This window comes from Zosterops lateralis, assembly GCF_965231275.1.
Source record: "Zosterops lateralis genome assembly, chromosome: 3".
NCBI classification, from domain to species: domain Eukaryota; kingdom Metazoa; phylum Chordata; class Aves; order Passeriformes; family Zosteropidae; genus Zosterops; species Zosterops lateralis.
The window spans coordinates 39,016,063-39,304,420 of NC_139764.1; the positions used below are offsets into that span (position 1 = coordinate 39,016,063).

Sequence of the window (288,358 nt, forward strand, 5' to 3'; positions counted from 1 at the left end):
GTTTCTTGTTCCACGTGTGATGCAATTAGTGTATCAGGGACATCCATACCAGGTAAGTAGCTGTAACTCACGACCTGCAGGTCATGGAAAACAGCTGGAGGTCTGGGGGGATGGCCCGTGGCAGAACAGCAGCTCTGGTGGCTCACAGGTATGCAAGACTTGCTCAAAGTTCTGATACAAAAAAGTAAACTATGTCAATTGGTTGAGTGTCTGTCACACATTTAAAAACACACAGGATTTTATTGGGATATCAAAGAATCAAAGCAATTCTTATGAGCATGGACAAAAAAACTCACAAAGTTTAAAAAAATGTTTCATTCATATCTCACTAAAATCAGACTACTCTGGAAGAGCTGTACTACCTGACAGAAGAGAGTATCTGTCAGACCCTCTCTAAGCTTTAGGAAATGGCAAGTATTCCAGGCAAGTAGGAGCATAAAACAGATCAGCTCTTTGTCCTGCACTCACCTGTGACCTCAGATCTGGCTTGAGGAACTAAAGCATTCATGTACCAGACACAGAAAAATCTTTTGTTGTTTAGCATATTCTATGTGTGGCATGTTGGGCTTTTTTGGTTTATTCTATCAAAGGCACAGCATCCAACTCTGACTAAGCCTGATACCTTTCTGAGCTCACCAAGTTTCTAAATGCCATTCCAAGAAATACACCATACAGAAAGCATCCTCTCAATCCAAATCATAGAAGCCATAGCTTTTGTGGCAAAGCTTCTGAGTTGGCACAAGCTCTCTCACCAGAGGTCAAAAGGCAACACAGAACAGTTAACATGCACATTCAGTCACCCCTACCAAGTGCTATTTGAGATGAAGTCTGATCACATCTTTCTTGTTTGCAGGAGACTGACAACTGCAAAGAAAATAGCTGCCATCTCACAGGAATACCTGGCATTAGTGACATTATTCCTGCACAACATCGCTTCTTGCTCTCTGTAGTACAATTTGTTGCTATGAAATCTCAAGAATGCCAGTGATTGATTTTGAAAGTCAGTGAATATCTAATGTTTATCTAATAAGCAGCAAAATGAAGCAGATGTGACAACAAGCAAAACCACAGTCTAATAAAAATGACTGACATATAAAAAGAATCTCCGTTTTGTTAAAAGAAAACAACAAAAACAAAACACAAAAACCTCAGCATAAAGTGCCACTACTTCCTCCTCCAGCATATTTGCAAAACACATCTCGCTGGTTAAACACCAAAGCACTGCTCAGGAGACACACTGCTCACAGGGGGAAGAATCCTGCTTTCATTGCAAGTAATCCTTTGCTACCAAGGACACGAGCAAACGTGCATAATCCTGGTGGTTCCCACCCTGCAGGAAGGCCTGCAGGTACTGGCTGTGTGGGGAAGAGTGGAAGGCAGCCTTGGCACCCACTTCACAGCCCTCACCCTGCAAGTATAAGGCAGCAACATTTCCTGGGGTAAAGAGCCACAGCAACACCACCTTATGGCACTGACAGTGTTCTGTAAGTGAGAGGGCTAAATAGAGAAACTTAAAATCAGCAGCGGTAATTCCATCCATGCCAGTTCTCATTTTCAAATCCAACCTTTGAAGGATCGTGAGCAGAGTTCTGTCAAAAGCAGCAGGGGGAGAGGGCACAGATTATGCTGTGGTTTCAGATGAATGTAATCCCGAGGTACCAGTGAACAGCCCAGGGATCTCCTGCCTCGGAGAGGACGAGGCTGACAGATGGTGCAGGTGCTCATGTTCTCTAGAGGCAAGATGATGCTACTGAGAATTGTGTCTGCAGTGCAAGATTTATAAGAGAGAAATGGAACCATGCCACAGACTGAGGTATGTTGTTGTGTTGCCATGTCCCTAAGCTCCTGTCTATTCCTCTTCACATCAACCTCATTTTTCCATCTCCCCCTCCCCCGCTCCATCTTGCAGTAGCTCCCTGGTGACATCCCATTTGCCTTTTTCCTCAGAGAGCTCCCCAGCAGCATGATCCTGAGACAATTCCTCTCTGGAGCTGAGCTCATAGCTCTGTCTACAGTGAACACACAGAACAGATATACAGATAAGCCAAGGTGAAGAGGCACTGTTGTGGGTCGATGGCTGTTCACCTCTTCCCTACCAACACAGATCTGAAATTTATTTCTGATCCAACCTCAAATGGGCTTGAATACAGCACAACAAAAGTGCAGAAAGAAACAAAGAAGTCATTAAACTACCATGAGAAAACTTTCTGATACAAGACATTCTAAGACGCCTTTTAAGATCATGCAACTCTCCACTTGCAAAGCTTAAGACTTTGCATGTAGTACATCTTGTACCATGACTTTCCATCTCCCGCAGCACCTGTCAAGGGTAATTCAACCTTGAGAAAGGAAAGGAATAAGTTGACAGGTGGTTGTTGAAAGAAGAGGAAATGACATAAGTAGTACAAGGCTGGCCTCACACAAGAGTGAGTTACATGTGCAGCATCCTGGCATGTACGCAAGGAAAAGCAGAAAAAGTATTTAGCAGATGAATAATCAAAGACATATCACAGAATTACAGAATATGCTGAGTTGGAAGGGACCCACAAGGATCCATGTTGGCTTACCCGTGTTTCATTTATGTGTGACCCAAATCTTACTCCAAGTGAACACAACTGCTGAGAAGTCACTGTAAATGTACTACTAAATCCAAGCTCAAATCTGCCTGTTTGTGTGCTAATGGTCTCAACTGGTCATTCACTTGCTGGATTAATTGCTGGCTGGTACACAAGATCTGTGTTGAACACACACTTCCTTGTGTCAACATTGCTTCATCCTTCTGTTAGATTATGCAGTGTCTACTTTTTCTAAAGAATTCAAACAAAGACACACAGAGAGCACACATTACAGTCCCAACCTCAGTACTTTATCTTTTTCCCCCACACAAAAAGGTTTTTGTTGTGCAAAAGCACCTGCATCACAACACATATAAATTAAGACAAGGGCCTGAATCCACAGCAGCCAGAGGAGGGATATAGTTGCAGTGAGGCAACACTTGGCACTGCCCCATCCTGCTGAGGTATTCAGCTCACGAAACAGCACTCACAAGTCCAAGCCAGAAACCAAAATCTAAGAGAGCCTGGGCCTTAAGGGCTGAAGATCTGCCCTCTCTCACAGGAGCACTGACTTTTTTCATACCCTGGCTGCAGAGATGGGGAGGAAATAATTTAAAAACTCCTAAAGTAACAAACAAATATCCAAGAAAAATGTTTCTCAAATCTGCACTCAGATGTTGCATTCAACTTTTTTTGTAGTGAATTAGCTATGAATCTGTTACTATCTATAAAAGCTGGGCTCTTTTACAAACAGAAACATTTCACTGTCATCTCTCTGATGGTGAATACTCTCCTACAAAGTGGCAAACTTCGTGTAGCATGCAAGTAGTGGTCACTGCACTCATGCCCTCTGTATGGAGGAGTTCACACCCACATCCCCCCACCTTCCAGGAGAGCAACATAACCAGGCTTTTGGTGACACTGAGGGAGAATTTTTAACTTCTCCTATTAGACAAGGCAAAGAGGATGCCCACAATGCAATAACTCTTCCCTGAGACAAGGATATGAACCAGGTAGAGAGGGATCCTGCACTTCTTTTGTTCCTAAACGCATCAGCTTTTTCTTTTAACTACAGTAGTCTGTCAAGAAACAGTAATCCACAAACAAATTTTCCCTCTTCCAAATCCTTGTTTCCTATCTCCTCATGAACACACAGTTTCCCACACACACAAAGCTGTCCTTGAAACTCTAAGAGCCGTTTTTGAAACTGGAGTTCCACTAGTCAGATAGGACACAGTTTCACAGAAAAAATAAAAAAGTGTTTACTACCCATGGCCAAGCAATAAAAATACCATTCAGGCAACCGTTCAAACTGTGGAAAGAGACCAAGTTATATGATTTGTATTTGCTCCCTTCCCACACAGAGGCTCCCTGGCAGATGAAACACAAGACCGACCCCATTAGTATGCTCAGGAGGTGAAAGCTTGGGTTTGCCAGCCTTTTACCAGGCAACACGGCCAACATCAACCAGAACATGTCAACGTGCAGCCCAATGGGCTGCATAATTAGGCAGGTTCTGGCATTTTCCAGTGGCCGCTGCAGGGAGTTGCTGTAAAACCCATCACAGTACAGCACAACAAACTTCTAGAAATATGACCAGGCTGCACAAGGAAGAACAAATCCTGAGCAGTAAGTGATGTTGAAATCCCATTTAAAAAGACTGTATGAGCATATAAATAAAGGGGGATGGATGAACTACTCCATACCTAACTTCAGTGTGATTGGCCCCACAACCACGGTGTGCGTGTGTGACATTCTCGGGTGCTTTTTTCAAAGAGGGAAAAGTGAATGCCAGCCTTCCTCCTGACAGTACAGAGCTGAGTGAATAAAAAAGGGACTCTGTCTGTGGAAGTACCTGAGTAGCACCTGCCACCTGAGTCAATCATGGGAAGAGTTGGCACATCCATTTTCTTTGGGAATTAACAGGGATTTGCCAGCATTCTCAGCTCTGTCTCCTCTTCTGCAAGCTCCAACAGTGACAGCTTCCAGCTATATTGCTCCTCTTAGCTGAGTCTTTCCATCCCTTCAGCCTGGCTCTGACCTGAATCTGTATCATTTTCCCAGGCATCTGAGCACAGATCACTTTCCCCAGAGCTGTTGCCTCGAGCTCTTGTCCTTGTTGGAACTCTGACCAGAGGCATTAGAGGATGACAGAGAACACTGGTGGTATAGGAAAATCTGTTCCTGCTGCCACTTCTGACCTCCTGGTCCCAGAAGGCAGACGTGGCTGCTCACAAGGTTTTGCTCCACGCTTCAAGCCCTCATTTTACACACACTTCAGACTGAAAAAGCCTTCAGAAAAGAAAGCCAGAACCTGCAACTTTCAATTTAATAAGACCTTTGAGAGTGTGCACAGAGTAAAACATCTTGTTTAATCTATCAAATACAGAAGACTTAGAAAAAAAGGCTGCTATTGGACACAGAAATGCAACAACTTAAATGTAAAATTCTTGCTGTAAAACCCACAATAGTGTTACAATAGTAACAATAAATTACGTTAGCAATTGTGCACTGAAATCAGTGCACATTTTTATCCTTTCCAAATTTTTCTTAAGAGCAATTAAACTATTCCTCTTTCCACTGAAATTTCAAAAATACAGCTATTTTTAATGCACACACCTGGAACAGATTTAATTCTCTCTTGAAGTGGCTTAATGGTTAAAAAACAGCACCAGCATCCAAGAGACATCACACAGTTATAAATACATAAAATACTTTGCCTACTTATACTTTAATCTGGATTAGAGCATGGCCAGTCAATGCTGCAGTACAAATATTTGGCAATAGCCACAGCCAACTGCCATGCCAGAAATGTATTAGGCAGAAGAAAAGAAAGACTTGCTCATCTCATGCACATTTCATGTCAAAATATATCATCTGTGACTGCAGATCACATCTCAGCATGGCTTTGTGTGGAAGATAAAACACTCTGATTTACGGCACTATAGATGTTTGCTAAATGCCTTAATTGCCCTGTCTTCTTTCAAAGTGGCACTTGATTATTAGCTTTCAGAGCATGCTATGTAAGGCAGATAATTTTTTCCTGATTCTTTATTGACACCCTAAGAATCTGTATTTTATTAATATTCCTTTGAATAAGAAGAGTGTCTGCTTTACCTCAGCATTCAGTGATGAACAGCCACAGTCAGCTCCTCGTTACTATGGCAATATTACATAGGAGGTACAGAAACAGACTGATGCTTTTATCTTCTCCCTTTGTACCTAGAATATGCTCACTTCCCCCCTCCCCTCCTTCATTTTTAAACAAAACAGCCACAAAGAATGGCGAACCATTCAGAGAATCAAAACAGAGGTTATTTTATTAACTTTGTTGTTATATTTACTGGGGATAAATTACAGATCTATGAATGAGATATAAACACCAAAGACCTTCAGACATGTTCTTGTAAACAAAGTGATTTCTTTTCTTGAAAAAACAGAAAACAAGAAGCCTTAGTGACCCACTCTGCTTGCTTGTCAAGCAAAGGTGAACCCCTTTGCTCTTTAGCTGAACCCAGGCAACAGTGAGAGCAAGGATCACTCACCCAACTGGCTGTTTCCCCTGAAAACAACTAAACCAGTCAATGTAGACACATTTGTCTGTGTCAGCTGCAATGAAATCCCATTTTTCATGCGGCCCCATCTGAGAGGTGTCAGAAAGAGGCTCCTGCACAACTACTAACACCACCTCATCTCTATTCATTTGTTTCTAACCAGCAATGGTTTAAGCCCTCGGCTCTAACTCCCCTCAAGGTTTAGAGCAAAACATCTCATTTGCATCCCTTGACTCCACCCCTTGTGTAAGCTCTCCCTGGTTGTTTCAGTCAAAGAAAAGCGGGTGAGGAAAGGTTTCCAGCTCACGGGTGTGGTGGTTTGGGAAGGAGGCATGTCAAGCAGCTCAGGCAGCTGAGCCAAGGCAGGAGCTTTACCACAGCTGGGGATCAGCCAGTGGTGCCACAGGGTGGCTGCAACTAGTTTGCTGAGCTCCTTTTGTTCTGCTTAAAATCTGTATTCATCCACCAGAGGTTAGAGATGCAGCTATTTCCCCTCAAATTTCTTTTCAGATTCATCAAAAAGAAAAAGAAAAAAAATAATAATGGAACAATTTTCCCCTAAAAAAAATCAGCTCTTCAAACTCAAGAAATGTATGTTTAGGATTTCTAACATGATACACTCCAGTTTCTCATTCCAGTGAAAGCATCATTTGGCAGATAACTTTTTGTAATCTATGTTCAGTACTGCCCTAGACAACCCATTTTTCTTTCGTCTTTGTCCCAATCTACAGTTTTGACAGCTACACATTCTTAGTGCATGTTCCTCTGGGTTTCAGCATTTTTAAAATATCTTGCCAGTGGAGGTTGAGATTTCTGATTACCATATTTAGGTCTATAGGCCATTGGTTTACTCTTTCAGAAATTTCATTAAACTCTTAAGCATAACCTGCATATTCCAAGTAATCCACAAATTGCAAGATTTTTATCTCAGACATCTGAGAGAAGCAATATAGCAGCACAAACTCCATAAGAACTCCAGAAAAAAGAAAAAAGAAGACACCCCAACAGTAAACTGTCAGTATGATCCATAACAAAGTTACCAATAGGCATGTGAATAACATACCTTGCATAGTAAATTTTCCCAACGTGTCAAGAACCAAAAATCAGTCCAAAAGGCATTGTAAGCATCAATACAAATTCAATATTTTCTGTTTCACATTAATTGCACCCTGCAATTTTGCCAGTTTAAATTAAAGATATAATGGTGATCATTAAGAGTATCTGGATCAGGTTATTTCCCATTTTGACAGAGCCTTTTTGTAGCCTCACTGGGAAAAAAAATAAGAACCTATGAGATTGAAAACAATAGATTAATGCTTTCCATGTAGTTGTAATTTAAAGGAATTGCTGGCTAATGACATCTTATGCATTATCCTTCACATACAATTGCCAAGCCAATTTTCTTCTACCCTAAAATGACCTGAGTGAAATCTACACACATTTTCCTCAAAGCTAAAGAAGCTCAGTGACCACTGTGAATTGAAAACACTCCATTTTCCATAGGCCACATGGTTGAATACATGAGCAGTACTAAATATCCTCATAACAAATACTTACAAATACACCAGGGCATCAGCACTCCTGTTCAGGGATGGTTGTGCAGAGTGTTTGTGCCTGTCCCAAGAAGAGATTTCAGGCACTACAAACTGATATGGGGAAGGCACGTGGATGTGTAAGACAGACCACTTGGTTAGAGGCTTTAAATTCACTCTCCAGATCTGTTCAGCACTTCACATGGTGGTAAAAGAATAAATCCCAGTGACAAACAGCCTCACAAGAACATTTATTTAATTGTTGGCTCTTTTTCTGTTTGCTTTGAAACTTTGCACTTGAGGGATGAGCATGAGAAGGGGAAAGAGGTTTAGCTCACTCTCAGGAACTACATGAGAAGTTACAATAGTGGCTGCTGCAGGAGAAAAACACAGAGAGGACTGTATTATATGAGCATCTATTAAAATGGCTGGACATGCTCCTCAAAAGTAAAGAAACTCAGTAACCATTCTGAATTTAAAAAAATCTCCATTTTCCATAGGCCACATGGTTGAATACAGCAAGCAGTACAAAATATCCTCACGTATCTTCACCTACTGGGCACCAAGCTAATAAAATGCTTTCAGAGCACACAGCTAATTACTACATGGATTGTGTTAAAACGAACAAAAGCTACTCACAAAAATACAAAACCCCAGAGAGAGAATGAAAGGCACAGGTTCTTGCTGAGGACTGTCACCTGTTTGCCGGGCTGGGATTTTCCCTCCCAGGGGAGCAGCACAGCCTTGCCCCAGGACCCCCCTGCCCACCAGCTTTTCCCTTGACAATTGCTCTCAGGTGCTTCACGCACCTTTTCTGCAGAATTTTGCTTTTATTTGTGTCTATTTCTGTCCCAGTCCTAAACAGCCTCTGTTAGCTTTAATTGAAAGCATTTGAAGTTCGGTCGCTTAGTGCTGTTCCCACTTGGGTTTTGCTGTTCTGAAAAGTCCCTGGCAAAGCAAGAGCTGTGATTCATTTCCCAGCCCCTCACTGTGTGACGCACCTGCCCGCCTGTTGGGACCATGCTGGCGGGTGTTAAAAAAAAATAAATTTGGAATACCAGAATTTACTACAGTTTAACCTCTCCTGTGCTAATTGATAAGAAGGCAACAGATTCAGTGCTAATTTGTTTTTTATGTTTAATTAGGAACTTTTTTTTCCTTTTCATTCAAAACTCAGCTTTGAACTGTGATGGCAACAGGAAAAATGATGGAAGCATTACATTCCTTTTAGTCAGAGTGCTGAGAGCTGAACATCCCAGCTGACCATCACTCAACAGGTCATTTAACCAGCAAGCAAAACTAATTTGGGGTTTGGAAATAATTCTTAGAGTTTTTATCACACCTAACATTTCCACCCAAAATGTGAGCCCTCACAATAAGAATGACCTATTGTCACTGTCCTCCAGCTGGCAATTAATCACCACATCACCCTCTCTGCCCCCACCAGTGCAGTGGGGACGACAATCAACTGTAGAATTTGTAGGTTGATATAGGTAGAGTTATTAAAAAAAAAAAAAAAAAAAAAAGGTAATAATGATAACCAAACAAGTGATGCACAGTGCAATTGCTCATACCCACTGACCGATGCCAGATTCCATCCTCAAACCCAGATCAACTCTTCCTCCAGATAACTCCTCTAGTTTAATTACTGGGCATGATGTTTTAGGGTATGGAAACATTCTTTTGGCCAGTTCAGGTCACCTGTCCCAGCAATGTTCCTTTCCCATTTTCCTTTTCTGTATCTCCTCACTGGCAGAGCATGACACAAAAAAAAGTTCTTAGCATGAACACAACTTAGCAAAAAAAAAAAAAAAAAAAAAAAGCTTTCAGTGTGTTATCAATGTTATTCTCATGCTGAATCAAAACACAGTGCTGTACTGAGAAGAAAATGACTCTATCTCAACCGAAACCAGGACAGCTGACTGCAAAACACAGACTGCATTTTTTTTTCCATTTTATAAAAAAAATAAAAAACAAGCCAAGAAATCTTTAAGCCATTCCAGAACTCTCAATCCCTCATTATATTTTGGAAAGAAGGGAAAAAAAATCCTCTAAAATAATGTCCTTCAAATATAACCTGTAACAGCTCTTTTAATAAAATTAAAAGGGACTAAAAGACCTCATTGCATCATCTTTATACTCAACTTACTGTTATCACTGGGAACCAGCTTCTTTCTCTGGAAGTGGGTCCTAACTCATAGCACATCCATTTGCTGGCTTGGTCCTGCAGCTGGCTGAGATCCAGACTAGGGCCCATCAGCTGCAGGCATTCATTCAGTGAGGCTCATGCTCTCAGAAGCAAGAGCACCTGTGAATTAAAAAATTACCAGCACTATTTCCAGAGACTGTTGCTGGAGGTTTTCCTCCCTGGGAAGGGAGAAGAAACATTCACATCTTTCTTGAAGGCCAAGGTGTGAAGTGCAGTAACTTTGGTTATGGCAGTGACTTGGCACTGCTTTGGGCTGCCTTCCTTGCAGCAGTGTCAGCTGGAAGCTCACACATTGCCACACCTGGTCATTGCAAAACGCTGATTACTCTTCCAGGAAGTGCAAAAGCAAGACCTTCTCAAAAATCTCTTCCTCTCTTCACAAACCACCCATGGGAAGAGGCTTTTCTTAAGAGAGAAAACAGAATGTGCCTCTACCTCACAAAAACCACCCACAAAACCAAAAAAAGAGTCCTCCCAACCAAAAGGACAGTTGTGGTCAAGACAGATGCTACCCCACTGGTCCTCTCAGGACAGCAGCCCCCAAACTGATGCCCTCACCTAGTTGTGTGTCAGATCCCTTAGGCACAGCTGGGAAGGGTGTGAGATGGTGATGTTTGACAACAGCTCAGGGAATACTGTTTGTCAAGGCTTTTTACAAGCATTCTGGTGAGGAAGATCACAAAAGAAAATAAAAGCTGGGCAACAGCATGCTCCCCCCTTCAGCTCTGAAATAAAAAAAATGGTACTGTGTCAGTGGAGTGAGAAAGCCAAGAGTAGGGCTAGAACCCAAGAGCAAACTCAGCAATGCACAGGGCTGAGGTTGTTTGGTTAGAGAAACATGGGCTTCACCTGTGTCTGGCCTCTCAGCCTTGCTCAGGAACAGCAGGAAGGCAGCACTATTTATTAGTTACCTTAAAAAAAATACCCAGAATATGTGCTCCTTTGGGGTGTTTTTCCACTGTAAATCATGCTGATATGTTTGGAGGAAGAAGCTATCTACCCCAAAGGAATTATTGATTATTTTAAGCATTCACAGCACCAGCTGCTCCTAACTCTCAACAGCTAAAAGGGTTATGAGTGGGAGGCTTAGGCTGAGGCAATTGAAGATGGCTAATATACTGTAAAATGTAAATGTATGACTTCCAGGCTGCTTGCTGGTTCTTATGGCAAAATCAGATCTATGCCACCTGAAATGTTCCTGAAGACACCTGATCTGTTCACCAGTACAGAACCAGCAGGGTTCTTACTTACAGAGTACTTACACTGGGGTGCAGCTCCACAGGCTGAGAACTGGAGGAAGCTGGCAGTGTCTTTATCTGTCCAGGGAAAGCTCTCTCACCTTGACTGAGCACAGTGCAGCAGAAGGACAGAAAAGATGCTGTTTCACAGCATCCCACTTGAACTTTCCAGTCATGCCAACCACAACCTGTCCTGAACCCACATGTGTGAGACTGAGGAAGGCTCAGGATGACTGGGGATCAGTGGAATAGGAAGTTTTGGTTCTCAACATTTCATAAGGCTTTTGCCCTCTCATCAAGGAAAGGAAGAGTGATTAGTTTGTTACATGATGTCTACTGACATACAATTAAATAAGGGACCTTAGCAGTAGACATCTTGCACTAAGACAATGCAATTACTTATTTTGAGGGTTTCACTTTCTGAATTTCCAACAGCATTTTTGTCTTGTGGAACCTGCTACTAAGCTCAATTATCTATTTTAACATATATTAATGAAAAATAAGCAGTTTTATTATGCTTAGATACAGTTTCTAGATACTGGAATCCAAGAATCTTCTTCTAAACTGAAAAAGTACCAAGAGGTAAGCAACATGCAAAAGGAACAGAAGTTACTGCTGGTTTGTAGGAATTAACTTTCTCTGTCTATTCTAGTACCGCTTGTAAGATTTCTGGGCATTTCAGCTGAAAATATTCAGAACACTAAAGGGCATAATTTCTCATTCAAAGAGAGCAGAAAGGTGGCAATACTGAAAACAATGAATCTTGATGTTACCATTTAATAAAGGAGATACTATTCTAAGCAGATGTTAGTAATAGGACTCCAGAGAGTCCAGTGGCTCTTAGCATCCAACCTAAAATCAGGACTGCATAACCTCATTTTGAGATGAGCTCATCTCAGGCTTGCTTTGAGTTACCATGCACAATGACTTACCTAACATAAAAGATCTTAGCTGCATGATCAGCCTTGTTCAAATAAATTCGGGAATAAATAAATAAATAAATTAGGGGAAATAAATAAATAAATAAATCTATCCAGGCAATTCCCAAGTTCACAAATTCTTCATTCTAGGAGCAGGTTCTTTCTTTTTCAGAGTTGGCAGCCCTTCAATTCCAGCCCCTCTTGCCCCCAGTTCATACTGCATTTGCTGCAGCTATGCATTCAAATTTATTGATTTTTTTTTTTTTTTTGCCACACTTCAGACTCTGAACAAAGCAGCTTTCAGCTTTACAAGTAAGGTTTAACATGCTTCAGCCCTTAATGAATGAATCACATTTCATTGCAACTGGAGATAGTGATTGTAGTTAATATGAAACCATGGAGCAGTTTAAGGAACAACATTAGGGGCTGAGGATGCTCATTTATAAACTCACATTCCCAAAAGTGGAACAAAAGGAAAACAGCTAACAGCTCAACTCCTAGCATTTCCATCATTGGAAGAAGAGGGAAAAACAACATCAAAAAGTGGTTCTGTCATCAGTCCAGCATATATTAAATTTGTCAGGAAATTTGCAATTGTTGAGGCAGATTTACTTGAAGATGTTTATGAAAACTGGTAATAAGACAGTACTACATGCAAACTCAGCTAAAATAATATGAAAATGCATGTGTTTCATAGCTATCCCTGCAAATGACTCTACATTTGCTTAAATGAAATACAATTAGTCTTCATAAATTTTCATGCTTCATTCTTTTGTCTCTGGCTCTTGAACATAGCTATTTCACAATTGCCTTATATTGGTTCACTAATTTTTTTTCAATGGCAGTATTAATGCATTTAATAAATAAATATTTTCTCAAACCATCTCCCCAGTCATTCCTTAAGTTTCAGGTGAAAAAAAATTAGAAAAAGGCACTTGAACAGACATGGAGCAAAACAAAATGCAGCAAAGGCTTATCTCACACCATTTAATGGAAGTCAGCACAGACACCATTCGGTGTAAACAACTGACGCCTCGGTGAAATTTATAATACCCAATTTGTGGTACTAAACTTTGTTTTACTCCGCTATATAAATTCAACTGACTATGTTTAAGCATTCAATTGTAAAATACTTATAGAATCACAGTAAACGCTCAGGTCTGGCTGTTTTTCTGGGAAGCTGGATAACAACAATACAAGAGCAACAGTAGGTGGCCGAGACACTGTAAGCTTTACCCTTCTCTTTCCGCCGGTGATTTCTGTACGTTTGGCCTCTCCAGCCGCCTCCTCGCCTCTCCCAGCACACAGAGCTCGGAAAGGCACCGGGCACGGCCACAGCCCGGAGCGGGAGGGCTGCAGGGAGCCCCGGGGGTGGGAGGCCGGGGATGCTGACAAAGGATGCTGCCTCTGTGCTCCCTCCCTCCCATTCCACCTCGTACACGGGGAGCAGCTCCAAAGCTGGGATGTATCTACATTACTGCCTGGGAGGGGATGAAATGGCCAAGTCCATGCACAGACCCAGCCGCTCCTCTCCTGCCCAGGGTACCGGAGCAACCCCAGCCCCCCGCACCGCCCCATCCTCCTGCCGCCGTCTCCCCGGGAGGAGGAGGAGGAGGATGCTCCCCGCCGGCACCGCTGCCATCTGTGCCCAGCAGGACGGGCTCGCCCCCGCCTCGCCGAACCCACGGCTCTGTGTTTTCCCCGGAGCGAACCCAGGCTCTCGGCACAGTGACCACCCCGAGTCCTTACCCCGTGGACACCGGGACAGCCCGACGCGAAGCCACCGAGGCGCCGAGGCTACCGCAACACAAGAGTCCTTTATTCGAATAAATAAAAATGAACTTTTATGTACAAATATACAAAACCATTACGCACATTTTATAAAGTAGCCAGAAATCTTTAAAAAAAGCCCGCGAGGGCGGAGGCGGGACACGCACAGCCGGAGCGCTCCCTCCAGCACCGGGCCACGGCCGGGCGCCGTTCTTTGTCCATCGCCCCGGGGATGGGCTCCGGGGATGGGCTCCGGTCCAGGGGCTCTCTGCCCGGTCCCGGCGGGGCTCAGAGGGTTCCCAGGTGCGGCACGGTCTCCAGCCGCTGCTCGAGGTGTTCGCGCCCGGCCGCGCTCTCCACGCCGCGCAGCCACTCGGTGCATTTCCGCACCAGCCCCTCGTCCGCCGCGCCCGCCGCCTCCTCCTCCTCGTACTCCTCGTCGTCGTAGCGGTGCCGGTCGTTGAGCAGCGAGACCTTGAGCAGGGCGCGCAGGTCGGCGCGGCGGGCGGGGGCGGCTCTGCCGGCGGGGGAGGGCGCGGGCTGGCCCCGCTGCCGCTCCAGGCTGCGGCGCTGCAGCACCCGGATGGCCTCGGGGGGCAGGCTCAGCGAGAAGCGCCCCGCCGCCTCCCCGCCGAGGCTCTCGCAGGAGCGGCTGCCCGGCCCCGGCGGCCCCGGGCGGCCCCGCGGCGGCGGCGGGGTGGGCTGGGGCTGGGGCCGCGCCGCCCGCTCGGCCGGGGCTCTCCGCGGCGGCGGCCGCTGCAGGGACGAGCAGGGCCAGGAGCTGGAGAGGGGCCCCGGCCGCTCCGGCGGCGCCCCCCGCGCCTTCCTCGCCGCCTTCTCCTCCGCGGGCCGAGGCGCCGCCTTCTTGGGGGCCGAGGCGGCGGCCGGCGGCTTCTTGTGCTGCGGCCGGGCGGCGGCGGGGGAAGCGGAGGGGGCGGGCAGGATGGCCGGCAGCAGCGGCGGCGGCGCGGCGGGGCGGCCCGGAGTCCCCTCCGGCTCGTCGCTGCGGGCCCAGGGCGGAGCGGAGCGGACCCCGGGCAGGGCGGCGCCTCTCCCCGCGGGGGGCGGGCAGGGCCCCGCGGCGCGCCGGGGCTGCAGCCCCATGGCCACGGGCGGACCGGCTGCCCCAGCCGCCGGCGCCGAACGCCAGCGAGCTCTGCGCCCGCAGCCGCCGATTTTCCCCCTCGATAAGCCGTCCCCCTTCCCGCCCTTCGCCCGCCCCGGGAACACCCTTCCCCGGCGCGGGGTGGGCGTGCGGGCGGGGACGGGGGTCGAGCCGGCGCTGGCCGCCCTCCCGAACCAGCCGCGCTGGTGGCTCCGTGCGGAGATACCCCGGCGCCTCTGCCCGTCCTCTCCCCCCCGCCCGACACCGGAGCCCAGGGAAAGAAGAGGATGGCGGGGATCACGCCCCGAGGGCACAAAGCTCTCAGTTCCTCCCGAAATCCTCAAGCGCCCAAGCGTGCAAAGGCAATATTTTAAAATCACGCTAAACTCTCTTGCCGTCTTAAAAACATGAATGATACTTTGAGCTCTTGATGTATCGTGAATAAGGGCGGACAAGCAGGACAAGAGACAGACACGCTCAGACCCAGGGCTGACTCGGACTTCGTGGACAAGTGCTACCTGGTTTGGTAATGAAGAGCATAGTCCAGATTCTAGCGGCAGTGCCTTCTGTGACAAAGCTAAAGCACATCCCCCTGTTGGAGGTTTTTTTTGTGGGTTTGGGTTTTTGTGATGTCCAAAACATCAATTTCCTATCTTTTCAACCCTAGCCAACGACAGAGGTTTGGAGAGATTTCATGAAGCAGAAATAAACATATATTGCCTATGGATCCAAGATGATTACCATCACTCCAAAATTTAGCCTTAGAAGTCGTGGCATATAATTTCGACAGCATTTACTTCAAAGAACTGCTTTAATTAGGGTACCAAAACTTTATCAAAAAATGGGTAGCATGTATGCAAGCCACAGGGACAGATCTTCACACCTCTGGTTCCACACTATCATAATGAGTATTACTATACTGTGGAGATTCCCCAAGTGTGAGCTCTTGGAATATTCATACACAGTAAACAAAGACAGCATGCAAAGGAGCAAATGATACAGGCAAAATAACACAGAGTGTGTGCTCTGTATGCAGATGGAGGAAGTAAACCCTTAAATGTTCAAGAGAAAAAAAAAAAAAACAAACAAGGAAGGCACATGCTGTAACTAACCAACCAAAGTGCATATGAAAGCACACCAGTACATAGAACATTTGGTTCTTGAACCCATTCTCCCCTGGTGATCTCGATCCTGATGACTGGTAACTTCATCATTTACCATAGTGGATAAATAAATAAATTTTGAATAGCCAATGTCCTTCTAATTAAAGACTACAGTGAAGGTGATTGTGTACCATCAGAACTGGTGGGTGATGGGCAAAACCAGCTCTGGAGCAAATGAAAGCCAGGCTCTGAAGCACTAGTGGGATGGGACAGGATGGGATGAGATGGGATGGGATCTCCCCAGTCAGCTGAGGTCAGCAGCAGCGACTGGGGAAGGTGCAGTCACTTCCAGGATGATGCCCATGACTGCCTACGCACATCCTACTTCATCTTCAATGCAAGCTGAAAACTAAAAGGAACTAAAAATTCGCCCAAGGGTGCCCCAGCACCCAAGGGCTGTGGGCAGAGCTGGAAGAGCTGTCCCTACGTCACACAGCACTAGCAAGCCAAGAACCTGCTGTGGGGCCAGGACTGCCTGGCCCTCCCTATCACCAGCAGGGAGGATGCCTCCCTGGCAATTTATTGTTACAGACCGGTTAAAAGGTGTGGCTTAGTTGGAAGTCTAGCTGCAAAATAATGCAATCACCCTACACACAACTTCCCCAAAAGTTGTTGCTATGTTTTGCAACATACACTGAGATTCAACAGGAACATACTGTACCTCAAATTGTCTCTTTAGCCTGAACTTTGAATACTAAAACCACTGAGGTTTTCCCCTTCCTGACACTGCAGATCACAAAACTGCAGATCACGTCCTTTCAAAGCCATTCCTTCTAGATTTGTGGATCAACAGAAAAAAAAATCCAAATGAACTTGGTTTTGAACACACATAAGTAAGCACATGCATCCTTGAGCAAAAAAGAACCTCCTGCAATATAATGTCAAACATTACAGATTTAACTTTGCTCCAGAATGACTGGATAGTTCTTAGCTGAAAAAATTAGAAATAAGAACCTCTTACTGGAGCCAGGCAAAGTGTTAGAGTACTTCCATCTATTACCAGATTAAGACAGAATGAACAGTTTGTCTAAATACTAAAAGAACCTTTAAGATCACTTCTGCAAATCTAGTAAACAAATTTGGATATAGTCATATACACACATTTACGCGTTCATATTTATTCAAGTGTAATGCTGAAATTTTCAGCCCTCTATAACCAATTTCTAAATAAAAAATGTATTAGGCTTTTTTAAAATGGATTTATTTCATAAGTCTCATTTATACATTAGCCATAAGTTCTTTTAGTAAAAAGTATTTAGGTACAAATTTTTTTTTAAAAAAAAACCCAAACATTTAAAATACAACTTTTTAATAAAATCCAACAGGTTTTAAACATACCTTTCACATTCTCATTAAGTTTCTTCCATAAGGCACATGTATAGACATTTCAAAGGAGCAGGTAGTTACAACCTTCCAAATCTTTACAATGCTTATAAAACTCTGTCTTTGGAAAAGCATACAATGGATAATATACAAACATAAATGGCACACTGCAAGTTTTAGACAGAACTGTAAATGAAATCTTTATGCATACTACCCAGACCTTAGTGACTTGCCTCCACTGGAGAATAAACTGTTACTGGATACAAGTAGTGTTAAGACTACTCTGTATGAAGTATTTGAATGCACTTTCTTGTAAAAAAAAAAAAAAAAAAAAAAAAAAAAAAAAAAAAAGCCTGGAAGTTCCAGGGTAAACACAAATAATTCTCCACATTTACTTTAAAAACTGTTTCTAGTAAAAATTATTTAATCTCCCAAGTGCAAAAGGCAAGGAAAATACTAAGTTGTTACTGGGTATTTCAGAAGTGGAAAAGTAGAGTTTTTTGAGCAAAATTTACAGAAGAAAAATTTTGCCTTTTGAAGTGGACAGTGGTTCCTGGTTTTAATTTACCCCAGACAGGATGAGAAGCATTTAATCACAGCATCCCTTTAAAAAAGAAAAAAAATAAAGTCAGTTAAGATACTTGTTTTTTTGTTTACATACATCTAAACCATTACCACTTTCCAGTTACAAATGTGGCAGAAACTAAAAACAGATATCAATAGTTGATCAAATGCAGGATCTGTGTGTGAGTGCCTCCACCAAAGCAGCTAAAGCCCAGGCTCAAGCCAAGTGGGTACCAAGGGTTTTTTCCTCCCTGTTTGCACTGCAGGCCATGCTGAAATGCAGACACAGCACAATGGGAGGCTGAGCAAAGGGCACAGCCCCATTTGGCAAAGGTTGCCCAGCGAGGACTCACTGAGGAGTGCCCAATCCCCAGCAAGGCACAGCTGCCAGGGCTCCAAGGCACGTGGGAGCTGCACCATCACAGGGCAGGAAATAAAGCACAGGCTGAAGGGTTTGAAGAGCCCGCTGGATGGAGACAGCTGGTTCAGCCTTGATGTTTGGAAGATCTAGAGAGTTCCATTTTTTTCAATCAACGATAAACTGTTTTTGATTGTTACACTCAGATCACTTGCTTTAGTCTCCTTTATTTTTCCTTTTCCCAGAAAAGTAACAGCTTACTAAGGAGTGAAATTTGTATTCTGTTGCTAGTCAGTTTCAAAAATAAAGAAACATACTATCATCACTCCTTAAAGTCACTTAACTGCATGGGTTTTGGTTTTGTTGCATTTGTTTTTGTTTTGATTTGGGTCTGGTTTGGTGGGGCTTTTTGTTGTCATGCCAACAGGAGAGCTACTATTAATTTATGAAAAAACAAACAGAAACAAACAACCCCCACACCAACAAACCCATGAATAAGCAAAATGTTCTGAAGAGCAAACCACAAACAGAGTTAAACCAAGGAATGATAATTTCATGAAATCAAAAGAAATGCATACTTTAAACAAATGACATAATACTATTCTCTGGCACTTAGCATGGTTTAGATCATTGTTACCATAAGAAAGGCAGTCTATACAACAAGGCAAGGATATAAATTTAGGAACACATTTATGATACCACTCCACATAAATAAATAACTCAGTAATCCCTGAAGAAATCACACTATTACTAAAAGCAGCCTGTATAAAATTCAGTTTTTTGGCTCATAAAATCTAATAGATATATAAACCCAAAGAAATTAACTGATGCATATAACCTAATGTTTTTCTGCCCAGAACATTAAAGTTCTATTGGTAGGAAGAAAAAGTCAGAGGGACCAGAATGTCAACTTGCCTTCTCTGCAGAGAAAGCCATTAAAAAAAAAAAAAAAGTAATGAGCCTACTGAGACTGTCTCATGGCCACTGGAATGATAAGAATTCAGAATACTATTTTACACTGGGTTAGCCTGAGTTGTCAGAAATAGTAAAATGACAGTTTGAAGCCCGAGTTCAGTAATTTTATTCACTATAATTATCAAAGACTATCTTAAAAAAATCCTTCCTAGATGAAATCTGAAGCTTTTAAAAAAGAGTACTGATTTTTTGGCAATGCTGCAGGAAACTATCAGATGAAAGGGATAGACAATGCTTTGTATTATTTTCCCCACACCTCTACTACAGCAAACCTGATTAAATGATATGGAAGTGCTTAATTTTTTTTAAAAAAACCCACTGTCAGGAAGAACAAACTGCATTTTACATGAATCATAGAAAAAACAGATTCTTACATTTGATTGTCTGCATGTGTTTTCATTATGTGTTTTGTCTGCTTTCATTCCCTTATTGTACACACAAGAATGAGAGAGAGGAGCTTGCCAGAAGGAAAATAAAGTGTTGCCTTTGCCCCTCCTAAAAACGATTGGGGAATTCAAAAATAGAAACAGAAGCTGCCACTATGTTGTTTGTTTACTTTTAACTAGGACCTCAGATCCATAAGTTACCTTAAATTTTAATACCAGAAAAGTCACTATTGCATCACTGTATTGTTAAATCATTGGAGATGTTATTTAAACAAAACCTTGATTAATTTCCAGTGGTGGAAACTGGAGAGAAATTTATTAAAGAGAATTACTATGTATTGTACTTCTACTTAGAGCTTATATTAAGCATGACTTTTAAGTTCAGCTATGCCATTTTTTAAAAATTAAGAGAAAAGGGAGGATGTTATATTTTTCCACACACGAAGTACTTTTTGCCCCTCCCTAGCATAAAGGTAAGTGACTTTTGCCAAGATGGAAATTATTTTACGCAGACTCACCTTGCAAAAGGAATATAGGACAGACTATACCTGAAAAAAAAGAAGAAAAAAGTGTATTTGCAGAGTGTTCATGGTTCTCCTAGAACCAAATAATTTCACTTTAGCCCAGTATTAATAAAAGCAACCTGCTGTAACAAAATTTTAAACAAGACTACCTATTCAATTTAATGCTTACCTGAGAAAATATGATATGTTTGGACAAGAAGTAAACATAGTGACATTGATTTTATGGTTTACTTTTTCTCTTTTTTTTTTTAAATATGCAATAACTTCTATTGCACATGAACTTAAAAAAACAGACTTATTACTGTCAAATGCAAAAGGAATAGAGATTTCAGGGAAAACGGTATTCGAGACGATAGAGACAACTTTTTCCAGTTTAAAAGACAATCTAAATTACTATGCAAATATACATCTAATCATATTATTTATGTAATTAAATACAGATACATGCTGTAGGATGAACAATATTCCACAATTATGACACTCAGACAGCTGACTATTCTTCTCTGAAACTTGCTCCTCACAAGCCTCCACAGTTAGTGCTCTGTTCTCAAGCCCAGCCTGATCAAATCCCAGGACATTTAACAAATGTGAACTGTCTGCTGCAAACACACGGAGTACAGTCTGAGCTAGAGGTCTTCCCTCTATCTAGCACCACACCCAACAGTCCTTGTCCTGAACAAATGGTTCCTTGTCCTCAGACCCACATTCAGTACAGACTCTGTGTATTCAGGGCAAGTTCAAACAAAAAGTGTGGTCACCTTGGATTGCCTGAGAGTGAGCACCAAGTAATTCACCTGGGACAAGGACACAAAGCGTGCATCTCTGTGGAAAAATCAGTAACCTGCAGAACTTCTGCCAGGCCTGCAAGCATTCACCTGACTGCACTCACACACTGCCAAAGCCAGCCCCTGAGCACACTCATGGCCATTGCAGCACCTGCTGCACTAAATTCACCCTCTCACATCCACCCACTCTTTACCCAGTATCCCATGAAAATGTGTTTCAGTTTCTTTCACTTCAAAAATGAAAAATTAGCTAGAATTCAAAAGAGAGGAGATGATACTATTACTTTTACAATACAGAAGAAGCATAACAAATTTTTTTTGCATATATACTCCCTTCATAAGACTTCAGATAAGTTCACACATTGCAGAATACATTTCAGATTACCATTTTTGCAAGATGATTGAATATAGATTTTGCTGGAGTTACACAACCTAGCTGAGAAAAACAGATTGAGGCTAGCATTTGGGCACACTTATATGTGACTCATATATATATAGGCTTATAATCATGCGGGTGTAGGGGCAAGGAGAAGAAATTAAGAGGAATTTTAAGAATCTTACCAGGTCATTGCCAAGAACTGCAATATGCAGAATAACATTGCCAAACCTTTTTTGTTCCACTAAGCAAAAAAAAAAAAAAAAAAAAAAAAAAAGGCAACAAATACTGCAAGTTAGTTCATTTTGCACCACAGCAGTCTATACTGCAAACAATTGACACAGACTGTTCAATCAAGAACTGAGTTAACTGACAATGCCTAAATTTCCTTGTCTCAATTTGCTATTTCTTTCCCAACAACTCTCCATTCATTTTATCCATCACTCCAATAGCATCATGCTATGTAAGCTTTTCTAGCTTTGGAAACACCTAACAACATCAGTGTTAACACTCCCTCATGTCACTGCACTTCTGCAAATATGGAAGTTCATTCCAGTGACATATTTACTTCTATGGAATGCAACTACAGTTAGTTTTCAACCAAGATGCTTGAAGATACTTCTGGGTTTTTTTTCTGTAGTCTTAACCAGCTTAATATTCTGTATCCACGGCTTCTGAAGATAGCTATACACTCTATGATATTTTCTGACATAACTATGCATCACTGAAACAAAACAATATTTGAACTTGCTTTTCTTAGTTTTTATTTTGGAAGTCTGCAGACTGAACCTGATGCTCCAGATTTTGCATTCTCATCTACATCACATGCAAGTGGAAGGATGCATTTGCTTTACAGACAGCAGGCTCTGAGATTGCCTTTTAGAAAAAAAAGCATTCTCACTTACCCAGAATACAGCACACAGAGTCAATATTAGGCAAAGCTGGGGTGAGAAGGAGAGACAAAGAAAAAAAAAAGAATGAATAATCAAATACGCAATGAAGCAAGTACAGTAACCATTTCCATGTATGCCATGGGCAATCAGCACTTGCAAATTGACTTATGAAACAAGCAGCACCAAAGGCTGTCACACAGTGACTATATGATGAACTCCATGGTGTTTTTCAAAGCACAGGTATGAGGTATGCATGGCCAGAAGGGCTGGGACAAGTCTTGAAAGGAAGACAAGGCAGGAGTTGACTTAAGGAATCAGTGGGAATATAAGCCAGTGTGTGCACCCTTATGTGTTGGTCCTATTAAGAGGTGGGCTTAGATGATAAAGCTTTATTGAAAGGAATCAAGAAGTCTGGTGACTGCTACTCTCTTATTCCAGTACATACTATCATTCTGAACCTGGTATTCATAACACCTGTCTCTGACAAGAAAGATGTGTGCATTACTATGAACAACTCTTTATTAAAAACATCCATTCTCTATTACAGGATCTGGCAAATACAGGCTAGGCCTCATCTGCCAGTGCTTTTTCATCTTCTGACACTAATGAAGAGTCCACTAGGGACCAGGTGCCTCAGGTACAGTGAAAAAGCTCACATGAAGCTTTGTTTGAGGTACTCAAACGCTCTGGATGGAACATTACAATGCTAGGGTTTACTACGCCAAATAATCCCACCATTTGATCTTATCTGGCTTCCTCCATTTTTCATTACACATAGTACAAAACAGAAAAAAATTACAAATTAGTTTTCACTTGAAAAAATTTGTTGGTGTTTTACTGAAAGGAATAAAAGTAACACACTCTGAAAATTTTCCAAACATGTTTGTGACTTCTGAATTGCCTACAATTCTAGCTTTGTGTAAGGATGGGAATTAAAACAGCCATATTCATCCAAAATTTTCAAAACTTTAAATCTACCTTCTCTGTTTTACTGAAATTTCCATACTAAAAGTCTTAGCTCTCATCCACCATTCATGTTCATGATTAGATGAAACCTTTCATTCTCATTTTCTCAACTTTGCTGGTACCCTCTCGGCACAGGTAGGTCTGTGATGTTTGCTCTGTTTGCTCTGTTCTCTCCATTTCCATGATGTGTTTTGTTTTTACAGCCTTCAGAGCGAGTTATTTTCTTTGTCACCATGTCTGAGCACAGTGGATGACAGGATCATCAGGGCAAAATGATTTTTGTGCCTGCTGTTTTCAGAGTCTGGCTTAGGCTCCCAGTTTCATTGCAAAAAGCCCACAGCTGTAAAGTGTTGGAGAATTCATGCTCAACAAATACAAACTCTAGGATAACTGGAGACATTCTTGGACATTTTTAATTCACGTCTACAAAATGTTACTTATCTAGGACTTGTAACTTGGTACAAGTTGAAAATAATGACAGAACAAAACAAAAACACTCAAGCAAAACAAACCTCTTGAACAAAGTTTGGAGTCCAAGCAATCATCAAGTGACTTCCCCAAAAGACAGGGGCAAACATAAGCTTCTCAAATGAGACTATAACTATTTTTTCATGTGGGTGTGAGAAAGGAAGAACATACAACCTCCATATGACAGCCATTCAGAAACAATTTATGAAGACCTTCTTACCCATTAAACTAGAAAAAACAAGTTATAAAATAGGGAGAATAGGAAAGCCAACTACATTTCAAAAATAAAAGTTGAAACAAATCAGTAAGAACAAGAGAGCAAAGTATTAAACAGAGAAGCAGCAAGGGGAGAAAGTTGTTTTAACTACCTAATATAGAGCTTTGGGATAAGACTTCTAATACTGGGGAGAAGGTTTTTTTCCATCCTCCTGGAAGAAGATATGATGGTCATGGAAGTAAAGGAGCCAGGGATGTCACAATGGAGAATCTCAAAGCCAAACACGTGGCCTCCCAGATTTTGGTGAAATAAATTAATTTTCTCCATTGCTTTAGAAGTGTTGAACCATTGACCTTTACAGACCAAGCTGCAGCCAAAAAACAACTGTCAAGCTACACTTGGTAGCCACTGACTTTTCACAGTAGCTAAAAAAGTCTCTCTCCTTGTTCTTGAAGAAAATATTTTAGAAAATAAATTAAAAATAATTCACCTGCTATTCGCATTTACTAAGAAATATTTTGTAAGGAACATTTCATTCCAAATGATTACTTAAAAAATAATAAATGACAAAAACACATATGTTCATAGAAAAGAGCTAGATCATCTTTGTGACATACAGAGCTTAACAGCTTGACTGTCATTTGTCTGCAGAAGGAAGAGGCAGACTGAGAAATAACGTCCTTTTAGAAAAGCATCAAATTTAGCTTTGAGGCTAAAGGGAAATTTTCTAATAAAAGGAAACAAAGATAGTGTATTTACCAACATCACAATCGTAGCTATTAATCGTTTTGGATCAAACATTGCTTTCAGTTGCTTCAGTGGCCCCATCAGGAAACATGTACTAATAGGAGAGAAAAAACAAAACAAATTGTAAATCACTTTTAAATAACTCTTTCTGAAAGACAGTCGGTAATTAACCAGTTTTCCAACAGATAGATGACTACAAAGTCTTTAAAAAAGATATTTCAGTGCTTAGCAACAGAGACTCACTAGAACAGAAGGTGAAATATTCAATGAATTTAGCCCTGGAAACAGTTTATGAGTCACCCTTGGTCACGAAATTCTTTCCAAAATATTGCCATAGTGAAAAAAAAGTAACAGACAAATACAAGAACACTTATAGTGGTTGAGATAAGAGAAGACAGAGTGTGACAAGGATATACTTAAGGAATAACAGAAGAGCACAGAAGCAAATCAGTCTTCATGAGAAAAAACACATTTCCACTAATAATCTGCTTGATGGTGCTGAATGCCATTTATAAATAAAGACGATTAAGAAAGCAGTGCAGTTACAGTTAAATTTAAATCATGGTAAAGAGATACAAAATGGGGGGAGATTGAACAATGACTATAAGTAGCTCTACATGAATTTAGAGATGGGTGGGTAGTCAAAGATGTTTTGATTGTTATTTTAAGATGGCAAGCACCATAATAGATAGAAGAAAAAATAGAAGACTCAACTGCAGAAGTAAATGATATCATATCCAAGATTTCAGCAAAGATAATGGGAACAAATATAGTGGTTAGAGCTTTTTACATTACCAAAACAAAACATTATAAGTATAGCAGAGTTCTCAAGTTGAAGTCTAGTGAATTTTGTGTTGAAGCTGTTATAACAAATGACTTGCCAAAACAATGTCATGATTACAAAGACCAACCTGCTGTAGAAACTTTTTGTTTAACAGTATTTTTTTTTTACCCAGGCAGAATGCAAGTAGCTACAATCAAGATTACAGGTAAGTTCTACCTCTTTTAGTCAAACTCAGCAAGCAAAAAGGCAGGAAAAAGTTCAGTAGTTTGTATAAATCCTCCTGCTTTTTTATACTCTGTAGTTAACTTGAAGGGAGAATGAAAACCATCAGCAACTCTACATGCTGTACCTTTTTATACATAGAAATGCCATCTGAACTAAGAGCTCACAACCTCAGGAGTAATTCTCTGGCTTCAAATATTTGCAATGAGTCTCTTTCTTCCTTGTCATTCTGCTTTGTGGAAAACACAAAAATTTAATGAGAGAGTTAAAATACCTGTAATCTTGTGGTGGTCTGAATGTTTTACTATAGAGCAGAAAACCTAGTCTAACTTCTTTTCTAGTCTTTCATTTTTATATGAAATGAAGCAGGGAAGAGTTTGATTGAGCTTCCTCCTGAAACCAATCATAAGCCTTCTATGACTAAAGAAATATGGGCTTCCACATTCCGTCCCGTAAACAGAAATCAATCTTCCACATCTAAATGTTCTCCTACCAGCAACTTTGCACATATACCTCCTTCACTTTTTTTTTAATCTTATGTAGACAGACCTCAAATGTCCATATTAAATGTGAAAAAGTTTTCACAATTCAATAGAAAAAGAAAAGTTTTAAATTCACTGCAGTCCAAATGATTTTTTTCTCAGTATTTTTTCATCTTGTCTGTTGACCCATAAAAATAAATTGAGACAAAAAAAAAGGGGATGTGAAGAACTAAAAGAAAATATTATTTAGCTAGTGGAAGGATAGGGATGAGGAAAATACAGTGGTAAAAAGGAGTTAAGTTTTGGCCACATAAAATAGCCAGAAAAAAATACAGAAAGCAAAATGGATTATTTGTAATTTAATTCATATTGAGAAGACCAACATCACAAGAGCTGCTACAGAGACGAGAAGAGATTCCATACAGAGCAGAAAGAAAGGCTGGAAAAAAAATTCTAGACATCCTCCAGTTAAACAGAATAATTCTTTTAGATACACCATTCTATAGGAGACACACTCATCATCCCTGAGAATAATCAAGTAAGTATCATTGTTTTCATGTTCATGGTTAGAAAACTGACGGACAAGCTAGAGGGGACTAAGCAGGCCAGTAAGAGTGGTAATTGCATTTTGGTTTAAATACAGACTTGCAAACAAGCCTAGAAAAGTTTAAATGTGCTTGCCAATTTGGGAGCTCATTGTCATCTCCTACTGTTCTTAGAACACAGTTGCCTGTATTTTTATATCCAAAAGGACTACTGAAGGAAAAATGGGCCTCTTTTTAGTTCTAATTTTAGCTGGAGTGCAGATTAAAGATTTTCAGCATTCTCCTGAAAGAAATACTATTCTGCAAAAACTTAATTAAATTTGATTCTTCTTAATTAAATTTGATTAGTACTAAGTTTCTAAAGTGCTCATTTAATTTGAAGAAATGAAAACACACTCAAAGTACCAAGTAAAAACAACCAAAAAACCTCACCCCAAACCAACAACAAAGAATAAATAGTAAGATGAGGAAGAGAAAGGCAAACACTTAGCTTTGCCTATCTCCAGTATTAACTTTTTGTCTTGTTTTAGTATGAGATGGACTAGTTCTACAATTGAGACTCAATGTCAGTATACACATAACTGTCTCCCAACCAGTTTGCTGGGGAAAAGCAGCACCTTCACGTTTCTCAAATGTCAGTATCACATTACCTGAGTTCTAACGGATGAACAATGCTTTGACTCAAAAGTTAAGTTACTTGACTAAAGTCAGACTCCATGAAAGTCAAGACCAGACTCCATGGGGTTTGAGTCCCACGACCATGCCTCACACTAAGATAATAAGAGAAGGAGGACAAACAGAAAGTGGAAATACCTTATGGACATTAACTTGTTTCTTATGTGTCTTTCAAACTGTGAAAGTGAATTTTTCAATCTTAAGAGGCCCCCTTCTGCAAACTTTTAGGACTAACTGTTATGCGGAACACTTCAAAGAATCAGAGTTTAAAAATTTTGCACTGTGAGCAAATTTTAGATTCTGCCTTCAGCCTTACAGTCAAAACAAGGATTTCCTGAATGTTTCCTTTTTGAAAGTTTTCTTGGAAATATGATGATCTTTCTGTTAAAAGCAAAAAGCTCCTAACAAAGTATCCATACAGAGAGCAGACTACCAGTTTGCTCCTGAAGCTGAGGTACTTCTGTACCTGGCAGAAGGACTTAGCTGTAAAAAGTACAAAACATTCAGCTCGGAATTTGTTATTCATACTTCAGATAGCAGTTGGGATGTATCCACAAACAGGCGTGTAAGGTAACTGATAAACAACAAAACTGTAAAACAAACAAGTTTTTGTTATTAGCATTCAATAGAAAACAATGTTGTTTACACACAACATAGACAGAACCCCAGAGTAAAAGCAAATGGAAATGTAGCTAAAAGGAGGGTGCTTTTCTAAAACCAGTAACTATGAAATCATACCTGGCGAGCGCAGCAATATTTCCCAGGGTGTAGAACACGGCAAAAAGTTTGATTCCCTTTGGGAGCCATAGCAATGCTGTTCCCTATAAAAGACAGGTAATTGGTATGTTTGCAATGAGTTAATTCTTACAGTCTATAAATACAGCTTCATACTATGAAGAACATCATTCTGATATACATTAGCAGAGCACACTGCTCTCAGAGTGGCAGCAGTCACTACCCAGCACACTTCTATTGCCACCTGCTGGCAAACAATGTGTTGGTTCATTGGATTTCTAGATATTTTTATAACTAGGCAATGTTTGTTTATAATATTGAACGTATTTATTTGTAATGTTTATATCCTATTTCACAACATTTTCACTTTTGTTACAATGCCCTACTGTACATCTTACACTTCTGCACACAAGATAAAATGTCATAAAGCTGTACTAATATTCACCATATCCTTTCTCCAATCACCCATTTGGACTTGCAGCCTAAATACACACTGAGGCTGAAAAGAAATATTTTAGAACTCTTCCTTCCAGATACCTCTTCTTTCCACTGAACTTAAAATAAATCCAAAACCTTCTGCTGATCACAGTTCCCTAGGATGACTAGGGAGAAAAGGAGTCATAGAAAAGGGACCTTAAAGACCACCTAGATACACCTGCCACCTGCAGGGGCGCCTCCCACTAGACCAGGCTGCTCAAAGCCCCATATTCAGCCTGGCTTTGAACAGTGCCAGTGTGGATGAGGCATCCACAACTTCTCTGGCCAACCTGTTCTAGCGCCTCACAACAAATAATTTTTTTCCTTATATCTAACCTAAATATCCCTGTTTTCAGTTTGTACTCATTACTCCTTGTCCTATCACTACAGCCCCTTCCTGCCTTCCCTGCAGGCCCCCTTCAGATACTGGAAGGCTGCTATGAGCTCTCCATGCAACCTTCTCTTCCCCAGGCTGTACAGACCCAACTTTCTCAGTCTGTCAGAGCCTAAATAGAGCCCCCATTAGAAGCAAAACAAACTGTGATCTGCACACTGTGTCCTGAAAAAATCCAACTAAACAAAAAAGCAACTGCATTCTACTCAATTGCAATTTCAGTGGAAATCTGTGGTGAAAAGAAAGGAAAAAAGTGAGGAAGAAATGGAGGGAGGAGAGTGGGGGGAGGAAGGAAAATAGAGAATGAGGAAAAGGGGAGGACTTCCCCAATGTTTTTTCAGCTGCTTCTGGGAGTTTCCATGCAGCTGAAAAACTGCCTTCTAGTACAAGTTTCGTGTGTCAGATCTTGACAGAGCCAAGCAATTCATAGATCTCAACTCTTAACTGCAGGCTGCAGACTCCTGCCAGCCCCTAAAGTTCAGGAATGAACAAATGATTTGCTGACTGTAAAACCACCAGGAGTGTAGCAGGTTTCTCAAGTGTCAACACACAACCACAGTCATCATCTATTGATTTGTTGAGTGTGACATCCTACACTTGTGGTTTCTTCAGCCTTTAAAAACATTTCAAGCTTCCCCTCTCTTTTTCCCTTTCATTGGAGAGAATAAAAATAAGATGAGTACACATCTCTTTCCAAATACATCAGTTACAAAATAGAGCATACTTTGTCAGTGTTCAAACCTTTTAGTAAGAAAATGTATTATGCTACAGTAAAAATGCTCTCTTCTGTAACTGGAAGAAAAATCATAAAATTATAATTTAGAGATCAACACGTCCAGGTAAATAAATGCATACAAAATTTAGAGTGCAGGATAAAGCAAACATGGAATCACACATAAAGTAGGAATATCAATGAGGTTCAACTGTAGAACAGTAATAAAGCACAAGGGAAAAAAATAGCTTTACTTACAAGAAAAGAACACAAAATGCCAGCAACAAAGCATATGGCAAACCATCTGACTCGAGTACCAAAGCTGAGTGTTGAGGCATCAAGGACCTTAATAAGAAGAGAGGAAAAAAAGGATATTACAAACCCAGTTTAGAACAATCTAAAAGACATTTTTTTCTTTATCACAAAGTCCTTAATTTCAAACAAAATCATTTTTAGCTCAAAATAATAATTTTACTTTGCTTAACGGTTGCTTGTGTATTAATTCTTTCATATTACAAAATCATACTATCAATCTGGAACACATGGAAATATGTTTACAAACAAACAGAAAAGACAAAACCCATAAAAGTATGTCCTGGCATGCAAGCAATGCTGCTTCACTTTCAAACAGATTTTTTTATCATCACACAACTGAAAATAGTCACAATTGTACCAAATCAAAAAAATGAATGGACCTTCCAGCAATTTGCAGAAGGAAATAATCCATTTGTATGACACTGTAGGTTCCTACAGACATTACCATCTTTTCCTGTTAGTAGAGAGGATCCCTTGTACATATTAATGCCAGTATCCACTGCAAGCATTACAACTCCAATTACTGTTCCATTTACCTTCCTGAAGGTGTAGACAGATTAACCCAGTTTGTCTCTGAATCAGACTAAATTAACTTGCTGAAAGGGAATATTTCACTTCCTGCTTCTCCAGAGTGACTCCAGAACCCAATGAGCTGAGCTGCCTGACACAACTCCTGACAGGAGAACAGAATTAGTGTTGCTTCTATTCTGATGACTTGGGTAATGAGCCAAGCCAGCTCTGCAAGCTGTCAGAAAAGCAGCAGGGCTGATGTAAGGAAAGAGGCAGGGCCATGTATCTGGCAGAAAGGCCCCTTTCAGCAGAAGTGATTTGTTAGATGTGCTCAGCTCATCTCCACCCATGCTGTAAGAACAATGCATTTCATCTTACTCCAGATCACTACAATTAAATGTACTTTCTGTTCTGATCTGGCCTATTAAGTGAAGTGTTGCTTCAACTTACATTAAATTACTTTAAAAAACCAACTTTCCTATTTGTTTAGAAGTCACAGGCAAACTTGCTCTTTTGTTATCTAGTCAACAGGTATTTTAATCAAGTCTAGTTAACCAAATACACGATAGACCTTTCCCAGCCAATGAGCATGATATTTCTCCTTATCTCTGGAGAAAATTCTCTTTCAGGCAGTGGTAAACTAACCAAGGAAATCTGGTTACTGCTTAGAACAATTTCAAATCTGTACAAATCAGGAATCTGTATCTAGTTTAATAAAAAACTGCCCCATGCATGCACACATAAAGGTGCTGTGATGACACAACTTTCCAAAGGTCAGAGGATGCAGCTTACCTTGTTAGGTCCAACACTTTATCCTTATTGTAAGCATTAAAGAAACAGACAAAAACAGTACCTGAATGATAGTTTAGTATTTTAAATCGTATTTGATAGTCAGAGTCCTGAATGCCTGCATTTTTAGGAAGAGTAGGAATAGCTGATAGCACACATCTGAAGATACCCATTTCAATCATGCCTTTAGTTACACCTATTCATAGGACTAACCACAAGGCACACACACACAATAAAGAGAAAAATCCTTTCCATCTGTGTTCAGAAATGAAGTGTAGATAGGCCAATAATATCAGTAAACCAAACACACACATTTCAGAATGCCTAGAAAACTGGAAAAGGATGAAGATAAATCCTTTATTCAGGGGCATCAGGCTCATTGCTGCCACTTACTGCTCTTCTAATCTTATTATCTGACAGTGCTCCTGAAGTGACTACCAGGAGATTTCATTCTTCAAATAAATTTGAAAACAGCTTTATCTTCATTTAAATCCCTAACAGTTAATAGATGAAAAAAAAAAAAAAAAAAAAAGCACAAGAAATAAGAGAACCATATAAAGGCTTGGAGCAAAAAATACCACAAACACCAAAATTTTTTATACATTTTATGGATTTAACTCTTAAAAACTGTTTGACAATATATTTACATGAACTACAGGAAGATAAGCTGTGGCATGAGGGCTTTTTACACAGAGCTTTTTACACAGAGCATTCTGTGTAAAATAAAATAAATGCATTAAATGGTATTAAAATGAAGGCTCATCCTTCCAACCACTCCCAATGACGTCACCATTTATGTTATCAAGCTGAACCTATTTAATGCAGTGTTTGAAATCCTGAAACTGGGGATCTGGTAACGGATTTTCTTAGTCCACAATACCCAAGGGGACTGAGGGGAGACCTCATTGCAGTCAACAGCTTTCTCATGACAGGAAGCAGAGGGGCAGACACTGATCACTTCTCATGTGGTGACACAACATGAGGAAACAGCTGAAGCTGTGAAAGGAGGTTTAGGTCGGATATTAGGAAAAGGTTCTTCACCCAGAGGGTGGCTGGGCACTGAAACAGGCTCCCCAGGGAAGTGGTCATAACATGAGCCTGACAGAGCTCAAGAAGCATTTGGACAGTGCTCTCAGGCACACGGTGTGACTCCTGGGGATGGTTCTGTGCAGAGCCAGAAACTGGACTCTGGTCCTTGTGGGTCCCTTCCAAGCCAGGATATCCTACAATTTATACTTTTCAGGTTTCATGGAAGCAATGGAACTCACTGCCTGTCCAAGACGCCTGTTTCAACACTGCAGAGAAGCACCTTGCTGCAAAAGCTGAGTTACAGATACACAGTTCACCACAGACACCAGCTTGTGCTAAAATGCCAGGCTCACTCTAGAAGCTGAGGTTTTGACACTGTATGTATCCCACCACACGTGCTGCAGGCAGTAATTTCTATACCAGGGACCATGAGACACCCTGAGCTAACAGCTTTGGTTCTCAGATACTACGAACCCTAAGAAAAAGGAAGTCTAAGCTGCCCTTGTAACAAAAGCAGGAAACAACGCAAAAATGATAAAGATTCTTTCTGTGTGTCTGATATAAATGATACAGTTAATCTCAGATTTCAGATAAAAGGAGTTGTCACTGCAGTCTATGGTATTTGCCTGAGCAAAAGCTTTTACTTAGGAGACTGAAAAAATTGCCAGGCATGTTCCACACCTGTAGTTCATGTGCAGAACTACACAACAGAGGTGGAGGAGTTCCTGTAACATATACCCTTCTTGCCATACTGCTTATCAGCTTGTTTCTAACAAGTAAAAGACAAATTAAACTGAAATCAACCAAAGGAAATTCTTAGTTTTCTATTGCTAAACTTTCATGCCAAGCTCCTGGGCAAGAAGCAAAGCTTTTTATTCACAGGCTATTTCAAGCTGATAGTATATGAAAGAAATGACCAAGACATGCAAAAATCAAGAGGAAACCCTAAGTGGAAACTGGAATCCAGAATTGAGACTTCCTGAACCATAAGGAACTGATCTGGGAATTCACAATAGCCTGATAGACAAGTTCCAGGTGTTGGTAACAGCATCATTGCTGAACACTGCAATGGACACACAATAAACAATATGAATGATAATCCACAAGGCTGCTTTTGATCAAAAATATTTCTTGTGGCTCTGAACATCCACCCAGGTTTCCCCCATATATTAATGATCTTCTCCAAGTTTTCCATGTGGGTAAATAGAAAAACAGAACCACTTCATTTTACTATTCCAGAAGCTAACAATTACATCTTTTCTCAATGGTAAATATGCAGGTAATGGAGAAAAATCAAAGAAATATTGAGTAAGTTTGTAGTATTAAGTTTCTAAGCCATAGTGAAAAATATTTATAGAAACATACTCTCATCTTTCTCTAGCAGGCCTCTTTATATGTGTTTCTATCCACAGTTGGGAGTAAAATACAAGAAATTTAATATAAAATTTCTTGTAAAAATATAAGAAATACCTGGTCTATTCCTCTTTGTTGAAATCGTGTTGAGTTCTTTAAGCAGCTATCATGCAACATCCAATGTATCACATGGACAGATTTTACATTAGTTTTGGTGTTGATAAAACTAAACAGCATAATGGTACCCTGAAAACATCAAAATACTGCTACGATTATTAGTTACTATAGATCTTTTTGGTAATGAAATACTTCTTAAAAATATATATTTAGAATAATGGATCTAATTGCAGCAAGAAACAACAGCTGGTTATCTGAAGAGTCTGGAAAGTACAGAAGGACTTTCCTGAATCCTCACACAGTTCTTTCATTATAGACTTGTCTTCTACTTAGCAGGAAGGACTTGTGACTTCATGAAAATGGTTCTACAAAAATCAGGGGAAAGAATACAGAGATATCTATGGACATGAACCATATGATGGCCATTACACAACTACCAGATATTCCAAAGAGAGGCCCTTTGTTTTCAGGCAAACAAATGACCCGTGTCCAGAAAGATCATGAAAACAGCTGAAGATTTTACAAACACAAAGCATAACCTCACACTTTCTTCCACAGCCCCACCTCGTACCAAGTGTTCCTCCCTGCATGGGTGCACACACTTTTTTGCTCTAATACACACACTTCAAAAATAGCCAGCATCACTCAGCTCCAGCTTTAGTGAATGTCATGTATGAAATTCCTTTCTAAAAAGAGGCTTGATTTCCACTCTTCTACAAATACATTGCTACCTTCAGAGAAGAATACAGCTGAGAAGTTGACTGACCTAAACACTTGACTTTTTTAAAGTCAAGGGGTATTTATTTATTTTAAAGGTCTTTCTGGTTCATCTCAGCATGAAGCTCCTTTGCACTGCACCAAAAAACCACATTTATAAGTTTTCTTCTATCATGTACCAGATAGGCTTTAAGTATAGGCAGATTTTTCTCATTTAAAGTCTTTTCTGCCTATAACAGTATCATTATATGCAATAGTGAAATCCCACATAGCTTAATTACTGACACTTAACAAATTAAATATATTCTTAGCTCAGTTCTTTCCTCACAATATAAAACTCAAATATAAAAGCATTAAACATGTAGGCATTAACCTATTGATTGCCACCTTAAAACAATTATCACAGCACCAAGTAAAGGCAAACTCTGTCACTATCATGTGCCTTGTGTGAAACGTGCCTGGTGGTGGCAGAATAATCAATTCTCTTGGAACTGAACTGAGATTAACAGAAATAAAAGTATTTCTTTGATAATCCTAAGAAGAGCAGAAGGTGAAGCATCCCTCCCAAATGCTGGCAGCCAGTTCTGGTGTGAAAGTGCACAGATTCTTCACTCCTTCCAGAACCAGCGGACACAATTTAGGTGCTTTGCTGTGGCAGTGAGACCAAATTCATCAGCCTTGAACACCAACAACTCAGTGCAAAACCAAGTGAAGCATGTCAGCAGCAAACTGCTAAAACTAATATTATACCAGCTATGCTCAGGTTGTGCCAGCTCCCCAGGGTTTGTCAGCCCCAGTCACATTCCAGCCTCCCCCAGCACCCTGGAATTAGCAAGCAGAAGCAAGAAGTTCCTTGATGTGGGGCACTTTGACCTGCAGTCACATGAATTAAGGGGGAGCTAAAAGAATAAATGGTCCTTTGTAAGCACGCTCAGCTTTGCTTCAACCTGGAGATTAGTGCTCAGGAATGTGTGGTGTTCAAACACAGCAAAAACAAAACAAAAAGAACTGCTGGCAATGAGGAAGCCAGTGGGAAGGAAATAGAAAAATTAAGCCATACTTAAGAAGTAAGGGGTAAAAGTAACTTCAGCAGAATGTACATGAGACGACGTTTGTGTAAAGAAAACGTTTGTTTCAGCAAATTTAAGAACATAAGGGAATGGAGAAGTAATTTACACTGAATCGCAGACTCAAGTCAGGTTGGAAGGGAGCATAGTAAGTTATCTGGTCCAAACTCCCCGCTTAAGCACAAGAAAACCTTGCGGAAACCGCAGGACCCCAAGCCAACGACACGGCCAAAAGCTCCACACAAGAGTAACTCGCCAAAACTCAGGGCAGAGCCCGCTGCCCACAGCCCCCGTCCCTCGGCGCACGCCGCAAACTTTGGCCTCTCCTTTGCCTGCCGGTGTGTGCCCGGCTCCGGCACTGCGGGGCAGCCCGGGGAGCGGGGTGGGTGTGCGCAGGCCGGGGGCGGGACAGGCGGCAGCGCCAGACACCGACCCGGCCCGGGCCCGGCACCGAGAGGAAGGGAGGGTAAGGGAGAGCGGGGTCTCTATGCCGGGCCGTACCTGCGCCGTCAGCCCCTGCTCCTCGTCGTCCTGCCCGGCCAGCACCCGCCGCAGTTTCTCCATGCCGGCCCTCCCTGGCAGGCCCGCGCCGGGGCGGGACGGGGCGGGACCGGCACCACCGGGAAGTGACGCGCGCCCCCGGGCGGTGGAGGAGCCGCGCCTGCGCACTCCGGCCCTGCCCGGCTGCCCGGGAACCGCGCTGGGCCCGCCACAGCCCCGGGGTGTCACCGGCCGGGGGGACCGGCCCGTTCAGCTTCATCGCCGCCCGCCGAACCGGCCTCCGCGCTGCAGCGTGATTTGCCATAGCACAGGCCATAGAAGGGCCCCGGCAGAACCGCGCTGGGACGCGCTGTGCTGGGGCACCTCGGCAGGTCGGGCTTCCTGAGCATCATTTTCTGCCCGTTGCCTCTGGCGCCACCGAGCAGAGCCTGGCTCTTCCAGTGATGCACAGGAAGTTCCACTTGGATACGGGGAAGAATTTCTTTACTGTGTGCAGGTGACCTAGCGCTGGAGCAGACTGTCCCGAGAGGTGGTGTGGTCTCCCTCACTGGATGTGATCCGTGTGCTGTGGGATGGGCCTGGAGCACAGTGTGCCCGGGCCCCCATCCCCAGGGGCTGCCCCAGGCATCCAGCGCCCATTGTGAGCCAGCCAGCTGTATTTCCAGCTAGAATGGATGGGGTATGGAGAAACGGGATTAGGCGCGGACACCTTTCTCCAGAGACTTTCAGTGCGGCCCTGTGCGGTCTGTTAAGCTCTGCCCCTGTAGGGAGGGGTGGGGCAGAGGCCACAGGCTGCCCCAGTGTCGAGCTGTGCCTGCTCCTCCCAGCAGCACATCCTCCATCCCCCCTGTTCAAGCCTGGTCATTCCGTGTAAGTCTTTCCTGTCCTGCTCTGCTCAGATGCTGACCTTGTGTGCCCTCTGGGGCTGCTCTGTGTGTGTGCGCTGTGTGACCGTCCCTTGGGCCAGCCAAAGGAAGGGATCGGGGTGTCCCATGCAGAGTGACGGCAGGCAGCAGTGTGGGCTGGGGCGGAAGAGGGACATGGGTGATAAGGGCTGTAACCTGCTGCTGTGTGAATGAAACTTGATAAAAGCCAGGGCAGCAGAGCCTCCAGTGAGGCCCTTGGGACAGAAACCTCCCCTTCCCACCCACCTCCCCTTCCCACACACACTTAGGAAGTTTCCCATGTGCCTTCTGCTTTGGCTTTCAGGTAAAACACTTGGACAGAAACTTTTCAGCCTGACGACAGGCTATTGGCATCTCAGGAAGCTTTAGGTCAAGGCTAAAATTAACAATGGAAGAAATGCTTGCAGACATGGCTGCATGAAAGTAACCAAACAACAGCAAAATGTCACCTGAGCCAGGCAGCATTGCCCATACCTTGCAAGGACCTGCTCAGGGAGGACAGCGTGTAAGGGGACAACATAACCATGACCCTGCAAGAAGGGGAAGAGAAATGGGAGAAAGAATGGAGAGGGTATATGAGGGTGTGTTTGAGTCTGCCCAAATCATCTTTCTAAGTAGGTCCCAAAATTGTAAAAACTGATTTGTTACGTGTTTTAATTTCAAAGCATAAGTGAGAGCAAAATATAAACCCAAGAAAGTTTTCTTTGGTTTTTTTCCCCTTCCCAATTTATAGATAGATATGGATAGACAGAATTGAAATCTGAGTCTAGCCTTCTGGTCTTCATGACTTCAAGCAGGAGTGGTTGGCTGTACCTTGCATTACTGCTGGCTTTCTGGTAGTACAGGCAGGTAAGCACCTGGCAGGTTTCTGTGTGAACAGACAAGAGCAGTGCACACCTGGGCACTGTGGGGTGTCCAGCTTGCATCCTACTGCTGTCCCCTCTTCCCACCTGCAGCTGCCTGGGCTCTGCAGCCTGCCTGGAACCTATAGCTCTTTCACTCCTGAATGAGGCAAAGGGTGGTTTTTGTTTCCTTGCTATTTTCTTGAGCAGAAGGTTGTCACAGTCAGCCCAAATGTATTTTTCCTAGTTTATCTGCTCAACAGCAATTCTTAATTCTGTGTACTATCATGAAATACTATGAGACAGTCATTACCTTGCCATGACTAAGAGGCAGTTTGGAAGGCCTGTGTTACTCAGTGTTTCTCTGCTGATGAACTGATAAGGCAGCAAGATAAAAAATTACTCCGCTTTTCCAAAAAGGTAAAAATTCTTTTGCAAACACATGTCAAAATAGCTGGTACAAAGTAGCATTATGGCTTTAGATCACAAACCTACCACATCTGAAGATATTTTCTGGTTTTATGATGACAGTGTTATGGATTTGCAAGCCTCAGTTTCTCTATTCATAAGGGATGGTGTAGTTTGCTTACAAGTTTCATTGGTTCTTGACCTTACTGGTTTGCATGTATCTGCTCCTAAATTTGAAGCTAACTAGAAAATCTGCTAAGTAATGTTGCCTTCATGAAAAATGTGTGAATTCAGTCAACTTACTGAATTTGATGCAGCTGGTGGCGTACTTATAATGTACATAGAGCAGTGTCTGTACCCTTCAGTCCTGTGGCTCTAACAGCTGTGAACATGTAAGCACTTATTCCACAAAAATAAAAGTTTTGTGATTGCTCTGGTCATATGTAGGGCTCTAATGTCCTGCAGCCCTCCCCACCTTTGTGTTCTTTACCTTTGGAAATGGGATATTTGTATGAACACTGATGTAGAAAACTGAGGCATACAAAAACCAGCTATAGATGAGCTGTTTCCTGTGTGCTTGGCAGGCACCTGGTGTGTGTGTGATTCACAGGAACACTGAGCTATTGAAAAGCTTTGGAGGAGAAGGGTAAAAGCCTTCATTGCTCACTGTGGCCAGAACAACACACATGCAAGGAAGTACCAAACAGTCTTGTGAGCTCATCCTTGTGTGGCATCATGCCTTCAGATCAGGTAGTGCAGATGCTGGGTCAGCTGATACACTGCTGGATACCCTGCCAAATCTCTGAGCCTGCTCCTGTTACTAAAATTAATCTGGCTGACAGCTGATGCTGATGTTTACCAAGTTACAGTATAAGACACATAAAGTAATAGACAGGCCACTGATCGCACTGCTGGCTTTCTGCTTTTCTTACAGGTGACCCATCAAGTGTGTACAAAAATGCCTTGTAATCCTTGCTTTGCATGGCTTCCCCATGAACAAACAGCAATTGTTTTAGGCTTTTAAGTCATCCTAGGTGGAAGGAGATGTGGTATATCCAAATCTGTAAAACAGGAACATTTGAGATAATCTTGCTACTCCCTTGGCACTGAAACAAGTTAAAATCTGGAGATCTTTCTGTCCTGAAACTGTGATCTCAGACCCAGTCATACTGCAGAGGAGATTATTGTTTTGTCCTGTCAGGAGACACCTTTAAGGTTTCACACTACATTTCCTCTTGAAAGAGGCTACTGGTGGCATTTACGTCACTTGATACCACTCTGAGAAGGTACCCCTTTAGTTAATACATACCTTAGGACAAGAAGCACGATATGCAATTATTCCCAGCCTATAAATCAACATCAATTAGAGCAAGTTACAGCAATGGTTCTCCCCTGAGTAAGTTGTGTACTAAATGCTTTCATAGTTATTGAATACTTCCCAAATTATAAATGGATTACTTTGTACCTTTACATTTTTCTAACACAATGGACCAAATACAGCCACTATGTAAGTGCTGCCATAACTGACATTGCCTTCTCTTGCACCAAAGGCTGGGTTTGGACCAGTTCTCTCCATACAAGTTTCACTTAATGAGAAAGACATGACCCAGATTTCAGACAAAACGAATAAGTGGAAAATTCCTAGCCTTGTTGCCATAGTTACTAGAAACCTGCTGTTAAAGAAGGTGGGAAGAAGGGAAAAGGATGAAAAGTCGGAAGAGAACAGTATCATGGTCAGGCTTAGGCGATGTGATAAAGAGAGGCGATGATCTGGAAGGAGCAGGACCTCAGTGATGACACTCAGAGCAGGTTATCCAGAAAACAGTATTTCTGCCTTCTAGTTGCTATTCAGTTGATTCCAGAGACATTGGTTATTTTTAAGTGGTTACCACAGTGACTAAATGCAATGCAGTGGTAGGTACTTGATATGCAAAGGCAAAAAGGGATTGGGTGGGGAGAGACAGACTTCTCCACAATTAATTTAATAAACAAATTGCCTAACTTTAAAATTGCTTTTCTACTTTATGAGATTGTAAAATTTGCAGCAATGTGTTGCTCAATCAGAATAAACTTTTTAGCCTTTGTTTAAGTTGGCAGCAGAAATCTCCAGCTCTATAGAAGCAGAACTGCAGTCATATTGCATCAGGCAGTGAGCACTGTTCTTCCCCAAATGCAGATAGGAGCAATGCACCCTGTGAGACACAGGCTCAAAACCTAGGAGAGCTGCTAACTGTGTTTGTGAATATTTGCTATATTACAGTTTTATATTCTACCACAAACTTTAATGTCTGTCACATGAAGAAACAGACTGTATTTATTAAGGGCTTTGGATTAAGTGATATGAACATATCACACTAATAGATTTTTTTATTACTTGTCCCTATCTCATCTCTATTCCTGCTATTTTTGACTGCCTTCACACTCTTAGAATCGGCATGTAAAGAAATAACCTGTGTCTGCATCTGTAGCAGTGGAATACAGATCCATGTAGTACCCTGGAAACACAGATTTGAAGTAAATGTATTGGTTGTTTGATGATCTATGTATTAGTTGGACCATAATACAGTTTGTGGCAGCATTCATGCAAGAACCCAGGGAAAACACTGAAGTAGTTACAAGATTGGTCTGTCCTAGTCTAGGACTGTATTTTCTAAGCACTTTATTTCCATATCAAAACCTGTCCCATGGAGACAACTCTCCCTTTTTTTACTGCCTTCTGTCTCTAAACTTTCTGAGACTTCCCCCCACCCAATTCTCTGCTGTGCTGTCCTTGCTCAGATGACACTACTGTGCTTTGTATAGATAACAAAAGTTATGCCACGGAGAACTACATTTTACTGTGAGGGCATTTTCTCTGAGAGCTGTCAGGCTGTACTGGTAGCACTGTAGCCAAGAGATTTTTCTGCTGGTTTAAGAGTAAGGAACATTCACTTCATATAGAAGTCTTAGAAATATAAAATCTCCAAAACAAAAACAAAAAATAACAAAAAAAACCCTACTCCAAACCAAAACAAACTCTAAAAACTTCCCAAACAACCCCCCCCCCAAAAAACCTCCACCCATATACAGCAGCATTGGCTGAAATGATTATAAAGCATGAGACAGTTATGTGAGGCTGAACAAAATTCACTATGAGTAGATATTATTGCACTCATTAAAGAATCCTTGCAAGTAATTCCTTCTCTTCCAACCACACAATTATGGTTATTGCTTTCTGTTGTGTAATTATCATGCTACCACATGATTTTCACATTTGAATCATAAATCATTAAGCTGCCAGATCAAGGACACTCAATCTTGCCAAAGCAGAGGAGATTGCGAGCTACTTTGATGCCAGTCAGTTATAGTCTTACATCTTCCCTTTAAAATATGACTCAAGACACCTCCAGCTCAAACTGGGGAGAAGGGGGGGAAGACAGACTGAAAGCTTAGCTGGTACTCCCTCCCATTTGAATTCCTAAGGGTGTTGCATTCCTTACCAGCAGTGTAGCAGGACTTCCTCAGAAAGATGAGAAATCCTTTTCTGTCTGAAGACATGAAAAAAGACAGCAGCTGTTGCTATAGCAGTAACCACTGCAGCAAGAGAGGAAAGGCCACGTGGCTCCTAGTCTTACTGTGGTGGAACAGAGGCAAAACACAGGGAGCAGAGCAGCACAGGTTTCCAGTGACGGGACATATCTTACAGCTAAAAGTTGTTATTAAACTAAGCTATGAAATTAAAACCAAGTAGGTATTTCAGAATCATGGCAAGTACAGACAAGCCCTATAATCTTATAAATCAAATGCAAATACCTGAGCTCTAACTTATAATTTATCAGTGAAACTCACATAGCCCCATTCTTTCATCCAGTGCTAGCTGAGGGGAGTAAGAAAAGAACAAAAGGAAGCCGTTAGAACCATTAAGGTATTAAGAATACACCATCTCCAGTTCTCTTTAAGCTACTGTTCCTCTTTTTGAATTATCCCAAGGGGCCTCATCCTAAAGTGGCCACATGCCAGCATATTTCAGTGTTTTGTGTCAGAGTAGGGTGCTGACTAATCATACAATTATGTATTGCAATAATTCCTTTAAATAATATTCCAAGAATCACCTTACTCCCAGCACCTTTAAACAAAGAAATAGTATGGAAATGGCTTGGTAAATAATGCTTTGACTGTCACTAGGCAAACTGACAGGCAATGGAAATCCAGCCCAGACTGGATTTCCCTTCCCAATGAGAGCCCGGTCCCTTCAAGTCCCATGAAAAATGCTTTACTGCCACCCCTTACCCGTTTTTAAGTCTGTATGGGCTGCAGGAAACATCCCTGGCTTAACATTAATCGAAGCAGGGTAAAGCCCACTTTCCACCTGCAATTCACTCTTGCTCTAGTCCAGTAAGAAAGAATTGGAGCCGTGTCATAGTGAATGGATTAGGCAAAGAAAGAAAAAGAAGGAAATAAAGTATGGTGCAGCCACCAGGAAAATGAGAGAAGGAACTCTTGCAAATGGTATTCTCTGGGTAGAGTAGCAAAGAGCCTGTACTGCAAGCTTCGCGCAAGAGCAGCATAACGCATTTCAGACCTATGAAGTTAAACTCAGTTGTAGCTTTTTTTTTTCTCTCCAGAAGTAATATAACAAACGATAGGGTGCCAAGATAATCAGTTGTCCTTTTCTGCTTGTGTCTCACTACTCATTTGTACCAGTCTAACAGTGCTTCTATTCCAGGAGACAGGGAGAGAGGGATGGTGACTACTTTTGTGACAAGACAGCAGTACTGACAGGGCAGCCTTATGCAGGAACTTGTCTAAACAAGAAGCAGCAGTCAGTACCAGCTTTATCCACCCAGCAGACATGCCCTATTAACCTCTTTCTTGTATGTCCATCAAAAAACGTTGCCATCACGATAGAGATGATCAATTAAGACTTGCTCTGATTGCTAGAAGACAATATGTAATACTGATTGAGTTGCATAATGAGAGCTCTGAATTCAACCTTGCCTATCACAGCAGGACTACGCAGTCTAAGTACCCATACACTCTTTCAGTTTTAGGTATTAAGATCCAGAGGCCACTTACCTAAATTCAGTACATACCATTTCTTTTTTCAGCCTGTTTTTGCTTCATGCCCTTACAGTACTGAAGTGACATTCCATAATAAAATTTCACTTCTGGGTCTGTTATCACAGTATGAAAAACAAAACTTTTCCAAGTGTTCAAGAGTTTTATTGCCATTTGGAACATGTTTATTGTTCAAAAACACTGCACTGAAAATAAGTCTGTAACATATGTTCTCACATTCTTTGTCAATTATATCTTTATAGCAATGTAACTTTCAGGCAGATCATGCAGGAAAACCACTCTCACAATCAAGTCAAAAACTACTGAAAGGCACTTCGTGTCTTTCAGATCAGACTCTAAACAAGTTTAGTTTTTGCCTGTGTAAGAATTACATACATCTAGAATAACTCAAACAGTAGGAAAAAAATAAAATCCACATAGAACTTCTTAAAGAACAGTATCAGGCTTTGTTGCCTTCCTTCATTCAGTGCTATGCTTTTGTTTTTCCAAGCCTTCTTTAAATAGTGTGCGACATAAAAATGGATGTTAATGAAGTCTCTTTACTGAGACAAGGCATGCAGTGAGGGAAGAGTGATGGCTGCTCACTTCCTGGCTGCCTATCTACACATTTGTTCTTGTAGATCAGCAAGCCACTGCTTAAGTTAAAAAAAAAAAATAGAATAGGAATGAATGCACTCAAGTTAAATGGCTTTTAAGAATATGTTAATACATAAACAATACCACCTACAGTTCTGTTTACTGACCTCTGTTCATGTTGATTTTTAAATGAGTTTTGTCAAACCATCATGGGCCACTTTTGTAGACTGCTAGATAAAAAAATTGGTTTTCAAATATTGCTTGTTATTTGGGTGGCTAACTTTTTATTAAAAGGATAGTTATTAAAGATCAGTAAGGCAGCAAGACTTTAAATGTAATGGTTTACTTTGCTGAATAGTACTTTTTAAAAGGCAAGATAAAAAAATTATTAGAAGACTTCTTGGTAGGGTTATATTCATAATAGGTGTTTCTGTTTCATCCCCACTGTAATTGTCACAGCAACTGTAGATGGCATGTCTTCCCTTGGTTGTCATTCAGGATGAATACATTCCCTGGCTTATTTCAAGTAATATATTTAGTTCTTTTTCTCCAGCCTGCCAAAAGAAAAACAGCTTTTGTAACAGTGAATATTGAAATACAATTCCTATTTAAAAAACTCTGAACTTAGAGTAGAACTTTATGAATGAAGGACATTGGTCAGTAATTTACACAGAAGTCCACTTGCACTTTTGCACAGTATCATTTTTTAATTTATAGTTCAGTAGATTCCATCCTCTATAGCTCCACAGTAGTTTCTTGGGGCAGAAGAGAGAAAAACCATAATCCTGACTCACCAGGATTGTTTGGGGCAGTGTCTGCACTGCTTGCTGTGCAGTGAGGGTGTGAGACTGATTGCAGCCTGTTCCCCAGACACACTCAGTTGGCTCTACCTTGTGTATGGAACAGTCAGCTCTGATAGATTTGGGGTGACTTCTCTTTCACACATACAACTCCTTCACACTTTTATGGATGTTAGGAATTAGTTACCAACAGGGACACCCACAGACAAACCAACAGACCCCAAAAAACACCCCCCAAAATAGCCAGCAGCTGCTGAAGACCCTGTCTACACTCTCTCATGACCATAAGGGCTTCCTGCCCTTTCTATCTGCAGACCTCAGAGGGTTCAAAGGAGGTGCAAAGTAGAAAGTTCTGCCTACTGACAACAAGCTTGTTAACAGGTTTGCAAAAGGTAAGAGTTCAGAAACCACGTAGAGCTTTGCACCACACTAACATCAATTATGCATCAGTTTATGACTTCCCCATTTAAAAATGTGACTTGCCTGTATTTGATCAGTCGTCCTCCTTGAATAAGTTGTGCAATTTCATTAGTGAAGTGGCATGCAAAAAGAAGCCAGTTCCTTGGCTGCACTTTGTAGGCAAATCTCATGAAAGCCAAGGAGTAACAACACAGTGCTGCAAAAGATGATAGATCTTGTTAAAAGACTGTAAATATCTGATTTTGTGGAGTCATAGTTTTCCTACTAGTAAAATGTAGTGACAGGTGGATTTGTTGCTGCTTATGAGTTTTTCCAACAGCCCTACAAACATACCCACTTTGGGGATCCAATAAAAGAAAACATAAAACTGCTCATTTCTGCTACACAACATGGCTGCAGCTTTCCATAAAAATTCATTTTACTCATACACCATCCTGTGATGCAACTGAAGTCTTTTTAGTTTATTGTCTAAATTACCTCAGCCAGAAAATAAGAGTTTATCTCAATGAGACACAGTCTGACCTATACTATTATTCTGACAATTTCTAAGATGAAGCATTTTTAAAGACACTAATCACTGAAATACAGTTCTTTCTGGGAACATTTTAAAATGGACTTTAAGATCAGGAGCTTTCAATGTCCAGGAAATCATGAATATTCAGAAACATGAAGATTTGTTACCTGCTTTCCCAAAAGATGAGAAACTATTTTGATTTACTCTGCTACCATACTTAAATTTAAATACAGGAAATTACAACCCAAGAATCCCCGAGTTTTGTAAAAGTCTGACAGGCTTAAAGAAAAAAAAAAAAAAAAAAAAGGGTAAATTAATTGTTCAAGGAAAACAGCCTGTTCTAAAAAAGTACAAATATTCTTTTTTCATCTCCCAGGTTCTGTACACACACCAAACTATACACATCTGCAAAAATTTAAAAAGGTGTCTCAACATTGCTGAGCTGGGTAGCTACCACCAAAACACTATTTGCAAAACAGTTTTGCTGTACTGGAGCAAAGTCTTCTGTCTCAGGGAAGTTGATTAAGGGACTGAATTACTCTAAGCAGAGCCTAATGATAATGAGGCTATAAAATTTCTTAAGCCAAAAGTATTTTGCTTGTGGGAAGAAGAATTACTCAGAATTAAGTTATTAAGTGAATTAAGGAAGAGACATAATGCCAAAATTAAGCTAAGAAATTTAAACAGCAAGATTGCTAATCCTAGAAAAGAATTTGAACATAGACATCTAGGCAAAAACTATATATATTCCAAAGAGATGAGAAAATATTGCTTATGCATTTAAAAAGAATTTCTCATTTAAAAAGAATTTCTCATTAAGAGTCACAATAGTCTCTCATAGACAACTGCTTTGCAAGGAGTTAAAGTCTTCTTTGCTGCTTCTTGCACCCTGCTCACCAAGCATCACCATTTCTTTACTTTGTCAGTGCTGATAATATTTAAATCTCACACTAATCACAAAGGATCATTGTTCTTTGTATAAAGAATAAAATTGAGTAAAGAGATATATTTTGAACAAGTGTGTGCAATAGTATAAGATAACAAGAGTTACAGTCTTGAAAACTGCTAAGGGTCAAGAACTGCCTCATTCTCCCCTTCCAAATTAGTAGAAAGCTTTCCAAAAAAGAGCCCCGAAGTTTTTCAGTACCTCAATTTAAATGAGCCTCTGAAGTTATGTAACAAGATATTTGATATCTAGATCTGCTTTGATCAAAAGTTTGCAGACAACTAATAATATATCACTGCTTAAAAGATAGAAACTGTGTTCTGGAGTCAGTTTTCCAAGAAGAAGTTTGTCTCAAGTCTTACCAAATGTCATTCGGCCACTGACAATTTCTGGCGACTTCTTCATGTCATTAATAGCAGCAACAGGAAGACCCCAGTTGGCAACTGGCCCCCAAAAGTGCTGTGAAGAGGGAAAACAAAAATAAAGTTAAACAGAAACAAAAATCTCCTGCAGTATTCTTACAGTTTTTTCTTAGCCACATAAAAGTAGAAGGCAGGGTTATGGGTAAAATTCCATGAAAAATACAGACTATTTTTAATGAGAGAGAAAAACTAAACCTTTCCTTTACTGGGATCTGCTCTTCAGAAGGAAAGGTAAAGGAACCTACTCTGGATCTTCTTTCAGACTGGAAAGGAACTATCTAAAGCCATTGAAATAGAATTTTGTGTAATTATAGCTCAGCAGTCGTTAGCATCTGATTGGCATTGTCAAATACTTCTGAGCAGAGAATTAAATTTCCCTTTTTCAAATAAGACTCCTCAAAAATACAATGAAAATGTAAGGACTTAATGAAATGAAGAACTGGAGCTGTTTTCATTTTACACTGAGGATGAAGAAAAGCTCAGCATCTTGTGAGTGCTTACACCCTCTCTTTGAAAGAGCAGGGCCAGCAAGCAAAGCAACTGTTACCCTGAGCTTCATCTGCAGTTGCTGAAAGAACTTGGTGATTACTTAAAACTCAGTGATTCAACAAACGTCAGAGGAGAGCAGTTAGCAACAGGTGTGTACACAGATAGAAAAAACAGGGACAAGAATTGGAAGGATCGATTCAGAAAAACTGACAAGTTTATTTTGAAAGAGCATTGTCTAAAAGACTCTAAACTGAGAAAGTGTTTTAAGTTCGATTTCCACTACTGTTATGAGCAACAAGGCTTCACCAGAACTCTTTGCACAGAAGATACACACAGTATTTGCCTCAGGTTCTTCTAAGTAGAAACTCATTCTCAAAAGTAACTTGGCCAGATACAACAAAAGAGATGCAGCTCAAGAAAAAACTTTGCAGATACCAGCTATACCCATTCTTTTGACATTTCCTGTAACTGTAACATGTTTAATGATTTGGAATTCTCAGGGGGTATTTAAATTTCTTACAATTTTAATTCTAAGATATTCTTGCCAGTCTTGGTTGTAACACTAGAGTCAAGACTAAAAGCCACACTTGCTTCCTGCAGCTGCAATAGAAGAAACTTAAATTGAAAAAAGTTACACACACAGCTTTGATGTTCAACTTCAGTGCAATATGCAAAATACAGTATTTCTGCAAATTCAGATTTCTAACAGTATTCTGAAGAAGAGAAAAAAGCACTTGTTTGCTATATTCCTAATGCTAAGAAAATTGCCATCTGTAATGGTTAAAGCCTCTCGGGCATGTCAGAGCTAACAGGGCACAACTGAGGAGAGTTGCATGACTGCAACTCCCAGTGGTATTTACACTGCACCACCACACCAAAGTAAACCTCAAGTGGAGAGACACTACCTGTACCTAGTGATGGTTTATAGTCATTTCAGGGGTCTCATTTGAACAACTGTAGTTTATGAAAAATAAGCTTTTTTTTTTTGGAATCTATGAAATATTTACAGCTTTTAAGAATCTGAGTGACAACTTCTGTTCTGAACAGTAAATTAAATCAATTTGGCATTTTTACTTAATCAGTTGCCATTAGAACATAACCAAATAATACGCCATAAGATTATGGACTACTCAAATCCAGTCTGTGCAACTGGAGAATCATCAGTGAACAAAAGTACTGCAGCGGTAGCTTTTCTCTGCTGACAAGGAGTTTTATTTGGAACCTTGAGATGGCTATCAGGCTTTAGGAGCCTCCAGGCAGGCAGCCCTTTGAAGTCTCACAAGAATTCAAGTACACCTATAAGTCTGTCTTTTGTCTAGGTAGAAAAACAAATCTTCCCTAACATTATGAGTCACAGTACAACAGGCATAAAATTCCCACTTCCAGTTTCAGGGACAAACTGAAAGGGTCCAGGACAGAAGAGTGTAGTGTGAGTTGTTTTGTACATTTATGGTCTGGCCTGAAGGCCATGAGAGATAAGGCAGGTAGTTTGGTTATGTAACAGTACTGCTGTTACATAGAAGAATGGGATTCAAACTGCTCTGATCTCCTTAGCAAAGGAATATGGAAAAAATAAAGACCCTTTAATTTAAGACATTCTGAAGGAGCTAACGCTTGGTCACCTTAACCTCAGACTTGCAATTAAATATTCCGAGTGCATCACTCCTGGAGGTTTGCAGTATGCTTTTCAGGTGCAGACAAAGTCACAACGGTACCAAGGAAAAAAGCAGCAAGTTACTGAAGTTAGGAAGAATGTGAAATCAGAAATCCCCTCCCTTTTCTTACCGTACTGTTCAAGTGCCCCATCATGGTTTTCCATTCAAAAAAGCACATGAAAGAAACAAGAAAAAAAATAAAAACCACACATTAGTTTCTTTCGTGATCTACACAGACAAAAGCATAACACAATAGAAAATAGGCAGAAGTCAGGAAGCTGCCACAGCATTAACATTGAATAATGTATTAGTGTTTAAAAAACCCCATTTTCTACAAGAGCTGTCACTGTGACAAATGTTTGCAGCTCTTTTTCCCAACTACATAAAATCCCATTATGGTGAGTGGAAGACATTCAACCCTTCAGAGCACCCAAGATCCCACCCCAACTAGTTTAAAAGATGCCAAAAGACATCAAGTTTTGTCATGACAAAGCTAAACTGCCAAAATTCTTCAGTTAAAGCTTTGAAACTGCTTGGAATTCTCTGTATAACTCTGCAAGTAGGTCAAACCAAAGACTGCCAGATACCCTCCTGTCACTTTGTCTGGGCCAACTGTGGCTGTCCCAAACATGAGCTATAACACATTCTCAGTGATGTATGTAAATACACTTCAGCCATGTTTGAGATCCATTTCAGTGATCATCTAGGTACCAGTTTATGTAATAACTTAATGATCTATGCATAAAAGACTACAGCATACATTTAAGATTGCTTGTTATGAAGTGTTTGTAACAAAAGCTTACTAACTTTTAAACACCTTTTTAACAAAGGTATTGATAAGACTTAGTTCTGAATTATGACTTACAAGAAAGCATTTCTTATCAGAAATAGGTAGGCCAATAGAAAGCCTAGAACTGCTCTGAGTTGCAGAACACTTTGTCACTATCACTTCCCTCACACTGATTTCCATGTTCTTAGATCACCATTTTATAAATAGCCGTGGTAAGGGAACAGTCAGGTCTACTCAGGAAATCACACAGGATGTGTGTTTCAGTGAGTCTTCACTACAAGTTGGTTCAAGGTGCTTAGTTTGGATGCCCTTGACTAGTCTAAGCACTTGGGTTTTGTTTTCTCTTTAACTGATCTGCAGCAACAGTTGACTCAAGTTCACAAGACAAACTTAAAATTTTACATAAAACCTTAACTGAACAAGTTCAGGTGTGTCTTCTGGCACCACATTTTTGTTTCAACACAAGTCAGCCCTAATTTTTGAAGTGTAAGTTGTTTCTAGGGAAGTGAAAGCCTAAAATAGAATCAAACTGATACTACTTTAACAGAGTAGGCAGCTCTGGCTAAGGTCTCACAAGGTTGTCCTTACAATGACATGGGAGTGGAACACTTGTCATGCTTTAGAAGAAGGCAAACCAAGGGCACATTGACTCTTCCAGGAAACAGGCATCCAAAGCTCTGCAGCCAGGAGAGTTGCAACAAATACACCACATCCAATGGTGAGGAAACTGCACCATGTGCATGCATCTGTTTCTGAAGTGACTACATTCCAAATTAGTAGTTTCCAAGAACTTAAAGAACTAAATTCAGTCTCTTAACAAAGAGAACACTGCACTAATGTTTTTAGAACTGTGAACAACAACTGTTTGATTTATTTACTCAATTTCCAAGTGTCAGTTTTCTGTATAAATGTTTAGATATGACAAGAGGAACCCAGGGCTGCTCAATACCTTATCAGTACTAAGTTCATTCCAAAAAGGCTACAGTAAGATTTAGATTTAGCTTTCTAGAATTTCTGCACGTATTTTCCTCATTCTGGCAATAAAAACATCAACAGGCCAGAGACCATTCTGTAAATATAGGTGAACTGTCACTATGTTTTCCCCATACTGCCATCTCCTAAGTGGAAAGGGCACTGCCCCTCTGCAAAAGGGCAGATTGTTCAGTTCTCACCACACACAAGACAAACAGGTGCTGTGTCCTTCAGTTTCTAGCACACATCACAAAGGACTTTCTATTTTAAAGTTCTTATATCATCCTGTTTAAAGATTTACTAAACAGAACTGAAGATCAGCTAATTTTAGTTTTATTACCGATGCAAACTCCTCTGAAGTTTGCTTAAATTAAAAGAAAGTTCCTAGACAGCTCATATCATTTCAAGTACTCAGGCTTTCCAGGGAATGAATCATCTCTATTTCAAAGCCCTCTGTATCAACAGTCCCTACACTGGCATTAGTGCCGAGTCATCAGGAAGAGACATTTCAGAAGTGCCCCAGCACACTGCAATGTCCGTGGTTATTTTTCTGTTACCAGGAGATTTCTGGATTCCTGATCCTCTGGATGACATCATTATGTGATGAAAATGATTTAGGCTTCTACCACAAGATAATGACAGCCTGTCTAGAATGATGTCCCGCTCTTTAAGGAGGAGGGAAGCTGTTTTATTAGATGTTTTTCAGAAAAAGCTTTAAATCAATAGGCTAGGAAGTAAGAGGATGCAGTTGCCTACTATGAGTGGCTTATAGTGACAGCTGCCATTTTTAGAACCTTCAGAAAAAATGCAACTTGAGGTTCACAACACACAGAGCTACCAGGCTTTAATATGCTAATCAAATAGTTTTAAATCAACATTACTGCTGCGTTTTACAAGAAGCAGGAAAAGTCTACCTACAGCTTATGTTCTTACTATGATAATTTTGAAGCATTAAGATACAGTTAGGGTAAATTAGTATTTATATGATTTACAGTCATTCAGATCCCAATTAATCACCACTAGCAAAATGCCAGATGTGAAACTGGCAGAACAATTAATTTTTAATGACAGTTTAAAAACAATTTCTCCTGTTTCTTTGTGCAAGATCCAAAAGCTAAGCCATGACATAACACAATTCTAATGCCAGATATACCCACCTGAGCAAAGCAGCTGCATTTTGCTGGCTTTCATGTTTGCAGGTTATGAAGCTAAAATCTAAGCGACTTATTCCAATACATGTCTGCAAGTTTTGATTGCCCCAAGCCATAATAACGGAGCACTTAATCCACCACTTTGGGGAACTTCAGTTATTGTGTTGAGGGTCTAAAGCCTATCACTGGTATCCCAAACAATACCTTAATTCATTAATTCCAACAAACAAGGTTCAAGTTTACAAAGCCTTGATTCCCTGCAATGATTAGATGCTGATTCTTAAAACAGACACCACAGTCTCAGAGCTTTAAACACACTTTTGCTCCATGAGCAAAGAAAGGACTTTTTTCAGGAGAGAGTCCTGTAGTCTGGGGAAGAAATAATCTTCAGGAAGAAATGCAAAGAGATAACACTCCATTTCTTCTATGGAGAAGACAGGCAAGTCTTTTACTGACAGCAATTTAAATTTTAAACTCAACAAAAAGCCAAAAACTTAGACACTGATGTCCTAGTGAGGAAGAAACAAAGCTGAAAGGCCAGAGCAGATGGAGCAACTGACTTTAGCTCTTCCTGACACACCCAGTAACTGGAGCACAAACTAAGCAGGTATCTTCGTATATAGCAAGGCAAAACACATTGTACAATGGTAGAAACCTGTGGAATGCTCTTTTACTGCAATACAGTCACATACACAGCTTGTTTGAAGATTAGATGAAATACCTCTAAAAGGCTTTTTTTTAAAAAAAACCTTCTCAGTCTTGGGCGAGGATAGAGATACTTCCTGTACCTGTGATGACATTAGGAAGCAGCTCTTATATCATCTGGGTGTTTGCTTTTCTAATTATGAAGCCGATTACTGGTTTAATGGCCATTTACATGCTTCACATGAATCCTGTTACAATTAACTAAATGTTAACACTATCAAGCTTACATGGCATCCTGAAGACTTTCAAAAGGAATCACAGAAGCCTGCTCTGAACTTTTTGTTTTGCTTCAGAGTTGTTATCTTACTTCTCATATTTTTGTCCCACTGTTTCTGTGGATTTTGATTTTGGGAATAGCAAACAAACTGGGCAAACTTCCCAGTGCCTCACCATCCTCACAGTAAAGCATTTCTTTCTAATGTCTAATCTAAGTCTGTCCTACTGAAGTTTAAGGCTTTACTGAGCCTTTATATTATAAATCCCTCATCCACACAACCTTACACCACCATCTCTTGCTACTTTAACCAAGACGACGTTTCTCAGATAAACAGATGTCCTCCTACATGCTTGCTCAACATCAAACACCAGTTGCAATAGATGCAGGTAAAATAGCAACCAACAGCTATAGTGAAAGGTTGCTCAACCCTTTTTATTAGAAGGGACCATTTTTATTTGTTTAGTTTGTCAAACAGCCTGTCAGCCAGAGAAACTTCAGCCTGCCTACCCGAGACTGGTCCTGCACAGTGCTTCAACAAGATTCACATATACCAAAACTGTTCTTGAGGGCAGCCATGTAGTTTCAGTCCCGAGTGCCATACCCCTCACCACAGCACTCAAGACAAAGCCTGACACAAGCACTGAGCTGTCTGGGAGGTGACTTAAGCCACATTCCCCCGACAGCGCGGCTCTAACAAGCCTCTGGAAAGAGCGACCTACTTACAGGTACTCAGAGCTCCAAATAACCGATCCTCACTCAGACTGCACCCATGCTCAAGCTCGCTTCTGCCCTTGCAGCGGGCAGCGCTCAGACTGTCCCGCACAGACTGCTGTGCCGGCTGTCCCCTCAGTGCCGCGGCCCGGGGCGGGCGGCCCTGGGGCTGTCACGGCCGGCTCGGGAAGGTCACGGAGGGACGCGGCTGCCGCGGCAGCTTCAAAGCGCGCCGCGTCACTTCAAGGTCAAGGCCGGTTTGCTCGGGCCGGGCCGGGGCGGGACAGTGACAGCCCCGGCCCCCCCCGCGGGCCGAGGTGACGGCGGGCGAGACCAGGGGAACGACGGGACCAGGAAACGTCCGCACCGGCTCCTCGCTGCCTTCTCCCCGCGCCCAGGCGCCGGCGAGGGCGAGCTCGCCGGGGGTCAACCGGTGCCAACCGTCCGAGCCCGTCCCGGGTGCCCCGAGGCTGCGGGGACGGAGGGGCGCGGGGACCGGACGCTGCTCTGGGCCGCCCGACCGAGCAGGGCGGTGGGTTCGGCGATGACATCCCCCGCGCCGCGCTCACCTCATCAGGTAGTCCCTGAACTCCTTGCTGCGCACATAGTCCACGGCCTTGCGGCCCAGCGCCGCTGCCATGGCGTCTCGGCGGCGGTGGGGAAGGGAGCGCTCGCCTGGCCCGGCCGCCTCACGCCGCCGCTGCCGGTGACAACTGCCCCGCGCGCCGCCCGCCCCCCGCTTTACGGCAGCGCGCGCCCCCCCGCCCCGCCCCGCCCCGTCACCGCGGCGCTCTCGCCGCCCATTGGCCGCGGCGGCCCCGCCTCCCGCGCGCGCCCGGCCCGGGGAGACGGTCACGGGCAGGGGGAAAGGCAGGGGGCCGTAAAGCAACGCGGCGGGAGGAGGGGGGGAGGGGGAGACAGCGTCGCAAAGCGCGGCGAGGAGGGGTCGCCGTGGGCTGAGCCGCCGGCATTCCTCCGCAGCGCGCGGGGCAGCGTCGCGCGGCGGCTCCGCGGGCCGCCATTGGCTGCGGGGCCGCGGCAGGTGTCTCCCTATTGGCGCGCGCCGCCCCTCGCGGGGCGTGCGGCTCCGCCCCCCGTGGCGCGAGCGCGGCGTGAGGGGGCAGCGGGGGGCGGGAGGGGCGCGGTGGCGCCGCGGGGGTGGCGGAGCTCTGGGACAGACACCTTGGAGGACGTAGAGTTTTCCTGTCTGGAGACATTCCAAACCCACCTGTTTCCAAACCGACCAAACCCTGACGCGTCCCTGTGTCACCTAATCTGGGTGACCCTGCCTTGGCAGGGAAGCTGGACTAAAATATCTCCAGAGGTCCCTTCCAACCCCAGTTATCGTGTGATTCTGTGATAAGTACTTCAGTAAGTTTTGTTGGACTGGTCTAAGATCCCATCTGTCACCAGCACTTTCTATTTCATACCTGAGCAGAGGTTGCTTATGTTTAGAAGATAAACTCCAACCTTGCTAATACTGTGTCTGGAAAAATTGGGCCAAATTCTTATGTCTTTGCTCAGTGCACTAGAGATAGTGAAAATGGATGTTTATCTCCTGTGCTTTCCAAAGACTTGCAGCCTCATTTTTTAAGGTCCACAGCCAGGCTGAGAGTGCAGCCAGGGGCACAGCTATGCTCTGCAAGAAGCTGCTTTGTTTCCCTGTGTTTCCCTCTTCCCTGCAGGATCTCAAGTTAAAACAACAACAACAACAACAAAACAACTAAAAAAAGCCACAAAACCCCACAAAACACACACACACACACAGAGCAAACCCCAGATGCTCAAAAACTGTACAAAAATGTTCCAACAAAAAGCTTCTCTTCATACTTCTTCCCTCACTGCTTGCTTAGAGAGCAGCAGGTTTGAGGAAAAGTGTTTGATAATCTCTCCTTCTTCTATATATATTCAGCACATGATATGACACCCCACAACAACGCCCCGCTTTGCTGTGTGAGTGGAAGAATTTTAATCCCCTTGGCATATTGCATTATGAAAAGCCAAAACGTAGCCCAGCATGTTTCTGTGGGCTACTTAGACTCCTATTTAAAAGCAGCAAATGTGAATCTGAACAAGATCTCAAGGAATCATTTATTCCAGTTCAGTCAACATGCACTGACACAAGGAAGGTCTATGGAAATCAGTCCTCTATGTTCAAACAAAATCCTCATGTGGTTGGATTCCACATATCCTAGATTGGCCAGGGCTCAGTCATTAATAGTTATAGCTACAGTTATAGAACTAATTTTTAGCCTTACATAATAAAGCTAAAAATGTAGTCTTACTCCTCTTTACTGAAAAAGTGTTATTTTTTCCCCCCTAACTCCATGTGGGGAGCAAAACAATAATATGTCTGCATTGGGAGGCATTGTTCTTCAGTCTTTCTTCCTGGATAAACAAGTTTTTTTTAGCCTTTTCCCACAGGCTGTGCCTATTACATTTTTTAATCTTTTGCCTACTCCATTTGTGTTTAGCTTTCTTAAGGCATAGCCAAGGGTCACCATGTCTCAGTCAAAGCCTTACCAGCTTACCAGCTTACTCTTCTCCAATTTTGAGAGTATCTCACTTTTTTCTTTTTGTTTTGTTTTCAAAATAGTTAATGGAAAAATCATTAACCTGAAATGTGTCCAGAAGAAAGCAGTCCCACATGACAGGCTCTACCAGTTACACAACAAAACCAGCCAGCAAGGACTTGAAGTTTGCTTTTGTTCTTATGTATTTATAGGGGGTTTATTTGCATAGGGTTTTTAGGCTTGTTGTAAGGATACCAAAACCAGTACAAAAGATCCCCTTTAATGTATCCATAGCTTTTCTTTTACCCCTTTTAGCCTGTTCAGTAGAGAAATTAGATTGGATTTGACATGAGTTGCTCTTGGGAAGTCCATGTTAGGTGTACTTTTAAGCCTGCTGTTTCCTGAGTGAACATTAACTGGTAGTTTAATAAATTATTGAAGCAGGCTTTTCTTTGTGGTGTTTTTTGGTTTGTTTTGGTTTAGTTTTTTTAATGTCAGAATTAGGCCATTTGCTGAATTTTTGTGAACCCCTTCTCTTCAGACGTATACTGTGCTCCGGTGTGTGACTGCTTTGTCCTTCCATGACCTGGAGAAAAATCACTGATCATCTTAAACTGATCATTTCAAATTGCTTCTGTGAGGGCCTGGTGGATGTCAGAGCAAGTTTCATTAGGTTTTTCCACTTTTTTTTTTTTTAAATATATTCCACCTGTTTTTTCCCTACTCTGAATGATGCTTCTTCCTATTTTTTTTTTTCATGCTAAATTCATACATATTTTGGATTATTATTACCACACTTCTGCTTTTATCTGTCATGGACTCTTTCTGCATTATTTAATGACTGCAACTTCCTTTGTCTCATTTTATTTTCTAATGCTTTTATCAAACTCCTTTGTCTTTTCTGTCTCATGATAGTTGAAACTGATTTAATATCTCAACCTTTCTGATTCTGTTATCTGCAAGCTTACACCATTTCTTTATTTTCATCTACTCATATATCCTTTTGGCTTTTTACTTGTTCCCTTTTAATTTTTAGGTCATTATGTGCTTGTGAATAAGACAAGCCATATATGTCAAAGGATGGCCCTTGTGTTTCTTCTAATCAGAACAAGTAATTGTAACTGGTTTGGTTTTCAAACAGACAGGTTTGAAATCCTGCAATCTTTTATCCTTTAGATTATCTTCACAAATACCCTGCCTGTCACTTGCTGGAATTTCTTCCTGACATTCTCATTGCTTTCTTTTGTTTCTTGTTAGCCTTGTACTTCTGACCTTTGCAAGGAAATACTTCTGAAGTTTATCTGGCTGTCCAATTATTCTCCTTATTTTCCCTCAGCCTTTGTCCAGGTCAGTAAATTTTTAACTCACTTACTGACTTCTGTTACTGTCGGTCATTAAGCTACAACTTTTCCTGGTTGGATTTGAAAGCTGGTGTGCCTGAGTTCTCTTCCGGTTTTTTAGCTGTTGGACTCTACAGCTGTGCAGCAGTTCCTCTGCATGGGATACTCCAGAAACAGAGGCTTTCTGTCGATAACAGTTCTGCAGCTCCTCATTCCTTGCTCTCAGCACACGTCTGCACTCTCCTGAACTGCTGCCTGTGCCTGGGGGGATGGAGGAGAGCATTCCTGACTTCTCCACTGTTGGCTCCACAAGTCTCAGTGCTAGTGCACCCAGGGCTGGTGTTTTTACCCACAAGGATACATACATAAGGTAGCCAGGGCTGGATGAGCTTTAATAATATTTGGTAGTATCTTAAATTCTGCCCTCTGAGGAGGTGAGCTGTTGGATGATTGATCTGTTCCTCAGATGAATGCTGTGTTTCCCTCAGAAGGGAGTCTCTATATGCCATTCCCCACTTCTGGGTGTGGGAGTGGCAGGGACAATCATCCTATCTACAGGGGACATATGGCACTTCCTGTTGTCATCCCAGAACTGCACCTCAGGAATTAGTACTTCTTGACCTCAGTGGATTCAGATCCAGCTGCTGAGTAAAGCAGCCTGCAATATTTCTCATTTTCAGGCATCCCCTGTCTTCCTCTTGACATGCCTTTGCAGGCACATGCATGGTGGTGTTCCACCTGCCTGGCAATAATGAACATTGCAGTGCAATCTGCTAATGCTATGCAGTAGTTAAGCTTGATAATAAAATCAGTGCTTAAGGATGTAATACATTAGATCCAAAGGATACATTAGATACATTAGATCTACAGGATCCAATCCGTGCTAAGGTATCTAATACAATTCTTAACAAACATCTTTGGGGGGAAAGAGTGGTGCCCTTTCCCATCTTGAAAAGAATTGCAATAAAACATTATTTGGAATGTTGCTTGACAGACAAGGGAACAACGATTAAACAGATTGTTGAAGAAACTGTGACTTCAGGACTGAAGGAGTTAATATTTCCCTGCTGTGGTAGCTCCAAAGTTGCAGAAAAACGTGAAGAAATGATGTATTGCTTGGACAGTCTTCCTAGACCTTGTAATGAAATACCTGTTCATTAAAGTGAGCAGAAATCTCATGGTAGGTAGACTGGATTGACTAGAGCCACTATGACATTTAATCAGCTGCAATCTCAAACTGAGCCAAGTGAGAGCACAGCTTGATGTGACATTTGCATTCCTCCTTGCATCTTTGATTATGGATACATTATCCCTACATGCTGCTTAAGCAGTTTTATTCCCTGTGGAGCACACAGCACTAACTAAGTAGATTGAACACCTGAGAATGCTAAGAAGGGAGTCTGTGTTACAGAAATAATGAATAACATCTGTAAAATGCATGCTCAGTACTGACACATTTGTGAAGGCATCCTAGTAGAAATATGACTTTAGTATTAGTCTAAAAAAACCCTGAAATAAATGCCTAAAACCTAAATAACCCAAGAAGAAGCGATACATTTTTTTAAAAAACACTTTCTGAAATTCAGAAGTACTTAGTGCTGAACTATATGGCTGCAGCTTCTAGAGGTAATAGTTCTCACTGTGACTGACCATGGAGTACACTATTGCACAAAATCAGCATATATCATTTGAGAGATCCACAGTTTTTGTGGAAAACCTGATCAATTAGGATAAAATAGCACATTATGGAGCTAGAGGCATTTCATCATCTGTAGTTCTGGTTGGATCTGGAGTAGGTTCAAACAGCAAAATAAAACAGATTTACAGCTGAGGTCCTGCAAATAAGACAATGGTCCTACTGAATCACTAGAAAAAGACCCTCCTTTAGGAATGGCCAAAAGAACACTATGATGTGAGCATTGCAATGGACAGAGTCAAGAAGTGAAAAGTAAAAAAATATGCAGAATGGATCTGGAAAAAAAAAATTCGATTTCCAGGACATAAATATTGGCAAATTAGCAGCTATTGTGATTAACAATGATGGAAGGCAAGCCAAGCAACAGCTGGGCAGCAGGAACTAAAGCAAGAGTGCTACCTATAACAATGAAAAATTAAGGTATTTTGTCATGGAAGACAAGCATTTCAGGCACATTTATCACTGCTTTCCCCTGCCTTACATGCAAAAAGGCCTGTCTGTCATGATTAGATTACAGATGGGCGGGGCTGAATCCTTGAAGCTTTTATTGGCATAGTTATTTCTGTTATTATAAACTCTGTAGGTACAAACCACACAAGCTCTAGGTTCTGGTCTATATTACATAGGAAACAGCTGTTTCTGTGCTGTGAAAAGCTGTCATGTCCAAAATTGTATAGGCAAAGAGAAGCAGAGTACAACAGTCTGGCAGAGAAGCAGCTGGGTTTATAGTGAGGCTGTTCTTTTTCTCGGTGGCTGAGAAGCAGCCCCGAGGGTTGGAGGACGCTGCTCAAGGGTGGGGCAGCTCCCCACTGCTGGGCTCACTGCCAGCAACCAACCTGGTGTGAAGGGTGGGAAAAACCCCAAACCAACCTCAAACAAATAAACAAAAAACCCCCAAACAGTACCTCCCCCTGCTTTAACTTATAGAACAGCTAGTCTTCAAGTTTTCTCTTGGGATTTTTTTATTTTTTTTCCTAGAAGTCAACCAGCTGTAGATAAGGAGGCCCCCTGCATGAGTAGCACTGCATGTGTTCAGCAGAACCTTCAGGCAGCTGGGCCTTTGTGTGATGAGGCTGCTTTCAGTCTCCAATTAGTCAGCATGGTAAAAGAGACAGACAAAATTGAAACTGAAATTCCATAAGCCAACTTCCTGCTGAAATCTGTGTAGCAGTGGTGGCTATATTGATGTGTGTTTTACTGTCATGAAGACTGATATTAAGTGTTTTAAAGGCATTTTCTGGGCTGAAGTTCATCTTGCAGTTTACTCATATATAATATTGCTTCAAATTAGATAATTTTACATTCTACTTTTAAACATAAAGCTATATTGCTAGGGTTCTTTAGAAGAAAGCAGGTTTTAAACGTGGGGGAAAATCTGATTAATGGATTTATTCACAAGTTGTTTATACTTGTAGTTGGTAATGTGGATACAGGTACTGGGCTACATGGGTATATCAATTACTGTTCAATGAATGGACCTTTAAAAATGTCTTTGTTTTTTAACTTATGAAATTCTCTTAAGGAAAGAAGTTGTTACAATAAATGGTCGTTTTTAGTAGTGACATGCCCACTTCCCTGTGAGAAGCACCAAACTGCTGCTTCTAGTACCACATTATTGCATTACTGGTATCCCTGAAGCAGTTGGGGAGGATTGTCTTGTGTTTGGGAAGGAAGGGATGAGGGCTGCTTGTTCAGTCAGGTGCACTCTGTACTTTATACTCCTAAATTAGGTCAGCTGGGGTAAGAGAGCCTTTTCTTGTAAAATTGCCTTGAAAATTCACCTCCTTCACCTAGCTGGGGAAACTTCTGTTAGAGTTAAATGACATATAATCACTTTATTGCTGTAATTATCATGTCCAGAGGAGCAGAACAGGAGGGCTGGTGATGCTCTCTGAGTAGGCTGTAGCTCCTAACAGGTGTCAAACTGGGCTGCAAAGCAGAGTTGGTTTCTTCATCCTGGGAAACCTGCCTTGGTGATGAATCCAGCAGGAATAATATATATATATATATAAAAAAAAAAAAAGAAAAAAAAAAAAAAAAAAGAGAGAGAGAGAGAGAGAGCAAAAATACTTTTCTATTCTGGTTTTAAAAGCTATTTCCAGTTTCTGAACATCAGTGATGTGATATAGATTTCTCAAGTAAGGCTGGGAGGAGATTTGCTTCCTCCATTGCTGCCTAGCAAAGTGTGTGATGAAACACTTATACTTTATGAGGAAACTTCATTACTGATTTTCTCCCAAGATTTGTATGTCCTTCTTAAAGTCCTTCTTGAACCAATAAAAACATCCTACTGATTATAAGGAAAAGGATAGAGTCAGGGTTGTGGCAGAAAGTGAGGTGTCAAAGTTGAGAGACTGGTAATGACAGTCATTTTAATTATGTAATTTTTCCCTCAGGACTCATGGGTCTTTATTGAGCTGTATATAGTATAAATTTAGTAGAAAATTATAAAAATATAGGTTTCTGGCATGGTTTGCTACTAATAAATTAACTTACTGTATGCTCTTTGTTGGAACCTTCACTCTCCTCAGTCTAAATAACCTATGCGAGGCTGGAGGATGGCCAGGAGCAGGGGATCATTCCTGATAGAAAAGTACAATTCTGTGCTTTTCTGCTCTTTCAGCCGTTCCCCAGTTAAAGAACAACCACCTAAACTACTGCCACTGGAAAACTGAACACAAATATTGGTAGACTTATTCTAGAAAAAAGAATAGAAATAGATTATTACATTTGAGACAGAAATGTATGATTACACCAGGGCTCACTTCAGTGTAATTACAGTACCCTCAGTTGCATTAAAGTTAAGGTCAGTTTTTCTCTCTATGGACTGACATTTTTCTTGTTCACTGAAGAAATGTGAGAGCAAGATGGTATCTAAGATGTCCCTGACTTACTAGAGCAAGCCAAAGGTCTCTGAATTGGTGATGTGTATCCAAACAGGGGTCCTGAAATCACCTTTGGCCTATTTCCTTGACTAAAAGGGGGAAATTTCAGTAGACTACAGTGTATAAACAAACCATGGGCATAAATACAGGATGAGTAACTTGAGGGTAAACATGCCAAAGTCCTTTCCAACGCTACTGCGATCAAAGTGAAATAAGCAATAGGTCATAGTGGAGTTCTACAAAGTCATTCAGGACTCAGCACAGAGTCGTTTAGGTTTACATAAGGCCTAACAGACTAAAAAAAAAAAAGTAAATAGTCAAGTGTGTATATTTGTAGAAGAACGGATGCATTTGACTCATGTACCCAAATTTCTGTGTGCCAGATTGAATTGGGTGGTTATAGACAATCTTCAAACTATGTAGAGAGGATATTTTCTTATTAGAAAGATTTGAAATGCTGTGTCCCACAGACATCTGAATTCATCCTTATGTGGGTATTGATCTTTCCAATAAACATTAATGTTAGCTGGTGATACTGCAGTTTCAGTTCACAAAAGCTATCTTGTTTCTTACAAGAGATACCTTGTTTTTCACACCAAGTGCCTTATAAATTAAATACTGTATCCAAAAGCTACTGATCCTTGGCACCTGGGCTGGACAGTAGTGTCTGCCCTGCACACAGAGGGAGTGTTAGCCCTTGCAGAGTGGAAGCCAAACCTTTCACACACAGTAGGAAGTGCAACAAAACCAAACCAAGAAGATTTGTGGAGTAGATCAATGCCCTTACTGTGACCCCGCTCTGTGACTTCGGTGGTGTATTCTTGCTTAGATGGTCCCTCTTGAAGGCTGTGCAGAAATACATTTTTATAACCTGGTGAAAGCAGTTCCTTCTTTTCTCTGAAAGCTCAGGAGGAGGCAGTGGGAGCATCATCTCTGCATCACATGGAAACATTGTGATCCCAGTACTCACTAAGGCTGCTGCAGATCTGGGCAGGGAACCCCATCAGCTTCTTCCTTAGGCTGATGTTGGTCAGACCCACACAGAATAACATTCTCCTCCTGAGAGCGTGATGCAAGCTTCCAGCAGTGTAGGCTTATTTAATGCTTTTTGGACTAAAAGAGGGACTGTCACTTTGCAGGAGGGTGCCCTGAAGGAGGTTGCTATGCAGCATTTCCCTACTGAGTGGCTGCTCTGCACAAATTGCTGATATATCATTCCTCAAGGAGGCTGCTTGTTTGTCACAGAGCTGGAAGAAGTCTCACTAGATGTAATCCTTAGTGTTTAGGTTTACCAAAAACAGTTCTTCTGGGAATTGCTAATGCTCACTATCTTGAAGCTGAAGTGAGGGGTGGGGTAGTGTTTTCCCTGGAGAAGCACCTTCTTTAACAGTCACTATGTATTATTAGGAACAGCATTTATACTTGTATTAGATAATCCTTCCTTCCATTAGAATTTTGCACCCTCTATATGTCTCTCAGTTTACATCTCATAGATATTCAGAAGCTGTATAAAGCCAGTCAGTTCACAAGTTGCCACTCAGTTCCAGGCCCTGGTATTGTAAAAATTCAAGATTTTGTGGTCTAATTTTCACTCTCTTTTAAAAGCTTAATTATAATTGGAGATCTCATTTGAAATTAAAGCCTTATTTATCTTACTTTTTTTTCCTCAAAGGTTTCACTCATGTTTGACATCTATTTCTCTAAGACCCTCTGTGGTTCATAGGATTAATGCACTATTAATTCTATAATAATTTATTTGTATTTTAAGGCAGTGAGTTTTTATTATGTTTAGGGAACACCATTTGCCTGGTCTGGTTACAGGTTTTAACCATATAGCACCAACTGTGCGGAACAGGTTGTTCTAAATTAACACTGTAGGTAGTTATAAATATCACAAAATTTCAGTGATATTCTATATTGTCAAAAGACAGCAAATATTCTCACATGTACCATAGTAAAGATACACATTTAAACAGAGAAAGTTGATTTTTCCAGTCATTTGTGGCTTAAAAACCTTTGAATTGATCTTTGGAGTTCATCCATCAGTCTTGATCTGCACATTCAGTGCCAACTGCTTGTGGTAGGGTGATATGAATGCATGCCATATTTGAGGCCCAAAGAGGCATCACAAGCCTTTAAAATTGATCTCCAGATTGCTGCAAGCTATTGGTCATCCACTTGCTTCTGTACTAACCTTCTGTCTGCTAAGGGACACTATTAAAAGTGATACAGGGGGAATGACAAGCCCCTTTTCTCCTTTTAGGTTTCATTCCAATGAACAACAGCCTCACTTTTGAAACTACAGTTACCTTATTTCCATTCTGCAGCTGCATGAATTTTGCACCCAGAAATTTGCCTGGTTTTGTGCTCTGTTCTTTCTCTATCTGCTTCTGGAACATGTGATTTTTCTCCCTGTGAAGATTCTTGTAGACAATAATCAAGTCACCTCTCAGCCATCTCCAAGCTAAGCTGAACAGATCAGGATCTTTAATATGGCAGGCATTTAGGTTTGTTTTTGGGGGTTTTTTTCCTGCATCTGAACACTGGACCATTTAAATATATTAAAGTTACATTAGTTGGTGCCATTTTAAAAATTACACTTGAGGTTTGAATGGTGGGGGTTGCATGATATTTTCTTACCTTGGCAGCAGACTGGTGGTTGAAATGAGACCAGATAGCAAAAGATCAGCACTGCCAAGAGTTTCTTAAAGCTGATGGGCCACCCTTATCACTTCCCTAAAGTGAAAGGCAGGTTAATTCTGTTCTCTGTGTTTAAGTCTCCATTGTAACAGCTGATGTTCCTAACGGGTAAATTGTTTTAGTACCGACAGGTGAAATAAATAAATGGTGAGTAAAGCAAATAACTGATTGTAACAGAATTTACAACAGAGACAAGAGCCCAGACAACAACATGACAGTTGGAAAGTCTGGGTAAATGCACTGGAAATCACTAGTCTTCCTTTGCATGCCTTAGCAAAGAGACTAGCATTAAAATTGAAGCTGCAAAATTCTACAGTAGGGAAAGAGTTAGGCTTTACAGCTGCAGCTGTTTTTACCAGTGACCACAGACCCTGAAGGACAGGAAGAATCAATTAGGCAGGAGTGTGCCAAGCCAAAACAATGCACAGGCTTACCACAGATGGTGAGTCACCAGCCTCTTAATAAGTTAATTTCCTCAACGAAACATGGAATTGATCTCAGGCCAGCTTTGGTTGTTTGGAAAAAAACGAAGATCTCCTGTCCATCTAGATGAATGGACAGATAATCCTTTTTTTCCATCTTGTCTCCAGACAGCTGGAGTATGGCACCTTTGACAGACTCTGAATAACACTGAAGTTATCCTGAAAAGCTAGACATAGCCTAATATCCTTGTCTTCAGCTCTTCTTCACAGCTTTCAATGCAAAATCTTCATTTCTCGTAGTCTTCAGCACTAGTTGTTTTTGTTACTGCCTCTTGTTTGCCCTGCTGTATTGCCTGAGGCGCTCAGCCAGCAGTTGTACTGCCGATGTTATTCAGGCATATAACAGGACTTTCTGAGCCTCGGGACAATTCCCATGGTACATTGTTGTGGGTACATAAAAAGGGGGTGAAGTGAACTGGGATTGGATGAAAGGGGGGAAAGATACAAGAAAGAAATGAATGTTAGCTAAAGAGCAAAATTCCAAGTGGGAGGGGAGTTGTTGGCTACAGGTTTGTTTGGTTTTTTTTAAATTTTAAACAAGTGCGTACTTCAAGGGGAAAAAAGCATGGTTACTTTCTCATTATGTGCGGAGGTTTAAGATGCTTGCCAATGCAAGTTTCCTAAAAGAGTTGTGTCTTGATTAGGCACTTGAGTATATTCTGGAAAGCCTTCCTCTCAGATATCTCATTTATTAATTTTCTAGCATTGGAGAGAAACACTGTCCTCTGCCTGCCAAGGACCTGGCATGACCCATGGCTTCCTAACCAGGTCCTCTGAAAAGTTAATCTGTGTCCAACAATGGATGAACTTTGCTCATTCTTGGTCATGGTCATATTACAAGAGGAATTAGAAGTGGGAATGGAAGAGAAAGCCTGGATAGTTGTTTTTTTTTTTCTCTTCAGTTTTCCTATCTGGATGTTTTTGTATAGAATTGTGGCTCTCCAGAGAAGCCTCCTTTTTTAACCTCTGGGCCTATAAAGACAGGTGTAGCAGATTTATTTGCCTTCCTACCAGAAGAGGCTCTAAACACACAAGATGGACCTGTGGGGCAGAAACATGGTAAGAGAAAGGTGGAATAGCTCATGGTAGATGCTGAGGTACAGAGGAAGAGGATGGGGAGGGACATGCATGTCCCAGTGATAAAGGACCATAAGGACTAAAGGAGCAGGAAGTTTCTTTCATGAACAGAGAAAATAAAGGAAGGACAGAAGTGGGAGTAGGACAGGAGCAGCTGGCAGGAGAAAAGAGGCACGAGACTGCCTATGGTCAGACCAGAAATCCTACAAACATTTTTGAAGTCCAAGTTTGCTCGGTTAGGCTTGCTTGGACCTAAATCATGTGCTGTTTCTTCATCTCTGGTACCACATGTTGTTCCTGCAAGGAACTGGAGCCAGACTCACCACCTTTGTGATGCTGCCAGGTCTATGACAATCCAGATGTGAACGCCAGTGGAACTGTGTGCAGGCTCAGATGTATTGCCAGGGAGGCAGAACCAAACCCTCAAAGTAGGAGGAGTTGATTTTGCTTTTGTGGTCACTAGGAAGTCCAGCAAATGGAAAAGGCTATGCAGGGTGCTTGCCAGAGACCAGCAGTTTCCAGAGGAATGGCACCTTGGAACATCTCAAGGGGGCAAGGGAAATCATGCTGAGGCAGCTTGTGTGAAAGCACTCATTTGTCTGGTACTGAAATCCTAAATTTGTCTAGTGGGTGAACTGTGTGAATGATGAGCATTGAAGGTTCACTTTTTGCTTCCCAAAAGAGACGTTTGAGTATTCAGGCTGCACAGAGGTTAACAGTTCCAGGTATAATTTGAACAGGTAACAGTGTGCTTTTACTGTGACCAACACATGGCATTCAAACATGGCCAGTGCTTGGGGACTGGAAAGGAATTATGCAATAACAAGCAGGATCCTTTTTGCTTCTCTTTTCTTTTTATTTCCTTATAAAGAAAGGAAAGGATGGGCATGCCAAACCAAAACGGCAGAATACAGACAAAGGTGAGCACTGAGGCTTCTCCTTGGGCGCCACCCACAGTAAACTCTTGCCTTGGTAGGGTACAGCTCCCCATCCCTCCTGCCAGGAGGAACCCAGCATGCAGCCAGCCCTTCAGCACAATCACAGCTCTTTGAAGTTAGTTTGCACAGTTTCACAATACCATCAGCCCACGTCATGGTGGGGCAGCAGCAGCTGAGGCCAGCAACATTAGCAGCAGCAACATGGGATACAGTGCACAGAAAAAAGGGAGCAAAGAGCTTGTTTGCAAACAATTGTAGGTAACAATATAGAAAGTCCAAAGATCATCATTCTGCTATAAAAATATTACACTTCATAAAACCATGTACTATAAAAAAAACCTATTCAGAAACGCTGGTAAACATAACAAATATCTGTACACTGGCTGCCCTTTTCATACAGGAAACATAAAAAGCGTGAGCCTCAGAAATCATCATTTTGTAAACATGAATATGGAGCCTGTAAACAAAGTGCTAGATCATGGTTCATATTTTGTCAATTTAATACTACCCAAGTAAACCCCTTACACACATCATCACCTAATGGCCAGACTCCACTACTGCAAAAGCAAAGAGGACTTGACTCTGAGCTCTCCCCCTAGAGTCACTGAAAGTGCACATGGATTGAGGAATTAACACAGGAGTGAAGGCAGCAAGATTTGGCTCTGAGTAGCAAATCAGAAACAATCTTTTAGCAACTGGTTTTTGTTTTCTGCACTTCAAATGCATATTTTCCAGCCTCTCCTTTCAAACTTTGCCTTTCTCAAAGAGGGCATGCATTTTTCTCCTTTTCTTTTCAGGCTAAAGCATCTCTAAAAAATATGTCCATAACATCCATTTAGGAGACATAGTGGAGCACAAGCTGACTCTGTAACTATGTATACCAAGGCAAGTAGTGGTTGAGCAGTTCAACACTGAACATTATGGCTTACACAATATGGGATGACAAAAAGGGCCAAATTCTTAACTTTAGACTCCAAATTTTGGGCTGGAAAATATTTTCATGTGCAAGCTTTGTGATGACATGCATGATCAGATGCTGGCTGACATACATGGGTTGTCAAACAGTTGCACCTGGAAATCCAAGGTCTAGGTTCATGAAAATCTGTGAAGAGAGTTTAGATAAAATTTGGCTCTAAGAATTACTGTAACTTTATTTACTCTGTAACATTTTTGTTCTGCATAGGCTTCAATCCACCCTTCACCTGAATGAGTTTTAGTTTTGCTGCACACACAGAGAACCTTACTTTTCACTTCATCTTCTGAGTTTAAATTCTCATGTTTTTGCTAACTTTCAAAATAGGAGAGGGTGTACAACTGCGTGCATCTGCTGTGGACAGACATGGAGGGAGGAGTGTGGGACTGTGTCCACACAGGAACTGAGGAACTGAGAAGCAGCTTAGCTGCAGGCAACACAAGATTTCAGAATCAGAGTCAGCTAGGAGGTAAAAATACACATTTTTAAAGGAAAATTATGTATACTTGAAAAGATGAAAAGAAAAATTGGCTTACACATTTCACTTTTTTTTTTTTTTAATGAACTATAATAAAGCATCTTATTATTTTAGGCTTTTTTATTTTAATGTAAAGAATATCTGAAGAGTTGTGCTGCCTGTCTGTCTTTTAGGACTCAGGTATGTTAACCTGGAGCTCATGTGGCTTTTTCTTAGAAATGCATTTCTGGATGTTCAACAAGAGAATTTTGCTTCTAAATATTTGCTTTGGCATTTCTGATACACACATCCTAAGAGAGAGCTTCAAAATAATTTTCCAGTGAAAGCTACAATATATTTTCTGCTATAGTAATCTCCTGTATCTTCTGTGTTTGACTGCCCTACTCCTTCTAGGGACTGAGAAAGCTGTAGCATGCCCCAAAATCTAGAATTTCCTCTGCAAAAATAGATTATTAAAAAAAAAACCACAACCCTGTTTTTTTTTGTATCACTCTTATTAAGTGGATGGTAGCAAAAATACATGCAGTCAACATTATTTCCCCATGACATGCCATCTGTGGCCCTACACCTTCTGGTTACAGGGAGTTTGTCTGACCTTGTGGCAAATTTACAGGAGCCTGGACTTGTCCACCTCTCTGTGCACAGGGCTTGGCACTGGGAACCTGCTGCTGTAGAAACATCACATCATTTATAGCCTGGACTCTGAGCCACGTCTGGGCTCTGCTCAGCATAATGCAGCAACAGAGAGACAGGTGACACTGAACTTGTAGCCACTCCAATGTGTTGACAGCACTGTTGGCTAAACTGACTGTTGCCTTCCTGTCCCCAGCCATTTGTTCTGACGCACAAACATTTGCTTTGCCCCGTGGTGACCTGGCTAAGGGAGGTGTGAAAGGACAGATGAGCAGCTGAAGTCAAGAGAAAGTGACTGCCTGCCATTTTTAGTATCAGCACATGCATATGGCTGGTGTAAATTCAGTAGACCAGTAGCGTAAGAAACCCACCATAGAATAGGGGATGAGCCTGTCATAAGTCACATCACAGACACACAGCAATTGCATACTTGACTGATGTTTGGATGTATTCAGAGGTACCAGAGCTGGGTGCAAGTTATTGGAGAGAGCTGAAAAGGTCTGGCTGAAAAGGGAGCCCAGTATTACATCCAGGGTTAGATGAAGTACAGAGACACACAATCTGTACCTTGTAAGAGTGTGACATATGATGTGATGACCTCATATCACACAAGATATCCTTCACTCAGCTCTCTGTGCTTGGGCTATCCCCAGCACCCTGGGCTCTCAGGGAACTGAAGATTTTTTTTTTTCCTGAGGAAACAAACCAGAATCTATTCTCAGGTAGACTTCTTTTTCAAATGTAGAGATTTATGAAAACGTGTCTGTGAGGGTCACTTGTCATAGTTAGGCTTTATAAATTCTATCTGCTGTTAAAAGTTGCTTAGAAAAAGTTAAGCAGATTTTAAATAAGTGAAAATTCATGAGGGGCTGGGGCAGGGGCCAGTTCACCCTTTGAGCAGCATCTCCCACACCTCTGCCATATAGACAAGCTGTGATGCTGTGTAGGAACTGGGGCAATGCTTCCCATGATGTTCATCAGAGCCATTTGGCTTCTTCAGAGTCCTGGAGCTGCAGAGGTGGGGTCCAACTCTGCAAAATATAGGGATATGCCTCCTTCTTGCTGGGCAAACACTCCTCTCCTGGAGTGAACAACAAAACCTGCATGGATATGGTCCTGTGCAACCTGCTCTAAGTGAACCTTCTTTAGCAGGGTGGTTGGACTAGATAATATTTGTAATAGCCTAAGGCACTAGGTCACTTTATGGATTAAAAATTTGCAAGATGGTATGTTCTAATTCAAAGAGATTTTTAGACTTTCAGGAGTTTAAACATAACATTTAGTAGAACTCTCTTAAGGTTATATAAAGAGAAAAAGAGAGACAGAGAGAGGCTAAGCCTTTTTCAGTTTTCTCCTAGAAAAACAGAAGTGCTTATTGCTGAGCTATACCATGGCCAGGAGTCTAGAAAGGAGATGCTGGTGTACAAGCAGCCATTGCAGTAATTAGGCCACAGCCTAGCATCCTCTCTTGGATCCAGCTGGGCCAGGGGCAGCAGTGGGTGCTATCAGTCTGAAATAATGACTGCCAGTGGCATATTCCTCCCTTTCTGCCTCCCTTGGATTCGCTGATGGAGGTTCTTGTATTTCAGTCCAAGCAAACGAAATCAGCAAGAATGACAGTGGAAAAGGTTTAATTGGATTCACTTGACTGGAACAGGTCAGAAAACCATCAGAAGAGCAGCTCCCATGGCAGGACTGCAGAGGGGAGACTGATCTGCCCTTGGAAGTGCACGGGGATGCACATCTGGGACAGAGGGGAGGCTGGATGGGGCAGTTTCTTCCATGAATGGGCACAGCCTTTTTCTCTACACCCAGAGGAATCATTACCGTTATCAATGACAGATTTCAAAGAACACTGCAGAACAAAACACTCTGAGTATCACCTCAACCTCTGACTACACTTCTACCCTTCTTTGGATAAGGTGAGGCAGCACCTTTTTTGTTCATGTGTTTACATACAGACACATATGTGCACACATCTGGATGCACTGACAAAAAACCTTAATAAACAAAGCCCACTGTATATATGGGCTTAGAGTTATTTATAGGCTTCTAAAGTAATAAATGAGCGTTAGGATGGATGAGTCCATATGTGTCTCTGTGGTCATAGCTGGTGGTTAAAACCCTTAAACTTTGGGAAGAGCAACATCCTGTAAGCTTGGCCTACAGTAATATTCAGTTGAAAAAAATGCTTGAAGAATTAAGACTGAGTATATCTAGAGGGAATTAGACTTTTTCCAATGGTTGTGAGAGAAAGCAAACTGAAGCAATGGAAGATGACCAGGAAATCTCAGAGGGAGACAAAAACTGTACATAATATTTTCAACAGTCTTTCTGCCCGTATACCACACAAGTACTCTGACCATTAAAAATACATTTTGTTAAAACAGCACCTATCAGCTGAGACTCCAGAAAATTCAGCCCTCCCTCCAAGTTGCCCTTTGCATTCTTTTGCCCATCTTGCCTTCTTCCAGGACAGAAGTCACTTCAAGTGAAACAAGGCCTGGCCAGGACATCTCTGCCAGTGGATATCCTCATGGCGTGCTGTTAGCAGAGATGTGTGAGACTTAACTTCTAACAAGCAGAAAATTCTAAAGGCAGCAAAAAGCTGACACTGAGCACAGCTTAGCCAGAGGAGAGACTGTGGGCTGCTGTGTACACAAGCACAGACACCCACCTGAGCATTTGCACTCATCAGTCCCAGCCAATTCAGCCTCTGTGTGAAGTTTCACAGCTTTTTTATTTTAGAAAAGAGAAGGGCTTCAAGGAGAGCTACTTTGCAGCAATCCTCTGTGCACAGCACATGAACATTAAATATCAGTTTAAATTATTAAGAATTAATTTAAATTTTAAAATAGACTAATGCAAACAAACAAACTTCAGTCAACTTTGAAGCAAAGACAGTTTTAGGAAGAATATTACTATAGCAAACGAAGCCCCTTGGACACTCTGAGGCAGTGATCAGGTAATTCCGGTTCAGCACCGAGATGCACAAACTACCCAGCAAGCAAAAATTACCATGTCTAGCATATGAAGCTCCATGTTCACATTTTTCTTTTTTGTTTTTCTCCCCTGTCACAACAGAAAAAAGCCATCACAGCACAGTAACTTTTCCCACAAAGCATCTGAGGTGACAAAATTCACTCAGAAAATAAAAATTAACAAAAGCAGTACAAAGAAGAATCCTGGTCAGCTCGTGACCACCAATAAGCCAAGATGGGTAAGAAAAAGAATAAAAAAATAGTTCACATCTGGCACCACAAACCTTACTTGCTTTCTTTGAAACCAGGGAATGAGAAAATGTCCATTTTGCAGAGACCATTTCAACAAAAGTTTTCTTTCCCTGGACCTGGAAAATCCAGGTATTAGGGCACAGAATTTTTGTTTTATATGTATATAAATACACATGTACATATTCATATAAATATAAAAGCAGAGCATCCTCCCATTTCTCCTCATAATTTATTATTATTAAAGCTTGTAACAGAGTTGGCTGAGCTCTTCAGAAGTGGGTACTCTCTGCACACATATGGCATGGGGAGTTTAGCTCTGCTAGAGCAGAACACCCAGGCAGGGACATGAAATGTTGGGTGATGGAGGCAGACATGGGTGAACAGCCAGGGGAGGGCAGGGAGCAATGACTGGAAATGGCCTCTCTGGCTCCAGCCTGGCACTCTGGCTGTCGGTGAGCACACTGGGGGATGCTGTGGGAGCACGGCTGCATCCACCCCCTTGGCCCCTGGGCAGTCCCGCCACCCACTGTCTTCTGTGTCAGTCACTGAAGGGGGACTGTCCCCTGCTTTGAGAGGGAGTCACAGTCTGCCCCTCTGCCACCTGTACACTAGTTGCCTTTGGATTATTTTGCCCACTGTCCTCAAAGCCACTCGCACCTTTCCCTGCCTTAGTTCGGTTCCCCAGCCCCCTCACCTAATCCTCCCAGACCTGCTTGCTGGCCAGGACCAGACACCTTTCTCTTGCCTGATCCACAGGCTCCTACTCATGCTGCTTTACATGAATGCCTTCCCACAGTCTCATAAGACCCATTCTTTTCCTCAGAAGATCGAATTGCTCAGAGGTTTTTTTGCTCTCTGAGACTTTAAAGCAAGTCAGAGCTGGTGGCACACTCTCCTTGAGAGGTGCTAGCTTCATTCCAGAGAAGGCAGGGGAAAAGTGCAAAAGATTCCTCAAAAACAGAAGGTATTTCCACCACCACCAGCTCTCTCTACCTCATGTTGTACAGCACTTGTTTCAGATAAGGTATTACTCATGTGTCTCTGCAGCCTTCACTCTTCCTGGGGTGAGTGGAGATCAGCAGACGTTTACTGGTGACCAGCCAAGTCACTTCATCCTGACGCATGGTGGAACAGCATTCTAACTCGACTGTGTTCTTCATAGCAAAAAGTGCTTTTCTTGAGAAACAAAGTGAAAACTGTTCCCATGGAACATCTTACAGACTCAAAAATAGTTTTCCTACGGTGGAAAGGATGGAGCTTGTCTATTTGATTTGGCTTTATCTCAGTAAAGAAACAGAGCTACCGGCAAAACTGGCACATCTTTGTGAAGTTGTTAAACTCAGGACCCTGGCTGGAATGTAAAAGAAAAGATGTAGCAAATGAGAACTTTGCCTTACATGGGCTTCTGCTAATTCTGGCAATTTCATGTGCAGGTTGTCCAAAAAAGTTCTGCTAGCCAAGTAAAGATGATTTTCTCAAATAATAAACTGTGGGTTTTCAAGGAGGCCTTTTGGGGGTACTGCTACAATCTGGTAGAGGTAAGTCTTTTCATGCCTCGCCGCTGAGCCAGATTGGAGGACAATACAGGCTCCAGCCTTGGTGCCTGAGGTGCTCGGTTTAAAGCAAAGTAAGTGGCTGCCATTGCACCCTGTAAAACAGAGAAAGAGAAAACTTTGAGCTGAAATTCAGTTCTTTGATGCTTTTCCCTTCCCCTATTCAGTATCCTAAAAAACTGTCACCCATGTGACAGTTCATGAAATTTCCATGAAATGATACCACTTAGGCTGGCAGACAGCTAGAGTATCTCAGATTCAAAATGATGAAGAGCAGTATGTGCCACCAGGTTATTACAATGCAGCGTGAAGTTAAAAATACTGAGCAGGTGACAGTCAAAAACACAGTAAATGCAGTGCCATATTAAATTTAGCCTCTGTGGCAAATAATCTTCCCAACTCCTTTATCACTTTTCAGACTATTTACACAAACAACAGCTCATTCCGCAAGCAAGGATGAGGGAAGGGTGTAGGGAGGTACCTTAACCAGGTGAACATCCTGTCTGCTGAGTTGGTTTTGAGACAGGTACTCCCTGTTCACTATCCATGGATGTCTCAGGACTTGGACTGCTGTGAGGCGCTGATGAGGGTCTACATGAAGCATCTTAGACACAATGTCCTGGTTTGAAAAGGAATAAAACAGTTCAAGGGAGAAAGTCATTAACAGCAGTGCAGGTTTTACTAAGATCTTCCTGTTGACAGTGTCAACATTAGCATGTCCAATGGAGAGAGTGAACTACTTTAGACAGGCTTTATGTTCTTTAAGTGTCAGGTCTTATCTTCAAAATTTTCAAGTGTAATGTTCAGCTCAGCTAATAATCCAGTTAAAACATAATGTGGAGGGTATTCATCTTACTGAATGACTGTTAATTACTGGTGACCTTGTAGGAGTGATAAACACCTAGGGAGAGGATGCCCTCTGGAAGGGTCTCCTCACTGACCTCAAGGCATGCTTAGAAGAGAAACAGAATAGAAACTCAGCACTCAGGTAACTACAGTTCAATTGGGTTAGTTCTACAACATCTAAACATTTTAATTTCAAAACTGGACAGCTGATAAAAAATCCACTGTGAGGCTCATAGGTGCTGGTAGCAAAATTAATATGTTACTAGGATTGCTTGTAATTTTGTGGTGGAACTATCAATGTTCTTCCACTGGATATTAACAGTTGCTAAAATGAAATCTCTTGCAAGAATCTTTAAAGCCTGTCCAAAGTTCTGATTAGTGCTGGGCAACTGGAAGCTTGCAGCTTTCCTGCCCATTTACCTGTCTCACAGACTAGTGCACAGCTTCATGCCTAAAGATCTCAGTGCCAGATGATTTTTTTTTTTTTCTCCCGGGGTTTTCCTTGCTTTGTGATAGATGGGCAGCCTAAACTGTGAACTGTACAGGAAATAAAACTGCCTGCTCCTGGTTAACTGAGAAGCAAAAAGGTGATTCATGCATAGACTACACATCTGTGGCATTGACAAACCTACACTTATTTTAGAGGTACAGTTGTACCAGAAAAAGAGTTCTGTCGTATTTAAATCTTGAGAGAAAACCTGAGAAAGCATTCACTGACCTTTGCAGTATCAGATACTGAATCCCAGTTTCCTCCTGTAAGAGCGTATTTGCCACTGCCAATCCTGGCCAGAATTTCCTCTGGGGTGTCATCTGGTCCATTTGCAAAAGGAGTGAATCTATTTTTTTTTTTTTTTTTTTTTTTTTTTTAAAAAAAAAAAAAAAAAAAAAAAAAAAAAAAAAAAAAAAAAAGAGAGAGAGAGAGAGAGAAGGAGAGAACTATGTAATCTGCCAGTACATGATTTCTAGGTTCAAGTATTAACTGCCACTGATCACAAGAGGAATTTGGTTCCAGAATGTACCACTGACACTGCTGCTTCATTTTCACTCAAACTATATGAACTGGTGGTTCCTCATACTGATCTGTAGAGGAAAAGACAGATTCCCTAATTGTTTTTTAAATATTTGTTCTGCTATACTTTTTTAGGAATTAAACATTCTTTGTAAAAAATGTCAGGTTTTTACCTCTTGTTTTAACTCTGCTTTATTGCCAACACCTTTATTGCCAGTATCAGTACCTTGGTAACAGCAAGAAAGGGCAAACATTATAAAAGAGAAGAAATATGATCTGAAACAGAAAAAAAAGGCAAAGAAAAAAGAACTTTTTCTAACCTATTTTGCAACGCTTTGTTAGCCATAATGTGCAAGTCAGTTGGGCAAAAAGAAATTACCTGCAATAGGTTACTTCCTTGTGCAGCCTGTCAGAAATGACTTGTAACATGCACCCAGCTTGTGACAAAATCAGTGTTACATGCAGCCTGTACACTTTTTGTCTTCAGAAAGCGACAAGAGATAAAGTTTTTGCAGCTGACTACCATCTACCAGGACCATTTTTACCCTGCCACCTTGAACAGCTGTGTAGGTTTAGAAGAAGTAGGTGGTTTTGATTTTTATGTTTTTCCTTCAATCTGTCTTCTCTTCAAACTTGCCAGAGTGGTTTTAGGTTGTTAAACAGTTGATTTGGCCACAGCTTCCTATACCACCTGGTTTCTGGTAGCAAATTCAATTCCTCATGCTGTATTTTCTCATTTTCAAAAACATTTTAGACCTTATAGCAGTTCAGCCCAAAGAATGTTATGCAATCTGTAATGTTATTGCAATCTATAGCTATCAGGAGGGGTGCAAGTAAGAGTTAAGGACTGGCAAAAACTCTGAGGTCTATCACTAGCTCCATTAACATGATCCCTGGCCTGTGCTCTAGTCCTGGCTGTCTGAGCCCTCTCTGCTCATAGTGATTACAGGAGGAGAAAAAAGTCCTAGATGTAAATACTTGTCAGTTCCTACTAATCTCCTCTGGTGAGGAAGAGCAAGATCATTCATAAATGCAGTGGTGGCACCTAAAAAAGCATCCCTCAACTGATTGCATTACTATTATTTTCTCTGGTTAGTGCAGAAAAAATGAAATACAAATTTCTGACACCTGTCAATAAATGGAATATCCGCTAAGTTGTACTATTTGTATTTCTGATTAAAGTATATTTGGATTTTTTTCTTCATATTCAATAAAGAAGCATTCTGAATATAATCACTGAACAAATGTAACTGTGGGTAATGTGTTAATTTTATTTTACTGATTCCAGCTGTGTAGCAGTCTAGGGCATCAGCCAAATAGAAACAGGCTCTTGGAGATCCAGCAGACGGAAACTTCCCCAGAACATTTTGATTTATTTCAGCTGACCTTGAACGCATCTGTAGTCAAGTATAAAATAGATGAGATAGAAATCCCTGGCACTTTCTTTATAATCCACAAGGCAAGAGATGCAAATAACAGAAAGTCAGAGTCCAACTCTTTGTTTTCTGTATGAAACCTAGGAATGAATCCAAGCTTCTTGTCACAGCTGAATGATCAGATGAAACAGTTTAGAGGGGTCACTGAAAAGCTGCAAACTGCGCTTAGATGTGATAAATGTGCACATACCATATTCTGAGAAATGAAATTCAGAGGCCTGATAACTCTAGATTGGGTTTGCACACTTTGTTTCCCAATCATCTCAGCACATCTTATTCCTATCCTTCACTGCTTATTTCAATCAGTGTCTGTCCCTGGATCTTCTTGTTTCAATATTTCACTTTAGCCAACACACTGGTAGGAGTGTTTTTGCCAAGTACCTCTCAAAAGTTTCTGCTGCCTGTTGCTGTTCTTGCTGATCTCTTAATTTACTTCTGCATCATATTTTTCAAATAGTATCTAAAAAGTATGTTTGGGTGGGGTTTTTTTAGCTTTTAGAGGTGCTCAGACACTTCAACAACAATAACAATTGAAGAATAATGAAGCTGAAGAGAACACATGTATCAATAAAATGAATTAACATTCTTCCATGGATAAGGTTAACATGAGGAGGCTCTTGATGCTCCTATGCATCTCTCCTAATGGAAAACTTTCCCACTGCTTAGGTGGCAAGTGAACCCTTTAGGAGTCTAGGTCTCAGTGCATACAAGCACATTCTGTTAAAAACCTAAACAATTTGTCAAGTCTCAAAGATATTTATGTATTCTAGAAAAAACTTATTCTAAGTCTTGACATCTATTTTCTTGCTTTTTACAACTGAACACGCTTCTCAAGGAGGCCAGAATCCCTATCTGTGGCTCCTTTCAGGCTTTATCAGTGCTGTGGTGCTGAGTCCACTGGAGACTGCTGCTCTGGGAGAGCCTTGCCACTCACCCTGCCAACATGGTGTACAGCAGGATCCCCAAGCTCCAAATATCACAGGCTGCATCATAACCTTGGCGCTTGAGGACCTGTGGGAAGGAAAGAGAGAGATGAAAATAGGTTAATCTGAATTCCTAAATTTTTAGCTTCTGATCTACAAAAAGCACTGATTATTGTCTGCTGATATTCCCAGGGCTTAGCTGCAGATCTGCCCTGAACAGGTGGCTGCCTTAGGACCAAAATATCCATGGGTAGTGCCATGAGCAAGGCAAAGCCCAGGCTGAAATGAGCTGGTTAAACTCAGCACATCTTTCCCCTTCACAATGAGAGGGATAAGTGCAGTTTGTTGGAGCTGGGGAGTTTGGAAGCTCCTCTGACCATCCAACATGCAGCAAAGCAGAACATTATTTCACAGTTTTAAAATGTTTCATTAAAAAAGCTCATTAATCATTAGAAACATATCCTCCTAACATGAAAGTTACCAACAATACTGTGGATGCATCATAGGGCTAAATGACAGTAAAAAGTATTCCAACTGAACTCAGTTTGGATTTGATACAGCAAATGGATGCACACTGAAACATATCTAATGCCACACTAATGAAGATGCATGCTAAAAGGCTTCTCTTACTTCTGTATAAAGAAAAGTGGGCACATTTAGACTGGAATTAAGAGCAGGTTAAAACTTGGCCCCCTTTTCCCATGGGGCAAGTAAGACCCCTGGTAGTCAGCAAAGATCTGACCAGTAGGTTCAATACTGATACAGGATGGTAAGGAGTAGCAGTAAGGGTAAAGTCCAGATTTCATTTGTGCTAGTGCACACTAGAAGAAATGCCTGTTTGTGTCAGTGCAGGTCCAAGTGAAAGTGAAGCCACCAACTAAGCTCATCTTCCACAAAAGAAAACTACCCTCTGTTTATTCAGTTCTGACACACGAGGAATTTTGTCCTCTTTAGATGGACCAGTGGATAGATATTTTTGCAAAGCACATGCGAAAGGAATGTACCAATTCAGCAAGTCTTTCTCTGACCTATAGCCCTATTATCTAGGAGTGATTTAAGTATCTGATGCCTGTCACAGAAAAGAACAAATTTTGCTAAGGAAAAACAGTTTGAGAAAATGTTGCCTCGACAGATTTTATAAATGATGAGTGGCAAAGCAACCATCTGCCAGGTATGCTGCTGAGTGAACATTTGCTACCTGGAAAAAAACCCAAAAAAACTCCTGCAAGGAAGGGAAAAAAAAAAATCAGAGAAAAAGCCACAGTTCCTCCTGTTCAACAAAGCTGGTAAAATCAAGCTTCTGCCTCTCTCTCCTGCACACAATATAAAGGCTTTCTGGTTGATTTATTTATTTCTATTTCTTTAGTTCCTTCATTTATCCCCTCTCTATTAATGTAAGTTGTTATGGGAAAACCTTCTTTCCTTCTTTTCTATTTGACAAACTCCGTTGCTTCTTGCTTCACCTGTGAGACTGAATACCCAACATTTATCTTTTGTTCTGGTCATTCTCAATGTGTTTTGAACAGTAACAATTTCACTCCTTCTCTCTTTTCCTCCAATAACCAAGGACAATCAAGTCCAAGGTAAGTGACAGAAAAATGGAGCAGTGATGATACTTAGTGGAGCGGGTTAATAAGCAAGTGGTTACAGAACCCCAAAATGATCAGGTCACTTCCAGAACTTAGTGGGATCCAAAATAGAGGCAGAAACTGGTTCTTAGTGCCACACCATAGCAGGACATTGTGGGGATAATCGATATCATGGAAATAATGATACCCCAGATTCATCCAATTCTGAGAATGGCTCAGTGATTTGTCCAACCCCCTTTTACTTCTGTAGGCTTTGACTTACTGGGTTAACAGTGTTACAAACAGAGGTTTTTCTCAGTTGTAACAAGCAGGGATGCAAATGGGTACAAAATCAAATAAAAACCCTCATAATTTTAAATCACAAAGCAGTAGTTCTTCACGAATTCTGCAGGAGAACTGCAAAATAAATATTTTTATTTTATCCACAGAAGCACCCTCCTGCATCAGTAGTACACCAGCCTGGCTCTTTCCCCCTCGCATGCAGCCCAACAGGCACTAGGTGGCAGCGTGCCTCTTTCAGAGAACCTTCATCTTTGCTCTTGTTATCACCTAAACCTCAAATGAAATGTTTCCAAAACAAAGGGAGATCCAAGTGGGCAAACATGTCCTCCTCCTTCGGTCACCGCCCTCTTTGTCACCAGCTCAGTTGACTTTCTGCCTCCTCAATTAGTTTGATGAGCATGTGGCAGACGTTGCAGTCAGACAGGAAACATGAAAGTCAAATCTAGGCTGGAGGGCAGCATTATATCACAGGTAAAACGTAAAAGCACTTAAGGCTTTATGTAAGCTCTCTGCCAGTAATGTTTCAATTAATCTCCAATGTCTCCTGCATTAGCAGGACCTGTCTTACTCATCATAAATGTCTGGAAATGTGATTTCTGCTTTCAGTTCAAATCGTAAGAGTCTGATCTGAAACTGGCAGTGTTTATGATTACAGACACTATACAGAATAGCTCATCATGAAAAATAGCTACACCTATTTTAAGCATCTTCTACCTTGGAGGAAATCAGACTGCTTCAAATCTTGCAAATATTATTGTTTTTCTGGTTTAGAAATTGAATGGCTGTGGTGCCACACAAGTTTTTCAATCTGCTTTGATAAATTTTAAACAGCTCATTCCCATTTCTAAAATGAAAGCCTAACCAAACTGCAATAAAAACCCCAAACCAATCTATCTTGGCATTGAAAGGGTTGGGTTTTTTTAGCTTAAGAAAAATCTGTTTTGAATTTATACTGCCCTGGCAATGGTCTCTATATAAAAAAATTCTCCTGATGCTGGAAGGCTGTGATTCCTGTAACTTTTGGTATCATGAAAGGATCTTGTACAAAAAGATAATTCTAATTTTCCCTCCCCAGTCACAGATGAACACTGCATGGGAGAAAGAGAAGACTTATGGAGAAAAATAGATTGCTAGATGATACCAACTGAGAGACACTGGTATTTGATAGTAGAGATCAGATGAAGTATTGAAAGACAGTTGTTTGTTTTTCTTTTAAGGACCAACACAAGCAAAGGAAGACATGCATTTGAAGTAGTGTATTGCAAGTACTAAAATTTTTCATTTTCATCATTCCAAGAAATGGGTAATTACCCAAGAAATTAATTTCTTGCTCCTTCATTGTGAGGAAGAAGATATGAACATCTCATGGGTGAAATACAGCAAAGAGCCCAAGCTGTGGGACAGTTTTATGACCCAAGCCCACTCCTGCAGGGCTGTGTGAAAGGAGCAGCACTTGCCAGTGATGCAGAGCCACCTCTCCCTGTGCTTGGGACAAGCTGTCTGGTCTTCCTCCACTTTCCTGTCTGCAAAAATGAGAAAGCATTTCCTACATCCTCCAGAACAGGGAGAGCCCAAGAGGAGAGATGTTTCTTTAGCTCAGTGAAGCCAACAATAAAGCTCTCACGGATTTCAGCATAGTAAGGATTTTGTACAAGGATTTTTCTTTTCAGTTTTATCACAGAATCATGGAATGGTTAAGGTTGGAAGGGTCATATAGTTCAACCTCCCTGCTCAAGCAGAGTACCCTAGAACACTCAGGATTGTGTCCAGATGGCTTTTGGATATCTCCAGAGAAGGAGACTGCGCAACATCTCTGGGCAACCTGACATCAAGATTTCCCTCTTAAGCCTTAATCCTGTTCTGATGCAGTGCACTAGAGAGAAAGCAGTCTGATCAGAAGCAGCTAGAGAAAAAAAGGTATTTATCCCAGTAATGAGCCAAAGCATTGGGTGCAGCAGTCCAAGACAGACACCAGCTTCTGTCAGGAGAAAAACAACTGCCGTGACAGGACTAGGAACAGGAAAGTTATGGTAATAGAGGCTGTGCAAGTGCCAGTAGCCTGGTTTCTGCCTTGCTCCTCTTGTAAAGGCAGCAAGGGAGGAAGGATGCTTCCTAGGACATATTTATTGCTGCAGGCTTTGAAATGTGATCTTACCTCAGGAGCCACAAAGTTGGCTGTGTAGCAGGGGGTCATGAGCAGCCCGTTCTCCGCTCTGAGTTGCTTGGCAAACCCAAAGTCACAGATCCTGATAGAGTCTGGGTTTCCTGACTCATCCATGTAGAGAATATTACTTGGCTTGAGATCTCGATGCACCACCTTAAGAAAGAACAGTGAGAAATGAATGAGAAGAGGAGGTCAGGGAGCACTGGGGCTTGGCTGCCATTTATTTCTGGTCTGCTGGTTGAGATAGGTCAAGAGCTCATGCTGAAAATATTTAAGCTTTGAAAAAAAAAAGTTACTTAAAAGCCTTGGACAAATGAAGAGGAAAAAAATTAAAGTCTGTTAAAATGAGAAACAAAATGTTTGACAGCCTCTGTGGGTATATTAAGATGGAGGCTGCTGCTCTAAGAGGAGATAACTTCCTGAGGATGATCAAAGTGGGCTCTTGTACAAACATCTTGGTGGCAGAGTCTCCTGGAGCTTGATGGCTCTGAATACTCAGCTGAAAGGTGAAAAATAAATCACATCATGGGAGGAAAGTGTGTAAGGGTCTTCTTGTCCATGGGAGTGGCTCACACCTAAAAGGAGGGATTAATTCCTTTCGTAATTTTAAAATGTATTCACCCAATTTCATGTGACTGTGTGTTTTACCAGACATGCTGAATTTCAGTGGCAGGAAAACAGCCTTTATTTGTTATAGCAAGACTGAAAAATTACCATGAAAGCAGAGAAGCCAAAGCACAAAATGCACATTGTTTTAACCATGAAGCAGGAAAAGCAGTAAATATTTGACTAGTTATCCAAACTGCTTGTCCCTGAAATCCAGAAAAGGAAAGATTTTTAAAACTATTGTATATAAGGAGCTTAGACTTTAGAAGTCAGAATTTAACACCATGTCAGAAGTCTTTCTCATCAGCTGCTCAAACTGCCACTTGATTTGGAGAGCTGAGCATTTGATTTTCTACCTATCTGCTGATTCAGCTACCCTATTTGAATTGTTGCTAAAAGTTCAGGTCCTGCAATAATGATTGTGATACGAGTAAACAACTAATATCTCAAGAAGGTACATGAACTTGAAAATCACTGTAGTGTGGGAAAGAAAATACTACTTTGACATGCTTCAGTTCAGTGGAAAATGGATAAAAAGCTGATGACCCTATTTCACAAAACAGATGTAATTATAAATATGTAGGTAGGCTTTTTTGGGGGGGTGGGGAGAAACATATTTACATTTCAGAGAAGCAAGATCACAACTATTTGCTATTTCAAGAAGTTGAATTTTAAGAAGGTTGATGCAGCTTACACCCTGAGAGTGTAGGTAGTCCACAGTCCTGGTGATGGTGCAGAGCACAGCGCTGGCCTCCCGCTCTGAGAAACACTTCTGCCGAAGGATGCGGTCCAGCAGCTCGCCTCCCCGCATCAGCTCCATCACCAGGTACACGAATTTCCCGTCATCATACACCTGGAACAGTAACACAACAAACACATGTCTTGGACCCATCAACTTGGTAAAGGTTGGTCCTTTAATCGCAGTGTTGGCTTGCTTGGGTGTGAAGTTGCAAACGAGAAAATTTGTTGTCAGCAAATGTGTGGGAAACGGGCTTTTTACGCTCAACAACTAAAAAGAAAACTTTATAAAATTATTTAAATCATCATTTTTTTTCTGGTTTCTGTAGCAGCTTGCTGATTTGTCCACACAGAAATGTAGCTTTCTGGTTTTCTATCATGCCAACAAAGCAGGCTCAGCTGTTAAAAAGCAGCACCACTCCACACAGCTTCAAATGTCTGCTGGCTCTCACCCAAGCATTCTTCTCAGTAGTGTTATCTCCTTCCACTTTCACAGGGTTTGCCATTTGCCATTTCAAAATATCAATATTTCCCTTTGACTCATGATCAGCTAAAAAGCTGTTGGCCTAAACTTACATCTAATGATATTATATAGTTTATATTTGCAATTCTGGTGAATATATTGTTTATATCAGCTGTAAGACACATTTATATTCTATGTCAATGGCAGTTGGTAAAAGACATTTTATCATTTAAATTGCAGGACAACCATTTTCATGTCATCATCCTTTATCTGGACTGGCAGTGTTATAGTCATCAATACATCAATATTTTTGGAAAGGAATATAAAATCTTATTTTGCACAAATTCTGAATACTCTTTAACACTTGGGAATTAGGTGAGACTTTCCTGAGGGCATGTGATTAGGAGATTCTTATGTACTTTTCTAAGGCCTAAACCATAATGTACTGACCACTGAAACAAGCAGGATTTTGTTCTGTAAACTCTGAATCTGACATAGCGTGGACAATCTTAGGTGTGACTTCAGGCAGCTAAAGTAAAACACCTCTGACTAAGGGCCATTACCATTTAAGCATAGTGAAGGATTATTTTTCATATGAAATGCTGACGAAAAACACCTTAATTACTTCTCAGGCTGCTGGAGTAGAAGGGATATAGTCCCTGGCATTAGAACACTAATAACACTAACTAAATAGTGCTGCAAACCCAAACCCATTTTTTTCATTCTCCAGCACTGTGCCCCTTTGGTTTTATTTACAGTTTGTTAGACAGTAACTGGAGAATGCATGACCTGACCAGCTACCCAGTAATTTGTTAAGTCATGTTTTTCTCCTTGATTCCAATGGGTCTGGTTTTTGCTTGGATCTTCAACTGAAGAATTTTCCAGACATGGACTAATAAGTGAGCCTGACTATAAGGTGAAAATCATTTAATGCTGAAATGCTCAAAGAGTACTCACATCTTTAAGAGTAATGATGTTTGGATGCTGTCCATATCGCAAGAGTATCTCAATTTCTTCAGAGGGGTCTCTCTTGCTCTTATCAATTATCTGGAATAAATGAAGGACAGTGTAGTCAAATACCAGTTAGCAGCACTAAGCACAAACCAACCAATTCCTACAGTTTGAACAAATTACTATTCAAAATTATTCTATTAATCATTATTCTAGGAGAGGATAGCTCAAACCATGTGCAAATGAGAGCCATGCTGACTGTCTGCCAAAGCCAGATGGAGAAATAATTAGTTTAGATTCTGGAGGCGTAGGCCCTCTTTTTGATGCCTACAGTTCTGTTTACCCATAAATAACGGCAGTTACAGAAGTGTCATTTAGAAATTAAACAACATTGAGAGTTTTAAAATAATCATAGCTTTAAAATGACCTCTGACATAAAAAATTGGTAGAATCATAATATTGGCATATGCTTGTATATATGCTGATAAATTAACTGTCATATGCATTTGTCAGAAATGAAAATGTATAGACATTTACTGTCAGGGGAGATTTGAACTGAAACTATTGGTGATCACTTGGCTCTTTGGGTGAAGCTGTCATAGTGAACAACAGAGTGACCAGACATTGTATTTGGCCATGTAACCAAACCCTCTACCCATTCCTAAACTGGAAAGAAATCTGCTTCATAGATCACTTTTATGTAGTCAGTGTCTTTTGTCTTATTAGAAAATATAGTAAGACATGCAAACTTTTCAGTTTTGTAGCAGTAGGTCTTAGAAAAATATGACATGTGCTGCTTAAAGAGCATCACTGCGTGGAAAGACAGCTGTCAGGAGAGCACTGATTTCTCCTCAGTGATTCTGGTATCTATATTTGGCATGTCAGGCAAAGAGCTTTAGTCATTTGTCCAGCTGAGAGCACTAATTAATGTTTCTCACTTTGCAGATTTAAATGACGAATATGGAACAACAACAAAAAAAATCATCTTAAAGGAGATCTCTGCATTTTGGAATCTCAAAAGTAACTGCACAGGAAATGGTGAAAGACTCATTCTCCAAGGAACTCATAAGGAGTACATTATTTCAGCTCTATTTCTTATTGCTGGAAGACAATAACAGTACTGTTGAGTAACAGGTTTACCAAAGTGGAATGGGTGGCATTTTCAGAAAATCATTTCCATTATTGCCTTGGATTTCAAGGTTTTCAAACTTAAATGTGGTTAGTTCTCTCCAAGAACTAGGCACAGAGCACAGATTTTAAATGATGGTGTTAGCAGGGGGAAAACCCAGCTTTTTAAAAACCTCTTTTGATAATGAGGATAAATGCCTGCCTGCTTTTTTATAAAATGCACACATTTTTCATGGTTTAATTATGGTGATAAAAATTCAAGTACATGAATAGAATCTTATGCATGAGCCATAGTAATGCATAACTGAATAAAAATCAGAGGTTTCACAGTGATCATGACTGGTATGTGCAGTGATAAGGATGGTCAGTAGTTGTCCATGGCTCAGGTATGCCTCTGAAGCCAGATCAGTGATTTGATTCTGAATTAATAGAAGTGTGACAAATGAAATGCAACAGGCAGCTGATGGAGGTAAATGTTGTTGTCCAAGTTTGAATAAATAAAGGAAAACCTCAAGAACAGGTGAATAAAATAAAAATTTCTGCTGTTGTTCTCCCATTTTAGTTGAGACATTATCAAGAAGCCAACGAAGCCCTGATCAACTGACTCCACATGAGTGCAGCCACAGTGACTGAATGTCTCCCACTCAACCAGCAAGCCTATCATACAAAAAGACCCTCAGGGCCACTTCCTTAGTTACACTGATAAACCTCTTGTGAAGTTACTGGAGTAACTCACATGTGGCCCTGTTAGCATCTGCCTGGCTGTACAAACCAGTAGAACAGCCTGTGGCAAGTATTACCACCAGTGTGAAGTACCACTATCACTATGCTGCTGTAGAAAGCTGTATATTCCAGATTCTTTCTCTGTAGCAGTTCCCCGTGAAAGGAAATATCCAGAGCTGTGGAAAATTTTAAGCAACTATTAATAATGCAGGACTATAAATGCATATATATGGCCTAAAAAAAAATCCAAACCAAAAATAGTTGTAGCTATTGACAAAACTAAAACCAACATAACCTGAAGCACTCTGCTACTGGTGCAGTAGTAACGGCAGCAGATGACATTTAATGCTTCTAATTCACAATATGCTATGTAAATACAAATTGCAAGGCAGTCTCACTAAATATGCATGCTTTTTGTTGCAATGTGTGTGCAACCTGCAATAGACTGATTACATGGACAAGCTGCCCCAAACTACACTACAAATCACTGTCAGACCTGTGAAGGGACCTGCAAAATTCCTCTCAATCCCTGGGCAGTCTGATTGGACAGACCAGGACCATTTTTCTCCTCCACAGCAAGAGACTGACAGTGCCTCTCTTCAGTGACTGACAGTGCCTCTCTTCAGTGTGCCTGTGAGTTACACTTGGCCCAGAAATCCCTCTGCAATTCAGACTGGCTGCAGTATGCACAGTTTATTTATCTGTATGTTGCAATGGCCACAGCAGTCCACCAAACAGGCCCCATAGCTCCACTGTGATGCTCAGGTCTCCTGATTTTCTTTTTCACAAAGTTGTAGAATCATTTAGGTTGGAAAAGATCTCTTGAGATCATCAAGTCCAACAATTAACACAGCACTGCCAAGTCCACCACTACACCAAAGTGCCTTATCTACATGTCTCTTAAATGCCTCCAGGAATGGTCACTTCACCATTTCCCTGGGCAGTCTGTGCAGTGATTTACAAGACTTTCAGAGAGTTTTTTGGTGTGTTGTTAAATCCACCCAGAATTTTCTTCTGGTAAAAAACCAGCATTTGCCACCCCAGTCCCTGTTTCCTCTGAGACATTGTATTTTACATGGATACGGACTCTTCTCTGTTCCTCTCTGGGAGAGCCCATGAACCTCCTGCAGCTCTTCCTGTGCAAGCAATGGTGTCTTTTCTTTAGGAAACTCATTCTGATTTGAATTCAGCTAAAATGTACATATAAACACTCTCTATTAGAGAATTAAGAGAAAATCTCAGCTACTAGTCCTGAGAATTTGAGTAATATGTAATGATGCTGCTTTTCTATTTCTTTCTTTAGATCCATGGTGAAGAAGACTAACTCGAAAAGCTGCCATAATGTCTAAGTAACTAAACTGAAAATGTAACATGAGCTCTACTGTACCTTGGCCCAGAAGAGCTATGGAGGGTCATCCATTGCCCTTCAGAAGAGAAAGAAACTGAGCCATAAAGCAAGTAGACTTTTTTCTGTGCATTGGACACCCAGGGATTGTTCAGAAACTCGTCTGTGCCAGTGTATGAAAGAATTTCAGAATAAAATGGGCTCAGCAGAGTCAACAGTGTCCTTTGTCCAGATAGGAGATTTGTTTGTTCTTTAACTGTCACATCTTTTGTGTGACTATCTGAAAGGAAAAGGTGCATTTTCTTTCCTCAGTGGGATTTAGGGTAATAACCTCATGATATTTTAAAACGAGTCAAGCTTCTTTAAAGGACAATAATGAACACTTTCTCTATTAAGAAAGAAAGGAGCAGGACAGAGTATTTTCAAAATCCCAATTAATGCATCTGTCCGGTTTTTACAAGTCCTTCTGCAAGCCTTCTGCATGGAAAAAATTATCTAATTCTCCTTTACTAATGGGTTTTCAATGGATTTAGCCTTGCCAGAGCAGACTGATGAGTATAAAAGAGAGTATCAATAAAATTCTGTGTGGGTAAAGCCTTGCTGAAATTGGCACAGCAACTAAACAGACAGTATATATATTTGCTTGGTGCCTTTTTGTGAAGGTATTTGCATGCTTCCAACTCTGTAGATAAATCTCTTCTTCTGGACCTAGTTATGCCATTAGCAGATGTTGGAGCCTTCAGCTGTTTGATACCACCCACCAGCTGGGACTTACAGCCTTTACAGCCCTGCCAAAGAAACAGTGCGTGTGAGCACTCCCTAATCCACTTCCAGTCAACCAGCCCTGCTAATACAAATTGCCTTTTCCAACACTGAAATTAACCTTAATGACTGTGCATGAGAAGAATGGAGAATGGCTGTGCTTCTCACATGGAGTTCTCCATCACTACAGTTGTGAGACTGGAAAAAGGCAAGAGGTGGGAGGAGACAGTTTAACTGCCTTTGGTGTCTGGAAATTGAACAGACTGAAAGAAAAGGTGAGAGAGAAGCAAGAGTGAGAAAAAAGACAGAAAAGAAACATGAGATGCACTGATGGGAAGAGCAGTGATATATGAGCCTGAGGAGAAAGGATGGAGCTCTGGCCAGGCTATGCTCAAGCTAGCAGCAAAGAAACTGTTCTGTTGGGTCTTTCTGTGCTGGGGAGAAAGGACCTTGTGCATCTTTAATGACCAAACAAGACTGTATTAAAACATTTGCTTGGCTCTGACTTGATTTTTCTCTTGAAGTGGAACAGGGCTCAAAAGCTGTCTGACCATGTCAACTGAAATGGGTGATGGCAGCCACCTCCCTTCCTGGGGAAGCTGAAGGCACCTAACACTGTCTCAGCAGTTTAACCCTTAACACCATGTGGTGTGTGCCATGGACTGCAGCAAAGCTCCTCTGTTTTATTTTATAGGTTTATTCCACAACAAAGCCCACAAATGTGGGGAAGCATTGAAGGTACACCCTCCTGCAGCATGGGAATAGATAAAAAGTTGGTTGAGGAGCTTTGAATTAGGAGTTTTGGTGGGTCATACTGCAAAAGCATAAAGCACAGCTTTTTTTGTCCCCAGTCCCAAATGGGATCAGCCTCTGTCTTGTCTTCTCAACTGCCCCAAGTGACCTTTCCTGGCAGCTGAAACTGAGATACCAGAGTGTGAACTGGAGCAGCTGGGCAAATGGTACAGTCCCAATCTGCTGCTCCAGCTGCAGCAACACCAGGTCCAGCAGAAGGTAGGGCAGACACCTGGGCACTGGCATACCTTGTACAGCCACACCTGAGGCTGCCAATGAATTTAGGCAGTGGGATGATGTAAAGCTCCTCTGGACCAGCACCAGAGAACTTTGAATGGCTTTGTGAAAAAAGCATGGAGGAGGAAGAGAGTTTTATATGCTTTTTAAAGCTGCTTTATTTTCTGTTATATACAGCTTTTTCTATAGTCTCTTTGGAGAGTAAGCATGGCTTAATGTCCTCTAAGAACAGATTTATTACATAGTGCAATGTGATAGTCTCTGTAAAAATCCTTTCCTTTTCTGGGAAGGGAGGGATGAGCAAAAGGAGAATTAATTTTTGTGTCCCTTTGCACATTATATCTATGTTGTGATGTATTTGAAAATCCAGGGCACCACTAGTGGAACTGACTATAGGTGGGATTTGCTTCTCTTCTGAAAAAAGGAAGTGTGACAGCACACAGAGACTTTAACCTGACAGTTTCATCTACAATACTAATTCCAATCAAAGTGTCACAGAGAGAGAGAGAGTTCTGCAGTTCTGTGCTGCTGGAAACTGTACAGGTTTCCATTTCAGTAATATTTCCTTCTAAAAATAAGCTCTATTCATGCCAAGCATCTGTTTTAATTTGGTTCCTTTTTTGATGTCAAATAACTCAAGTTGGATGAAAATCACTGCAGAAAGGCTAATATTATTTAAAAGAACATGGTATAATTTTACATTTAAGAGATCTCCATGGAGAACTTTTCCAAGCCTAATAGTTTCTGAGGGACTATTTGCTGTGCTATTAGTTTTGATTAGCTTCAGAAATTCATTCCCTCTATTCACACTTAAATCTTTCAGGAAAATAGTGAAAAATGACTATTAGAAGAAACAGCCCTAATTAGTAGTATTTTTCTGAAATAAGGACTGCCCATCTAATCAAGGTGTGCAGGTGAGACACTAAACATTCCTGCACACAGAGCATGCCCACTTGCTGACACTGCTGACTTAGCACTCCTAAGCTGTCAGCTGGAACTGTTAATTAACTGCGCTTGTTAATTAGCACTTATACAGCAGCACACATTTCCTAAGCAGAACAGAAAGATTAAGAAACTTATTTCTACAGCACTCGTGAAACAGGAAAGCTCATTTTAGAGAGAAGTCTTCAGTTTTGGAAGCAGAACAGTTTGGTGGGAAAGGCTCTGCACTGTGTTTCAGTCTGCTCTGCTCAGCACACATCCTTGGATCAGACTGGTGAGTTTTCAGTCCGTAAAATACTGCAATGCTGCTCTCACCTTCTACAAAAAGCTTCAGGTATGGGAACCAGTGTATCATATTCAGAACTTATAAAGGGGAAAAAATTATTACATCAGTATGGAAGACAAATACAAGAAAAATAGTTTGAACGGCCCCAAAAGAGAAACAGAGGCACAAAGGACCAAATTCTGTCCAAAATACTTTAGGTATTTGGCAAGCAAGTTAGCGAAGAGAAACATGATATTATTAAGCTGTACAAAAACTGCTGCCTGATCCTATGTCTCAGAAAAGATCTAGTTAGCAGAGAGAAATACCATATTTTCACATTCTTTAGAAGTTCAGCCATGCCAAGGGAAGAGACTCTGAGAGCTTTGTGACAAAACGGGAAGGAGGCTGCAGGAATCCTTAAACCAGAGATGTACAACCACTACACATTTAAAATTTGCTTCAAAGCTGAGATTAAGAGGTGGCCTGCACTCATTTCTGTATTTCTACCTGCCCTCTCTGATTATTTCATTAAGAATTTAAGCAATGCTTCGACCTCATTTACCCCAAAAGTCAGTAATGGCTCTTGCTGCTAGAAAAAAGCTGGCTAGAAATGTAGAAATGCTCAAGCCACTTCTGCCTCTCTGCCCTGCCTTTTCCTTTGTCTTTCCAGCAGAGCCCAACACTCTTTACCAGCCTTTCTGAAGCTGTAGTTGCACAGCTCTGCCTATTCAAGCACTGTCTCCTTGGAGAACTGACTTATTTCTATAGGGAAACTATCTGGCAAAAAGCATAGAATCACAGAATGCTGTGTTGGAAGGGACCCATCAGGATTATTGAGTCCAACTCATATCTGAACACATGCAAAACAATTGAAAAGTGAAACCCACTGAAGTTTTTGCAGGTATTCTGGAAAACCCAAATCTTGAAAAATGAGGACATCATACAAAATATGCTATGTTGCCTCCTGTTATGGTGAGTGTACAGAACGACCCTGGTCCAGGGTAGAAGTCAAGGCCTTTGATTAAGTTTTTGAAATGAGAAAACCAAGAAAGCCTTCAAAAATACTCTCACAGGTCAGATGTAAGATCCTCGAAGATAATAATCTATCACCCTTTGCTGATTCAAAGATTTTATTGCAAATAATTTTCTCTTTCCATCACATCTAGAGGACACCCACCTTACTGTTTGCAGTCACTCTTAGTATGGTAACTAGCCCTTATTAGGGCTATTAATGCTGATTTCTTTGCAGAGAACTCTAGAAAACGGCCCTCCCTATGCCAATCCAAAGAAGGACAAAGATTTGTGCTTAAAGATGCTCTAAAGCCTGTATCTCCTAAATGGCACCCTACAGGCTACCAAATTTGGTGTCTCACTGCCAAAAAGCTTAGTATGCTCCAGACACTCAAACTCACCTTTTACCTAAGTGTCTGGGCCATGTTTTTTCCTGATGCCCAGCTTTATAAACCAAATTTCATGGGAAAACCTGGTAAGTCTTCTCTGTAGTTTATCAAGGTAAGAAGGGGTCTTATACCTCTGACCCTGCATTTTGTAAGGCTACATTTCCACTAATATGGCAAATGCAACTGCTTGGCATGTGAAGGGAAAGACATCTCGGTCATTTCCTTGAAGAGTCTGCTTTACCAACTGCTCTCACAATCAGACTTTTTTTTTCCCCTGAAACTCCCTTTTTTAGCTTCAAGACGTTCTGTCTTCCCTTGCTGTCTTTAGCAGCCAAATGGTTGTCATCCATCATTTATATCACCTTAGAGATATTTATAGATTTTGATCGCATCCCACCGAGCTCTTGTCTGTCTTACATCGCACATATTTGTCGCTCTCTTGTTAGAGCCTGCCTTGTAATTCTTGCATATTTTCTGCTATAGATTTTCTCTAATTTACTTTTTTTCTATCTTAAACCAGAGATGCCAAAAGAGCACATGATCTCACAGGGTTTAGTATTTCTACTCAGGTACTACAAGAAAAACTCATTTATATGCAAGCAAGTTAGTAAGATGGAAATCTATAGGTCTGCATATGAATTTTTTTAATAAAACTGTAACTACACTAGCAACATATTTATGAAATGCTTGTCTGATGTTGGTATTCAAATATTTGTATTTCTGTCCTATGAATTATTTGAGAACACTGAATAGCTGCATTAATATTCAGGGAAGGAAAGCAAATAGGAATGAAAAATTTTGGCAAGACTGCAGTCAGAGACATTTTCTCAATGAAATATTACAAAGTATCTTTCAGTATCATTAGTATGATCTTGCAGAGGCAAAAGATATGCTCTTCATGGATAATTTGATAAGCCATCTTGGGGAAGAGCATGGACAGTTAGAGGCTTCTGGAAACACAGCTAACACTCTTATTTCCATTCACTTGGCTAACAGGTTTTATAATGAGGTCCTTTTTTTTACATAACATTATATTCTTCCTGGTGCCATTTTCCCCCCAAGTGTAAGACGTGATAGAGGCTTACTCTTACCCATACAAACAAAGAGGGTTTGCATTACTAGGTATTTTAGTAATAAGAAATGGGAACTGAGACAAGACCTCAGCACCTGATCCATGCCCATTCAGCCCATCCTCTCTCTGGCAGAGTCCTGATAGTGCTCTGCTGCAGAAGCAGGTAACTTCTGCTAAATTTAAAAGCTAAATTTAAAAGGGATGCATTACCAGTGGCTCTGACCTGGAGCTTGGTGCACATAGCCTGGGGCCATGTTCTGGTGCAGGCAGAGGGGGGAAAGGTTGGACAAGCAGTGGATGAGTGTCTGCTGGTTTTGCAAGCTGGCAGACTCAGGGCCAAGAGATCTGAGGTCATCTAGCAAACTTTCCATTGACCTTCCTATTTAAATACTGATATATTTATCCATTTTCCACCAGATACTAAGTACCTCCCAAACAGACAAAAATAGATACAAAGCCTTCCCTGAAATTTCCACTGTCTGATTCACTTTAGTGATTTTCTATGGTTAAGGAGAGACAATTTTAAGCAAATCTCTCTTGATCTACAGATACCTTAACTTTCAAGGAGATTTAATGATGTTTGGATTGATTTTTTTTTTTTTTTTTTTGCTGTTGTTTGGTTTTTTGTTTGTTTGTTTTTATTTCACTAAGTAAGATTCCTATTTTCTTTACTGCATTCAGCACTAAACTCCTGATCTAACCATCTAACCACAGTACAGGCTAAGGAGAAAATATAGAGCCACTAAATACTACTGTGCAACCTCCTGCCTTCAAATCAGTGTGCAATTTTATCTACTTACACTAACCATCTAGAAACAACCAAACTAAGACCATGAATATCAATGGAAGAGGAAAAGTAAGTTTAAGGAAATGATGAAAAAACTCTGGAATTTAAATAGGTTTTGGTGATTATATGACTCACTGTTATTAGCAAATAAATAGACATATACAACTAGTTTGATTACATAGGCCTGCTAACACTAGCTCTCATGAGTTACTGATTTCTGTTTATTGATAGTGATGCTGACATCACTTCTCTGCTGGTATCGAATTTTTGTAGCTAATTAAAATGCACCTTCTCTCCAGTCTTCACACACCAAAGTGTGCTAGATAGATGTGCTTTCAGCACTTTGCAGTTGCCAGAATTATACATGAGCTGTAGGATTCACTAGGACTCTAGCATAAACTAACTTGTATCCCAGTGGCAGACACAGACTGCAAACTTTGGCTTTGCTCATAACTGTGAAACATCTGGAGCCAAACAGTTGGTTAGTACATTACAGAGACAGGAAAAAGCCATGAGATTCACATGCGTTTCAAGATCCAAATTCCACTGTAATATTGGCATCTGGAAAATTGGACTTGTCAGTTCAGACTATCTCTACTGTATTTTTCTTCTTCAAAGAAAGGAAAAATGTTTATCTTGTGTTTAGGATATACAACCTAGTTTTTCTGCCTTGCCTCTAACAGAATGGAGGGACTAAAGACCCACAAGACTTAACCAGCTGGATATTCTTTTGCCCTGAAGAAAAAGGCAGTTGACATCAAGGTGTAGAATCTGGCATCTAAACCAGCCACCTCTGCAATATTTGGGACAGTATTGGGGTAGAACTGGCCCAGCAGCAGAAATTTCTACTTGGTAGTAATCTCTCCTGGGGGTTAGGAGTCAGTCTGAATAGATAAACCTTTAGGAACAGGGAGATGAAATCAAGTCCTTTTCTAATTTACTTAATCTGGCATCAGTAAGAAGCATATCCAAAAATCCAGCTTGAAAGCATTACTAGCGCTCCAAGCTTGAAAGCTGTGCAATAGTTTTCAGAAAAGGAAAACATTTGGAATATGCTAATTGCATCACATCTCTGGAAGGTTTTGAAAAATCTGACTCACCAAGAACCCTGCTTAATCTGTTTAGTCTTCCATTGTAAACTTTCTTCCACCCACAGAAACCCCTACCCTCTCCTCTAGCATAATTCTTTTACTTAATTAACTTATTTTCTATAGATACTGATGTGACTTAATACTTTGATCTGATTTTCCTTTGCTTCTGACCTCACCATTACATTTATACCCATGTGAAGTTTGTAACTATCACTGACATGCCAGTTCTCTTTGCTATTAAAAATCATTAGGCCTGCTGTAGTCAAGATAATCAATATTATAGAAGAAGAATCTGAATCTGAAACACAGTAGAGATCCATCAAAGGAAAAAGACTCTTTTTTTTCCATCTCTCTTCTTTCTAACAGAGTATTATGAAGCATCCACCTCAGAATATTCTGTGATTCAGAAGAATGAACAAATCCTTACTTGTCTTTCAGAGCTTTTTACTTTTTTTCACTTGGGAACAAGATGGAAAGAAAGTTAAGAGTAAAACTTTAAAAGCTCCTCAGAGTATGTACGTGCAAGTAGAATATGACACATGGACTTGCTAAACCAACATCTACCTGCACTGACCTAGATAGGTGGTTACTAGTCTCAGAGTAGACTCTAACTGCAGGAAATCTGATTGTCTACAGGGCTTTCTCTTGCAGGGTAGTGAAATGCTCTCAGAACTGGAGATATGTCTGAATTCTGAAATATTGCGCTGAGGAGCCCGAGGGCATGTCTAAAATAGCTTTGGAGTTTATTATTAGCATTTCATTTTTACAGATGACATGGAAGAAGAGGGAATAGGTCTCAAGAAAATTCTTTTCTTCAGCAGGTTCCATGATTGGATTTACAGAGGCAGCACAGCTGCCTACAGGTGCAGAGATGTGTCTGGGGGAAATTCCAAAAGCTCCTCAGTGAGCAACGTGCCTAATTTCAATGAGCTCTGAAAAGAGTGAAATTCCAGATCGGTTCAAATGCTTTTACAACATCAGCAGAGAACTTCTTTGCACTGCTAGACATCTAATTACCTCTACAAGATGCCCTCCAATTAGTAGCAGATGGCCAGCAAAAGGAAAAGGGATGAAGTGTTTTGCATTTTAATAAATATATTCTGCTTCTGGGCTAGGAAAAGTTTTGCTTTTCTGGCTGTAGCTCTGACTCAAGTTACTCTGGCCAGGTAATCTCCTGTCTCAGTAAGATACCACACAACAAGAGTAAACAAGGTGAGTAGCAGGCTCCATGGAAGGATTATTTATTTACACAGTGACATGGTGAGTGTCTTCCCACAGTGATGCCACCACGTAATTTCCTTCACTCCTTCCCCATCACCAGCCTCCCCTGAGGGAGACAGGATGATGTTCTCTGGCGTGTTGGCAGTTCCTCTGAAAGACGGAGTTTTTAATGAGGTGGTGCAAGGCAAATGGGGCTGCTGCCTATCACACAAACTATCACTGCAGAATACTTTTTCCTGTGAATGTTATGTACTAGAGAACACTGAGAAAATTATACTTACTAACAGAAATGAAAAGAGCCTAATTACAGTGATTTTTTATAAAGAGAGTTAAAGGATGCATGTCAAAAGGGACTGATATATAATTATGATAATATCACTTGCAACTCCTGTGCTATCTAATTACTTGAAACGGGTGGCATTGTGCAATTTTTTTCGAAAAGCGAGCTACTCTGACAACAAAATTATATAATCTTATTATGAAATTACAATAAAATTGAAAGAGAAGTAGAATTGATATATTGGTAGGAGTAATAACCAAAGAGGCAGCACTAAATGTGCTGGAAAGACAGAACAAACAGAAACCCACCAACTGTCTCCAACCCCAAATCTGCGCTACACGTTTGACTCACACTGTGTCAGAAACTGAGATGCTGCACATGTTGCCTACACTGGCAGTCAAAATCAAGACATATTTACATGACAAGAAAGGAGTTGTAAGAAGTGGAGGAAAAAAGAAGTAAAAAGAGGAAATATTAAAAAAATGGGAAAGAGCATAAACCTAGCAATCACAGTGCTGAACTCTTCTGGAGCTTTGAGTGTCTCCATGCCTTGGCTTTGTTCTGGATCCTTTGAGGTACACCAAACACCCAGCCTGCTGAGCATGCTGGACCCTGTCAGATTCAGGCACTCAGACATCTTCAAGGGATGAGGTTTTTCTGTTTTGGTTTCACACTGGCTGTATTACACCAATAAATCTGTCCACAGTACTTGATATAAATGAAATATTGACGCTATTACTTAAACTTAATATACATTTTGTTCATCACAGATGTATTTAAATTATACAGAACCCATACCTACTATAACATAATGCCATCTGTTGACAAATGACCTGGGCACTGAAAAGCTCTGATCTTTTTTATTCATTTGAAATAAAAATAGCAGCACATTCTTATGCAAGCCAACAGCTCCTAGTTATGGTGTAGCCGAGGAAAATCAGCCACTGTTTGAAAAGTGACATCAACAGATTGTAGGTTAATAGTGGTTTCCAGATTTTTGTGGCCATTATAAGGAAACATGAAAAGTTTGAAGGATTTTAACAGATCAGTCTAGTAGTTGGAAAAAAAAAATAATATTATGTTCAATATTATTCTGTTGACTATCTGGAGGTCATTTATCTCATGAACTGCAGTTTGGATCACTTCCTTAAGCTCTAATCATCTCATTGAACAGCAAAGACACAATCTCATTTATTAGCAAAATTTACATCTCTTTCTCAGAATTTTAAAACAGCAAAACTAGAGTGTCAGTTGGCCAGATCCCCTCATTTACTGCAAGTTTGGTAAATACACTTTTCTATGTACTGCAATCTGTTCCCATGAGATGCTGCAGAGTGAAAGGATCTGACCTAACTTCCCCTGTCTTTTCAAATTCCGTGTTATAATCTGATCTTGTCCCTTTTTGGTACAAGAACAAAACCACAACATACTTTTGTAACATATGAGTGTTTTCAAAAGTGCATGTCTGAAACTCTTCCTCTGAGCTGCTATCTCACAACCACTGGTCTGTACTGCTCCCTGAAATGGCTGCATGCTGTTTATTCAACAGCACCGAATAGAGATGATGACAGTTCTCTGAGCATGGCATTCCAAAGTAGTTCTATTGAGTTCTTCCCTCATCTTAGCAGCTCCCTGGCCTCTGTGGCTGGGGTGACTCTGGTTCATGCACTGGTGCTTGACCAAGTCTGATGTTCACTGGCATGTCTTTAAAGCCTCACTAAATCAATATTTTAAATCTCTGCTGAAGATTGGCTTCGGCTCATTTTGATAGCATCCACTTTTGAATGTGAAGACAAAGAGAAATATGAGTTTTTCTATGTGATCATGGCTTTCACTGAAAAATCTAATTACAAGAAAGTCAGATCTAAACAACTTGAGAAAGAAGAATAAATCATGTTTCAACTTTGCAATAATTTCATATGAAATTTTTTAAATTATAATGATTCAGTGTAGGAGATGTTAAAAATCTTATTCAGCTTGCAAGGAGCATGGCTGAAGTGTTTAACAGGATTTCCATGCAAGACAGCAAAGGTTTTTTCCACTGAGGAATTCTATGTGGTAGGACTGTGGTGTGAAAAAAATATGGAAGACTTATCATGAAACCTGCCATCTTATAAAACAGAATATAAATCCCAAGTAACACCCAGCAACGAGAAATAAGTCAACAAAAACTCCAGTGACCCCACTGCTGCCCAGCCTGGCAGAGCAGTCTCAGCTGAATTTCTGGCGTTTACCAGAGGCTTTCTTACCTTCACTGCAAACTCCGTTTCTGTAGCTTTATGAACACATCTCTTGCACACTGAATAGGAGCCAATTCCTATGTCCTCCTTTATCTCATATCCATCAGTAAAATGAATGTTGTTCCCATGTAACTGCTACAGGGGAAGACAAAAGAAACAAGGTGATCAGGACATGGGTATGTAGAAGCAAAGACTGGCCTCCTCTTGAAGGAGGTGCTGGATCTCCTCTCCATCACAGAGCTCTCTTGTCCTTAGCAGCTTTTCTAATCCAGTTAAACATTTCTGAAGCTCTTTACTTAAATAAGTAAATGTGTCTCTTCCCTTTCTACCTTTTTCCAGTCTGTTAGATGGAATTGTCCATGTAGAAGTAGTGACAAAACCGCTGTGATTTTTTAAGCTATTTTTTGGAATGCAGAAAATCACCATATGTTAGAAATTCATAGAATACTGTGGGCCCAAATCTCCTGACAAATCCACATATCTTCACAATATAACCTGATTTCTAATTATTCAGGGGCAGATAACATATAAAATACTAATAGCTTCACAGTGTTCAAGAGAGATACCCCATATATGGGGAATGCCTCCAGATAGTGAGGTCTTGTCTAGAATGTGTTTATCTGCAGTTTCTTTGTGAGAGACAAGTTAATATTTTAAGCCACTAATACATATGCTCTTTGGAAAATGTCTGGGCAGGTAGACTGGTTCAATGGTGAATGCCAAATCTGAGGTTTTGTTGCAAAATTCCATCCCAGGACTGAAGAAAAAAACAGCACCTCTAAAAATCCTCCAGAATCCTCTGTCTAAAAATGTAGCCTTGCTAGCAAAGTCCATACAGAACTTGCTAAATTTTAAGCCATGCATATGTCAATATTCAGTACATTTTTGCAAAGTAAATCACAGGAATATATATAATATTTGTGGCATGTAATTGCTTGGGTAACAGTTAACTTACTGTGGCATAAGAGCATCTTTAAGAGTATGACACATTCCACCATAAATAATTAAAATAGAGATTAAGACCTATGAAAACCACAGGCAGGGTCTCCCTCCTTGAGGCACATATACCTGTTGCTGTGGGTAGGAGAGGGAGCTTTTTCCTAGTGAAAAAATTGGCTGTATCTTTAAGCAGCCCAGTTCTTTCTCCTTGATCACTTCTCCTCTGATGTACTGAACTTTTTGTAGCAATTTATTTCTGATTTAAAGTACAACTGGACAGATTTTTTTTAAGGGGAATGGCAGCAAAGAACCAACTGTCTGGCATGTTTCCCCATCAAGCACCCTGGTTTAGGTGAATACACCCAGACTCTTGTGCAATAGCAGCAGGAGTAGGGTGGACTCTTACACCCAGGAGCTTGGGCTCTGTGTCTCTGGGAGCCTATAGCAGTAGTTCATCAAATTTCATCGAACTCCTTTGCCAGCACAAGACTGGATCATATAATCCAAGACAAAACTGTTGAGAATGAAATGCATCCAGTGAAAAAACAGTATTTCATTACCCACCCTGCATGCACAACTGGAATCCTGTTTCAGGTATTGAGAAGTACTTTTCACTTCAGTTGTGACAAAGTGCAGTTCCTATTTCCTTTGCAAACGTGGTGAGGAAGGTTTTATACATAAAGGCGTTTGCAAAAAAATTCTCTTTTTTCAACACCTACATGCTGCATGCAAAACACCTCCTTCCTACACTAGGTAGCTGTGAAATACCAGTGAGAACATTAGGCAGTTTAAACACACACACTCATATCTGCACATCAGATGTGAAATGTGACCAGCATCAGTACCTGCACAATTGGGTGAACAGTGATTTTGTGCACATCTTGCTGTGCAGGCTCCTGCACCAAGTTAGAGGCAACAAAGCTGAACCCTCTGAAAAGATGATGAGCATTGGCACTTGGAGGAACACCTGGGGAATCTGTAGGAGAAAGAAGAAAATGGCCTCATGACAAAAGAAACAGAAGGGAGTAGCATGGTGCTACAACAGACAAAGTCACTTCTGCCAGTCAACAGCAAATCTGGCAGACACAGGGGAATATAATTCATCTCCATATCGAGGCCTTGGTGTGCCTTCTCCATTCCTTTCCTCTGGATTTGAACAATGCAGGGTTATTGTTTGCAATATCCTCTTGGACACAGGGATTTTTTTCACAGGGCATGATGATTCTTAGGCAAAGTACTGCTTGTGCCAAGAGTGCACAGAGAGAGAGAAGGCACAGGGCAGAGAGGCTCAGTGAGAGACAGGAGACTAAGGGCAGGGCACCCTGCAGGGCTTGGCAGAGCTTCTCCAGGGAGTGGAAGAAAGCCACAGGCTGCTGTATCTGTCCTTGGCAGCAACTTGGCTATAAAGACTGAAGTGGCACTTTGTGTGGGACAGGAGAATATAGAGAATGCATGAAACCAATGTAAAAGCACAATACTCCAGTAATGGTGGGTTTTGGTCTTATAGGAATCTTGTGGAGCAGCTTTAGGAGCTGGGACCTACTCCAGGGAAGACAGTGGCTGACTTGTCCTCAGGTAGAGAAAACTACTAGGATTGTTTTAAATAACCTTCATGGAGATTTTCTCCCCATTTCTTCCCTTAGAATGGCAAAAGGAGGGAAGGAATGGCTAAAGTTCACAAAATCCTGAATTATTCTACCTTTAGAATGAAATAAGCAGAGAGAAATTCTTTGTACCTGCACCACTGGTCAGTGAGAGAAGCAGCATGACAAAGCAAGCAGAGCTGTGCTTTACTTAAAATTCTGAAAAGTTTAAAGAGATCTTTCTCCCCAGTGTATGTTTTATCCCAGGTATTTTCCTCAGCAAGAAGAACCACTTTGTAAACCATTCCTTGGCAACTGGATTAAAAAACCTGTATTAGTAAAATTTGCTAACCTTTTGTTTGGGTTTTTTTTGGAGGGTTTGTAGGGTTTTTTGTCCTTTTCCTTTCATATTTCCTCCAATGCACCATGGGATTTACTGACAAAGTTACAGGGCTAAACTTTCTTTAGAAAGCTATTTCCTTGTAGTAAAGTGTGTAAATATCCAGTTATCTAAAGAAAATACATCCCCACTGAGCTTTATATCTGACTCACCTGCTTGAGGCCCTGAATATAAGTGAGAATGTGTACTTTTTGGCATGTACACCCCCTGTATAAATCTACTGGTCAAATGAATAGAGGAACTGAAGTCAGAATTTGATAAAACCAATATATATCTGCTTGCGAATAAACAAAACCACTAATTCTGTTTCTCATCACAAAGCTGCCTCAGCTTTGACAGGAGTCATGAGTCAGTATGTTCTTATTGCACAGCAAGCAGAGTTCAGATGGAGAAAATTGTCTTTTGGTAAAGTGACGTCAGTTTTTTTGTTTATCTTGGTATTTTTGATGGGCACTGTCCTTGCAAATATGTTGGATGAATCACACCAGACCTCTCACATCACTGGATACTTCCTACCATGGCATATTGATTTTTACACGAGGGACTAATTAAGAGGAAAGAATTTTTGTTTTTAAAAAAAGGAATGACAATAATTCACATCTGAACACTTCTGAACCTCAGAAAAGCTGTGATCCAGCTCTAAAACTAAAGTGGTAGGTCAGCTCTGTTTAAAAATAACTGTTCCTTCATAATTCACTGTCAATTGCTTCAGCAAATACTGCAAAAGAACTATTGATGATTTGGTGTTCACCATTAAATATTCATCACCAACCACTGATTTGCCCATTAAAACATTTCTGCTAAGTGCAAAATTATGTAAAAATCATGTTAATTAACTGATAGCTCAGAATCATGACAGTCAAATAATTTTTCTAGGCCTTATAAATCAGAATCATTTCATAGATCTGAATTAGATCCACTTACAAGCACCAATCATGCATAATGGTTATTTTTTTCTGTGAAAAAGTAATGATGCTTTGTTCCAATAAAGTATCTAAGTTTAAGGATTTTCAAATGCTTCATAACTCTTAAATAATTTCATTTATTATATTTCACTGGGGTTAGCAAACATCTTATTTGCAAAGGAGGATATTTATATACTTCAGGTGAAAATTTAAATACGCTTTTTCTCAGAAGTAAAGCCAGCCTAAAACATCCCTGCTGGTTACAGCCTGCTGTCTCATCAATTACAACAGTACAAACATTTGTGGACTGAAATGTAAGTTGGGTCACAAGAATGATCTTGGTTTGATCCTTGTTCAAATCACTATTCCTAACCTAGACTGCTTCAGTCCCCAGCTCCCTGTTAAGAGCCGAGTCACCACAAATGACATGTGGGTCCACAGCAGTGAATTCAGGAAGCAAATGCCCAGAAAAAGCAGCTCCAGCTTCGACAAATCTCTGAGAAAAAGTGATGTGAAATCCTACCCACATAAATGATCTGTCAGGGTTAGAAACCACATCTTTGGCACACCTAGATCTGAAGTTAAGAATCCACAGAATGTGGTTTCAACCTCCAGGGTAAAGGAAGTTTCCGAGGTACAGCAAATCACTGGAATGACAAGATTTACTGGATCCAACACTTTGACATTAACCTGCTTTCAGACAGGAGAACTCATTCATAAAGACAGTGTAAAATAACTGTATGTTTCTCTACCCCCTCCTTGGTAGTGACTGACAGCTTCATTAAAACACAACTGCATGATCATGAAGCAGTAATTATTGCAATGCTTTCTATCTGAGGATGTTCTCAGTAACAGGATTAGTTTGTTTGGGGTCTATGTCCTGATATAAAATCCGCAAAATAAAAAATGTTATTGCTCTATTCCATTGGCAATGTAAGCCAGTATTAAACACATTTGTGATACTCTCCCCAATTTGTTTGACCCTACCAGTCAACAGTTAAAGGCTGCAAAATATTTTGCCAGTCTTTTAAGGACTTTTCCATAATTCTGAAAGTGTAACTGGATTCACACTTCCAATTACACCCATTTTGAAATGTTTGATTCTCAGGCCACTATCCATGGTAGCCCAAAGCAGAATTGAGGCAGGCCATCTCCCCACCCCAGCCACCACCCCAAAACAAACCTTCCAAGTCAGTGTCTTGTACAAAATAACAAATTTAATTAGGCAACAGTAGTAACATGTGGAGTGTAAAATAGAGCCCCAGGCACCAATACAAGAAATGAAGTGTGAATTTCCAAAGCAATCCAAACTCTTAATGCTTCTTTGCACATCAGTGAAACTTCCCATGGCAGCACCAGAGAGCAAATCCCTCAAGACCAGACTAACTTGCAGTCTCCAATATTTCAGAGAAGTTAGTGCCTCCAAAATCTAAATTAAATCTAAAATCAGATGTGTGAAATGTCTGCAAACCAAGGATCATGTTTCTCTGCAGTGGAATAGGAATATCAGAATGTAACCAACATACACTGGAGACAGGTGCATGCTCCAGTTGAAAAAAACAAGAATATAGTATTTTTATAGTTCCTAAAAGTTAGCACATCCTTGGGAAAAAAAAAAAAAAAAAAAAAAAAAAAAAAAAAAAAAAAAAAAAAAAAAAAAAAAAAAAAAAAGGGAACTGACTGAGGAAATATTTGGAGTAGATACCCTTATTTCAAACCCCATGAAAGGAAATCTGAAATAAGGCTTTGAATAGAAGTCTGGGCTAGTTTTAAGAAAAAAATGGTGTAGGTCATGATAAGCCTGAACAGAATCTGCAGGAAATCTCAGCTCTGATTCACATATTATAATATGTTTTCTTAATGAAAGCTCAGATTTTCCCTCTTGCTGGAACAGTTCCGGGGGAATTTGAGGATTGAAGTTTGAGACCTTATACTTGATCATTACCACAATAGTATGTGATATTTACAGTGCTTACTACCTTCAAAGTGTTTTACAAACAACAACTAATTCAATTTTTACACTCTAGAAAGTATAAACAAGTACTTCTTTACACAGGTACATCACAGGCAGAAATGTAATGTAACCTACCCATGTCTAGTAGGAGGCAACATTTTAAGTAGGATTACCACTCTGACATTATTCATATTCTTGCTTTCCACTTAAAAGAGTGCAAATACTGAGTTTTGTGCAACAGTCACCTTCATATATATAGTGCACAAGTGTGGTATTTCTGTTAGGAAACAGAAGTTACAGGAAACACATTCTCTCTGCAAGCATTTTCTAAATATTGTGGGCCAAATTTCCTGTTGGCATAACTCTGCTGACCTGAGAACTTGAAGATTCTTCATTGCTTTTAACCACACATTAACTTCCAACAGTCCACAGCCTGTGGGATGCTATAATTAAATAAAACATCTATGCAGTATATAATTACATACTAATTTGCAGAGATACAAAGTTCTTTGAAGCCAAGGTAATTTAAAATAGTTAAATTCAGCTAGTGTAAGCAAAAATTAGTAATAAAATAGCAAAAAAAAAAAGTTATTTTTCCTTTAAAGAATGTGAAATCTGTTCTTCCTGAAGACAAGTTAATACAAAGCTGGTGAAATACTTCTGAGCCTCTTTTGCTGGAAAAGCAAAACCAATTGTTGCTTCCTGCTGGATATGGCAAAATCCTGTAACGCCACAGGTGATCATACTTTTAGACTGTGTTGGAATAGGGAGGGGAAAGGAAGAATGAATTGACTAACTGAAAAGGTCTATTACCCATGTGCCACCTTACTAACCTGTGGGGGTCCGAGATGTGAACTCTGGATCAAAATGAAAAGTGTCTTCTGGCCGCCCCACCGCGGGCTTGAAAGGCGGCTTGATTTCTTTTCTGTACAGTTTCTACAAGGAGAAAAACAGATCACAGTCAGCATAAATGTGTACACTCTCAGCATCTGGAGATAGACTCCCCTGCTTTCTTTAGGGTGTCCTCTCTCAGCTCCATGCTGTCCTTGCTGGACTGATAGAAATGGATGATGTAAGCGTGGTTCTGGCTCTTGTTTTACTGGTCAGCTTAAAATCTGTGACTTGGATGGTCCCTGCACATTTTAGCTACTGGAATCCTGAATATAAACACAAATGTTCCTGGCAAAAATTTAGCCCATAGACTGGAACAGTATTCCAGCTGGAGCATATGGAAATTCACTGCTCTAAGGGCAAAACTGGGATGTGCAATGGTAAGACCAGAAAACAGGGTGACTTCAGCAGCGCAGCAATGGCAATCAGCACAAAGAACTGTTGGGAAGCCATGACTGCTTTAGCATTTATTATTTATCAAAAATCAGCAATGTGTTTGAGATGCTGCCAGACTGAGCTGAGCCACAGGCTTGGCCACCTGGTCCTTACAACCTAAACAAGAGACTTGCTCTTTTAGCGTATCTGGTGAAAGGAAAGGATTACAGCTGATGATTGCATCAAAATTCCCATCAGAAGATGGTAGGGAAAAAACACTGTAGATGGGTGGGCAATCACACTGAAGCTCTACATGTGGCTTGAACAGAGGAACAAAACAAAGGAAAAACACAAGGAAGAGAGGAAGGTATGTTACAGGTAAGTACTGCCAGGCATGCAAGTTTCTGCTGGTGACTGAGGGGTCATGTAGAGGATCACCTAAGTAACAGGCACCGTAAGTTCATCCTAATACATCCTGCCTTTATAATGAGGGACTTTGGGGCCTTTTTACTCATTCTCAGAGATCTTTAAGAAATTGCTACACCATGCTCCACTGCAAGCATTCGTACACACACACATACACACTGAGGTGAGGATGCCTGGATCTGATCCAAAGCCTGTAGAGGTTAATGGAAAGAGCCTTATTGATTTCAGCCATCTTTGCATCATCTCTGCCTGACATGGCCAAAACTAAACATCATGCTGATGGCAGCACAGGGAACAGGGCTCCAGTTTGATTCCCTGCCCTGTGTTGCAGTCCCTAGACTGCATTTCCTTTCTAGCAATGCTTTTGTTCTCAGTTTTCAAAGGGTTGAATTAGTTGCCACAGACGGTTCCCCATAATTAACATGTCTCAGCATAAATATAACATTTATTGCAAACTTTCGAGTCATGATAAGAAGTGGAGAGCTCAACTTTATGACTGTTTGCAATGTGTATTTTTAGGTTAGCTCTTAGAACAATTTCCTAATGAGCTGATTTTTCAAAATGTTTAATGGAATTACTAAATGCTTGTCCAGCCTTGTGTGCAAGAAGATTCTTTTTAAAACTCTGCATTTTCTGGGGAATTAACTTCTGTAATACAAAGCATGTGATCAAATCTAAGATATATATACATCATCATAGTTTGAATTTGATTTTGCATTGATAAATAAAGGTTCTTGAAGCAGAACATTCTACAGCATAGTATTAGCCTTAACATAAAGGATATATTTGTGGTTGAATTATGATTCCTTGGGAAAGTGAAACAGTGAGGTTGGAAATTACTCTGCAATAATTAATGGCCATTTCACCATAAAAAGTTCCTGCTTGCGTAAAACTGCTCCGTATCTTTGGAGAAGAAAGGAGATGAATAACTGCTGTGAGCCACAATGGGAAGCCAGTCTTCCAAATAATTAAAAGCCAATTGCAATCTTAAGCAGGAAGTGTCACTCATCAACTGAACAGTATCAACCTAGTAATTAACATACATCTTTTTCTGCCTGCACAGGACTTTAGAAGAGAACTCGGCACCTACTGAAGGTTTTTCTGTTGCTAGGATTTCACCTTGAGAAAGCTATTTGCTTCCTGGCTTCCCTTTATTTGTCTTAATTCACAACTGCAGTGCTTCTACTGCAGAAAGCAATATGGTCACATGCACATGCTTCCTCACAGAATTAACCGCACAGCTCATCCTGTGAGGTCCAAAAATTGGAAAATGTTTCAGAGCTGTACATCATTCAGGAATTGCACTCTCTTTTCATTTTCATAACCATACTCTCTCTGGCCTCTTAATTCCTTCCCCCATCTGTAGTTTCTTAAGTGTTGTTGGAGCTACATTTGTATTTTGAGCCCCTAACCCACATCCTCCACTACTAGAGAGGGATTTAAGATTCATCATGAGTCACACAGCACCTAAAGATTTAAAATCACAAATTCTCTTTCTGGGAGGGGATAGAAACAAAGAAGCCTGTGTGAGTGAAAGGCACTCCCTTTGAGCCCAACCCTGAGGATCCTCCCATTTCTTCACGCACTTGTGATAAAAATTAGACAACAGAACAGCAAAAGGTAAACTGCCTAAAACATTTCTCCCCTCCTAGGCTCTTGAACAGGGTGACTAAATGAAATCGTTGAGGACCAGGAAAAGCAGAGTAGTATCATCTATGGACTTCTCCATCCCACACTGGCTCCAGTTCTCTGAGTGTGCCACTACAACCCAAGCCAAATCACTAAACCACAGGGCAGCTCAACACAGTGACACACGAGGGCCTGCTGCAGGCAGAACACCTCTTCCTTTAAAAACCTGCATCCTATAGACTGCAAAACTCAATGTGGTACAAGCTGATTTAAGGAAATAGTAAGAATCACAGCCATTGTTTCGTATACACATAGAGAGTGAACCTCTTGGAGGATTTGAGATCCTTCTGGATTTTTCAAGAATATTTCTAATTTTAGGAAATATATTAATATATTGTCTCTTATCATGGTCCCCAAATTATTCAGGGATGATGTATCGTGATCGTGAGCTCTTCTGGCAGAGACCAATCAGAGTGGGAAATTACAGCAGGTTAAATTTCAAATCTTGCCTTTGACAATTTCTATCAGACTGTCCATAACTTCTGGTGAAGTTTAAGCAGTTATGTACTTTCTAAGTCATGGTAGTCTTAGTACTGTATGCAAAAGTTACAGTGAGTTCCATCATCTGTTTAGACAGATGGGAACAGAGTTCCAGTTTTCCCAGTTTAAATTTCAGTTTTGATATCCCAATTTTTCTTCTGGGGCATCTTATTAGGCACTTTGTTATCTCGCACAGGTATAAGAAGTTGAGGATTTTTTTTCTTCCACATTGTTCCCACATCCATAAGTGAGAATTGCACTCCTTGGCCCTTAATGTTTTATTGAGAATACTATTTATTTCTATCTTTCCCAGTAAAAATAAGCTCCCACATTCCATCACCAATTTTTTTAAATGGCCACAGCATTGACTCAGCACAGAAAAATATGACTGACAGGTATGAAGAATCACTGCATAACACACAGTGTTGATGGATGCAGAGGCTGTGCTGACGAAGTGCATAATCCACAGAATGAGGGAGATGGACTCCAAGGTGTGAAAACACTGATTTAGATATTCACACATATCCATGCTTCTGACTACTTATCAACCCCTCATGTCCTCCTGAGACTTTCATAGCAAGTACCTATGAATTAACTAGAAACCATTTCTATAGCAGTTTAAGAAGCTATGAGCTTCTATTGACTTTCTTTCTGATTTCAGACAAAAATATTTTTATTTGAAATAACTAATTTTCTTCCAGGTGCCACCAACCTCTTCTTAAACTATGTTGCCACATCCCTAGTATGATCTTCATCTGAACAATACCTCAGCTGGAACTTAGGTAATACACAAGAGAGACTAGTAATAAAATGCTGCAACACTGTGTTTCTTTCTCTTCTTATTTATAACTACTTAATTTTTCATCAACTTAAAAAAAACACACTCCTAAAAACCCCAGAGATGTAAATGCTCTGTACATGTGCCTGGTAAAGATCAAGAAAAAGAAAATGGTTTCATTTCATTAAATATTATTTAGTCATTTCCTCAACTGAGTTTCTCTGATGAAGAATTGAATTACTCCTTAGATGCCTTCTAGAAATAGAAAGATGCTACCCTCCATAGGGGTGCACTTGTAGTGTGAGAACAAACTCCTTTGATACATACACCTGTCATGGCAAATCCAATAAGCAGACAAAAGGATGAATTACATTCTGAAACACTTGTCCTCTCCTAGATTAATGACTCAATGTTATTGCCTGCAAGTGATAGAAAAGCTAGCAGAAATCAGACCCCAGGATTAATTTTTTGCTGTTGGTAAAATCTGAAATTAAATAATTCACATTTTCAGTTCAGTTTGATCTCTGATTAATATTTGGAAAAATTAAAAATAAAGGAAAAAGAACTGGGATCCACTTTCTTCCCACTCCTTTCCTCAGCTGTATTTGACAGTTCATTTTCAAGCATGTCATTTGCTCTAGTTGCAATTTAGCCTGTCATCCAAACAAAAACTACTGTTTATAGCCCACTCCTCCGACAGCAGTCTGCAAAAAGGGATTTAATTTTTCATTTTCAATGAACAGCCAGGAATTCATTATGCATGACCTGGAAAGAAGAAACAGTAGTAAAAAAAAAAAAAAAAAAAAAAAAAAAAAAAAAAAAAAATCAGGAACCAGACTGTGCTTTCTCAGAGCCAATGACTTAAATTATCTGAGGTCAATTCATTTTGGGTCTGCTTGTCTTAAGAAGAACAGGAGGTGCAAGGTTAATAAGCAGGTAAAACTGTCAAGGAGCTGGACATCTAATCTCTCTCCTGAGCATCCCAGCCTTGATCATGAAAGGCAGTCCATCCATTTAACAACAGATCTATTGGATTTGCGTCATGGTGCCTGCTAAATGCCTCAGAGCAGCAAGACTGATATTTGCAGAAACCTCCAGCTATTTTTCACTCTGGAAAGTGGGAATTTAGCTGTAAAAATGTGACTCTTACAGAGTCTCATGCCACCATATAAGTCTGGGCATAAAAAACTCTGTGTCAGACTGTCCATTGTTCATTTAGTGCAGAAGTTAGCCACAAGTTAAACCTAAGGTGGGTAGAGATTTTGCTGAAGGATGGCACCTTGGAACATGGGAATGGCTCCCGGGAAAAGCTGGTAGGAGGAAGGTTCCCTGGTCACATTGATGTTTTCCAGGATTGCCCTTACTGCCTCTGCTTGCAGTGGTGACATGCTACCAGCATGCTGTGCTTGGCAGCAGCATCTGCAGCACCATGACAGGGGCTGTTCCTGCCCTGTGTGTGCTATTTCCACTGGGTATTCATCCAAACCAGACATTGCATCTGGTGGTGTCTGTTTGAAGACAGTAAAAGATGGGAAATGACTGCCCCAACATGTAAACACTTCAGGGACAGAAAATAACCAGCTCCAACCCAAAGCCCAAGAGAACAGCTCTGAAAACACTGTGAAATGAAAACCTGAGTCACAGGGTTCCATTTGCAGCTCTAGTATCACTGCAACATCAAGACTTCACGCACGGCTTAGAAGGAAGAAGCTAACTCACTTCTGTTTTGAATCTCTCTTTAAAATTAGATGATGCAACTTGGTGCTTTGTTTCTGGTTCTCATGTCGCTCTTGTAGGAAAAAATCATACTTAAAAGCAAACCTTTTTCACATTGCATTTTCAGCAGACACTAACCTATTCTTACCCTTCATGATAAGGGGGCTTTTGATGGAGGACTGTTTTACTGCAGTTTCTGAAATATTCTGTGCTGTCAGTCACAGCAGTCCTGCATATCATAGCTGCCAAGGTAGCACAGAAGTTCTCCAGAAGTGCCTCTTGCTCTCTGAGGTCTTTATATTGCCAAGACATAAAGTAAATCATAATTTCTGTCCCATCTCAACAGTGCTGTTTGCTGACTCTATGCATACTGATGTGAGAGATTCTGTATACATTATGAGAGAACAAAATGAGGGCACCAGGGACTCTTTTCCTGAAACTGTACAGAGATCAGTGCTATACATCTATGTCTGATCCATTTCTGTTCTCTGACTCTGTTTGTGTCCACGAAGAACATGTTAACAACTGGTTGGATAACTATTGAGAGTCAAAGTCCTGGCTTCAGCTCATGGTCAGGCTCACACTGCTCTAAAATGCATACAGTACTGTAGCTGCTGGAACAAGATAAGCCTCCCAAGATCTCCTTGAGTGATTGCAAAATTAGGATAAAATGAGGAAATATATTATAAAGATGATAGCTGATCGGTGTAATAGTGATCTGTCTCTGAGAGAGTGCAATAAGCACTAATTATGTTGGATTAAATTGGATTTTTACAGCTATATTTCACACCAGAGTTAGAGGGCTGGATAACACATCAAAGAGCAATTAAATGCACCTTCCTCTCTAGCTCCAAGGCATGTTCAGGCATACCTATCCTCTTTGTGGTAGATATTTCAATGTCCATAAGAGCTTTTTCAGATGATGGAGGACTGTAGAGTTTCCTTAGGACAGGCATGAAATTTGTTCCCTAAAGAACGGAGCTTGAAACAATCACCAATTATCATGACAGAAGGTGGTCTTCAGTATTCTCATGGGACAAAACTAACTTTTCCAAGATGCAGAGCCTCATTTATTTATGATGAATTAATGAGCTGCTCTCCTAGCGAATACAGAAGAAAGAAAAACCCTCTCACTGTTTACAGTGCTTCTTATTACATCAAGACATAGTCATCTGACATAGAATTTGATTACAAAGCTGAGGACTGCAGAGATATTGGGGGAATACAGAAAATAATATTATTGTTATTGATATTAACATTATTATTTCACAATTATAATCATCATAACCAGCCCAAGTCTTTGGATTCTCTATTTTTTTTTATTCTCTATTTATTTTATTTTACTGTTCTCATAAATGTAAAGGCTTCATACAGAATCTCATGATAAGTAAGAGGCAGAAAAGGAAAGACACTCTAGATTCCAGAACATACTTAATGGGACTAAATGTCACCTTGACTATAAAGGAAAGTCTCAAAATCCACCTTCATTGATTATGTTTTAATATGTTTATGAGTCATGACAACTCTTCAACATGCAACTCAAATGATATTTTTCTAAATTGGTTTGTGGGCCTTTCAAAGGCTTCCTGGGCACCACAAAATGTTCCCTCACAAAGGAATTAGCTTTACTGCAAAGTCACAGGCAGCAGTTTGACAATGGCTCTGTCACACAGATTCATGCAGTTTTAACAGAATTTCTCATAAGAACTGCTTCAATGTTATCTGTTGTACTAGCACTCATGAGTGAATGCATTAAATACAGAAGAGACACAACAATACTGCAACATGGGCTGGATAACACTAAACTAGAAAATGCTAGGGCATGTGTCAAACAGCAGCTCTGATGCACTGGCAGATGTCCAGATCAAGAATGAAAAATGTTTGCCTCCAGGTTTGTCTAAGAATAAGTTAATTTGAACAATTACAAGGCTGAAAATGTGAGATCGAACCTCTTATGAATCTAAATCAAATACTCAGATAATCTGCACCGCCACCTTTATGAGCTGTAGCTGATAGAAATAAAATAAATCCTTGTTTACCATTCTGTTAATCACATCTGACATGTTTTACTTGAATCATGTTTAATTTGATCAACTGTTCCAATTTTGAGTACTGATGCCAAATGAATGCAATAGAGACAGAGGCACTCACTGAAAAGGCTCTAACTCCTCTGTGTTAGAGAAGTTAGCCTCTCTATGTTAGAGAAAGTAATCTTTTCCTAAGCATGACAGTTTAAGCACAGCATTCAAAAAATATAGGTAAGAAAAAAATGATGCTGCTCCACTTACGTTCCAGTCTATAGTAACAAAGAAAGGGTGACGTTTAATTTCTTCCACTCCATCAAATCCAGCACCTGAGAAGAGAATGAACGCATCAAAATGAAGTCATGCTTATGAGAGAGCTGCATGTTTCTTCTCCACTCTCCTTCCCCATCCCCACTTTTCTTCTGACAAAGTGGGAGTCCCCATCTAAAACAGTTCTAGTCAGGGAATTCTGAATGGTGCAGCTGCCATCACAGTATAAACTGCCACAGATACAAACAAGAGCACTTCATTAGTGAGACTCTGATTCCAAGGGTCTTCTACTTTTCTCTGTTGAGGCTGCTGCCAAGGCTTTGGGTGAGACATGGGATTTTAGCCACAGCAGACTGCATGCACCACCAAGGTCAGGAAAGGCCTGAGGATATCCTGATACTCTGGCAAGGCTCCACCACTGGCAGGTTTTCTATCCACACTGACTTTCAAATCTTGATTAGTTACTGCTCTCCAAAGGCACAGAAAGCTCCACTACAGGCAAGTATAGGCTCAAATGCTAAAAGGCTCTAAAATGATTTGAGGTAAGCCAAGGTTTTAGGTCCCTCCTCTTTACGTACTGTCTTCAAATTCCTGTGAGTACCAAAATCATCACTCTCAGTGTTATGTTTCCTTCACTATTAAATTTCTGTTACATTACTCTAGGAAATTAAGGGAAAGTCTTCTGGTAATGAATTTAATTCCTTCATTACTTTTGCCTTATGTTTGCACTGAAGATTGACTTTTTTTTTTCCTTTAGCTCAATTTATTTCCTTCAGTGCTATCACAGAACCAAACAGGTACTCAGTAATAATTAAAAGAACTGTCAAAGAGGATTTAGAATGCCATTTTTGGGGTTGATTTGACCTTATTAATAGCACCTTTCATTTTCATTTCCAGGAGAATTAAACTCTGGAAGCAAAGGCTTCACACTGCAATTCTGAAGGTTCCTGAAGGGTATCCAGCCTATTTCTTCACAAGCATGCTGAGCAACCTTGATTCCCAAGAGGATTTGGGATTCCTAAGCACCTTGTAAGGGGCGCTCAGTACCCCAGAGGACTCAGCTTTTTTTATACATGAAATATTTTTACTTTGGGAAGATCAACATTACAAGCAGCTTTACAAAAGCCTCGCCAGGTGAAGCTTTTTTGTCTGCTCTCCTCCTGTACAAGACTGTTATCAATGTTTGTCAAAATGCAGTGATCAGGAACAGCTTCCTACAGCCTGCTTAAAATTCACTGATGAACGGATATGGGAAACAAACACTTTGTAAACATAACATGCAGGGTTGTCTGTCAGGCCTGCTGGAAACCAGCAAAGAAGGATGATCTCCTGATTAATTCCTTGCCCCAGTAATCTTTCAGTATAGGCAAATGCATGAGGACATATAGGCAAATGTACATGAGGACAAACAATGCTAGCCTGCAATACAAAATTATGTGCTCAGAGGTGACCAGCCCTGCTGAGGAGTCTGTGGGTTATGATAGACAGACATTTCTAGGCAGACACAACATGAAATCAAATGTTAGAAAAGAGGACAAAAGGGACAACATCATTGCACTGTCACTGACTAAGTCTGTTGCATGGAGTATGGATTGTAGCTGATGCACTCCCCTGTAAAAGGCTATGCTTATTAAAGTTAGGAAAAATCAAAGGAAAACAAGGAATGTTACGGAATGACTGCATAGGTCAGGACTTTTCAGCCTGGAAACAGATGACCGAGGAAGTATAAAATAGATCACTAAATGATGCCAGCAGGAATCAGAAGAACCTGGAGAAGTTTCCTCAGGAAACAGACAGTTGTGTGATGTGGAATTCCTTGGAAATAATGATGTGGTGCAAAATACTTATATGGGTTCATGGAGAGGCCAGGAAAGTCTGTCGAAAAGAAATCTGTTGAAGATGACTTCATCGAAAAACCACAAGAGGCTCAGGAAACCCTCTGCTTGACCTTAAAGCAGGAATAGGGTAGGAGAAAATTTGGGTGAAGCAACACATATGCTTACCCTGCTCTTACATGCCCCTAGGCAGTTGTTTATGGTCCATGGGTACTGAACAAGAAAATAAGACATCTTAGAATAGGAGTTGTTCTGTGACTTGCCTAGCATATTTTTGTTCAATGCACAGTCTGAAGTCTGCAAGATTCCCTTGGCAGATTCATTCTGATTTTAGCAATGCCAACAGAAACACAAAACCAACACAGTTACTCTGAAGAGAATTGCACTAAGCAAATCTTCAGAAAAGAAATATCTGTGAAATATCTGCTTCGAGTTCAGTAGTGACAATTGGAAACTGCAACGTGCAGTAAATATTCTTTACCACATCAGGATGAAACTGAAGTACCAGACTGATTTTTCAGGACTGGGATAAATGCTCAGATACTGTAAGACACTAGTAGCACACCCTAGACTGAGGATAATTGCTAATGCATTCCATTTTCTCCGCTCTGCCCCTTCCCCACTGCTTCTGTTTTCCCTCTTGCCTAGCCTAATGGATATGTCATTGTGTGTTGGAAATGATATGCTTTTCTCCAGACCATCTATTTGAAAGCCACATTTTTTGCTACTGTTGTTGTTCCTTTTTCCACAAACCAGCAGAAACAAGGACCAAGAAAAAAAGTCCACCTACAGCTACTTCTTTCAGTGGGGGCTCCAGTGTTTGGTAAGAAATGCAAGCATGCAGTTGAGGCAGGCATTTGTTTGAAAAAGTTTCATTTCTCAGTTGGGGCCACCTCACCTTCAGTACAGAAGGAGTATGTTGTAAATATATTCAAGAGATTTAGGATGGTAATAGCCTCTTTTTGCAAGGTGTGGCTTACTTCCAATTCTTAGCAACTGATTTTATGCTATGGGGAAGGTGCAGCACTTCCTGCAGTTTTTATTCCCTGACCTTCCCTGCCATGAGAATTGCTGGTGTAGCCCAACACTCCTTGCAGCTGTGGCTGCAGGCAGCAGTGTGTGGCCTGGTCCTCTCCTCAGCTGGAGGAGGGAAGTTGCCCAAGGGTGCCTTCAGCAACAGCTCAGGGAACCAGGAGGACAGCCCTGAGCCCGCTGCAAAAGTCCTTGGGGGACATTAGGCATCAGTGCTTATGGTGGAGTCTCTCTGGGTTTGCTCAGCATGTTTCAGCCATTTATCTGCCACTTGCAAATGTACTGCAAAGAGATGTGCTTTCATTGAGAAAAGCACTGCTGAGGTCACGACTGGAAAGGCCTGCTGCATGGAGATGGACATTTCTTGGCACAGAGATGGGCATTCAGCAAACATCTGAAACACAGCGCACAATAGTGCACTGCACAACCACAAACCCTTCACCTTCTTCAAGGTTTCTAGTGAGTCTGGGTTTTCTAGCTTCACTTCAACCTCAATTTAGCAATAAGACCTATCAGTCAAGAATAATCAGCACAATCAAACCTATTGCCTACAAATGTTCTTATGTGCCACCCGGCCCCTGAGGGTCCCAGAAGATAAATAATTCTTTTAGATCAAATTGCCAGTTTAAACACATTAAAGAGTGCATTTATATAAAAGCAGGCTCACATTAGTAAGTGAGAACTTAATTATCTAAGTTTTATGCCTGCATGTAGTAAGAGAAGAATGTTTTATTTTTAATTGGTTTTGATTACTGAATCATTATGGACAACACAAGCCTGTGAAACATTAAGGGGAAGAAAGGAGACCTAAGAAACCTGAAAGTTGATTACTTGGATATTCAAATTCATCAGAAAGAGTCTCCAGATTTTTAGTTTCAGATAATAAAATTTTAGTGTCTCTACAGCTGCAGAATCTTTTTAGTGAGCTAGAATTTTTGAGGTATTTTTCTAAGGTTTACAAGAAAAACTTACAGTCACTCTGACAAATGTAAAAGCTGGTTTTGGTTTAAACTCATCATTTTATAAAGTTAAAGCCCAAAGTTTTCTATGTGCCAAAGCAGAGTGTATCTTAGCTGAGAACATGGGATTAAGAAAATAGTAATGATTTCTCTGGCTTTTTCTCTGAGCCTATGGGCATATGCTTTTATTTTAAACTTTCTTGGCTGAGCGTCTCAATTATAAGGATTCTAGACACTTTATACTCCTCAGCAGCATAGGGAATTTGTTAGATAATACTTTTTAATATAAAATAATTTTAATATGTATTTGATAAATAATAATGTTAAATAATTGATAATTTTTTTACCTATCTGAGGAGATCCAGGTCTTAGAGCAGGTCCCTTGCCTAAGTTCCTGGAAATGTAATGAACTTACACTTTCATCACAAACTTTTATCTGAGTGCTTACTCCTTATTTGCCTGGGTATTCAGCTAGTTTAACAATTTAAAATTATGCTCATCCCTAATCTAAAATTTGTTGTATTTAGAGCAATACTACCAAAGCAGTGCTAGGCAGACTATTTGTACAGCAAATAGGCTCAGAAAAGAACAGACAGTGTCCAAAACCAGGGATACCAAAGGAAGACTTCCCATTCCTTAAAAACTTGTCACAAATATTAATATGGGCATCAGACTTAAAAATAGAAGCAGGTAAATAAGATTATTCAATTTCTTTTCATTCTTGTCTAACTTGCTTCAACCCTAATATTTCTTCCATTAATAATCCAAAGCTTCAAAACAAAATTTCAAAGCAAATTTTTAGAATACTTCATTAATCTTTACTTCTGCTTTTTAAGATACCAAAATAAAAAGGCAAAAAGCATCTTTTATCTTGTAAATATTTAAAATTGGATTTTGGAACTAAATGCACTTTCCATATTTGCAAATTTATGAAACAATGACTGAAATCAAGTGTTTGATCCATAATATGGTTCATTTATTTTAGCATGCTTCACTAATTTTCTAAAGATTTTTCAAAACTGGATGTCTGGAAGCCTACTGGAAAAGCCTACTTTTCTTTTAATATTATTTTTCCTTTCCCTGAAAAAGCTAAAATCCACAAGGTCGAAGCAGTCCTTTTATCTACTGATTTTTGCTCAGTATTTAGGCCAACTATTCAAGCTTTTCTTCTCTTGTTATCAACAGGTCCCTTTCCATCTTCCTTTGTGCTGATTCTCTTTCAGTTAAAACAGAGAATGCCTTCAGGAGCTTTCCCTGAAATGTTAAGATCTATTTTTCTGTTACTCTTTTAGATTCTATTTCCTTGGATGTTTGTATTATAAATAATTTCTTTCTTTTTTTTTTCTCCAAGCCTTCCCAGTATTTCAATAAATCTCAGGTTTTAAAACCTTGACCCCTAGCAATTCCCCATTATTAACATATGAGGGCTAGAATTGTTATGGCTAAAACTAAGTTTTAGTAAGTAGCTTTTTATTTAAGGACTGGTATCCAGGGACTCCCACTGACTTCACTGGAGCTCCATTTAGGATGGAAAAGGAGCAGAGCAGAATAAAACCAAGAGATAGAGACAGAAGAGGGAGGAAACAGCAGAAAGAAGCAGAGGTAGGGAGAGAGTGGGAAAAAGTTCACATTTGGCACAGCATCTAATTTTCTGAACAGAGATTAAACCTAAAAATTCCAATACTCTGTTTTTTCCAGTGTAAAACAAATTGCTTGAGAGTTATTGAAACTTGCTGAGAAAATGTGTTTTTCTACTGTGTTTACAGTGTATCAGACTAAAAGGCTACCATTTAAATCAAGAGGTAAAGCAAAAGGGAAGGCATTCCCTCTGTGGGCCATATGGGATCCCTCTGGCAGGAGAGGGGTCACAGTGACACGCTGCAGGTTTGGCTCCCCACTGCCACCCAGCACTGGGCTTCATTGGGTTGTCCCCACGTGCCTGTGGGGAGCAACAACAGAATCTACAGTGGCAATCATGCCATAGCCATTGACCATGACCTCATCAAATGCAATTGATTTCTTAATAAAACCCGTAAACAAAGGTACAGATGATATAAGATACATTATATTACAATATATATGTTTATCACAATCTAAAGAGGATGATTAACAATGGGTGAAGATGCATTGATGCCTTAAGATTTTAGCTTTTATATTTTTCAAATCCTACACTGCATTAGTGCATAGGTCTAAACATCATATAAAGTGTAGTTAACTGTCTTCATATTTTGGTTAGATAAAGCAATGCCTGTAGGCCTGAGATCCAAGGACACATCACAGCCTCAGGCCCCAAAAAGGATAAACAAAAGTGAATTGTGGGGGAGTGAGCTGGGGAAATATGGCTTCATTACCTGAAGCTGTAATTGGACAATTAACCCCTGATATGCAAATAGACCAAACTTGTATCTGTCTGAAAAACTCATGACCATTGTCCATCTTGGTTGTAGCCTCTGTGAGGCTTTTACAATGGTCAAGGTGTATCTATTAAAGGCCTTTAATAAATACTTTATTCTCTTAACTTTGTCTAGCCTCTGTTCTAGGTAGCCACTGTAAAAAGGAGATGATGTATTTGGGTAATAAAAGAATAAGGTCTACTGCAAGACTGCCCCTAGCGAACAGAATGAGACAGGATTGAAATGCATTTGAGAATGGGAGAGATAAAACCTGAGATTTGCAGCTAAATTGTACAGCTTTTAAATCACACTTGTTTCTCAGTTCCCTGTATTATCATACATGGCAGGTATCTTAAATCATTCATAAAAGCTGGTAGTTCACTCACCCTCTTTACCAAAAAAAATGAAACACAAGTTAATGTCGTGTTTTAGATTTCAATGCTTTGCCTGTACTCCTTTCAAATTTCTCTAGTGAAGCTGAAGGTTCATTGTGCTCTGGGAAGGAATGCTAAATGCCACCTAATGGAGAGGATAACCATGGGAGAAGATGAGCAGAGAGGTGGAACTCACCACCTGGCAAGGCAGGGAGCACGTAACAGATGTCCTGATCAAACACACACATACCTAATCTGTTGGAGGGGTTCCTTTTAAAGAGGGCTCGCAGCAGGCTCTGGGCTTCTACGCTCAAGAACTGAGGCATTCCCAGCTTGGCTCTGAAAGAACACGACACTTGAAAAGAAAATAGATTTTTCAGGCTTTTTTTCCATCCCACTGTGGCTGAAACAGCAGAACTGTAGCAGTCAGGATGGGCAGACACATGAAATCAGTGACCAAAGGTTACCTAAGCACAGTGCAATGCAGACTGAGAGGCTGATCTTAATTAGCTGATCTTCACTAACTAATCACTAACTTCACTAGAGGTAGAGCAGATCCAATGAATCTCATAAAACTTTTGCAACGTAAATAGGTCATTTTCCTACAGATTTTTTTCACTTTTTTAGTTTGCTGGAATAAATTTGGGAATCAAGAGGAATTTAAACAATCAAACTTAATGAAAAAACGTATACTAATGTATACTAACAGCATACTGTTTAAAGAGAATGAAACTTTTTTCTTGGCCTTTCACCACTACATACAAAAAAGCCTTAGTGAGTAAAGCTAAGATTCAAATACTTTTGTCTGCATTTAACATTAAATGAATGGGACACCGCAAAGGAAAAGATTTGCAACTTGGCAACAACAAAATATAAGATGTCCTGCAGAAATCTGACTTTCCCATATTTTGTGGATACTGACATTATCACAAAAGGTAAGATAAATTTCTTTTGTAACGAGGCCCTCTCAATAATTCACTTCCTACTGTTTATTCCAAAGGCAATTTTAGAGTTAAACACAGGCATCAGCTATGTGTGCTTACTAAATTCACACCTTTCATGGCTTTGGAAAGTTCATTATGCACATCATTATTCTCTACTCATCACATACTTGGGCCCTGTGGAGTCTCCAGAGGGTAGAGTTAACTCACAGTTAGAAAAATGAAAGCAGTTTTGATACTCACTTGAGAATGAGTGCCATTGTCTCCTTTCTGTCTTTTCCCTGGAAGGGCAATGATCCCGTCAACATCTCAAACTGTGGAGTAGCAACAAAATGGTAAATCAAATGTAAATTGGGATGGTCTGCATAGCTGAAAGACACCACATCCATCTTCTATTACCAACACAACTGAAAACTAGAGGAAAAGAAATGATCCAACAAGCTATGCTTCAAAAAAAAAAAAAAGAAAAGGCTCAGCAAGTCTGGATGATTTTTCTATTCCAGAGACATGTTACAAACTGTTTACACTGATATTTGTTGTCAGGTTTTGGTATGTTTGGGAAGAAGTGTCATATATGGTGTTTCCTCCAGCACCTGTTGTTTTATGACCAATGCTGGCAGTGAGGCATTTGGCTGAGGGACCCTTAGCCTGCATGGGTATGGCTCTTCCTAGGTGTTTGGCATGGGCTACCAAGCAAGGAAAATGGATTTGATATGCCACTCCCCACCTTTTTAGGTTGAGTCAAACCACATCTTTGACTGTATATTTGAATCACTTAAAGATGTCTCTACTATATTTTGCAGGAGAGACATGACTAAATCCCACATTCTCAAAGCTTTTGAGTGTGCCTTTTCTCTCCTGCTTTGGTTCCTCTAGCTGTATTCAGTGATGAATCTCCTAAGTGTCACATTTCACTGAACCCAAATCTCAAAGCAAAACTCAACAGTCATCTTCAATTATTTGCCTAAATCAAGTGTTGAAACATCAATCAGTTATGGTTCCTTGGAGACAGATTAGTGCTTTCAGTAAATTTGACAGGAATTTCATATCTGTAAAAAGTGAAAAAACCCAACAAAACCCCATCCGAAGAAGCTTGTCTAACTTGGATTCAATACCAGGTCTTTCACACAGCTCTTGCCATGGTGTTTTATGGAATGGCTGCTGCTTTCTCTGACCAAGGGAGGCTGAAGGCTGTGTATCACCAAATACACAGACACTGAGAACATAATTCAGCTTGGACACAAAGGAAAACAGTGTCCATTGAGAGTAAAGTCAACTGTTACTTATCTGTGTCTGCCATTCAGGCTTTGAATCTCTTCTATTATAATAAGCTAACTAATTAAAGTAATTAACTAATCTAATAATGAATACTCATTGCTATAAGTAAATACCTGCTAAGGCAGGAAAGTCTCTTTAAGCTTTATGCAGTTTTTGTACCTTATCCCACAAGAGACCACAGTGCTCCCAGAAAGCATGTTTGTGCCAAGAAGGACTCTTTCATTACCAGAACTTGTGTCAGACAGCTCCACAGCCTGACTCTGCTTTCTGCCCAGATTAAATACAGCTATACCAGAGGAAAAATATAGAAAACAGAAGAAAACTAAGGATGAAACCGCTATGCAAATTTTGGGAGAAGGGCAGAGGAGATGTTTAGAAGCCAGATAACTAATTGAATATACTTAATTGAAGGATTAATCTTCATTAGTAACAAATTACCTCAAGGCACTAAAACACATAGTAGAAACCGAAATAAAATCACTAAAAAAATGTATGTGGCTGCCAAATATAAACAAGACTTGGAAAAACAAATGTGTTAACTTCTGCTTTGGTTAGGAGAGGCAAGAAAAGAGTTGCCTGGTAGACCTGGAGGAAAGCAGTTCGTTTTCTACAAAGAAACATAATGGGGGAGAATTTTTAAACTTGCCTAGATGACACTGGAGTTTAAATACCATTTCCAAAGTAATTCTGACCTCTCAGAGCCTTAGTCCTGATAAAAGTGCTCAGATATACTGGGAATGAGGGGCAGAGAACATTGCTTCCCAGGCAGCTGCAGAAATGGTACAGATTGTACCAAACCCTCCTCGTGATTTCTAGAGCATTTACGCTCACAGTAAGTACCTAATGTTCACTGACACTTGCTCATGTTACTTTGTTATTATAATAAATTTAATTTAGCAGCATCAACAATGGCTGCTACATCTAATTCATACTGAGATAAATGGGCTTGACACTGCTGGTGCAGATGATACAGATATCAGCAACTGCTTGGTCAGTGACTATGTGGGAAAGGACTGTAGTTCCTATCCATCCCAATATCCCAGAGATATCTGCAAATGCACCATGGCTGCAAGAGACAAAAACAAGAAGGAAGGAATTTGGAAGAAATTTAGAGTTGCAGGAGGGAGCAGGAGGAATGACTGTTCTGGAGGCTGCAGGAAATGTTTACTGTGCTGCTGTAAGGGCCAGCACTTTGTTAGCACATCTCCAGTTGCACAGGCCAAGGTTGAAATTAATTCAGGTTCAGAAGAAATGCACTTAACATCAATATTTAAAGTGAAAGGCAGCCATATAAGTTAAGTGTACCAGAGCTTTTTACTTCAATGAACTTAGCTAAGCAACATCTAGAAGAAAGCATTAGTTCCTCAACTGCAGTCCTGACTAAATGTGTTGAAGGTTAAAAATGAAAGTACAAGACTAAAAAAATTGAAATTGTTCATCAGTTAAAGCTATCATTTCACTTGTTCATCAGTTAAAGCTATCATTTCACTGCACGGAGACCTGTCTTCCTGCTTATTTTTTCAAAAAGGCAAAAATCTTGCTAAATCTGAACATGAAAACAGAAGTGAGAACATGTTGCTTACACTCTTGCACATAAACACAGCTGCATGGGCCACAGCAGGCTGACAAGAAGCTGAGACTAGGGGTGAATGAACTCTGCAGTATTTTTGTCTATTAAACCAGTCCCTATAGTTTTGCTGGGAGACTCAATTTTCATTCTCCCTCCTTCCCCATCTGTATAACCATCTGCTTGCTCCTTCCTTCCTTCCTTCCCAGAGATTCACTTCCCAGGTGTTCTGCAGGGCCATCTTCTGTTAGACAGTACTTCAGAAGGCTACACCTCCCTCCAACCTTGACTTCCTTTCTGTACCAAACAAAGTGCAAGAAAGGTAAGTATTTTTTTTTTTCCAGTTCAGCTGCCTGTTTAGAGAACTACAAAATTAGGCTTAATGGGAAGGGACCTCTGGAGTCCCATAATGCAACCCTGCTGAGGTCTCAATACGCTACACAGTATTTCTCTAGTTTTTATAATATGCACTTTCTCTAGTTTTCAGGGCAGTCTCCAACTGCAGTAGGCAAAACATGAGCACTTCCCAGAAGATATATATGTGGGAAGACCCTGGAAAAAAATGCCACATTTCCTGAGGAAATTCAGGATTCAAGAAGTGACCCAGGAATGTTAATGGAGAAGATAATGAATGAGGAAAAAATCCTCAGCCTGGGTAACTACCATGTGCATCTTCCTGATAGATGGAAGGAGAGCAGGTTGTGCAAACTACTTCAGCCCAAGTCTGCTGAAGTATTGTGAGCATGGGATAAAACAATTACAAAGAAACTTGATACACCTGTTTTGGAAAAAAGAGACATACGGTCCTATCAGAATGGTCAGGTTCTCCTCTCAACACTTCAGTCGTTTTCCAGGTATCTGAGAACTGCTCAAGCACTCAGTTTAATACTTGCAAAATGCATTAAATATTTTTCATTATCTGTGTGTGTGAAATATAATAAATCAGTGCTCACAAAAGGCTGAATCTCTTAATATAACAACAAGCATAAACACTCAAAATAACGTTCATGAAGACCATTTCTTGCACTAGGAATAAAAAAAGTGTTATAAAGGGACTTGGTAAAAGGAGATTGTAATATTTTGTTGTCTTGCATTGATTTTTCCAATGCCACTGTATAGTTACTACAAAATTAGTACAGAGCTGAATACTTTGGATACCAAAGGGACATTTTCTTTTCTTGTGAAGACTTAATTACTCGCTGACACATATGAACATGTTTTTTCTTGTTTGGGACTGCTACCAAGTCATCACAGCCATTTCTCTAATTATATTCCCCTCTCTGCCCACATGACTCTCAAAAGTGTACAGTGTTGTTTTCCTGAACTGAAAGAGATACAACTTCCATAAGGTCTGTGACCTTGTAAATCAGCTGGTAGGATGAACTACAAAAGCACTTCTTTGTGAGGCCTTTGTGAGGTTTGTACATGTTAGATCAGCCAGAGCAGTTTATCTGGGCTTGTGGGCACTGCAGACTCTTGCAGAGCAGCTGAAAAGGTATTAGTTACATACCCAACTTCTAAACAATGTAGGCCAAACACTTGTTCATGAAGACCTCTTGATGCAAAGCTTTTCAGAGTATATCCTATCCAAAACCTCCAATGCAGTGAGCAAGATACAGAAAGGCAGAAAAGGAAAACTGTCTAGTTATAATACAAATCTTTTTTGTATTATCTTTTTTGTATTTATAAATACACCAGCAGAAATTATGGTTGGGTTTCAGCAGTCATCACCACGTATTTAAGGAGAAGCAGGGACAGTCTTCTGGAATGCTGGAAAGGGCAAATTTCAAGATTTGTATAACTTTACCTGCTGACTGACAGTAAGCTACCATAAAACAATCCAAATAAACTGAGTAGCAAACAAACAGAGCACATAACAGTTTCAGCTGTGTGGCCTGTGTCAAAGACCTAGCTGGTTTTACTGTTGTTGACAGTAAAACTCCTGGTGAATAATAATTCACAAAATATTTAGTAACACAATCAATAAATAAGACCAGAACTCAGTCATTTTCAGACAAGTTTCTTTTGCTATTAATATATCACAACATGCCACATTTAAGGAGTGTGCAAGGATCATTCAGTTTGATTCCAGTCTGTGCCCTGGTCAGCGCTGGTTGGCAAGAAGCTGTCAGCACAACCTGACTCTTCATGCTGAAGAATCAATCCCCCTTCACAGAAAAAAAACAGACAAATGAGTGTTTGGTTGCTCTGATGATGAGGAAAATACAGACCATGCTACAACTATCTGCCTAATATGTTTCCTTTTTTGATAATAATTTTAGATATGAAAATTACACTATCACACACACTTCTTTTGAGTCTATGCAGATTTCATCAACTGGTATATTTTCTTCGTTTATTTTACATCATACTGAAAAGTGCTTAGAAAAAATGCTAATAAATCATTTGAACACCATTTAATTATCTTCAGTTTTTCAGACTGACAGAAAAACAGCTTCTGTAATAGAACATACATTTGATAGAACAAGGGAAACAAGGAGGAAAGAGCAGAAAGAAAGACAGCATGAGAAAATCAAAATCCTCCCAGACGTTTAGTGTGTGGAAATATACATTTTTCGGTCCGAACCATCTAAATGTTAAAAAGGGAAAAAGGTTGAACTGACTGACATATTTTTCTCTAAGATGTCGGGTAACACTAAAAGGCTTAAAGCATTAGCTTGGAGTTAAAAGCATTTTACTTCTTTAGTTCATCTCCTTTTATAGGGATTCTTATCTTTTCTAATTCTAATATGCTGAATCCTTAGGGGAAGGTTGAAAAGAGCAAGGAAAGAGAGGGAAAAAAAAAAAAAAAAAGCTAGCAAAACCCAGGGAGGAAGTAGTCCAGTTTATTAAGAGTTTATTAGCTGGTGAAAGAAGAACAATCTATACACCAAATTCACCATCATTTAATGAGAGACGAAGAGGGAGAAGACACAGCTATTCACCAAAAAGAAATAAATAATAAAAATGTTAAAGGGTAGGGATAGATTTATTCTATGAGACACAACCTATTGATTTTTGTGAATAAATGTACATGGTTCAGAAGTGCTGAGCATCCACAAACGGATTTGTGGCCACAGGAGATAAAGATGTTCCACTCCTTTTTATAATTCAGGCAATAAATTACAATATTTATGTAGATTAACTATTGCAAACCTGCTAGATCAGTGATGTAAGTCTTCCCCAACCCAAATTTTCACTGTTTTTCACATTGCTTTCTATACTTCCTCTGGTGGCATCAGCTGTCTGCTTCAGGTAAACAAAATTTAAACATATTCTATGGATTTTGGTATGTAGTGTAATATATAGCTACCAAAAGCAGCCTCCGTACCACAGGAAATGATGTTGTGTTGGAAGAGCACATTTCTATGCTAATTTCTAAATTCCTGGTTCTTCTGTGACAACCATGGTGAAGTGCCTGGGAGCCACAGTTGCCTGGTGATGGCCATGCCCTGAGCACAGGGTAGATCTGCAGCCTGGACTCTTGAGGAGAGAGCAGCCCCACCTCTTTATCCAAACACATCCCTGTGAGAGTATCAGATGCCTGATGTCTGGGCTCAAGGGACAGCACTGTGCTTGATAAAACAATGCTGTGAGCATCTGCTTCCAAAAACTTACAGTGTTCATACAGCTTTGAAAAAAAAATCAGTATCCCCAAAGAGCTTCTTGATCTTTTTTCATCTACCTCATCAACAACAGCACACAGACAGAAGAGGCTGGAGGGGTGCAAGGTGTGGGAAGGGCAGGTTAGCATCTGAACACTTAATTTTAAAAGGCTGGATTGAGGAGAGTGCAAAAACTCTGAAAAACTTCACTGATACTGCAATTTTTTATCTGAGGGACCTGATCCCTCCCACAGCATCCCCTCCAGCAAACAAAGCAGAATTTCTGCATTACCATGAGCACTCCAAAGGACCACCAGTCGGCACTCTGGGTGTGCCCTCGCCGGTTCACCACCTCTGGGGCCATGTACTCTATCGTCCCGCAGAACGAGTATGCCCGCTTGTCATGGTCGATGGCCTCCTTACTCAGACCAAAATCTACAAGAATTGAAGCAGAAAAGGACTTGTCAGGTCTCTGAAAATTATTATTTATGCTTTTGGTTGCTTAAATTGTTTGCAAAAGACACACCAACCACCTGGTGAAGCACCCTGCTGTCTGTGTGCAGCACACGTGTGCTGGAGCCCTGCCTGCATGGTGTGCTTGGCACTTGTTAATACACCCTGAAAATAGGTGTTAATACACCCTGAAAATAGATATATCATTTTCCCTGTTCAGAATGAGGTTCTGGCTCAAGGCAGAATAATAAGCAGATATATACGGTTAAGGTAATGTTAGAGAGGATTCCCGCGTAGCTAACCAAAGTATTAGGAATAATTATCCTAGATTACTCCAGTGAAAAGGTGGGCTAGACAGTGCTTCTAGATGTCTTTCCAGCCATCCTCTGCGTGGATTAAATAGTCATATTGGAAGCATCCTTCCATCCACAGTGGCAGGCAGCCAAACCTGCCTGCTTCACATCAGTCAAGAGCAGAATTTTACCAAGAAAATGCTATATTCTCCATGTGCTGTGCAGCATGGGGGTTGACAAATCGACAGAGCAGCTCAACACTCAAACTCTTCTGGCTTCTAGCTTTTCCAAGCAAACTCCTTCCAACCAAAGACCGGGATGCATGCAATATACTGCAGAAAAATAACCAGCTTACAGGCATGAAGTTTTCTGTTCCTCACATACCTGTTATCTTAATGTGACCCTCTTCATCAAGAAGAATGCTATAAAGCAAAAAAGAAACATTCATTCATTAGCCAGGCACAAAGTGAAGTTAAAAAACATGAATGAATAATGTTTTAGTCAGGTAAGGAGATATGCAAGATTCAAATACTTACACAAACAAAACCTTAGTGGATTCTATAGCTCCAGAAAAAAAAAAAAAAAAAAAAAAAAAAAAAAAAAAAAAAAAAAAAAAGAACCTCACAGGTTTGTTTAATCACATGTCTGAAGCATGCACTGCCTGAGGCAGTTCAATGAGGAGCCTGCTCTGTGCTCCATAGGATGTTCAAGGTGGGCATGCAAACAGAGCTCAGAAAGAACAGGATGTTCAAAGCCAATAGCTGTGTAGTATATGCTTTCAGCAGGAGAACGAGCTACATGTTTCCTGTTCTTGTCATAATAAAAGGCAATCACACAAATAATCAGGGCTTGGACTCACTGGACCTAAAATTAAGTCCAAAGGTTCATGCTGAAGTAATAAAAGTCATCGTAGAGCACAGTGACTAGTCACAGCCTAACTGCATGGATCTCAGTCTCTGCTTAGTTTTTCTGCCCAGAGCACAGATGAAAATTCAGCCTGGAAGCCAAATTCAAGTGTTGTCACATTTGCCACCTGCCAACATATTTTTTCTTTACAAAGGCGCTCCAACGTTTCTGTAGTTCACCAAAAGCACTGCTAGTTTTTGCAGAAACAAGAAGGAACACTGAATTAGAAAAATAATGATTTTGGGAAATATAAACTGATACAGTAATGAAGGTGGTCTTTCTTTAGTCCTAGTTAGACTTAGTATATTTCTCTTTTCAAACTGACCTAGCATGGTGCCAGCTATTTGTATATTCCTTTTCTCTTAGAGAACCACTTTAATCTAATTATTCAAGAAGAAAATAGGATAGAAGTGAACCAAACATAATGGGCTATGCTTTTGTGAAAAGCTGTGTCTGAACTGAAACATAATTGAAAAAAGATGCTCTTCTGTCATTCATGTGTTTAGAAAAAGCTGTTGTGCAAGTCATCAAAGGCCAGCAACTAAGTCAGTACCATGTGTCCAATAATTAAAGCCTTTTCTTCTCAATAAAAGCATCTTACCTTTATTCTTTCTCCACAGTTTCCTTGAACACATAATTTTCAAGTACTAGTCTATACCAGGCATGTTTAAATGTATTTTTGTGACTGCAACCCCTAAACTTGTGCTTCAGAAGGGAACAGAATAAAACACCTGCCAGTGTGGAAGGAAGCATGAATGTATGAATTCCCCAGACCCGGATCTGGAAAAATAGCAAGGGGAATAGAGCTCACAGAAATCACCCAAAATTTTGCCCCACACTCAGGAAGGCCCAGTGAATAAGTATGCAATTCAGAGTTGTGGGATTTCCCCAGAAACACTGATTTTACATTTAATGGGTTTTAAATTTCATAATTTCCTATTGAAAATTCATGCTGCTTTGGAATTTACACAATGCATGTTTGCCATACTTTGCCCTGATTAAAAGGTTCACACCTTACTCTCATTAAAGGGACAGAGGCAACACCAACAGAGCTTTCAGACAGATAACACTGCCTGAGGTTGAGTCACAAACATACGGCAACTCTTTATCACACTGTCTGCAAGAGCAGCAAAATAGACAGATCCTGGCTTCCAATGGATGTGTATCCTATATCCCCTAAAAGGTGATCTACAGTTCCTTCCTCCATCTCACATTCCCTAATCACCCTTCTACCATGCCCTCAGCTGCTGGCAGCTCCCTCTGTGGCCCCTGGCACAGCCTTTGGACATCTGGGTGCCTCCACATTTGCCATCTGGCAGCACAAGTAATGCCACAGTCACTAACTGAAGATTATATTTCAAGTAAAAAGAAAACAATATGCTAACAGTGAGGGGGAAAAAAAGCAACTGTTGCATGGAATTACTTAGAGTGAAATTAAGAAGAACAAAGTACCTGCTTCCAAGAATGCAATTTACAACAACAGAAAAATGATTTTCCTGTGACTGTAGAAGCAAACTTATTATCTGATCATACTCTGTACTCTCTTTTTATCTTTATCACTTTACAATTCCTTTTTATCCCACAATATCCATAGCAGACATTCTATTGTGACAATCACAATTTAGCTATAGTTTGCAGTATAAACTCATCTGAAATAAGATAGTATTATTCTATGGAAAGGGAAAAAGAACCAGAAGTTCCTAATATGATTCAGGCTTGAGAATAATCTTTCATCTAAATTAATGTTTTGAAATTATAAACTCCATAAAAATAGACTACTTTTAAATGCTAAACTAGGTTACAATCACATTGAGTGATAAACTTCATCTAGAAGGGTTTTTTTTTTCATTTTATTTGTCCAGTCTAATGCTTGAGTGCTTTTACAGGATACTGTCATTATCAACCTTCTCTTCAAAGCAGTAATAACAGTTATTAGGTGAAAAATACACCAACACCATAAATAAGTGAACCACACATTGGCTTGGAACAAAAATGCCACAAAATAAGGGTGTCTATCAGAGAAGAGGAGACTGAGGGGAGACTTCATCACAGCCTACAGGTTTTTCAAGAGGGGAGAGGAGGGGCAGGCACTGATCTTTTTTTCTCTGGTCACCAGTGACAGGACCCAAGGGAATGGACTCGAGTTGTGTCAGGGGAGGTTTAGGCTGGATATGAGGAAAAATTACTTCCCCCAGAGGGTGGTTGGGCACTGGACCAGGCTCCCCAGGGAAGTGGTCACGGCACTAAATGTGACAGAGCTCAAGGAGCATTTGAACAGTGCTCTCAGACACTTGGTGTGATTCTTGGGATTGTCTTGGGGATATTCTATTATTCTATGATTGAACATTTTAGCATCAGAATCATCCCACAAACATTCAAACTGCTTTCACTGACCTCAGATTAACAGTCTGCCTTGAGAAAATAAAGGCTGGAAATCTCCAACTAGAGGCTGGGGTGGCTAAATTTGTAGCAGAGGAATGATATAGTCTGAGTTACAGCAGAAATCTCTAGCAGAGCTAGGACTTCAAACCCCATATCAACTCTTCTGCTGCAATTTTATCACTGAAAAAAACCCAAAACTTTTGCTAAGGGCTGTTGGCATTGTTTTATATCATGTCTTAAATGACAATTCTCTGAACAATTCTCTCCTATTTCTCTCTCACTCTTTCTTTTTGGTTTTGAGTCACGTCTTCTGGACTTCACTTTGAGCTCCAAAATCCCCAAATTGATGTAGAGTTCTGCCAAATCTAATAAAGCTGGAACTCTGGGGTTGGTTCGGTTGGGGTTTTTTTGTTTGCTTGGTTTTGGGGTTTTTTTCTTCCTTTTTTTCTCTCTCTTTTTTTATTATTTTTTTTTCTCCCTGGATGATCTAAGTGTCTTTCTAAGTGAGAGCAGTTTTGCAGAAGATTCAACCCACACTTTATGTTAATCAGAAACTGTAACCAAATTCCCAGGTAGGAAATAAAACCTGAGATTTTATCAAGAGTGTTTTACTTCATTGAATATTTTGTTATGAAAGTACCAGATGAAGTAGTCAAATATCTACTAAAGAGATGAAGAGTCTCAGAAATTGTCAGCGTTTCATGACATTTCAGTGTTTGCATGACCCCATGCTATCTCGCCCTGCTGAACACAAATTCCTCTCTGCTGTAGCATCGTTGACACCATGAAGTCAAAAAGGGACTGCTTACATCAGTGGAAGCTTTTCACCATAAGCCTTCATCTTTTACTGATTCCCAGATCTCCCCTCTCCATACAGGGCAGTTACATTCATAAATCAATAGCCATGGTTGGCAACATGCTGCATTAAAAAGTGATGTTTGGCTTTTTTAGAGTATAGTTCAAGATATCTGAAGTTGTTATAAGAGTTGTTATATGAACTGTGCCTTGTGTAGACAACTGAGGGCCTTAAAATGTACATCACTCCTTGTTAACCTAAGCCCCTGAGTTCCAGAACTCAAGGTTCATCTAGGCTCCTGAAAAGAGAAATGGCAAAGATTAACAATAGTTTGTCTATTTTCAGATGGTAGAGTTATTTCTATGTCACTCATACCCTTAAATGACAGCATAAGAAATAACATATGCGTCATATACTACTTTCTAATATGTTCCCATTTTTCTATTTTGGTATATTTACCATATATACCAGGGTATATATGCCATATTTTAATAGCTGGATTGTGCAGTTCTTAAGTAAAAGCCTGCCTCATCATGTCAGGAACCCAGTGGCTCCCAGTGTGACTGAACAATACCTTGTCCCACAAGGGATGCCACTGAAATCACCAAGACAACTCAAAGAGAAGAATTTGTCAGCAACAATTCAAGAGAAGTATCTGCTTGTTCTAAACAAGACTTTAACCAGAAAGCACAATTACCTGCCTTTTTGAACTAAGTACAGCTGACTTAAGAACAACTCCCAGTTGCACTTGAAATTAACTCCTGCTTTGAATTGTTAACATGGATTTTTGCTCAGAGAATCTTTAAAAAAAAAAAAAAAAAGCTAAATCTTAAATTTTAATGTACTGAGGGTTCTTCCAAGTGGTTTGAACAGTGCTGTTTCCTTTTTATTATTTTTTTTTAACATAAACAATTCCAATGAGCTTTATTTTAGCATACTTACAGAGCTGACAAGCAAACCCAAACCTATCAGCAGTTACTTCTGGGAGCTTCTGAAGAACAGTAAAAGCACTGAACAATGAAAGGTCTAATGCAGTGCCTATCTTTAATAAAGGGGAGAGAGAGAGAGAGAGAGAGATAAAACTGGGAAATTACTAATTAATTAATTTATCTCCAGTTCTGCAAATCTGACAGAGCAAACCTTTTGCTGTAATCTTGCTGGTAATGCCTCTGCTGAAGATGTGTGTGTGTGATTCTGCACGTTGCATTTCAAAGGAGGGAGGGATCAAGGGAAATCAAAGGGGAGTAATGAGAATGACTGAATCCCTGTAAAGACTGACTAACGAGGAAGAGTTCAGTACCTGGATCATTTAGGATACAGAAGAATGTCTAAGGAAAAGGATGTTCTCATAATCCCTTGAGGCTACTGCTGAGAGCAGAACAAGCAGGTTGAGGCTTCTAGGAGGACAGCCCAAGGAGCATTGGCCTGCAGTGGCAGCGAAGAAATTTCAAACTAGCTATTAAGAGCAACATTTTAGATGAACAACTGCTGGAGCACTGTCAAGAGGCCTCCTGTGTAGAGCACAGAGACTCCACCAGCTGTTTTAAGCCTAGGCTAGCAACACACCTGTTATGGTCTTGATCCTGCCAGGGGGCAAGGGGAGGATGAGAACATCCTGGGATCGTCCTAATTTTCTTTTATCATCTTATTTAGAAAGATATTCTTTCCCAGATGTAACTCAAAAATGTAGCTTTTTAATTTTTTTTTCCCTGAGAGTAATTGTTTTATTCTGCTGTATCTATTTCTTTAATACAAACTTAACATTCCATAGAAATCATAGGCTGTCATGCTCTGCTCTCCTAGGTGTGACAACACACAGGCTTTGCACTTACAGAGCTATTTTTAAAGGATATGGTTTTTAATCAGAGGTTTTTAATCTGCTTTATCTCCAGGTGTGAACTTCTGGGTCATTCCCTTTTGTATACAACAGTTATATTCATGTAAACTACTTCTATATTATGTCAATTGTATCAAAAATAAACTGTATTACAGTTAATCCATTTAACTGTACATCAACAACCATAAACCATATATACAAAAGTTAGAAAATGCAAGAGTGAGGGCTGCCACCTTAACTTCACACAGTGATCTCTCTGTGTAAAGGTCTTTGGTTATGTGATATTTTTTATTTCCTTCCAGGGAAATCTTGTGTCAATTGGCAGGCTGGTAACACTCAGGGAGGGATTGTAGCAGAGCAGTACAGAGAAGGGGATGGCTGGTCTCAGCTCAGACAAAAAATATAGGGAAAACTGGATTTCATCTGTACCTTTTCAACATGCTTCTATGTGACAATGACAAATCAGTGATTCCTTCCTTCCTTCCTTCCTTCCTTCCTTCCTTCCTTCCTTCCTTCCTTCCTTCCTTCCTTCCTTCCTTCCTTCCTTCCTTCCTTCCTTCCTTCCTTCCTTCCTTCCTTCCTTCCTTCCTTCCTTCCTTTCCTTCCCTTCCTTCCCTTCCTTCCCTTCCTTCCCTTCCTTCCCTTCCTTCCCTTCCTTCCCTTCCTTCCCTTCCTTCCTTCCCTCGATGAGCTCCAATTTCTGATTCACTGATCCCTGATTTGAAGTACTGCAGCTTGGTCTTCAGCAATATAAAATGCTCCCACTTTCAACTGGAGTCATTGAGAGACATTTTTTAAGATGCTCAGTGACACTGCCTGCTGAGAACTCAGAAAAATCCAGTTCTCAGTATCTCAAATACAAAGAAGAGTTTTGACATACACTTAATTTTCTCCTTGGTTTCTAACTTCTTCTAAAGCAAAAATTTACAGCACATGCCTAAAAATGTAATGGCATTGTGGCATATCTGAATATACAAGCTCATGTCTGGATACCTTCTAACACCAGATTCATGTATCATGTGTTATCTCAAAAATCAGCCTCCTTTAACATCAGAGAGAAAAGAAGTGCATGATTCATATGAATGCTCACTAGAATCAAAGTTTAAAACAGAAAACTTATAACTGGACTTATTTTATTGTGTACATGTCTGTTGATGCTGAATGGATAAAACAGCAATTCAGAATGAAATTGGAATTGAGGAGCTGCTGGCAGACGCTGCAAGAGCCTGTGGCTGTGGCAACTGGGGTGTCACCACTGCCTATCTGCATTTCATATCAAGAACAAACCAATACTTTTCTCTCTCCACTTGTTTAATTTGTAGGATGACTTCCTGTGTTTGCCAAAGATTCTTGTTTCCAGTTTTGGTTGCATAAACAGGCAAGACTGGAAAATTTGGTCAACTGCAAAAAGTCCTCTGACCCAGAAAGACTGAGAGCTCTTGCTATGAACATCTGTTGAATTCAAACACTACTACTACTGCTACTACTATTTTTCTAACGAAAACATAAAATTGAATTTAAAATTTAAATCACAGAGAACTGCAATGGAGATAAACAGTCTCCTCCCCTTCAACTCCTCACCTACAAAGTCCACCTTCCACCACTTTTGGTCTCATGTTTTGCACTTAAGAGCGAAAGCAATAACACTCCATTTTAAAGAAAGAGCTGCATATTTTTCAGTTTGATGTCACAGAAGGAAAACACTGCTGGGTTGTTAGACTTTAAAAGTATAAGCAACTTCCAAACGGGCAACCCTCAGTGGTTATATTTTGTAAATTTTGGTGACCATTACATTAAAAAGGAACTTTGGAATGTTGCAGTCTGATTTATTTGAGTCATCACAGCATAATCCAGCAAAGCACCAAGCAAAGGGCATAGAATAAAAACAGTATCATCCCTCCCAGTGACAGGGCTGAGGGTGTCATTTGCTCTACTGATATATTGCAAATGAAAAAGAGAAAGGAAAATTAGAACCAAATTATGAGTAAAAAATAGCTTCAAATAGAAGTGAGAATAAATATCTTGGAAAATATTTTGCACAGTTAATGCAAGTATTTTAAAGGTCCTGATTATCATTTCTCTCATGAGTTCACAGGCACATAAGTTCTCAGACATGCTCTTTTACTTTAGGTAGTGGCTACAGTGAAACTGAACAGTGCCATGCCATATTCTGTGTGAGCTAGAAGTGGAGTTGCTTTGCGTGGTTTACACTGCATCAGGGGGAAGGCCAGACTAGATGCTGCAAACAGAGAACACTGCTACTGAAATTAAAGGCACAGGGATTTGAATTCTTTACTGAAATCATTCACAAAACTGAAGGCCAGGCACACAGAAGTCCCATCATACTGGAGCAAAAAACATTTGGCCTCATGCTAAGATGGTATGATACAAAACCCCTTCTCCTGTTAGTGATGGTCTCCTGTAGAGTCTCACAAACAAGAAAGAAGGCAGAGCCCCTGGCACCTTCTCATTTAGTAGCGTGACAAGGAGCAGAAGCAACCTAAAAGTTCAAGTATTTATGTTTCTGTTCACTTTTCCTTGTTAACTTACTTTTCTGGTTTTAGATCCCTGTAAATAATTCCAAGACCATGGAGGTGGTCTAATGCCAAGGCCAGCTCAGCTAAGTAGAACTTGACATCTTCTTCTGTAAACATCACCTAGAGAGAAGGAAGAGAAGACCACATCTATTTATTGGACAGTGGTGGGGCTGGCTTGCCTTAAACAGACATAGGGAAAGAATTGTGTAACCTGGGAATGCTGGAAGGACCATCATATCAGGTTCAATTTTCCATAATTTGTCTGAACTGGCATACACAATTCTTACCAGATTCTCCCCATAAAACAAAACTTGATCTATTCCTTAAAATATGTTGCTCTCATTCATCTGTTTGATCTGTTTAGATGACATTATGTCACAATATTAGGAATAAATTATAACTCCTTAGCCTTTGGAAATGAACAGCAAAATTAAACACAATCAGTGCAGCCCATATTGCTTTCATATCCCTTAACTTGCTACAATCTTGGCATTTGCTTACCAAATTCCCATGAAACAGCATGGGAAACCTTTCTGGGGTAGTGGAATACTTCCCAGTCTGAAAAAAATATACAGCATGAAGAGAATCAGAGATGGATTTAAAACCTCATGCCCTGGAGGTTCAATGAATATCAGTGCAGATGCCCTAAGCAGTGATTGCTGTCTAACATCCAGGGCCTGATGAGGTGCCAGCTGAAGACAGTGTTTTCTGTAGCTGATATGGATAGTGCTAACACTGAAAGCTGTTTTTAGGTGAGAAGAAACTTCTGTAATCAAAAAAACAATAAGCTCTCAAAAACTCAGATGTCAGGAAACCCCTTTGGTTCAACTTTCATTATATCTCAGATGTTCTCTTTAATTAAATTTCAGTGTGCACAGAGATAATGCAGAAAAAGAAGGTGATATACTGGATACACAATTGTGATTATGCATGACAAAAGTAAAATGAATCAGTTCAATACAAATTTACTTGTCATATGTAAATGTAAATTCTACAGTAGAAGTTGTAGAGCTTAATTTTAAAATGAAGTCTCTGCTCTCAAAAAGGGGTAGGCAAAATATGTGAGTGCTTTGAGAAGTTCCAGACAGCTGAGAGAAAAAAGAGATGATTTGGAGAACAGATGTCACATAATTTAATTAAGAATTTTACTGCAAAGGCTAGAAATAAAGACACAAGGAAAATAATAAAAACACAAGCAAAAGCTCTCAAACTTAATTGTATTGAATGTAAAAATTACACTAATTTTTAAAAAATTTAAATTATTTATAAGATTTAAAATAAATAATGTAGGCAAGAAAGTAATAGAATCAAGGAAAAAATCTATACATATATACCTAGTTCAAGTCAGATGTCTCAAAAAGACAGAGTAAGTAATAGGCAAGCTGTGCATGCATGCAATATATGTATATGGGATCTGACTGAAAGTCCACTAAAATCAGCACCTTTCAACCAAATCTATAACAACAAATTGCAAGCAGTTCAAGTTTTCCCAGTTCAACTTCTTCCCTTGCAATACCTTGCCCCTCAACAGCTGCAAACTATAAGCAGGCAAGGTGAGCTGCAAACACTGAATAAAAGAGAATTATGTTTTTATTGTCAATGTAATGATGGTATAGAGCACAGGATGCTGGTGAATTGCCCTGGACAAACTTTGGGGAAAACATGAAGCTTTAAAGAGGTACAAAGTCTGAGCTGTTATCTGTCACTTTTGAGTGAAACTTTCACTTCACTTTCCCTAGCTGTGCAGAACAGGCACCTGCCCTCTTAGGCAACACTTTCTGTCTTCTTCCATGAAACCAGAGAGGCCCTTGCTGAGACGGCAGCGCTGCCTCACTAGTAAAGTTTGATCTCATGACAGTAACAGAAGGACATTTTAAATTTAAATTTTTAAAATCTTTCTCCTCAGATTAAAGATAACTGCCATCAGGGACTGAATATTTATACAAGGATCATTACTAAGCAGTGTAATTAACTTGTTACCAATGTCTTCTTGCATTAGCAAACAAGCCTTAAAGGCAAACACTTGGAGTCCCAAGTTGCCATGCACAGAGCATCCATCCTGCAGCACATAACTGAATCAGGAATTGAACAGGGGGCAGGGGGGGAAAGCTAGGGAACTTTTGACTGAAAATACTGCCTTCACAGCTTCTTTTAGTCCATCAGTAGCTCCCCAAACCCAAGAAGAGCAACAGAGCTTCCCCTCAAGACGGCATTTGAAAAGTTTCTGTCTTTAAACACTCTGTGATAAGCGATTGCCAGCACCCCTGTCCCCACAACCTGAGAAGTACCAAGGGCTGGGGACGTCGTGTTGGTGACAGAGAACACCAGGGCACAGACAACTGCAGGGCAGTCACTCTGCCTCACTGGAGCCTCCTGCACTCCTGCAGGGACCTCTCTGGGACTTCTGGCTCACAGAGGTTTGGAGACACAGGAGAGAGCTAAACAGACCTAGAACACCTACTGTGGCTGCTCTGTACAGGCATCAGCGAGACTTGGGTTTGGGACATTCCCTGCCTGCAGCAGTCCCTCTCCAGGGGCATGGCATGCAGAGGACAGGGCAGGGATGAGAGCCTGGGGAGGGTATGGGAGCAGCAGCTGCTCCTGGCAGGCTGGAGGAGGGCAGGTGAGGGCTGCGATAGTCAATCTCCCATGTCTGGGCTGGTGTGTGGCCCTTGATCTGCACCCAGCAGCTGCGGGGGCTGGCCCTGACCCATAGCCATCTCTTCCCTCTGCTGGCAGTGTGTGTGTTTTTCCAGGGTTCTGTGCTCATTCCAAGGGCAAAATGTATTGAGGATTGATTTCTCAGACTGTGTCTCATCACATCCAAGACTACTCTGAAAGCATTGAGTCTGGGGGTATTTTGCTATGGGAATGGCTTAGCAGTTTTCTCTGGCAGCAATGCCTACATGGCATGTGCTGCATTACCTCTGGCATAATTTAAATAAAATTATTAAGAACCCACTTAACCATGCAAAATAAGATAACTCTTCTACATATATATACGATTATTCCCAAGGCCATTTTTCATTCCCACAAACTCAATCTGAGTTCTGAAAACCCAAGACAGTCTTTAATTTCTGAGTTAATCCTCTATCAACTTACCTCTTTGGAGAGTCTGGTGAAAAGGTCCCCTCCCCGCAGGAAATCCAGTATTAGATACAACTTTCCCTCTGTTTGAAATGCTGCATTAAAAAAGGATAAAGATGTTGGAAGTTTGAATCAAGATAAAATCCCCAACAAGTAAGTCCTGTTGACTAGCAGTGTATCAATCATGGCATTGCTTCACTGTCGTTTCAAAACTTTGAGAACCAAAAAAAAATAAATTCCTGTATAGAACTCAGCAATTGAGCTTAGGCTATGGGAAAAAATAGTATCACTTGAGAGACAACAGTGCATTACTAATGTATTCATTTCCATGCTAAGCATTTGTGAATTATCAATGTTTCCCACTCCACAAGGTATCAGGAGTGACCAGGAGTGAGGCACAGACAGAAGTTCCCACGTTTGTGTGCGAGGAGACCGTGCACTACCCAAATGTCCTCAGAATATCTGTTACAGCAATGATGGGGCTGGCATAGCAGGAGGCAGCTCCAGCAAGACACCACTTCACGTACACACCTATACAAATTTAGACTGGTGCTGATTATTAAAACCAGTTTTTATTTAAATTCTCTGTCTTTCTGAACAATACCTGACATCAGGTAAGGTGTTGGCACATGTTAATTCACCAGCTACCCCACCATCACCACATGCCACATCAGACTTTTTGACAAATTTATTTCGATGGAGGGATGGCTGAAACTTACAAATAATTTCTCCTTTAGCTTAAATGAAGAATTTCACACAGGTAGCCTCTATGCCTTTGTTAGAAACAGAGTAATATGTGGGCAGGGAGTATCTGCATGGAAGTGTAACACATCTAGTCACAATTCCCCAACCAATTTAAGAACAAACATGAATTGTATTTTATCATAGTTACCATAATGAAGCTTGACTATGAAAGGATGGTTCACTTCTGCCAAAATATCTCTCTCCATTTTAGATCGCACCCGGTCCCGAACTACAAAGAAAGAACAATAAGAACAGTGACAAATTAAGAGGCAGCATGGTCATTGGATACAGTAGTGGAATGAGAATCTGGCAATCTGGATTCTGATTCTCACTTTGCTGATGGCTTGTATGACCTTAGGCAAATCAGACCATTCCAGTGTCCTCTGTTTCTGACTGTCTGGTCTGTGTAGCAAGTTCTCCAGGAAGGCCCTGTGTCTTTCCCAATAGAGAGCTGCCCTAGCTAAAATGACTACAGCATTGCAAACAACAAGAAGGCAATGACACTTCACAGAAGAGAATGTTAAAGTGAAAATAAAAACACCACAAAATTAATTGCTTTACTTCATTTAAGATGAAACAGAATGTACCAGTCCCAGAGCAAGTCAGATTTATCTTGCTCAAATTAATTTATTGTATTTTGCTGATGCTAGCAGTGTTTATGACGTATCACTGAATAGCACTTTCTGGAAGTCCTATATCATATATACAATATTCAAAACTTCCAATAAACCACCACCCAAACAATCATTAATAAAGAAAAATTCCAAATAAAAATAGTAACTAATTATTTTATGTGTAGAGATAACTTTATTGTGTGATAGCACAATAATTTTTGTGGTTGAGATGAATAGAGAGTAAGGGAAATCGTAATTTCAGAGGTGAGCTGAGTTCAAGCTAAACAAAACTAATGCTGAAGATTTCATACCAAAGCCATTTAGCAGAATATTCAGACACTGAGGAGGATTCAAGTCCCCATGTCATCAAATCTTGATCTTAAAGATGCATTTTTCAGTCAATCACTATTTTATTTAAAGTATTGACATTTTCTTCTTTCTCTTCACAATGCCAATATGCTTTTCAGATGAAAGCGTCTACAAGAGATATTATGAAACTGTTTTAGGTAGCAAAGCCTGAGATCTCAGTCCCTCTGTCATTACAGATATGTGTTGTGGAGCTGCTCAGAAGCAGAGTACTCTCAGCACCCAAGTAAGGAACACACCATAACAAAACTCTATTGCTGTATTTCAAAAACTGATGGACAGAAATAGGTCCAAACCAGCTGAACTGAAAACCTGAAATAGCACTGGTGATACACTTGGATTTCTTGCTATTTTGATGCTTTACTTAGGCCAACAATAACACAAGCTTTACTAGCTCATTCAACTCAAGATACCTTGTAGATAAATTCAAAACAAAGGGAATTGCAGAATTGTAATCTCATCCCTCAGCATACACTCACAAAATGCTTAACCTATGTGAAGACAGGCCATTTCTTGTGCTGCACATCAGCAATCATCCCAGGTGTGAATTTGTATTGGAGAGGTATTGGTATTGGAGAGGCATTGCTGGACACTCTACATGGGACATTTCCCATTAGCTTGGTTAGGCAGCCTAAGGAAGTGCCCACCTGCATTTGCACTGGTGCCCCACACGTGCCCCACTGTGTTTCCTTTGGGGCCAGCTGAATCCTCTCAGGGTATGGATGCTCTAAATCAGCACTCCCATGGCAAATACCATTTTCCACTTACAGCTTTCCTCTTTAAAATCTTCTGTAGAGAAAGATCCAGCAAGACAATGCATATTACAGACATCTTAATGGACTGCCTTGGCCAAGAGCACTGGGCTGCAAAGCAGACCTGATAAACAGCAAAGCCCCAGTGTGAAAGCTGCTTCTGCAGGAAGATATATACAGGAAATACACAAATAAAGTCAAAGATTTAACAATCTGCCCAGAGATGTTTGGCAAAAAGCATTATTGGTTATAAATTATTTGCTCATCCCTACCTTTCAAAATGACCTTTCAATAAGAAATGTCACTGCTTAATTAGGAGTGGAGCATTAATTAATTAATAAAGCAAGAACAAGGGGAAGCTACAAACTAAGTTAACTTAGTTAAATCAGCATCAAAAAGTATCACAGCAGGAGAAATAAATGAACAAAATGAACAAAATTTAAATTTCATCCATTACCCTCCTCACTTCTTAAAAACTCAGGACTTTGCCTCGAGTGGAACAAAAGCAAAAAAAAACCCCTAAGGCTTAGGAACTTGCAACTCAATTTCAAATTCTTCACATAGCACAGGAACACAAAAAAGGTAATGAAAATAGAATATGTACATAAAACCCTCTGCAACATCCTTTTCAATTCGATTGCTGTTATTTTAATCTGTTTTTAATATGGTCTGTTGCAGGCAAAAGTAGAGAGCTAAATTCTAAATTCAAATCCACACTATGTCCAGAAGATAAAGTACGTGTGCAGTGCCTAATTACCTGAGATATGGAGAAATACAGGTTTTCTAGATGTGATCATAGTCTCATTTCAATGGTTCTGCTTGGAAATACTATTTGCTTTACTGTGATTTTGTTCCACACAGTACTACACTCAAATACTCTAAAGAGCAGCCTTTCATGTTGTACCTTCATCAGCAGAGCATTATTACAACACAAAGAAAACACAGAAAAGCATCCTGTTGACACACTGGATGTAGAAGCATACCAATAATATCACATAGGGACTTCATGTGCTTTTCTTTAGAAATGCGTATCATTCCGTGAAGGTTATTTTTCTGGAAGAAAGATCCTCTGTGGCCCAAAATATGGAACTTTTTAGAGACGGGGAAAGAGCCATTTTACCATAGCTTTACCACTCAGCCCTACACTTCTGCAGAAAAGGTTGAAAAAATAGATCTACAGAGCAGGAGATACTCCTTTGTAGAAAGGCATTCTGAAAAATCAATAAGAATGTAGACTGGGTTTTAGGAGTCCAGGGTTTGGAGGAGGTCATTTTATCTTCCCCCTTCGTGTTGTTTTTTTTTTTTTTTTTTTTTTTTTTCTTTTTCTTTTTACATGAAACACATTTGGCTTTAAAGAAATCAAAGTGTTCCCTCTGTTTGTTGTATTTTAAAGTAGCCTTGATGCTTCAGTGTTGAGATTGAGAATGACAGATGTCTCTAAATCAATGCTACGCTTTAGTATTGAACTTCCATTTATAGTCTTTATCACCTATTCATTATTCATTGTTTGTAAAAGTTAATTAAATCTCACAATATCCCTCTGAAGTACCTCTGCTCAATTTTCCAACAAAGAGAATTATAGAACAGATTGATGAAGTCTGACGCTACCGGAAAAAAAAAAAAAAAAAAAAAAAAAATCACATGTGACTTGTCAGGAGCAAACATGGGTTCTAGGACATACAAACTCAGCTGAAAATAAATCCTCACAGCAGTAACTTGAGTCCTTGTCATGTTTTCCTCATAGCCTTGCCCAGTAAGGAGCAGCCTGGTGAGCTGAGGGTGCTGCACAGTCGCCTCCTTCCTACCCCATGGAGCCTCTGGCAGCTGCAACTTCCTGTTGTTTCCTATCTGGGACGCCAACTTGGATCTCTCTGCTTTACCAAAAAAATCCACAGACGCTGCAGGAGATTAAATGTGTTTTAGATTTTTGGCTGAAATTAGCTGTTGGGCTCAACCCCATCATTAGAGAAATACTGACTGACAGATCAGCCAGACGATCACATAAATCTCATGTCCTTATGCAGAGGTGAAACTTCAATTTTTGTGGTTTTTTAAGCAGAACTGAACCACTGAATATCCACAGATGTGCTTATGCATAGCTCCCAGGTGGAACTGTTCCTCACCAAGGTCTGTGAACTGCAGATGTGAAATGGTATCCAATGAGCCAAATCCTATGGTGATGTACATCACACCAGCAAAGTCAGAATTACACCCCTCATGACTGCATAAATCAGTTCTAACTAAATTCACTAAAACCAGACTCGATAAACAGCTTCATGAAGAGAAAAGAAAGCTGCCATCTGCTAGAAGGGAATTTCCTCTAAAAATCCAAAAGCTACAGCTGGAAATACATCTGTTCACAACTGCAATACTGACAGTCTTCAACACCTCAGCAGGGTTGCACCTGGAACTTCTTTTTCTTTTTACGGAAATCATATGTTTGATTTAAACTTATTTACCTTAGTGGATGTGATATTCCATGAAATCATCAATTTGTTTCTTGCATTTCAGTGTAACATGCTCCTATACTTCATTTGCTTCAGTGGTACTGAAGTGGGACTTACAACTATTTTTTATTATTATTACTACTATTGCAGGCAATAACAATTTCAGTACCAACTCTTACTGACAGGCAATAATTACCTATGCTCTAGGAATAGGCATAATTTCTTAATGACAAAATAATAAGGCTGGCCTTAGAATTCAGAGGTCCCAGTAAACACTGTTCATCAGCAAGACTGGAAATGATGATGAATTGAAGGAAGAAACTGGTTTCATATAGTTTTGCAACAAAGAAAAGTTGTTTTAAAAAGGTATGAGACAGTTGGCCTTTTCTCCCCACACAAAATAGGTATTTCAAATGGGCCAACATGCAAGAAATCAGTAACACAAAGATGACCAGGACATATAGTCCTCAGTCCTACTCTTAAATCCAGTCTGAAGAGGGATGAATTCTTTCCATCAAACTTCTCTTGTATCTCCTGAGAGACTCTTTTTTCCTCTGCAGCTCCTGCCCTACTGCAGTGCTTGCCAACTTGCATGCAGCTGCAAAGAAGAGGCAGCACCAAGATTCAGATTTCCTATCCATGGAGCATTCCAGTATCAAATGAGTGTCTGCCTTGTGTTTCGCTATGGAGATGTTGCTAAGCCAATAGAAGCAATGAAGAAGTTATTTTTTTCTTGTCCTGCTTGAGATGGAGATGATCCAGAAGTCCAGGACACACTGGATCTCTCAGGGTAATGAGTTTCACTGCTTGCCTTTTCAGCTTGAGGCCCAGCACAGTTTAACCAAGCACTGCTGCTCTTTGCTCTGAAAACACACCTGTTTGGTGGGTTTTACAGGGAGAGCTGAATAAAGTTTGTGCATCACCTTACTCTGGACGTGTGAAAGCTGTCTGCGCTTTGGTATTCCCCACAAATACTTCCTGCAGCATATCATCAAAAGCAAAAATACAGATTTTATGATTGAAAAGTATGAGGAGTGAACACTGGCTCAGGGGTGAAAATGCAAAGATATTCCCTCTTATGCCAACCTTCCACAGGGAAAAAAAAAAGTCCCCTTTATTCAGTTTCTCCAGGTGTAAAAAGGCAGTTGTACTGAAAGGGGCATTTCCTATCCTTCAGGACCTTTGAGCAACCACTAATTCACTTGAAAATCCTGGCAGAGGTGAAAGTGGGTGATGGTGGCCCAGGATCTCTCCAAGGAGTTCTTGGCACACCAACTCAGGGCAAAGTGCCCCTGTGTGAGAGTGATTTAAAGCCCACCCAAGTGCCTTCTCTTTTGTTATTTATATGAGCCTCTACTATTTTGTTTAATGGCATGGCATGAAACCTTCTGCCTGGTCTAGTTCAAATGTTTAAGGATGAGACCAATAATCTTTTATAAAATATTAAGTGAGAATTCCTGGAAGGAGAGGAAATGTGGTATTTCCTCTCTGTGTTGAACATATGTACTGGGATGCTGTAATTTGCCACCAGGGCAGTTTCAGTCATAGGCTGAAGTAATTCTAGTAAATGTTTTCTGTAGATCTGTTTGAAACTTGCAATTCTGAATATATTCGAAGATGGTTTTGCTGTGGGTTTTTGTTCTCTAAACTGGAACAGAGAGCCTAAATTCAGCAAGGTTGGCCAAAATTAAATTGAGAAAAAATATTTTGGCTGCATCAAAGTACTTTTTGTTAAGGGTTTTTCTTATCTCCTCTTTCTTAACTCTAATTATAATGTACAACTATAAAATATTGTTTAAAAAGGTATACAATCAAACCAAAGAATTCTGCTGAAATGCCTAATACTGGTATTTTGCCAAGCAAAATTTCCCTCAACTGTCCTGTTCCTGTGGATAGACACTCTATTAGAAACTCCTATTTCCTTTATTAGTTGTAACATCAATTCAGAAGATGGAATAATTAAAAAACCTCACTGGGAAGTTTTAAAACAGAATCCCTGGGTCTTTTAGGTTTAGGGTAAACATACAAAGTTATGATGTGATGTTTTTCTGATTGTCCAACTTGGAGTTTGCCAGCTTAGTTCTGATATGGGTAATGTGAGGCAGTGGCTGGCCAGTGAAATGTTCATTTCTCAGGAGGGAGAGTTTGGATGGATTTGGCCAAAGGACAGGAGGCAAATGTTAACATTCTCCCTAAGCTGTCCTGACCACAACTGCATTTCGCTAATTTCTCACTCTAAACACTCCTTCCATTAGGCTGCCTGGATGTGGTAAACACAGAGCCAGTACAATCTGACTTGCTCTAACAAAATTTTTTGGATGAGCATTTCAGTTACTGAATTGCAAAAATTTCAGTTTCTGAAATAAATAACTAGTACATTTAAGGCATCACTGAGGAAGCTGGGATAGTGGCTTATCATCCAATACTGAGGCCACACTTCATTTAGGAGATATGAAGCCTTGAGACAGAATCTATTTGTAAACCACACAGGATGAGGTTTATCAGGTTGAGGTTTATCAGGTTACCTGTAACCCAAGCCTCCATGCTACCTGCACACAAAACAGACAGGAATTTAGAATTTAAATAGCTCAGCAAAACTGTGGCATTTAATGTTAACACTCAGACAAAATAAACCTCTGCTTTGCCCAGGACCTGACATGATGCAGACATACTTAATATAGCTCTGCTGATATGTTTGCCTCAGAAAAATGAAAAAGCATCTGTGAGACGGCTGTCTGTCACTGAAGAAGCCTCCAGTCCCACCAGCAAGCAGGGTGTGAAGTCAAGTCAAGGTCATTTCCTAAATTAGAGCATAAGAAAAAGCCTGGTCTTTTTGCTGTTATCAACATGCTCATTAAAGTTTTGAAAACAGCAAGCCTTGGTCTCACAGACCAAGCAACAACAACAACAAAAAAGGCTGATTTATTGTTTTCTCCTTTGAGAAGAGAAACACAGTCCTCAAACAATCGTGAATTGATTTGCAGCCTGGACTCCACTACCGTATAGGGAGTGTTGTGGAAGATATGACTAAGTTCAGAGAGTTTCTGGGTGAAATCATGGCCCTAAAACAGTCAATAGTAAAACTGCTGTTGACATTAATAGGATCTCCCCATCTCCATCTCAGTCCCTATACACAGCTCTAAAAATATATGTAGCTGCTGGAGCTCTAAAAGAATACCTAACAGAAAAGGAAATCTTGGGTTTTTTTCCCTATGTTACTGAGTAACTGCCAAAAGCTAAACGTAAACGGCACTGAGCAATGACTCCAGGGAGACAGAAGGAGAGCAGATAAATATTTAAAGGATATAAACATAGAGGAAAAAGAAGACTTATTTATCAAAATAAAAGGAAAGAAATTAATATAAATAGAAGAAGGTAAGTGAAACAGAAAAAGAGGAAATGTAGGCTATGTTGGGCAAACTGTAACTGCATGAACTCCTACTGAGCAGACCAGTGGCTTGGGATTGGAACCGCCTTACTGACACATTTTAAAACAAAACTGAACAGAAAAAGTTAAATAATTATTTAGTAAGAAACCAGCCTGCCCTGACTGCAGGGGAATGAGACAGCATTTTTCACTATGTGCTACTTTGCTGCAGTGACTCCACCTCAATAAAGGACATATTAAAAAAAAATATCTAGATTTCATTACTATGCACAAGTGTTTGGAAGGCTGTCTGAAACACAGTATTTATAGCAGGATTAATGACCACAGCATTATATCAGAACATTTCACTAAAGTGAAAAAAATATCAGAAACCAAAAAATTCATACTGGAAATGAACTTGAAAACCTTGTGAATAACCACGAGCAGTTCAGTTTCCACATAGTGCTTTTAATTCTGTGGTCTCAGAGAGCCTTATCAAAACTTTGCTTTGGAAGTTGCTTGCTTTGTGCTGGAAACACCATGTAAGAACAAAAATACGAAACAGTACTTCTAAATGTACACTTGCAAGTATTTCTTTCTTATGATAATATACAAAGATCAAGACAGTACCTAGTTGTATGACATTGACATTTTACATTGCAGAGATTATTATATCCATAACAAAACCAAATTTGAACAGATAAGCCTTGACAAAACCTATATAGAAGATAAATATTTAAAGGATATCAAAAAGTAGGACAAAGTCTTATTTATCAAAATAAAAGGAAAGAAAGGAATATAATTAGAAGGAGATATGTGAAACAGTAAAACGGGAAATGCAGACTCTCCCTCAGCAGAAAAGTAATTTCTGAGTTTACAGTGTTGATGAAGACAATTCCCACTCAATGGCAACTATGTCATACCCAAACAAAGATCTGAAAGATGACAAGGGACACAGTATCATTGTCTGAACGACTCAGACTTTGCTGGAATTTATAAAAATAAGCTACTGCTGCTGAGAAAATGTCAGTTAAATTACTGTGCCATGGAAACCTTTTGAGTGTGTCAATTACTATTGCATGCAGATAGAAAATGCTGTGGAGAAAACAGAAAGGAGAGGTTGCCATTGATGCTGATTGCTTCATCTTGAAGTAAACGCCACAGCCACGAGGAAGCTGAAACAGACATGTGCGACCTACATGAAGAATTTGAAAACAGAGAATAATTTTTCTTCTGTAGAAACAAATCCCAGATGGTAAGTGCCAGCTAAGTGCTAGCACACCTCCAGGAGCAGTTGTGAACAAAACACCTGGCCAGCTGTTTGGGGAAAGGCTACAAGTGATCCAACTGCAGTGCAGTGAGGAAAACCATCACCAGTGCCACTGACCCCTATCCTCTGCTGTCACTCTGACTTAAAACGGCATCAAGTGAAGTGTTGACCTCACTGTTAATCTGTCCTCATGCTTGAAAGGAAATAAGATTTTTCTGCTGTGTTATGGGAACCAATAAAAGCAGTTGGATGCAACTCCCAGAGGATGCTTATGAGTTTAGTTTCCAACCAACCAGAAATGCACTGCAGTTGCAGGCAGCTGGACTTGGTTAAATGGCAATTATCCTGGCTGTTACAAATGGTGCAACTTATTCAGTGAACAGAACAAATAGAGGCTCATCATATAGATAATGGATTTGTACCACAGCTAAAGACTTGCAGAGTCCATCAGGGAGGTTAAAAATCCCAGGGATTTTTAAGCTATTGTATTTTCAATTTAGCGTTCCACTACAGCTATAAATTTATTCAAAAGCAGAGTTGATTCATACTTCTGACTATTTCAAATAATCAATCCATTATACAGAAGACACATTTCCTAACAATTTCTTCATTTGGAATCTTTAGTCATTAAATTCCATAATGCAATAGATTGCACTTCAGTGAGGAAGGGTGTGAATAATATCTCCATTAATATCTGACTATTATTCCTGCAAAGGGCAGTGAGCACTGTGAAGAGCAGTCTGGCATAATTGGGTTGGCATTACAGATTGAGCAGAGGAGCAGCAGTAAGAGTAGCTGGTTTGTGCTCATGAAAAAGGCTGGCAGCAGAAATCTGTGCACAGCCAAAGTCTTGTAATTCCTAAAATGAGGTACCAGCTCCCATACTACACACAGCCTGCCATGAAAGAACAGAGTACATGACATATTTAAAGAAGATGAAAACTAAGAGCATCTGAGACTGTATTTGCCAAAAGAGCAATTTTTCTCTTCCTGTAATTCACAGACTTGTGGTACCAACAGCAAGCTCTTGGACGTCAGGCAGGATTAAAAAACTTCTAGAGGTTCATTCATGTGCTGCACAGCTGACATGCTGAGCTGCCAGCAATAGCTTCTCTCTTTTGGCAGTGGGCTTCTTAAAATGAGAAGCACTGCAAGCAAACACAAAGCTTACAAAGCTGCTTTAAGACAGCACAAGAAAAACAAGACACAAAAAATTTCAAGCCTCAAGATTAAGGAAGAAGAAAACCAAAAAAGTAGACTTTCACATGAAGTTTTCCATTTGGCTTATAGGACACCAGCCAGAGGCAGAAGAAAAAGGGCAGCAGGGAAGGTAAAACAGTGACCAGTGTTATGTTGTCACTAGTAAAGCCTAACTGGCCTGGGAACATCCTATCCACTGATAATGTGCTTAATTCTTGAACTAAACACATGGGAAAAGGAGTGTGGAGCTACAGGCAACCACTCTCCAGAAATCCTCAAGCACATGGACTCACAGAATATACGCTGAGTCAGAAGAGACCCATCAGGATCATCAAGACCAACTCCTGGCCTTGCACCCCAAGAATCACACCATTTTATAAATCCATCTACCCAAAGGCTGGCTTTTTCTAGGAACCTTCTTTGAATGTGACCCTCCAAAGGAACAAACATCTCAACAATCTGACCACTCTGCTGTCTTTGCAGCAAGACGTTTCTACCAGTTTAATTACACCCCCTGAATTTTCAATAATCTTTGTGATGGAGCAGGAGTACCTCTGCCCTGTCATAACACAGCACTCACAGAGGACCTGAAAGGTAGGACATGCAGCCAGAGCAGATAATGTCCCCTCTGACTTACCTAGTATATAGCTAAATCTTCTAAAATAAGTATCTAGGAAAAATGAACACTGAGGAAGGAAAGGAAAACAAAAGATTCTCGGCCTACAGGAAATGGAAGCTGAGCATAGCAAACTTCAAGATGAGGAAGGAAACTGCAAAGAGGAAACTGTTCTCAAGAGAGAGGAGATGAATTAACAGCTTCAGCTGTGGGAAGGCAGACACTGGACAGATGTTAGGAAGCATTTGTAACAGTACAATGATAGAGACAGTCTAAGAATGAGTTAGACAAACATCTGTGAGGAATGACACAAAAGCATCACTGTACCCCCCTACATCAGGGGTGGGCCATGGGACTTCTTCAGGTGCCTTCCAGATGATGCCTGAGTAGCAGTGTGAGGCACAGGGAACCCTCCCAGGTGCCACACCAGTGGGTTTACCTAGCACAGATCCAGGCAACAACATGAGGCTTGCTTCCAAAGCAGAACCACTGAGCCTCTGTGACTGTCCTGAATCCAGCTAGTTCTCATTCCCAGGTTCTTGGACCAGGCAGAGCACTGTACACAGCCAGCAGTCACAGTCTCATCTTGGACTCATTCTCTTAGCTGAAGCTTCATGTCAGTCTTCATAGATCTGTTCCAATTAAACTAAGCTGTGTGTTTCTTTCCTCTCTCTGCTTTCCACCTAGTGTTGATGAGGGGTGTGAGGACTCACAAAAGCCATTGCATCTCCCAGTCCTTTCCAGGTAAAAGAATTTTTTCTACAGATAAACTGGAATTGGATCACATTTTCAAACAGGATAAACATTTCACTTGTAGCTTCAGAACAACTGTCCATGCAGTCTCTCCATTCCTGAATCCACAGCAAAAGCAATTAACAGCAATCTGCCACTTGACAATAAAAAATACCGAATGTGATCTTTTCTCTAAGACAGTAACCAATTTGGGAGCAACTGCAAATATCTGTCATTAGATATACAAAGCAATGAATATGATAAAAAGAATAATCCAATGGAAATCAAGCTATACTGCAACTCTTGATCAAGTCTATGATGGAGAGTTTGAAGAACAAGTTTGGGTCTGAAAGCCTTTTAATAATGGTACCTATAGGAGCTACAGTTTCAAGTGTCTCCATTGTTGCTTATTCACCACAGCAAGTACACAGACCAACTGAAACTTTAAAGAGGTAAATGGCAAATCGACTGAAAATTATAAGATGAATTGAAAAATTGCTTTCTATTATCAGAAAAGCCGTAAGTATGATGAACTACTCATTCATGAAAAAAAAAAAAAACCCCAAAAAACAGCTACCATTCCTATACTGTCTGGAATAGCCAGGGGGCAAATTCAAATGCAACCTGCATGAACTGCTGTGGGTTCTTCTATTTTAAAAAATCACTCTTTCTGTATTTCACCGACAGAAGAGTGACTCAGCAAACATTTAGAACAAACTTATATAATTTGTTCACAGGCAAAGAACATATATTTTCTGCCAAAGAAATCAGCAGGTTTTCACAGTGCTTTCTTCCTCTGGCTTCAGATTTGAATCACCTTTGTTCTCTCTAGAGAATCATCACATGGAAAACCTGAATAATGCAACCCTCAGATGCTGCTAAGGCCTATGGAACTGCTCAAGGATTAGAAGTCCAGTGCATGGGCACCTTAACCTAGCAAAAAATGGAAAAATTTAAGACAGCTCTGTGCTATACCTTGTGAAAAACACAAACACAGGTGCACTCAATGTCTTGACAGCAAAGTCTGAAACTTTGGCTTAAACTTATGGGTGCACTAATAAGCACTGTGGAAAATAATAGTGTGTGCTGGGACCTGAGGTTGCCCCACTCTTTATGTTGCACTTTGGGGCCATGACCTGAATGGTCACGAGAGGCTGGAGGGCACTGGGTGGGCTCCTGAATGAATTTCATCAGATGGGAACACTGTGTCCTCCAAAACCACTGTGCTTGGCAGGCCAAGGCACAGCAAAGGGAGATGACTGGAAGAATTCCTTCAAAAGCTCAATCAAACCCAAGCACCAATGCTGTTGGATGCTAGGACACCCACCACAGCTTCTGCTGCTGAACTGCTCATGAAGAAAGCTGGAGTTTCCTTCTGAGTCCTGTCCTGTGTGCTCTTTGAGGAGAATAAAACAAAGCTGTTTCAGGCAACAGTATACTAAGTGGCTGAAGCTGCCTTCCAAGTGAACATACAACTCTGCAGGGAGCTATAATTTTATATTATTGTAACAGCTAAGTTACACTGGAAGAAATGTGTGGACAGGAAAAGACTGGGTGATACTGTTGCATTTACCTACACCAGAAATCACAAGCACAGAAGCGTGTGCTCCTATCTGAAATCCTATCTGTTTGGATGAGAGAGAGAAAGACAGGGAGGTTGATTTTAATCTTTTACCAATATTTAGGCAAAGACTTAATGATTCTGCCCTGCTTTGGACAACAGGAAGAACCTGCTCAGCAGCATGAGCAGCAGTTTTAACAGAATCACAGAACCAATCAGGTTGGAAAAGACCTCTGGGATCACGGAGTCCAACCTATGACTGAACACCACCTTCTCAATTAGACCATGGCATTCAGTGCCACATCCAGTGTTTTTCTGTGACCAAATTATTCCTAATGTCCAACCTAAACCTCCCCAAGTACAGGTTAGGACTATGTCCTCTCATCCTGTCACTAATTGCCAGGAAGAAGAGGCCAACCCCTCGCTACCTTTAAAGTGGTTGTGGAGAGTGATAAAATCACCCCTGAACCTCCTTTTCTCCAGGCTAAACATCTCCAGCTCCCTCAGCAGCTTCTCCAAGGACTTGTGCTCCAGGCCCTTCACCAGCTTTGTTGCCCCTCTCTGGACCCTATATAAAACTCAGGAGCCAACATTTTCACAAAGAGAAAGCTCAATTTTCTTTGGCAGTTAGGAAAACCCTATAAGGAACAACAGGTTTTTGTGTAAAAACAAATGAGCCAAAATGTTACCTTGCTATAAAATAGAGAGCATTTTTAACATTCAATGTTCATTTCTTTAATGTCTTAGCAGTGGGAAATTTTTTGCCTCCTAACAAGATCTTCACAATGCACTTGGCATTGTGAAGACACTAAAATTTAATCAGGACTTCATACAATGCAAACTCCCACATGGTTTGAATAAAACAGATCATAAAATCTTTAAGTGATGCATATTCAGTTCATTTTTATAGGCAAAATTTTCCCTTCTCGTCCAAATCTGAATCCAAACATTGTACAGAGACACTTAAGAATATTAAGTACCTAACCCAGAAGCTACAAGCTCAATGAACACTTTAGCAAATGCTATGGAAACAAACTTCCAGCAATGCTTTTTGTTGTTTTTGACCTGTCTGCTGTATATTCAGGCTAGGACTTGCTATAATATTTACTGACACACAATGAGTTGCCTAAACACAGTTCATTTTCCTTATAATACACAAATACACATTATTCTCCACAGCCCATGAGAATCAGCCTAAGTGAGCCTTCTCTTACATATTGTACCCTTTCTTCCTTCAGAAAGCAAGCCCTAGACAAGCTGACCTTTTAGGGGAGGAAGGAAGAGGTATTTTGATGCAAGTAAATTTGCCAAGGCACTGTAAAAACACAGCCCAAAAGTGACCCCTAAAGCACTGGTCGTTGAAGAACTTCTTGGTTTCATTTTCAAAACTCCCACAGAGGAAAGAAAGGTCTGCCTCTTCAGATGACAGCTACTAAATCCAATCTGCTCCTGAACTATGAGGAAGGTTGGCACATTCCGCAGAACTTCTTGACTCTTAGCCCACACAAAACATGCACGTGAATGGGCCAGGACCAGAAGGTGATCCAAGAGCACTGCTGTCTGGTTCAGCACATACTCACTGGGCTGATCTTTACATTTCCCAGAGCCACTGGGAAATATACATAGAAATCAAGTATTTTTCTGTTTGTGCACACAGAAGTTACTGTTTCTGAGACTGAAAAATCAGTGTATGTCTATTTGTGGAGAGGGGTGAGTCTGTGTCTCAGCTGGATCTTTAAGAGCACTTCCAGGGCCAGCAATGTTTTTGTTTTCCTGAGCTCAGAGCCCTGACATTTGGAGGATTACAATTCTCAAACTAAAGAAGCCATGCATGAGCAGCAGTTCTGAGGATGCAGAGTGGGGCCTGGACTGTCCTGTGGACAGGACTTCCCTAGTGAATTTTTCAGAAGCAGATAATAAGAGGCCCAAGAAGATATAAAAAAATATAGCAGAATACCATAAGAAAAGATAATAAACCAAAATTTAAATGGTGAACCTGGATGAGCACCAGGGCCTCTCACCAAACACAAGGACTGTAAAAAATAGAAAAAGACATCTTGAAAACCTTGGCACAACAGAGCTAGTTTTACCTGAGGTGAAGACTGTCTGAGTCCCTCTTTATAGGGTAAAATTGTCTACAGTTTCTCATTTTGTTGATGCTTAATTCCTTTCAAACCAGAGGCAAACCACTGGACTTCTGTACCTGGCTCTAAACACCATATTTGTTACAGAGAAACTGAGTCAAAAAACTTCAGGAAACCTGAAGAAGCCACTTTGGTTGGTGTCCAATCAGGAAAGCCACTGCTACAATTTTATCATTGGTGTAGACAGAAATCACACTTCACCTGCTAACATCCAAGTTAGTTGTTCGATTTTGTGTGTAATTGGTATTATTGATCCTACATCCCTGAGAACACCCAAGCTCTCTGGGAGTCACTAAGGCTGCTCTCACAGCTTACCGCACCTATAACCACCACACATCAGCAAACCCCTGAGCCTGCTGGCTTCAACTGAGGGGATCATAAGTTGCAAAGCACTTCAGAGGTTGTGACAAAAGAGATTATCATTTCTAAACCCCATAAGCATAAAAAGGTAGATTGCATTCTCAGGGTCAAACGGCTTCCAGTGTCAAGATTTACACACTCCGTTGCCAGCCAGATGAGCAGATGCAAAATGCATCCTCATGATCCATCACATAACCCTTGCTACATCATCACTGCAATATTTATAAAGTTCATGGGCATTACATCAGTGAATTACGGCTTCATTGCACTTTCCCTGAGATTGCACATCTCCTTGAGGAACGGGTCTCTGATTTTCAAGCTCCCTTACATTCCAGCACAGTAACCTGCTGGGGATTTATGTGCATTTCATGGGCGTTTAATGAGGCTTACACCATAACCAATCTAAACAGCTCTTGATCATGTAATTCTGAAGCACATTTAGTAAAGCTGATGGAGCCTGAGACACCTCAAGAGAAATACTGAATGGATTAGAACAATCAGCTTGCCCTGTCCCTCCATTCCAGCTTTGATGGGGAATACGAAACACACATATACACAGAATAAACTCCCTGGTTTATTTCTGGTTCCCTCAGATTTACAATGTATTCAGGATGAGCAGTAGACACTCACTGATACATCTCTGTAACTGTTTAAACATACAGATCAATTAATTCGAGGTTATATCTAAAACTCTGATTTTAAAGAAAAAGTAGAGTATTACAAAGACATGAAACCAACATTTTAAGATGGTATTTTAAGAGTACTACTTAATGATATTCTGGAGGGCAAAAGTCCCACTCCTGGAAGGTATTTAAATGCCTAAATATCTTTGAGCACCTAGATGCCCCCAAAAGGGTTTACATTGCAAAGGAAGCTATTAAAGTAATGCAATTTAATATAAAACATTTGAAAGAGAGATAAGTTATAGTTACACATGCATGCAGCCTCAAATCTGATGTATTCCATATCTGGCACCTAACACAGACAACATCCTTTAACATTTTGAACAAGATTTTCCTGCAGTTAATAATTAGAATGAAACACTTATCTAGTTTCTTCAGAAAGCTTTCTGCTTTAAAATCAGGTACCCCTAAGCTCCCAAAAATGGAAATGAGGCAGAAAGGAAAGTAACTTATGTGTGATGGTCTCATTTACCACAAAAAATCCAGTGGCTTTCTCCCTTTCAAGGATGCATGCTATTACAGGTGCTTATTCAGATATATCCTATGTTTAAAATAAACCTTCTTGAGTTTATGATTAATTTAATTTTCACAAATATTCATGTGTACAGCATGTGCCTCTGCAAACTTTTACAATCTAAACTGGAATATTCTGGAACTTAATTTTTCCATCACAGCAGGAGTTGTCCTGCTGATTAGCAGATCTTTTTCAAGCTGAAATCTACATATGTGATTGATCTACAAAGTCTCTTTTGTATCAAAACCCATTTTTGAACTGTAAACGCTTGAAGAATTCTGCTGCTGCTTGCTGTACCCTTCTTATATCAACCTTTGCTGTTGGTGAAGTTGGGAACATGCTAACAAGGGGCAACTACCCTGGAAAGGGGCAGGAGGCAGCAGGCTCACTGGACAAAGCACCATTTTGTACTTCTGCTTCTTCCTAAACATTACCAGCCAGCCACAGCCACAGTCAGGCTCCCAGGGCAGGAAATCCCTCAAAAGGACCTACTAGGGTTGTTCTTCAGAGCAAGTTCCATCACTCCTGAAAGTCTCTTACTTATCCAGCTTTTATTTCTTCAGACTAATCCAGGAAAGAAATCAGCTTTGCTATCCCATCTTCTTTTTTCTTTTTGACTTCTCCATTTGCATCCTTTGTAAATCTTTTTCACTCTAGAAAATTACTTCTATAACATTTAGGGCTATCTGGCCATTGTCAATGGAATTGGCATGGAGAGCTCTGAATTTTCTGCTCCATGTGGTACTTGTGCAGAGTGCAAGTCAGAAAGCAAAATCATTCAGAAATTTGTCTTACAGCATGCCTTTTGTCAGTAAATGCTGAATGCAGTGACATGTACCTGTAGCTTTGCTCCCATTGCTTGACAGGGTAATAAATACTTCAAATTGAGGTGACTTCCAGCCTTTTTGAGTGTAGGTAGTCAGCAATAATTCAGCACTCTCACTTAAAAGATGAAATTAAGCTGTCAGAAATACTATCTCTGTGCCAAAGGTTACATGGAAGCTTATTGACAGCAATCCTTGTTGCTTGTCTCACTCACCCTGTTGCCAATGGGGTTCTGTCTGTTTTTACACTTTGAGGTAAACAGCTGTCAATTTTTAACTTATTTGTAGAAGCTGGTGTGGACAAATTAGTTCCTGCCCCTGTGCTGGTTATCTTGAGATTAATGGGAAATCCAGAGCTAGCAGTCAGAGGAGTAAGTAGTCTGAATGGGAGAGAAATGCAATCCACCAAAATCACAAAGTAGCCCCAGTTTTTGGATCTTGTGACCCCACACTTAAGAAGACAATAAATAGCCTTTCTCTGCTATAAAGAACTGCCACAGATCTGCAAAGATGTTACTGTTTTTGACAGACTAGAAACTCAATGGAACACTCTGGGTACTTTAAAATTGCAACCTAAATTTTGACATATTTCCTGAAATACTGCTGCAATAAAGGCCTATTCTTTTACAGTGGAATCTAATGTTACATATTTCACCATCAAATATTAAGTAACGATAAAGTGTTTGAAGATGCAAAAAAACCCAGCCCTCCTTGCCAAAGCTCTTCTTGCTAAACACTCCTCAGAGGGAGGAAAAGAGGGAAATATCCAGTTTTTCCTTTTGGTAAAAAAACCTTTGTATTGTCAAAAGAAGCAGGAATGAGTTTCTGGTACATCCTGATGTCTGAGAGGTTACACAGACCTTACTCAGACATCATCAGAAGGTGATGTTCCCCAGTGGGGAAGACTCTGGCAGTTGAGTTCAGCTCAGTTTGGGCACGTGATGGTCCTGCTCCTGGTTAAGAAGTCAGAGAGTCACCCTGTCATACACGTGATGTACACGGGCCTGACCTATTACTTGGCATGTCTTATGTCCAGTACTGTGTAAGTGTTTATTTACACTGGGCTCTTCTGCTAGAACAAACATTCTCATCTAGACTCCAAACAAAAAGATAAGCACGCCAGCTTTGCTTCAAACTCATGTTTCCCCTGAAAAGGCTTTCTTAGGGGAAAGGACTGTCTCAATGCCTGGTGTGCCCACTCCCCATTTTAACCAGGACTCAGAAGAGGTGCTGGCTCTGCCTGGCAGTACCTGCAGTAGTTCTAGCTTGCAATTACTAGTAGCTTTATTTGTATTTTGGTTCCCCAAAGCAAGGCATGCTAAAAAAATCTGGATTTTTAAGTGGTCAGAACTATCTGGTCACTTCATGATTATTCTTCTCAATAGGACAGAAATTTAGACACCACACTGCATTGCACAAACCCACACTGTCCAAGACAAAGAAAAACATATGCTCCAGAAAAAATGAATGGTCTCCTCCTTATTTGCAAGAAGTGTCAAGCTTTTGAAGGAAAGATCAGAACAGTGATAGGTCAGGGAAATAAGGAGATGACTGCATCCTCCTTACTCTGTGGAGGAACAACCAGAAACGGCTTCAACTGAGACTGAACTCAGTCTCTTTGCTTTTCAGTTCTGGGCTTGACTACCAATTTCTTTTTTGCCACTCAGCAGGCAGAAGAGAATGACCAGCTTTAAACATCAGTCATTTGGCCCTAGCCTCCCACAGCCCCTGAGCTAGGAAACAGCATGATCTAAACGGTCTCAGAACAACTCCTCACACCTGAAAATACGTTCCCATGGTTTTTCAGGCACATAGTGAGAAGCACCAGCTAGGAAGGCCATTCTACTCAGTAGGAGGCAGGTTTTACTGCAGCAATATCCTTATTTACTTCACCAACAGAAAGATAGTGACACTTCAATACAAATTATTATATACCAAATAGAAGTCCTAAAAATAACACCAAGAAAATAAAGAAAGCATACAGCTGGGAAGCTGCAAACTTCTGTTTTCCTGTTCTCATACTGAATAGATAACGTATTTTTGTTTAAGTTCTTTTTAGAACATTCACCTACAATGAGGCAGAATTTTGGAGGATGGCAGAGACATATTTATGCATTCATATATTGCAAGGCAGCAACAATGTAAAAATAGCAAGACAAATAAATTACTACGTAGCACAGAAATAGAGACTGCAGCCACTGTCCCAAATTCTTACCTTTCAGAGTTGCCTTCTTAAGTACCTTCATAGCATAAAGCTGGCCTGCATCAGATCCTTTTATCTTCCTGACTAGAAATACCTGTAAAAAGCAAATGTTTTGTATAGATGAGTACTGAATTTCTTCTTACAAGACTTACTGCATTGGACAGGAGAACAGATACTATGGTCCAGGAAATCTAATGAAAATTACTAGCTGAAAGCATTTCATATCTATTTCGCCAGCAATTGGTTGAGCTAGCTCTGGAAACTTTCAGTTTTAAGCCTTTACCACCTCACAAAAGAATCATTTTCAACACTATTAATTGACCTCATATATCCAGTTAAAGATGGGCAAAAAGTTAGAATCAGTGTGCACATATCTCTTCATATTCTGACCAGCTTTACATGAAAAAAAAAAAAGATGTCTCATTTGTGTCTAGGAATGTGCAGTGTCTTAAAATTATTGCCATCAATTATATTAAAGGAAAAAATCAATTTGGTGCCATTCATGCTAAAAGTCATGATTAGCAACTTGCCTAAAATGCAGCTGAAGCAGAAAGTTCATACAGCTGAAAATCTCTTGTTATCATAAAAAGAGTTTCTCCTGTTATAGTCTATGCTCCATCTTCTGACAGTGTAAAACTATGCTGGTGACCTGAGCTGCTTTACTGGCTATCTTGCTCACTGGTCAGCATACAATGAGTACGGTCTTGTACTCTTTAGGTTTGGTGGGTTTGAACCTCAGGCTGAAACGTGGTAAACGGTGTGGAAAAAGAAGGACTCTCATGGGGGTAGCGACCAGGTTTATTCAACCCAGAGACCCACCTGAAGAATGAGCTCTGGGCTTCAGGTTACAGGTTATATACCAGGGGTGTCTCCCTGGCAAGGGAATACCTAGAACCAATCTCAGGGAAGAGGGGGAGTGACCAAGAACAGGAGACAATTGGCAGGACCATCCATGAATAGAAAGGGGAGTGAGGAACTTGATAACTTGCTGAATCACCCTGAAGCCTCACTAGAACTTTTTAGGCTTAGGGCGTGGTGACATTGATTGACAAGATCCATCACAGGGAAAGACCACAGGGGGTTTGGGGATGGGGGTGTAAGAACAAACCATTATAAAATGAATAACTGAATACACAGAACTTTGGAACCAAAAGTGCACACTGCAACGTAAAACTTTAATTAATATAAAATTTCTAGCTAAATTTTTGTTCTTTTCTTGTACTACATGCAAATATTTCTTATCTGCCCCTCAGTGCACCTGAGCACTGGAAGGGTAGTGAACAATGGCATCAGTGGCTCAGTTTGGTCTTTATAAGACTTTCAGTGTTTTAATAATTGGAAATAAAATAAACAACTCTTTTAGCTGGTTCCCAAGACACCCTCTGTCTGCTGAGATCAGAAGTGCCAGGCAACAGTGTGTCTAGTACCAGGCAACAGTGTCTCTTATTTTTAATTTCAGCACTTGTGCTACTGGACAGAAGCTGAAATAAAGCCAAATGTAGAAATAAAACTAAAATCTCACATTCATACAATCCCATATATTCATTAATATACAAATTAACAAAGGCTAGGTGAAATTATCTAACTAATGAATGTCTTTTTTGATTAAAAATTCCATGGCAATTGTATTATTAATTGCCTTTCTGGGAACCATGCAGCTTTATTAACTGTCGCCACCTAAAATATAAAAAGCAAAAAAATAAGGATGGAGGAAGTATGTTTCTAGTACAACTTTTGCAAGTTGAAAGACTCATCGTCCTAAAAAATCCTGACCTGTAAACAGACTAGATTTTCTCAAACTCATTTGATGAAAGGTTTGTGGGAAGGGAGAACAACCTTTATCAAGGAGGTACAGAAGCTGGGGGGGGGAAAAAAAAAGTAAATTCTCAATTCTCTCTGAACAAGTCCATCAGGACTCCTACATCTGACAGCATCACAGCCGCAACACTTCTACAACATGATCTGATAGGGTTTTGGTGGGACTCTTCTGCTCAAGATGTTTCCTGTGCACAGGAGATTTGCACAGTTCCTCAGGCTGCCCTGACCAGCTGAGCTGGGGCACACTTTGCTTGCTCCCAGCTCCTGCTTCCTACTCTGCTGAACATACAAATACCTCCAGTGCTCACATTTTTCAGGAAAAAAAAAATGAAATCTGGACGCAACAGGTACATGTAAGAATTTCTGAAGTGTTTTTTGTTGTCATTTGTGCTCCAGCATTAACAGGAAGTCAAGTAATTTAAAAGTTTACAGAGAAAAGTTGGGATATTTTTCTGTCCAGGTCAAGTAAAAAAATTAATTTTTGTATTACATTGAAAAGGAGGAGAAAGTCAAAAGCAAGATTTTCCAGACACTAGATTTCCAGCTGTATTATTATTAAAAAACAAACAAACAAACAAACAAACAAACAAACAACCCACCCAAAAAACCATTTATGGGCTTTTTACCCCAAAAACACCAAAAATCCAAACCTTAAAGATAATGGTTTTCAGCAGCACTGGACATAGAACAGCACAGCACACTGTATCTGCAGAAATACTGGGCTGCAGTTCTAGAAATATCTTGTCTGCCATATAATCTTGCAAAGCTTGTAATACTCACATTGCTGTAATAAGCAAAATTATCAATTTACATTACTAGTCACTAGTCAGCTGTTCACTGTAGCATGGGATAGGGCACTTGTCTGCCTCCCCTTCAAAAGGGATGAGTCAAGAACACTATGTTCTGTTTCAGAGCCCATCAAAATAACCACCAAACCAGACAGGAACAGAACAAATGAAAAAGCATTGTATTGCAAAATGATGTCATCTTTCTGATTATTCTTAAATGTAATGGTTTCATCATTCTTGAAACCACCAAGCAGCCCTGAAGTTGACAGGTTATATTAGCTGGACTATACTAGTTTGCCAGAATAGCATGTGCATGTGTCTGAGCATGACTTTGAATTTTACAGTTTGATATGTTTGCAAACACTTCAGGTTATTAACACCTGAACTAGCAAAACTCCCTTAGCTGGAGCAATTAGTTCATCGCCCAAAACCTGATATAAAAAGCTAAGCAAGTGCTCTGCATCTCAAGAGTGTTGGGGGCACTCCCTCTGACACCAAAGACATCTTCCCTAATCCTGCAAGAAATTATTTAGGCCTTGGGTGAGTAACTTGAAAATTTAATGGTTTGCATCCCCAAGGACACAGATTTGAACCATTAGCTCAAATACCAAGGTGATGAAAATGTAGGTGCTTGGGGATGGCATAAGACAGAGCAGACCTCCCTTTCCCATGTCTTTGCTGCTCCAGGGGATTTACTGATGTTTCTCACATAAAATATGGAAAGTGATTTGTAATTACATGCAACTCCAGATAGGTACATTGTCCACACACACTCTGATGCCCCAGAAATCAGACTTTCTTTTGGGAAGTGGTTGCAGAGACAAGGCATTTTGCTTATAAAATGCCTAAGGCTAGAAGGCCAATTCAAACAACACTGAAAATACGTCAATACAATACTGCCTATATATGAAAACTGACTATTCTACCTCTGTTACTTTATCAAAGATATTTCTTTCTGCTGTTGTTCTTCTTACACTGAGTCCCATAGTAAAGCTAATTTTGAGCTGTTTGCTTTTTCACATTCATTTAATATTTAAAACTTAAATACATTGTGCTCTGAAGAAATTCTTGAGTTTCAAGACTTGGTATTGAATGATAACTTTTCTAAATCTCTCATCTCGGGGAACCTCTAATAGATTTAATTATTGATATAATTCTAGAATAACCAGGAAGTTGATAAATACTCTCAATTTGGCTTCCATTAGGAATAAAGCTAAAGGTCCTGATTGGAAAATTTGTTTTTAAAACTCCACAGGATAATATACTTATAAGGACTTTGATGCCTAGTTTCAACTAGGTTCACAATTCCAAAGTTTTCAATGTCTTATTTAAATGTCTTATTTAAATCATACAAAGACTTTTAGGCTTTGAATTGACTCTTCTTCCTTTCTCTTCATCTTTCCTTCCTGTTTTCATTTCCAACCAACATGCCCTACTGAAGAACTATCTTTGGAATTAAGAAAATCCTTTGTCTTAAGATATTATTTCTCCACAAATTAGCTTGTGGTCGTACAGGCAGGGTTTGTTTTTTTTCCTCCATGCTCTTGCAATAATAATTTTTGTATTCTGTACTGGGGTTTAGTTCCAGGACCTTTCAAGGCCTCTGAGTGTGAACTAAACAGAAGTCTGAGACTCAGAGAAGTGCTTGAGGTTGCCCTCAGTGGGAATGGTGCAGCTAACCTCTTAAAGTCTTTTAATGCTCCTATTTACATCCTCTAACTAAGCAGCAATGACATACTCACCTCCCTGGTGGATAGGTCAGAATCCATAAATATTGTTTATCCCTGTTTATAAACAGTGATGCTTACTAACAATAACTTGTGCTCATTAGTCCAGAGTCATAGGTGCTGTTTCCTAAACTGGTTCATATGCAGGAATCCAGCTAAAAGACTGAAGTGTTACTAAAATGAAGACACAAGGGCTTTCCTTACCTGCCTTTACAACGTAATTTATATTTGGACAATGTCAGCAGTGTAAATGAACTCAGAGAAAGGACACAGTATTTTCAATGTTGTTCTGGGTGATTAGATGACAATAAAAATTACCTTTCCATATGAACCTTGTCCTAATACTTTCAACAGTTCAAACTGAGAAGGATCTGCTTTTTCAAAACCTTCCTTGACATGATGACTGATGTCTATTTCCTTCACGATGCCTTCTTCCTGCAAAGCAAGAAACAAAAAAAACAAAACCCCCAAATCAGAGCTGTTATCCTGAGGAAAACACATTGTTTATTCAAATCTCATCTTCTGTGATGCTACAGTTATGTAGCAAATTTTGAAAAGATAAACAAATGCTTGTCTAAATATTTCATCTGCCTGTTACCAGCTGGAGAGGGCAACTGTCAGGACATCCAGACCTGGTACTTCTGTTTATTGAGCCTCAAGATATGACTAGATAAAGACAGATTATACAAGCTGAGGCCAAAAATACACTGCAGAGCTTGCTGTGTCCATCAGAGACCCTGAGAGCAGAGTGGCATGTACTCAAATCTGCACTAGAGAGGCTCCATCACACTTCTCTCCACATACTTTCTCAGCTTCCCCTCAAATTATCATTCAAGTCAATCTTAAAAAGCTTCCTTAGTCTAAAGCAGCAATTCTTCTAATGAGTAGGCAACAAAGAAAAGACATTATTAAAAGAGTCTCTTCCTATTTACCTCAAAAATTGTAAAGTTACTACTGGTAACTATTTTAATAGAAAACAAATTAATGATTAGACGTAAAATGAGGTGGTAGTGAGAGAAGACTGACACACACTTGGTTGCTTGCAAGAATTAGTTTGATACACCCCAGATTTGTCCAGGTTCTTTTGTTAAAATCTTTCCTCTCTCAATAGATGCACATTCCTCAAAGACACCAGTTGGACCAGGACCTTCATCTTGCAAGCTGTGACATATGGCATTAGTTTCAGTTGTTTGTTTCATGTTATTTTGGCATGTTCATCTAAAAAGAGAGCAAGTGGGTCATGTGAGACCCAGAGGGACTACACAGAGTTTGCAGCAACCCAGAAAGTCACTGAGCTGAAAAGAAACCTGGAAGAAAGAACCTGCTTCTCAAGGACACAAAGATAAGGAAAGATAATAGACCCTTTTATTACTGTAGTGTTTTGTAAAATGACATTTGAGTTTTTTGGTTTGGTTCTTTCCCCCCCCCCAAACTACTTGTTTTAACTTCTTCACAACAAAAATACGGATTTTCAGTACAAACCTTTTTTTTCTTTTTATTCATCTCTCAGTTTGAAGGGACTTACTCATTTAGGAATAAGTTTGAATATTTCTGCACTCAGCAGAAATAATTGGAATCTCACAAACATTTTTACATGGACTTTTCCTGCAGTTCTCCTTTCTCCCTCCAAAAAATCCTTGTAAGACCCAGAAATATAATATTTATTTCCCACTCTTAAAAAATAATGTTGAGAAAATAGAAATAACATCCTAAAAATAAAAATGCATAAAACCCCCGAAACATTTGGCCAAAACACATTCTGTGCTAAATAATAATAAATTTGATTTTCTTCTCCTCCAGAAAATTGCTATCACCTTCTACTAGCTGTAATTTGTCAGATACATGGCTTGCATTACCCAGACTGCTTTCTATATTGTAGTTTCATTCCTCCTCTTCCATACCCTGTCTCTTTGCACTCACATACTTTGGAACAGTGGACCATATCCTTTTCTTGGTTTGGAAAGCTTCCTGTAATTCATTTAAGCTACCACAATCATGGAAAATTATCATCACCTCAGAGCAACTCCTTTTTTTGATTCCTACAGTTTAAGGTTTGCATGAAAAGAAATGCTTGAAACCAATGAACAATTTTCACAGAGAGGTTTAAAGGATTTCTAAGTACAGAACTGCCAAGATCTCTGTTCTCATTTTTCTGACTTTAATTGCTGTGTGAGATAGCGTAACTTTCTGATATTAAATATATAATTTTTTTCAATTATTTTGTACTCCAGACTGAACCATGAAGTCACTTTCAGCTACATTTGTAATTTAAATGATGAGTGAGTCTCAATTTGCCCATTCATATTACTCATCAAAGTCAAAGACCTACCACCCTAAGCATATTTCTCATTGTTTTACTAAATTTAATATAACCTCTTCAGGTTCATGAAACATGCTCAGTTCCAGGAATACACTGAAAGTATTAAAATGATGAAAATTCAGCTTTCTGGAAGGATGCTTAAAAATTTCTTGCACTCCCATATAATAGCATAAATAATTTATAACATGCAATAAAAACAATACTTTAATTATAAGCTTCTTTAATTAAAAGCCCAGAGGAAAAAAAAAAGAGTATTTACAGAAAATGGAACCAAATAAAAGGCCTAGCAACATTTACCAGAGAAGCACGGATTCTGAATATAGAACAAACACTCTTGATTTTGTGATTATCAAAATATAAAAAATATATTAGAAGAGGTTTCTAGGGGTCACCTAATCCAACACTCCTGCCCAAAGTATCAGTGACACTTGATCAGACCAACCAGCTGGTTTTTTGTCCACTGTGGTTTTCAATGGCTCAAAGGCTGAAGCTTGAGCCAGTTCCTACAAAAGATTATTCTCTCTCATTGTGCCCACAGTCCAGTCAAGCTGGCTGATCCACAAGCCCTTAGGAGGAAGCAGGATATTTTTCTAGGAAGGTAGGATTTCCTGTGGATTTCCTGTGGTTGCCTCGCTAGAAAGGGGCAGCAAAGCAGCACTGAAGAAAAAGCATGCCAGACAGCTGTTTTTTCACCAGTCATCACCACAGTGGTGTCACTTGTGAGCTGTCCAAGAGGTAGACAGTATTTTAGCTGGTATGACAAATCCACTTCCCCCTGGAGCAGAAAGCCAAACTGACAGTGCTTGAGACTGAAGACAGAAACAGCTCCCTAAAGGAAATAGATGCTGGTGTGTTTGCACACATGCACCCATTTGCCTTGAATGTATTTCTATAATCTTATTACTTACTGACTGCATAAATCACAGAATAACTTCTATTTGTCTGTTTCGCCTTTCTAGCAAAAAACCCCCAAAAAAACCAAAAAAAAACCACAACACCCACCAAAAAAACCTAGCACAAACCAAACAGTCTTATAGTCTTTATCTACATTCTTACTTACATGGGATTTTCTCATTTGAAGTCTTCCTGTATTATGCTAATATGGAATCTAGTGTAATTTTTCTCAGGTATTGATGATCAGAGTGAAACCCAAACTGTCCAAGCACAAGTATTGTGGGCAGGTCTCCCAACTATTTTGGTCAGGGTTGCATACTAGAAACTTCTCTAATACAGATTTATTTTTCACTGTCTCAGCAAGAGCACTGTATCTGCATCAGGAATTTGCATAACAACAATAAAACGGAGACATAAGAATCACAATACAGACAAAGCCTGCACACTGAAGATGCTGTTTTGATGGAAAGTATTTCAGTCAGGAAAAAGAAAAAAAGCCAACTTCAAAACTGGTTTTGATCAGTTGGTAGAATCAAAAGTGAATGTTCCACAGTTTGATCTTGCAACAGCTGTGCACACCAGCCCAGGCTCTTGCTGCCTGCTGACTTGTCCCGCAGTGCATTAGCAGGAATGCTTGACTTAATGAAGCTTAATCTTTTGTAAACTTCTCTAAACATTTATATTTGCGTAAAAAACATCATCCTGGGACAAAAGTGAGATGGATGTTCTTTGTAGCTTGAAGAACACACATGGTCAAGCAGGATAGACTAGAGGAGGGAGGGCAATAAATTGGAAGGATAAGAGGAATGGAGAGGATCAACACTGGTGTACAGGTATGGCTGTAAAGGGTAAGCTTCATTTTCCAACAAAAATACATGCACTTTCGACGTGCAAGTTTTAAAGTCTTTAGGCTTGCGTGCTTTAGGATCTGAGGTCAATGGAGAAATCAATGAAAATCTGGCAGAAGGAAATAAGAAATACTGATAACTCAGAAGATATTTTATTCTTGTTTGAGATAATAATTTTTTGTCTACAGCATATGCTCAGGATGCAGACTTTGTTACCAATCTTCCCATGTGGCAGTTTACCAACTAACATAAACCCAAATCACAATTATTTAACTACCAAGTATCATGGGCAACAAAAATAATATGATTCATTAAGAAAGCATGTGATAAACTAGCATGTGATGTGTTTAGAACTGTGATAAGGGAATAGTTAGGACAGGATGTGTGTGATAAAGATGAGGCCAGGTTTCTACCTCCGTTTCACAGTTTCTAATCTAGCTCAGGCCATAGGAGACTAATTTGTGTCACAAACATAATAGGCTATGCAAATGCTGCCTAGGACAGGAAATGAATTGCTGGCCTGTATACAGTTCTTTGAGGACAAGTATCTACATTGAAAAAGTATTAGAGCATTTTTATTAGACTCTTCCCAAGCCAGCCTCCAGCAGCTGGAGTAAAAGTTGAGAAAGAAATCTGCCATTTTAAATGGGTTTTAATCCAAATTCTGGCCCCTACTGTCATTTGGAAAGATGTAAACAGAGCAATAATACCATAAATGGCCTGGTTGGTTTTTTCTCTACTGTCAAATAAACATTTGTTTTAGCAACAATGATTTGGAATTACTGAGCTTTAAAGAAGCACGTGGAACTCACAGCGAATTCTCTGGACATTTTGCCAGGGCTGTGTTTGGTTTTCCAGCATAAGCTTACCTACTTTCTCAAAAGGTCATATGGAGTTAAATAATACATTACAATTTTAAGAGAGATTGGGATTTCTTTCCCAGCTTTTTGACAAAGGTAAATAGAATGTGTTATCTTGAATATTGAATTACAACAAGTACGTCATAACTTACTGGAAAACAAAAACTTTAAGACCAATTTCTGTGGAAATCAGCTGTTAAATTCAGCAGACCTTTTCCTAGAGAGGGTAACTATTAAGCTCTCTTTAAAATGCTTTAACATTTCTCTCCAGCTCCAATTTTTCATCCTACATTTTTAGTTTCTTCTCCCTAATACCCCTGTATGGTTGGGGTTCAGCTGAAGTCCAATAAACTTCATCATTGGGAAGAGATGAATCACAGAGAGCAAAGGCAATGGATATGGTCTGCTGGATAGATTAGTGAAGTCCATGAGGTGGAGGTTTGAGTATTTGGGAGATTTGGGTGAAATCTTTTGTGCTACAAGGCATCCTGTGTGTCTTTGATGAGTCACTTAAGGCTGAATCCAGTTAAATAAATGCAAGCAATTATAGCACAGGAGACAACGTTTTGAACTAAGTTTACTTTGCAGTCAATAGAGTGAAGCAGGGAATTCATAATTAAAAGAAATCAGATCCTTAAATCACATCCTAAAAAGTGCACATTTCTGTCTAATGATCATGAAGAAAGCCTACAATAACTTGCTGAGCTGGGCAGGCTTCTGCAGTTGCATGAAATGAATTCACATTTACCATTTGATTTTAGAACACAACTAGAAAAGTATTGTGGTCACATAATGCCATTACAAGAGAGATGTTTGCTGATAAATGCCATGAAACTTCTATTGAAATGGAAGAGTTTTCAAAAGAACTTATACACTTGAAACATCTAGACAATTAAAAAATACTCTAATGTGTTGGAAATAGTCCCTTTACCAGGATTTTGCAGCTCATTAGGTAAATTAGGCATTTTTTCTACTTCTTCCCTAACTTGAAAAATACGGATAGGTGCTCTTTGCTATCCTGTGGGAATGCCATGAGAATTAACATAGAAAAAAATTGAAATTCTCATACTGCAGTAATGGACAGACAAATTATCTGATATGTATTCAGTATACATGATATATCAGGCAGCCTAAAACTGAATTCTCCTTTAGCTCAGATTGAAAAATTCTGAAGTCCAGTGCTCTTTATCTGATGACTATACTGTCTTTACAGACCCAGTCCCTGACTAGGACAAATATATACAACACTATGGCTGCAAAGTTACATGAGGGGAACAATGTCCTATTCCAAGTGCAGATATGCACTAAGTACAGGGAGACACCAACTCTTGATCTAACTTTCAACCCTGGACATAAATCACTAGCCAGGGTAACTCTAACTTTTATGTTATTTCTTATGCAAACTGCAATAGTTTATGAGGAGTGGTGAGTAGAAAGAGTGCCTAACAAAATGTTAAAGCAAGGGGTTAAAAGCAAAAAAAAAAAAGGCAGAACCATCTGGTCACAAAAAAATTTGAACAGTTGGCCAGCCTTACTCATACAGCAGCTCTCTACAAATACTCTAATACATTTGTGAACTTTACCAAACAGTCTCAAAATGAGTCACACCATTAAAGGACAAAGAACTCAGCAATATTGCTCTTTCTCCAATAAATAAGAGCAGGAGCATTTTCACCAGCATCCTACTTGGCATGGCTTCCAGCTGTACCATCGGCCTTTACAACTCCAAAGAGCTGTAAGGTCCATTGCTGATTGTTTCTGCTGCTGAATAGGCAAAAGAAGAACACTTGCTGTTCATTCATCAAGGAACTAACACCCAGCGTGTCTGGAGCCAATGCATGGAAGAATACATGACTTTTAGAAGGGTAAGTATTCTTGTTTCCTTATGACGATTCTATGTCGCCACTAAAGAGGGTTATGAACAGGAACCTGAACAAGGTTACATGCAATGGCAGAGGCCAATAGACATGACTGTGTTGAAAAATAATCACATTATAACATAGCTCAAGGCTGGTTCTCAGGTCAGTATTGCTCCCTGTGCACTCTGGTCTGACTGACTCACAAACTCTCTGTAAATGCCCTTGGTGACTCCTGCCAGAGATCCTCCCAGGGATGCCTCCATCCACCACCACTGCAGCCACTCACCAGAGCTGCCTGGCACCCACTGGAGTGCATCAGCACCCATAGGAAAGCCCTAATGGGACAGTCCTAATGTGATGGCAACTTGTGCTCCGTGCATTTTCAGAATACAGGCAGCCCCCACACCCCTGTGCCCCAGCTTCCCATCCGTAAAATGCAGGTAAGACCACCTTCCTCTTTTGTGTGGTTAGCCACTGCACACTGGAAAGATACAAAATGCTCAGACACCATGGTATTAGGCTTGAAAAAGAAGGGAGACAGAAAAAAAGTCTGTATATGTTAAGGATACTATTCAAGAAATACAAATAGTTGCTAAATTACTCCAATTCCCTTATTGCTGTACTCAGCTGCTTCACAAACTAGAGGAAAAAAAAGGCACATGATGTTTTACTAGTGCATTTGAGTGTGAAATAAAAACTCCAGCTGCACTAGGAAGATAAACTGCTTAAGCAAAACATATTTTGAACCATTTCCTCACTGTTCCGTGATCCAAGTAAAACACTGCCCACCCCAGCAGTGTAAATGGCACCACAACACAGTAAGTAGAAAATACAAAGCCCTGGGGCATTTGCATGGTGATTTTAAAGAACTGAATCATTCTTAATATGCATACTAAAGGAAAAATACCAGGTTTCATCTTGAAATGTGAGGCAAAGTCGACAAAAGGCTGTAATAAGAGATAATCGCATTACTGAAGTGTTGGATTAGTCAGTTTAGGAAATATACCCGTCTGCTGTTTGCAAATCACTCGTAGGGTTTGGTAATTATCATTTTGTCTCCAAGAGGAATACTGACCCGCTTGCACATTTTGTGTCCTCCCATTAATTAAATCAAGCATCTGCTAAGGGTTCAACCAGCTTGTGCTTCACAAACTGGAGTCCTGCTGGCATTATGTTGGGGAAAAATGTGCTGTAATGAGGTTCATTATCTCAACGGCATTTTATGGGCAGAGTATTAATAGGGAAATGGACTAATGTGAGGTCATTATGGAATCAAAGCAAATACAAATCAGTTTTAATGCTACTGTTCACAACACGGAGCATCAGTACACTGAAGGAGAGAGGCTGAAGCAGCTGAATGGGGCAGAGAGAAGATGACAAAAAAGGAAATTCTGAGAGATATGACAAATTTAGCAACATGGACAGAGGAATAAGATTTGGAGGGCAGAGAGAAAAGGAGATGTCAAAAAGGACATAAGGACAATTGGCTTGTGCTTATGCCAATAGAGAATTAAACCAAGAGAAGAACTGCAAAATTAAATTACTTAAAATGCAAATTTTGCCCCTTTTATCCAGCAGCTTAATCCAATTTAAATACCTAACCATCCTCCTGGGATGAGGAGAAAGTATAGGCATGCATTTATGTACTGGGGTGATCTGATGGGGAAGCTGGTAAGCAGTCCTGGCACACTCAAAACTGCTCCCAAAACAAAGGGGGAAAGCATGATGGGGACCTGAAGTGCTTTGCTGAACAGCTGGTTAACAGCCTTGGGCATCCAGCCTTCTCCAGTAATTCAACTGGGCCTCCAAAACACAATATGAATGCAGTGGATCCAGACTCTGCTTATTTCTGTAGACTCCAGCTTCAATTTTTAATGTTATACAAAAACATAGAGATTAAAAAAAAATATTTAAAAGTTACACAAAGTACCTGACAATATCTCATCTTTTGCTAGCTCCAGTTTCATGGACAAATATTTAGCAAGGGATACTAAAACTTATCTCTTAAGCTGTATACTTTCATTATAACCATGGCTAAGACCCAGGTCATTATTTGCAGACGTTCATATTTCAGTGCCTAAGGATTGTTACCATGCACAAGTATCTCTTTAAACAGAGTTTCAGCAGTCTACTGAAAATCTGGCTCAGGAAAAGGCCCATGACATTTTGTGGTTTTTTAACTACTAAGAAACCTCTAGTTTAGGTTATGTCCCTCAAAGATTCACACAGCTGATCTCCAAGGAAGAAGCTGCTAAATAATTATCACACATCCTCTTTTCTGTGAAGGGAATAATTGTTTACAATTACTGTACTAAACAGAAGCATAAATTATGTACACACACTGACTGAAAAAAAATGTGTATTTTGAGAATGAGAATAAACAAAACACAAAAAAATCCACCTGGATGCAAAGAACACCTTTGCAACACCGTTTGGAAGACTCTTATTTCAAAGAGGTCAAACCATTGCACCAATCTATTTTGAAGAGATTTACAATGGATAATGTGATTTTGTAAAACAAAAGTTTGTGGGGGGGGGGGGTTTAAGTTGGTTTTCAGCTGACCAGGATCTTGACAAACTTATCACAACAGCTTCATAGCAGCAAAAATTCAGTCAAAGCTGATCCACAGTCTACTGAAGTCTACTGAAAATTATTCCCAGAGTAGGATTCATCCAAACATATGTCTGAACTCTGTTCAACAACCAAACTCTGTCTTAGTTACCTGTCTAAACTTCTGTAGAGAAAAAAAAAAAAAAAAAAAAAAAAAAAAAGGGAAGCTTTTAGGCTTCTCTTTCTTTTAGTCAACAGTAGGTCTCTAGTAGACTAAACCAGGACTTAGTAAGCTTGCCTCTTTCTGCTGACTGTAAAGCAAGTCTATGCTACTTAGTTCAGATTTCTATTAATTCTTCCTTCCCTCATTACTCAATTCTTCCTTTAGCATTAGATGGAGCATATGCACTTCACTAGGGACATACACTGCATTATAGTGGATATTTCCAGGCCAGCTTTTGATCCCACCTACCTTTTTCACTACGCATTTTCTACAATCTCCAGCAGAAAATGCATGATGCTGTCATTGTTACATTTTTCTGGCCTGATGTATACTTGCACAAAGTACTGCAATATATTTCTGCAGAGACATTCTTACCCTCTGTGGCTACTGCCATGATCTGACCACAAGTCAAGGAAATCAGGGCTCTGGGCAAGTGAAACTGGAAGCAAACCTACAACCCTGTCAGATATCATGCCAAACTTTTACACTGGGAGAAACTTTAACAGCTATGGGAAAAAACAGTTTCTTTGGTCTCTTAATTCAAAATAAATTTTACTTGTTTGCACAGTCCTTGTAGTATTTGAGCTATAGATCACCAGGCATCACTTAGGAAACTGCCAAGACAACTGGAAGCTGAGCCCAGCTGCAGTGCAGACTGTGAGGCACAGCTTTCACTTGCCCTGCAGCTCTTCTACTTGCCCAACTGTGTAAAGGGACATTTTTACATCAAGTGGTCCTGGTTGTTATCCTCAGCCACCTTACCCACAAAAACCCTACTTCAAACAAAGGTACATGATGATGAAGACAGTGGAAAGGAGCTCTTTCTGTTTAATCCAATTCTGGGGAGAAGCTTCTGGGGTTTTTAAGTATTGAGTATAGCAGTTTTAGAGCAAATTTACCACTCTACTCTCCATTCTACAAGTTTTTTTTAAACATATACAAAAGCAAGAAAAAGGTCAAATGGAGATTACAAAGTTCCTGCTACGTTTTCATTGTTTTCATTGACCTGCAGCTATTTCAATATTTTTCTGTTCTGGCTGAAAACTTTTAAAACAAATTCACATGACAGCTTAATGGGTCATATGGCTTTGTGGTTTTGTTGGAGTTTTTTAAATAAAAGATAATCCAAATGGCTTTACTGAGAGAAGACAAACTTTTATCTACTGTCTTACTGAAATGACAGGTTTGCTCACAAGTAATTACAGAACTGTACCTACAAAAAGACCAGAGCACAGATAAAGATCTTTGTAGTGCAACATCATAACCTCTTTCACAAATTTATTCCCAATGAGCTGGAGAAGTTAAAGGTCACTATACAGTAAACTGTGAGATTGTTCCTATGCTCAGAGCAGCCACAGAGCTGTCTGGGACTCCTGGAAGAGACTAACCTTCCATTCAGAGAAAAGTGAATGGGCACAGAACTAATGATTTCTTCCTATTCAGCTTGTAACATTCATTTCAGATACAGTTTCCATTAGTAACCTCAACAAAGAAAAATGAAGGGCAAAATAAAGTGCCACACACTTTACACAGGTGTAGTCATTTTTTAAAATATCCAGCTAATAATATAAAAATGCTTTTTAGTGGATATGGTGGATGCTATCCCATTGACACTCAAAATCACAGCTGGCTCCACTGGGCTGCAACATGAGGGAAATCCTTAATGAAGCTGGGAGACAGAATTCTGAAGGTGAATCTGTTTACATTATAATCACCAATAATTTTTTGCTGCATAAAAATTTTGAAAATCACTTGAATTCAGTAATTGTGTATGAAACATAGGACTCCAAGCAACAGCTATCCCTGTTCCTTTACAGAAAAGGCATTTATTGTGCTTCTCAGGGAGTCCTATACAATTGTGCCCACAGTATGTTACAGCCTTTCTAGTGAGTCTGTCCTGGGTTGTAGTGTGGGATGTACACAAAGTATTTATTCTATCACCATCTTCATGAACTGTTGAAACCAAGTGGGGCAGTGCTCTAGTGTTGGGCTGTCTTCTGCTAATGGCCCATCAACGCCTTGCCCATGACTCACAGGTAACTCCCTCCAGGAGTTATCTCTGTTTAATGGGCCATCAAGGACCCACTTCACAACTCATCATCCCATTGTGAGATGCTCTGCCCAGGGGGAGGAGCCAAGCATTCGCACCTGGATATAATCTGGGATTTGGGACAGTAGAAGCAGCCCTTACCTACTGGATTCCCAGAGGACCAGAGCTACCAGACCTTTTACAGGATCACTGCTTCAGGAAGAGCCCCTCACCTGGACTGCTTCCACCATCCTGCCAGGTTGTATTCTGACTCTGTCAGTGGTCCTTTGTGTTATTGCATTTATTTTATTTTATTTTATTTTATTTTATTTTAACCTTTTTACCTTTCTTCTTATTAAATTGTATCTCTGACTTGGTGCCTCTCACTCATTTTGCTTTCAAACCACAACAGAGTCTTATTTTATAACCCTAGCCAGCCAACCATATCTGTATCACATGTAACTATAGTGATGTTTTATAAACAACAGCAAGAAGACAACTGAGTGGTAAGTGAAGTAATTCAATCAACCAGTAATGACAGGAAGCTGAAATTAATATTATGGACAAAGGAAAAATAGAGAACACAACCAGAAGATGACAAGATGAAAGCCAAAGACGAAAGCTGAAACCACACAAAAGTGTTACTTTAAGGAAATGTTTAATCAAATACACAACTCAAATGCTCATTCATTTTCCCCATTTTGTCATAAAAGAAGAGCAATTCCACAGCACTTCCAGGACACCACAGGAAGTAAAGTTTCTGCAACATAAGACAATACTGTAAGGAAAAAAACTCTTTAATGTAAAACACAGTGAAAAGCTGATTATGAATTTGCCACAAATTTTGCTTTGTTTGTATTCTTACATTTATTTGCATTTAAAATCATTCCTTTTTCTTGCTGACTACACAGCAGGGTCCTGCGATGCCAAAGCAGAGTTCCAGCTCACTTTGTTAAAAGCTCAGTTGTCAAAAAAACATTATTTTTGGACTGTGCTTTTTCTAATTTGTTTTCAATGTTCAAAATGTTTCTTTACCCACAAAGGCTGAGTAAAGTGTCATCTGCTGTCTTTGAATTCTATCCAGAACTTAAAACTGAAAGTCTTTTGTACAGGTCAATACCAAAATCTTTTGTCTTCAGAGAATTCCTTATGCTTGTGAAGATACACATGGATGTCATCAGTGAGTTTGGATTAAACTATATTACTGAAACCATCTAAAAAGTCAAGTAACATAAGAATTATATTTCTGCATAGTTGAAATATCTAATCTTCCAGTTCTATGAAGCAAGTTAAGCTGGGTGACATACAACACTGCTGTGTAAATAGCCTTCATTTGGAGGTTAAGAGTAAAGAAAAAAAAAAAAATTCACATCAGCTTCTCATCTCTGTACCAACTTCTATGCCAACAAGCTGTAACTATATTCTAAGGACACTGAAGGTTGATAAGGTTGATTAGGTGCAATTATATCTAAGATTTCTGGAAGTGCAGAGAGCAGAAGAATTTAACAGTCTTTAATGCACATGCTGCAAGTTGACCCAGGGTGACATATACCAAATGCAAAAAAGTATTATAGAAAATGCAGAACATTATTCCCTTCATTAAAAAGGGAAAAAAATATATATGATGTATTTCCACATGAATAGGCTAGGTTTTATCTGGAGAAAAATCAGAAGAAATTTTTTTCCCTTCCCCCCCACCCCAAAGTTCACCTGAAGACCTAAAGAGTCCATTGCACCCTAAACAGCCCCTATTAGATACTGAATCTCTCACCCTCAGAAGTCACATATGAAAAGCACCAATGAAAGGATAAACCCTTGCAGTATTTTCTTAACCAACAAACCAGCAAACCAAGTTACTGCCCACCCTACCTGAAAACCTCTTGCCTGCCTTTCAGGCACCCCATCACAAATACTTGAGTGCTAAGCTGAATCTGGGAGAGTGCCAAGAGCACTGCAGGGCTAGGCTGGCAGGAATCAGTGTGGCATGCAGCTGCAGATTCCTGGGATTCACACCAGCATCATGAAAGGCACGATGGGGACATGAGCAGAGCTGCTGCCCCATAGCCCATCCTCTGCTCCTCAAACCTGGAGAGGTATTTTCTCAGGAAAGTCTCCAGCTGCTCTGCTCTTGGGAAGCTATAAGGAGTCTTTTAAATCCCAACTTGAAAGTGAGCCACAGGCAAGAAAGGTAGCAGCTCACACAAGGTGTAATGAAAGGAGTCAGGTTGTTTTGTAGCTGTGGCCAGCTCTAGGAGAGACATAAGGCAAAACACAGGGCACATTCCAGCAGGTGCCGTCAAAGTGAGGACAGAAAAGTTTGGCCTGTGGCAAGTCACACTAGGCAAAGCTGACACTCCTCCAGCCTGTCACAGCCACACAACTGCTCAACACTGCAGGGAAAAAGCCACTAAAATTTTGAGCAAAGGCAAGAAACAAGTTTGCAGCCTATGTGAACACTACAGACAGGTACATGAGAGGCTCTCAGACTTGGTCTTGCAACTCCCTCCCAGGCCACTCTGGCACTTGGGGATAACACTGCTGGCCTAAACAAATGCTGTTTTCTACCACCTAATGTGTGGATGGAAACACAAGCCCTAAACCAAGCCTGTTATAAAGTCTACCTGGAGTATTTTGCCTGTTGTGCAAGACTGGAGACATCTACCAAATCTAAATTATACTATGGATACAATCAGGGGCAATAAACCTAATCACAGCAAGAAAAATTCAGGTTAGATGTGTGGAAAATCCTTCCCTGGGAAGGGCAGTAGAACATCAGAAGAGATGCCACTAATATGTTACTAACTTGTATCCTACACCCTTCAAATGCCTCTTTTTTGTTTTGGCCTCTGATATTACACACTTCAGTTGTTTTTTTTTTTCAAGAACCCACAATGATCTCCACATGGCTGTAAATATAATGAACCCTATTAAAAAATGGTGACCATTAAAAGATTTACAACAGATATTCAGAATCCACCTTACAAATATAAGCCCCAGCACTTAAAACTCCTCTCTTTATAAAAAGGCATAATAATTACCAGCAACTTAAGTAGATATTGGAGAACTAACTGTTCTTGTAATAATTTTGCAGGATCAGGCCCTGAAAACAGAGGATACAGATGGTGAACACAAGATGCACACTGAGTGAAAACAATTCTCCTTTTCCCCAGTGGCAGAATGCCAGTTCGTTAGAGTCTGCTAATGATGGTACAGGAGGAAGAACTGTCATGCATGTGTGCCAAATCTACTCATATAAAAAGAAAATTTGGCATCAATATCTGTTGCAGCTAATCAACAACATGAGATAAGTGGGGCAACAAATTATGCCCCTTTTAATCAGCTGGCACTGTCATCTCCTTTATAAACAGAGAGTTTCTAAATTTGTTTTTGGTAAGTTTAAAGCAGTAAAAGAAGATGGAAACATCCTGTTAACAAAATACTGGCTCAACCATCAAAGGACTTCCTACAGACTTTAGAGCATCATCAAAACACATAAACAGCATCACTCCATGAAAAAAAGTCAGGGATGAAGAGCAGATTCATCACTTGGTTTTTAAATGCTATTTGAGAAATATTAAATTATTAGATCTTAATCGTGGATTTCCAATAGTGTGACTTCACTGTATTGATGAAGAAATAAAAGTTTGAGGACTTAGGCCTTTATTTCACTTGTTGCTTGACTAAACAACCAGATAATGTGTTATTTCACTTCTGGTTGTAAAAGGGGACAGAATGAAAACCCAGAATTTTACCAGCTCATCTTCCTTCAGAATGCAAATCTTCTCTGAAATAACTAAATGCCAATTCTTTTGGTACTCAGAACGTGGCATCTTGCTTGGAACACGTATCCCTGACATGAAAATCTGCAAAGGGGAATTCCCACAGCTCCTAATATATCTACCCCCTCAGAAGAGCTTCAGACCCATATCTACTTATATTTTAGTACTCTTCAGTGTGAAAAACCTCAGTTATAGAATATAATGCTTTGCAAAGAACCACAAAAAAAAGACCAAAAAACTACCTGGATTAAAAACAGCCTAGGTATTTAAAGAAATTTTTCTTTAAGTGATACAGGTCTGAACACAAGATTACTTAAACAACAACAAAAAACCCAAGCCTATATGTTTATACAGAAAATTACTAAGAAAATCTAGGTTTTCATCCAGATTTGAAAGCTCCTTGTGAAGGATGTCAGTAGACATGGCAAACTATACAAGAATCTTTCAATAATATAGAGCTGTATAAAATCCAGTAATTCAAAACTAATTTAGCTGAAAGCCAAATGAAAAGCTGCATGGTTCACCTGGTTTATGAAAGACTCAGAACCTTCAGTAATCCAGTGTAAAACAATTTGCCAAAAAGAACCGCTTGACTATAGACGATGAATATAAAACCTTTGTTTATAAATGCATAAGGTAACTGCCTGAGGAACAGCCTAGCAGTGCATTAGTCCTGCAATGTCCCCTCATCTTGCTTTCTCTCTCTGTGAAATAGAAATTAAATTCCCTTGAGAGTCTCTGTTGCCATTGAAAAAACATTTCAACAATCCACATGCAGGATTTACTCTACTGACCACTAATGCCAAAGGCTCCAAAACCACTTACACTGAAAGAAGATGAGTTTTGCAATTTGAAGCAGCATTTATGAAGCCATGAAAAATTGATGGTTTCCCTTTGACTGCCATAGAAATGGCTGCTTTGTACATTTCTTTCCTCAGGGAATCCATTGCTATAATTTTCCATTGGAAAGTTTCTATGTTACTGTATTGCTAAAGTAACTGCAATGATGACCTAATCTGGGTCACCAAAAACCTAGGATTAACACGTCTAAAAACAGATGAACAAAAAAATGTTATATAAATTTACTTGCTTGATTATCTGCAATTATTTCTATCAAATCCTATGCAGTGTTCTTCAAATTGTTAAAATAGAGGCTGTGAGTTCTGCATTTTTCACCTACAACAAATAAAAAACTAAAACATTTCTTTTTTTAAATGTTATTATCAACAGCATATACACTGCAAACATCATCCACTGCAGGATGCCAAAGAAACAACAGAAACACTAATCTAGCCTCAAAAACCCCTGCAAGTTGGATAAGTATTAACCTCAGATGCTGTGATGTTAATCTGCTTCCCCTACGGTCACACAGTGAATTGACTGGACCAGGAACAGAGGCCAAATTTTGTGATTCCCCAGCCCTATCATAAGGCAACACTGATGTAATTGCTTAATTTTAATTTAACGTTCTGTACAATTCATGTTTCTAAATCTCCAGAGCTTGAACAGCAGGTATTAATGCTTTACTTCAGGTTCAAAAGTACCATGTACACTAAAAGCTGTTTTCAGGATAATGAAAAAGAGCTGGCCCATCTCGAAACACTGAGCTGTTCTGAGCTTGCTGATGCTTACAGAGCTGTACAGGAATGTCATTCCCGTTGGATTCAGCACACCCTCACTAGGTGGGAGGGTCTCCAGTATGTTTTTGCAGGGGGCAGGCATAAGATATTCTGGCTCCAAAAGATCAAACTCATGGCTCATTAGAACTGTTAGAGAGCTCAACTGCCCCAATTCCCCAGTCCCATTTCTGCTGATGCAAGCAGTGCCCAACATGTCTCTCGGGAAGAACTCCAAATTGGTTCTTTCCAGTGGTTGCAAGAGCACCCAGATGTGGAGAGCTAAGACAAGCTGCAGGTACCCACCTTTTGGAAACTCATCATTTGCACTGCTCACAGAAGCACAGAGAAGCACACATGCCTCAGACCCCCATGTAAGTAGACAATCCCTTCTTGTGTCCAGAAACTACCTCCAGCACTCACCCAAAACCAAAGTCTGTCATTCCAAAAAATTTCACATGTGAAAAATACAATTTCAAAATTTCTTTTTACCTTCCCTGTCTACATTGTGCCTTTATTTTTCTTTCTAACAGACTGCAACTTCCCCACATTTTTATTCAAAATCTTCCCCTGACTTCCATGTTTTGTTGCTCTTAGTTGTCCTAGCCTTTCTGGGGGTTAAGCAACATCTGCTCAGATAATCAAAAGAGAAGAGATTAACATGTCAGAGAACAGTCATTACCTGCAGACATTCTGAAAATAGCCATCTCCACAAATCCAACAGACAGAGCCATCAATTACAGTAATCCTACAGGAAGGCAGTATTTGCATAGAAAAAATATTTTATTCTTACAAGTAGAACACACAGTGAAATCGGTTTCTCTAGTTCCAAAAATGTCAACTCCAGTATTTCACGAAATAAACAGTGAAATTAGTGCTTGCAATGCCACTAAATGTAAATTATGTCATACTTCTAGGGATTAACCAGTTCTAAAATAAGAGACTACTTAGTATGAGTGAAAGAAAACCAAAAGGCATCAAGATAATAACAGCCTATGCTCTGACAATCACCTCTCCATGAATGTCTGGGGCTACCTGCATGTACAATAGCATGTGTTTAATACCAGAGCCAGAGGCATCCAGTTATCCTGGTTACTTGGACAGCGCTAAAATAAAGATATTCTTGAGGAACTTTAGCTCAACTTAAATGTCAGATCACTCTTTAACAGCTACTAGACTTCATCCTGTTTAATTTTTAATTTGAAGTATCTACTTATTAGAAAGAATATTGCATTCGACTAAGAATCTAATGGAAATTTTATTTAATTATCTTGGATTTCATTCCAAAAGTTACTTGAGATATACAGATATATAGAACTAGATTTTTTTTAATCAAGCATGTTTTGAGAACAGTTTTTGAGCTTTAGTTTTATAAAAAATTCTTTTAAAGATCCTGTAAAAACTTGTTTTCCTTCCTGTTTTAAAATTATATTTTCATTTTAGTTTGAAGGTAAGTTCAAAAAACTAGGACATTGTTTTTCAAGAAAGACAAAAATTGAAGAATTATGCAGAAAAAGCATGATATCTTTTGAAGCAAAAATTCCGAGGAAGTGTTTTTGTAGAATTAAAGTGACTTTGAAAACTGTTAGAAACACTTTGACTTGGTGAATTTAAAAACTTTAACTTGGTGATTAGAGAATCAGTTAAATAAAAAATATCTGAATGGAAAATCATGCTGGTTAGGTAGCTGCAATATAAATTTGGTATTGTAGCAGTAAAGATAAGGAAACATGGCTAAGGCTGAGATGGAAGCCACACATACACAAACGTACCAGGCCTGTTGTTACCTCAAATTACATCATTTCACAGCACCTCTGTACATGAGAAACAGCACAGTACAGACCAATTCACTCCCAAAGTAGAAAAATAAGACTGGACCAAGCCACTTTCCCTGGCAGAGACCAGGCTGGTCATGATGCTGGAGACATCCAGGGTCTGATGGAGTCATTTGAACTGTGCCAGTATCTGAACACATGTCCTGGGAAAGTGTGTGTTCACCTGGTAACCCAGCACACTGAGAACAGGGAGACAGGCACCTGGCATGGACTCTAAAAGGGAAAATCTGCAAGCCCTCTGTAAAGTTCAAATTCTTGGAAAATTTTGTGACAGCATCTTGGACATGACAATGCACCTGTTCAAAATGAACAAAATGCACTGAATCACATCTGACACACTTTTTACAAGAGTCATTGCACTCAGAACCTCATATACAGGGGTTTTCCCACAGAACTGACGTGGGTTGATGACCCCTGTGGAAAGCACAGGAGTCTCCTTCCTGCCCAGGTCTGAACATGACAATGTGGAGAAGATTCAGAGCCTCCTCATTCCCAGCTGAAGGAACTGGCCAGAGCTCTGGAATGACTGCCAGGACTGGTGGGACCATGCTTGGCTGCCCTCTCCCCAGCCCAGCAGACCACCCCTTTCTGAGCTGCTTGTCCTCTGTTGGGTGGAGGCAAGCCCTGCCGGCACAGCAGAAAGACAGAGCCCTGGTCAAGGAAAGCTAAATGGGCTGTAAAGGGCAAATACGTACAAGGGGTGCCATCTGGCAACAATATAAGGGAAAAAAAACATTAAGTGGGTTACATAAACCAGTGCCCTAAAACCTACATATAAAGGCAGCTAAGGACACTGCCTCGCCCAGCCTGAAGTGCCACTGGCCGAGCACTGCAAAAAGAACAAAATTAAAGTTATGCAATGCCTCACATTAGGCACAAAGTAAATAAAGTCAGGACGTGCACTTTGACAGCAACACGAACCAAACCAGCTTGTGTTGCTGGGTACAAGCCCTGAGCTCCTCCCCCTTGCCATGGCAAACTGGAATGAGTGGGAGATGAGCAGGGGCTGCCTTGGCTGCAGGAGCCCCATGGTGTATGGGACACACACAGACATCCCATCCCCTCCTGCCAGGCCTCAAGGGGCAGGTGCTCCATGGTCCAGCTCACAGCAGAGGCTCACCACAGTAAGAAAAGTCCAGAACTGTCAGAGAATTAAAGTCTCAACTGAAGTTAAAGGAAAGAATCTGGCACAACCCTGCTTTCTATGCAGTAGAGCTCCTGAAGAATCAAACTTTTAATTTTTCCTGTGAGTTATATGGTATGCAGAAAATAATAAGCAGAGAGCGAAGCATAACACAAAAATACTGTTGTTTAAATTTTACAGGTATAGTTGCACAACATTCTCAATGCTGTAATGCTTTGGCTTTATCTGTTCCAGTCAACCAGTATCAAAATGATTTATCTTTACTCCTAGCAGAATTAAATATTTTGGTAAGTTCTCAGTAAAGTAACATTTAAATAACACACAAATGACAATTTTGTATTACCTTTCTCTACAGGGACTTTAATTTAAAACCAAAATTAAAAAAAAAAAGCTAATTAAAAAACTTCTACTGAATTTTAAAAGCTCTGTGCAGCTACTTCAGATGATTGTTCATAAATTCAATAAAACCCTAAAGATTACTCATGTCTAGCAGTGTTATCATCAAGGACAAAGTAACTTTCTTTTTCACTTTACATAGAAAATGGACTTTTATTATGCTGATAATCACACCTACGCACTGAGTACCCATGAGTGTTAGAAGCTGAAAGCTATGAGCAAGTTTTATTTCTCCTTTTTAGAAAATTATAATCTTTTCATATCACTCCCTCAGACTTTAGAACTGGTGGCTATGCTTTTCCTAACAATATCTATTAGTTCACTATCAAGTGCCTTAGCATCTTGGAAAGTCTCTTTTTATTTAATAAATATGCATTTGTTAAGTACATACATACTCATATATTGAGTAAGAATTTCTAATTGAAACTGAAATAGAATCTGACAGAAAAGATCCACAGTATTACATTTGTCATCATTCATATGGGTCACTATCATTTTTAACATGAAATAGAAGTTCACTATTGAAAATTTCTACTGCACATTACAGAAATATTTTAAAGAAATTTAAAGATCTATGACACTCTATATGGTTCAAGAATAAGCATTTTAATATTTGAATTTGCAATTTTCATCAAGGATCAAATTAAGGGAATGGGAACTCTTTGCCTTTTAGTCTTGCATGATATTTCTTAACCATTTAACTGTCCTTGGACCCATTTTTTCACCCACAAATGTTGGCATAAAACATTCCACAGCAGGCAGTTACCCTTCCCAGAGGAAATTCCTCAAAAATCCCAAAATTTGTTCTTAATATTTACTATTGACATTCCTTACATGCTGTCATAAATTCCATGTGGCTTTGAAAAGTTGTCAAACATCACTTGCAAAACAGAACAGCCCTCAAGCTCTTCTGCAACGGTGGCATCACACACATGTTGAGAAATATTCAAGCAAGCCACTGATGAGAAAATGTTAGGATGTAGATGGTGAAAATATTTTTTCCCCATTCTTGACCATCTACCCTTTCCTGAGAAAACTACCAAAACATCCCAGATATCCTCTTTTTACTGAGATTTTCAACTTCTAATTCATTTTCTTAAGGTCAAGTATGCAAGTTTTCCCCACATCCAGACTAATATTTTCATTTTTCCATCATGTGTATTGTGTTCTGGATAAGTGTCAAAATTTACTGAGTAGGAACTGACATAGAGGAAGATTACTGACAGGATTAACATTTCACTAGTAAAGAATAAGAAGCGTATCAAACACCTACTTTATGGTTAAAAAAAAAGGAAGACAGAAAAAAAAAAAAGGAAATCAAAGCTGTCCATCATTAGGGCTACTGGCAGCTGAGCAGGCTACTTCTCAGTTTGCTCAATTTTCTCTCACAGTTTCTTTTTACTCCTGTCTGCCACTGTGTCTGTTTGCCTTGCCGTGTTTTCCACTGTCCTGTGGGTGCCTGACAAGTTCCCTGGGTAGGGTCATCTTGTGTCTCTTGGGAGCATCAGAGTGCAGGACCATGGCTGCTGGCCAGGGATGCTGTTCCTTCTGGCAGGATGTATAGTAGGCAAGAACAACGATGGAAAATTCCACTCCATTCCATGCAGCCAGTGACTGTTGCTCTTCTGTGTTTATATTTGTTTTCTGTCCCCAGGCAAAACCCTGTCCAAACTCCCATTCAGAGTACAGCTGAGAGGAGCAGGAAGGGAGAAGGCCCCTACAAGGAACCTGGCAGGTTGGACAACTTCTTGTTTATTTCCATCAAATGTCCTGGGCAACTTCTTTATGTTTTGCCAGTCCCCAATCATAGGATTTGCTCCCATTATTGTGCTACATCATTTAGTCTGCTTAGGAACTCACTGAGAGCTGATAATCTGCCTATCATGACCAATCTGAAAATGGAAAATGGTCATGCACATTTTAAAAACAGTCTATCACATCATGTGTATTGATTATCTTTTGGAAGCACTCCAAGAGACATCATTCTGGAAGTCAATCTAAAATAAATGTGACCTGAATTTATCCACTACAGGTAGAATGAAGCCTTGTTACCAGGCACCTAGTTGGGTTTTTTCCCCCTACAAAAATTGCACACATTTTAACAATATATATAGCCATCTAGATCTTAATTTCACAACCTCCTGGCAACTGTGAATCATTAAACAGGATTTCTCATGTTTCACAGATGTGCATTGATATTTGAAAAACTTCAGTAACCATGTTCCAAGTACTGAAACACCTTTCAAAATCCTACAATTGCACCACTAAAGTGGCTTGCCCTATGCACTTAACTAACCCCAGCCATCTACCTGTGACCTGCCAGTAAGACAAACAAATGCTGTCAGGCAGGAATAAACAGATGTCAGAAAGCTGAAGCACAAACAAAAGCATGACTGCAAACACTGAGAAAGAGAAGATGCAGATCTGCAGCCCTGTTGCTGATAAGGAGCTGTCACTCAGCCTCAGTGTCTGGCAGCAAACCTGCCAAGGAAAACTTCAGCTGGATGAAGCAGGGACATGGAAATTGTCCTTGAGACAAAGATTCAGGCCACTGAGTGTTTGAGAAAGACTGTTCACCTTTGATTTCCATATCTGATTTCCACATAAAGGAAAGTGATTCCTAATTATTGTATAAATTAATTGCTTCTCAGGGTTGATTGCTGCTACTATTTACTGCTACAACCTGATGAAATCAGGTTCTTCTGTTTAATACTGAAACCTATTTACACCTTCCAGAAGCAGAGAAGCAGGTTTAATTTTTAACAGTCTACCTCAATGCCTCTTCCTCACTGGAAATGAACTATGAATACTATAGGTGGGTATTTCTTGTGCAAATAAAATTACATTATACAGCTGCTTCATTAATACTGCTCATGAATAAAGATGAAACATCAGGCAGAGAAAGGTGGATACTCTCTGAAAGGGGAAGGGAATACAACTCTGGGATAACAGATTTCTGCAATTAATAATTTATAACAAATTTTTACAGGACATCAGTTTCATGAAACATAAAACTAGTAGCATAAAATATTGTTACATTCTGGCAACTTAAAATCAATACTCTGTTCTCAATTTCCTCTTTCCTGCCCCAAGTTCAGACTCCATGTATAACCCAGTGCTTTGGATGTCCCCTAAAGGGCGCCTGAGGTGTGGGGCATTGAGTGTGAAGCATTGAGCTCAGTTCTGCTGTGACTTCCCTGCAAAAGTGACAAAGATTAAAATGTCATGTTTTATCCACTGGATCCAGGTAGCAATATTATAGTGCAGGAGAGTAGGACTTTGCTGTGATGTGAGAAGCCCTCATGCAGCTGTGTTGGCAGGTGCAGCTCCATCATCTCAGCATGCCGCCTCATGGCTAGAAAACATTCTAAAACACCTTGAAGTTAACAACACACTCAATTCTCCTTTACCCAAGCTGTGCTCAAACCCAGCAAGCAACAGATTCAGAAGCAGAAGGGTTTCCTTGCAGGTTCCTGAGGTATAAATACCATTTTTGGCAAAATATGAGAGCAGCACCACTGGAGAAACCATATCCTTCTATCACATGTCCTGCCTCATCTATTGCAAGAGGAGGAAAGATGTTCCATAGAAGAGACCCTGCATAGATGGACATGCCTCTAATAAGGAAGTTTTCCATGAGGATTTCCACTTGTCTTCCACATTCATTACACACCATGTTGTGTCACACAAAGAAACTTCTTGGAGTATCCAGCTTGCTATATTCAAAAATGTTAAATGTTAAATTAAAATGGATCATGCTACTTTTCTCCTCTTCTTCCTCCTCCTGTCCCCCTGCACACCATGAATATATTTTGGAAAAAAGAATACACCCACCACTTAAATGGATTATAGATATTTCACAGGTTATACATGTAAGGAAGAAATAACAATATTTCAACAATAACAATATGCAGTTCTCCCTGCCTACAGAAAAAAAAAAAAAAAAGGCAGAATTGTGGCAATACAAATACATGGAAAGAGAGTACCCTGTTAAGTAGGGACCAAAGTGCAGCAATGACTGAGATCTACCATGAATAATTAATGACATTTTTTGGACAGTGACTTATGCTTGAATTCCTAGAGGAAATAGTCTACTTAAACTGGTTTATTACAGCTGTATCATCAGGAAAATCTAAACTCAGTTTAACGAAGCATTCTGATCAATTTGTGACGCACTCTTCCCCTTAGTTCTTCATGTGCTATTCAAACTCATACAGCACAGAATTAAATCAAGGATGGCTAAGATATTTCACTGGCTAAATTACTATACATTTGCCTAATTAAGCAATTACAACCCACTGTTGCCACAGACATTTGTTGAGTAATACCTCTGTCCCACTGTAGGCTTCAGCACAACTCGACCAAGAAATAACACACGAAAATTGCTACAGTTAGATCCTTAGCAGGCATGATGGATACATCCAAAATTGGTTTGTAACTTTAGAGGAACCAGAGCTTTAAATTACAGTGGAGAGATTAACAACACGATTAATGAGAATTATAACGAAACTGAAATCCTCTATTCATGCAGCTTTGGGAAAAGCAAACAAAATAAATAAACAAACAAACCACAAACTAAAGCCAAATGTTGGTGCACTGTGCTTCTGATCTGTTATCCACCCCCTTCCCTCCCTGCCAGCCTCCTGTTGAAAAGACTGATTTCACACCAATTCCACACTTGAGAACATGATTTCTAGGGAGCTTTTCTTTTCCTACTATGTAGGCAACAAGCAATGACAGGATCAGATAAAAGCTAATAATGAGATTAAGTCTAATTAAAAACCTCCTCTTGTGCTTCAAAGGTACTTAACTCAATTAGAGGTAAAAGTGAGAACAGTACAGACACCTACAAACACTACACAGCCACATGTGCAGAACAGGCTCTGTGCTGCAGAAACTGCATTTCTGGCCACAAAGGAACAGTCACATCAAAGGACAAAACATTCCTCTGAAATGCATGGATTTTATTCAATGAGACAACAAAATACTAGACAGGGTATTTGATACGCTTTGCATTTACAGTGTTTTCTACCTTTTAAATATTTTATAGATAGGTAAAGCCGTAAAAAAAATCACTTCCTATGAACTTGTTGATACCAAATTTATTTTTTTTTTCTTTTTGAATGATAAATTACTGGCTAGCAAAATTCTTAAATTTCTGTAGAAACAGAGGATGCATAAAACATACTTGACATAAAGCATACTTTTTGTTTCAAAGTTTCCATTACAAACTTCTTTAGCTAAATTAATTAATTAATCCTCTGATGGACAACGTTCATCCTGATTCTGTAAAGAAAATTAATTTTTTTTTAAATTAACAATGAATCTTGAAGTGTTCAGTGCCATCCAGGCCAAATTAGTCTAGAAACTGACCCTAATCCTGATTCAGATTTCTAGACAGCCTCTATCCTGCCAGCACAGAAAAGCTACAGATGGGAGAACAGAAGAATGCAACAATACCAAAGAGGAACCTTCATTTCAAAGAAAACTTAAAAATAAATTTAACAACAGAATTATAACTAAACTTCCTGTTATGCAGAGTAAATATAAAATAACACAAAACAAAAAGCTTCCTGGTGTGAAATATTGCTGAAAATACAGTGTTTCCACTGAAGCAGTCTCTGTGACCAGATAGGGTCACAGACTGGAATAGACATGATGCTGACAGGTGTTGTAAGGCAAAGGGATTTTTAAAATAAATTCTCCCTTTTCCAATCTCAGTTTCTCAACTCCTCTATTACATTTAATTGTATATTTATAGGGGGTTTTTTTGTTTGTTTAATATCTTTGGGGTTATGGATATAAATGAAAATTAATGTCTATGAGAAAGTTTTTACTTCAAAGTTAATATTAATACACTGCTTTATCATGTTCCTCTGGAAAAGGAGGAACAAAAAGGCCTTGTAGCAGGAACATATGCATATATATATATGTTTGGGGTTTTTTTTCTTAGTGTGGGTCCCAACAACAAGCACAATAATTCAGACTCGCCATCTAAACGACACTAATTTCCACCCAATAACCTCTTCCCTACTGTTAGAAATGTTTTGTCCTTAACATCAACCTTCACAATTTCATACATTATTTACAGAGTAAAGAAGGACAGTACAGAACACATCACCTCTAAATCTAAAATTATCACAACACACCCATGGATTACGCAACAGTACTTTAATCCAGGCAGTTTTTTCAGAGCTCTGTTTGCAAGCAGTGATCCATGGATTTATCAATGCCATTATTTTAACAGAGGTTTCATTTACAGGCAATACCTATGGTTCATTTTCATGCAGTTAAACTTCTTATTCTCCTGTGTACACAGGTCTGACACCAAAGGTTTCTATAGTGACAGAGAAATAGTCCAGACAGAAATGCTGTGGTCACTGGGTGTCAAAAAAATGCAGCCATGCTGTACAAGCAGAGTCCAAGAAGGTTCCCGAACCTTCTCCCACCAAACCCCAGGATACCAGTCACTACCCACCACTGCAACTAAATTCTTCTTGCAACAGATCTAGAGAAAAAGCCAATTTGAGTGCCACCTTACTCCAAAATATGCACCCACCTCTAACAGCAGATTTACATTACAACAGAATCAAGATCCAGTCAGCTATAAAAATGAGACAATAACATGCCTTTCATAAAGAACTCTCTCTTCATCTGCATCCAGGGAAAAGCCTCTTTCCCTGACAAGATTTCCATGAATGGTTTCCCAGTTTCTCTGCTCTGAGGGTTGGAAACTCAATCAGATCACCAAAAATAGCCTCAGAACTATATATTTAATTGTGGAAAGACAAAGTTATTATGCTTTTCACAAGCCTAGCAGCCTATCACCAGAGAAGGCAATGAAATCCATTTCTATGCACTGGGAGAGGCAAATTTATTTGGACACTTGAAAAACAGGAACTGCTTGGAATGGGCAGTATTTTTTGCCAGATCTAGAACTAATTTTCTGCTAAAAAACCAGCTGAGTGGTATCCACAAAACTATGACATTCATAGCCATAATCAGAAAAGAAAAAGCAAACCCTTCTCTGTCTGTGCTCCAGTCATGAACAGCTGCTGTTTTCACTGCTGATATGAAGAACAGCAAGGCAAAGTTGTCTTCAAGAGTCCTTTCCTCTCGAAAGGAAGAAAGAAGAAACATTTCAGTGAGGAAGAGTCCCTTCCCTTTAAGACATTAGGACTGTATGGCTCTTATCCTGTCCAAGGGGTGGCTTTGCCCAGTGGACAGGGAGATAAGGCTGAAGTGGAAAGGCTCAGGCTATAAAGAACACTCACAAACTGAGGAGACCTATGGCATGGCAGTAGAGCCTCAGGAATTGAATGGCCTGTTCCACAGTCACAACTGGCCCACCAAACAAACTTCTCTGAGGCAGATAATGAACAGCAAGCAGAGCAAATGGAAAGAAGAGCAAACCTATAATAATCTGCCTATAATAATAATAATAATAATGAGCAAATCTATAATAATCCACATAATCTGCCTTCTGTCTTGTATGATTTTGGTGGGTGCAGTTGGGTTTTCTACAGCCTCACAGCAGGAGACAGTTTTCTTCTGAAAGAGAAGCCCAGAATGGAGGTGGCCAAGAGAGAGTTCACAATGGCCAGGGAAATGCAGCAAAACTGTAGTAGCAGCAGCAGCAAAGAAGCAGAGGCGTAAGATGGGTGTAGCACCCTAGAGACATAGAGATGAGAATGGAGAGGAATGTAAGAGGAAGGTTGGCATTGGGAAGATGGTGTAGGTGGACAGGGATTTGGGACTGGAAGAGGAAATGGTAGAAATAGCTGGGAGGGACCTACAATGGTTGAGGTTGGAGGCTTAAGGACTATGAATAGGTTTATGCTATGATCAGTGGGGAACTCCAGTACAGGTAGAAGTTTTGAGAGGCTCTGGGGCTCATGTGGGGGCTTGCCACTGAACTGTGAAGGGGAAGGAACAGAAAGAACTCCATGAAAAGACATCTGGGAATCTCATCTGAGCATAATTGCAGCTAGTACCTCCTTCTTCTACTCCAGCCTGGGAACAAGGGTGCACCCAAGACTACTTTACTTCCGGCAGAACTGTTTACTTTGCATTTAGCTTTTTTGGAGGGCTGGGCTCTGGGTCTGTGACCAGGGCAGTCTGGCAGAGGTGAGGAATTTTTTTTATTGCAGAAGTCCAGACAGGTGATCCAGACACCACTGTCACATCCACATCAAAACACCCTTTGGCATTATCCTCTAATTAATATAATGCAGCTGAGCTGGGGATTGTACAAAGTTCAGTTGCTGTCCGTATGACAAATTTGCTGCAGAGTCTATGGTGCCTAAACCTTCCCACCCCTACACTCTGGCAGGACAAATCACAAATAATATCAGGTGGCCACAAGAAAAAACTTGGGTTCAGCTTTCTGAGATGCTGGATACTTATGGATTCTGTTCATTCAAAGCTGTGAGTGACTACCTGCTCTGAAAATTGACACCCCTCCTCACAAGAACCCCTAACTGAGGACTTTTAAAAACATTTACTCCACATCAGCCTTCCATAACTGAGACACTGTGGCTAGAGGACATCCATAAACCTAAGTTAAACTGTGATTAGGACTACTGTACAATAGAATAAGATTTAGAGGGAGAAAACACAAGTCATTAGGCATCAGTGAAAAAAAACCCTAACATTTAAATAATGTGCTTTTTGCAGCATGCAACAAAACATAATTTATCCTGCAACCTTAGCAGCCTGTGTTAAACTGAACCAGTGACAGCTGACCTTCCTCAGTCACTCTGACAAGTCTATATTAGTTGTCCTTATTACATAAAGACAATCAATCAGAAACTGGAGAACAATGGCCTTATGAGGGTTCATAAAAATTGAATGCAAATCCTCTCTGCCACTCAGGGACAAGATATTCCCAAAGCTACAGACACACATCTGTGCCAGAATCTACACAACTTTTTTTTCTGAGTAGGTCTCCAAGAAGAGAGCTCATTGGCTGCCTCAAGAGAGTAAACCATTGGAAAGCAACTCATGTTTCCTTCTTATGCTGCAACTCCCTCATCTTCTCTCATTATTTCAGCACAGAATAAGAAAGGTATTTATACAAGTAGTTGCTGTAAGTTACTTGTTTTAAGTATTCTGGTATTACTCTTTTGTACATGCTCTATGCTAAAAACTTAGCTAATTTATACACAAATTCCACTTCAGGAAGTTCTTCATTACAAATTGGGATTACCAAGGAGGGGCTCTGAGTGAAGACCCCTCCACTTTCTACCCACAGAACCTCCTCATATGTGACGGGCCAGGCTGGCTTCACATCACTGATTTCTAATGCAGAGCGTAGAGAGTACCACTGTCACACATGATTGAAACAATCTAATACCTTCAATTTTCAAGGGAGATATGGAGCAGAAAAACAATTATCAAGGAAGAAATGAGATCCTGGGTGCTTAAGTCAAACAGGTCTCCTAGAGGTCACCAGAACTGCAGTTTCTCATATATCACCAGAAGAAGAAATATGAGGTCTTGTTCAAAATAGTAATGGGCTGCTGCATATCACATTTGGAAGTCCAGATGCCCGTTAGAAAAGCCGATAGCTGATAGCCAGGGATCCTGTTTGGCATACATGAAAAGCAGCTGTTACTAATATACTTAGTTAACCTGACACCATGAAGCTTATTTTCAGTCATTGCTGGGTCAACTACTATTTATTCCTCCTCCCATAACCCTGTGCATCTCCTTTCTCAAATAAAAACCTCATGGCCCAAACCCCAAATGGCCATCATCAAACTTTACATTACTTAAATATCTTTTAATTTGTTTGCTTTCTCCCAAACTCACATACAGATTTAAATCAAGATCCAAGCACTGCTCTTGGTCCTGATTTAATGGGACAAAATATCAATATTTAAATAGAAAACCAGAATAATTCAATGAGATTTCCCCCTTCTTCAAAAGGCGAAAGTAGTTCTCAGAGGATAAAACAGTAATTTTTTTTTTCCAGTGATTAACAAAACTTAGAATAGTCTCCTTTAATCTTCTAGTATTCTTTCTGCTGATTTTCATCTGAAAAGCCTTTAAAAGCATTTTAAAAGGCAGACTGTATTTGGCAATCTTGTTTGCTTTGGCTATATAGCCTAACCAAGGTACTTCACTAGGTGCTCCTGGAATCCACCTAAGCAATTAAAACATCACATGCAATTAAACCACTTCCTAACTTTTGGCATTGCACTCTGCATCTCTTAGCTTCTAGATCCTTCTCCATAATCATATATATACACACAGTAACACCTCAGTGCTTAACATTACTCCAAGGTAATCCAGGAGAGAGCACAATCAGCCGAAAAAACACCAGTTTTATTTTCAATTCTGAATGACAATAAAGAAGTTAATACTTTGCATATATAAAAAGGTGGCAATATTGTTCTTCAATCTGAAAGCCAATCAAGCCCTAGGACTTGCAGGAACTAAAACCCAAGTAGAGCACTGCATTTCACAGTGTGGTTAAAAAAAAAAACAACCAAACCCTCCCAATATATAAGACATTGGAAGTCTCCACTGTGTACTCCTTTTGGTTTCCATTGGCTTCCTTTGGAAGACACATGTTGCTGACCTTTTAAATTCTGTTTTAGCCCCCCCTTGCTGTAAAGAAATCCCATGGTATACCAACAAAACCTAATCTGTATGGGGGATCATACAGAGCTCCCGAATTCACAAGCTCCAACTCTAACTCAGTTCCAAGGTTTCCATCTTGGACTGGGAAATTATAGAATCATACAATGGTGTCAGGCAACTTTCATTTCCACCCTGTGGATATGTGAATATGCTATTAATGCAGAGTGAATAAACCACTTAGGTGTATGCTATCCAACAACACCTTTCTACAGAATCAAAGAAAAGACAACCACATGATTCAGACCTAACACTTCCTCAGCAGAGATGTGCATATACTTCCTGTCCTGTACACTTGGAAGCAAAGATGAGTAGGGCAACAAGAGCAGGCTGGCTTGAATTATTAGCAAGAAATACATACTTACAAATGCATTTGGCAAGTCAATCCACAAAATGATCCAGTATTTTGATGATAAAGAACTCATGTTCTTTGTTTTGTGAAGTAGCAGCTTCATCCTTTAAGCAAGCTCTTTTCACAAGAATGTCATAACTGTTTACAGTCTGACAGATAACTTAGCTTGCAACTTCTCATGAGTGTGGGGAGGTGGGGAAAGAGAAAGCAATATGTAGTGCAACACCATACTTGTAGCCAAGCAAATATAAAATACATTTGTCAACTAACTACACGGAGATAACTGCTGCTACTGTCAAATCTATCTTTAAACATATGCTTAAATAAGGAATTTAGAGTCTGATTCAAGTGCTTGCTGTAGTCCAAGACTCTGTATTATTACCAGCTAGGAATACTCAAGCTCACAAGAACTACAAGCAGGTACACTACACCCAGTGTGTGATTCTATAATTTCCCAGTCCAAGGTAGAAACCTTGGAACTGAGTTAGAGTCGGAGCTTGTGATTTCGGGAGCTCTGTATGATCCCCCATACGGATTAGGTTTTGTTTGTATACCATGGGATTTCTTTACAGCAGGGGACTCACTTACTTTTCAGAAGTGCTGTTGAAACTGGCTGACTGTGACTCTACCTAGACTTTGGCTGCCTGAAGATTTTCAGAACACTCTACACACTTTATTTCCGCAGAAATAATACTGTTAAAAAAAACCCCCAAAACATAGGAAACTGTAGACCATACTTTGAATATAGCCATGCATTTGAGTTTCAAGCAAAGATTTTTTTTTTTGACAGATTCTATATCTTAGGGAAAGGGGAAAAAGAGTGTCAGTTATGATATTTAATACATTTTATGATTTATAGAGTGTAGTAATTTTAATTTGGTATTGGAAAGATAGCATTTGACAGTAGCTTCACACCAGGAACAGAACTATTTTTATTTATAGTAGGGAACTTCAATTAAATTCCTGAGCTTTTAAACTTCCAGACAAACAAAAGGCCAACCCCTCAGCTCCAAGTTGGCACACTAGGTAGTTTTCTCTAAGCCTCTTGCTTAGCTCGACATCTGGTTAACTCCCTGCATTTGGCTGACAGTAATTTCTAATCCGGATTTTACTTCTTCATAAAGATTTCATTAAAAAAGGGCCTTCCAAGTAAAGTCAGAACACAAAAACAAAATGTAAAAGTTATACACGCTGATAGACATATTTGTTATATTGCATGCTTTAAATGTCAAGATTGTGGTCCTATTACATGCTAATAAACTTAAATATCCTGGAGAGTATCAACAAAAAAACAGAAGTTTTCTTATCCTTCGGTTTTCCCTTGTCCCTGTATGAGTTGAACTCATTCACTGGATATGTGATTCTGAAAATAGTTTTCATTCCTGTAACTTGCTTCTCTGCCCTTGTTTTCTTTCCCTCGCCTATTGCTTCTGCTGTCTTCTGCAGTTCATTAAGAGTACAGCGGGATTTGGGCATGTCCTTCAGTGGTATTTTGATAATTAAAAATCACAAAACAGCCCAAGTCCTCTTTCTTTTTTCTGGCCACATATTCTTCCTTTAGATGGACTGATACCAGAAGTAAATATTGATTCATTTGTCTGGCAATCTCCTATTGGCTAAATACTTCATTTTTCTTCTTTTAAATACTGAAACAGACTTTTTTTTAATGTGTGTTTTAGCCAGGAGACATAATTTTTACTGTTCCTTGCAGCCAGGCTCAGCTCTCCTCTCTTCTGTAGTCAGATCTGTAAACTTGCACATTTCCCCCAAACCATCCCTATATTGTCATTATCATCCTGCAGACCTGCAGGAAAAAAATCTCACTGGTGCGTTGTTTTTGCTGAATTACGGGATGAACTATTTTAGGAATGATGAGTCATAGAAGACACATTTGGAAAAAAAAAAGCTGATATAATATACAACTTAAATAGTTGTATAATATAATATAATATAATATAATATAATATAATATAATATACAGCTTAAATACAATGGCCAGGATTTTCAATGGGGTTAGCTAATTCCTGGGGGTCCTCTGTAAATTCCAGGCAATGAGTCTACTTATCGTAACTCATACTTTTACTGCTTCAAATCTGCTGGCTTCCCTTATCTTTCATATCTTTGAAACATGACTTGTAGGAAAACAAATCATGCTGTCAATTTCCTCTATTTAAAACCTAATGTTTTAAACCAAATAAATTCTACAAATATTTGCCTGCCTACCAACCCACAAATGAAGATTAGAGACTGTTTCATGCATACATATTTGATTCAAGCCAGCAGAATAAGTGACTCCCCATGATCAGTTGTGATAGAAAGGCTTAAACAACATCAACTTTCTCAGTTTATGCAGTATGATGAAAAAACAGTATGTTTATTTAGTAACATACCTGCTGACCTCTTTCATCCAAGTAATGACAGATGTTTAGCATCACTTCTATTAGAAAAAGGCATGGAACGAGCTACTTAATTTGTACAATCCTACCAACAAAGCAAAGGCAGTCACAGAAGAGCAGAAAACTATGACTTGGTCCCAGACTATTCATTATCACAACGTTTGCCTTTCAGACAAACCACTTCCAGACAAACCAGCAGAGCTGCTTCCAGGGAAGTAAGTGGTTGGACATTGCTTACTGATGGGAAAGAGAGACTATATCTTTTGTTTTCCTTTGCTACAACAAGCAGCTTTTGCTTTTATTAAACTTCCTCTATCTTGACCCATAAGGTTTTTTCAATGTATTTTCTGTTAATTATCCAGCAGAGGAGGGAGTAATAGAGCAACTTCGGTGGGCACCTGGCATCCAGCCAAGGTCTGTCCACCATATTCACATATTTGTGATGTTCCAAATTGACTCTTTCAAAGCAATTTACAGCAATTTAAAGTTCAAGGCAGCAACTTACCTCCGTCTTGTGTGTCTGTATTTGCAAGTATTTAGGGCTTTCATTTAGAAAGTCAGCAACTATATGCTGTACATGCTTCTTACTTGAAATGCATCTCAATTCTGACTTTGATTTGATCAAAATTACTATATTGGATAATTTTGGTATCTCCACTATTTATTTAGGACTATACAATTTTCATTGCTCTATTCTAGTTCCTTTTATATTGTAATAAAACTGAATTGACTTTTTGTGCTACAAGCAGATTTTTCAAGAAGTTATGAAGGTATTACATTTTTGTAATATATGTATTGAATTAAGAAAAGGCAACAATTTAAAAGTTCACCTTCTCTTTAAAAATAGAAACTGAAGCATTATTCATACAAACATTTATGCACATGATTAAATATAAGCATGCCTACTCATCTGCTACATCTGCAGCAATATCTGCAGGATATGGGCCTAATTCCCAGTCTCCTTTCAATTCACTCATATTTCACATCCATACTTTGGAACAAAAATAAAAAACTACAGTCACTCACAGTACACCAGAGTGCCAAATCACTCTATGAACAATTAGATGACAATTAGAGACACGAGTACCTCACATAACACAGAGCTAATCCAGAGACTCCAGCTTGGGACCTGAAAAACATGGATCACATTTTTGCCAACGCTTTGCCAGAGTCATTAATTCTGTCTCTATACTGGACTGTGAAGGCCTGTGCTGATGATTTATAGCGTTCTTGAGACTCCAGCCACTACAAGAACATGGTAACACATTGTGCTTTCTGCTATATATGCTTGAAAATATTTATCACAGTCTTGCATGAGAATGCCTAACTCCCACCTCCTCATCCACAGCCTTAACAAGAGAGCAAAGAAACTGTAAAATTTGCATCTTTGTTGCAACTAAACAAAGGCCTTGCATCTAGTAAAAGACATGTTCAGTGGGTACTCTATGTAATTTCACCAAAACCCTTTTTTCCCATCCACTGAAACACAAATGTATTATTTTTAAATGCTAGTTTCATGTGTATTCACGTTAATTTTCCAGCCTCACAGAAAGAAAGCGATCAATTGCAAATCAATTGGTAGAATAGAGAGTGACAATATATTCTCCCATAAAAGGAAACAGCAGATAAAGTCTTGAAGCAAGATTTTATAATATAAATTTGATAAATAGAAAGAAAACGTACTGAGAAACAGTTCCACAATTCTGCCTAATTTGGTATATTTGAGAGGCAGCAATATTCAGCACACCAAAATCTCGTGGGAACCAAGAGGGTGAGGCACAGCTCAGCAATTCTGACAGAAAATCCCTAGTCCCTTCATGCTTCAAGTAAACTGTTAAAATCACCACTAAACCAACATTTGAAAAAATTAAGTAAATACAATGAGTCAAATCCAGTCATCAGTTCCAAGGGGGCACCTCCCATTCATCCTTCTCATCTATGCAACAGAGAAACAGAGAACTGAGATATGTTTTTTCCATGACCTTTTACTATTTTTCAGTGCCATGAAGCAGATAAAGAATTCCAGTGACGCAAGAGGAAACTGAGGGCCCTTCTCTCTCCAGTTTTATGACTGTGCTTGTCCAATGGCTCACAATTGGCTTCTGTTATTCCTTCAAACTGCTCTTGCCCACATGGAAGATCTGTATTTCCACTTTTTTTTTCTTTTTTTTTTTTTTTTTGGTAATTTGGCTCCTGATGCCAAATACAACAATCTTATTCATTACTAGGAGTCTCTCTTGACTACACCATTAAAGAGGCACTAACAAAGGACAAAAAACAAAACCTAATTTTGCACTCTGGCTGCTGTTGCTCTGTGATTGTGAGTAATTGCTGCCACCTTAGAAGCACTGCTGGCAGTGCAGTATAAACCTTCAAAGGCCTCATTTCATTAGCAAGCCCAGACAGTAGTCACAAACAACAAAAGTGTTGTGACAGAGGTCACCAGCAGCGTATGACTTGCCTTCAAAAGAAGACTGTTAATGAGCTGCTATCTATCCTGAACCCTCTGAAATAAAACTGTGGTACCTTCAAGCTGTCAGGAAGATTAAAAAAAAAAAAAGTGGGAAAAAAAAAGGAAGGAAAATTTAAAAATAACCCCCCCCAGATGTTTAGGGGCAGCTGCCTCCAGGTCTTGTTTGTAGTTTGTAGGCAGCTTACCATAAGCAACTGGTTTTTCCCTAGACCATGGTGAAGGGAAACGGAAGGCAAAAAGAAATTGAGGGAAAAACCTCTAAAACAGTTTTAATACTTCATTTTTTTTTTCTGCTGCAGCTGCTGATCATTTTTAAGACTCAGAACAAGCTCCCCCTTTCTGAATATATAAATATAATACATAAAGCAAGACTGCTACCTTAAGAGGCCAAGCCTACAAAACTGACTGTTATTATTAATTTTATCACTTATTAAAGTGCCGACAGATTGTAGTTATCAGAAACAAACTGATCTGTGGAGATGACTTTAATGCTCTGCAATGAATTATCTGTAAATTTGTGTCTGCTAAACACTATCACATGGGATATGATCAGCAGGTATATGACTGGGTATAAAAACTGAATTATTATCTTGTCTTGTTTCTGTTAGAAGGCAACAGTAATATAGCACACAGATGCTTGTTTCTGCTCTTCATAAACAAAAGTGATACGTTGGTTTCCAAAGCTGTGAACCCATGAATTTTCCTCCTCACACTAAATTCCTACAAGGAGTGAAGGAAAATGTCACTGTTCATAAGGCTCTGGTAAACCTCTGGGAAATTATGTGAACTAAGGCAACTTAAAGCATCTGAACATCCTCCCTTGTCTTCTGCTGGACATTCAGGCCAATTCAAAATGTCCTGATGTTCATTCATCACTTCCAGAAATGTGGGACAGCTTGAGTGGCAATTCCTCCTCATTGTTGTAGCTGGCAAAGTTCTTCAGTGCCTTCTGCATGCTAGATATTTTTTAAGACAGAGAAAAAGCCCCCAACATCACCAGCTTGCTTTCTAAACCACATATTTACCGGTGTAATCCAACAGCCCCTGTGCAGACAACTTCCACTGACTTGTGTGAGCTCTAACAGGGGCACATAGGCTGTGTCCTCCTCTCTGTTTGTCACTCCGCCATGCTGATTTTTCAGTCAGCATGCAAGATTCAGCCTGCTAATCCAGGCACTTGCAAGTCAGTTTGCACATTTGTAAGAGGTCTCCTGTGCCTGGGCTTACTGAAGGTGCTGATTTTGTGCACCCAATATCTATGCACACAGCAATTGTTTGTTTGAGGTCGCCGTTTTAGCTTGGGGTTTGTTTTCTAAACAGATGGTAATACCAATTGTAAAAGGCATCACAAAGATGGGAGTGAGAGAAAATGCGAAGAAAGGGATAAAGAATGGAAAAGAAATTACAAGAGTAAAAATCTCCTGCACTTTCCAACTTATTTGAATGGCTACATTCTCCACTCCAACTCCTCCCAAGAACAATAGGCCTAGTTGCCTAAAGGTCATTCTTTCTTTGAAACCCCAAGTTCTTGGATTGTCTGCTCCACAGACTGCTGCCCTTTTCACACTTCCCAAATGATGTATTAAAATGTCTCATTCTGTTATGGCAGTTTTGAACTGTGCTACTACTCCTATGTTTATTGGAACCAACATGCTGCAAGGCAGTCAGATGTGACACGGCACCCAAAAAATTCAATTAAAATGTTTCTTCTTGCTTGCAGTCCTTCAAAAAGGAGAAGAGGAAAAAAAGAAAAAAAACTACAGTAGAAAACAATGGGCCTTATTATTGATGAAAACACTATAAATACTTATTTGCCAGGCAAATCCCTGTATTTGATGATTCATGACAATTATTACTGAGGAAAATTCTGTTTTCAGTAATACAGAAAAAAGATGAGGCTTACAAGTAATATCTGACTATTTCAGAATTAAGATGTTCCCAAATATATTTTTATAGTTCAAGTGATTTTTTAACAGTTACAGTCCTGAACACAACTTTATCTAAAGTGGCTAATCATTTCATCTACCCCTAGAACCTGTAATCAGGAATTACCATCCTTCCTCTTACTGAGATTTTTGTCACTTGATCTAGGAATTGAGTACTTTTCCTCAGGGTGGAAGGCGTGAAGTAGCCCATGACTTGGATTCTTTCCTCACAATCCCTTAGGGGAACTCCACCACAGCACACAGAATCCATAGAGAGACCACAGCAAAGCATGTGAGAATCAGAGGTGAAGAATTCCCGGATGAAACGCCTGAGCTGTGGAAGGCATTGCCAGAGGCAATGAAGTCAAGTGGAGTGAGACTATCTTTAAGACACTATAAGATACTCTCAAGTTGCCTTTTCATCACAATTTGTACCCACTCCCCAGAAACACCATTCTACCTAAGGACAGCAGAAGAGTAAAACACTATAGGCACACTTCATCATGAAGGTACAATCCAAGTGCTTAGAAGCAAATTTTTGACACAGGCTGCAGGAAATCCCTTAAACAACTAGAGAAGGAGGAGAGAGAGAACATTGGGATCTAACATCAAGATGTAAATCTCTTCTTCTAAATTTCCCCTTTTTAGGCTGCTTCCAAAATTCAGTCTCATTTACATCCAGATTACTGGTTTTTTGCTAAAATAAACTCTTCACTTTTACTTTTCTACTATCTTGCCTGAAAAGAAAGCTCAGGATGTTAAAGGTCAGCCTGCATGCCTGCTGCATTGGGCATGGAGGGTTCCTGAAATTTCCTGCCTCTGTCTCAGGACATGGCATCAAGCTGTGCATAGTCATGACTAGAAATAGGTTTTGGGGTACAGGGTGACACTGCATCTCTTTAACCTCATGATAAAAATGAATTTGGGAGCAGAACTGATAAGAGGAGGCTTCTAGTTTGCAACTGCTTGTGTGTCTTAAACAAATTCTCAGGTTAGGCATTCTTCCTCTAATGCCCAACACTGGTATTCATGGGTACAGATAATAAGAATCTTACATGCCACATAAGCAGTCTCCTTGCTTCAACACTGTGTGCCTCCATGTGAGAAAAAATGTTCTTAACCTACTGGAAATACAGAGACAACAGCAGCAGTGAATGCACGGGGGACCATTCAGAAGGTGGCAGAGGAAGAAAACAAAGCAGAAAAGACAACCTAAGTTCAACAAAAACCAACCAAACAAAACCAAAACCAACCAAAAAATGCCAAAACCAAAAAAAAAAACCCACTGACAATAAAACAAAGCAACTCTTGGACAAAGTAGTGGGTGGTGGTAAGAAGAGCTACAGGATGTGCAGACCAACAAATCCTTTTCCTTCTGAGAGCTAGCAAATGTTACTTAAGAGGAAGCTCATTCACTTCCTTGAACTAGTGAAAATTTTTGTAGAGAGACAGACACAACTAAGACATAGTTCTGCATTATTCATAAAAATATTAGCAATCTTTGCCTGGACTTGTCTAGGGATCATGATTTGTATGACAAATGCAGCAATGTAAAATCTGCATTCTTTTCCTAGTATGCAACAGGCTATGTCATTAATAATAAGCATGAAAATAGCACTACACAATCAGAGACTGCTTTTCATAGCAAAACATGTTTCCTATCTCCCATTCACCATCATAAATACAGTTCAGATTATACATTCCAACATACATCATATCGACTTTTATAATATGATGGGGAAAGAAAACAATTTTCCTCTTTCATAAACTACTCAGAATGGGTTGTGTTAGTCCCACGACCACAGCTTGGTAATGCTGCTATCTTGCCTGGACTCCTCACATCCTTCCAGCAGGTAACAGCTTCCATTCTCATGTTCCCCCCCACCCTCTTCCAAAATACTTCTTAATAATGGCTTGACATGCCACAGCACTGACCATAGCAGTGGTGGGAAATGGCCAAATACTTCAGTTGTAGCCATTTTTTGGCCATTGGCATAGAGGTTGCAAGGTTGCTTAATTGTGCTCACTGCAAGTAGTAGGAATACAAGTGGAATGAGTATGAACTTCTTCAACAGAGACTGGTACAGGAAACATATTTAAGAAGGCAGAATCTCATTCTCTGTCTAGAGGGGAGCACAGGTACTCATCCCTACCACACTTAATTTTGAAGTGTGAACCAGAACAACTCACCTAATTCTAGGGTAAACTTATCCATACCCCTTAAGACTTACAGCCTTCTTAATCAGGCCCATAACTGGAAAAGCCATAGTTGTCCAAAGCACAACTTGAAACTCCATTAATTTCTGCATGCTGGAGGCGAGTTATCCTTCAGGTCTCCTAGACAAATTTCTGAGCTGTGTACAGACTACCATGGTAATTTAAAACAAATTGCTCTACTCCTCAGGGGGAAAGTATATTTCTACCCTATCTGAATTATCCTCTGGAAACAAAATGAGGAAGAAATTATATTCTAACCTCAGGAGACATTAGTACTAAGCTACATCTACAAAAACTAGTTTTGCCTCCTGCTGCTGCTTAGTGTAAATAAATAGTTCATGGCAACATTCCCACTCCCAAAATTGTATCTGTAGTTTCATTGTTTAGATATCTATAGACTAGAGACTATTTTTAGCACATCCTGTCAACAATGAAGGGAGAAAACCACCAGGAAGAGGATGCATTAGGCTTTTACATTAACTGGTGGCAAAACTAGTGCACAGAACAGCCTAAGAACTGGGCAGTCATCTGCTTACACAAGTGTGCTGTGTGGTACTGATTTGTTTTTCCACATTAATTCTTAGCTCACACAACACTACAGATCTCGTGATCTAACAGATGTAAGAGCTCAAAGGAAGAGAATCATATGTTGCTAGAAGTATTGGGGAAGGTTCAGAAAAACCAGCCCATGCTGCCTATGGCAGTGAACTCACACGTCAGCAGCTCTGAACTGGGCTTCCCTGGGCAGCCCAGTGAACAACTGCACCTTAACCTGCCTTCCCAACAGTAAACTGATCATCTGCATTCACCTCATGCACTCTGAAAATAACTCACTCTTCCAACTTGAAATTGCAAATGTTACTTGGTACATGGTCCAATTTGCTATCAGCTGTTTATTACCTTGCATGCCTCTGGAAATGCAGGATTGGGAGCATGCATTTGTAATTTATTACTGGTTTTTTACACAGTTTACAGTACTACACAAAAGTAGAAAAAAAGTCCCCTTCAGATGAAAACTTGATCTCAAAGGCCATCATATTGGTCCAAGCCTCAGTCAAGGCCCTCAGAATGAATTTGCAATAGCTGAGCTCTCACTGTACTCTAAAGTACTACCTACTTTCATATTCCATGTTAAACGCAGCCTGGTCTAAGCAAGTAATTTTTGGCTTAGGTCTTGAAAATTCACGTTAAAATTTACACCTTGAATTTAAAATTAAAATTTAAAATTAAGCTGAAGGCCTTGCTTAAACATATCATAAATTGAAGTTATGTTAAAATAGATTTTTAAAATCAGTAGAAGTGGCTTTGAAAGGAGGAGCATTGCTTTTGAGAGTTCTAGTGGTAATTTTAATAAATGAAATAATTATTGAAGAGTTAAAATAAGGGACTTTTTGGGTGTGTGTGCATATCTTTAACACTTTCTATCAATGGAGGTATTTAAATATTTTTTCTCTCTAGTCACATACACTGTACAGAAATTAACCAACATCTTTTTAAAAACTGGCATGGATCATATATTGACAAATGAGCCCTTCAGTCTGTGGGCCCATTTTTTCCCCCAGAAAATTAACTCAGGGAACACTTGACTCTGAAGAAAAACAAAACAAAACCAACCCCAGATCTGTCTTAGGTTCATTATCCAAGTTTTGGGGAATGCAAAGTACATGAGCCACACAAAAAGGACAGTGCAAGTGAGAATGTAAGTATTGTTAGCATTTTTGTATTACAGAAGGATAACAACAGAATCTAGAAAAACACTGGTGGATAACAACCTAGTAATATCATGATAATGATATTTTCCAGATTGTGACTTGTAGTCCCATGCACATGCAGCAAATGCCGTAAAAGACAGGTTATTCTTCCAGCAAAGCCCTTAAACAAAATTTTAAAAGGCAGATTGCCTGTGATGCTCACTGAAGACATTACAGAACAGCAGTATCTAACTTAGAAAAGATGGCATTGAAAATTGGAAATTGAGTTTGCTGGGCTTATGTCACTATTATTTAAGATCTGATCTGCAACATCAGGCTTTTGCTAGCCTAGCTTTTTTATTTGTGAACGTGAAAAAGAAACGTTGTCTGGTACAGAGATATAACCTTGACCAAGCACAATCCTCCTGTTGGGTTTGCTTCCCTCTCCCAGGGAGATTTTTGTTCCATTCCTCTGTAATATCACAGGCACATTCCACATGCTCTTTGCTGGACCTTGCTATGCTAGAAAAACCAGAAGCCTGTAGATTGTCTATCATTCATAGGATTTCCAGCAAAAACTGGAAACACCAGAGGATATTAGCTTTCCTCTGTTCAAACTGCATCCACAGCTGGAGGAGTTACCAGCTGTGATTCACCACAGAGAACTTTGGGGAAGGCATAGGGGGAGGGGGGCAAAACTTGCAGAGTACAAAACCAGCTGGCAGAAACAGCTGCTGAAACAGTCAAAACAGGTTTTTGCTTTTTCCAGACATCCAGCATTCTGTAAGCTTCTGACAAGTTTCTCAGCCTTGTGTTGAGTGTTCACTCCAGTCAACTCCACACCCTTGTTTCTCTGTCTTCTATTTCAGTGTGCTTCCTTTCCTCCCTCTGCCACGTTCCTCTCTCCTCCCTTCTCCTCTCATCTTAAACAGAGTTTAAAGGGAGGCTTCCTCCCTTCTGAAGCACTGCATCTTTGGTCTGAGTTTTGCTGAACTTCCCCACTTTCTGCTAGAGCCCCTCATTGCCAGCCCCACCATCACACTCCTTACAAAGTCCACAGGGCGTTTTCTATCTTCCCAATCAAAGCATCTGGCACTGCCATGTCCTGTTGGTGGGTACGAACACAGAGCAGCCACAGCTACAGAAACAGCTCCTCAACTGAACTGAAAGGTCACTACTCCTCTTGCATCTCTGATGTGGCAAAACATCCCAAAAAGAAAGGCAGCACAGCCTCTTCTCCGGCACACCCAAGGCTCAGGGTATGAACCAAAGGAGTCAGGCTGTGGTGGTTCTGATCCCCAGGTGAGGACAAGCCTGGAATTTGTGAAATGAGCTCTCTGGAGCATGGACAAGGTAGGACAGGCACATGTGTGTGTACATGTGAGTGTTAATTTGTGTGCACACACCTGTGTACAGCCAGGAACTACAGCAGGACTGCTGACAGCATCAGGGGCCATGGAGAATCTACAGCTCTCTGTATGTGCTGAATAAAGAAACTGAAGGCTTCACCTCATCACCACCATCACTGCCCCTTTGAATTGCAATTTCTCATAAATATAGAACATTTAAAGCTGCGTAAGACATTATGTACTTTTAGAATAACAGATAATATGTAGAGCAACAAAAATGCAGACCTCCATTACCAATAACTGAAAACAGCCTTTATTTGGCACATACAAAACAGATTCTTAACCATTTACCTTATTGTTAATTCACGGTTACTTGTCTAACAAACACTAGGTTAGATGTATGTAGCAAGCATTGCCCTTAAAGAGTTTCAACCTGAGAAATAATGCCACATAAGAACAAAATTCATAGAATAATTTGGAGCCAGCAGCAGACCCCCATCTCTAAAGGACCAAGAGCATATTTCTATTGGACACTGGATGGGTACAGCACTCTCTGTACAGCCTTCTCTGCACTTGTTCTACTGCTGGGCCACCCTGGTCTTACTGGGGACAGAAGGGGTGAGACATGTCATCTTTTATTACTGTGCTATAATCAGTCTAATCTTTTCAAACAGTAAGGTACCTTTCCTGACAGAAAAAGAAACAAAGTAAAACCAAAACCATGCAGGTACATGCAATAGATTTTATCATGCTGGAGAATTCAGAATGGAGTCAGTCTGCAGTATTTTGAAGACAGCTGAACAACTGAAATACATTGATTTTGCTCCCTCTAATTTTCTGCTGTAATATAAATGCAATTACTGGCTCTTTCTCATTAATAACAAGTAGTATTTCTCATCAGAATACTAGCAGTATTGTCTCTTCAAAGATGATCTTTCCACAAGCAGATGAATATCAGACTTAGCTCTCTGGTGCTTTAAATCCAACAATACTAATACAGATATATTTGATTTTTAAAAATAAATTAACTGTCAAATAATATTCTTCTAAACAAGTTGGTTAAATTAAAAAAAAAACTGACTTAATCTCCATTTTAGAACATTATGAAATGTGCTGTTTGTTTAATTTCCAGAAAAATAGACTCCTTAAAGCTTTTCTATAATGGTCTTTTTTTTTTTTCTTATTCTTGTTCAAACAAGAAAATATTTCCTCAAATGAACATGTGTCCCATTTAATGAATAAAAGGTAGAATGAAGAATGGTTTTAACACTTAAATGGGATATTGGATGGCTATTTTCTGTCACTATAATTTTTTTCCAAATGTATTTCTAAACAAAAAATATGAGTAATTGCATAGAACAGAACAGAAAACAAAACAGTATAAAATTGCTTGGCAATAGAAAAAGCCCCACATAACCATCAATTCCAAAAAGAGGTAATCAGCAAGTAACAGTCTAGCCTGTGCAGATCTGTTGGAAGGATGCTGGGGAAGAGAAAGACAGACAACATATTATTTGTAGAGAAGCTATTTGTGCACAGAAAGAAGCAGCAGAAGGTTTTGAATCCAGCCTTAATTTACACAGATTTCTGTGTACCCTTCCAAAAATGAACCGAGACTCCGACCATCAGGCTTTGGCAGACTTAGCAATGGCAACCTACTGCTTCCCAATCAAATGTTTCTCCATCTCCCCTGGAAATTACTGCTCCCGTGTCAGAGGGAGCAGTACAGATAGAGATCTGCCCACCACTGCCCTAGTTCACAGCCTGGGGTATTAGTGTCAGCCCTGCTTTGTCCATGATTTGAGCCAAGACACCAAGGTGCTGTCTGCAGGCTGTAGGAGCACAGCCACCCATTTCCTCCTGCTGCCACGGCTGCAAAGTGGGTAATTTACACAGAAGCACTCCATCTTCCCAATTTACAGAGGCACTCAAACCAATGGATGCCTGCTGAGAAAATGGAAACTGGGAATACAGTTGGGTCCTGCTGCATATGCACAAGGGCACAGCAATGTACCAGAGTCACATCCCACCTGCTTGGGCAGGAAGGGTAAGAGGTGGGTAAGGGCTGCAGGAAGGAGTAGGAGAAATGTACAGTTCCTCTTTCTCCTGTAAGCCAGTCAGACAGAGGCTGTCAGACTGCTCTGGGTCAGCAACTTCTGTTAATAGTAAGAGAATAAAACTAAAAAATGTAATAGACCAAGGCAGGAGGATGCCTGAAATAGCACCTCCCTAAATTTCTCATGGTGTGCCATTCCATCAGATTATATTTTTGTTTCTGTTTAATATGAAGGCTAACCTCCCCTGCCTTCTGCTCCACCAAAGCAGGCTGCCCACAAGGAGGTGGCTGCAGTATTCAAGACTGTTCTGATGACCAGCTTCTAATCAAGACAGCAGACAATAGTGAAGGAAACAAGATTTCAAGCCTTGTTTGGCCCCTGTTCTCTGATCATGCTAACCCAGTTCATTACAGAGTGCTCCCAGCAAGAGAGGGATGTTCTGTCTGCCTCCTTTCTCCTATAAACAGTTTATGCCACAGGTAATTTTTTCCCTCATCTCTGTTCATTCTCAAGCCTCTCTCTCTCTCTCTCTCCACATTTCCTCTAGGCCCTACACCATCTGTGCAAGCAGTCCTTTTTATGCACACTGTTGCATTCTATTCCTTCTCTCTCTGTGATCTATATTTAGTTGTTTTCCTGTTTATACACCCCTTCAGAGAAGGGTATTGTTGAATGTGACTAGTCAGGAAAAGAAACAATGTGGTCAGAGCACAAATCCTTTCAGAGGAGTATCTGGGATGGGAAGCTGTGTAGGACTTTGTAGGATAAAAAAGTTTTTAAGATTAATCAGATGCAGAGATCTGAATATAAATCCATAAATCCCCTTAAAGCATCCTGATCAAAAGCCAACAATACCTAAGCAGGGGAAGAAACAAAGGCAAGGAAACACATGCAAACTTTATTCTGACACTTTTTTTCTCCATAAGATAAAACTCTTTGGGTTTGGAAACTTTACAGTATTTGCATCTCTTTCCTCAAACTACCAGGAACCCGTGAATATGAATCATAGTGTATACATGAATTGAGCTCTAGGAAAAGTGTACTTAAAAACTGCTGTGGAGTTCAGTGTTGGTTGGTCCAGAACCAAATTGCTTTTAGTGTAGGAGTAGTAAGCATAAACCTGGTTCTCTAGAAGGTGCCTGCAGTACCACTGAAATCAGGACAGATAAAAGTACAACAACTCACCATGGTGGTACAGTAAAGAACACCAGTGCAGTGATCAGGGAGTGTCTGTCTGGTCTGAGAGACACTTGAACAACAAATAAATGGAGTTTTTCCCATCATCAAGTTTATAAGAAAAGGGGTATTCTCTGTAAGTGAGAGCTATTTATCATTAAGAAATGGAGTCCAGTGAAGAACACATCCATCTATTATTTGAACCAAAAGAAATGTCTGAATTTTGCTTTGGAGTTTTACTGTTATAATCATGCAGACAGTTTTGATTATCATACAGAATCAAAAACTCTCATCATCCTTAACATTATGCTAATAAATGCATTGGCAACTCAGAGAGAGTTTTGGGTGCAAGCATTCACTTCCTGAGCATGATGAACTATGAAAGAAAAAGCTGGAAGGCTTTGTAAAGCAGCACAGATATTTGAAAAACCAAAGAGGTATGCAACTGGTGATTTCATATTTAAGCCATGTGTGTCACTAGTAAATGGTGTACAGTGCATATTAGAAAAGTGTCAGTGCAAAGGCAAAAACATCTTTCAGTGGTTAGGACTTAAATATGAATGATGAGCTGCCCTCCATGACCTGCAGACATTCTCTGGCCAACGAGTGTCCTAAGCCCTTGGTACAACACCAGAAGAGAGAATATGTGGTGATGGAACAAGGGATAATGACTTTAAACTGAAAGAGGCTAGATCTAGGTAAGATATTAGGAAGAAATTCTTTATTGTGAGGATGGTGAGGCTCTGGAACAGCCTGCCCAGAAAAGTTATGGATACCCCATCCCTGGACATATTAAAGATCAGGTTGGATACAGCTTTGAGCAACCTGGCCTAAGTGAAAGGTTTTCTGGCCATGGCAGGGAGCTTGGAACAAGATGATGTTTAAGGACCTTTCCAACCCAGCCATTCCACCATTCTATGAGGAAGGGAAGGGCTACAGAGTGGAAGTGAGGGCAGCAGAAAAACCTCAGAAGTTTCAAGGAAAGTACATTTGCAGCATGAAATGATCTGCTGAGCTAGTTTGGTTCAGTTGGTGGCAAGAATGGTTGTTTATAAGATATTTAAACAAGGGGAGGTAAGTGGCTTAGTTTACAGGATGAGCTTCAGCAGTGGAACAGAAGATGCATCTGAAGCAGCTGGGAAAAAGATGATTTCATTAGGAGCACTTTTCAGGGACAGGAAGAGCCTCTTACAGACCAAAAGGGAAAAATCTACACCTGTGGGGACAGGAGACAATATAGGAAAATGGCTCAATCCTGAGAACAAAAGTGAAGGAACAAGGTCAGAAAATGTCCATTTATCCCCTGAAAATTATTTTAAGAAAACATTTCTTAAGTAAGTTGCACAATATCAGTTTGGGGAGAGATTTTCCTGAGTTTAAAAAAATAAGTTATATTTTTAGCAATTTCAGTTTCAAACCGAATGTCAGCAGCAAGAATGTGAGCTGCTGATCTGTTTGATGACCACCAGAACGAAACAATCCTCCACTCTGAGTCAATGAGAGGCTGTGTATGGTATTAGGAGATCAAACTATAATCCTCTTAGTAGCATTTTCCATGGAAAAACTGCCATACTATATGTATTTACACTGTTAAATGCATTATTCATGTAAATGCCTTATATATCCACCCAAACAAAATATGGCTGTAATTACAATATTCCTTATTACATATTCCTTAGAAATTGTATCATCTGAATCCTGTTCAGAAACTGTCCTGAAAAAGAGCAAAGACCACTAGACATTATTTGCTTATGTTCCCTTTATTGCAAACAACAGAACAGACTGTTAAAAAGATGTGCATGATCTGGTTAGTGTAAAACATTTGTTATATGTGCCCACACAACTCCCCTTCTCTCCTGTATGCATTGATTTCTCATTTGCAATTCAGAGGCAAAGTGTAAGGAGGCTGGGCAAAACTGGTTGGTTTTAACTCCAGTTTGTAGGGCACAGGTATGTAGTCAGGTCTTGGCTAAGAAATTTAGCAGCTTCACAAAGAAAAGTTTCAAGCGGAAATCTTGCTTTGCTATTTACTCATCCTGCATACTTCAGAAAATGTAAAAATTTTGTAGATTGACCCACTTGACTTTCCAGCATGCAAATATGAGACACCAAATGAAGTAATTTGATAGTATTTAGTTATATGCAAAAGAATTTAAAAGCAATTATTATAATCTACTATTTCAATTACAGCATCAGTAAACATCAGTATTCCTCCCAGACTTCCTTACTCCAAATATTCCTGCCTGAGGACTCCTCACTGCACCTGCAAAGCCTCTCTTGTCAGTCTAAATATCCACTTTTATCCAAAAAAATTAATTATTCATGTCATCAAAGCAACAATGAGCTAGCAAGACAGAATATTTCAAGCAAACACTGATATTCTGTAATATCAGTGTTTAATATTCTTCTTATAATTCCGTAATAAAGGTTCTAAAATTTTGTAAGCCATTATACTGTGATAATTTTTTTGATGAATTCATTGTCAGCCTATACCTTCTACTAACTTCTATAGGATTTTTAAAATAATTCTACTGATAAATTAGTATCTCTTTTTCTTTTTTAGGTTCTGCGAGTTTACTCCATAAATTATAGTCAAATGCCTCTTTTTACCCCTTAGTACATTACATTTTAAGTGACTTCAAGCAAATATATTTAATATGTTTCCACACAAAGATGATCATTGGATTCCAAAGGGAAAAACAACCAGTGTTATACTACATTGCCTGTCCCTTACAGCAAAAGCATCTCAGTAACTTCGGCAAAATAGCACTGCTAGTGACTTCTGCTGCCTCACCCATTACATTAAAAGCAGGAATTGCTAAAACCAAAGGGCTTGCTTACTTCATAGTAAGGGAAAAACATTAGTAAAAGCACTATTATGGTAAATGACATAATTTATCTGCGGGACTGGGGACTACAGTATTTCAAAGCCCAAATATTTACACAGGTAAATAGACTAATCCACTTGTTTCTGTAGCAAATCCAAATACACTTCTGACTAAAAAAATCCTATTTTTCTTCCTGGCATCAAAGCCTAGTAATGTTCTGAAAAGAGTGGAGTGAGAGATCCCCATTTCTTATCAAACTGCCCCCTTCTCTCCCTTTGTTTTGTTTCTTTAGTGGCAAAGAAATATACTCCCACTCCCTGTTCCTTCATTTTGGGGTAGCAGTGTTGCTCTTTCTCTAGGCCCCTATTTTCAAGAATTTTACAGGAACATTATGTCTTCAAGAAAACTATTTTTTCTCCCTTTCTCTGTTAAATTTGACAATGCTTTCAAAGCAAAGGGCCAGAAAAGGGTGTGGGGGCATGTATAAAGCCTCATTTTTTAGGAACCTAGGCTAAAAATGAATCCAAATCAACAGTTCAGTTTTTCAGTAAATTTCCTGTGTTCACACAGATGACTACATGACAGACACGCAGCACACTCACCATTTCTGAAAAGTAAAGGAAAACCAGTGTAATACTCTGGCATTTTGGTTTGCATCCCTGCAGGAGTAGCAGAATACCTCATTTATCCACTACTAGTTGGGAACACCAGCAGCCCAAGATTCACTTTGCTGGTTTTATTTATTAAATATGTCTTGAAGAATTTTTAGTTTAAGAGGAAAGAACAAGACATTCTTTAAAATCCAAGACAAGAGTTTGGATTACACTGAAAAGAAGAGAGATTCCTGATTTGACAGTCTCAATGTATTTTAGAGGCCACATGGATATACCATTGTGATTTCAGATCCAGATGTATTGCCATGGACACTTTACCCTCCAACACTACCAAATTTAGCCTTGTAGGTTCACAGGCTTGGCCAGGGGATAACCCTCTTTTACATACTCAATTATGAGGACACTGATTTTGTGCTAGCCCAAAAGTTGGTGATATTACAAGATGTGTTTAAACATTAAACTACAAGGTAATTTTGGGGTTTTTTTGGTATAGTCCTTGTTGGCAACTTGAGACCACCAGCCAGAAGACAGAGGAAATGAGGAAAGAATGCTGCTCTATCAATAATAATGCCAGTCTGCTATGATGTAAAGTGTACCAACAATAGCAATACAAGTTTTCTTCTAATTCAGATCTCATTACAGTTCCAGGGAGGAAAAAAGGACAATTTGATTTGTTTTTAATTTGCTTTGAATCATGTAGGTTTGTACTGGTTTAGGATTTATGGCATTGTAAATTTAACAGAAGTAGCCCTTAACTAAAAGGGTAAGGTGCTTTCAATTGAAGATCTTTTTATCATAAATTACTAAATTGATGCAGACTAGTTTAAACTTTGTCATGGAAATCCCAAGATGAACAACTATCCTTTCAGGAAGCCAAAAGGGATGATGACTGAGCAGAAACCACAAAACTTTGCATGATTTCACATATCTAGAATGACAAGGTACCAAATCATCATCTCATTTTCACCATGAGCTTTTCTCATCAAGGCTCAAAAAGAAAACATAGAGGGTGAAAATAGAGGCAAAAAAAGGAACAAAAGTTGTCACGCAACACAAAATGTTACCACTGCTATCTGTATTTCACTATTTTCTAAGATATTGTAGATGCCATAGTAACCATGCTTGGAAGTCAGAGTAGAGGCGCGGTGAACATGGTACTATATAAAGCTAAAATCCCAGACAGACAGACAGACAGACGCTTGTGCTCAACTGGGAGCAGAGCTGAGTCACAGGTATGAAACCCTCAGCAAGACACTTGGGAGCTGTGAGGCAAGGGGACCCTCTAAGAGTTTTTTCTGCTGCTCTCCCTGAAGGAGAAATGATCACAAGTCATTTAAACTACAGAAAACCAGAATGCAGAGACTTTTGAGGAGAAATAGGCAAGTCATATTACCCACATAATTGAACAGACAGTAGATAATGAAGTGTGCCCCTGCTGAAGTAGATCAGATACATCTGTCTCCACTGCATACCTCACTAGCAGATTACTGCAACATCCAGTTCCTTTTTTACCACGACTATTTTGCATGAGAAAAATCACTTGGGGAACTATAAATATATGTATATATGAGATGGGGACATTTCTGAGATATATAGTAAGCACTGCAACTGGGATTTGCTCCAGAGCCATCTGACCACTGCCCAGCCTTCAGAAATGAGCATCATCTCTGAATCAGCACTTCCCCAAACAAAGCTTTGTTTTTACTGATGACTGCCCAGTTACCTCAGTAAAGCGAGGGTGGAAAGTACCGAAACAGAGGCATTACAAGAAAAGCAAAAACATGTGATTGCATTGTTTGAGTCTCAAGCATAAAACAAAAAAGCTGAATCAGATGAATGATAGGGTTAGAGAGAAGGAAAAAGCAGAACTGTTACCTTACAAGGGAAACATCTGAGAAGGCAAAGGGAGTTTCAATAGACACCAGGAGGCAAGAGCCTGGTCTCAAGGGCACAGTTTCCATGAGTGTGGAGCATTTCCGCAGTCCAGCTGTGTGTGATTCTACACCAGTGCTCAGCACATTCAAATCTTTAACCTTTATTTACAAGAGGGAAGAAAAGCCTGCAGACAGGAGTAAAAAATCATATCCCAGGAGGGCAAAACAACTTAATTTCTTCTCTTCAGTAACTGAAAAATGGAGAGTTGATGTGCCTCCCTGAAGAGATGATACAAAATCCTGGACAACAACAGCTCTCTGATCACCAGAAAGATAAACGAGTGCCTGTCAGACCATAGTGGTACTCCATGGAGAGAGCTCTATTCATATTTCTCTCTCAGTCCCATGAATTTCACACCAGCAGAAGGATTTCAAAAGCTAGGGTAAAAGGGCAAACTTTCTCTTGGCTGTGGTGGATGCAGCCCATTAAATGTTTTGTAAGTCCCCGCTTCCCTGGGGATAGGTTATAATTACCATGGTTGTGCCTGTGGTTAACAACAAGGAGGAAGAGATGAACACAAAAAATGAGGCAAAAAGTAAACCCTAAACTGATCAATAGAAGAGTAAGTGGTCAAAAGCAGAAGCAAAGGACTGGTGTGTTTTTCATAAATAAGGCTCTTCAAAAAAGTTAAGTTTCTGAAATGACCCAGGTCATCTGCATTGGAAAAGATTACAGTTTTAATTCATTCATTTAACACATGTTCTGAGAAAGACAGAAATACTAAGTCAAAACCTTAAAACTTTCCTTACAACTCCAGGGAAACAACCGCCATAACATCACAAATGTCTGCCTATTATAGCATTTCTTTCAATACAAACATTACTCAAATTATTTTATGGCTTATTTTACAACCTGTTACAGAGGAAAACAAATTCTTTTAAAGCAAGCAAGGGAAAAATTGCAGTTGGCACCCTTCACATAATTATCTTTGTTACGGGTAACTTATACCCTTTCGCAGTGGAATACCCATCTCCAAGAGTATTTTGGTATATAAGCTTTATCCTGATGTGTGGAGAGATTTTCAAAAAGGCAATTGGGATAAGACATGTATCTTTTGGCAGATAATCAAAAGAGGTAGTCTGCGCTTTGGAAGTGACAATCTTCAGAATCATTAACACTATTCCTTCTAATGTCCCATGTGAGGTTCCCTGTCTGGGAGAAATGAAAAAATCATTTGCTAGAATACAAAATCCCTGTTGCAGAGAAGACTTTCAGAAATTCATTTCATACCATCAGGAAAAAGATGCCATTAGGCCTTTTTTTCAGCACACAGTCTTTCAGAGAAAAGCAAATACAGATGGAATTCCTCTGCTGTGTGAGAAGGGATGCTGCTGTAGCATCGATGGCATTAACACCCATAGGAAGGGAAAAGAAGACATCTGGATGTTGCCATAATTGTACTGGTGGAACAGGGGAAAGCAGGTGAATAAATATTAACTACTTTGCAGACAAAGTAAGTTCTATGGCTCGCCATCCTTATCAGCATTGCCACTGGTATATTACGTTGGTATATTAGTTTTTCCACAAAGTTATGAAAAGAAAAGGTAGGTGCACTTGAAGTATGCTTTTAGTATGGACTCTTCAATTCTGCAAATGGATAAAAACTTGAAATAATGGGAGGAAAATCTCAGCAACTGATTTTGGGAAACTGGTTTGTCTCCATCTCTGCTAACATGGGTGATTTTTTTTCTTGGGTCAGTTTGTAGTTAACATGGTATGCACAACTGTCTTTTTTCAAACCAGAACAAATGCCCCCAGAGTGTTCATCCTTATGACATAATGGCTTGATTTAACCGCAAAGCTCAGGATAATGGACATTAAAACTTTTTAAAGGAGAAAGCAAAGCCTGCCCTCAATCCCCTTGGCTTAGTTTGACCCAACTCCTGCTTTATTAGCTGTATGTATTTTCTGCCTTACAATTGCTAAAACTTCGCCACGAACAAAAGAGGATTAAATAACAAAAATAGAATAGTATTATTACTTCTGACTGGCAGGCATCATAAACCTGGACAACTTCACAGTGCTGGGGAGACTGAGAGGGATTAATTGATGGCTACTTCAGCAGGGACTTTCTTGCCTTTACAAAACACAACACTTTTCTGTGTGGATTCATATAACACACTTTCACCCATTTCTTGAGTAAATCCAACCATGTGGTCCTCCTGTGGAAACAGAATTTGAAGAGAAGTTGACAGAATGCAGAAGTAAGACCTAACATTAACTACCACACGTTCCTTCCCTCCTTTTATGCCTATTTTACTGGTTTCCACATACAAAGAAGGTAACTCTCAAGGGTACAAGAATCTGAAAAACAAGAACAGATACATTGTCTTCTCCATTCTTCCAGATTTAGGCACTGCAATGTGTTTGAAATCAGCCATACAATGCCAACACATGAAAATCATTTGCATTTTGAAAACGTCTTGGTTTAGCTATCTTAATAGTGTTGATTTAATGGAATATTAAAGAGTTTGTTCTGGAATAAAAATTAGTGATTTTACTTGCCAGAAAAGAGCTTCAAGTTTTTACGACATAATGAAATGCTATAAAAAAAACTTCTGAAGTATGTTTTATTTAACATCTGCACACATTAAGTACTAAAAAAAATTCAAATCCAGTGATGTGAATTGGTCTTGAACTGTGTCACAGAAATAATCTAACATTAAGGCTTGCTTTTAGATTACTCTTTAGTAATAATTGCAATGCATAATCATACAGGGATAAAGTAGGAACTGCTGACTAGCAGCAGATCCAGTAGGGTTTCAGATATTTAGAGAGATGGCTTTTCAATTAATGCAATTGAAATGTTTAATTGTTGTCCCAGACATGTTCTAGTCACAGAGGTTGCATGATACAGGAAAGATTGGCATAGAGGTCTGCTGATGCAGAAGTTTAAGGCTAAGATATCTTTCAGAATCACAGAACCTGTCCACTAGTTGCTGGCAACATGAAAGTAGAGAAAGCAAAGTTAAACTGATGCAGGATCTTCTTTGTTACTCACTAGAAAAAAGCAACAGAAATTCTACTAAAAGAAAAGAAAAAAAAAGGTGAACATTATAGATAAACCCACACACTCAGCTCCCCCTCTTGCAAAGCCTTCAGTTTATTCATAGCAATTCTTGAAAGTAAAACTATTTATTGCTTTCTGCCAGTCATACATGGGCTCAAGTTTGGCCCTACAGGAAAGAGGCGTGACACCCTTGAATTACACCTGGACTTTATATGACTTCAGGTGTTAAGATTTAATGAGTTAACTGTCATTTAGCTAATTACTATCCTTACACACTGGCAAACTGTGTCTTCCCTTCTCGCCTGTGCACTGCTACACAATGCCTAATAACATACTGCAATCTGAGGGAAAGATTTTCTTCATTAGAAATTTTGTGGTTTTGTCTTCCATGCTCTAAAAGGTTTGCATTTCCACTACCCTTGAACTCCTGGCTCTCAGCTAGAAGAGAGCAGTAAGTTCTCCCACATCTCACAGTAAGTAAAAGCAGCTCTGCTGAAATGGTGATACATTTCAATTACAGTACACTTCAAAGTAGAGAAAGAGACTGAACTGCAAAGGATGACTGCTCCCTTCAAAGTCTTCCAAAGCCATGCTGTGGTCACTCCATCACCATCCATGCACTCACTGAGAAAATGTGCACCCCAAACTGTTTGCCTGGAAGGCACTTCCCCGCCTGTGAATTGTAGCTGTCGTGCAAGGACCCTGAATGGATGGATCACTTGCTTCCTTACACATCCTCAGTCAAAAAGCTATTTTCAAGGTAGATTTAGTGATCCAATTGTTCTTCTTCATTTCCTGAAACTTTGTTCTCCAGGAAGCAAAACTGCACTTTGAAAGAGCTGATGGTAAAACACACACACACACAGAGTGTGTCCTATGTGCAGAACTAACTGCTGCTTCTCTGAATTACTTGGCAGTCCTTATTAACAGCAAATAATTTTACTGAATCCTTGCTGAACTGGGACAGTAAGTCTTGTTAAGTGAACAAAAGGAACTTACTAGAAAATATTTAGACAAAAAGTATTTGTACTTGAGTAACTGATAAAGCAACATAAGGTGGGTTTGTGTTCTGATTTCTGTCGTAGTTTAGAAATACTCCTAGTTACCTGTGAGGACACAGATACAGAAACCACACACAAAAGGAGTCTTCTCCTGAGAGAAGCAGAAAAATGCATGAAGCAAATGCTACTACTAATAAAAATAGATGTAGGAGAGCTAAACCCTCTGAGAATGGACTTCTTGTGCCACAGGGTCAGACAGGACATCATACTATGATCTAAAACTTAAAATAAAATTACACATTTTTCACTTGCATAAAGCTACGTTACTCCAAATAAATGCCAGACAGGGGCTCAGCTGCCCACAGGTTCCAATCAATCCCTGAGGCTCAGCTCTTTATGTCCTGTACACCCACACACAGATGCTCCAGGCACAGGGAACAAGGGCACTGCCTGGCTCAGAGAGGGGAAGGGCACTACCCTCTCCCTTTCAGTCATTCCATCATTGGCGTGTGTGTCCCATCTGTGGATCAGACAGGACTCATCCCACAGCCAAATGAAAACCTCTTCTGTTCTATGATGACCCCCCTACCTCTGCCCTACACCCAAACACTCGTGTACTCTGCCTGTGTAACCAGAGCCTGGGTTTAGTTGTGTGATCTATGTCAGAATTCATCTAACACTAGAGCCCATGGATCAACTCTGTCAGCACTGGCTTGGATGCCAAATACCATCAGATCAAGAAATCATGCAGACACTGAGATGGTGGAAATGGAGCATAAAATGACAATTTGGATTGGTCTTTGGCAGGGCAGGGGCCTTTGAGATAGAATTGATTTTTACAAGGGACAATCAGCATACAAAAAATTGAGATACTCACTCCCTAACAATGTCGCTGTAACTGGCCCAGGGTCTCGTTCCTGGAAGTCCCTAACTTTCAGAAAGGAGAAAAGACATTTTTTCCACCCTACCAGAAAGACTGAGGAAAGGGACCTGAACAGCTTTCAAATGCATGAAAATCCTGCTGCAAAGAAAAGGCAAGTCCTTTTCACAGTTACAGTGGGGAGGACAAGAAGACACAGGCTTAAACTGCCTTAAGAAAACTTGTATTAGATATCAGGAAAGCCCTCAGATGCTAAAGATAATGATGCAAAATATACCACATACAGAGGTTATGGGCATTTACCATTGGAGGCTTTCAACAAGAGGTTAGAAAAATGTCTTTGGTGGAAGAGTTGAGATATAGCTCATGCTGCCTAAGAAGGAAGAGGAGCTCAGATTAAGGGTTTTTAGATGCCTCCCAGTCCCAATTTTCTGTGATTTCCCTGTGTACAAGTTATCCCTACATCTACCTGCTTAATTTTCCCTTTCTGTACCTCAGCAGTTAATTTGAGGCTTGTTGGAAGGAGCACATATCAAGCCTGAGGCACAAGAGACCTTATCTGGGATAAAGTCAGAAGCAGTTGGGGAATTGGGAGCAATTTATCATAACAGTGTACACATGTGAGTATTGCCCCCAAACCCAATGCAAATAGGTAGAATAGTATCAAAGGACGTGAATATTTATCATAACTTCCCTTTTTTTCAAATGGGAAATGCAAAGCACAGAGGTCTGAACCATCTGTAATGACACAGCAAGTTGTCAAAATGAGCCTGAAAAATGGATTTCCTGGCTCCTCAAGTGACCTATCTGAGGGACTACATGCTCCTCCTGTTCTTGCTCTCTCCCCTCCCTGCCTCCCTTTCCCCCAGCAAGCCATGCAAGACTACAAGAACTGCAGCATTTCCTCATAAAAGTCTTGCCTGCAGCTGGGGGAAGTTAGACACTACAACAGAGTTGGTACCTTCTGCTGTAACAAGAACACACATCACAAAGACGATCATTACCACCAGGGAAAAAAAGGTAAAAATTAAAGCTGCCTCAGGACTGACACCTTGCAGGATGCTCTTGGGCTGACAATCCTCATCTCCTTTCTTTAACTTGCCTTTATTCTGGCTAACATTTGACAGAAAGACTTTATTCCTCTACCAAGTGAGTAACTACAAAAATAATAAAAAAAGACAGAATAAAGGACATACTGGAGGTAAGGAACAAAACTGCTCTTTTTACAAGTGCAGAAGAATTCACAAGAGTTTGCAAGCAAAGTGTTGCTGCTTCAGCCCACTGTGGAAAAGGAGCAGCCCAGCTCAGCATTTTCTGGGCTCTTTCCTAAGGTTGCTGCAACTTGAGCCTGTAGGAAATCAGAATCAGAGTGTGAGATTAGAACCAAAATTCTCTTGTAACAAAGTATTACAAAGCCAGTGCCAGTCCTTCTCATTACTACTTACAAGCCTGAAAAGGCTGGCTTCCATTTCCTACATGCCAGTGCTGGAACCAAAAGAGGACCCAGCTTGAGTCATCCACAGGAGGTCCTGCCTCTCAAACTGGCCATGCCGAGGCACACCAGGCTCCAAATTAATTCTGAATTCATCTCCCAGAACTCTGCTAGGTTCTAAGCTCTACACATAGATTAGACATAATTTGGATTCATCATTACCAGTAAGACTAAAAATGAATTAGAAGAATTAAAGTGTAAGAATAATAAATTAAAAACATGTCAGGAATACAAAAGTCAGAAACAGCTCCAAAAAGAATAAAAGGCAATGCTTTAATTGGCTGTTTTCGCAAAAGAGGAAAAAAAAAAAAACAAAAAAAAGATGCTCCTACATCATTGGAATAAATATTATCCAATTCTTTATATACTTAAGTATTTCCTAGCTTATTCCAATGGCATATTTAAATTTTGATTTATAAATCAGGGGATATTGTTCAGTGCCATAACGTACATTCCACTGGGTCTCAAAGTCTTTAGCAGATCCTCACTGTGTGACTGTGTGTACTTTATCCTGATGGTTTCACATTCATGTTCATCAACACTCAGCAAGAACCATAAACAAAGCCCTTTCTCAGATGCACACATGCAGTTCCCATTGACTTTGCTGGATTTTCAGCTGACTTTAATCAGAACTCTGTGCGTGCAGAAGGGCAAAACTTGGCTCTGCACATTCAATAAAATTACATCACTAGATACCTTTTAAATGAAGGGCAATGCAGGCCATACTGAAAAATAATATAAACCGAAACCCCTAAACTGAAGCCAAATAAATTCAAATTTCAGCCAAGTTTTTCCAGAATAATAAAAAGGGCATGCATTTTAGGCAAGATATAATGAAACCCTAATACCATCTCATTTACCAGAGTGCACTCTGCCTCTTTTAGCACCACAAAGTGTGAAACCTAGCTATTTACATAAGGTGATGATCTTGTTTCAGGTATAGCAATGACATTGGCATCTGAAACAATCAAGTAAAGGTCACATTACAAGCTGTGATTTGCTAAGTCCTTTTCTGCAGCTGTACCCTGGCCCTGTAAGCTATGACTCTCATTACAAGTGAATTTGAAACGTAGAATACCACAGTAGAAAAAAGTAATTAATCACGATATTAATAACTAATATTGTGTTATTTTTGAATCTACTCTAATAGTGGTATTTTAAATATATGAAATGCTTGAGCCTAGGAGTACCTATCTTAAAAGCTTCAACACTTATTCCTAACTTGCCAAAAGAACAACATAACAAAAATCCCACACAACCTAGTAAAAACAGTTCCCTTCCAAATTTCAAATGACATCGTGCAACACAATTTCTGCCAGGTACATTAGCTAATGCACACTAAACAAAACAATGCCTCATGGTTTTTTCCCAAATTTCTTTCCTATATTTTACTTCTACCATTCCATGATATAATAACCTGTACCTTTTTACTGCATCTTAAAAAATACCTACTAACTAGGATGAAGAATATTCTCACTTCTAAAAGCCATCTAACGATAGGCTTCCTCACACTTTGCTTATCTCATAAGCACTTGTTAGCCTGCAATTACAAATTTATACACAGAAGTACTCAGGGATGAAAACCACGGAGGAGACTTGATGTTCATGTTTGGTCGTCACCCTCTGTCCAAAGAAGAAACATCTCTGACGATTTTCACACTTAAATAGCAGAACAGATTTTATGAACATTTTTTCTTCATAGCTGGAACGGCCCCTATTCTCCACTCCATTATAATACTGAGTCACTTTGCATTGAGTTGGTCATTACTGACAAGCCAGGGAAGAAAGGAGGGAAGTGGATTAAATACTCTGAAGCTTCATGTGCAACAGGATATGTTCCAAGTTGCTTCTTGAAGCACATTATTTAAAATCAGGAAAAAAAAAAAATCATTACAATACAACTCACATAAGGGAAAAACTACTTCAAAATTATTGAAAAAGTCCAGTAAAACTAACACTGGTGGTCAAAGGGATTGCAAAGACATTTTCTTTCTTTTTCTTTTTTGGAAGCGAAACAAGAGTCTAGCCTGATACAAATGCTGAGTCGTACTGGTCATTCACACTGGATTATCCAGTAAATTTTATAATTAGTATGGTGGAATCTGTTTCTCCTGAACTATGGCACTGTCCAGTGAGTAGTTATGAGGTCTGGAGGGGCTCTGCTCTCTCCTAATCAACTCCCCTCCGGCATCCCACTCTGACACTGGTGGCCTGTGAAAACACTCATTTGTCTCAGAACTCCTCCATGTAACTCCAGGTCTTACTTTCTGTTGTGTCTGTTGCAGCATGAGCTTAGAGAATTTAAAATGTGTTACAAGGAACATTTATTCTTGGTAAACTCTGTGATTCTGACTACACAATGGGGAAAGAAAAGGTGTCCCCACCTCTGCCCTCATCCCAGTCCTACTGGGATGCAACTGTTCCAAGGAGGGAGTTATTAGTTTGGTTTAAATGCACAGCATATCTGTTTGATGATGAAAATAAAAATTTACATTATCATTTTTCAAGAAAATTAGTTTTAAATAGTTAGGAAAGAAAATAAAACCCAACAAAACACACAGGTCGAAAACTTAGCTTTTCAGCATGTCCTGTTTAAGCAATGACACATGAAGAACTTTATGTTCAAACAATTACCTGGTGCTTTAAATAGGACACTAAGGGAATAACATTTCAAAATGTATTCACACAGCATGAGACTAATCCTCCTCCTGGGAGTACCAGTGCAAATCAGAGTAACTCCTCAGAGGTCAATTGAAGTACACCAGCACAAGATAAATTTGAGACAGAAGGGAATCAGGCTCCATCTACCTCTATTTTAATGCAGAGGTTGCAGATCATCTGCAATGATAAAGTGAACAACATAAATATAACTGACATCTATTCAATTGATCTCACATCCTGCCGACTATTCACAGCTCCAAACACAGGGCTGAAGAACAATGGTTTGAGGAAGGCAGGCAGAAATCCGGGTTCTAACCCATTCACACATTCCAATTTGCTAATACCTCCTACTTGAACTGCCTTCAGCTCTCCACACCGCTAAATCATGAAAGGTTTAATGTGACACTGTCCCCCCAGCTCCTAAAGAACAACTTCTCCTAAAACAAAGTAAATGAAAAAACACCAGGAGAGATGCATGGGAGAGAAGACAAATGCAAAAAATATGTGCAAACATGAGAACCTATGGAGAAATAATCAAGAGAATCCCTGTCTAACATACCACATGTATATGAAAGGCACGAGCAAATTGATTAATTATTTGGAAACCTAGTACTAAGAAAGAATGGTATGCGTGTAGGGGAGGCTATTTCAAACTATGGTGTCATTTGTGCTAATTTAAGTCGATCTGTAATTATTTCCTACAACTTCACGATGTCCTGAACCAGCTTCCTCCTCCCCTGCAAGGCTGATAAAAGGACTCTTGGCAACACACTAAATACATTATGCAATGTATTGAACACTACCGAGAAAAAACACTGTATTACACTGAAACAAAGAACATTAGGTGCGAATATCAGCACCTCCAGGGAAAGAGCACCTTTAACTACTTATCACATCAGTAACTGCAGGGATTCTCCTGTACCTCTGCTACCTGCACCTAACAGCATTTGCCACGTTTAACAAAGTTAAGGCGAATTTTACCTCGAATCTACTGAGGCTCGAGCTCTTTGACCGAGACTTCTTGCGGAGATAGACCGAGAAGAAGCGACGCACTGTGAACTTCTTCATGTTCATGTCCATCGCCCCGTCCCGGCGCACGGCGGAGCTGCGGGGACAGCTAGCGCATCCCTATTGCCCCCTGTTTATATTTATATCCACGGGCAGGAGATCCTCTGCCTTTGTCCATGGAGCCGGGCAGGGCTAGGGGAGCCGGGGGAGCCCGGGGCCAGCCGGAGCATGAAGGCTCCCGCTGTTTACATCGCGGTGCCCAGAGCCCAACTCCGTCCCCGCCGCCTCTCCCGCTTGTCTCCGCTCCCACTCCGCCCAATGGGGCTGTGCAGGCAGAACCAGCGCCGGAGGATGACAGCTCCCACAGCTCCACAGCTCCGACAGCTCCACAGCTCCCACAGCTCCACAGCTCCCGGTCCCGGGCGTAGCAGCTCTCAGACAAATATTGGATTTTGTGTCTATTGCTCTGCGCTCCCTCTCCTCTCCTCTCAGTCAGGCTCTTTCAATTTCCTGCTTTCTGAATCACATGGGGAATAGGCACATGCTGCACTTCTGTTTTTAGCTCAGGATTCAGACGCTGCTATAATTACTGAGGGCTGTGGTGGTCAGAGCCGAGAAGAAATTAGCTCCCCTGTGAGAGTCGCTCCTGGAAGAAAGCTGAAAGATGTCGTGCCCCCGCTGCCAGAATAGAAGGGTTTCAATCTCCTTTTATTCCGGGGAGTATGCAAAATAACACCGTCCCCCCCGCCCCGTGAAATTGAAAAGCTCACCACCCTGTTCACCATCACCCGCCTGCTGTACATTGAAATCCCTAACACTGGCACGGCTCTGAAAATAGAAAGCACAATCTAAATGGTAAGTATTACTATTCTTATTGTACTTCAGCAGGGAGCTACAGCCCTTCTAGGAGGTTAAGTATGTACATCTATTTACGGGCTGTAATTTTGAGCTGCATGGCAAGCATGCAGACTTACAGCTGCACCCCCACCTCCCCACAACAAAATCACATTTTTCAGCTTTTTTTTCAAAAACTAATGGATCTCAGTGTGTTCCAAAGACCAAAGAGCTTTCCCTGCCTATTGCACACAGTTCAGGCTCCTTTTCCATGGCAGCCTTCCGTTTCTTACTACTAAGGAGGACCCAGACATGCCTTTGTCTCATAACCTCACATGAAAAGGGAATCACTGTGATGACTTATTAATGACTGAAATAAATAAGCCCAGGGAGAGTGGACATCACTACAGCCTGAGAAGACTTGGAGATTAAATAATAGCACCTCTCAAGTCCATCTGCTCTAGAAGAGAGGTGCATTTTGCCTTTACTTGCATATCTGGGCTCTGCTGTGAACTACCTTGGATAGCAGTGCCTGTCAGTATCTGCTTTTTTCTCAGGTTCTCTATCCCATTCTTTGCCTAAAGCTCACCATGGTCTATACACACCCAGAGAAGTATTAACAAGAAAAAAAAAATATTGGTATTTATGATTTCACTTAAAAGAAGGCTAGATTGGAGAGGCTGCCATTAGTGCTGGGCTCCATAATCTCACAGATCCTGACTCTGCTGTGCCTGGACCCTGGTGCTACCCCAGCCTAAGACAACTGTTTCACAGTGATAGTCTGGACAGTCTGCTTTTTCCTTATCCTTTCACAGCACACCTTCTGATTGCTTCTCTAATTCTCTTGGTTTGCAACAAAAATACCTTTGGGGATTGCTTTCACCGTGCTGCCCCAGTCCAAGCCATGTCAAGCCTAGGGGCCCTTTGCCATTATAGTTCCCTTGTTTCCCCAACTAAAGATCCTGGAGCAGAGGCAAGTGCCCAAGAAGAAAACCTCAGGTATGTATAGGTACACCTATAAACAGGCAAAACAATGAACAGGCTAAAAATCAATTTAGTTGGTCAATGCAAAAATTACTTGCTGATGCATCCTCTCTAGTCAAGTTTTGTGTCTCCTGACAACCTTGGTGCAGTAAAATCTGCTGTGTCACAAAGGCCTCAGGCACTCAGCTGATTACTTGACCTCCTGCTCACCTGTCCTGACACACCACACAGCTGCTGCTACTTCTCCTGTGCTGCTTTTTCCCTGGCAAAGAGTTGTCTTGCCACAAGCTGGACCAAGCTTTGTGCTGGCAAAGGCTTTTGGCAGCCTTCCACCTGTGTAAGCCACTTGAGCCTCACACAGCAACCAGACAAGTCCAAGGTAAGGTCCCTGAATGCCTCCCATCACAGATACATCCCGGGTCACTGACATCTTTATTAATGCAGAGGAGGTGATAATTTCCCAGATATGACTACAAAAGTTGTGTGTAATGATATGAAGTATATGAGTGCCTGTTACTATTTACACTGGCAGATTTATCACAGCCTTCCCTCCTCATTACATTGATGGTGATTTCACATACAGGGACACGTATTCACCATTAAACATATCTGCACTGTAATAAACTTCCAATAAAATTACACAGGCCAGGACTTAGTACCTATCAGATACGTTTATTACATTCAGAATTTTGTTCTTTACCACAAAAATAATGTTTTTTTAATCCTACACAATATATTGGCAATTTATTGTGCACATCAGAGCGAAAACAAGCCTTGTATGCTAAAGGTTACATGATAACATTGAGCACCATGCCCAGGGATAGGAAGTAACTCTCTTACATCCCTGACATAACACAGGAATGGAAATAGGCATGCTCTTGTTTTCTTACTCTGCTTTCAGACAGGTGATTAGGGATTAAATACAAAAGGACAACCAACCACCTTCGCTCTATGGGGCAGCAGAGCAGCAATAATATTGCAGAATACATTCTAACTTTTGCAAAAAAAACAAAAGTAACTGAGATGCAAAATGTACATAAAAATGTACATTAAAAAATACAAATGCAGATAAAAACCAAAATACATGTGCATGCAAAATCAAACACAGGGATAGATATGTGAAAAGCAAATTCTTCTACAGCTCCATGTGGCATGCTTCAAGACACTGAACTTGACTTTTCTTTAGAAGAACAAATAAGAGACATCAAAAACATTAGCTCAAAATTTCACATAAGCTAGACAATGACCACTTTTCACAGTGATTCTAATAAAGAGGTGCAAGCCAAAAAATAAATTCAATTAAATTGGAACATTCAGCATAACATTTATAAAAATACTACTGTCAGATCAATCTACAAGGTGAAATATTAACTGCACTTAGAAATTCATGTCTTTAAATTATTTATCTTCTCTGAACAATTTTAACTGCTGAGGAACTTGATGGAGGGAAAAAATCTCCAAATGTCTCTGCTTAAGGCAACAATAAACAATAAAAATAGTAGAGGGGACACATGACACATTGGCATCAACCAGTAATACTTGTCTGAAATATTCTGAAATGTGCTTTTTAAAACTAGAATCATATATGCTGTAATACAAAATAAATAAATACAATATTATGGCTGCCCTCCTCCCAGTGAGCATACATGGCAAATAAAGTTTACTTCAGCTGGAAAAAGGCTTACAAAAATCCCCAAACCAAAAAGCTCATAGCCAGGATTCAAGACAAACTCTCCAACAGGAATCACCAAAATTAGATATTACACAGCCCGGGTTTGTTTTTTAAATATAAATGGAGAATTCCCAGTTAATATCTAATGAAAACCAAAGGTTCTTTCCTCATATGTACAGATGGACCATACCAAGAGCAGTAACAGACTGAAGGACCTAGGCTTAGAAAATTAGCAGGGGGCAGCAGAACAGCCTGAACGGCACCCAAGTGAGAAGGATGCCAGTAGCCAATGCCAGATGAGTCATCAATGTCTAAATGATAGAACATGCAAGTCCAAGATATCTACCACAAACTGGATGATATAATTACCAAGAGAAATTCTGTGTTACTGTATCACACAGAACATCAGGCCCTATGTCAAAATTAGGCCTTTTATTTTTTTATGTGAATCAACAATTTATGAGCCCAGAATGACTCTGCTCCTTAAGTAAATTTAGCCATCACTGTAAAAGTAAAAACTATGAATTGATAGTATCTTCCTTGTAAATGCAATCAGTATTACCAATCCTTCCTCAGTAAGTCCATCAGAAAGCCAGAAAAAATCCAGAGAGAAATAAGAAAGCATCAGAAGTAGAGACAGCACAAATAGAACAAATAAGATTATCAGAATACAACATGCCGAGAAAAGGAAAATGAGACTCCCACAATAGAGGCCCAGGAGACAATGCTACAGAAAAGGTGAATTACACAGAGCCATTTATGCTCTCATCAAAGAAACTCAGGAGCAAGAGCAGATGTTTCCAAGAGACACCAATTAGCTGAATAAAGAACAACACTTTCCCCCGGTGGTTAGATTGTATATGACTCTTTCAGTGACTGCTGTTTCCTCATGTTGAATGCTGGACAAATTGCCATATGGCTTTTGTTTCCTCAATGAATACGTAAGGTGGCTATTTTCCTTATTGATGTTTCTTTCAATAATGTATGATGAGCTTTGCCCAAGAAAGTGCTTGGGCTTTGCTCTCATTACGCCAATGTACCAATGCGGGTCTCGGACTTTCCAGCTGCTGTACCCAGTTAAGTGCCTTGTCCTATTTAGCACACATTTACTTCACTGGAGTTTTCTCTCTCAAAAAGGCACACTGCCCTGCCAGCACTGCAGAATACAGGCAGTGACTTGCCATCTCTCACCAGTATTGTCAAATGATCAACCATGTTGGCTGGATGGGGATACAAGAGAATAGGCAGGAAAGAAAGCACTTTTTCCACTTTCCCATACCTCCTGTGTATCACAAGCTTCAGTGATTTTGATCTTTTTCTGTATATGTATTATTCCAGTATTATTCAGTCATCTTGCAAATTAAAATCACTGCTGAGAAGGAAGGAGAAAGCGAAGTCATACATCTTGTCTAAGTGGGTCTGATGAAGTGGCACGACACAGGCTCCTTGGACAGTCTTCTCTAATCCCAAGAGAAACATAACAGCCTTACAATGCCTGTTTAATCTTGCACTTATAACCTCAAGACAAAAGCAGAATATCTCTTATACCCACATCTATATAATTCCCTTGTTGCTAAAAGCATCCTCTAACACACTGGCAAGTATATTAAGAGTAACTAGTATAAATAGAAGTGCATCAACCACACGACAGTAACTTTGAAGTGACTTCGCTTGATATGGTGATATTCCACTTAGTGGATTCCATTCAACACCTTTAAACATTCCTAAAAATGGGCATCAAAATAAGTTCTTAATAGATTTGAAATCTTTATTTTGCAGAGATGCAAGTAGCTTAGATAGAGACAAAAGTCCTGAAGAGTTTTCAATAGACTACAACAAAAGTAAAATTTTAAAAATAATTACACAGTGGCACTAAGAGGGTGAACCCTCTCTGTGCCATGCTGAAGCAGAACAATCATATAATATGCTGAGTTTGAAGGGACCCACGAAGATTATTGAGTCCAACTCCTGGCCCTGCATGTGACAGTCCCCAGAATTCCACCATGTACCTGACAGCATCACCCAAATGCTTCTTTAACTCTGTCAGGCTTGGTACTGTGACCCCTCCCTTGAGGGTCACCCTATGGGTGACAAACCTTTTCCTAATATACAAGCTAAATCCCCCCTGTCACAGCTTCCTACCATTGAGATCTCCTTGGTTCAGTTACCTAAAAATCTTCCTCAATCCCTCCTAAGCACTCAGCAGTCACACGATTTATAAGCGTTACTTTCAGACTACCAAATGAGCTGCACTACGAGGATGTGTGGCTTGTTCTTATTTGTGCAGGGAGAAATAAGAAATAGTTCCAGAAATAAGAAAATATTTGATTGAGTTTTCACCAGATGACAGACATTTAACTCTCACAGAAGCATCTTGTGTTAGTGCTGGTACATCAGATTGGCAAGTGTCACAGTTGCTGTACTGACTGCTCCCATATGTGCTTTGCTCCTTACAGACTCATGGGAACATGCAGCAGCTTCACTGGCCCTACACACCCCAGTCAGCTGTGGACTTCTTCCAGGATGGAGATTAAGAGGTCTAGCAATCTGCATGGAAGAGTATCAGCCTCAATTTCCTTTTTTGCTTTTTAGCATACTCACTAAGTATTTTACTTTCTTGGCCAATACTATATACTGGTCTTGCTGGATTTTGGTGGCTTAGATGGAAATACAAGACAAAGAACCCAAAAATCCAATTTCCTTTAAGTAAGCTTCTACTCCAACATGAAGGAGATTGCCAAAGATACAATTCTGCTTTCTTTCCTTTGGACAATCAGAAAGTCATACTATTCTCCTATAAAGCACTGGAAGTTTTCTGGAAGGAAGGATGCTACTTAGTAACTGAAGTAGGAATGGTTTTATCACATGAATATTTATGAATATCACTTTGAGCGAACATTATACAATAGAAAATTGGATGGAAGAATTTCATTATGCACAGCATATGTTTACTGTTTATTCAGCCTAGCTGTGAACAATATTAAAAGGAGAGGCATTTGTTAAAAATCTGCTAATAGGCAATTTTCCCTTGGTAGGTGCTCTGAAAGATATCCTACACCTAACAGGAGAAACAGTGCATGGAACATTTACTGGAGCACCCATTTCTACTTCCAATAATCATTGACAGAGCAAGCTGACACTGCAGTGAGCAGAAAAAAACAGACCACTGCTTGTCGTTGAAACCCTGAGAAACAGAAAAGTGCATAATGGGGCTTGCAAATTTTATTCAGGAAAGTATCAATTTTAGATAATTTTTTTCCTTTTAGTTATTTAATAAAACCACACACACAAGGGGCAAATTTAATGAGGTATACAAAGGCATCATACTTAGTTGAACCGAGTGACCTGAATTAATATCCTTATTTTGCATCTGAAACTGTTTGTATGACCTTGAAGAACCTTAAACTCTCTAGCTATGCCTAGCTCCAGGGCTTCTACAAAATCTAGCCACACCCTGGATCCTCTGTCAGAATAGGGGTAGAGACAGCACCATTTTCCTCTTATTCTTCCCAACTGGCATCTCCTGACCCCAGTGAAGAAAATACCTCCTGGTGTTTTCCACTGGAAAGGAGACAGAGTGCACTCTGACAAGTAAGTGGGTGTGTAAACTGAGGACCCTAAAGGTTTAAACCTGCACTGCAATGCAGAGAAAAAAACGACTCATTCAAATCTCCTTCCATAAAATGGGGCTGGAGTATTCTGCCACTGCATGACAGCTCTTTCAGAGAAAACACAATGATTGATATTATGTGTTTCACAGCTGAAATTTTAGTTGAAGGCTATCAGGTATTTGCTAGATTTATTTACAGAAACCGATTAACTGTGAGTAATGTCAAAGAACAAACCAGTGGGACATGCAAATTTACCTTGGTAGGCATTACATCTAGTAGGACAAACGACAAATGGAATATTTTCAAAATATATTACACACCTAACACACTGAAAATTTGGCTTAAGGTTGTATGAACACTTACCCCATGTTAGACACAACAAAAATGAGATTTGTAAATAAAAAAAAATCATTAGGCACTCTTGAAATCTTTAGCATTAATTTCTTTCTTGTTGGACTTGTATGGCTTTTTAGACAAATTTTGAAGGACTGCTTTAAATTAATGTAGTGACAGCACTTACCTCCAGACTACAGGCACATCTATCCCCCCTGCCTGTTTTTGAAATAGATGCTGAGGAAACAGTCAGGGAAAAAAAAAAATCTAAATTCTGTGTCCAATTTGTCTAATACAGCAACACAGGAAATGTGAAACTGGAAAAAACATACAGTATCATTTTAACCTTCAAAAAGTTAGTTAGGTTCCATTTGATATTCACCAAGAGACATAATGATTTCTTAATTCATCCAGAACAATATAGTCCAAGGTCCTATTTTACTGCTGAAAAGTAAGGGCAAGAAAGACAAACCATAAAATGTCTTGGCTTAGGACAGTTTGCTGTCACAAGATGTACTATTATTTGGATATACTTAGTATGTTATATAATCTTTTCCTCATTTAATTTCTGATACACAATCTGTATCACCTTCTTTTAAGTGTAGTGTCACTCCTCTCACCTAAGTCACCAGGCAGCAGGAAGTGCATGAGCTTCTTCCTGCATAATTGAGCCTGCCCACACTGGAAGTGAGTTTTCAAGGCTGATGCATCAACAAATATCTGCAAGAAATTTCAACACCTTGTATATGTCTTCCTACTCATCTAACAAGTGTGCAAAATTAGTTATAAAGAGCAGATGTGGAATATTCAACATCCAAATTCTTGATTAACCTAATGAACCAAAAAAAAAAAAAAAAAAAAAAAAAAAAAAAAAAAAAAAGCAACTATCATATTAAGTCAGTTTAATCCTCTGACATCGTTCCGTGAATTTCATCAATCTTTTCAAATCCTGAAATAATCTTAACATGAGATATACAGAGAAATAAGCAACACTAAGTATAACACAAACAAAACAAGAATCTAACTCCCCATATGTACAACACAAAACTGGCAGTTTTATGTTTTTCATCAACTAAAGATTAAAGTGTGCAATTAATTCTATCAGAAAGTTAAGATGTGCTATTTAATAAAGGTTCAAATACTTATTCATATGGTTCAATATACAGGGAAGATGTACACTTGTGGCCAAGATGTTATAAAATGCTTCCCAAGTGATACTGTCTACCTAAATACAGTGACATTCTTCAAACAAAATGAAACATCTTTTAACAGACAACAGAAATATTAAATTTGTTGTTTCACTAGCAATGCTGATGCTTGACCTTGATTTTTTTTTTAACCAATCAAAAATTCGAACCATAAACTTCTGTTAATGTCACAAAGCAGTCATCTCAAATTCATAAAGTTTGCAGTGGAAAGTGTGTTATTCACATGCTATACGTTCACTGGAATGTGACACCTTTGCCCCAGTACACTACTGGGATCTGATTTCATATTCTGATACTTCCTTTACCATCTGAAAGATATGAAATCTTACCATGCACAGTGATGTGGGGCAGAGCATCAACCAATTAGGAGACAGAGATTGTTTTTTTGCTTCAACACCCAAAGGAGAAAATAGATGCATATGTCAGATAGGAGGAACAAATAATTCTTGTAATAAGGTTCTCCCTCCCATCATCACAGACAAAAGAGAATTTTTACAGCTTCCTAAAAGCTTTTCAAGGGCATCTTTGTCTAACTGGGCTGCTTAGGAACTGCAAGCAAGGGCATCAAGGAGCATTTCAAAATGGCACAGCAGAGCCTTGCTATTGTGTGTCTTGGGGACTGAAAAATGCTTAATTTTTTCCACTGTGATTTTACTGTGTCATTAATATTTACATATTTTGTGCCTTCCTTCACTCCAGAGTACTCTCCTCACCTCTTCTTACTTCCTATTCCCCAGATCTTCTCTTCAAACACATGACTCACTCCTCTTAACTCAAGAAAGTTGATATAATAAAAATAACAATTTAAAAGAATTTTTAAAAGCAAAACTTGAGCTTGAAAAGAGGATTACTTCCTGATACTTGATTTTTAGGGACTATTTTATGGGATGTCTCTGGACTTCAGAAGATCCAAAAACATGCAAGAAGAAATAGGAGACAGAACAAACCATAAAGGGATATTCAAGGGGCTGTACCTGTGATGTAGTAACACTTAAACTGGTAATAGATGGAAAGAAATCCTTTTAGCAGCATGGCTGAATTTGTAAGCGTTACTGTGTGTCTTTGAGCACACAAAGCTTTAAAATCTATTGACTTTTGGAGTCATAGTGCTACATGGGAAACATTGGAGTTGAAACATCCAGCTGGTGTCTGGTCACCAGTGGTGTCTCCCAAGGCTCAGTATTGGGGCTAATCCAGTTTAATATCTTTATTGATGATCTAGATGAGGAAATTAAGTGCCCCCTCCCATCACATTTACATCAAATGACACCAAGTCAGGGGGAGTGTTGCCCTGTTGCAGTGCTGCAGGCTTTGGGACAAGTGGTTGGAAAGCTGCCATGTGGAAAAGGACCTGGGGGTGCTGGTGGACAGCCAGCTGGACATGAGCGAGCTCTACTCAAGTGGCCAAGAAAGGCAGTGGCATCTTGGTATCAAGAGCAGTGTGACCAGCAGGATGAGGGCAGGGCTTTGTACTTGGCCCTGGTGAGACTGCATCTCACCAAATCCTGTGTTCAAGTTTTGGGCAAGAAGGACATTGAGGTGTTGGAGTGAGTCCAAAGAAGGGCAACAGAGCTGCAGACGGGTTAGAATCACAACTCCTATGAGGATTGGCTGAGGGAGCTGGGGATGTTCAGCCTGGAAAAAGGAGGTTCAGGGAAGACTTGACCATTCATTACAAACACCTGAAGAAAGGAGGTTGTATGGTCTCTTCTCTCAGGGAACTAGCAATAGGACAACAGGAAATGGCCTCAAGCTCTGCCAACAGAGATTCAGATTTGCTGTTAGGAAAAAAGTTTCTTCACAAAAATTGTTGACAAGCATGGGAACAAGTTGCCAAGAGAAGTGGTTGAGTCACCATCCCTCAAAGTATTTAGAAGATGCATAAGTGTGGTACTTAGGGACATGGTTTAGTCGTGGACTTGGCAGTACCAGGTTAATGATTGGGGTCAATGATCTTACAGGTCTTTTCCAACCTAAATGAATCTATGATTTCACTGAAGAAGAAAATAAAACAGCTCTGGCCCAGTTAACCTACTGGAAGATGGGTGCAGCTATAAAGAGATGCTGGGGAACAGGAACTAAAAGTTCATCATGGGAAGAAGGAGTGGAGCTGAAGCCACCTGCTTCTCACATTGATGAACATGGGTTTGGAGGCTGCGTAAAGGTCTGTCATATTTTAGACAAAAAGATCTTGGCTCATTAGAGGAATATCATTAGTCCTGGCATAAGCCCTCACTTGTGGCCTCACTCTGCCATCTCCAGGCCATCATTTTCTTCTTCCTCTCTATTGGCACAAGTATTCCCACAGCCACAGAATGAACCCAGCTGGAGAACTGGTCCAAATACTCCCCAGAATGCTAATTTTAAACCAGTCCAGTTCCCTGATCTGAATCACTAAACAAATATCTGTGCCCAGTCAGTACTTTTGCCAGTAGTGGGGGCAGGAATGTGTGTGCTTGTGAGGTGGCTCTGCCTCCTCTGTTGGCAGGGATGGGAAACACCAACACTACTGCTGGCTTCCCAGACACAGAACTGGCATGCTGCAGCTGCCTGGCCTGGCACAACTGGAATCACTGAGCAGGCCATGTTAAACTGTCCTTTCAATCACAGTGAAGGTTAAAATAACAGCTCTGGTACAGAAAGGACATTTTAAAATGTCCTAAAGTATTTTTCTTTATTATAAAACTAGCCAAAGGGAATTGGCTAAAAACATGCAAAACTTGGAATTATGCTTTGAGATAACATGCCTTCCAAAAAGTTGAATCTATAAAAAGTTCTTGGATTGTTTAAAAGGAAAAAGATCCCAAAATGGGTGAGAAAGTAACTTATAGCTGCACTGCAAAAATTCAGAGGACTGTTTAAAACCAAGAACCCTACTAGAACTGACTGGGCTCCCCTTTAGTGCTGAAGCCCAATCACTGGGAGTGTAGCAAGACTCCTAGAACTGAGACTGCAAGTTCCAGTGGTGTTAACTGGTACTACTTTAATTGATTTTCTGAACAGTATTTTCTGGCACTTACCTGATTTAATCTTCTGTGGGTGCTAATACTTTCCCTGTCAGGCAACTCCATGTTCTCCCAGAACCATAAAACTTGTGCACACACAAGTATGCACCTCTTAGAAATCTCTGTAGGTAGGGAGTATTTAGGCCAGCACATATGCAGAACTTGAGTTCAGGTTGGGTGCCACACATCTGAGACACCTGTGTGAATGCCAACAGCATGACCTGAACTGTACAGTTTGGATGTGTTTGATGCACACTGCTCAATGAATTTGAGAGCCACTATCAAATGCAACATGGATGTAACGACAGGGAGCCAGTCAACACACAACTTTCTTGAACTCTTATGAAGTTGTTCTAATGCCATCACAAAATCATCACACAGTTAAATTTTTGGTACTTGTTGGTCTCATTGGGAGGCAGTCTAGAAACTCACCTTCCTATTCACTCTAGTGCCTGCCTTAGATGCACCACAGCTAAAATCTTTTACACTTATGCTAGGACCTTTCCAGGCAAATTCTTTTTCAAAGGGTAATCACATCTCCTCACAGTTTTGACTTGGCTGTGCTGAATGAGTGTGAGGTTTTAACCTCCCCTCACTCAACCATCTCTGTCTACTTGTGTCCCAATCCACAACCCTGTCCTAGACTTGACCAAGTCTATGTTTATCTTCCTTGTAGATGTCATGAACAGAAGAATTTTTGTTGGAGCCTCATCAGTAGCAATAATTAGTAATTCTTCATCACAAGAAGTACTTTAGGATTTTCTTCAATTTTTCCATTTCTATTTCAAATCTGTAGTTCACTGTTGCCCTGTAAATTAGTCAGGAAACTTCCTTGGTGGTATACTCTCACTGGGACTTCTAAACCTGCTGTGTACTCAATGGAATAAGACAAAGCTCTCTGAACTCCTCTCTGGATCCTCCAGAGAGAAGGAGGATCACAAGAAGGAAATGGGCTTCTTGGAGTAAGTCCAGAGGAGGGTCACTAAGTGGATCAGAGTTCTGAAGCACCTCTCCTGCAAAGGCTGAGAGCTCAAGATTGTTCAGCCTGGACAAGAGAAGGCTCTGGGGAGACCTTACAGCAGCCTTCCAGTACCTAAAGAGGGCTGATAAAAAAAGATGGAAAGTGACTTTTTACATAAGCTCATAGTGATAGGACAATATGAAATGGTTTTAAATTAAAAGAGGGACTATTTAGGTTAGATGTTAGGAGTAAATTCTTTACTCAGAGGATGATGAGACACAGGAAGATCTTGCCCAGAGTTCTGGTATCCTCATCCCTGCAAGCACCCAATGCCAGGTTGGATGGGTCCCTGGGCACCTGATCTAGTGTGTGGCACCCTGGCTCATGGCAGAAGGCTGGACTTACGTGATTTTTAGGTTGTCTTCCAACCCAAACCATTCTATGATTCCATTCTCTTCCCTTGATAAATAGCCATATCTTTTCAACATATTATTGACTTGGAACATAGTAGTGCTTGTTTTGGTGACAACTCCAATATAGCTGTGAGAAAATTCCCCTGTTCAACCACTAATGCATAATCTGAATTTTCCCCTAACCCTGATTTGAGTTTTGCTTGGATACTTCCTGGGAATTTTTTATTTGAAATAGAAAGAATGAAGCTAAGCAATTACAATATAAATAATACCATCTAGTATTTCTTAGATAAATGTACAATTCTTGAATCACTCTTAAAACTTTGAAGGTTCAAAGCCAGTGGCTCAGCAGAACACTCTGAGTCAGAGGTGGTTAAAATGGTATTTCTTAAAAATACGCATGACATGGCAGTCGAAAGAGACATTTGCAAAGTTTCTTGTAAAGTTTCAGAAAACCTCTGAGAATATCTGTGAACAACAACATGAGGATGGGGCAAACATAGTTTGGAAAATACAAGAACAACATATGCAGGTACTTCTGACAGTGGGTATGCAGCTGCCTTAAGCCTTCAGGGACCAAAGCCCACCTTCTGATGACACTATCTGAAAATAAACAGTGGGTCTATGGCTCATACATTAAAATTTCTCAAAAACTTCATGTCAACTTTGATTTCTAGATATTTAAGGAAACTGAATCCTTCTTGGAGAGTTGGGAGGCAAACTTCATGCCCTTATTTTCCTGTGCCAACTTTGCTTTTTGGAGTTTTTCGTCAGGCAAGCCCCACAAACAGTTTTTTCAGAATATTAAAAGTAATTGAGATAATGAAAAGCTAATAGGCTTTAGCTTAGAGGGTAGCAAAGAATAGCCTGCTATTATTCAGAAAGCCCTGTAATAGAGCACCTTGTTAATTAGAGATGATTCACAGATGACTTGCAATAGATTATGGTAGTTCTGAATAGCAATGATATTTTCATATTGAGCTCTTATGTACTCAGGAGTAATGAAGCTTTAATTTTAATTAAAAGAAAGTTCTTTTTTTTTTTTTTTTTTTAGCCTGTAGGTCCAAGCAATACTGAAGTACAGAAAATTAGCATCTTTTACTAATTTTCCATATTTAGAGTGCTGCGCTTTATAGTTTTACTTTCATAATATTCCCTACCAGAGGACAGCTAAGCACCTGAATAGCAGCTGTCGATAAGAAGGGAATATAATTGTCTCTTTAATTGGAGAAACACACAGTGAGGTGAGAACCTGCTTGCTCAAGGCCTCTCAGTAAGTCTGTGATAGAGTTATGAACAGAACTAGGTTCATTTTAAATACAGGATTATCCCCTTACATCCCCATGCCTCATCACAGAACACCATCTGCTACACCAATGGGCATTCGCTGCTTTAGTTATGATCATTACAGTGGTACAGTTTGACATTATAATGACCCATTGCTACTGATAAAAGGATTTCCATGCTCTGGCATCTTCCTTTTTCTTTTCCCTTAACACCTTCTCTTGCCTTTTGCTGGGGAGCCTATAATGTATTGGTCCAAGGAAAAGAGATACTCTACATACACACATTTTCTGCTGGTTTAGGTCCTCTGAACTGACCCCCAAGGATCAGGATGAGCTTCAGTACCTGAGCAAAGGAAGACGCTGGGGGGATGCAGGAGTAGAATGGCAAGGCTGTACCCTTCCAGAACAGCTGCCCATGGGGTGGGCTTAACTGCACTGCTAAACAGGGCCTTACCTTTTTAACATATATTTTACTTGAAGCCTTCTTAAACTGAATTGAAAATAATTATTCTCATCACTGATCAAAACATGGTGTTTGGTTTTAGAGCTGTCAGAGGTCTATCCCAAGCTTTCCATAGGCAAGGCAGGCCAGCCTGTGCAGCCAGCAGCACACAGGAGAGCACAGGGATAATGCCAGTAGTTAGTTATCAGTGGCCCTGATGATCCCAGTGCTGACCTAGGGCAGGAAAGCTGGGGTTACCACACTTCCTTCTAGGATTTCCCATGCCAAATACACACGTGTCTATGTACAGTATGAGCACACAGGAGCTCACTCCAGTCACACAATTTGCTGTGGGTGCACTGTGATTCTCTACAGTGGAGATCCAGAACATGCAAGCACACACAGACCAGGACCAACAGCAATCTCTCTTATCCATTCTGTCACCATGCCTCTTCCTGTGACCCCAGGCAGCTGCAAAACATTACTGAACTGCAGGGCTGCCAAGCTGTGAAACATGACCTGAAGTGGCATTAATTACTGCAGTCAAAATACTTGAAGAGAAGCTATTAACTTACCAATTGATACAGGCAATGACAAAACACCTTTTCTCCTCTTCAGAAAAGGAGGAATGGAGAATGACAACTTGCATCCAACAATGACATTTTGCCTTCTGAAAGTTCACCACAAGATTCCCTAACATTTCTTACCACTACATAGATTTGCAGGATTCAATATTGTGAATTACTGGGGGAAAAGAAACACACTAATTGATAAAAAGCACCAAACGAAATCTCTCTCAGTCTCCATGTCCAGTAGGATATGCAGAAAAAAGCCAAATGAACAAAAAACCAAACAAAACCTAACCCACCAACACCAAACACCATCTCCTGTTCTCCCCCCAAAACACATACAGATTTAAATCTTGGATTAAATTAAGTGGGCAGAAAAGGGAGTACACATAATATAAATGCAAATATTTAGCCTTTTTATTTCTCATTTAGGACTCATGGCAAGACATATTTGCATTTTTTCACTTAATTCAACAGAGTGAAATATAGGCAACTAGAATTTTGGTCAGGAAGGGATTACTCATCCACCAAAAGCTACCTGCATCATTCAGTATTCCCAGGATCAAGGCCTTTTTACGGTCAGCTCTTCAGAGAGGACACATTTTCTATATAAGCATTAAGCATATATTAGATGTTTGAGTAATATGCAAATGACAGTGCAAAAATCAATAATTACTGCAACCTAATTTGAGAAACAACAACATTTCATGAAAGGTAGAAACAGCTAATCAAAGACTATTACTAACACGAAAAAGCACAGATAAAGAAATCAGAAACTTTAATTATTTCAATTATGGGAAAACATATTTACAGTTACAGATTATTTAATAATTGCATGTTTCAACAATTCTAATTTCATATAGCTGTTTTCATTGTATATCTTATAACATGTAATATTTAACAGCACAAGCTTAACATTTTTTTCCACTCACTAGAATAATGGTTGATTATGCTTTCAAATGCTTTTTTGTCTTATTCATTGATCTGAGTTTTACCAGATCCCAAATTAAAGAAAATTTCTCTTTAACCTAAGTTAACAGCCAACTGAATATAATTCAGGGAAGTCTAAGATAATGAAAGCATGCTTGACTGTAAGCTATACTCAGCTTTCAAGCACGCCTAATGCTCAATAACCGGCACAGTCATCACTGCATTTTTCATTTATCACTGGAAGTTTATTATAGCTTCAGCTGAAGACTTTCCTTTTTCAGTGAAATTTTAAGTGGCTGAAAAACCCCTCAAATATCATTATGTCTTTATGCACTGCCCCTTAAAAACATTTTTTCCAATAGATGCATTTTATATTAAAATTTTGTGCAAGCAACTGACGATTCAGCTGCATTATAAACCATTTTCCAAAATTTGCTTCAGATGCAATGAGCTTGCATGTGAGAAAACAAGTGGTAGTAAGTACCTTTACATTTCAGTCTAGAAAAAATTTGAGTAAACATGAAGTTCCAAAATAACATTTTTAGTTTTCTAATTTCTTCATGACACAAGGAAAAAAAAATAATAAAAAAAATGAATACTGAATCTACCAGGAGAAATCATTATACTTGTGTACTTCTATTGTTTGACATGGTATTTGAGATTTCCCATGTCAATGCTTCTGTCCACTCACAGAGGTTTGTCAGGACATGCTAAAAAGGCTCTAACATAAATTCCTGAAAGAATTAGCTCTTGCAGGACTGTTATTTTCTTGTATTTTTAGCCTATGACCTCCTCATATGACAAGATATACACACACGACCTCCATCATGTTTGAGTAGATGCAGAGTCACTCTATATCTGCCGTGCCAGACTCATGTCATCACAGCTTTCAGCCCATGACAGTTCCTGTAGAACTTTCTTAACAATCCAGGCACTAAAGATTCAATGCTCAGAATGATTTAGGTTTGAAAAAGGTCAGAAAAAGCAAGATAAAATACTCTTAAGTGATAAATAGTATCTCTCATATCTAGAGAATGAGATAGAATGGTAACACTTCATTTTAAAGCTTCTTTTAAGCCTTTTGTTTAAAATTCCTTTTGGAGAAAGCCTGTTTTACTTTTATCCATATTATCTGTTCCATACTCTTTCCTGGATCTAGGTAAAATGCCAAACTCTTACTTTGGAATGAATCTTTCTGCAGCAATAATTAACAGGTAACATGACACACACACACATTTACCAGTTACTACTTGCTTTGCCTCTGAGTGCAATTTTTCAAAACCATCATCCTTTCCCCTTTTATAACTGTTTTTCCAAAGAGAGATCTGGATTTGAGTGGAGTCCTCATTCTCTGTCATATCAATGACTTTACTGCTACTGTCCCCACAGAAGTCTGTTTTGTTGTGAAGGATCCATGAATTAAGGACTCTTCCTTTAACAGAAATTTCTGCCCAGTGATATAGATATGACAGATGCTGAGTATGTGCAGCCACACACGGTCCAATACAACAGCTGAATGCGTAAAATAGACATGTCCAAATTAAACAAGACAGAGTCCAGAATAAAGAAAGGATACCCTTTAATTTCAGCCCACAGGACTGGTAAACACAAGATTAGAAGATGATACAAGCTTTTGATATTTTGTTTTTGTACACCTGGCCTGAAAAACTTAATTAGACCAGTGTACAGCTGTCACACTTGCTACTTGGGCGATACTGCAAAGCATTCACATAATGTCAACAATTTTTCAAAAACAAATTCCTAAGTTTTGCAGCTTTCACTTTTCACTAACACTAATTGGCTCTATAAAGAGCTGGGAACACTACTGGAATCTATTAGGCTGAATGATTCAAAAGCATGCATAAGAAGAAGTAGCTTTATATTCTTCATCCTGAGTACACAGCCAGCTGGGCAAAGTTATGCTAAGTAGATAACTTTGTGAACAGTCTGCTTGAAATCAAAGTCATCTAGTGCAGTGGAGGGCATTGTTCATGTCCATAGAACATGAATCAACATACAAGGGTGGAGGGGACCACTAATGTTCTTCACTTTGTTTCTGAATGACCAATACATACTAATTTCATGTTATTGTCACTGCATGGAAAGCCATGCACAAATATACCTCTTTCCCCAGCAATCCCCAAAGGTCTGCTGCAGACAGAACGTGAGTGAAAGCAATGTCACTTCTGCTTCAGGTTTTCATTGTTCTCAAGTTTAATGAGACTTTCAGTCAAAGCAATGCTTTAATTCCGTACCAAAGGCAGTGTCTTCTAAAAATTTCCTCCATTGGAATGACAATTTCCATGTGGAGCATTTTTGCATCTCCCTTATAAGCCACAGAAGATTGACATATGCTAATCACTGGTCTTAATTGACAGATGACCACAGGGGGAAAACATATTCCCAGCTCAGAAAACAGGGCATAAACTTGCAAGGTCAGAAAAGGTATGGCATGCAGGGTAAATTATACTTGTGTTCGGAAGCTAGAGTCCTTCTGGAAGCCAATGCAACCAGCAAACCTGATGCAATACGGGCATCTTCAAATATTAGCTTCTTTTTACTAGATTACTAAGCCCAAGAAATGTTAGCACCCACTGAGGAGGTCAGACTGATTTCTTCTCAATGCCACACCTTTCAGCAGCTACCCAGCAGCAAATTCACTTGGACTTTCTGCTAGAGAAACAGTCAGGAGAGCAGATTTTCTATTAGCCCCTGAGAAAGTAATGCTTTTTATTTTTCTCCAGGCATCTCAGAGAGGGAGCAGGAGAACAGTGAAGATTAGAAAGGGTTGCAGAGAAGAATTAACTGGATAGGTAGATAACTTCTAGGTTATTAAAATTTTGAGTTATTGATTTCTGCTCCAGAATGAAACTGCAGGTTTTACTTTTCATTTAGAAAAAAAAAAGAAAAGAAAAGAAAAAAGATTAAAACAAAATTTTAAAAGAGTAAGGAGTACAAACACATTTACAGAAAAAATCAGAATATAAAAGTTCATTTTTGATCATAGTACTTAAGCCTGTTTTTTGTAGAAACAAAACTTGAAGACCAGTTACTAAGTATCTTTCTTATTATACTCTTCACTATTGTTCCTGCAGTAGTCTCCTAGTAAGGAAAACAAATGTAAATTTTGTTCCTACAGAATGACCTAGATGACCCCTATAATGAAAGAGAGCAAAATGTTCCTCATAAATCTTTGCAGGACTGAGTCCTGTAATACTGTAATCTATTTCTAATTCCCTAAACCACGATGCAGATGACACAGCAGAATTATACACACATCATCTGAAAAGACAGCTACGCAATTATAGAGATGTTCAGAATCAAAACAGGGTTAGTACTCAGTCCTCTATCACCAGATCTCTCCGATTTCTGTGCTTCCCTGCTTGCAGATTTAGGAAGTGATCCTGAATTGCACTTACTCCCCCTTGCTTCTCAATTTTCATGCAGAAGAAATTTGCATGCAAAGGCAATGAGGTGTGTGATGTTCTGTAAGAGCCTTCATAAAACTCACTTGCCACATCCATCACAGAGTGCTTTTTAGCACCTTCCAAGTTTAGCCTCTTCCCTAATCAAAGCACTTTTCATGCATTAGCCATGGTTATTCTTCAAGAAAAGGTAATATAGATGACATCCCTTACAGCTGAGCAAATTCACACTCTCATATGAAATTTCTCTTCATTAAAACAACACAGGGCAGAATATTATAACTAATAGAACCATTACCCTTTAACTAAAACCTCCCTTGACATCCCCCATCTGCAGAAAGATACCTAAAAGTGGATGGAACTACAGTTTGTACCAATGTATACCTCCTCCAAATCACCAGAAGGAAAGTAAAAAGTCAAGTCAAAAAGATGAAGTCCCAGTACTCACAAAGACATTTCTCTTTCCTATTTGACTCCTAGAAATAAAAACTGACTCATTTATAACATTTGATCAGTTTTCCTGCTATGTTATTAATTCCCACAGCTGTGACAGAACATTTGGTCCTAGGTTGGGCCAGGAGAGACTGAACAGCTTAGCTGCCATCTGTGCCTTTGAAAACACCCGTGTCTTTAGTGGAGACACTCATGTACGTGTGCACATGAGCACACCCTGCTTTGAAATGCAGTAACAAATACCAACAGCAACAGTTCACAATTTTAACAGAGAATTTGTCTTTGAAAAAAATGTCTTAATGTGAATATCTTCCCTACTTATTCAGAAATCTAGTGGAAAAGCCTTTCTGAGGAGTATGAGAGACTGCATAATGTGTTTCTCAAAAGTTTCATTCTGTCAAAGAGGAAGTATGAAAAATGCAACAGAGCCAAATTTTAAGTTACTTATTAGTTGCAGACATGCAACAAAGTAAAGAGATATGTGGATACTATGCATCAATAGATTCGAATCCAAAGCAGGCACAACATTAAGGCTGAATTTTGAATTTGAACACAATATTTTGAAGATACCCCGCATTTTGATTATGAATACTAATAAAGAATAATAGCATCTCTGAAACACTATGATTACTTTATAGTCATCCAACATATGTATAAAACCTGTATATGTGAATTCAATATGTTTTTATGAGTTCACCCTCATTTTTTCTTTTTTAAATCCCAAGTGAAAAAGCTAGTGTGACCTTGAAAAATTACATGAAAATAAATTCCCACCACTGAATGAGAATTGTTACTTTGGGCTATGTTCCTCATCATACCAAGTGTCTATCAGAGAGATATAAAATAAATGTAATTTATTTTGCATATTAATTAGGGTTTTATTCATAGTGTTAAGACATCATTATCTCACAGTAATCAAAAATCTTAAAACAAGGAAATAATCTAGTAAGCTTGCATTATAATTTTTATAGGGAATGCACGATCACTTACTCTCATCTTCATCTTAAATAATATATTAGTCATAAATAGTGTTAATATGAGCTGCTAATAATGCAGTTTGTATTCAAATAGGCTCACAGGCAAAACCAAACTAAAGAGAGAAAAATAATACTTTGACCAGCTGTGTGACTGAGCTCAAGCTTTCCAGAAAACACTGTTCTGGGCTAAGGCAAAGCACTTGGAAAGCCTTGCCCTCACCTAAGACTTTAGTACAAGGTCAACAGTGACTGAAAAACAAAAAGTTTAGTGGGATGGTGTCTGTGTTTGACTCTGCACACGTTTGCCTGTGTTGTTGCAGATGATGGGATATAAAGGCCAGTCCCCAACAGGAGCACCAGGGCAGGGAAGGGGCTTCTCTCTTTTCAAGCCACACTCACAGCTGCCCAGGCTGCTGACAAACTTGCCTATCCCTGCCAGCTTCTGATTCCAGGTCCTGTCTTTGGTCACAAGGAACTCCAGCAAACTATGCTCAAGTAGAGACAGACCCAGAGCATATGAGACCAAGTCTTGGATCTCTCCAGCCATGAGCTATATGTACCACCTCAACTTCAAAGAGCAAACCATACAGTCTACTCCCCTCTCTGAAGGGCTGCAAGGGCAGGAAGCAGCAAATACACAGGACAAGGGGAAGTACCACAATGGCCATGGACCTACAGAGAGCACTGGGTCCCACACAAGCTCTACTTCCCAGACATCTGCTCCAGGCAGGAAGGTCTGTTCCTCCTTGTCCTGAAAATACCAGCACCTGCTGTAATTTCACCCTCTCTAAGACAAATACAAAATTTAATTTGAGTTGATTTTCTCTCAAAGATGGATAGAGATTAATCCTCTCTGATGGCAGAAAACAAATTGCTGGTACTCTGGATTTATTTTATTTTTTGGAGCCTTCTCATTTAATGAATGAATCAGAGGTGACAAGGCTAGGAGAACAGGGAACTCATTAACATCCATCAACATGTAGTATACAATATGTTAACTTCAAATTTGTCATTTGCACCCCAACTCAGACATGTTTCTTTAGTACCAGACAGTTAATGAAAAGTACAGCAGTTTGCATATTTTGTCAGATTAAAAAATGGAGCAGTAAATTCAATTGGCAGTGGCAGCATTGCAGAGCCACTAGATGAGGAGGAAGGAGTTTGTGATGACCCCCACAGAAACAATGGTCAGAAGTGAAAATAAATTGCCCAAACACCATCAGCTGGGAAACACTTATGACCTCATGAGGGTGACAGCAGCGATCCTCTCCGCAAACCAGGAGGCAGAACCTGAAAATGAAGAAACTGCTTCAGTTTGCTCATTATCCCCTTTTTTTCTTAATGCAACTTAAAGAGAATAATACCCTCCTAACTTTAAAACATAAAAGTTTCTAGTGTTAGAAACAGTTGTTGCAGAACATGGCTTGGTCAGGCACTATATATGACCTAATTACTTGTAAAAAAAATATCTGCAGATGGTCAAAGTTCAGACAGCACCTATTACATATCTGGCAGAGCTCCAGGAGTATTTTACACGCTCCTCAGGACTCTACAAGCTTGTTCATGATAGGACTAGATACAGTGTGTAACAGGGAATCAGAGATCTGACATTACTTGTTTTCTGTAATTTCTTTTCACTGTGGGATTCAGCTTGTTCAGCAAACCCAGCAAAGCCCCAGTACTAACTAGCTGACCTTGCATTGTTACTAGAAGTATTTTCAGTCTATATGAAGAACTTCAGGGGTTGGAGACTACAAAGTAAGAGCAGACTGTGTGACAGGTAACCAAGATGTTGTAAAATGCTGTTGCACATAGTACACTAAAATGTAACATGCAGCCAGGCGCTACAATAAGATCCTTTTAGCTGGTCAAAATGGAGAAATGTGAGCTAGCAGACAGCATGAAATATCTTTAAATTTTATTTTGATACATAATCAAATCAGCTCCTATCCATCCAAAGCAAGAGGAAATTTGAGAACGAGCTACAATTTGACAACTTTAGGCCTGTCCATTCCTTATTTTTTTTAATATGATGAAAATAATAGCTTAAACCAATATTTACTTCAAGGACTCTGACCTCTTTGTAAAAAGTAAAACAATCAATGAAGGAATTAAGTTAAATACATACTGAATTACTATTTAATACATACTGAAAGGACATTTAAAAAACATCTGTCTAGAGAGTTTCAAGTGACTTCCCTATTGCACATGGAGGCATGAAGCAATTACCCGATGCTATTTTTCTTCTCTGACTCTAAGTCAAACTATAAAACACAAAAATTCAGTCTGGAGGTCATGAATGCCATTGTGGCATTGCAGCTAAAATGAAGATTTTCTGCTTGGGAAGTGGGAAGAAGAGCTTCCTATGTGGGCCATGCCGTGGTTGCAGATGAGAGTGCTGGGAGGGGCACTAATGGAAGTGGCTGACCCAGCTGGGAACAGCAAGGGCTGGCTGTAATTGCCATGGACTGGCACAGTCCCAGCACAATTTATGGAGCTTGGAGGTAAATGCACAGTTTTGTGGCTAAATACAGAAGAAAAACTGGTGCCTTCATTACAGACCTCTCCCCTCTGCCAACTCATTTATTCATGAAACTGTAAATGAAGACAGACCCTTGTACAATAAACACTCCACTAGTTATGCACTATTTATGAACATACTAGTATTTTTAGTTTGTTTTATTTTGACACAGACCAATGATGGTTTTTTCAGACTGAAAAAGATTAAATCAACGTTACCAAGACTTACTTTTCCATTTTAAGCAGTGCAAAATGGATCTTGCATAGCTAATAACCTAGATATACTTACATGCATTTAACTATCTTCCCTCTAAACCCTGCTGTATGTACCCAAAATCAACTTATAAATCCACTGTACAAACTGAAAACATTTTCAAGAGTTCTTCCTGACTTTAGTTACAAAACTAATTTTCAAGAATTTATAGCCTAAATATAGACAAGAGCAGCAATTCTCAGAACCAAACACCACAAAATTCATGAAGAAAAAGGGGGTTGCAAAGACAGTCAAGCTGCCATTGTCCAGCTGAGTAAGGTTTGGAAAGTTGGTGGGGGTGGGTCAGAAATTTAGACAATTTTCAGAGAAACTAATTTTCTTCAAAAGAAACAAAGATAGCATGAAAAAAAAAAAAAATCCCATCCTGAACCGGCAAATCTTTGGTTACTTAGTATCCCTGTATATCATTAAAACATGTTTTCCTACTGGAATATTTGGTATTCAGTTATGCATCTTTCCACTAAAAAAAAATTCAAACAGGTAACTCTAGCAATACAAATAAAAAGCTTCTACTATTCATTTAAATACAAAAGATACCAACCAGAAAAGTCATGGAATTAAAAACCAGGCAAGACTATAAATTTATGGACAAGCCATCATTTTTTTTCAGGTAGAACTTTGCACGCGCATCTGTGACTACAAGTTTTATTCCAACAGGAATTTTTAAGCTTCATTTATAAATCCCTATTTGTTTCTGAGCATGGAAACAAACCTCTAAGAATAGAAATTCACGTCCTGCAAATACCACCTTGTTGGCTTCTCCTGCCTACAAGCTGACACTGAACAAACCAGAGCCTTCCAGGTGCCCCTTTATTCTCTGGCATGTGCTTCCTACAGGCTGGGTCCATTCAAGGTAGAGAGAAGCTCGTAGTGGGTGTTGCCTTTCTGCCCATAGGTGAGCAGGAAAAGGAGCAGGACTGGCTGGATAGGAGTAGAAGAATTGAAGTGTTTTCCATGCTTTTCACAGAAAGAAAGAAACCTTTCTGGAAGCCTCTCTACGCTGTGGAAAAGAAAACAGTACACTTTGAATTCAGGTCAAAAATTACTACTCCCTTGACTACTTCTGAGGGTGCAGGCTGCCTTTTCTCTTGAATAAAATGAGAATTCTCCAATCTAACCACTGGCACATATTTGTTGAACATTATATCTGAGAAAGTAAGTACAGGTTTTCCTGAGGATGCAGCCTGTCCAGCAGACCCCATGCAACCCTCCTCACACCTGGGGAAAGACAACAAGAATACACAATGGAAGTCTCCAAGCCTTTAGGGTGCAATCTTTAGGCCACCTTGCTACACCAGAGAATGCTGCCAAAGTTGTTAACACTTGCACCTAGTGGTACTGAGGAAAGCTAGGACAGGCACTCTAGGAAGGAGGCTGGAGATAGTGGAAGATACAGATCTTCCACATATAGATACAAGATCATTTAAATATGGGAAGATTGATATTGTTTTCCTGTTGCCTTTCTAAAAATCAAAACAGTCCCAGAAAAACCCACAGAGTTATTCCTTGAGCTGTGTCTCTTCCTTAAACATTCTGAAATTACACTCCTGAAAAGAGACAGATGCTGAAGGATCTCTGCCAGCTTGTCTTTTTCAAGTTGCTGCTCTTTTCTGCTCATTTTACTTACCTGTTTCAAGAACAGGGCTTAGGTCAGTTCAACCTGTGATGTCAGCAGGAACTGGGTGACAGCTGATGTAATTAGGTGAGCCCAATCAACACAGGAGGAACAGGGATATGGGTCATAATCCTGGAAGATTAACAAATACACATCCCTGCAAGGTCATTTGCCAGAAACAATCTCAGCAGTTTGCTGCAATTTTACTGCTGCCCTGCTCTGCTCTAGAGCAGAGAAATGAAAACATGCAATGCTATGAGTGTAACTGGGTGATTCAGTTTGTTGATACATTTTAACATTTATGCTGTTTAATTAATAGCTTGGAAAATGAAACTAATGTTCATGTCCTATTTGGTAGATGAGATGAGAAAAGTAGTATATCTCTAAAGATTTTCTTAGGACACAGTATGATACCTCAAAGAACACAGGATTCTTCCAAGCAGGTGTCCATTATGATGTTTTCTTGTACCACCAGCAGGGTAATATAAAGCCAGTTCAATTTATAGTTTTCCATTTTAGAAATAAAATAGCAAATTGTTTGCATTAATACTTCAGATTTTGCTGCTAACACTCTTTGTCTCCATCACATTTCCAGGGTAGAAAATCAAATAGCCAGACTAGGAATACAAGATTTTTCAACTTTATACAGGCTATACTGGCTTGAAAAGTCTCAAAATTGCTTTGCTTTACCAGGAATATTATGTCTCCTGGGAGAGGACATCCTGAGAACTACTGGGGAGTCAAGATTGTCATCACTGCTAAGGGCATATGGCACCAAGAGCACAGAGAGCTGTGATCTGTAGATGTAGGAAGAAAAGCAGAACCTCGGAGATGCAGAAGGAAAAGACCCAAACATAACAGTTGGAACAGGATCCACAAAAGGGAGACAAAAAGCTAAGTGTTTTCAGACCACACTTCAGAACCATATTGGCAAGAGAGGCACAGAGATGGTGGCCCAGCTAAGCAGATGGTGTTCCCCCAGCACAGCCTGCATGGAGAGCTTTCCATCTGCTAGCACATTCAAAACAGACTAAGAAGGGAATTACGGGACTTTTATTATAAACAACGTTTTTAATACTCTCTGAAAAACATTTGATTTCATGTTAACATTGATGAACTTAGGCTATGTAACCCCAGAATTACTCAGGAGAGGTTGAAAGTATCAGCAGGAGCAGCAGATTGCTTCTTTTGGTGTGCAAAATCACAGCTATCACACAAGCTGCAGAAGGAATTTCAGCTGTTAACAAGACAAAATGGTTCTGCTGTTGCTGTTTTCTTCAAAAGAAAAGCTAGGTATCTAGACACACACACACATTTACCAGATATCCAGCATTTTTCAATTGTTTTGATGGATATGGGGTGTTTTTAATAAGGGAGGTTTCTGCAGTTAGGATGGTATCAGATACTATATAAAGAACCAACTATCTCCTGATCATTGCCTGCTCAGAAGCAACGTGGCTGATGAAGCCCCACACAGGGATGGTGGCACAGGCACAGCTAGCAGAGTCTGCTACACAGGTTCAACATGGCACTTCTGTAGTACATTTCTTTTCCTAAAACTGCAATTATTATTCTATGCTTTTGTGACCTAAAAATTCCTAAAAGTCCAGGCCCCAGTAACAGAATTATTTAGTTCAGGATTTTTTCTGCAACACTTTTATGATGCATTGGCTACATAGTTAGATCATGCAATTTAAGGAGGGCTGGGGCATCACCTCTTGGAGAGTAACTCCAACTTTTAACAGGAAAAAAGAGCTAAGCAACCTCTAGGCAGCATCTGAGAAGAGCACGTCACTCTCTCTCAAGTCCTTGAAAAACATCTCTGACAAAAGCATGACCTGCTGCTATGGGTTAAATTCTCAGGGCAAAGCTATAAACCTACTCCCTCTTCTTACCATCCTCTGACTGTTGTTACCCACCAAAACTGTCACAGCCCTGCAGCTGCCAAGAAGCCTCAGAGAAATGCAGAGGGTAGCAAGTCCCTGAACATATCTTCTCTCTGGGTCAGGGCAGCCTTTGCTTGCCATTCCAAAACCAAAGGTTTAAAAAAAAATAAAAAATTAAATGAGACAACAACAATTCTCTTTTACTTTTCTCTTTGTATGTAAATAACTAAGAAATAGCTGATAGATAATTAAAATGTACAAAAACAGGGCAAAACTCATTGGTATGGTAATAGGAGATATTAGGGAAGAACACGTATCAGAACTGGTAAATATGGTTAAATTAATGGGGGAGTACTTAGGCATGTCAGAACAGACTTTTCAAGAGTAAGACTTTTTAAAGTATTTTGCCAATTATGTTAATAACACAAGGTTGGAATATTTTACATCAAATTACAACTGCTTGGATCATTAAATGCTTTTAAAAATCTGCTTTGACAACAGTACAAATCATATAAATAAAAGCCACTTTAAATTTCCAGTTGATATGCATTTGTTTTTCTGGGTAAAAGAGCACTTAATGTTGCTGGAAAGCCATTAAGCAACAGTAATCATTTCCTAAACCTGGTTTACACTAGCACTGTTTACAAAATAACATCTTTAGGGACTCTTTAAACTTGCAACTCAGAGTCAATGCAATATTCATGGACTGCAGTATTTGTTCATGGCTCTTCCTGTAGTTAATTCTGTCATTCTGCTATCTTCATTATTCAAGAAAGCAAAACTTAAATCAGAATTTAAAAAAATATGTTGGGAAAGTCATCCATATTTATAAAAGTGGTTTGTAAGTTGAAGACTTTTTGTAAAACCTAGAAACATATTTTACAACAGTTGTTACAGCACAAAACATGTAATAGTGGAATTTTCCCCTTGTAAAACAGTTTTCCTGACCTTAGAGTCTGCAACTCAACATGTGGAAGCATATGAAATATGCATGTAGAGAAGAAGAAAATGAAAAAGACACTCAGTGGTGAGAAAAAGCTGTCTGAGGAACAACACTTGAAACAGCAGCAGTCCTCACTGATGTCTAGATGTCCATTCAACAAGAGCAGCTATTTTAAAAATAACTCTGGAGACAGTTCAGAATTTCGATCAAGCACCTAAATAATTGTCAAGGCCAGACAACATCACCTTAAGCTTGGTCTGCCTAGCCCCTTTAATCACACCTACTGCTACATGGATTATTCCCTGACCAGAAAAGTAATTGACAGAAGAGCACTTATGGAGGGACCAAGGGACAGAAAGAACCAGGTCTACAGTACCCTAAGGCTTCTCTTTTTACAAATCCTCAAACAGGCTGCCTTTCTCCTCACAAACTGAGGGAAATCACTTACAAGTGGGAAAATTGTAAGTGTAACTCTTGCTCCCATTTTGAGAAATCAAATAATTTGGTACCTCAGACTGTAACTGTCAGTGCTGTTAAGTGCTGAAGCTGACAAATGACTGCAATCCTAAATATATGTCTTCCCAGAAAAGAAAAGGAGATCAGTTTTCACTCAATCCAGCATATACACTACTTTTATTTTTGCCTGCAAATTCTCTGCAGGCTGAGTACACGGTATCACAGGTAAATGAAAGGGAAGATAGGCAGTGGAAATCGCTGGGAATTAGGAAGAATGCTCTGATGAATGACAGGCATGCACAGCCACACATGACAGCGAGTTTCTGTGAGCTGTTGTCAGACACTGAGCTGCAGTACAAAGCTCACTGCAGCAATGGTGCTGTTCTCCTTACACGAGCAGCTCAGAGTGGAAGCAGTTTTCTCATGTAAATCATGCTGACAGATGGTTTGCTTCAAGAGTGTGGTGGTAAAACTGTACAGATATCCTAGCATTCATGCAACCATAAATGAATTGGATTGGTCAATTCCTTCTTCATAGAAAATTACTAAGAATAACAACTTCAAACTAAGCTACTGCTATTTCCAACAAGGTCATAGACAACACTTGAATTCCAGTGAATTTTAACCACAGATGTTTTACTGTTTTTGCAGAATAAATTAACAGTCAAAAGATTAAGTCATGTCTAGATAATAGGAGGGTATTTAAAACTGGGCAAAACCTTCCAGATGCTTTATTCTTTTGCTTAGCCTTAGGGGACACATCTGAAAGCATGCACCAGGCAGGATAGACGGCAGGCAACACATTCCTTGAGTCATACACCCATGCTTATGCCAGGTCATGATGAGTGCCTCAAGGCAGTGAATTTGAACTACCATCAAGTCACATAAAATGGGCCCAGCAGGTACCATCCAATGTTCATTTCATGTAAATTAACCTGCCAAAAGGAACATGAATTACTGCCTTACTCTTTTATTCTATGTAGTCAACAGCTCCTAAGGGGAACCTTAAAATGCTCACGAAGCTTGGTGACAGACTGAGTGGTCCCAGTACAACACTCAACAAAGAGCTGTGGTGGAGGGTCAGCATTGATTCACTTGGTTCTTCTAAAGAACAGCCTGGAGAACCCTGGCATGAAATGCTAAAGCTTGGTGATCATATTAACAGTGACAGAAAGCAGCTCATAAGTAGAGAAGTGGTCACAAATTCTGCATCGCACAAAGGAACCTCATCTATTCTCTTCCCATCAGGCATCGGTTGCTCCCCATGCACTTTCAGTGGTTGTTGCTCTAAATCATGAAATCTGCCTCTGCAGGGCTGAAGCTACAGGGCCTCAGATGCCAACATTTCCTTCTCAGTAACATATTTTGTAGCAATAATGGCCCCATTACTACCACTGCATAGTATTTTAAGGAGACATAAAATAGTTGCAAATGAATATTGATCCACCTTACCCAGATTTCAAAGGGCATCACTGCCCCTATTTAAAAAAAAAAAAAAAAAAAAAAGGTCCCCAGGAACTACCAACACCCCAACACCACCTCTGCGCCTGGGAAGATCATGAAGATCGTGGAACAGAACCTCCTAGAAGCTGTGCTAAGGTGCCTGGAAGACAAGGAGATGATACAAGACAGCCAACACAACCTTCAGCAAGGGCAGGTCCCGACTGACAAGGGAAAAGCTATGGATGTTGTCTATCCCAACTGCTGTAAGCCCTTTGATGCGATCCCTCATCCTCCTCTCTAAACTGGAGAGATATTAATTTGATAGGCAGTCTTTTAAGTGGATGAGGAATTTGTTGGATGACCACACACAGAAGGTAGCAGACAATAACTACATATCCAGATGACAAATGGTGATAAGTGGCGTCCCTTCAGGGGTCCATACTGGGACTTATCTCCATCAATCACATAATGGCATCAAGTGCACCCCTGGCACGTTTGCAGATCACATGAAGCTGAGTGGTGGAGTTGACATGTCTGGGGAGTCAGATGCCATCCAGAGAGACCTGGACTCAAGCTTAAGGGCCCATGGGAACCTCCTGGGGTTCAGCAAGGCCGAGTGCAGAGTCCTGCCCCTGGGTCAGGGCAACTCCCAGAATCAATACAGTCTGGGGAAGGAAGAGTTGGTTTGAGAACAGCCCTGCTGAGAAGAACTTCTGGGTACTGGTGAATGAAAAGCTGAACTTGAGCTGGCATTGTGTGCTTATGACTCAGACAGCCTTATCCTGGGCTGCATCAAAAGAAGCTTGACCAGGACCTGGAGGGAACTGAATCTGCCACTCTGCTTGGCTTTTGTGAGACTCCACCTGGAGTACTGCAACCAGCTATGGAGTCATCAGCACAGGAACAACATGGACCCATTGGAGTGGGTCCAGAGGAAGGCCAGGAAAACGATGGCTGGACCATTTTTCTTATCAAGACAGGCTAAGAGATCTGGAGGTGTTCGGCCAGGAAAGAGAAGGCTCTGGGAAGACCTCACTGTGCCCTTTCAAAACCTAAAGGAGGCTCATAAGAAATACAGGGACAAACTTCCTATCTGGGCCTGTTCCAATAGGGCAAGGGGTAATTGTTTTAAACCAAGAGAGGGTAGATTCAGGATAGATATAAGAAAGGAATTTTTTAGAACAAGGGTGGTAAAACACTGATACAGGTTTGCCCAGGGAGGGGGTAGATGCCCCATCTCTGGAAACATTCAAGGTCAAGTTGAATGTGACTCTGAGCAACATGATCTAGTTGAAGGTGTCCCTGTTTTTTGCAGGGGTCTGGAACTAGATTAAAGGTCCCTCCCAACCCAAACCATTCTATGATCTCCTGGCAGAGGGAGAAACTCAAAGATTTTTGCAGACAAGCGATGTTTCCCCCAAAAGAGATTGATGCCAGCTATTAGTGCCTAGAATAAAAGTTTAGTCCTTATATACACCACAAAACAAATAGGTCTAATCCATCAACATCTGAGGTGCAGGAGTGAATCAGCATAAGATCAGAAAAAATTGAAGAAGTAGAAAGCGCAACAGCAGATGAAAAAGTGGAGCAATACACTTTAGACAAAGTGGAGACACACAACGTCCTAGGCACCTTAGGTCGGTAATTAATGACAAGGTAAAAAACAGATACTGATTTTACATTTTTACCTGTTCATCTTCACAGGTATGTATTTTTATGTATACGCATGCTATTGTAAGACAGATGTTTTGCTACAGAGACAACAAAATCTGCTAAAAAAAGGAGAGATGAGAGTAATTAATTCCAAATAACAGATTACAGCCTTTGAATACAGTAGACTTTCCAAGATGACTATCGCCTGATAGGAAATGTATCCACTTTGGAAGCAGACAAATTGAAAATTTAATGATGAACAATGACAAGGATTTTGGAAGTAGAAACCATTTCCTATTTTTCTAATTGCACAAACTAAAGGAAAGATATGACTTCCTGAAAGAAAGGAAATTATCTAACTGGAAATTAGCAAAATCTCTGTGGAATCTACTCCTCAGGGCCAAGAGTACAAGGATGAGAGTGGAATAGTATAAAAACAAAGATAAATTAATACAAGTTAATTTTTTTTAAGTAGCAAACTGCTACTGCAATTCTTTTTCTTGGTGTATTAAGATGTTCTGAAAAGATTTAATATTCAGTTATTATAGCCTTGTATACTTTTTATTACAAAAGTTCTTGGTGTTTGTCCTCTGCTGTTTCACCTTGGTTTTAACTTGAAAATATGCTCATATTTTCTCTTATATAATTGTAATTGAGATTATAATAAAGTGACACATAGAAGTACGTTCCTTCCCTGAAGGTTTCAATATCCACTGCGTGTCAAGAGAAAATATTTTAATGGATTGCCACAGAATTCAAAATGAAGGTACTTTCAAGTAACAGAGGACAACTAAACACCAAAAAATGGAATCTAAAAGGGCTTGAAATACAACAGGCTGAACACAATCATCTACTGAAATGGAAGTCAGAAGGTAACTTATAGAGAAAAGTATGTAATTACCCAGGTTGAAATCTGGCCAGGATACTGAGTCAACACAGTTACTTTTGTAAAAACAAATGGGTCAGGTGTTGAGTTGATATTTGCACACAAAATGTAGGGAATTCAGCTGCAATGCAGTACATCACCAGTAAAGTATAGGTTGGGGAAAGAATAAATACCAGCACCTTATTTAAAAAAAATTTCCACCCTAACTTTACTCTGTCTGATCAGGCTTAGAAATACCCTGAGCAAAACTGATATTGACAGAAAAATGAAGGAAGGGATAAAAATGGAAGAGAATTACACCAGAAGAGTTGTACAGTGTTTACAGTTTCAGGTCTGGTTGTAGGTGGGTAAATAGGCAAAGGTATTCCAGGGAACAGTTCTGTAGTGTTTCCACTTAACAGTATTTTGAGCATGATTTGGTTCTCCTTCCAGCAAATCAGGAGTAACTCTAACCAAAGACAACACTGCAAAAGTTGCTCAAGAAGGTCCATTGTGCACCAAGATGAATCCATTGCTTTAATCAGTAACAAGGGATTTTAGTAGTAATATTAACTGGATGCAGACAGCTGCTTCAAGTACTATCTGTCACAAGGAATAAGCCATCGGTCTCAAGAGAAAACAACTTGAATAGTTGTGCAGCCAAACATGTAGTCTCAGTCAGGGTTTCCAGCTTCAGATACATTATGAGGCAATAATTTGACTGGCCAGAATTGGTGAACTAGAAAAATGTTATTTTTTTCTCCTTTACCTGTAAACCCTGAAGTCTGTCTCTTTTGACTAGACTTCCACTTAGTCTATGCTTCAAACATTATGCCCAGATTTTCACAGCAAAAAGAAACAGTAGATGGAATAGTTACCATCAGGTAACTCTGAGGAATATAGAACAGGTAGGTTTACTGCTTCGGGGATTTTTGACAGCTGTACTGAAGGGCACCGCTATCAATGTGAACTGCCTAAAATGTAGTATGCCTTCTTCATTCACATGATGAAGCACTGATGCAGGTGTTCACCCAACAGGGCAGAGAACAGGACTGCTGGCTATGTGGCACGGCTGCCCTGCTTCAGCTCCAGGACAGCCTTCAGGCACACCTGGCAGTGTTACTATCCAGCTTACCTTTCTGCCCTTTATCAGGAGACAAGTTGCTGAGCTTTACAAACTCCTGGAGACTAGAGCTGAGAGAAGGTTTTCTGGTGAACTGAGCATTTAGAGACAACCATCTTTTAGCCCCTAATGCTTTTTCAGAAACATCTTAGGTTTGCTAAGCTTTTTTTTTTTTGCAGTCAAAATAGGAACCCTTGGTAATCTGTTCTATGATGACAGGTATTAAATGCTCCTGGTAAATGCCTAGATGTAGAAATGGATTAGGAGCCTTGGAGAGGCCTGCTACATCTGGAGCAAGAGACAACAAAGATGGAAGCAAGGGATTTATCAGCCCTGGAACAAAACACACTGACTCAGACCAAAGACCCACAGAGAGGCATATTTCTGTTCAACAGAAGAGTCAGTAGCAGTAGTCAAAAAAAGCAAAAGAACAAGGCATGAGTGTTCTGATATTTCCTGAATATCCTTCTTGTACTTTTCAATGGGTCAGGGAATTCCTGTGCTAAAATTAGTTTACATGTTACAGCCAGTTACAATTTCTTATGCCATTAGTTTTTACAGCCCCATTTGAACCCATATACACTATTAGCTTCTGGTAGCAAGGAGTTCCACAGCTTATTTACACAAGATAGTAAATCACTAGCTTATTTCACTGCTCTAAAGAACCCCTCACTACTTGAATTCAGCAGCCCCATGCCCTTGCAGTGGGAGAGAAGTTGGCCAGCCTCTGTTAACCTTGTCCCAGTACCATGATTCTGTAGGTTTCTATCTCATTTCCCTCAGTTGTCTCCTTTTCAAGCCAAGAGTTTTGAATTATTTAGTTGTTCCTCATAAGGCACATCTGTGATTATCCTAAAGGCCCATCTCCATGCTGTTCTCATTTCTGTACCATTCATTTCTGAAATGTAGAAGGGCCAATGATCCACACAGTATTTGAGATACTGGTGCACCATACAATCCTACAATGGCAAGAAGACATTTCGCTCTCTGCTTCTCTCTGATTATTTCCAGTAGGGCATTGTGTTTTGCATAGCTACCATGTGCTGTGCTGATTTTTTCATGGAACTGGGGTAATAACACCAGCACCTTTTCTTCCCTGAGTGGCAATAGTTAACCCAGAACCAATCACTGCGTACATAAAACTCATATTATTTTTTTCACACATGCAACAGGTTACATTTATCTGTACTCAACATCTTCTGCCATTTTATTGCACATGAAAGTCCTGTCACTTCTTCATTACCAACGCTTTTCTTCATTCTCATTGACATAGTACCACCAAATTAATTGTTTCCTTTTTCTCTCCTTTTTATACATTTATAAATAGCACAGGTCTCAATAGTAAGTTCCCTATACTGAGAAAGCTTAACATTTAATTCACTGCTTTTCCTCATTTTCCAAACATTTCTTCCTTATGGAAAGGATCCTCTTACTGCTATTCTGTCTACTAAATTTTATAAGGAGCCTCTGAGAGACAATCACTGATTTCAAGTAATAAAAATCATTTTCCAAGTCCTAAAAACTCTGTGGCTCTTCTGTTATCCATACACTAACTCAAACAAGATTCTCCCACTGCAGAACTTTCACCAAATGCACAATTTTAAACCATAACTCCCTCAAGGGAAAACCTCTAGTCATACTGTCTGAAGCATTAGGAGTGACTTGCAAGATTTTCACATCATTTATCCCTGAAGACATAATTGCATTAGCTTCATATCTTAAGTTCATGCTATTAAAGGAGAGAAAAAATAATCCTGATAACTGCATAAAAAAGAATTAATGAATCAACACTCCACCTAATTTCTCAGTTGTTCCTAGTCTTCTTGCATCAGAGCTTTTCCCTCATTTTAGTTTTCAGGTAACCATCAGTTGAACTGGATTACCATTAAGATCCAGCATGGAAAGTTATCTGTACAACTGGGATTTAACCTTGCCTGGAACTGGCATATTACTTACTGTATCACACAGCACCTGGAAGTCCTAACCATGGATCACTCAATGCAGCGAGCACTTTGTCTCAGCCAAATTACTGTAACATTTGCTGTTCCATTCACCTAATGTGAAGTGTAGGAAGTGCTGCAAATGCTGATAGTCTCATACTCATTTTATTGAATGTAAAACATTTCAATTTGCCATAGTAGACAATTATTATAGACAAAGACAAATTGAAATATAAATCCCTTCTTCTATATTGGATTTTTAGATAAGTCAGGTTTCTGAATCCATTTATAAGCTATTCTAATAGCCAGAGAAATTCTTAAATGTTGATTTTTTTTTTTTTTTTTCTTTTGATGTGAGCAAATTAAATCGTAGCCTTGCTGGACTGAAACAATATTCACCCACAGATAAGGGGAAAGCTTTCATGTGGATTGGATGCTCCAATTTGTCTCTGATAGAGAAATTCTTGCAACATGAGTACCGACTGCATCAAGAGGCTTTCAAGAGACCAAAAGGGACATTACTGCTGAGGTACACTGTATTACTATAGCCATTTACTAAGAATTTGCATTCACCACATTGTAGGTGCCTACAAATGAGAAAATACAAAAGTTAAGTGGGCTAAAGATTATGTGTTTAGAGCTTGTAATAATAAAAGGAACAATAAAACATCGAATTTGCATGTTTTCCAATTGCCTCCAGTCTACGTGTGTATGAAATTTGTGTGACCATCTGAGTAGTTTAGCTAGATAAAATCCACACTAAAACACTACCAAAGTTTTTTGTTTGGTTTTAGGGGTTTTTTTTAATTATATTGCCAAGTGTGTTTTCTCTGAGTATGCAAACCCTAGTGTCACACTGCCATTCATCTTTGCTTCTGAGCAGAATGAGGAAGGTACAGTTTGCTGTAAAAAACATCTTTCACAGACAACGCCAAGACAAACATTTATAATGACAGTTTGCTTTGCAAAAATGAGATTATTTTGCCCTCATGGTAGCTGAAGGGCAAATTGAGAGCCCTCAGTCTTAATTGGATTTTGAGTATTTGAAATTGACCCACATACAGCATTATCTATAGAAAGGCATCCTCACCAGAGCTAAGAGCTATATGTATCCAGACTGTCAGAATGAGCACTTGAGGCTTGTTAGCTCTGGCAGCTGTTTTCAGAATCCAGTGAATTGCTCTGAGCTGGCTTAAGCTGATCTATCACTGCAAGTGGCTGAAGAACTAGAGGCCTGTGCATTGTCACTGCCACTGAGGGTGAATTCCTAGTAACAATGGCACACCTCATGTATTTTAAAATAAAAAAATTTAAAAAATCGTAATGCAGCAAGGCTCAGGCATGATGAAGAGGCACATGTGAAAAGGTCAAACATTTCCTACTAGTAGAGTGTAGAAACACTCTGGGGTTTTTTACCATTTTTCTCTCAGGAACTGAACTAGAGGGAGCATTGGTAGGTTGGTGAGTTGAGGTGACAGCAGTTAATTGATTTTCAAAATAGGTCTCTCTCTAAAATAACTAAGCAACCTTGCATAGAATTTAATTGGTGCTGGAGCATAAAAATTCTTTGACCTTCCCTTCTTGTTAGAACAGGAGTATCTATACTTGCAAATTCTTTGCAGAGAAATTGAATACCAGGTATGAGGGAGGAACAGAAGTCAGTTGCCTTAATGTGAAATTAAGCATCTTAAATAACTAGAAATATTACCAGAAAAAGCAAGGAGCTAGCTGGATTTTATAATGGCATTTATAAGAACTTCAATATAAACACACCCTGGCACAACAGTTTAAACTAACATTCGGTTTTACAGCATGAACTAAACCTTTCCAGCACACCACTGAAGAAACAGATTTTGTTTCCAAATGCTTATCACCAGAATACTTGAAGAATTCACTTTGCAAAATAGTTGAAATGCACTGAACCATCATCAACACTGAAGTCTATTTCACTCATGACAAAAGAGGTGGTACCTCCAAGGTGGTGCAGATATTCTTCATTCAAGCTGCCTTTAATTTGGTTATCAAAATACTTTTCTCACAAAAACCTACGTAGCTTCCACAAGGAAAACTCACAAGTCTATCCCTATTTTCTTGAGGGAAAATAGAAAGCAATACTGTAATTCATATACAACTTCATATATAAATTGCTTCATTTAAAGTAAACAATCATTTGTTTACAATCCTTCAGCAAATATTTATGAACATAAACAAGTAAATACAGGCTGCAAGAATAATCACTCTATGGCTAAAATGAAAATCAAAGACAATCTCAAAAAGTTAATTCAAGTTTACCGTTTATAGCTGTAAGCCTGAAAGTTAAAAACTACCTTGAATATTTATGCCTCTTGTGGTAACCACATGTATTCATAGTACAAGTGGAAAAGTAAAAAGACTTTTCTAAAGAGAATTAAATGGAAAAGGAAGGAATACATTTCTATCACTAATTTAGTAGCAGCAACAAAAAGAAATCCAAATTCTAGATTATTAGAATATAGGATGGGGAAAAAACCAAACCAAAAGCAAGTGACAAAAATTCTAAGGAAATATAGAAAGAAAGGGCAAATTACTCCAAAAAAGACTGAACAGCCAATGGATGCTTTTTAAATCATCGCTCCTGTCCAACAGACAAGCAGAAAAATTCTCAACAAATAACAATCTCAAATCAAAATTAACAATCAGAATATGCTTACATCATCTTTAACTGACCAAGCCTAAATGATGGCTAGATTTGGCAATTTAGATATGATAGACAAATTTAAAAACTTCAAAGTGTCAGAAATTACAAAACTGGGTAAATACAAAAAAGAAAAATTCAATAGAGAGCATTTCCTAAACAAGGGGCAAATAAACCTTCAGTCATCTCACACTTTTACGAATATGGAAAATACAAAAGAAACCAATAGAACTGAAAAAAGAATCAGAGCAGGCATTTCAGATGATGGCAGCATTGTCAGCCTCAGCATCTAGCAAAACCCTGTATTATTCTCCACACCAGGGAGCAGGGGAAATAAAAATTAAGAGTAATTTCCTTCTACAACCTGTTTAGAAGCAAGTCTATTTCCAGGCCAGAAAGCACCAAGCTGATTTTAAGCCAAGTGTCAAGTGGCTGTTCTCATTTTATACAGTTAATGTAAAGTGACAAGCACCATTCATGAAAAATATTAGAGATTTTCAAAAAGCCTGTGATAGCAATTGTGCTGTCAGACAGTCCACTTGTTTGCAATCATAACTGGAACAAGACCAGAACCTATAATATCCCTGTTATTGTTAATACTGGTCATCATTGGGGTGCAACAAAATTGGCCCAGTGAGTGACTGAGATGTTTCACAGACAAAAGGTAAATTTGGGTAACTTTCACTTCATTTCCCAAGTGGAATAAACAGATCAGTTATTAGCAGACATAGCAAAATATACTTGTCACTTTATTGAGAGTGACAAGTAACAAAACACACGCCTATTAATTATTTCAAACCAGCTCCTCAGCAGATAAAGGAATATCATGACATTTGTATCATCTTTAAGGAAGCAGACCTTATGATGATGAATAAACCCTCCTGTAATTCAAGCAATACCAACCAAGGTCAGAAACAGGGTTTGATAAACTTCTAAAAATTTACGGTGGGGGATAAAAGTAGAAGCATGAATGAAAATTAATAATAAATAAAAAAATTTTAGTCATGCTATTAGATCTGTTCTCCCTGCTAATGCAAAGTAACAGAACTCTACACTGCATTCAATAAAAGATGAACTTAACAAGCTCATGGGAGAAATCCAGAATCCCTTGGATAGAAAAAGTGTCAGGTATCATAGGCTGAGAGTATGAACATAAAATATTAAAGCCTAAATGGAGGAAACGACAGACGACATTTGTACACGTGTCAAGAATGTCAATGCCTGAAGTACAAATGCAAGTGCAAAGGAGAGCTAGAACAATAACGGAATTAAAGATGCCTCTTCAGTTAATTGATAAAATTATGGGATTGTGACACTGGATAAACTGTTTGGTCTCCTGACTGGCCCACAGGTGCAAAAGTAGAAACAACTCACATCCAAATCTTCAAAATATCTCAAATGATGACATTGACACAGAGGCATCAGACAGCTCAGAGCTACAATAAAAATAACAGTTTAGTTTACTGCTGAATATCAATCTACCTACCCACTGTAGTGGATCTAGGCCTTCCTTTTAGTTTTTCCTATTACTGAACATCAGATAGAGCAGTTGAGCAGAACAAAGATTCTTCAGTAATGTGTTGCCCCTGAGTGCCAAAAAGAACCGCCAAAGAGTATTAAGGTGCTGTTGCAGAAGGAGCCATCTACTATTTCTCTGTTGTAGTCAGAAGGCTGCTCCAGTCAAACCTGGAACAGCATCACAGTTTTCCTTAGGTGAGAGAAACAGAGCACATTTTGGGATGATTCACTGGCATCAGGCAACACAACAGAATTTTCAATAAAAAAAATTAAAGAGAGGAGACTACAGACCCAAGAGAGTTTGCAGTTAAGCAACCATTTGCCAATTTAATATGCAACACATTATAACAGAAACTTAAATCAGCGTCAATGCATCCATTCCCTCATACAAATTATGGAGCCAAACTACTTTCAGACAACCAAAGCTTGAAGGTAATAGAACAGATCACCTTTATAGACAGATTCGCCAGGTTAAATCATTGGACTACTAAAGCACAATTTTGCATAAGTAGGATTATATTATCCACTAAATTCCCAAGCCACCAATTAACTGCAGGAGCATTTACCTCTTATTTTTGCAAAGCAGGATAGACTTTGTGCAGATAGTGCACCTTTAGAGAGGGCAAAAAGACTTTCTGTGAGGTTGTGTTCTGTCTGAGTACTGTAAGGAGCTAATGTATTTTGGAGCTCAGGTTGTTACTGCATATGTTGTACTCAGCCCCAGTCTATTTTAGAGAGGAGCTTTCCCTTCATTCCAAGAAGCAAATACAGCTAAGAATTTGGGCAGCAGAAGCTACTCCACAATTTTTTGCCAGTTCTCTTCACTGATCCATGCTGGTGGGTAGAGAACACGTGGAAAGGAAGAGCCCATATCAGAAGTGTCTGGGATCTGCCAGCAGGCAGACACCACGTACCGCACGAGGAGGAAGTTTGTCACATCCTACGAAAGGCAAGATAGATTAGATTGCAACATTTCCTAGGTATTTGAGGTTTGTTTTCCCAAAGGAACTGCTGTATGCAGAATCTATTATAAACAGAGTGCTAAGGCTTTTCCATAACTCAGAAAAAGAAAAACATATAAACGCTACAAGAAGTCAAGACACAAACACAGGCCAATGCAAACATCATGTTTCCCATTGTCAACTTTTTCTATCAGCAACAGGAGTGACTTTCATTAGGCATCATCAGAAATTATAATATTAACAAATTAATATTTCAGGAATTATTGCTGATACCTTAAGTTCTTGAATTTCTTATGCTATTAATAGAGCTATGCAAGAAGAAACTCTTCTGCTAAAAAAAAAGTTTTAGGATCTCTTTTTTTCTTCATCCAGAGAAACCTCAAACCATCTGAAAATTCTTATGAAAATCTAGACATGCATTCTCCCAGAATTTAACCAGTCACAGCCCCACTGGAAATCCAAGATGCCATACTTCAAATCCCAGCACAGGCTAAGTCTAGCAGGAATGAGTGGCTCTCCTATAGACTAGGTGAGTGCACTAATTACCAGCTTCTCTATTCTCAGGTGACCTGCTCTCAATTATTCTACTGGAGTAACCTCATCTTGTATAACTAATTACACATTCACAGGGCTAACTAGGCTGTTTTTCTGAGCCCACTGGTTATGGGACTTATCTCAAGTTGTGACAGATCCAGATTCAATTAGTATTTTAATTACTTACATAAAGCAGAACTGTTTTCACAAGAGAGACGGAAATTGTAACACCCCAAAAATTGCCTCAAGGTTAAGACATTCATATAGGACACAAGTGGCAATTTCAAGTTCTCAGCCTGAACTACATCCACAGGACTTAAATACGTGACACTATGCATATTCTCTGCCAGGGTAGGTGCTCCCATCTGGATGCCAGAAAGTTCCTCTGTTGAGAAGTGATAAATTTTGATGTTGAGAAACAATCCTTGATGTAGATCTAGCTATAAAAATATGCATATGGATATACACACATATACATGCATACAAACATCCCCTAAATTCTTTTTTACTGTGGAAGGAAGAATATTTATCTAAATGGAAACAATAGAAACAACAAATACCCCACTGGACTGCCTGATAATTATTTCAGGCACAAAGGCCTCGCCTACAGCAGATATTTCACAGTTTGAATTATATAGGCCACGAAGGCCATTTTGTCCATAAGATAATGGAAGAGGAATCTGGACCTCTTATTACTTTAGTTCCGTGGTTCCTCCATAAATACTTGGTGTGTGGAAATGTAAATTAATTTATCCCAAACATATGCATATATATGAAGTATGTGCGTAAGTATTTATATATGCACGTTATATATGGTGTTCTCAACCTGTGAAAGTGTTACACTACATGGTTACTCACAGCTTATCCCACATACAGTACATGCATATAGTTCAAGGTACTCCACTCTTTCAATCTATGACCACCTTAATAGGTGAAATAACTGTAACTGAACAACCCTTTAGCCTGGGAATTTTCAGAATGTGAAACTGATACAATTTGCTGTTGAAATTTTGGAATTTTGGAATTTTCCCTTAGAAAAATAATCAAACACTTTGTTTCAAGAAGTTTGCACTTCAAAATATTGATATTTTAAACTTCATATTTCATTGTTAATGTCTTGTGTGAACCTTTCTGATGGCTTGAGTGTTCTGGAGATGAAAGCAATTATTGAAGCCTTGGCACTTCCCTAGAGGATGGGAGCTGTATTTGGCAACTTCAGTAATTTCTCAAAGGGGAATTACTTTGGACATCTTGTGTTGATTTAATTAGTCCTGTGGAGCTCAACATTTTAAGTCCAAACCTTCTTTTAAAAAATTGCCACTCCATGGCATTTATAGCTCCCTCAGTTCCTAAGGAATCTATAAATGGAAGTGGCATTGGTACTCATGACTCACATACGTTGGCAGCACTGTGTGGGCACTTCAGCACACTGTGTTCCATCCCGAGACTGATCTACCTGCTTGGAACCTGTTTTCACTTCAACTCATCTCCTGCTCTATTAAAACTAATATTTGCATCCTGCCTCACAACAAAATAAAGAAATGAAAGTAAAAAGGTTTCAAATAATATGGATTTGGTATCTACAGATTATTAATATTTTATCTTTACAGGAACTCCATACACATAATAATGAGGAATGTTTCCCTTAGTCCTAGTCCATGAAGTTTTTAGTTATCTGGTGTTGTCTTGACTTTGCTGGATTGATAGCCATAATACAAATTCAGAAACTACTTGTCTGATCCTTTCAACAGCTCAAAGCTTTACATTCCTCTAATAGCATTTTTCAAATACTTTTTTATTAAATAAAAATTATTTAATGTAGATTTTTATATCCTCTATTTTAATTTCACGTCTGGTTCTCCTCTTCACCCTCTTTTTTCTAATAACACATCAAGCAAGTAGCTTCATCAATATTTTTGCTATTCTGCATTACCTGTCCCTTATTCATGGGTGAGTAATCCTGGACAAATAAGACTCATTCAAAGTTCCTCAGAAGGGAAGACAGCTGCTTTGAATTGCTTTTATCTGATGTGCATTTTTAATTATTTGCCTGAGTAGTTCCTCATTCTGCAGTTGAAGCTACAGATCTCTGTATTTAACCAAGAGTAAGAAAGAGAGAAATAACCATCATTATTTGGGTTCCTGAAATATTTAAACTGTGGTAAATAGTCCTCAGACTTCTATCAGGTCCTCCATTCCTCTCAGGTCCTCTCAGCAGTCACAAAGTAATTCCCATTCCTGCCTCAGTTTCTCTGTGGCCACAGATTTGCTGTCATTTGCTATCAAATTAATTCTGCTCAGCTCCTACATCCCTGTGAAGGACCACAAGGAAAAGAGTTTTACTCTTTGGAACAGCAGCAGCACCTTTTCAAAAGACTCTCTATGGGAGGGAGCTGTGAAGACCTCTGCAGGGAAAACCCTCAAATACAGCCTGCCAAATAAAACATCCCCTCCCTGGCACACCAACGCAGGCAAGTGGGCGAGTACATTGGAGATAGATGAGACTGACTTTTGAACAAAGTGAGCAGACACCACCCACCCTGAAGAGCCTGGATTGGTGTGAGTGATAACAGGAACTCCACACTGTGGCCATTTTGGGGGTTTTGGGCTAAAGAATTATGATATGCTCAAGAAAAAAAAATCTAATCAAAACTTGCTAAATGAAAAATAAACTGGAAAGACTAAACAAAAATATGATAAATAAGTCAGGATTTTTCTACAGTATAGAAAAAGCCCAACAAGAACAGTGGAAAGAACACAAACCCACATTGTGCTATTGAAGGCTGCTGAGATATGATACCAAGGGACAAGAATATCTTCCTTGCAGAAGGGATGTTCTCTAAGAAGTTCTAGGCCTGAAGGCTCTTCTAATAACAATTTTGTACTGTCCCTTTTCTGAGTAAAGGAGATCCCAGTGTTCATATGTGCTATTTTGATGGTAACTAAAAAATCAGTTGTGGGTATCTTCCCCACCTTTCCTACTACTGCGATCTGGAATTTTCTTTTTTTCCTCTCCATTACAGTCCCGGACAACAAATGAAATGGAACACAGCTATTTTGTAATGATTTTAAAATAATCAACTTTCCAACTTTATCCAGACACCTGCAAACAAGTTAACACAGTCAAATTCAACAAGGAATAGATATAATTAAAAAGAAAGGAAAAAACCAAGACAAAACTAAAGAAATGCTAACAAGTACAAAAAAGATCACCTCTCACCAATCAGAGGAAATTGGAAAAGAGAGGGGTTGTGGCTTAATTAAGGATATAGAGGTCTCTGGCACATGGGTCTCTCAAAATATAAGAGACATGCTATTGAACAACGTTCCAGCTATTCCAGGAAAGCAAGTTGATATTCATTTCCAACTGAAGACTCAGACACATCTTCAAGGGAGCAAACTGAACGGGTGAAAGTGAAGTTCATTGTGAGTAAAAGCACCAAATCTGGCAGGCTGCTTGCTCTGTTCACTTCCACAGAGTCATGATGTGTGCAAGGTGCCAGCTTTGGTTGTCAGGGTAAGTTGTTGAGACACATAAGCTGTCTGGAGACAGGAAAAGTGGTATATTCAGAACACAGTAGGTATCAAGGACTGCCAAAGGTATTTGATCTTGCTCTTAGCAATGCCCCAGCCTTTCCAGCAATCATGTATCCTCTCATACTAACAGTTGTTAAATTATGGTCTCCCTTGCTCCTTCCTGTGTTCATCAAATCCACAGATGGAGTGCATGAAGAAAAAATAAGTATTTGTGCCAAAAAGGAAGAATGGCCATTAACTAGTACCTCTTCTAAGAGGAGAAATAGGTTATTGGCAGGAATATGAGTGCCAGGGTGTTGGAAACACCTTGCCCTTTCATTATGGATTTGCGGATGTGGTCTGCTCTGTGCTGACCAACTGAAAACATTACCTTTGCTCTGATACACACATCAGCTTCCAAAGACTGCTTATCTCACATACTTAGTTACACTGAAGCCTTTTGGTAAGAGGCTGAATTGGAGCACATGGGGTGAGGGAAAGAGGAAAGGAAGGCAAGAAATCTTTAAGCCCCAGGCTAAACCGTGATAAAGATTTCTATCCATGGTACAACAATATTTGCCTCAAGAAAGCAGTTTATTCAGCTGCTCAGGAAAAAGGCTCAGCTACTTTGTGATAATGCATTCTCCTAATGACATTGGTGAGTCAGAAATGGCACGTGCCATGGAGACACCAAATGTTTCAAGATATTCTTTTAAGGGCTGTGCTCTAAGTTTTCAGCATTTCTCTACTACTGACAATCAAAAATAAACACTTAGGGGGAGGTCTCCTCCAGTTTTAAAGATTAGTCTGAGTAAACCTAAGCTGTTTCTGTGGGCAAGGCTCTACACTTTTTCTCAGAAAGTCCAAATTCAACTTGCTGCTCTGCCACAGTACACAAACTGTACACCACAACAGTTACTTGCATATGCTTATGTGGGCCAATTCCAACATCCTTCTTCACAGATCCTCATGAAACAAACCACTGCAAGTCTTTGGAAACTAAAAGAAAATGAACTTCAGTCCTAACAGTTCACCCAAAGACGGCTCAACTGTGGCACCACTGTAAACAGCCTCTGTTGCTGGGGGGATGAACTGAAGCACTTAGTCTTTAGTTCAGTTATTACAAACACCTTTGAGAATAACATTTCCAGCAATATCTGAAAGTATTCTGGGACATGTTACAACATTAAGATATCTTTTTCAGTACCATCCCTCTTCAATTCTTGTAAATAGATTTGTCAGAGTTCAAGCAATGAGATCACAAACCAAATGGTAACTGCTTAGAACCTTCACCATTTCCATTTCACCACCTTAAAAGACTAGAAAATTCAAAGGTTTTGATGTAGTTGCTAGGAATAGTTAAGCTCTTGTGCTTATTACATGTTTAATTCAGCCAAATGAACCAATATATTTTTGGTACCCCTTCTCTTAAAAGCTGCAAAAGCATAAAAGGCAGCACAGCAACAGGTCTGCTGTGATTTAAGGCAAAGTACAACAGGTATTGCAAACAGCATGTTATCAGCTTGTGTCCCATCTCCATGCTAAAAGCTCAGTAAAACAGAGCTTACAACACTGGTCATTCACTAGAATCCTATTGTAAAAATATGCTACTAAAGAGGGCCTCAAAGTGTCTCCAGTATATACTACATAAGCTGGCATATGATTCATGAGTCATCTCTGCCATACCCCCACAGATGTTTGGGGTTTATTTTTCTTAAATATAATTCCTATATTAGTCTCACATTTTCTTAGACAAAATATGTAAACAAAATAAGGAAGGAAATGCTGAATGAAAAATTATGTATGTTAAAAGCATCAACAAGCAGGTCTGCTGCTGTTATAAGGTAGGGCTACAGCATTTTCTAGAATTGGGAATGATGTTGCTTCTACATGAGCTTATTTTAGTCCATTTTAACTAGCAAACACTGCCATGTGAAGATTCTCTCCAAAGAGACATTTTCCTGCCACAGGACTCCTGTACATAAGTCTTAATTGAAACAGTTTGGCTCATTTATTATTTTTTCCAGAATATTTTCATTTTTTTATCTACGCCATAGTCTCTCTTTCTTCAAGCTGCAAAACAGCCCCAATTATCTCATAACTCTGTTTTTGCTAAAGCACTCCAGATTCTAACTTCACAATATGAAAGTAAGTGTACCTGAAAGAAATAAACATGGTCTTCAGAGTAGATAACAGTAACATGTAGTATGTTCAACCCCTCAAATATGTTGGAAGAGGATGAAAAAAAACAACATACACCAATTAACTGAACACTCTAAATTCCATTCAATCAATGACACACTTCCAAAAGAAGTGTTTAGTGATTGTGTAATTAAATGCAGTATCAGACCACATAGTCACAAGTATTCAAAAAATCACAAGTTTGTCTTTTTAACCCTAACCTTTTGAAAGTTTTGGCTTACAACAATAAAATTACTTCCTTCTGGTGCCTTTTTGTAATCCAAATGGAATTTGACAACATTTAAATTGTCTTTTTTTAATCTCTGAGTTCATTCAAAGTTAATCTCACAGCAGTTTGAAAGCAGGGGTAGAATATCTCCAGTTTTTCTGGCACCATTTAAACAGGGACAATTTTACCAAGTATTATCTTTTAAAGTGAATTCTTCCAGAACAGGTGAAAGGCAGATGACTCCTGCCTTTACCTGGACTATGGGAAGAGTCAAGTTCTTACCTGATGCCCTGCTCTGCATCAAGTGCTTCTCCATCCAGGTACTTTTGAAAAGCATTTCTGTATGTCTGTGCCTCCTTGCACTGGAGGTCAAAATAAACTGTTAAAACCTATGCATGCACCCATGAGCAGAATACCTGTTTCCTGGTGAGACCTGTTTGCCTGTGCTGCCAGAGAAGCTCCAGGTGCCCTCATGGAGAGGTGGCTATGGCATGCACAAGCTCACTTTACACATCTGCTCGGGGCAAACCTACTCAAGGTTTCATTTGCACTAAGTTGCTCAGTGTTGGTTCATCTCTTTATCATTTAATTAAATCATCAATAATTGGATTTTTGTAGACAAAGCTGAACAAAAATTACTATGAAAGGCCAGAGTTAAAAGACATTGAAGAAATATTTCACCAACTGGGAGTCTTTCAATTAAAGTCTACCAAATCTTTCCTATCACAGCAGAGTTCCTTGAAGAAATATGTTACAAATGGCTTTTGGCTGCCTGCCAAAGCCTCAGTCATTCTGACATATGTACAGCGAGACAACTGCTGACTCAGAGTCAACACAACATATCCCTGATCTTCCAAGTCACTCTTAAATAGCAACATTATTGGCCAGACCGTTCATTTTACAGACTAAAAGTAGAAGGAAGACAAAAGCATATATTGGGTAAGTTAGTTCAGGGCAACAGAAACCATTCAAGGGAAGGGTTCATAGCAAAGCTCTCAGTGAAATAGAACATCTCATCTCTTTTCAACAACATCTCATCTCTTCTTAACAAACAGAGGGATTTACTGAGCATTCCCAAAAACCTGACATTACCCAGATGTGCTGCACTGGCTGTAACTCAGGTAGGGAACGCAAGTTTCACCTGTCTCTGTGGTTGGGCATCTCATGCAATATCAAGGTGTTACAGGAGCTCCCCTCACCTCAGCTGCTGTGCACTTCACAGGAATTAGCATCAAGATGTTGGAAACACACTTAACTGGTTAATCTCTCACTAGTTTACACACTTAAAAGGTACAAAATATATAAATTACAATATTGCAAAACTACTTCATTGAACGATGTTTAATGCATGTATTGAACTGAGGCTCCTTTGAATTCATAGCTGGATTAGCATCTACTACTTTGAGATAATGCTTGAACTTCCCATATCTTAAAATCCAGAAAAAAACCTGCATCTTTGTTTTGACAGCAGTTTCATCATTATGAAGAGAGAATGCTGCACAGCTTAATTACGGCTTTTGAAATATTTTGCCTTCCAAGAAATCATGTAAAGCCTAACTATCATTAGGACTAATACCACTAGACAAAGGAATAGAATAAAAAGCAGAAGAGAAAACAAAACCAATACACTCAAAATCCAGATCAGATTACAACTCAAGTTCATTTTAAAAGAAAATATAAATACATGTAACATATGAGTTCTGTGGGAACTTGTTTTACATTGAGCCAGAAAGACTAAATTAAAATTTAGGAGCCAATTAAATTCTGAGTTAAGTCTACCAATTTCAATGAAGTTGCAACCAGGGTAAGATTTGTCTCAGAACATTAACTGAAGCATTGAAAGGCTCACTTAGAGCTCACTTAGAAATTTAAAATGCATGTGAATGTAATTCAAATAGAATAAATTTGAAAGTCTGACTTTGTGAGACTTTCTGGAAAGTAGGGAAAATACTATGGCTTTCCTACTGCTGCCTATGAAATTATTTTAGTCTACATGAAGTTTCACTTGTATAAACACTATTTCTTGTTTCTCCTTATGTAAGCAGAATCAAATCAGGTTCCAAGCTTCTTGCCATCTGGTCTGAGACCTCCCAATCAGTTGGCTATTGCTCCTGAAAAAATTGAAATGAATGCAGTAAAAGGCCACTGGCATGCTAATTTGTGAATTGAAACAGACTGCAGTGACAAAATTGAACTGAAACAAATGATAGCTAATGAGGCATTGTTGTTCACATCTTATGTGGCTTTGCTTCATCAAATACTTGCATACTCAGGACAGATGTTTATCCAGGGTTTTGGTAAAACTTCACTTCCTTCAGCTGTCCAAGTTAAGAAACAGCTGAGTATCTTTTCCCAACATAAGATGTATTAAGTTACACTTCAGCTTATAAAATCCCATGAACTAAATCACAGTCATAATGTTTCAGAAATTCCTCACCTAAATCCACAAGATACATTTCTTTCTTACTCTTCAATTATTCACTTACAGTACAGTATGTTGGTAAATGGTCACCATCAGTAAAACCATTTTTAATTAAAAATCTCATATTTTTCTACTGATATCTTTCCAGTGAAAAGTGCATATACTAACATAATCTATGCCTAAATTCTTCCAGTATAAAGCAGGATCTGCAAGATTAACAAATCTTCAAAGAGCTGTTTTTGATCTCTTCTTTGCAGGGGAAAAAAATCCCTTTGTATTGCAAACATTTTTTCCTGAAAAGTACTTCAGTCAACTACCTAGCTCTCACTCATGAGGGCACAACTGATTTGTACACTCCTCAACACCAATTTTTCTGCTCACTGTAGCTACCTTAATTTTCACTTCTGCATGCTAAAAAGATGATTGAAACATATTTGTTCAGTTTTTACAGTAAAGGCTTTGATATAAAAGCCATAGAAGAGCACACAAGTGGAAAAGAACTTGAATTCTCACAAATGGAAATATTATTTCATGAGCACTCCTTTTTTAGTGGAAATGGAGTTCCTCTACTTATCCTGCTAAATAGGAACTAGTTAGGATTGTTAGGCAGATCTGCACCCCTAGCCGGACAGGTTCATTCAATGAGCTCCAATTTAAGGTACAATTTTACTAGACCGATCATGTAAAATGACAGTGCAACACCAATCCTTCCATCCCAACAGAATTATAGTTAAGGATTTATCAGGCAGGGAGACCTCGTTTTCTGTTCATACTCCCCAGGATGTCTGCACTAGGCTAAAAGGCAAGACAGCAGCTATTCATCCAGATCACTTGTCCTTGCCAGCATCCACACCCAGCTGGTGGCAGCACCTAGCCCTGGCACTCTGCAATTATTATATAATTTATCTTGTAAAAGCACCTCAACACCAAGAGGAACAGATGTGTCAAAGATACAAATAGAATTATACTGAAGGAAACAAGTTACCCTCCTGAAGGAAATAAAAACCTCATAGCCTGAAAAAAGGTATTTTCTAAATCTTTCCATCTCTTTCTGCTGTCACATTCATGCTGCATCATAAACAGAACAAGTACACTGTAAGGACTTCAAAGAAAATTATGTAAGTAAGAAGCCACATACTTAAACTGCAATTTGTTTCCTAGAATGAAAAATCTGTCTTGCCTGTTGTTTGCTTTGAAAGAAAACAAATAGCATGAACTGTAGCACTTGGGTGGTAATTGCATAAGTTTACAAGCATCACTTACAGAAATGTTGTCAATACTTACTTTCAAATTTTATTACCCTAATTTCATTTACATTTTCCTTGCTTACCCTTCCAAGGAAAAGCTGAGGTGCACTTTCTTCCTTTCCTATTGTGCCAGAAAGGAGTCTAATAGGTGCTTTACACTAAGTTGCACAGACATTATTTCAATTATTAGTTATTAAAATGGTTAATTTAAAGGGTTTTAACTAAGGACTAAAAATGCTTGAACAAATAAAGATTATTATACAAGTAGGAGGAAAATCACTGCCTGCAATGCTTAAACACATTTATACAGATAAACTATTCAAAAATTCCTTGGTAACAAGAGCAAGGAAAGTGCTAAGATGAGCTATTATAAAAAAGGTAATAGAAATGTACTGTAAGAATCCATTTCCCTTGGATAAATCCAAATGCAAAAGTCAAGCTTTGCTCTTTTGAAGCTGTAAGGGATCAGAGAGAAAGGAAGGGGCAAAGGGGCAGAGGATCTGCAGACCTGCTTCATTCCTTGTCCCCAAGTCTCTCTGTGCCTTGTTCCAGCATTTGCCATGCACCACACTTGGCACCAGCTGCAAGGAGGTGCCTCAGGGCGACCCTTCCCTGAGACACGAGAGCCAACACCCAACACAGAGCATAATTCTGGCATAAGCAAAGGGAAAAAGTGACAGCAAGAACAAAGAAGGAACTGGGCCAATGTACAGACATCCAAATCACCCCCTTGGGCATCAGCTCCACAGCACAAGCCACTGGCAGTGGCACACAGCACACAGAGAGAGGCTGGATACAGGCAGGCAAGGCTGGTTGCAAATCCTTCCAAACCTTAAACAAACAAAACAACTCCTTACAAAGGTTTTCTTGGAAGGAGAATACAATATAGAGAATAATTTGCTTCTTTAAGTACAGCTCAGTTACCTGGGTACTCAGCCTTTGCTTTTGGACAAAACTAATGAAGGAACTTCTCTGTCACACTAGTGTAATTCTGGAATAAATCAACAGCTTTCCACAGAGTTAAGATTTACAGTAGTGTGAATGAAAGCAAAATCCAACATTTTGTTAAGATGAAGATTAAGATCCTTGAACCAACATGGATCTCTTAGTGCCAAGTCACAAATTTCTGAATTTTTTTCCCCACATGTTTAAAACAAGCATCTACAAATCTTTTTGTGCTGCTTAGGGAAAAACATGGCAAAAGTAGCAGTGACAGGAATTTTACATGTTGACAGGCTCCAAATTCTTGCAAATCCTCACTCTTTGTTCTGGAACACTAGATTTATTTCAGATATTCTTAAGGAAAGAATGAAGTAAAAAAGGCTACACAATATCACTCAACTGCCCCCAGTATGTCTGGAAAGGGCCCAGTTCTGCTCAGCAAGACAAATGCCAGAACAGACAGAACCCTTAAAGATTTTTTAAACTTCCCAACACTAGAAGAGGGCAGAACTCTGATGTTCTTCTCTGAGTTTTATATAAATAGAACAACTCTTCCCTGTCTCTCTAGTCTTGGCAGAATGTATTATATTTGTCCTCTCTACCATGGCAGGAGGAACAGCATCAAGCTCAGACTTTGAGAAAACCTGGATTCAATTCCCTCTCAGACAGCAACTCCTTGTGCAACACTGAGAAAACACCATTTTCCTGTGAATTACTGGTCTGTAAAATTAGGAAAATGTTGAGATAAAGATGGGATACCTGCCTAAATAACAGAGGATTGAAGTATCTAAAATATAACAAATGTGCCAAGTCTAATTCCAAAAATTACCACAGTCATTTTATGAAGTCATTCTTCTGTACTTTCTAAATATGAAATATTTTTGGAAATGCTCAAAAAGAGGAAAAAATACTCAAACAAAACAGAAAAAATGTTTAATATTAGCTGAAGTTTTTCCCCTAAAGCCATCATGAATTTATTCTTTTGATAAATTTGAAACATACTATATAATCATACAAACTTTATAGTGAATGAAGTCTTTTTTTCCCACCTCAAGATCACATCTAGAAGTACCATCCTCAAAACTACAAAAATTTATCTCTTGGCAAGCATAGGTCCATAACTTTTGTCAGTGAGCTGCTTATAGCAAGGACTGTGAAAGAGGCAGCATCAAAAATCAAGCTTATTATGGTCTTAGCTTGTGTCAGTTACAGCTTGCTCTATAAATTACCAAATTAAAATGACAGGCAAATATGTCCTATTAGAGAATTGTAAACAATTTCTAAGGGATCAAAAGAGTTACAGGGAGCACTGCTCTACACAACTCTAGTTCAGTGCTATTACTCATGCAACAACAAGTACTTAAATACTCTGTACAGTTCTTATTTTGGCACTGGTTTTAAACAGCATATTCTATCCAAAGTCTCCTGCACAATGAGTGGGATAGAGAAATAGCAGCTGTTGTATAAATTATCCAAAAGAAAGAAATTACTAACTGCTGAAACTTCTGCCAGCTCAGCAGCAACAGGTAGCACAAACTCTTTTCATTTAGGTTTTGCTGAAGCAGGGCAGGCAGGGAGGTGTCCCCTGCACAGACACCTGCGCCTGGAGAAAGAGGCCAGGTGGCACCAATGCTGAGCTGGAGGGAGCAATCAGGGTAAAATGGCTGTGGTGGGGGAAAAATTGAGAGTGTGGTGAGCATTTTTGCATGTGATTCACTCTCTTTTGTACACTTTTGTTATTAATGTTGTCGTTGTTGATTTTTTTGTCTCATTCCTGTTTCCAGTAAATTGTTCTCATTCCAATCTGTGGTCATAAACTTTTTATGCCTCCAGTTCTCTCCATGCCACCCCAGTGAGAAGGGAGAGCAAGCAAGTGGCAATATGGTTTGGAGAATCTCAGTGGGAGCACTATATTGGGGAGTACCACTCATAAGCCACACCACCACAGTACAAACGGTGCTTTGCTAGCTTAATTTATTTAATGTTAATAATTTCAATGTGGTCCTTGCTTCCCTGAAGCATGTTCTTGGCCCTGGAAATACCCACTGCCAGTGTTCTTGCAGAGGCAGAGAGCAGGAAGGTTGTCATCTTGTTAATATAATGTGCAAATGCAAAAAGTTAGCCTTTAGAGAAACATTATCCTTCCATTGATGATGAACACTCCCATCCTAGACCAAATTCTGTATATCAAGCACTGCAAATCGTTAATGCTGTGGCAGTTACTCTTCAATCTGTATTTCAGTGTTTATAACATACATTGGTTAGAAAAATGAAAGCCATTAAAACTGCAGTGACAGAAGATCCTACCCAGTATCTGTATCTGCCCATGTACCCTTCTGTGAACTTACACACGTGGATCACTTCCACATATTTTCCACTTATGTAGCCATGGCAACTCTACCACCCAAGGATTGGGGTCAATTGCAGTTGTGGTGTATTTATAAGAGAAAAACTTTATTGAAGGACTTATTCTAGCAGTATTAGGACTTACTGTCACTGCTGATACCAACAATTCAGATCTTTTATACAAAGAACTCTACTCATATGAAAAACAGGGTAGGATATAAACTGCAGTTAGTCTTTTGTGAAATACAGTCAGGCACACCATGGTGTCTGGAGGCCTTTACAAACATATATATACACTTCTCAGCAACATCCATCAGAGGCAATTCCACAGTCTTTGGATAGAAATACATTATTAGGCATATCAAGTTTTCCCCTAAATTTTTTGAGACAACTGAAAGACCATAACACCTGTAACACTTGGCCAAGCCACTCCTCCTGCCCCGAGTGCCATCTCAGCCCTGGTTCAAGGTGACTCCTGCTTGCACAGCACAGCCTGTGCCCCCCTGCCAGGGCCCTGCTTTGGATCTCACCATAGGCACCTGCTCTGCCATCCACATCCCACAGAAACACTTCCTTACCTTGACCCAAGGGAAGCCTTCTTCACAAAATGTTTGTGTGAAAAGCTTTGGTTCCGAGGAGATTGTTCAGGGAAAACAACCAAAATAGACACATTTCCCTCGCAACAGACATGAAGAGTTGGAAATTTGGTAACAAACTCAGCTCCACTAAAACCTGTTATTCTAAAATTCAGTAATAAATGTCAACTATGTTTTTAAGCACAATGAGTCATGCCTTTTATCAATGTTTAACAATTTTCTTTAGATCTTATTTAGCTCTTTTTATCATGGGGGATATTTTTTTCTTCCTTTCTTCATTACTTTATAGATAATTCTTTAAGCAATTAAATAATTCACACAAAACAGCTCAATAATTTCCAAAGTTCAAATAAAGAAAAAAAGTGATTTCTAATCTGTTATTGTCAGAAATAAACAAGTACAAGAGCTATTCTCATAGGATTTCAAAGACATTTAAAACTATCGATTTTTTTTTTATTTTTTTGTATAAAATATCTCAATACCCTTCTGAAGGAGATATGCATGTAACTTGTAAGATGAAGATTTGAGACAGACATCCCAGGTTCATACATCATAACAGTATTATTCTCCCAATCAAAGTCTTGGTGAAGACTTTCACACTTCAAACAAGGAGATTACACTTGATTAGGTATTTAAAGGAAACCTGGAGTGGGGGGTGATCATTTAGGACTAAACGTTAGCAAAAAGCCTTTCAAGGTTCTTAACAATTGCTTGAACAAAAAGAATAAACTCAGGTTACTACAAATACATCTCAGGAAACAAGAAACTTTGGATCTTCTGTGGAGAAGCTTAGGAGAAAATTTAAAGAATGGTAAGCACAGAAATAAAAAAGTGGATAGAATAGTACTATGGACAACAGATTACAAAAAGAATAGTCACAGCTGCATAGAAAAAATTATGTGACTTAGAAGGAGATTTAAATAGCAAATTCAGGACACCACATTGCTCCTGCCACTACTCTGCAGTGAGAATTTTACTTCCGCAGACGGGTCTGGTCTCGGTCTGGTCTCGGTCTGGTCTCCACATGTCTAAAAGAACATAAGGAAGCTGCAGAAGGTGTGAAAGAACAGCTACAGAATACCCCAAGAACCATTTTTTTCCCTTTTTGATAAATTCATTAGAAAGAGCTCTTTAGAGGTGTCATAACTGTAAGGACAATCTTGATCCTTCAATATACATATACCTGAAATGAGGAAGATAAATCAAAAAAGAAAAGCAGAAGCCAAAGCTCACCACATTCATACTTCCAGCAAGGCAAAAAAAAACTTTTGAGCTAGAGTTAATACAGGAACAAACTGCTAAGAGATGCAAAGAATGTGTCTGTCCCCTGAAGTCTTTCAGTGAGGCCTGGTTGCGTTCTGGACATTTTCTTTTAAGTACAATTGCAAGCTACATCCAGGATAACCCAGAGAGAACCAGATACAGTGCAGCAGATGATTCCAGGCTTACACTCTGCAAATACATGAAGTAGGAAGAAGCAGAATAACTTAAAGAAATGGGCCAATTATCAGAACATGTAACATCACAGGAAGTATAATTTGTGAGAACTTGCTATGGGCCAGTCACTAGTGATGATTGTAGAATTCAGTAGAATTATGTGAGTTTCCTTCTCCTTACTTGTGATGTACTTACTGCTTGCTCCTGGCACTTTATATGGTTTTCAGAGACATTTAGTGGTCAAATAATATACTGCAACTCGATGCTCTTTAAAAAAAACTGAGAATGGAAACATGTCAGACACCTCCTAGCATAGTAAAAGCTGTGAAGCATAAACATGACATGAATAAAGGATTAATTAAAAAAATTATCTCCCTTTTCTAATGTGAGATTTTGTTTAGCAAAGAGTATTATCTTTCAAAAAAAAGATATGCATTTGTTGAACTGTTGCAAAATAAGAGTTGCTTTGGAACAACATACACTGCCAGTGTTATTTGTAAATCCCAGTCCTGGACCAATATTCTGTTGTGTCAAAATTTTATTAATGATGATAGCTATGTTACTTGCAATGATGCCATTTCATATCACTGAATCGATCAGAAAAAGAAGTCTCTGTTCTGTAACTGTTTCTTCCTAACATTGGGCTTGGACACGTAACAGGGCTGGAGGGAGAAAGTGATTGACCCCCTACACCTCCAAAGGACATGGGACAGCCCTGTCCAGCTCCCCCACCCCCTCATTCCCTTCCTGTGCCTTCAACCTGCTCAGATGCTCAACACAAAACACTTGTCTCCCAAAAATCCCATGACCTGTTCAAAAACAACCAAGTCTTCTGATGCTTTTCATGTGTCTCCCAGCTTTTCTGGCTATACTACATCCAATTCCTACTTTCAAAGCTTCTTCTAGAAGGGCAAATAAATATTTTACTTCATGAAGGTAAAGTCATGTTTCTAATGCATTAGCGCAATTGTAGCTGCTGAGGTTTTAAAGATAGTGCTATAAAACACAATAATTAGCCATAAGTACTGAGGTAAAGAGCTAAATTCATCTGTTTCTGACTCAAAGCTGTAAATGTTTTTCATCCATTTTCCGAAGCCGAATAGTAAAAATGAGTTTGTGAGCTCTGAACATTGCCAAGTAACCCAGAGTAAGGTAAGATGCAGAACAATAGTTCCCAGCACTAATAAGCAAACATCACCCCTCTTAAAGTCACCACTTTACTAGCCCCATTACTGGTACACACATATCTGACAGGAACACCGCTTCAATAAAATAAAGGATACAAACTCATTCCTTAGCTTGTAATATCAATGTCACACAAAAGAGGTTAGAGAGAGGGAAGAAAAAATATGGGGATAAAACATATGGATTGATGTGACATAACAGGAACAACAGGTTTGGTTTCAGTTCACACTTTGTGACATGGTTGAGAGATTTCAGAAACCCAGATACACCTGTCTGGAATCACACTGGCTCCAGTGTATCCATTAGACAAAATAGATACACTCTATAGGCCCAGGTATGCTGGCAGGCAGTAATTTCCATTTGTTCCTAAAACTTATGAACTATTCTTCTCCATTTGTTTCAATTGTTTTGAGTGCAAAATAAGCACTTGAAGTTGTAATTAGTGTATTTAAATATCTATATGGTACTACGGTTTTTGAGTTGTTTTGAGTTTATTTCAACGTAAATTACTTTCAAATCACCCTTCAAATATCTATTCATTTTTTTTAATAGAGTGCTCTTTCCACTTCACAAGCAGTCAGAATTGGGGTATGTCTACCTAAAATATGCTTAATAAACAAGAGATGCCTAGCTGCCTGTTTGGTCACATATTATGACCTTCCAGCCCTCCCATCCCATTCCTCACACTGTCACATGCTCACAGAGCAGAGATCCTGCTCCTGCTGCACACAACCACACAGCTGGCAATACAGGAATTGCAACACCAGTCATCCTGTAGAAGGTTGGAAGTATCAGCTCTCATTTTGATTGCCCAGGGAACCCAAGCTGGCCATGGGTAGGAGGCTTTCCAGGAGGACAGGTGGATGTATGGGTGATCTCAGCATGGGCAGAGGGAACACTGCCTGCCTAGATCGTGGGCATACAGGTGATGTTCTGGAATATGCCAGCTGTCCCACAAGGGTGAGGTGGCTGCAGTGTGAACACAGCCAAGAGGCCTCTCAGAAAGAACTTATTGCTGCTATTGAACATGGAGCTTGAACTCAGATTTTAAGTCAGAACAGAGAAATAGGAATGTGACTTCTACTGTCAAACACCACTGTAATGGGAACAGGGCTGAAAGATTTATGGTTTGTTTTCTGAAGCAAACTCCTTGCATGTGTTGATAGATAGCCTAACTTTGCCTAAACAATTCACATAGGAATACACAAAACAATTTTAAAATATTCTGGTACAGAATAGGCTGCTGACCAACAGCATAGATTCACAATGGGTAAGGAGAACAAGTGATGAAAGCTGCCTTATTTCTTTCTATAGCATCCTCAGACAGAAATGTTTTTTTTAAAATTGCTTGCCCAAAATAGAATACCAAACAACATATGGTGTAAACGTCAATTACTTCTGATTCAAACTCACAAATGGTGCCATTCTAATTACATGCAATACTAGTCTGAAATGCATCTATTACAGAGGAAATGGAAGGATTACATTAGTAGTCAGAAGGGATTAGTTTCTAGTTACCTTACAGCAGATATTACTTAACCAAAATTAATAATGGATATGATTTTACAACTAATAAAAAATCCTCCTTAAGGACTGTAGGATACAGATAGCTGAGTTTACAAACACAGCTGCTACAGCAAACAAACAAACAAATCTGCGTAATGGTTACTGTTGAAATTAGAGGATGCAGACTTCTTGTGTGGGTGTATTTCTGTCACAGAAACAGAAGTCTGATGCCATTTTGAATCAGGAAAAAGCCACATGAAGAAAAGGTGGGGGCTGGGGGTAGGGTAGGCAGGGAGAGAAAGAACTTTGCTGCCCTTAAGGGCAGAGTCAGCTCTGAAGCAACAGATCACTACAACACACACTTAACAGAAGCAATGCCTAACAGCAATGAATGTAAATTGCAACAGCAGCAACCTTAATGAAAAGCTATTCAAAAAGCCTGTATTAGTTATGTCTCCCTCGGGCTTGTGTTTAAAACTATCCTAGTGAAGCAGCCACATGTGATTAGCTAATATGACGCAGGCATAAAAGCAAGAGGATATCCTGGGTCAAAACAATTAAGCCAACATCTGCCTCAGAGATGATCATACAACCTGTAGGGAGAAGTAGTATAACAAACAGGAAAAATATGCAAAGTTTTCTCTCTCTGCACCTTTCTGCCCCCAGCCTCTCCAGAACTTCCCAGCTTCTAACAACAAATGGTCAAATGACTGCTATGGCATACACTGATTTACTGAGAACTGCTAAGCATTCTTAGAGAGGTACTTGCATACATGCATTTTAGGGACAGAACATCCCATGTCACAAAATGTATATGCAGCTCTCCTGGTGGGGAAGTTAGGAAAACCTGAAATCTTCCAAGAGCAGGTGTGTGTGTGATATCAAAATTAAGAAGGGAAGGTGTAAAAAGCAATAATGAAACTAGATACAGCAGTGTTCAAGAGTTGTCGTGGCATGGACTTAAGGAGGTGTGTAGTGATTTCTGCATCCCCACCTTTGAAAACTCCACATTCGTAAAAGACAATTTATCATCATAGGTGTGAACCCTTACTGCACTCAGTTTAAAAATATCTATCACCACCAAGAGGAAAATGGATCCAAGAGTTCAACACTATCAGACTTGCAGTTTATAAACTTCAAATAAAAACTACAAATGAGAAACGCGTATCACATTAAAATAAAAAAAAACATACCAAAATCTTTAAAGAATAAGAAAAGAGAGATCTCATTATCCTCAACTTAACATAAACACTCTTTGGCTTTGTCAGGTACATCAGCTGATACAAAATTATTGTATTGGGTATTAGTTATGATTTCATAACATTCCTTTTTAGGTTTCCCAGGATATTCTCATACTTATGGATAATACTGAAGAAAATCTCTCTAACAATATACAAATTACTGTACTGTTTATATACCTTTTTTCCCTGACAAAAAGACATAGTTCTGAAAACACCAGTTACTTCAATGGGTGAAGCATACAAAAGGAACACTTTAATGGCCTGTCATGCAAATTCAAACAGCAATGCTCAAACAGCCTTCAAAGAGCAAGACATTAGATTTGCTCAAGAGTGTTTTACTCAAAAAAATTTGAAGTAGTTGCATAGTAAAAGTATTCCATGAAATCATTAAAAATAAAATTGCCACATAAGTAATCTACCCAGTTAACATTACACTACTCTGTACTGAGTTCCTCTTTTAAAACTTTGCTGATGTGTTCAATGGATGTATGTTAGTTATAAAGCACATGATATGGGCAACTGTTATGAAAAATTGTTTTGGATTCCAGAAAATGAAGATCAGATGAAGGTTTGTGATCAAGAAAATCTGTAGGGAAAATTAATTTAAAAAGAATGGTTATGTATTTAAACAGAGAAAAGCTCCAGTTTCTGTATGAAGCAGCAATAAAATTGATGTAGTGTAATTGAAGAAAGAAAATTAACTGTGAAATGCTGAAATCCAATGAACCTATTAAATATATTAGATACAGTGTTGGTATCTCAACAATGTTGATATATTATGCATTCTGATGGAGGAATATTAAAACAAATATTACGCTTTTTCAAGGAAATACATCTAAATCCCTATGAGAGTACTCACACAGTTAGGAACAGCATTTAAGAAAATTATCTAAGATGCAGTCTTACAAAGATATTGAGACTTTTGAACTGGGAAAAATTTCCAAGGAGAAAAAAGGGGAGTACAAACACAACCAGATTGCAATTTTCTGTATTCTCCCTTGTGACTTTTTGCTTTTTAATGAACCTAAAATATAATGTAATTCTGTGACCTTATGCAGTCTCTATTTTAGCATTTGT

General features: G+C 39.7%; 4 protein-coding genes and 1 long non-coding RNA gene across 5 annotated transcripts; all 5 read right to left on the reverse strand.

Annotated features, from left to right (window-relative positions):
* Positions 1-14,066: 14,066 nt before the first annotated feature.
* On the reverse strand, positions 14,067-14,924 carry PRR18 (proline rich 18; the record flags this gene model as incomplete). Its single annotated transcript, XM_083858105.1, has 1 exon — positions 14,067-14,924. Exon 1 carries the CDS (start codon positions 14,880-14,882, stop codon positions 14,067-14,069), a length of 816 nt encoding a protein of 271 aa, XP_083714231.1. The 5' UTR covers positions 14,883-14,924.
* Positions 14,925-17,664: 2,740 nt separating this feature from the next.
* Positions 17,665-36,157, reverse strand: SFT2D1 (SFT2 domain containing 1). Its single transcript, XM_083856977.1, has 8 exons — positions 36,053-36,157; positions 29,913-29,999; positions 28,075-28,157; positions 24,641-24,722; positions 22,243-22,278; positions 21,523-21,581; positions 20,171-20,200; positions 17,665-17,973 (listed from the first exon to the last, which is right to left on the reverse strand). Exons 1-8 carry the CDS (start codon positions 36,113-36,115, stop codon positions 17,934-17,936), a joined length of 480 nt encoding a protein of 159 aa, XP_083713103.1. The 5' UTR covers positions 36,116-36,157; the 3' UTR covers positions 17,665-17,933.
* A 7,230-nt stretch (positions 36,158-43,387) lies between these two features.
* On the reverse strand, positions 43,388-54,346 carry MPC1 (mitochondrial pyruvate carrier 1). The gene is made up of 5 exons (XM_083857270.1): positions 54,203-54,346; positions 49,218-49,221; positions 46,884-46,980; positions 45,125-45,257; positions 43,388-44,395 (listed from the first exon to the last, which is right to left on the reverse strand). The coding sequence occupies exons 1-5, from the start codon at positions 54,271-54,273 to the stop codon at positions 44,377-44,379; spliced, it is 324 nt and encodes a 107-aa protein (XP_083713396.1). The 5' UTR covers positions 54,274-54,346; the 3' UTR covers positions 43,388-44,376.
* A 4,703-nt stretch (positions 54,347-59,049) lies between these two features.
* On the reverse strand, positions 59,050-66,152 carry LOC310907986. Its single transcript, XR_014589756.1, has 3 exons — positions 65,202-66,152; positions 64,708-64,868; positions 59,050-61,151 (listed from the first exon to the last, which is right to left on the reverse strand). It is a non-coding gene; the product is annotated as an uncharacterized lncRNA (long non-coding RNA).
* A 6,621-nt stretch (positions 66,153-72,773) lies between these two features.
* RPS6KA2 (ribosomal protein S6 kinase A2) lies at positions 72,774-226,996 on the reverse strand (the record flags this gene model as incomplete). The annotated part of the gene is made up of 21 exons (XM_083857269.1): positions 72,774-74,229; positions 74,616-74,753; positions 75,699-75,816; positions 78,360-78,436; positions 82,375-82,536; positions 83,684-83,842; positions 85,148-85,237; positions 99,436-99,561; positions 101,211-101,341; positions 106,041-106,143; positions 113,851-113,915; positions 120,700-120,788; positions 121,634-121,704; positions 128,133-128,275; positions 128,971-129,008; positions 137,058-137,164; positions 140,147-140,226; positions 141,024-141,104; positions 160,541-160,622; positions 165,180-165,296; positions 226,898-226,996. 21 exons carry the CDS (start codon positions 226,994-226,996, stop codon positions 74,104-74,106), a joined length of 2,202 nt encoding a protein of 733 aa, XP_083713395.1. The 3' UTR covers positions 72,774-74,103.
* Between the last annotated feature and the right edge of the window lie 61,362 nt (positions 226,997-288,358).

Bases quoted from the DNA above. Each gene is read 5' to 3' on its own strand.
- SFT2D1 (XM_083856977.1), bottom strand. From the start codon at position 36,115: ATGGAGAAACTGCGGCGGGTGCTGGCCGGGCAGGACGACGAGGAGCAG. The intron at 22,279-24,640 runs GTAAATACACTA...TTCTCACCCCAG, and splicing joins TAGCTACGATTGTGATGTTG to CTTTGCCTAATATTGACTCT. The intron at 21,582-22,242 runs GTAAGTGAGAAT...TTTTTTGCTTAG, and splicing joins CTCTGTGTGCTGTATTCTGG to TGGAACAAAAAAGGTTTGGC.
- MPC1 (XM_083857270.1), bottom strand. From the start codon at position 54,273: ATGGCAGCGGCGCTGGGCCGCAAGGCCGTGGACTATGTGCGCAGCAAG. The intron at 45,258-46,883 runs GTAAGACTTGAG...CATCTTTTGCAG, and splicing joins CAGTGGCCGAATGACATTTG to CACTGTGTTGTTACTCCTTG.